This window comes from Haematobia irritans, chromosome 4, assembly GCF_050003625.1.
Source record: "Haematobia irritans isolate KBUSLIRL chromosome 4, ASM5000362v1, whole genome shotgun sequence".
Lineage (NCBI taxonomy): Eukaryota > Metazoa > Arthropoda > Insecta > Diptera > Muscidae > Haematobia > Haematobia irritans.
The window spans coordinates 128,079,512-128,323,304 of record NC_134400.1 but is presented as its reverse complement, the minus strand read 5'-3'; the positions used below and the strand labels follow the sequence as shown (position 1 = coordinate 128,323,304).

General features: G+C 35.1%; 2 protein-coding genes across 2 annotated transcripts; both read left to right on the top strand.

Moving 5' to 3' along the window:
• The first annotated feature begins 7,658 nt into the window (after positions 1-7,658).
• acs (arcus) lies at positions 7,659-94,195 on the top strand. Its single transcript, XM_075305889.1, has 9 exons — positions 7,659-7,966; positions 51,071-51,208; positions 51,268-51,418; positions 51,498-51,619; positions 56,131-56,357; positions 56,423-56,553; positions 61,429-61,607; positions 70,016-70,191; positions 93,913-94,195. The coding sequence occupies exons 1-9, from the start codon at positions 7,962-7,964 to the stop codon at positions 94,155-94,157; spliced, it is 1,374 nt and encodes a 457-aa protein (XP_075162004.1). The 5' UTR covers positions 7,659-7,961; the 3' UTR covers positions 94,158-94,195.
• A 30,023-nt stretch (positions 94,196-124,218) lies between these two features.
• LOC142235764 (uncharacterized) lies at positions 124,219-125,408 on the top strand. The gene is made up of 2 exons (XM_075307021.1): positions 124,219-124,483; positions 124,548-125,408. Exons 1-2 carry the CDS (start codon positions 124,436-124,438, stop codon positions 125,406-125,408), a joined length of 909 nt encoding a protein of 302 aa, XP_075163136.1. The 5' UTR covers positions 124,219-124,435.
• The last annotated feature ends 118,385 nt before the right edge of the window (positions 125,409-243,793 follow it).

Below are 243,793 nucleotides of genomic sequence, written 5' to 3'. Positions count from 1 at the left end.
TTATTTTTTTAATTTATTGTTCAATAGCAAAAAATGTTGGAAATTACATAAGATTTTAGAATCATTTGCTCGAATTCGCCAACTTTGGCACAAATTAACGGTGTTGAGTTAGATGGTGCTGAGCCCTGTTTGAATGTCCATAGTCTGCGGCCGAAATGTTTGTCTTTACCCAGCATGTATTTTGAACCCACAACCGATGAATACGAGCGGGGAGCGATCATTGAATCCTAAATCGGGTTGAATCCTAAAGATCCGCCAACATGAATAAAACATTATAGTTTCCTTTGAAAACTCTTCTTCGTAGCGGGTTACTTGAAAATATATAGAATTTTAGGTGGATTTTATGACAGATACTCTCCCAAGCATAAATAAATTCCAAAATCAAAACTTTGATCAATATAGCCCATCTTCGAACTTGGTTATCTTGCAGAAAAAAATGTATCTGTAATTCAATGGTTTACAAACGGACTGGCAAACTTATTATACCCAGAGATGGTCTGTATAAAACTTTTTTAGGTTTGCGACTGTCGCAAAGTTGTAAACGCCGTAAACGTCACATACGTGTCGTAAATGTAGAAAAAGTAACAAAAGTCGCAAATTCAAAATACTTTAGTCGCGTCAGCTAGGCAGCAAATTTGATGATATCCAAGACGATGGTATGTGCGAAGAGAAGGTTTTAGTCCCCACATTTTCCCTATTGCCTTTTGCACGAGTAGAGGATAACCGTGGATTTTCTCGTCCTTTCTTTGCTTTAAGTTCAGTCTTCTGTCCAATATAACCCCAAGGTATTTTGCACACTCACCATCATCGGGAATTTCGATACCACCTAAGAAAATAGGCTTGACCGTCGGAAAACTTTCACAAATTTCTGCAGAAACTCACAGCGAATGCTGTCAAGCTAAATTAAAAAAATGTTCAGGATTTCTTCTATTCAAAATTATGTTTTCTACAGTAGGTTTACGACTTTTGCGACATACGTATTATACCGTCGCAAAAGTCACAGTTTGTGACAGGCCAACCCTGATTATACCCCTATCACCATTCTATGGTGGTGGGTATTCAAAAAAATTAGGCGATTTACTTTTTTTGCATTAATCATCAGCCACCCTGTAATTATATCTGTATCGGAAGTGATAGTGGCGATATTTATTGAATTGGGTAAAACCATAGTGGTTTATTTTGTCATCAGGGTAATATGATCTCATTTGTTAAAATTTATTTTTTTCCAAATTCAATAAATTTTGTAAATTATTTGAATGTTATTACATTAAAATCATTCTCATACCAAAATAGTCTTGAATAAGGTGATGCATTCATTGATTCAGTTCATATCTTTAGAGTACCCGCCCTATCATTCAATTTCACTTTGCGGTCATTCAAAATCGTTTAGTGGATTATTTTTAAAGTGTTTGCGGTTTGGGTTCTCTTTTCACCTTGTCTAAACTTTGCAAACTTTATCAATACCTTTGTCACAAACCATAAGACGTATCGGATAAGATTTAGATTAATAGCCATAAGTAAGTGTCACTCGATTTTGGCAAGTATTTATATAGGATCCCTGCAAAAACAAGAATGAAAATCGTACATCGTATGCGCCATTTCACCATGGATTTCGTACAAAGTTCTACTGAAGACTGTCATCTACAATCGTGAATGACTTCTAAATTGTAATCTTGTCTTTATGGACCTATATAAGCCATTTTACTTCTTGATAGGTTTATATAGAGGATTCTATATATAGTAATAAACCGATATCGATAAATCACCACTGTTGCACTGTTGTTAGAAATGATTTCGGTATTGATTCCGAGCCAAAGAGGGGGAGAATCGGATTAAGGACACTTTTAAGACACGATTCTCTTTTAAATTTGACGTTTGCACACTTGATTCTAGGAAAAACAAATAATTTATTATTATTTTTTAAATTTTTTCCTCATGTACCATTAAATACCTTTAAAAGCGTGTAAAAGACAACATAAAATTTCCAAATTCAGAATCGCCTTCAAGTAGAAATTAAGTGTGTAAAGTACAAGTTGTTTTCTAAAGTTGTTTTAGCGAAGGCACAAACCAATCTAAATATTTGGAAAATGTTCATTTTTGTTGCGAGTTTACGACTTTTTAGCAACAAATTAAATATATTTGGCTTCATTACACATTTTCTGAACGAAAAAGCGTGTATACTTAACATAATTTTGAGCAAAAAGTTATTTGGATTAATATAGATGTAATACAAAACAAGTGATTAAAGTAGAAAGTCGGGCGGGGCCGATAATATCATACCCTAAACCACCCCTACTGAATTAGTAAACGTAACCATTTGTGGGGTATTATTGGTATAGGTTTGGAGTATAAACGGCATTTCCATATTTAAGAACATTTAAGGGTAGATGTTCATGGGAGTTGTATCACAATCTGAACAGAAATTTCTGATATTAGGAGATATAGTTGGTTCTGAACCTACAGAGTTAGTATGCCACTAATTTTGAGTCCATTATTAAACAAGTAAGTAAAGTAGAAAGTCGGGCGGGGCCGACTATATCATACCCTAAACCACCCTTATTGAATTAGTAATCATAAGCATTCGTGGGGTAACATTGATATAGGTCTGGAAGGTAAACCGCAGTTGTATATTTAAGAAAATTAAGGGGTACATGTTTATGGGTGCTTTGTATCAATCTGACTATAGCCAAAGATAATTGAGAATAACAAGATTAAGCCTTGTACTCTTATAATGAGAAAACAAATTTCAAGGTGTCGAGGGCTATGAGAAAAAAATTGCTTTATTTGTCAATTTTTTCCAAGGCAGCTCTTCCCAGGAATAAATTAAAACAGCAATATTCATATAAAACCATAATAAATATTCGAATTAACATACACATACGTTTTATTTTAATTTTCTATAATCGTTTTGGTATTGCTTTTATGGGTTTTAATTCAGAAATTTATGAAAAACACAAATGTTATGATATTTTCCGACGCAAACGGCAGTACATTTGAGAGACACGTCGACGCAAACTTCATGATATTTTGTTGGCAGAGTTCTCTGGTGCTTCAGTTTTGCAATGACAAGACTGCGTCTTCTTCTAATTTGTCTATGCTATAGCTCATAGTCAGTATTGCCAGGGAAAATGTTCGGTTTACCCTGCAAGGACAAAAAAAGTTCCCTACTTTCCCAAACAATTTTCCCTACAATATCTTTCGTTAAATTTAAACAAATTTTACAAAATAACAAGTATATACAGCACTAAGTTCGGCCGGCCCGAATCTTAAATACCCACCACCATGAACAAATATTAGGGTTTCCTTTGAAATTTCATGAGGGCTTGAGGACTTGAGGACACTTCCCTAAGATAAATTTAAAGATTTAACCTATGAGGACTATATCAGATTCTGGATTTATAGGAACCATTTTTGTTTGAGTTTTACAGGAATCATTAACATCTCTTGTAAGTGTGTAAGAAAATTATAAAATAACGTCTTGATTTGAAACCTTAAATCTGTAGAAGTAAAATCTGGAAATTTTACATTGAGTTTCAAGTAATTTTCATGATCAGTGCACCTTCTACACCCTCAAGAAGTGAAGTCGGTCTATATGGAGGCATTACCAAATGGACCGATAAAAACTTAATACGATACACGTTTTTGTGAGCCTTAAATACCAGAATATTTACAATTTCAGGCAAATCAGATAAAAACTACGGCTTCTAGAAACCCAAGGAGTTAAATCGGGAGATCGTTCTTATGGGGACTATACTAAAATAAGGACCGATACTCACCGTTTTCGGCACACCTCTTCATGACCCGAAAATACCTCTAGATTTCCAATTTCAGGCAAATAGGATAAAAATTTCGGATTTTAGATGCCCAAGAAGTAAAATCGGGAAATCGGTCTACATGGGGGCTATACCAAAACATGGACCGATACCCACCATTTTTGGCACACCTCTTTGTGGTCATAAAATACCTCTAGATTTCAAATTTCAGGCAAATTGGATAAAAACTACGATTTCTATAAGCCCAAAGACCCCAGACAAAAGACAAGTTTGTGCAAAATTTCAGAACGATTGCTTCATTATTGAAGACTGTAGCGTGATTACAACAGACAGACAGACGGATATCGTTATATCGTCTTAGAATTTCTCCCTGATCAAGAATATATATACTTTACATAGTCGGAAATCGATATTTCGATGTGTTACAAACTTATTATTATACCCCCGTCACCATTCTATGGTGGTGGGTATAAAAACATACATTTTTATCCCCTCCACCATAGGAAGGGGGGTATATTAACTTTGGCATTCCGTTTGTGACACATCGAAATATCGATTTCCGACTATGTAAAGTATATATATTCTTGATCAGGGAGAAATTTTAAGACAACATAACGATGTCCGTCTGTCTGTCTGTTGTAATCACGCTACAGTCTTCAATAATGAAGCAATCGTTCTGAAATTTTGCACAAACTTGTCTTTTGTCTGGGGTCTTTGGGGTCTTTGGGCTTATAGAAATCGTAGTTTTTATCCAATTTGCCTGAAATTTGAAATCTAGAGGTATTTTATGACCACAAAGAGGTGTGCCAAAAATGGTGGTTTGTGACACATCTAAATATTGCTCTAAGACCCCATAAAGTATATAAAGGGTGATTCTTTTGAGGTTAGGATTTTCATGCATTAGTATTTGACAGATCACGTGGGATTTCAGACATGGTGTCAAAGAGAAAGATGCTCAGTATGCTTTGACATTTCATCATGAATAGACTTACTAACGAGCAACGCTTGCAAATCATTGAATTTTATTACCAAAATCAGTGTTCGGTTCGAAATGTGTTTATCGACAAATTTTGTTCACCGATGAGGCTAATTTCTGGTTGAATGGCTACGTAAATAAGCAAAATTGCCGCATTTGGAGTGAAGAGCAACCAGAAGCCGTTCAAGAACTGCCCATGCATCCCGAAAAATGCATTGTTTGGTGTGGTTTGTACGCTGGTGGAATCATTGGACCGTATTTTTTCAAAGATGCTGTTGGACGCAACGTTACGGTGAATGGCGATCGCTATCGTTCGATGCTAACAAACTTTTTGTTGCCAAAAATGGAAGAACTGAACTTGGTTGACATGTGGTTTCAACAAGATGGCGCTACATGCCACACAGCTCGCGATTCTATGGCCATTTTGAGGGAAAACTTCGGAGAACAATTCATCTCAAGAAATGGACCGGTAAGTTGGCCACCAAGATCATGCGATTTGACGCCTTTAGACTATTTTTTGTGGGGCTACGTCAAGTCTAAAGTCTACAGAAATAAGCCAGCAACTATTCCAGCTTTGGAAGACAACATTTCCGAAGAAATTCGGGCTATTCCGGCCGAAATGCTCGAAAAAGTTGCCCAAAATTGGACTTTCCGAATGGACCACCTAAGACGCAGCCGCGGTCAACATTTAAATGAAATTATCTTCAAAAAGTAAATGTCATGGACCAATCTAACGTTTCAAATAAAGAACCGATGAGATTTTGCAAATTTTATGCGTTTTTTTTTTTTAAAGTTATCAAGCTCTTAACAAATCACCCTTTATATATTCTGGGCCGTGGTGAAATTCTGAGTCGATCTGATCATGTCCGTTCGTCCGTCCGTCCGTCTTTTGAAATCACGCTAACTTCCGAACGAAACAAGCTATCGACTTGAAACTTGGCACAAGTAGTTGTTATTGATGTAGGTTGGATGGTATTGCAAATGGGCCATATCGGTCCACTTTTACGTATAGCCCCCATATAAACGGACCCACAAATTTGGCTTGCAGACCCTCTAAGAGAAGCAAATTTCTTCCGATCTGGCTGAAATTTGGTACATGGTGTTAGTATTTGGTCTCTAACAACCATGCAGAAACTGGTTGTTAGACCACATCGGTCCATAATTATATATAGCCCCCATATAAACCGATCCCCCGATTTGGCTTTCGGAGCCTCTAACAGAAACAAATTTCACCCGATCCGGCTGAAATTTGGTACATGGTGTTAGTATATGGTCTCTAACAACTGTGCAAAAATTGGTACACATTGGTCCATAATTATATATAGCCCCCATATAAACCGATACCCCGATTTGGCTTGCGGAGCCTCTAAGAGAAGAAAATTTCATCCGATCCGGCTGAAATTTGGTACATGGTGCTATTATATGGCCGTTGACAACCATGCCTAACTAGGTCCATATCGGTTTATAGTTATATATAGCCCTCAGATAAATCGATCCCCAATCACACAGAAATTGGTCCATATCAAGATCATAATTGTATATAGCCCCCATATAAGCGACCCCCATATTTCAATACTGGCTCTCTACGTACCGTGCAAAAGTCCATATCGATTCGTTATTATTTGAAGACTTACCTACACATACTTTTTTTGTCTAATATATACCACGTATGGACTAACTCACAATTTAGAAAACGATTTAAGATACTACAACCCAAGTAATTCGATTGTGGATGACAGTCTTTCGTAGAAGTTTGTACGCAGTCCATGGTGGAGGGTACATAAGATTCGGCCTGGCCGAACTTACGGCCATATATACTTGTTTTCAATTACACTTTCCTTTTTTGTGTTCATATAAACCCACGTCCCACTTCTGAATAAATAAATTAACACAAAACGCAGTAATTCCGTATTCTCCGTCCATTCCAAGAAACAATCAACACACGACTGATGCGAAAAATTAAAATCGTTGTACCTGTTCAATGTTTTTATAAAATTCTTTTCGCTGCACAAAAAAAAATAATAAATGGTCACGAAAACAATGTACATGGTCTTTATGGCCGTATATATATATATATATATATATATATATATATATATATATATATATATATATATATATATATATATATATATATATATATATATATATATATATATATATATATATATATATATATATATATATATATATATATATATATATATATATATATATATATATATATATATATATATATATATATATATATATATATATATATATATATATATATATATATGTGTGTGTGTGTGTGTATGTGTGTCTAGCACCCGATTTTCGAAAATTACCCCCTTATAACCTTAGTTTTGCCCATAGTAGCCTCATTTCTTAACCGATCTCCAATAATATCAACATAATCTGCAAAATATATTCCAAATCGGTTCACATTTAGATATAGCTCCCATATATATGTATTATTAACCTTCAATTCCAAGATCATTTATGATCATAGTTTCAATTCAAGGTATTATTATTCAGGCCAAGGAAATCTACCAAGTATTATGGCCCCTTTGGTTTTTCTTGTTGTTTACCACAGAACAAATGTTAAGAAGAACAAACTCTTCATAATTAACACTAACTGAGATTGCTGAATTAACCGTAAAATAATTTTCTATATAAAATACGAAAACGATTATTCCCCAATAAAACGTAATGAGTGGAACATTTAAACGCGGCTAACACAATTAGCCGGCTTTATAACATCCCGTATTTATTTATTGACATATCCCCACATCACCTTCTTCGCCCAGTCTGCGGTTCATGTTTCCGTTTACTAATTTTTTACTATATGGCCGATTGTCATAAAACAAAAATACTGATTAAAAGCAGTCAGTTAGTTAGCTGTATAGCATCGACAGGTTGAATTTTGGAGCATCAGAAGCGAAATTCTCCTCAGTACGCATTTGAAACTGCAACGGTACTGAACGGGTCTTGTTCGAGTACTGCTCTCGGGTCAATAATATTAGCTCGGATTTTATTGTTAACAACAGTGTGCTAATTATAATGGAGTGATTTGCATACAATGGAAAATTTTGTCTTATTTCGATAATAAAGAATAAAATCAAAATTTGTTCCCTGAATACATTGCCCTATAATCATTGTTTATTATTATGCCAAATCAAGTGTTGTGAATTTAAGTGAAAACGAAGTTAAAAAACAAAAAGGAAAAAATGAAGTAAGTTTTGGTTTAGAGAAATCCAAAAATTTTATATGGCATTATTGCAATTTGTGTAGATGTGGGGAAAATACATGTTTGTGGTGATCAAAGTTTATTAAAAGAAATATATAATGATTGATCATATTTTCATGATTGAAAAATTAAAATTAAAATCAAATTATCTTGGCGTGCATAATTCTTTGTAATAGTGGTAACCTTTGAAATGTCGAAGAAAAAAGGTCCCTCTTAAAATACACGCAACACTTGGATTTTTGTATTTGAAGTGGACTCTGAATTTGTCAGCTGCTGCAATAGAATTCTTAGTGCAGTTGTTCTCTTCCTTGGCTCGGAATCAATACTAAATATAATTAACCCTTAAGAGGCAACCGGACAAAGAATTTTTACGTCTTAAACGCGAATTCTATGAAATCAAATTTGTTGCATTTAAAACATCATAGCGCAGTTTTAAAAAAATATGTTTTTCCGAAAATATATAGTTATTTTGTGTAAATTGAAACCAACATTGAATAAAAATTGAAATGAAAGTTTGCCCGAAAATTCAAAAGCCTTCAAATTGGAGAATAATTATTTTTACCATAAATAAAAGGAATGTTGGTAAACAATGTTGTATAGTGTAAAAATATCTCTATTCTGAGAGCTGAGGAATTGGTGTTCTTGTGCATTTAAGGGTTAATGTAAAGAGAAAATCTATGGAACAGGGCATGCTTTATTTCAAGCAAATCAAGGAGAAAGTCTAGCCTCGGGGGTCATATAAATGCATGTCGAGCGAACGATATAAGGGAGCTATGTATATCTAAATATGAGACGATTTGCAAGTAATTATAGGATAATAAATAAGTCATTAAATCAATACACGTATTACGGTACGTTAATTTACATCGTACGACAATAGTCTCGAATGCGAATCATACACTGAAAAAAAAAAAAATATTTATATAATATGAAAGATTATTCAACCAAAATTTTAGGACACGCACTTTACCACAATAGTAATGGCAAATTTCTCTAAAATAATGCAATTATATAAAATATTTGCTTTGCTTATGATCTTTGCTTCAAAACATTTTTATTCAATTTAGGACACGAATCTTGAAAGTTAATGTCTAGGGAAATTATCCTTAAAATAAAGCAAAATGTTTTTATACCCTCCATCATAGGATGGGGGTATATTAACTTTGTCATTCCGTTTGTAACACATCGAAATATTGCTCTAAGACCCCATAAAGTATATATATTCTGGGTCGTGGTGAAATTCTGAGTCGATCTAAGCATGTCCGTCCGTCCGTCCGTCCGTCCGTCCGTCTGTTGAAATCACGCTAACTTCCGAACGAAACAAGCTATCGACTTGAAACTTGGCACAAGTAGTTGTTATCGATGTAGGTCGGATGGTATTGAAAATGGGCCATATCGGTCCACTTTTACGTATAGCCCCCATATAAAGGGACCCTCAGATTTGGCTTGTGGAGCCTCTAACAGAAGCATATTTCATCCGATCCGGCTGAAATTTGGTATATGGTGTTGGTATATGGTCTCTAACAACCATGCAAAAATTGGTCCACATCGGTCCATAATTATATATAGCCCCCATATAAACCGATCCCCAGATTTGGCTTGTGGAGCCTCTAAGAGAAGCATATTTCATCCGATCCGGCTGAAATTTGGTACATGGTGTTGGTAGATGGTCTCTAACAATCATGCAAAAATTGGTCCACATCGGTCCATAATTATATATAGCCCCCATATAAACCGATCCCCAGATTTGGCTTGTGGAGCCTCTAAGAGAAGCATATTTCATCCGATCCGGCTGAAATTTGGTACATGGTGTTGGTAGATGGTCTCTAACAATCGTGCAAAAATTGGTCCACATCGGTCCATAATTATATATAGCCCCCATATAAACCGATCCCCAGATTTGGCTTGTGGAGCCTCAAAGAGAAGCATATTTCATCCGATCCGGCTGAAATTTGGTACATGGTGTTGGTAGATGGTCTCTAACAATCATGCAAAAATTGATGCACATCGGTCCATAATTATATATAGCCCCCATATAAACCGATCCCCAGATTTGGCTTGCGGAGCCTCAAAGAGAAGCAAATTTCATCCGATCTGGCTAAAATTTGGTACATGATGTTGGTATATGGTCTCTAATAACCATGCAAAAATTGGTCCACATCGGTCCAGAATTATATATGGACCCCATATAAACCGATCTCCAGATTTGGCTTGCGAAGCCCCAAAGAGAAGCAAATTGCATCCGATCCGGCTGAAATTTGGTACATGGTATTGTTATATGGTCTCTAATAACCATGCAGAAATTGGTCCACATCGGTTCATAATTATATATAGCCCCCATATAAGGCGATCCCCAGATTTGGCTTGCGAAGTCTCCAAGAGAATCAAATTTCATCCAATCCGGTTGTAATTTTGAACATGGTGTTAGTATATGATCTTTAACAACCGTGCCAGAATTGGTCCATATCGGTCCATAATTATATATAGCCCCCATATAAAACGTTCTCCAGATTTGACCTCCGGAGCCTCTTGGAGGAGCAAAATTCATCCGATCCGGTTCAAATTAGGAACGTGGTGTTAGTATATGGTCGCTAACAACCATACAACAATTGGTCCAATCACTCAAAAATTGGTCCATATCGGTTCATAACCATGGTTGCCACTAGAGCCAAAATTAATCTACCAACATTTTATTTATATAGAAAATTTTGTCAAAATTTTATTTCTAGAGAAAATTTTGTTAACATTTTATTCGGTTCACAATAAAATTTTCATCATTGTCAAAATTTTATTTCTATAAAAATTTTGTTCAAATTTTATTCGGTTCATAATCATGCTTGCCACTCGAGCCAAAAATAATCTACCAAGATTTTATTTCTATAGAATATTTTGTCAAAAGTCTATTTCTATAGAAAATTTTGTTAAAATTTTATTTCTGTAGAAATTTTTGTCAAAATTTTCTTTCTATAGAAAATTTTGTCAAAATTTTTATTTCTATAGAAAATTTTGTGAAATTTTTATTTCTATAGAAAATTTTGTTAAAATTTTATTTCTGTAGAAAATTTTGTCAAAATTTTATGTCTACTTTGTCAAACTGAATTATATACGTATTGGATCGATCTTTTTTGATTTAATATATACCACGTATGGACTTACATACAATTTAGAAGATGGTGTTAGGAGGTTTTAAGATACCTTGCCATCGGCAAGCGTTACCGCAACTTAAGTAATTCGATTGTGGATGGCAGTGTTTAGAAAAAGTTTCTACGCAATCCATGATGGAGGGTACATAAGCTTCGGCCTGGCCGAACTTACGGCCGTATATACTTGTTTTATTTAAATAAATACTAAATTTATGCTGTGTTTTGTTTTAATTTCTGTAATTTTATATTCAGATTGTCCGTTCACAATTCATGTTTAAAACTTGTATAATAATATAAGTATTTAAATTTAAATTTTGAGAACATAATTTTGTAAGTTGAAATGTTTAACAATTATTCAATTAAAACAAGTACATACGGCCGTAAGTTCGGCCATGCTGAAGCTTATGTACCCTCCACCATGGATTGCGTAGAAACTTCTACTGAAGATTGTCATCCACAATCGAATTACTTGGGTTACGGTAACACTTGCCTATGGCAAGATATCTTAAAACTTCCTAAAACCGTAATATATACCACATAGTCCATACGTGGTATATATTAACCTAAAAAAGGCCGATTAAATACGTGTATAATTAAGTTTAAAGTTTCTATAGAAATAAAATTTTGACAAAATAAAATTTTGACAACATTTTCTATAGAAGTAAAATTTGGAAAAAATTTTCTATAGAAATAAAATTTGGATAAAATTTTCTATAGAAATAAAATTCTGACAAAATTTTCTATAGAAATACAATTTTGACAAAATTTCCTATAGAAATCAAATTTTGACAAAATGTTCTATAGAAATATAATTTTTACAAAATTTTCTATAGAAATAAAAGTTTGACAAAATTTTCTATAGAAATAACATTTTGACAATGTTTTCTATAAAAATAAAATTTTGGTAGATTATTTTTGGCTCGAGTGGCAACCATGATTATGAACCGATAAGGACCAATTTTTGTGTGATTGGGGATCGCCTATATATAACTATAGACCGATATGGACCAATTTTGGCATGGTTATTAGCAGTCTTATACTAACACCACGTTGCAAATTTCAACCGGATCGGATGAATTTTGCTCCTCCAAGAAGCTCCGGAGGACAAATCTGGGGATCGATTTATATGGGGGCTATATATAATTATGGACCGATATGGATCAATTCTTGCATGGTTGTTAGAGACCATATACTAACACCACGTACCCAATTTCAACCGGATCGGATGAAATTTGCTTCTCTTAGAGGATCCGCAAACCAAATCTGGGAATCGGTTCATATGGGGGCTATATTTAATTATGGACCGATATGGACCAAATTTGGCATGGTTGTTAGAGACAATATACTAACACAACGGACCAAATTTCAATCGGATCGGATGACTTTTGCTCTTCTAAGAGGCTCCGGAAGTCAAATCTGAGGATCGGTTTATATGGGGGCTATATATAATTAAGGGCCGATGTGGACCAATTTTTGCATGGTCATTAGAGAACATATACCAACAGCTGTACCAAATTTCAGCCGGATCGGATGAAATTTGCTTCTCTTAGAGCAATCGCAAGCCAAATTTGGGGGTCCGCTTATATGGGAGCTATACGTAAAAGTGGACCGATATGGCCCATTTTCAATACCATCCGACCTACATCAATAACAACTACTTGTGACAAGTTTCAAGTCGATAGCTTGTTTCGTTCGGAAGTTAGCGTGATTTCAACTGACGGACGGACGGACGGACATGCTCATATCGACTCAGAATTTCACCACGACCCAGAATATATATACTTTATGGGGTCTTAGAGCAATATTTCGATGTGTTGCAAACGGAATGACAAAGTTAATATACCCCCATCCTATGGTGGGGGGTATAAAAATAAAAAAAAAAATCAGCTGCTCTGTATTAATAATTTTTAATAATTTTGCATGGTTGTTAGAGACCATATACCATATACATCACGTACCAAATTTCAACCGGATCGGATAAAATTTGCTCTTCCAAGAGGTTCTGGAGTTCAAATCTGGGGATCGGTTTATTGGGGTCTATATATAATTATGGACCGATACGAACCAATTTTTACATGTTTACAATTTTTGAAACCCTCAGAAATGTCACCGCCATTACTGAGGTGGGATAATCCACTGCTGAAAAACTTTTTGGTCGAAGCAGAAATCGAACCCACGACCTTGTGTATGCAAGACGGGCATGCTGACCATTGCACCACGGTGGCTCCCTATATATTATGTAACACTTTGTGTCAGCTACCCTGTTACTGATTGTTTCAACGGATGATACTCAAACTCTTTGAGAACTGTATTAAAACTTGTATTGTTTAGGATATTTGACCTAATTTTATCAGTTTATCAGAAACTGAAGAATGTGAATTTTTGTTACGCCGAAACGAATACACACGATTAATTAAACATGCGTACATCTAATCATATCAAAGAAACAAACCCTATTCTAACGAAAAAGGTAAATAAAAATATTTGGGTAACTATTTGGTTACCGAATATTTGTTTAAATTTTTATAAATTCCGAGCAGATGAGGCTTCATATTTCTTTATATAAGGACTGGTGTTTGACATACACTTGACGCCTTTTATATAAAGGGGTTGGGCAACCCTAATGTTGCAACAGAGAATGAAGCCGCCGAGTCGCGTAGCCAATGACTTTTGGCCAGTCGACGACACACAGACAGCCACAGACAGCTGTATCGTAAAGCTAGACATTTTTGAGTTTGTTACGTTTTGACATACAAGCGCTATTTGTGCTGTTTAAAGCAACTTAAAAGATTCATCTCGCCCAAAACATTTTTTTCGCGTTTGACGCCACGCAATTCGTCAATCGTTCAAATAAAGCTCGTGTCGAATGATAGAAAGAAATGCTTCAATAATACGATCGCGGTGCTTGGAAACACGTTTATAACATCTTGACAAGTGATGAATCGTGGATTTATGTATTTACGCGTATGAGCGCGAAAGTAAACAGTAGTCGACCGGCGGCGTCGACTGACAATAATTAGTGGGCGGCGGCTAAAATCGGCGGCGTGACTCGGCGGCTTCATTCCCTGCAGTCGACTGTATGGGTGTCCAAATCCAACAAAAGTTGCTCGCGCACTCACACATCTTCTCAAACAACTGCATTTTTGAGCACTCAAACCATCGATTTGATGGGTAATCCGCCGTATAGTCCCCACCGAATGACTTCTTTGTATTCCCATAAGTAAAATAATACAATGATAGAGCAACGATTATCGACACCTGAAGAAGCGGTTGATGCATGTTTTGGAGATATCCCAATCAGAGTGGCAAAAGTGGTTCGACAATTGGTTCAAACGCATCCAAAAATATATAGATCTTACTCGGGAATATATTGAAAGACAATAAAACTATTTCACCAATAGAAAAAATACATTTATAAATCATGAACGGATGGTAACAAAATGAAACGAAAACGATCAGTAAAAATCAGTACGGAATGTTCACGTTTCACGATTTTTTTTAGTAACCATTACGTTTTCAGATCATGAACGCTGGCTGTTGTTCTCACAAACACGCATGGTGTTATTTCATCGTTATCAGGTGGACACCGTCTGTTCTCCATTTAATACCGTTTTGAAACGGGTGTTTCGATTATGAATATTTGTTTTCTAAATCTATCTAAATATAAAAGGCAACCCTCGTATGCAAAATTTCAATAACAGCAATGACCCAAATTTGTATTACTTCCGGATCACCAATTGAGGATAAAATCCAATCTTTTTTGTTAGATACCCCCATAATGAATCTATTGCATATAAGATACAATAATTGTTCCACTGCCTTGATCAAAACCCTCCTATTTTGGTTGGAGAGTACCTATGATTCGGTCTGGCTTAGTCGGTTCTACGGTTTCTTTAATAACTTGTTTCATGAACATTGGTTTGCTGCGGTTATAAATTCAATGGCTTGTTGTTTATTCGCTTGGAATTTTATTTCATTTGTGTGTTTCTCACGAAAGCAATCTTCCTAATGACTGACACTAATCGTGCCATAGCAATTCAATGTTGACTGTTAATATAAACAAAAGGAAACAAATTAATTGTATTCGATTAAATTATGACGATAGATAACATGAGATATATAGCAGAATGTGGATTGTGCTAAGTGATTATGGGCTTTAAAGATAACAGCCATTGTGGTGTAGTAAGTATTTGATCATAAAGTGAACCAGCTAACTGTTGCAGATCAGTTAGAACTCAGTGGATAGCTTACCTTGTACGAGTATTCAATTATATCATTACGAACCCAGCAAACAAATTTGGAAGTTCTTCTAAAGGCACAACTTTAAAAGCACTTCCAAAAATGTCTTCCCAAAGATGTTCTTTATTTGAACTGAACATTTGAGTCAATTTTTATATAACTCCCTTTTTTCCTTTTTATACCCTCCACCATATACCCTCCATCATGGGGGTATATTAACTTTGTCATTCCGTTTGTAACACATCGAAATATTGCTCTAAGACCCCATGAGTCGATCTAAGCATGTCTGTCCTTCCGTCCGTCCGTCTGTTGAAATCACGAAACAAGCTATCGACTTGAAACTTGGCACAAATAGTTGTTATTGATGTAGGTCGGATGGTATTGCAAATGGACCATATCGGACCACTTTTACGTATAGCCCCCATATAAACCGACGCTCAGATTTGGCTTGCGGAGCCTCTTGGAGGAGCAAAGTTCATCCGATCCGGTTGAAATTTGGTACATGGTGTGGTGGCGCAAATTGGTTATATATAGCCCCCATATAAACCGATCCCCCGATTTGGCTTGCGGAGCCTCTAAGAGAAGCAAATTTCATCCGACCCGGCTGAAATTTGGTACATGGTGTTAGTATATGGTCTCTAACAACCATACAAAAATTGATCCACATCGATCCATAGTTATATATAGCCCCCATATAAACCGATCCCCCTATTTGGGTTGCGGAGCCTCTAAGAGCCTCTAAGAGAATTTCATCCGATCGGGCTGAAATTTGGTACATGGTGTTAGTATACGGTCTCTCACAATCGTGCAAAAATTGGTCCACATCGGTCCATAGTTATATATAGCCCCCATATAAACCGATCCCCCGATTTGGCTTGCGGAGCCTCTAAGAGAAGCAAATTTCATCCGATCGGGCTGAAATTTGGTACATGGTGTTAGTATATGGTCTCTAACAACCATACAAAAATTGGTCCACTTCGATCCATAAATTTGTATAGCCCCTATATAAACCGATCCCCAAATTTGATCTCCGGAGCCTCGTGGATCAGCAAAATTCATCCGATTCGGTTGAAATTTGGTACGTGGTGTAAGTATATGGTCTCTAACAACCATGCAGAAATTGGTCCATATCGGTCCATAATTATATGTAGCCCCTATATAAACCGATTCCCAGATTTGACCTCCGAAGCCCCTTGGAAGAGCAAAATTCACCCGTTCCGGTTGAAATTTGGTACGTGGTGTAAGTATATGGTCTCTAACAACCATGCAGGACTTGGTCCATATCGGTCCATAATTATATGTAGCCCCCATATAAACGTATTCCCAGATTTGGAAGAGGAAAATTCACCCGATCCGGTTAAAATTTGATACGTGGTGTAAGTATATGGTCTCTAACAATTATACGAAAATTGGTCCATATCGGTCCATAAATATATGTAGCCCCCATTTAAACCGATCCCCAGATGTGACCTCCGGAGCTCTTGGAGGAGCAAAATTCATCCGATCCGGTTGAAATTTGGTACGTGGTGAAATTTGGTCCATTGCTCTAATATATGGCCGCTAACAACCATGTCAAAATTGGTCCATATCGGTCTATAGTTATATATAGTCGATACCCAAAAATTTATTTCTATAGAAAATTTTGTCCAAATTTTATTGCTATAGAAAATTTTGTCAAAATTTTATTACTATAGAAAATTTTGTCAAAATTTTTTTACTATACAAAATTTTGTCAACATTTTACTTCTATAGAAAATTTTGTCAAAATTTTATTACTATAGAAAATTTTGTCAAAATTTTATTACTATAGAAAATTTTGTCAAAATTTTTTTACTATACAAAAGAAAATTTTGCCAAAATTTTATTGCTATAGAAAGTTTTGTCAAAATTTTAGTTCTTTAGAAATTTTCTATAAAAATTTTTGTCAAAATTTTATTTCTATAGAAAATTTTGTCAAACTGAATTATATACGTAACATATTTAATCGGCCTTTTTTATTTTTGATTAATATATAACCCGTAGGGACTAACTTACAATTGAGAAGACGGTGTTAAGAAGTTTTAAGATACTTTGTCATCGGCAAGTGTTACCGCAACCCAAGTAATTCGATCGTGGATGACAGTCTTTAGTACAAGTTTCTATGCAATCTATGGTGGAGGGTACATAAGATTCGGCCTGGCCGAACTTACGATCGTATATACTTGTTTTTTAATGGGAAATTTAAAATTTTATTGTTTCAAATACGTTAAAAACAGATTAAGAATTAATAAAAAAGTGCAAATTATTTAAATTTTACCGAAAAAAATGCTAAATCCTTTCTAGAAAAATAGCGATTTTTTGAAAATATTTGATGTCAAACGTTCCAAACAAGCGTTATAATGCATCAAAAATCATTAAAAAAAATTTAATAATTATTTGTTCGTCAAGATATCAAAAAATTTCTTAATTAACATCCAAAACACTTAAGAAGTGATGCAAATTCAGTGCAATGGCTGTTGAAATGGTGGGCATCCGTCCTGTGACAAGGCCATGTTAAATTCATCACTTCTGCGTCAATTTTGCACCACTTCCGGATCCAAAAAGAACATTTTCAGTATTTTTTTTACGACGCTTTTTTTTTTGCTGGGAAGGAATCTTATCATGGAATTCGATAACAATGCGTTTCGTTTTATATGATATGTGCTTCATTTGTCCATGTACCACTAGAAGTCTTATCATTTTGGATGTCAAACCACTTGAAGGTCATTGCTCTGCGACATATAGTACACTGTTAGAAAAATATGATTTTTATATGTTCCGATATGAACAAAATATGTTTTGGAGACAATTTTTAAACACAATATATTTAAGTGCAAACATATAATGTTCCTTAACTAACACTAAATGTTTGGGACACATAGGTTAGAATATATTATGTTTGGGGCATGAATGTTTCATAAAAATAATATGTGTGAATGCAAACATATATATATTTACAAATTTCGAGTAAACATATATATGTTTTGATATTTTATTCAGGAAGCGAAAGAGAGAGAGAGAGAGAGAGAGAGAGTATAGAGAAAGAAATAGAGATGGGAACCGGGAGGGTTGACGAAAGATATCAATTTCTGTGAAACCGCTTGTTTGTTGTTTCGGAAAACTGTTTTATGATAAGGCCAAAAATTTGATATGCTGAAGTCTAAATATTATTTAATTTGAATATTAGAATGAGTATTCGGAGTAAAGAGAATAGACATTCTGAAGCAAGAGAATAGACATTTGAAAAAAAAAATGTGTTTTCGCCTTTAGAGCAGCATTATATGTATGTGTGGATATGTGTTTTGTTTATCAGTTTGGCATTATGGGCACAATTTTTTTCTTGGTTCGTTAAAAGAAGTCGGAACGTACGTAAGTCAAAACATTCAGGCAAAGGAAATTAAAACAAAAAAAAAATGGTGGAAAATATACAAAAATTGCAATGGAATCTTCATAAAAATAACGAAAGGGCACTATAGTCTTTTCAGAGTTGGTACAGTTAAATGACAAAAAAGGAGGAAATAGTGAAAAATTAAAATTAAATTAAACACTCAGCAAAAAAAGCGTCACCAAAAATGTAATGAAAATGTTCTTTTTGGATCCGGAAGTGGTGCAAAATTGACGCAGAAGCGATGAATTTAACATGGGCTTGTCATAGGATGGAAGTCCTCCATTTCAACAGTCGTTGCACTGAATTTGCATCACTTCTTTAGGTGTGAACCGAATTCAATGTTTTGGATGTAAATAAAAAAATTCTGTGATATTTTGTCAAATAAATAATTTTTATAATTTTTAATGGATTCTAACGCTTGTCGGAAACGTTTGACATCAAATATTTTCAATAATTCACAATTTTTCCTGATTGGATTTAGCATTTTTGTCAACCAAATTTAAATGATTTGTACCATTTTATGAATTCTTACTCTGTTTTTAACCTAATTGAAACAAAAAAAGTTAAAATTATCCATTAAAAGTATTAAAAAACCAAGTTATAAAAAATTGAATTAAAAGAATTTCCTGGGTAGTTAAAATAAAGAACATCATTGGGAGTTCATCTTCTGGAAGTGCTTTTAAAGTTGTGCCTTTGGAAGAACTTCCAAATTTTTTTGCTGGGCAGTAAAATGTATAAAAACAAAGTTTAGTTCGTCTTTATTAATAAGTAGTCCAAGAGGAGTTGACGGACACCTTCAAATATAAAAGCGGAGAATACCTCTAGATTTTCAATTTCAGGCAAATTGGGTAAAAACTACGGATTCTAGAAGCCCAAGACCCCAAATCGGGAGGTCGGTTTATATGGGGACTGTATCAAAACTTGGACCGTCTTATTACAACAGACAGACAGACGGACATGCTTATATCGTGTTAGAATTTCTCCCTGATCAAGAATATATATATTTTTTATATAGTCGGAAATTGATATTTTGATGTGTTACAAACGGAATGACAAACTTATTATACCCCCGTCACCATTCTATGCTCCACGTGGCCAACAAATATATGTTTCTGTTAAATAATGTTATGTTTGCATGGGCTAGTGGGCGCTGCAAACTATGCTATATAAATGTAACTTATAACGATAATTATCTACTGGTGACTATAACAGCTACGTAGCGCAGTGGATACTGTGTTGGCTTACAAACTGTATGGCCCTCGGTTCGATTCTCCGTCCAGGCGAAAGGTAAAATTTAAAAAATTTATAAAATTGAATAATTTCTTCAACATTATTTGTATTACAGGAAAAGGTGCCAAGAACCTGCAAAATATGTTTGGAACATATTTTAGAGAAGCGATTTTTTTGAGGGTGTAGAGTTAGCTTAAACAAAATTATTAAGATGGGTATGTGGAACATGGTGAAACTATTAAATTTATAGATTCCTGAACTTTTAAGACATTCGATGTGTGTGCGAATGTACATTTTTCGATCCCAACAAAAAAGCCTCGCCAAAAACATAATGGTTGGGAAGTGGAAGTGTGGAAGTTGTTCCGCAAACATTTCTTTTAAAGTGCGTCCCGGAATCCCCCATCAACTTTTTTACACTTCCGATGCAGTCCATTTGGACAAGTTCACAAACATTTCTTTTAAAGCCCATCCGGTCTTTCATCTACTATCGATTTTTTCCACTTCCGATGCAGTCCTTTTGGACAAGGCTTAGAATGTACGAAATGAGGCCGCTTTACGTGAAAATTTAAGCTTTGCACAATTAAATTTCGCAAACAAGAATAGAAAATCAATAAAAAAGTAAAAAAATAATTAATTAAAAAACAAATCATCCTCGCTGAGAATTGAACCTCTGTCGTTTGACTTTTTCACTTCCATGGATGTTCTATTGAGAAGGTTTTGCAAATTACGATAATTTTTAAGTTTTTGTTGATTTTTAATGGAAAAATAAATTTATACAAAAATATATGCCGAAAAAAAACATGTATATACAGCACTAAGTTCGACCGGGCCGAATTTTAAATACCCACCACCATGAACCAAATATTAGGGTTTCCTTTGAAATTTCAGGAGGGCTTGAGGACTTGAGGACACTTCCCGAAGATAAATTTAAAGATTTCACCTATGAGGACTATATCAGATTCTGGATTTATGAGAACCATTTTTGTTTGAGTAAGTGTGCAAGAAAATTATAAAATAACGTCTTGATTTGAAATCTTAAATCTGTAGAAGTAAAATCTGGAAATTTTACATTGAGTTTCAAGCAATTTTCATGATCAGTGCGCCTTCTACACCCTCAAGAAGTGAAGTCGGTCTATATGGAGGCATTACCAAATGGACCGATGAAAACTTAATCCGATACACGTTTTTGTGAGCCTAAAATACCAGAATATTTACAATTTCAAAAAATCTGATAAAAACTACGGTTTCTAGAAAGCCAAGGAGTTAAATCGGGAGATCGTTCTTATGGGGGCTATACTAAAATATGAACCGATACTCACAATTTTTGGCACATGTATTTGTGGTCCTACAATACTTCTAGATTTCCAATTTCAGGTAAATTGAATAAAAACTGCGGTTTCTATAAGCCCAAGAAGTAAAATCGGGAGATCGGTCTATATGGGGGCTATACCAAAACATGGACCGATACTCACCATTTTTTGCACACCTCTTTATGGTCATAAAATACCTCTAGATTTCAAATTTCAGGTAAATTGGATAAAAACTACGATTTCTATAAGCCCAAGACCCCAAATCGGGAGGTCGGTTTACATGGGGACTATATCAAAACCTGGACCGATATAGCCCATCTTCGAACTTGACCTGCCTACAGACAAAAGACGAGTTTGTGCGAAATTTCAGCACGATTGCTTCATTATTGAAGACTGTAGCGTGATTACAACAGACAGACAGACAGACGGATATAGATATATCGTCTTAGAATTTCTCCCTGATCAAGAATATATATACTTTATATAGTCGGAAATCGATATTTCGATGTGTTACAAACGGAATGACAAACTTATTATACCCCCGTCACCATTCTATGGTGGTGGGTATAAAAAACAAAACAAAAACGATGTATGTTATAACATAAAAACAAGTATATACGGCCGTAAGTTCGGCCAGGCCAAAGCTTATGTACCCTCCATCATGGATTGCGTAGAAACTTCTACTGAAGACTGTCATCCACAATCGAATTACTTGGGTTGCGGTAACACTTGCCGATGGCAAGGTATCTTAAAACTTCCTAACACCGTCTTCTAAATTACAAGCTAGTCCATACGTAGTATATATTAAACTAAACAAGTATATACGGCCGTAAGTTCGGCCAGGCCGAAGCTTATGTACCCTCCATCATGGATTGCGTAGAAACTTTTTCTAAACACTGCCATCCACAATCGAATTACTTAAGTTGCGGTAACGCTTGCCGATGGCAAGGTATCTTAAAACCTCCTAACACCATCTTCTAAATTGTATGTAAGTCCATACGTGGTATATATTAAATCAAACAAGTATATACGGCCGTAAGTTCGGCCAGGCCGAAGCTTATGTACCCTCCATCATGGATTGTGTAGAAACTTTTTCTAAACACTGCCATCCACAATCGAATTACTTAAGTTGCGGTAACGCTTGCCGATGGCAAGGTATCTTAAAACCTCCTAACACCATCTTCTAAATTGTATGTAAGTCCATACGTGGTATATATTAAATCAAAAAAGATCGATCCAATACGTATATAATTCAGTTTGACAAAGTAGACATAAAATTTTGACAAAATTTTCTACAGAAATAAAATTTTAACAAAATTTTCTATAGAAATAAAAATTTCACAAAATTTTCTATAGAAATAAAAATTTTGACAAAATTTTCTATAGAAAGAAAATTTTGACAAAAATTTCTACAGAAATAAAATTTTAACAAAATTTTCTATAGAAATAGACTTTTGACAAAATATTCTATAGAAATAAAATCTTGGTAGATTATTTTTGGCTCGAGTGGCAAGCATGATTATGAACCGAATAAAATTTGAACAAAATTTTTATAGAAATAAAATTTTGACAATGATGAAAATTTTATTGTGAACCGAATAAAATGTTAACAAAATTTTCTCTAGAAATAAAATTTTGACAAAATTTTCTATATAAATAAAATGTTGGTAGATTAATTTTGGCTCTAGTGGCAACCATGGTTATGAACCGATATGGACCAATTTTTGAGTGATTGGACCAATTGTTGTATGGTTGTTAGCGACCATATACTAACACCACGTTCCTAATTTGAACCGGATCGGATGAATTTTGCTCCTCCAAGAGGCTCCGGAGGTCAAATCTGGAGAACGTTTTATATGGGGGCTATATATAATTATGGACCGATATGGACCAATTCTGGCACGGTTGTTAAAGATCATATACTAACACCATGTTCAAAATTACAACCGGATTGGATGAAATTTGATTCTCTTGGAGACTTCGCAAGCCAAATCTGGGGATCGCCTTATATGGGGGCTATATATAATTATGAACCGATGTGGACCAATTTCTGCATGGTTATTAGAGACCATATAACAATACCATGTACCAAATTTCAGCCGGATCGGATGCAATTTGCTTCTCTTTGGGGCTTCGCAAGCCAAATCTGGAGATCGGTTTATATGGGGTCCATATATAATTCTGGACCGATGTGGACCAATTTTTGCATGGTTATTAGAGACCATATACCAACATCATGTACCAAATTTTAGCCAGATCGGATGAAATTTGCTTCTCTTTGAGGCTCCGCAAGCCAAATCTGGGGATCGGTTTATATGGGGGCTATATATAATTATGGACCGATGTGCATCAATTTTTGCATGATTGTTAGAGACCATCTACCAACACCATGTACCAAATTTCAGCCGGATCGGATGAAATATGCTTCTCTTTGAGGCTCCACAAGCCAAATCTGGGGATCGGTTTATATGGGGGCTATATATAATTATGGACCGATGTGGACCAATTTTTGCACGATTGTTAGAGACCATCTACCAACACCATGTACCAAATTTCAGCCGGATCGGATGAAATATGCTTCTCTTAGAGGCTCCACAAGCCAAATCTGGGGATCGGTTTATATGGGGGCTATATATAATTATGGACCGATGTGGACCAATTTTTGCATGATTGTTAGAGACCATCTACCAACACCATGTACCAAATTTCAGCCGGATCGGATGAAATATGCTTCTCTTAGAGGCTCCACAAGCCAAATCTGGGGATCGGTTTATATGGGGGCTATATATAATTATGGACCGATGTGGACCAATTTTTGCATGGTTGTTAGAGACCATATACCAACACCATATACCAAATTTCAGCCGGATCGGATGAAATATGCTTCTGTTAGAGGCTCCACAAGCCAAATCTGAGGGTCCCTTTATATGGGGGCTATACGTAAAAGTGGACCGATATGGCCCATTTTCAATACCATCCGACCTACATCGATAACAACTACTTGTGCCAAGTTTCAAGTCGATAGCTTGTTTCGTTCGGAAGTTAGCGTGATTTCAACAGACGGACGGACGGACGGACGGACGGACGGACGGACATGCTTAGATCGACTCAGAATTTCACCACGACCCAGAATATATATACTTTATGGGGTCTTAGAGCAATATTTCGATGTGTTACAAACGGAATGACAAAGTTAATATACCCCCATCCTATGATGGAGGGTATAAAAAGATCGATCCAATACGTATATAATTCAGTTTGACAAAGTAGACATAAAATTTTGACAAAATTTTCTACAGAAATAAAATTTTAACAAAATTTTCTATAGAAATAAAAATTTCACAAAATTTTCTATAGAAATAAAAATTTTGACAAAATTTTCTATAGAAAGAAAATTTTGACAAAAATTTCTACAGAAATAAAATTTTAACAAAATTTTCTATAGAAATAGACTTTTGACAAAATATTCTATAGAAATAAAATCTTGGTAGATTATTTTTGGCTCGAGTGGCAAGCATGATTATGAACCGAATAAAATTTGAACAAAATTTTTATAGAAATAAAATTTTGACAATGATGAAAATTTTATTGTGAACCGAATAAAATGTTAACAAAATTTTCTCTAGAAATAAAATTTTGACAAAATTTTCTATATAAATAAAATGTTGGTAGATTAATTTTGGCTCTAGTGGCAACCATGGTTATGAACCGATATGGACCAATTTTTGAGTGATTGGACCAATTGTTGTATGGTTGTTAGCGACCATATACTAACACCACGTTCCTAATTTGAACCGGATCGGATGAATTTTGCTCCTCCAAGAGGCTCCGGAGGTCAAATCTGGAGAACGTTTTATATGGGGGCTATATATAATTATGGACCGATATGGACCAATTCTGGCACGGTTGTTAAAGATCATATACTAACACCATGTTCAAAATTACAACCGGATTGGATGAAATTTGATTCTCTTGGAGACTTCGCAAGCCAAATCTGGGGATCGCCTTATATGGGGGCTATATATAATTATGAACCGATGTGGACCAATTTCTGCATGGTTATTAGAGACCATATAACAATACCATGTACCAAATTTCAGCCGGATCGGATGCAATTTGCTTCTCTTTGGGGCTTCGCAAGCCAAATCTGGAGATCGGTTTATATGGGGTCCATATATAATTCTGGACCGATGTGGACCAATTTTTGCATGGTTATTAGAGACCATATACCAACATCATGTACCAAATTTTAGCCAGATCGGATGAAATTTGCTTCTCTTTGAGGCTCCACAAGCCAAATCTGGGGATCGGTTTATATGGGGGCTATATATAATTATGGACCGATGTGCATCAATTTTTGCATGATTGTTAGAGACCATCTACCAACACCATGTACCAAATTTCAGCCGGATCGGATGAAATATGCTTCTCTTTGAGGCTCCACAAGCCAAATCTGGGGATCGGTTTATATGGGGGCTATATATAATTATGGACCGATGTGGACCAATTTTTGCACGATTGTTAGAGACCATCTACCAACACCATGTACCAAATTTCAGCCGGATCGGATGAAATATGCTTCTCTTAGAGGCTCCACAAGCCAAATCTGGGGATCGGTTTATATGGGGGCTATATATAATTATGGACCGATGTGGACCAATTTTTGCATGATTGTTAGAGACCATCTACCAACACCATGTACCAAATTTCAGCCGGATCGGATGAAATATGCTTCTCTTAGAGGCTCCACAAGCCAAATCTGGGGATCGGTTTATATGGGGGCTATATATAATTATGGACCGATGTGGACCAATTTTTGCATGGTTGTTAGAGACCATATACCAACACCATATACCAAATTTCAGCCGGATCGGATGAAATATGCTTCTGTTAGAGGCTCCACAAGCCAAATCTGAGGGTCCCTTTATATGGGGGCTATACGTAAAAGTGGACCGATATGGCCCATTTTCAATACCATCCGACCTACATCGATAACAACTACTTGTGCCAAGTTTCAAGTCGATAGCTTGTTTCGTTCGGAAGTTAGCGTGATTTCAACAGACGGACGGACGGACGGACGGACGGACGGACGGACGGACGGACGGACATGCTTAGATCGACTCAGAATTTCACCACGACCCAGAATATATATACTTTATGGGGTCTTAGAGCAATATTTCGATGTGTTACAAACGGAATGACAAAGTTAATATACCCCCATCCTATGATGGAGGGTATAAAAACACAAATAAAGCATAAAGATTAACTAAATTCGGGTCTCCCACATAATAGTTCAGAATTTCTTAAAATTTGTAAATTTTACCAGTAATGAGCCCATCATGAACTTCGTATGGTACTAAAGACATTTTTGCAATTTTTAACACCAATTTTTTCCTTCAAACTCCGAAATTTTCTTTAACAAGTGAAAAAAATGAATAATGTCTAATAAATTTTCTTGAATTTATCGAAAATTATTTACTTAGTTTTGTGAAATCGGCGTGACATCTGCGTGTCTAATACAGTTTAGTTAATATTTTTCTGAAATTAATATATTTATTCTAAAACTAACTAAAATTTTCTTTCCTGGTGGGTTCAATGTTTTTATACAGTTCACCACTACTGTGGGACAGGGTATAATAAGTTTGTGTATTTGTATGTAACGCCAAGAAGGAGTAATCATAGACCAACCTTTTAGTATACGGATCGGCTTAGAATTAAATTCTGAGTCGATTTAGCGATGTCCGTCTGTCTGCTTGTCCGTCTGCCTGTTGATGTATTTTTGTGGGCAAAGTACAGCTCGCAGTTTTAGTCCGATTGTCCTAAAATTTGGTATAGGGTCCTATTTCGGCTCAAAGACGATCCCTATTGATTTTGGAAAAAATCGGTTCAGATTTAGATATAGCTGCCATATATATTTTTCACCGATCTGGTCATAATTGTCGTGTATATCAACCGATCTTCCTCAAATTCCGTACATCCGAATATTCTATGAGTCTCGAAAAACTTGCAAAATATCAGCCAAATCGGTTCAGATTTAGATATAGCTCCCACATATAGCTTTCGCCCGATTTAAACTCATATGACCACAGAGGCCAATTTTTTGCTACGATTTAATTGCAATTTTGCACAGGGAGTAGAATTAGCATTGTAGCTATGCGTGCCAAATTTGGTTGAAATCGGTTCAGATTTAGATATATCTCACATATATAGCTTTCGCCCGATTTACACTCATATGACCACAGAGGCCAATTTTTTGCTACGATTTAATTGCAATTTTGCACAGGGAGTAGAATTAGCATGCATGCCAAATTTGGTTGAAATCGGTTCAGATTTAGATATAGCTCCCATATATATGTTTTTCTGATTTCGACAAAGATGATCAAAATACCAACATTTGCCTTGTAAAATCGCCACTGCTTAGTCGAAAAGTTGTAAAAATGACTCTAATTTTCCTAAACTTCTAATACATATATATCGAGCGATAAATCATAATTAAACTTTTGCGAAGTTTCCTTAAAATTGCTTCAGATTTAAATGTTTCCCATATTTTTTTACTAAAATTGTGTTCCACCCTAGTGCATTAGCCAACTTAAATTTGGAGTCTATAGAAGTCTATCAAATTCTGTCCAGTGATATTTAAATGTATGTATTTGGGACAAACCTTTATATATACCCCCCAACACATTCACTGAAAAAAAGCATACTCGGTTCCAAAGATTTTGTCTTTACTTTAAAAAATTTGGTATTGATTCCGAGCCAAAGAAGCGGAGAATACAAGTAAGGATACTTTTAAGACACAATTCTCTTTTAAATTTAGGTTTTGTGTACTTGCTTCTAGGAAGCAAATTTTAATTTTTCGCTTTCTCAGCTCTTTTTCTTCATATGCTATCAAAGTCCTTTAAAAACGAGTTAACGGCAACTTTATTTTCCACATTAGGACTCCGTAGAAATTATGCTATATTTGAAGTAAAAAACTTCTTTAAAATAAAGTTTTGAAAAACATGTCCTATATTTGAACGATTTTTTGCTTTGTAGTCAAGATGCAAAAAGACAACAAATTTAAAGAAAATTTCATAAAATTTAAAGAATTTTTCTGAATTATTAAAGTCAAGTTGACCTTAGCCTATAAATGTTTTCTTTCATGTTAAGATACCCATTTTTAAGTCAAATCACTTAATTATAAGGACAATACGACTTCGTTGAAAAGTTTATCGACTTTTGGACAAGGAAAATAACTTTATTTTAGAGAAATGCGTCTTCTATGCTAAGCAAAATTTGTATTCGTATTTTAAAGACATGAAATCTTTGACCTTACGACAATATTTTTTTCAGTGTTTGACGGATGTGATATGGTATCGAAAACTTATATCTACAAAGTGGTGCAGGGTATAATATAGTCGGCCCCGCCCGACTTTAGACTTTCCTTACTTGTTTTTTACTACCATTGTGTTCCATCCCAGGGTGTTAGCCGATTTAATTTTTAATTCTAGCGATTTTGTTGAAGTACAAAAAATTGTCTCCAAATCGTTTCAGATATAAATATTTGTATATGGGAATATAAACCTTGATAATAACTCCCAACAAATTTGAAGGAGTTGAGATGGTAACACAAATTTTGGTCCACATAATGGTGAAGGGTATAATATAGTCAGCCCCGCCCGACTTTAGACTTTACTTACTTGTTTGTTTATCATTTTGTTTAACGAATCACCATTTGAATAAGCAAGAGTAGGCATTATGTAGTATATAAACAAGTATATACGGCCGTAAGTTCGGCCAGGCCGAAGCTTATGTACCCTCCATCATGGATTGCGTAGAAACTTTTTCTAAACACTGCCATCCACAATCGAATTACTTAAGTTGCGGTAACGCTTGCCGATGGCAAGGTATCTTAAAACCTCCTAACACCATCTTCTAAATTGTATGTAAGTCCATACGTGGTATATATTAAATCAAAAAAGATCGATCCAATACGTATATAATTCAGTTTGACAAAGTAGACATAAAATTTTGACAAAATTTTCTACAGAAATAAAATTTTAACAAAATTTTCTATAGAAATAAAAATTTCACAAAATTTTCTATAGAAATAAAAATTTTGACAAAATTTTCTATAGAAAGAAAATTTTGACAAAAATTTCTACAGAAATAAAATTTTAACAAAATTTTCTATAGAAATAGACTTTTGACAAAATATTCTATAGAAATAAAATCTTGGTAGATTATTTTTGGCTCGAGTGGCAAGCATGATTATGAACCGAATAAAATTTGAACAAAATTTTTATAGAAATAAAATTTTGACAATGATGAAAATTTTATTGTGAACCGAATAAAATGTTAACAAAATTTTCTCTAGAAATAAAATTTTGACAAAATTTTCTATATAAATAAAATGTTGGTAGATTAATTTTGGCTCTAGTGGCAACCATGGTTATGAACCGATATGGACCAATTTTTGAGTGATTGGACCAATTGTTGTATGGTTGTTAGCGACCATATACTAACACCACGTTCCTAATTTGAACCGGATCGGATGAATTTTGCTCCTCCAAGAGGCTCCGGAGGTCAAATCTGGAGAACGTTTTATATGGGGGCTATATATAATTATGGACCGATATGGACCAATTCTGGCACGGTTGTTAAAGATCATATACTAACACCATGTTCAAAATTACAACCGGATTGGATGAAATTTGATTCTCTTGGAGACTTCGCAAGCCAAATCTGGGGATCGCCTTATATGGGGGCTATATATAATTATGAACCGATGTGGACCAATTTCTGCATGGTTATTAGAGACCATATAACAATACCATGTACCAAATTTCAGCCGGATCGGATGCAATTTGCTTCTCTTTGGGGCTTCGCAAGCCAAATCTGGAGATCGGTTTATATGGGGTCCATATATAATTCTGGACCGATGTGGACCAATTTTTGCATGGTTATTAGAGACCATATACCAACATCATGTACCAAATTTTAGCCAGATCGGATGAAATTTGCTTCTCTTTGAGGCTCCGCAAGCCAAATCTGGGGATCGGTTTATATGGGGGCTATATATAATTATGGACCGATGTGCATCAATTTTTGCATGATTGTTAGAGACCATCTACCAACACCATGTACCAAATTTCAGCCGGATCGGATGAAATATGCTTCTCTTTGAGGCTCCACAAGCCAAATCTGGGGATCGGTTTATATGGGGGCTATATATAATTATGGACCGATGTGGACCAATTTTTGCACGATTGTTAGAGACCATCTACCAACACCATGTACCAAATTTCAGCCGGATCGGATGAAATATGCTTCTCTTAGAGGCTCCACAAGCCAAATCTGGGGATCGGTTTATATGGGGGCTATATATAATTATGGACCGATGTGGACCAATTTTTGCATGATTGTTAGAGACCATCTACCAACACCATGTACCAAATTTCAGCCGGATCGGATGAAATATGCTTCTCTTAGAGGCTCCACAAGCCAAATCTGGGGATCGGTTTATATGGGGGCTATATATAATTATGGACCGATGTGGACCAATTTTTGCATGGTTGTTAGAGACCATATACCAACACCATATACCAAATTTCAGCCGGATCGGATGAAATATGCTTCTGTTAGAGGCTCCACAAGCCAAATCTGAGGGTCCCTTTATATGGGGGCTATACGTAAAAGTGGACCGATATGGCCCATTTTCAATACCATCCGACCTACATCGATAACAACTACTTGTGCCAAGTTTCAAGTCGATAGCTTGTTTCGTTCGGAAGTTAGCGTGATTTCAACAGACGGACGGACGGACGGACGGACGGACGGACGGACGGACGGACGGACGGACGGACGGACATGCTTAGATCGACTCAGAATTTCACCACGACCCAGAATATATATACTTTATGGGGTCTTAGAGCAATATTTCGATGTGTTACAAACGGAATGACAAAGTTAATATACCCCCATCCTATGATGGAGGGTATAAAAAGGCCGACTAAATACGTATATAATTAAGTTTAAAGTTTCTATAGAAATAAAATTTTGACAACATTTTCTATTGAAGTAAAATTTTGACAAAATTTTCTATAGAAATAAAATTTGGAAAAAAAATTTTTATAGAAATAAAATTTTGACAAAATTTTATATACTTTGTGGATTAATAAATAAATAAATAAATAAAATTTTGACAAAATTTTCTATAGAAATAACATTTTTACAATGTTTTCCATAAAACTAAAATTTTGGCAGATTATTTTTGGCTCGAGTGGCAACCATGAATATGAACCGATATGGACCAATTTTTGTGTGATTGGGGATCGGCTATATATAACTATCGACCGTTATGGACCAATTTTGGCATGGATATAAGCGGCCTTATACTAACACCACGTTGCAAATTTCAACCGGATCGGATGAATTTTGTTCCTCAAGACGCTCCGGAGATCAAATCTGGGGAACGGTTTATATGGGGGCTATATATAATTATGGACCGATATGGACCAATTCTTGCGTGTTTGTTAGAGACCACACTCTAACACCATGTTCCAAATTTCAACCGTATCAGATGAATTTTGCTCCTCCAAGAGGCTCCGGAGGACAAATCTGGAAATCGATTTATATGGGGGCTATATATAATTATTGACCGATATGGACCAATTTTTGCATGGTCATTAGAGAACATATACCAACACCACGTACCAAATTTCAGCCGGATCGGATGAAATTTTCGTTTCTTAGAGGCTCCGCAAGCCAAATCGGGGGATCGGTTTATATGGGGGCTATATATAATTATGGACCGATGTGGACCAATTTTTGCATAGTCATTAGAGAACATATACCAATACCATGTACCAAATTTCAGCCGAATCGGATGAAATTTGCTTCTCTTAGAGGCTCCAAAACCCAAATCAGGGGATCGGTTTATATGGGGGCTGTATATAATTATGGACCGATGTGGACCAATTTCTGCATGGTTGTTAGATACCATATACTAACACCATGTACCAAATTTCAGCCGGATCGGATGAAATTTTCGTTTCTTAGAGGCTCCGCAAGCCAAATCGGGAGATCGGTTTATATGGGGGCTATATATAATTATGGACCGATGTGGACCAATTTTTGCATAGTCATTAGAGAACATATACCAATACCATGTACCAAATTTCAACCGTATCGGATGAATTTGCTCCTCTAAGAGGCTCCGGAGGTCAAATCTGGGGATCGGCTTATATGAGGGCTATATATAGTTATGGCTGGATGTGGACCAATTTTTGCATGGTCATTAGAGAACATATACCAACACCATGTACCAAATTTCAGCCGGATCGGATGAAATTTGCTTCTCTTAGAGGCTCCGCAAGCCAAATCGGGGGATCGGTTTATATGGGGGCTATATATAATTATGGAGCGATGTGGACCAATTTTTGCGTGGTTGTTAGAGACCACATACTTACACCATGTACCAAATTCCAGCCGGATCGGATGCAATTTGCTTCTCTTAGAGCAATCGCAAGCCAAATTTGGGGGTCCGTTTATATGGGGGGCTATACGAAAAAGTGGACCGATATGGACCAATTTTTGCATGGTTGTTAGAGACCATACACTAACACCATGTACCAAATTTCAGCCAGATCGGATGAAATTTGCTTCTCTTAGAGCAATCGCAAGCCAAATTTGGGGGTCCGTTTATATGGGGGCTATACGTAAAAGTGGACCGATATGGCCCATTTGCAATACCATATGACCTACATCAATAACAACTACTTGTGCCAAGTTTCAAGTCGATAGCTTGTTTCGTTCGGAAGTTAGCGTGATTTCAACAGACGGACGGACATGCTCAGATCGACTCTGAATTTCACTACGACCCAGAATATATATACTTTATGGGGTCTTAGAGCAATATTTCGATGTGTTACAAACGGAATGACAAAGTTAATATACATCCATCCTATGGTGGAGGGTATAAAAAAAAATTTTTTAGAAATATATTTTATAAAAATAATTGCCGCTGGTAAGATTTGAAACAGCATTCTTTACGTTTTCATTCATAATGATAAGGAACATCTCAGGAAGTAGTTACAATGTCATGCCGTGGTGTCATATTAGGTTCATATCACAACATTTGAAAAGACAGTTCGAAGCTTCGTGTTCAATGGCGTTTGTGGCTGAGTACGCTAAGGCGCTCTGTTATGGTGCCAACAGACCCAGGTTCAACACCCGGTGGAAGCGAAGAAGTATTTCAATTTGTAAAAATTAGATAATAGCAAAATAAAAGTGTATCAAAAAATACTGATAAAATTAAAAAGTGAAACTGGAGAAAAATAGTTTTTTTTTTTAGTTTTTTAATTTTTTTCATTTAAATGCACTACCAGGGCACAACTTCTAAAGCAATGCAAATGATCCAAAAATGGAGTATTTCCGTCCCATGATAAGCTCATGTAACATTCATTGGAGATGATCCAAGTTTGCACTACTTCCGGATCACAAATTTTGGATCCAAAATATTTTTTTTAAAGCTCTGTTTTTGCTGGGATGTACTTGTCATAGTACAGATGTCCACTATTTCAACAGCTATTGCATTACTTCTTAAGTTGTGATTCGAATACGGTATTTTGGATGTCAATCACACAATTCTGTTATATTTTACCAAATAAATAATTTCGAAAATTATAAAAAATATTAAAAAATTTAACCTTAAATATTTTCAAATATTAGGTCGAAAACCTTAGTTCACGCAGAGAAGAAACATGAATGTCACAATCATATTCGAAGAGAAAAATAATATGATAGGAGCTATGTTTGCGGCGACCATGTAACATTTTAACCTGCAACCATGTTGGCTCAGTGAACATGGTTGTAAGAAAAATATAATTGTCCTCATCTAAAATGTTATTATATTGATAAAAAGAATTTTGTTTAAATGAAAAGACAATGGTCACGATTTAAAATGTTAGAAGATGGTCACAACCTAAAATGTTTTGATCTTTATGAAAAAACTTTTTTCATCGTCGAAAGAAGGACGCCACTTGAGAAAAGAAACACACAAAATTACCTTTATTTATTTATTTTTATTTATTTATAAACTAATTCATTGTTTATTTGTCGTGCAAGCAAGCATCACATATTTTTACACACTCTATTTTGGCTCTATTTCAATAATAAGTAAATATTCCATATTTGCGTCGTGCAAATGAACAAACGCTGCTGTAACTGCAAATAAAAATAAATTATTCCATATATCAAAATGCAGAACAAAAAACAGATACATTTTTTTCACTACACTTTCCTTTTTTGTGTTCACATAAAACCACGTGCCACTTCTGAATAAATAAATTAATACAAAACACAGTAAATCCGTATTCTCCGTCTATTCCAAGAAACAATCAACACACGACTGACGCGCAAAGTGAAAATTGTGTGTACCTGCTCAATGTTTTTATAAAATTCTTTTTGATGCAAAAAAGTTAAAAAATTAAATTGTCACGAAAAAAATGTAAATGGTCTTTATGGCCATGTAATGGTTCTAGGCATGTCTATACTTAACCTATCAAAATACTTTTTCCCCTGTAAAAAGTAAAAAAAATTTAATGGTCAGGTAAATGATTTTCCCGACCATTTAATGGTCTCAAATTCTATTATTTAAATGATAGAATATGTTTGCGGTTGTTGTTGTTGTTGTTGTTGTAACAGTTTATTGTGATCTCATCCATTTCATGTTATACGCTTGGTACATCAGCTTGTTGGCAGATCAAGGAACTCTGCGACTAAGATGGGGTGTGTCCAGAGTGATCTGGTGGTAAGTCGGGTTGGTTTGGCTGGGCAAGAGAAAAGATGACGCGTGTCGTGTGGCCCTTGGTTGCAAATTGGACAAACGTCAGCTACGCTGCTATCAATCACCGATAAGTAGGAATTGAGGCGGCTGCACTTGCCTGATCTTAATTGGGCCAAAACTACCCTAGTCTGCCGTGGGAGGTCTCTTTCCTCCGGTGCTATGGGCGGTGGTCGGACTCCAAGAACAGGATTAACCTTGTAGCCTCTCACCGCTTCAGCTACAGTATCCTCATGAATCCTGTTCAAACCTGCCTGGTACGCTGCTTGATCTAGAGACTCTCTTTTATAGCGCTGGATCTCGCGCTCTAGATTATGTATATCAACCCTTACGTTCCTGGGTGGTGGTTGTGTATCCATAAGATGGTGGTTTGGATGATTACTGCGATAACAACCCAGGAGATACTGCTTTGACAACATGTAGTTGTGTCTTCGCACAGGGATGATCTTTGTCTCCACATAAAGGTGATCCAGGGGTGTGCTGCGGAGACACCCAGTCGCAGTTCTAAGAGCAGCGTTCTGGCAGGTTTGTATGTTATTCCACTGCGTATCACTGGTCTGCGGTGTCCACACTGGCGCTGCATAGTTTACCACTGACCGGCCAATTGCCTTATAAGTATTTAGCAAGGTTTCTTTGTCCGCACCCCAAGTACTGCCGGCTAGTGACTTGAGGACCTTGTTTCTACCACGGAGCTTATTACAAATTGCAGTGGCATGGACAGATGACCTAAAAAGGCTGTCGAATGTGACCCCAAGAATCTTGGGGTAATTTGTGGTCGGAATTATTACTCCATCGACTCTAATATTCAACTGCCTGCGCACTTCTGCCGTCCATGTAGTAAATAGTGTGGCTGAGGATTTGGTGGGGGATATCCTCAAGTTTCTCGCAGTGAAATAACTGGTAAGATTAGCTATGTAGACGTTCAACCGATCGCAAATGTCATCAACATTGGGCCCCGATGCCAAGATTGTACAGTCATCCGCATATGATACAATCTCGACGCCGTCAGGAGGGGGTGGAATCGAGGACATGTAGAGGTTAAACAGTGCCGGAGATATCACCCCACCTTGGGGAACTCCCTGTTTAACTCTACGCGGTCTTGACTTTCTGTCCCTGAATTCCACGTACGACTGGCGTCCACACATATAATTCAGCACCCAACGCTTCGCTCCTGCCGGTAGGGACGTATTCTCGATGTCCTCAAATAATGTGGCATGGTTGACCGTATCGAATGCTTTCGATAGGTCAAGCGCCACGAGGACCGTCCTGTGACACGGCCTGGGCTGGTTAAGTCCCTTATTAATATGTGTCGAAATGGCATGTAAGGCTGTTGTCGTACTATGTACCTTACGGAATCCATGTTGATGGTGGGCAGCTGGAAAATTCTCCACAAGGCTGGGGAGGAGTAATGCCTCAAGTGTCTTGGCTACTGGCGAAAGAAGGGATATCGGTCTGTACGATTCACCTTTGCTCGAATCTTTGCCCGGTTTCAGTAGTGGAATCACCCTTCCCATTTCCCAGACATCGGGTATAATGTGTGATTCCAAAGACAAATTGAGGAGTCTGGTCAGGTACTCAACTCCCAGTATTCCCAGATGCTTCAGCATTAGCATTGAAATTCCGTCAGGGCCCAGCGCCTTAGATGGTTTCGCGCTGTTGATGACATTGGTAACTTCGGCTGCAGTAAATTGTGGTGTGTCATCGGCTCGGAGACCACGTAAACGACGGGTGGCTCTCCTTTTCGCTCTATCACTCTCGGGATGCTCGACAAACTGTCGGTTGAAGTATTTGGCGCACCTCTTCGGATCAGTTACAGTCACGTCGCCAAATGTGACTGAAATCCCACCATCCCTTGTGGAGGGGTTTGCGGTATTTGAGAACCATTCAAATGCTTATTGCCACCATACATTTTTCTCCGCTCGAAAACTATTTTTACAAAGACAAAATACATGGTTTTCGCGGCAATTACATGCTCTAGATAAGCATTAAATGAATGCGGCAACCATGTCCAAATATGGTTTTTCTGTGCGTGTTGTTAGTACCTTTATTTTGTTTTTATTTCCATAATTTATTATGATTTTAAATAAACTAATAATAATAATAATAATTTTCAAAAATTTGCAATTTTTCTAGAAGGGATTTAACATATTCTTCGACAAGGTTTTAATAATATGTACCATTTTATTAATTCTTACTTTGATTCTAAAGTATTTGGAGCAACAAAAAAATAAACAAGTATATACGGCCGTAAGTTCGGCCAGGCCGAATCTTATGTACCCTCCACCATGGATTGCGTGGAAACTTCTACTAAAGACGGTCATCCACAATTAAATAACTTGGGTTGCGGCCGATGGCAAGTAGGGGTTTCTTTTTCCCGGACTTTTGGAATCGCCTAAAGCTACGGTTATTAGGCGCTCTCTGGACAACTAAAAATATATATTATGTTGTTCTCTTACATCAGCCATAAATCATACTAAAATACGAAATAATACAATGTAATACAAAACATTTTAACAATGGTTAAAGCAGTCTCTTTCATGGGATTTTTTGTAACACAAAGAAACTGTTTGGAAATGAAAGAAACTTATTTCGATTTTAACATCGTTAAACGGGGTCACTAAATGCACATGTTCAGTCAATATTCCCAAAAGGAAACACTTACGACATTCACATTACACTTCCAAAATCCACTTTAATAAGATTTCAATTTTCGTATGTCCTACACGGTTGAAAAAGACTGTTTTTCATATGTTTGGCTATAAACATTATATGTTTGGAACACAAATTTTTAAACACAATATTTTTGAGTGCAAGCATATAATGTTCATAAACTAGCATAACATGTTTGGGACATATATGTTAATATGTTAGAACATATTATGTTTGGGACATAAAATGTTTGTAAATATAATATGCTTGAATGCAAACATATATTAATTTAGAAATAGCCTATTAACATATATGTGTTTAGTAGCTTGGAGCGCTATTTAACAGGGAGCGATATTGAATTAAGTTGGTGGTTGTTGCTTGTTATTACAAAATTAACATTTTATTTTTCCTTGGGCAATTGATCAGCTACTTCTTTGATCCTTACAAACTGTGTGGTCCGCTGTTCGAGTCCCCGTCCGGCAAAAGTTAAATTAAAATAAAAAAAAATCATAAAATTGATTAATTTCTTCTACAATGTTTGTATTACAGAAAAAGGTGCTAAGAACTAAAAAATCTCGTGGAAGTGAGAAAGATGTCGGGGAATATACAATTGGGCAGAAACAAAATTTTGAGCATTCAGGTCGAAAACCTATGTTGTTAGCACCTATATTACCTGTTTATTTTCATAATTCATTATGATTGTAAATATATAAATAAATAAATAAAATTTTGAGCACAATATTGTTTTGGAGAATTTTTTTTAAGCATATAATATTTTTGGGTGCAAAATGCTTCCAAACATATTATATGGTCACATAATAACATATTGTTTTTTGGAAGACAACATTATTGAATTTGGATGCAAAAATACAAAATGTTTGGAACTTAGACTACCCAAACATATATTGTTTAGACCAATATGCTTTCAAACATATATATTGGAAGAGATCAAACATATAAATGTTTGGGCAATACCCAAAAATGTATATGCTTGAAGCAAAATATGTTTGGGAGTATATGTTACAGAAGCGATTTTTTGTGAGCGTGTATAAATAAGGGCTTTAAAATCTAATTTTAATAGATTTCAAGTCTAATGTGTATAAGGTATAAATTTGAAATTAAAGTAACTATCTTAAAAAAGGTTGGAATTTTCTTATTGCATAAAAAACATCCTTGAAATAATTATGCAATTGCCAACGTGGTTTTACTCAGTCTACCAGTCTACCAGTCTATCGGAATGTCGGGTTACAGAAATATGACAATCATAAATTAGGAAGAGCAAACTTCTTTTTAATAATTGGGAGCCCGTGTTCCACAAGGCAACTACTACGACTTGATACCATAGTTATTCACATTACACTTCTAAAAATCCATTTTAACTAGATTTCAACTGTCATTTGCCATATAAAACCCTGTATTATACATAAAATATTGTAAAGAAAATTTCCCGGGAATGAAGTGCGGGTGCGAAAAAATAACAATTTCCCGGAAATTCCCGGGATCCCGTTCCCGGGAAAAAACCCTAATGGCAAGGCATCTTAAAGCTTCTTAATCTTCTTCTTATCTTCTAAATTGTAAGTTAGTCCATGCGGGATATATAGTAGACAAAAGGAAGGTCGATTATATACGTATATATTCAGTTCTTGACCGGTATATATAGGGAAGAAATAATTACGAACCGAAATGAACTTTTGTGCTGTAATTATAGAGCCAGCATTGAAATATGGGGGTCGCTTTATATGGGGGCTATATACAATTATGAACACGTGTCTACCAAAAAATGACAGATTTTTTGCTGTTTGGTAGATTGGTAGAATTCTTGATGTTTTGGAAGATTTTGCAAAACATTCCTCTCCAACTATGAAATGCTTCATAAATTTTCTATAAAAATAACATTTTGACAAAATTTTCTATAGAAATAAATTTTTGAAAAAATTATAAAATTTGGACAAAATCTTCTATAGAAATAAAAATTTGACAAATTTTTCTATAGAAATATACAATTTTGACCAAATTTTCTATGGCAATAAAATTTTGGTAAATTATTTTTGGCTCGATTTTTCTGTGATTGGGGATCGGTTTATTTGGGTGATATATATAACAGTAGATCGGATCGGATGAATTTTGTTCCTTCAAGAGGCTCCGGAGGTCAAATCTGGGGATCGGTTTATATGGGGGCTATATATAATTATGAACCGATACGGACCAATTTTTGCATGGTTATTATAGACCACATACTAACACCACGTACCAAATTTCAGCCCGATCGGATGAGGTTTGCTCCTCCAAGAGGCTCCGAAGTTAAAATCTGGGGATCGGTTTATAAAGGGTGATACGGTCAAAATTTGGTCAAGGGAAAACGCGTGTAAATCGGTGAAATCGTTTATTTAAAAAATCAAATTAAATTTCTTTTTCAAGTTCAATTAGTATAAAAATCAGGAAAAATATTCAGTAGGCTTTCGCTTTTCCAAATCCGAATTGCCGGGCCTCACGCTTGACACCTGCCATCAGATTTTGTACAGCCACCTTGTCCACCTTATTCGCCGCAGAAAGCCAGTTTGCCTTGAACTGCTGCTCGTCCTTAGCAGTTTTTTTGGTCTTCTTTAGGTTCCGCTTGACAATAGTCCAGTATTTCTCAATTGGGCGGAGCTCTGGCGTATTGGGAGGGTTCTTGTCCTTGGGAACCACCTGCACGTTGTTGGCGGCGTACCACTCCATGGCCTTTTTACCGTAATGGCAAGATGCCAAATCTGGCCAAAACAGTACGGAACAACCGTGTTTCTTCATGAAAGGCAGCAGACGTTTATTCAAACACTCTTTCACGTAAATTTCTTGGTTGACAGTCCCGGAAGCTATGAAAATGCTGCTTTTCAAGCCACAGGTACAGATGGCTTGCCAAACCAGATATTTCTTTGCGAACTTTGACAGTTTTATGTGCTTGAAAATATCTGCTACCTTTCCCCTTCCTTTTGCCGTATAAAACTCCTGTCCCGGAAGCTGATTGTAGTCGGCTTTGACGTAGGTTTCGTCGTCCATTACCACGCAGTCAAACTTCGTCAGAAACATTCTACACACACACACCTTCAAAATGAGGGGTGTTCAGGTTTTTTAAATGCAAAATTGAAAGAAATACGTCAAGTTTATATTGACCAAATTTTGACCGCATCACCCTTTAATATGGATCAATTTTTGCATGGTAGTTAGAGGCTGTATACTTACACCACGTACCAAATTTCAACCGATTCGGATGAAATTTGCTCCTCCAAGAGGGTCTGAAGGACAAATCTGGGGATCGGTTTATTTGGAGGCTATACACGCAAAGAAAAAAAAACGTTTGGAAAACGTGCACCGAAAACGTTTTTCTTTTGTTAGAGATTTTGAATTGCTTCGAAAAGTATACACTTTTATCACCAAAAAAATTCGTTTGTGGCAAAATTTTTATTCTTTCAATAAAAAAAGTTATTTCTGAACCAACAACACAGTCCATTTCGTTTATATCAAACACTGTTCTTTTCTAAATTTTGGTCTTTAATAAGACACATTTTACAGTTCATAGTAAAAACTTAATATAGTAGAATGTAATGTTGAACATTTGTTCGGAATCTTCCGACCATATCTGGAATATATGTAAAAAAAAAAAACTTTGGTCGAAGCAGGGATCGAACCCACGACCCTTGGCATGCAAGTCGGACGTAGCAACCACTGCTCCACGGTGCCCAACTAAATGTATTTTTCTGTTAAATAAACTTTGTTTAATCGGCTCGTGGGCGCCGCAAGCTATGCTATATAAATATAACTTATATGGGTAATTATCTATTGATGACAATAACGGATACATGGCTCAGTGGATATGGGTTCTTAGGGCAATATTTCGATGATCTACAAACGGAATGACAAAGTTAATATATATGGTAGAGAGTAAAAAAATTACAAAAGGAATTATCGAAATTTTTGAGTGGAATCTTCTTCATCGACTTACCCAGAAATACATGCATATAAATATAAACAAACAAAAATTAGTTTTTTTTATATTTAACATTTTATATGTATATTAAAAATAACCATATATACTCAAGAATCCCCAGTATGATCAATATATGATTTTCAATTTTTTCTATATCTGATCCAATTTTACAAAATATGCATCTTTTTTTACGGTCTTTTGTCGTTGTGGATTTTTTACCAGTCTTTGAGTTACTGGTCATGGTGAGAACAAAAGATTTATCTTTGAAATTTTTTTGAACTTTAATATTATCGACATTTGCACTGAGTATTGTTTGACAGAGTAGCTGAAATTCATCAAGTGATTCCTTCAAATCTTTGGTTGTAGGCTCATGAGTTCTCTTTGGCTCTAGCTTTGCCTTCATTTGTTGTAATTCTTGCCGAAGATGGATATTTTCAGAATGTATATTTTTAAATATGGTGCAAAATTGGACAAAATCTTCTGGTTTACTACAATTTTCTATTTTAAAATTTAATTCAGTTTTGTGTTCAGCGGAAATATTGGAAATTAATTCACTTGGTATTGGAATATTTGTTGTTTTATCTGGTTTTTCAAAATTAGATTTCTGTATAAAAGATGAACTTGCAATATCAATTGTCCGTGGTAGAATTTTATGTTCCGATTTGAGGGATACCGGAGTAAAGTATTCAGCATTCCGTTTTGTAATTTTCTCGGTCATGTATCTGGGATTACACGTGAAAGCCGGTGGTAACATGTTGTTTTTATATTTTCCCATAAAAATATCAAATACTTCGACATCACAAATAAATGAAAATTATTTTTTTTAGCTATTTCTCAATATTTAAAAATAATTTTAACAATTTAACTATAAACATTTTCGATTAGGAATATTTATTTTAATTTTGTATGGACTCTTCTTACAGATTTTCTCAGCAATGCGCTGATTTTTTGTTATATGTTATCTTTTTGATAATTATTTTAATATGAATACAACGTTAAAAAACTCTGGAGAGTATATAAGGGCGTAGGTACATTAAACAAGGGACGAAAAGTTGTTTTTAATGACCAGAATAGTTTTCGTTATCAACAAAAATACAGTTGTCTCGATTTACGATGTTTAAAATAAATTTATGAATTACTTGAGAGTTAATTAGCATTTAAATACAAGAAGGATATACGGCCCAAAGAGAGGCGGGGCGAATAGTTTACTCCTGATATCAGTGTTACCGTAGGGAATTTCTAAAAAGTGGCAGAAAAGTATCACACGCAATAAAAAATGGCACATTAATTTTATAATATACTAGCGTAACCCGGCCCGCTTCGCTGCGCCTTCCGAAGCTTATTTGTAGGAACATTTTGCGTTAACTTAGTCAAAAATATGCTTCGTGCTGAAAACAAATTCGAAAAGATTTGAATTCTTTCAAACAAATCGGACTACTTGCTTTTTCGTTTATAGGTACAAATACGGCGGATATGCATATGTAAAACGGTTCGTCTTAAAAAATGTCGGGGAGAGGGTGTACCCTTTCCTCCAAATTTTTTAAATAATGTTCTGTATTCAAGTAGTTGGACAATCTTCTATATTTCTTGTGAAATTAGCCACTATATTATAATAATATACAAAGAATTACTGTTTCCCATCCAATAAATCGAAAAAAGCAAAAGTAGTAAAAAATTTTACCACATTAACATTTACTAAAATGTTGGAAAATGATACACCCTCTACGTTGGCTGCCAATTTCATGTAAATTTAAGTTCATTACTAAAAAGAAGTCTGGCAGAAGCTTGTGCAAAAATCATAAAATTATGTACCGAGTTCCCATTTACGGACAACCCTCTACTTTCAATTAAAAAAAAAAAAAAAAACGGAATAAAGGGAACCCACCATCGCTCCACTCCGACCTGATATCGGAATATCACGTACCCTATATTAATTTCACAACTACTCAATGGTCCCCTTAAATTCTATCCAAGCAAATCGACAAAGTTTTCAATTTTCCCTTTCCCCAACCAGATATCGGAAAATCATATACTTATTTAAAAATCATGTATAAATTGAATCACCACCTCCCACGTTCCCTGTAAAGTTCAAATAGGTCGGATATGTTTAAATTTTGCTCTATTGTTTTAAAGGGACGTCACTTTCCCCGATACGATATCGACAAACACCGTAGTGAATAGCACCCCTAACCTTCCCTGAAAATTCTTGAAACTTTCCTTCAAGTAAGGCGTATGGGGTTCTAGGATTCATAAAGCGTTGGGCGAAGGAGTTTTCGGACCTTTATGTTACAAAGAGGCTTTTTACTGCCCTTGTTAGACCCATTCTAGAGTATGGTTCTATCGTGTGGGATCCTCAGTATGAAGTTTACATTGATAGGATAGAATCGGTTCAGAAGCAGTTCTTGTTGTTGGCTTTGAGACATCTTCATTGGAACAGTGATTTTGTTCTTCCTTCATACACTTCTAGATTGAGGCTGATTAATTTCCTACTCTTAGGAGCCGACGGACGATGTTGAGCTCCATGACGATGTATAGGTTAGTTAGTGGGGATATTCCATGCTCGGAATTGATATCTAGGATTAGGATACATGTTCCTTTTAGGGCATCTAGGAATTACCAGTTTCTTTACATTGATTTTCAACGTTCGAATTATGCTTCTGTGGAGCCTATTCGTAGGATGTGCATTATTTTTAATTCAATCTATCATCTAGTTGACACTAACCTTAGTATTGATATGATGAAGTCTAGAATTTTAGCATATTTGGATAACTAATACATTAGTTTTATTGAATAACCTAATATTTGATCTTGTGATTTAATTTATCCGGCTGATGCGTCCTTCTCCGTAGCTGTCAAATCCCTCTGCCTCCACCCCGCCATGGTACGGATCATGGTGTGTACGCTGTCCCTACGTCATGGGGACGAGGCCCTCACGGTCGGAAGGGGCGGGAAAGTGGGCGATGGGACCGTTCGTTAAAAGTGTGAGGCAAGGAAGGTTGCCTCTTCGTTCATAACCTTTGTAAATTTCAAGAAAACTTAAGAATTTTTTTTTTTGCAGTTTTAGAGGAGGACCTCCTCCCCGACCAAATATCGAAAAGTGATGTAGCGTATCTTTTGTAAACGTCTCAGAAAATGTCAAGCAAATTATAAGCTTAAAGGGGCGGCCTCTCTTCCGTCCAAATATCACAAAATTAGGTATCAACTATTAATATCGTAACCTATCTCCTGTCCTCTGTAAATTTCAAGTAACTCGGTAAAGTTTAATTGTTTCTCTGTATGTACTTAAGAGAAGCGGATGTCTCCCTATGCCCTTTTATTTTTATTAAAAAATCAGGAACCTGATATAAATTTCATAACCTCACCCATTTTTTCCGTAAAATTTCAGTCGGGTAGTTTTGTTTTGTTTTCACTGTACTTTAAAAAAAATCGGGCAAAGGGGTGGTCCCCCTCCCCGACCAAATATGGAAAAATAATGTAGCGGATTTTTGTCTAGATGCCAACCCCAACATTCAATGAAAATTTCAAGCAAATCGCATAATTTTGTTCCAAGTTTCAAAAAGTAGGGTAAGGGGGAGGTCCCCCTCTCCGTCCACATATGAAATCATCAGGTAACCCATATTAATTCCATAACCTCACCGCATGTTCTCTGTAAATCCCAGATAATTTAGATAATTTTAGTTTTTTCACTGTACTTTTAAAAAAAAGTCGAACAAAGGGGAGGTCCCCCTCCGCCACCAAATATTGAAATATAAAGTAGCGGATCTTTGTTTAGATGCCAACCCCAATCTTCAATAAAAATTTCAAGCAAATCGGTCAACTTTGGTAAAATTTTCAAAAAGTTCGACAAAGGGGAGGTCCCCCTCCGCGACCAGGTGTCAACAAATGAAGTATCCTATTTTCAACACATGAATGCCCCCTACGATCTCTGAAAGTTTCAAGTAAATCGGTTCACCCGTTTCGGAGCCAACTCGGAACATACAAACAAACAATCAAACAAACAAACATAGATTGAATTTTATATATATAGATAGATAGATAGATAGATAGATACCGACCCCCCAAATTTTATAATTTTATAAAAGTGCGACAAAGGTGGGACCCAGATTTTTATGTAAACAATTAATACGAAATAAGTGAATGTTTTCAATGCTTTTTGTATGAAATTATGAAGTTACATTTTACAAAACCTATACCACATAGTATAAAATTGGGGTATAACATAATAACTTTGATCTGCAGAAATATGTGCCAACCTGAAATATTGAGTTTGGGCCCCATAAAATATATACCGATCGACAAAGAATCACCTTCTGAATCGAAATCGGTTCAGATTTAGATATAGTTCCCATATACATGTATCGCCCGATTTCCCAAATGTAAAAACCTGCAAAAAAATCATCGATTCAGATTTACATATAGTTCCCATATATATGTATCGCCCAATTTTTTGAAATTTGCACATAAAACCCTTATATATTAAGCGTTCTTAGTCAAATTTACTTCAAAGTAACCAAATCTATAAAATATCTTCGAAATAGGTTCAGATTTGCATATAGCTCCCATATATATGTATCGGCTGATTTTGTGGAATTTGGCCCCAATTACTTTCTCTTCATGGTCATGGTTATTTATTAACCAATCTTCTCAAATTTAGTACAAGGTAATCTTCTGTGGTATCAATCAAACCTCTGAAATATCATCGAAATTTTTTGTTTATATTCCAAATTTATTTTAATAAAACCTATCAATTAAAGGAGTCTATAAATAATTACCGATATGAACCACTTTTGGCATGATAATTAGAGGATCACATTTCGAACGGATCGGATGAAATTTGTTCCTATATGAGGCTTCAGAAGTCAAATCTTGGAGGTTTGGTTTGTATGGGGCCTATATATAATTATGGACCGATATCGACCAATTTTTGCATGATATTTAGAAGCATATATTAACATCACGTTGAAAATTTCATCCGGATCGGAAGAAATTAACCAATTTTTGTAAGGTTTTTAGAGTAAATATACTAACATCACGAACCAAATATTTAACGGTTCGAATGAAATTTGCTCCACCAAGAGGTTTCGGAAGTCACATCTGAAGATCGGTTTATATGGGCCTATACCTACACCCTCAAAAAAATCACTTCTGTAACACTTCTGTAAACACATTTTGCTTTAAGCATATATATTTTCAGGATTGATCCAAACAAAATATTGTTTGTATTGTTCAAACATATTATGTTTCAACTTAGGGCATGGTTAGGTTAGGTGGCAGCCCGATGTATCAGGCTCACTTAGACTATTCAGTCCATTGTGAAACCACATTGGTGAACTTCTCTCTTATCACTGAGTGCTGCCCGATTCCATGTTAAGCTCTATGACAAGGGACCTCCTTTTTATAGCCGAGTCCGAACGGCCTTCCACATTGCAGTGATACTTAGAAACTTAGAGAAGCTTTGAAACCCTCAGAAATGTCCCCAGCATTACTGAGGTGGGGTAAACCACCGCTGAAAAACTTTTTGGTGTTCGGTCGAAGCAGGAATGGAACCCACGACCTTGTGTATGCAAGGCGGGCATGCTAACCACTGCATCACGGTGGCTCCCTTAGGGCATACACTGGTAGAAAACATTTTTAATGAAATTTTGTTTGTGTAGATATATTTTTAAGGCGCCAATTGGTTAGTTCCATTCTTTTACTTGCAGCATACTCTCTAGGTCTCTCTTTCTAAACACATATATGTTTATAGGCTATTTCTAAATTAATGTATGTTTGCATCTAAGCATATTATATTTAGAAACAGTTTATGTCCCAAACATAATATGTTCTAACATATTAATATATATGCCCCAAACGTGTTACGCTAGTTTGTGGACATTATATGCTTGCATTTAAAAATATTGTGTTAAAAAATTTGAGTTCCAAATATATAATTTTTACACCTAAACATATGAAAAACAGTCTTTTTCGTCCGTGTAAAAGTGGTTCGCATATGGCCCATGTGCAATACCATCCGAACTACATTAATAACACCTACTTGTGTCAAGTTTCATGTCGGCAGCTTATTTCGTTCGGAAGTTAGTATGATTTCAGCAGATGAACGTACTTTTTTGGCTAAAACTGTTATTTCAGTGGAATCGTAAATGAAAGCGCAGCTGCTAACAGGTTAATCTATAGCATTTGTCCGATAAGAGCAATCATTCCTCATAACTGATTGAGAAAATTCTACTCATGACCCTTTATTGTTATATGATCATCGTATAACGGTTTAATTTTATTAGGGACATTTTATGAGAGCAAATGTATCCAGTTAGTACACCCAGAGAAGGAATATGATCACCTCAAACATGTTTTAAGAGCAAAATGTTATTTTTGGGTGGTGACCATGTAACATGGTTTTCGCAACCATGTTATTTTCTCGGAAATCATGTATCTGATTTCGGCAAGCAGGTTATATTTGATGATAAAATAACATTTTAGTGACAAACATGTTACATGGTCACCATACAAAAATAACATTTTGCTCTTGAAACATGTTTGAGGTGATCATATTCCTTCTCTGCGTGTAAACATTTCATAACTATTTTACACCCCAATCAGTACATATGACCAAAAGACAAAGATCTGTTACTTTTTTTCTATATTTGGTCGAGGAGTGGGACTTCACCCTTACCTGACTTTTTTAAATTGGATCTTAGTTCTCCGATTTGCTTGAAATATTCAGGAGTGCATGATTTTTTGATAGTTGGACGGGGAAGGGAATTCCCCCTTGCCCGACTTTTTGAAAATTGGTCTTAAGTCTTAAGGAGGTTAGGAATGGACACTAAACAAAGATACGCTACTTTATTTTGCACTATTTGATTGGCGAAGGGAACCTCTCTTTATCCCAATATATGGCAATACCATATCTTGAACCGCAATATATTCTGTACGCCTAGTTGTGGATAAGACTGAGAAGTCAAATCGGGAGATCGGTCTATATGGGGCTCTACCAAAACATGGATTGATACACACTATATTCGGTAGAACTGCTTGTGGTCCAGCAATCACGGTTGCCACAGTTGGCAGAATTTTACCAAATATGGTAGATTTTTTACTGTTTGTTAGATTGGTAAAATTTTTGACGTTTTGGTAGATTTTGCAAAATATTCCTCTCTAATTAAGAGATACTACACTAATAGAAAAAGTTTCGTTATATTAACAAAATGTTTCGTTAAAAGTCAGCCAACGAAACAAATTCGAAAATAAAACGAAATTTATTAATTCGTTATTATAACGAATTTTCTGTTAATTAACGTAACGTTTTGTACTATTAACGAATATTTTCGTTATATTAATGAAAATGTTTCGTTATATCAATGAACATTTTTCGTTGGCTGAGTTTTAATGAAATTTTCTTTGTGTGAAAGAAATAAATAAAATTTTTTAGAAATTTTCTAAATCTTCTTTAGAAATTAAATTTTGTACAAATTTCCTTTAGATATAAAATGCTGCACAAATTTTCTATAGAATTAAAATTTTGGAAAAATTTCAATAAAATAAAATGTTGACAAAATTTTCTATAGTAATAAAATGTTGACAAAATCTTCTATAGAAATAAAATTCTGACAAAATTTTCTATAGTAATAAAATTTTGATAAAATTTGCTATAAAATAAAATTTTGTCAAAATTTTCTTTAGAAATGAAATTTTGTCAAAATTTTCTTTAGAAATGAAATTTTGTCAAAATTTTCTTTAGAAATGAAATTTTGTCAAAATTTTCTTTAGAAATAAAATTTTGTCAAAATTTTCTTTAGAAATGAAATTTTGTCAAAATTTTCTTTAGAAATAAAATTTTGTACAAATTTCCTTTAGAAATAAAATTTTGCACAAATTTTCTATAGAAATAAAATTTTGAAAAAATGTTTTTTATAAATAAAATTTTGACAAAATTTTCTTTATAAATAAAATTTCCACGAATTTTTCTATTGAAATAAAGTTTTGACGAAATTTTCTTTAGAAATGAAATTTTGTCAAAATTTTCTTTAGAAATAAAATTTTGTACAAATTTCCTTTAGACATAAAATTTTGCATAAATATCCTTTAGAAATAAAATTTTGCACAAATTTTCTATAGAAGTAAAATTTTGACAAAATTTTCTATAGAAATAAAATTTTTACAAAATTTTCTATAGAAATAAAATTCTGACAAAATTTGCTTTAAAATAAAATTTGCTATAAAATAAAATTTTGACAAAATTTTCTATAGAAATAAAATGTTGACAAAATTTTCTATAGAAATAAAATTTCCTGTAGAAATAAAATTTTGATAAAATTTTCTATAGAAATAAAATTTTCCAAATTTTTTTTTATAGAAATAAAATTTGACAAACTTTTCTATAGAAATAAAGTTTTGACAAAATTTTCTATAGAAATAAAATTTTGATAAAATTTTCTATAGAAATAAAATGTTGACAAAATTTTGTATAGAAATAAAATTATAAAAAAAATTGCTATAACATAGAAATTAAATTATGACAAAACGTACTATAGAAGTAACATTTTAACAAGATTTTCTAGAAATTCAATATAAAACATTTTTTTTTAAATAAAAAACAGTTTTTTATAGTAATCACAAAGATTTGATAAACAACTTCAATGTAAGATGTTTGTTAATTTGGTAGATTTTTGGTAAAATTTTCTTTAAATTTTGGTAGATTATTTTTGGCACGAGTGGCAACCTTGCCTGCAATACCTCTATATTTCAAATTTCAGGCAAATCGGATAAAAACTACGGTTTCTAAAAACCCAAAACTTTACCTCGAGGGATCGGTTTATATGGGGGCTATATCAAAACCTGCAACGATATGGCCCATCTGCGAACTTGACCCGCCTGGAAAACAACGAATATGTGCCAAATTTCAGGACAATAGACTGTGTCGTGATTACAACGCACATACTGACATGGTTATATGGTCTTAGAATTTTTCTCTGATGAAGAATATATACACTTTATATAGTCGGAAATCGATGTGTAGCAAACGGAATGACAAACTTATTATACCCCCGTCACCATTCTATGGTGGTGGGTATAAAACCCCGTTTACTATCATACTAGAAACCATTTTGAGTACCGATTTATTGCATTGCCATAAAGCACAAACAAATATTTTCTCGAAAGTGTTTTCAAATGAAATTATTTTTCATTCGTGATTTACAGAGGTGCCATAAATTAAATGCATCATAAACGTTTAGTTTGATAAGAATTTAAGTGAAATTAATTTTTTTTTTAGTTTTATTTGTTGTATGTTTGTTTGCTATTTTTTCTAATTTCTCATCTTGATTTAGGACTGCATCGCAACAAAATATCATAGATTCATATGGTTCAGTGGATGACATAACAGCAAAGCAAGTGGACCAAAATAACAGTAACGGTGGTGATACCTACGATCCCCATGATCATCGAAATGTTAAAAATCCAACAACGTAAGTTTTCAGAGTTTCTCGGAAAAGTGGTTTTCTCTTACCGCCTTAATATTTTTCAGAAATTGGCAAACATTTGCCCATTTTCTTAAGGCCAGTATAGGTACTGGTGTGCTGGCAATGCCAAGTGCTTTTGCTAATGCTGGTTATATAAATGGCTTCATATTGACCGCGATCATAGGATGTATCGCTGTCTATTGTTTACACATCTTGGTAAGTTCTAGTAGAGTAGCTCTTGGAATCCCAATGAAAGAATGTTTATAGTGCTTTGGTTTCTTGATTCTCATTTCAGATCAATTCCATGTATGAATTATGTAAACGAAAACGGGTACCTTATCTAACATTTTCAGAAGCCATGACCTTGGGCTTCCGGGAGGGACCGCCGTTCTTCAAATGTATTGTGCCGATAGCCACGTAAGTTGATTCATATTTGTTTCTATGTTCATAGGGTATATGCCAATCCTATGAACATAGAAACAAATATCATCAAAATATTTCCAATTAAAAAGATGATTAATGTCGAATATTTGTTTCAATTAATAAATTAATTGATAGAATTATCTTTTTAATCAAGATACGTTAATTAGTTCAATGATTGAAAATTTTAAAATTTTTAATTAAAAAATTAATTGATACTATTAAGTCTGAAGACTAAGACAGTTAAAACAAGTATATACGGCCGTAAGTTCGGCCAGGCCGAATCTTATGTACCAGAATCTTATGCAGAATCTTATGTAGAAACTTCTACGAAAGACTGTCATCCACAAATTTCAACTCACTCGGATGAAATTTGCTCCTCCAAGAGGCTCCAAAACCAAATCTCGGGATCGGTTTATATGGGGGCTATAAATAATTATGGACTGATATGGACCACTTTTGGCATGGTTGATAAATATCATATACTACCACCACGTACCAAATTTCAACCAGATCGGATGAATTTTGCTTTTCCAAAAGGCACCGGAGGTCAAACCTGGCGATCGGTTTATATGGGAGCTATATATAATTATGGACTGATAGGAACCAATTCCTGCATGGTTGCTGGATACCATATACTAACATCACGTACCAAATTTCAACCGAATGGGAAGAATTTTGCTCTTCCAAGGTGCTCCGGAGGTCAAATCTGGGGATCGGTTTATATGGGGCCTATATATAATTATGGACCGATATCGACCAATTTTTGCATGGGTGTTTGAGGCCATATATTAACACCACGTACCAAATTTCAACTGAATCAGATGAATTTTGGTCTTCCAAGAGGCTCCGGAAGTCAAATCTGGTGATCGGTTTATATGGGGGCTATATATAATTATGGACCGATAAGGACCAATTTTTGCATGGTAGTTACAGACCATATACTAGGTTAGGTTAGGTTAGGTTATGTGGCAGCCCGATGTATCAGGCTCACTTAGACTATTCAGTCCATTGTGATACCACAGTGGTGAACTTCTCTCTTATCACTGAGTGCTGCCCGATTCCATGTTAAACTCAATGACAAGGGACCTCCTTTTTATAGCCGAGTCCGAACGGCGTTCCACATTCTAGTGAAACCACTTAGAGAAGCTTTGAAACCCTCAGAAATGTCACCAGCATTACTGAGGTGGGATAATCCACCGCTGAAAAACTTTTTGGTGTTCGGTCGTAGCAGGAATCGAACCCACGACCTTGTGTATGCAAGGCGGGCATGATAACCATTGCACCACGGTGGCTCCAGAGCACCACGGTGGCTCCATATACTAACATCATATACCAAATTTCAGCCAGATCGGATGAATTTTGTTTCTCTTAGATGCTCTGCAAGCCAAATCGGGGGATCGGTTTATATGGAGGCTATATATAATTATGGACCGATGTGGACCAATTTTTGCATGGTTGTTATGTACCAAATTTCAGCCGGATCGGATGAAATTTGCTTCTTTAGAGGCTCCGCAAGCCAAATAGGGGGATCGGTTTATATGGGGGCTATATATAATTATGAACCGATGTGAACCAATTTTTGCAAGGTTATTAGAGACCATATACTAACACTATGTACCAAATTTCAGCCGGATCGGATGAAATTGGCTTCTCTTAGAGGTCTCGCAAGCCAAATTTGGGGGTCCGTTTATATGGGGGCTATACGTAAAAGTGGACCGATATGGCCCATTTGCAATACCATCCGACCTACATCAATAACAACTACTTGTGCCATGTTTCAAGTCGATAGCTTATTTCGTTCGGAAGTTAGCGTGATTTCCACAGACGGACGGACATGCTCTGATCGACTCCGAATTTCACCACGACCCAGAATATATATACTTTATGGGGTCTTAGATCAATATCTCGATGTGTTACAAACGGAATGACAAAGTTAATATACCCCCCATCCTATGGTGGAGGGTATAAAAATGATGGACAATTTTTTTAATTTGTAATTAAAATTTTCAAAAATCAAACAATCAATTGTTAATCAAGCACAGAAAAAAATGTCACCCAAATATTTCCAATTAAAAAGTTGATTGAAGTTGAAAAATTTCTCAATTAATAAATTAAGTGATACAATTAAATTTTTAATCAAGAGAGAAACATTAAGTTAGTTAAGTCAATGCTTGAAAATTTAAAAATTTTTAATTAAAAAATTAATTGATACAATTAACTTTTTAACCAAACAAATTTATTTCAAACATTTTTAATCTAACTAAAAAACAATAAGTCAGTTGAAAAAGTAATTGAAAATAGTTAAGTTTTTAAATAAAAACTTATTTGGATTTTGCAATCAACATCGATTAAATTTGTAATTGAAATTTTGCCAATGAAACAATTAATTTTTTAATCAAGTATTTTTATGCCCAATTAAAACTGTGATTGACACTATCATTGTCGTGTTTGAAAACATTTCAATTAAAACAAGTATATGCGGCCGTTAGTTCGGCCAGGCCGAATCTTATGTACCCTCCACCATGGATTTCGTAGAAACTTCTACGAAAGAATGTCATCCACAATCGAATTACTTGGGATGTGGTATCTTAAAACTTCTTAACATTGTTTTCTAAATTGTGATTTAGTCCATACATGGTATATATTAGACCAAAAAGTTATGTATAGTTAAGTCTACAAATAATTACGAATCGATATGGACTTTTTGTACGTAGAGAGCCAGAATTGAAATATGGGGGTCGCTTATACAATTATGAACTTGATATGGACCAATTTTTGTGTGATCGATTTATCTGAGGGCTATATATAACTATGGACCGATATGGACCTAGTTAGGCATGGTTGTTAACGACCATATACTAGCACAATGTACCAAATTCCATCTGACTCGGATGAAATTTGCTCCTCCAAGAGGCTCCAAAACCAAATCTCGGTTTATATGGGCGCTATATATGATTATGGACTGATATGGACCACTTTTGGCATGGTTGTTAAATATCATATACTAACACCACGTACCAAATTTCAACCAGATCGGATGTATTTTGCTTCTCCAAAAGGCACCGGAGGTCAAATCTGGGGATCGGTTTATATGGGAGCTATATATAATTATGAACTGATATGAACCAATTCCTGCATGGTTGTTGGATACAATACGTACCAAATTTCAACCGAATCGGATGAATTTTGGTCTTCAAATCTGGGGATCGGTTTATATGGGGCCTATATATAATTATGGACCGATTTCGAACAATTTTTGCGTGGGTATTTGAGGCCATATGTTAACATCACGTACCAAATTTGAACTGAATCAGATGAATTTTGGTCTTCCCAGAGGCTCCGTAGGTCAAATCTGGTGATCGGTTTATATGGCGGCTATATGTTATTATGGACCGATGTTGACTAATTTGCATGGTCATTAGAGACCATATACTAACACAATGTACCAAATTTCAGCGGGATCGGATGAAATTTGCTTCTCTTAGAGGATTCGCAAGCCAAATTAGCCCCCATATAAACATATGGGGGCTATAAGTAAAAGTGGACCGATATGGCCCATTTGCAATACCATCCGACCTACATCAATAACAACTACTTGTGCCAAGTTTCAAGTCGATAGCTTGTTCCGTTCGGAAGTTAGCGTGATTTAAACAGACGGATGGACGGACGGACATGCTCAGATGGACTGAATTTCACCAGGACCCAGAATATATATACTTTATGGGGTCTTAGAGCAATATTTCGATGTGTTACAAAGGGAATGACAAAGTTAATGTACCCCCCATCCTATGGTGGAGGGTATAAAAATTAATTGGATCAATTAATTTCGTGATTGAGTCAGAAAATATTTTTTGTGTGAAATGGTCATGTAGGACATACAGAAGATTAGGTCAGGTTGTAGAGGATGACAACAATTCTTGGGTCGAATTGATGTCCAGTTAGACCACTATGGGTCCACTAATTTTCTCAACTTCTTCTTTCTGAGGTGATCCGTCATTAAAGCTGTTTAAGGACAACAAAGATCCAATTTTAGAAGTAGTCTTTCGGCTACGGGAGTTTAGAATAACTCGACGTTTTGGCTTTTGGAAATTTTGGAAAAGTCGATTTTTCGACTATTACGATCATGGAAAAGTCGATTAGTCGTTTTTTTCTGAAAGTCAAAAGTCGATTGGTCGAAGATCAAATTTTAGAAGCTTTCGACTTTCGACTATGAGAGTTTTGTAAAAGTCGACGTTTTGACTTTTGTCAATTTTGGAAAGGTCCATTCTTCGACTATCGACGTTTTCGATTATGGTACAGTCGTCTTTTGGCATCGTGACTTTCAACTTTTATATGAATTGTCAGCATAATAAGATCTACAATTATGTTCACTTTTCAATATAAATTCTATTTTTCATTAAACATCGATATCTCGTTTTTGGTTATTATCAAAAGTCTATATAATAATCATATGTAGATTACATAACGTTAAGCCATTTTATATTACAAAAATTCTTTCCTTTTAGTCCCTTTGTAGATGGTTTCTTGGCCTTTTATCACTTTGGTATTTGTTGCGTCTATGTCGTTTTCATTGCAGAGAGTATCAAACAAATTGTAGACGAACATGTGGCGGTAATTGATATTCGGTTGCATATGTGTTTCGTCTTAGTACCATTGTTCCTGATTTTCAGTATCCGTAATTTACAATTATTGGCACCATTTTCTTCGGCAGCCAATTTACTGCTGCTAGTCGGTGAGTATGGGTACAAAAATTTCGAATATGCCCTCCTCTTAAAATTTCACTTTTTGTTGTGACAGGTTTTGGGGTGATTTTGTATTACATCTTTGATGATTTGCCACCATTGTCGGAACGTAAGCCAGTGGAGTCTATAGCCAAATTACCTATATTCTTTGGAACGGTCCTCTTTGCTTTAGAGGCTGTGGGTGTGGTAAGTCTATGGTATTGTAGCTGTGACGGGGGGTTTGTGTGTAATCCTAAATGAATAAAGCTAAAAAGCCTAATCTAATAATTGTGGCTTATTACTGTGGTTTATTCTATTCGAGTATTGTTGTTGTAGCAGTGTTTTCTTAGTTGGTGTTTTTGTTACTGTGAGTGTTTATGGCTGTTGTGGATGAATATCCGGCGGCAAGGACAAACAATAATTAAGGACTTATAGCTATGCACAAAAAGGGACAGCGGCAAGATGTTTATTTGTCATTGTTCTTTTCATGGATATTGCACAATGGGTTGAGATTTCACAAAAGAGAGAATGAGAGAGTTTTCCAAAAAGGACGACAACAGGGTGACTTATATGTAATTCAGAAAATGAAAACGCTATATTTTTTTAATTTTATTGTCTAAAATACAAAACAAAAATCGCATATAACATCAAATTTTTGAATCAGTTTAGATTTGTTCAAATTGGCTACCTTTGGTATGAATTACACTGAAAGAAGAGTTTTCTTTTCTTATGAACTAAATTTTAGACAAACAAAGTCTTCTTTTGACACTGAAAATCAAATTGACTGGAGACAATCGTTGCAATGATTTTCATAAATTTCGGTTTATTTGCTCTTAAAGAAACTACCTATTAACAAAGAAAAATTTTGTTTGTCTAAAATGTCGTTCCGGAGAAAAGTAATTTTTCTTTTGTATGGCCTGACGGGTGACAAAGTCATCACACGTCGTTTTGAAATAACTGTTGGGTATTTGGTAAAGGTAACTGTACTCTCCAAAGTGTCGCAGGAACAAAAGTCCAACGGATTGAGATCCGGAGAATTTGTAGCCATTATGAAGTAGAAATGAAGCGAGGAACCTCTATTTTAAGTCATTATTGGTTGACGCTTCCTGATTGCGATGGTGCTGAGACCTGTTGGAATGTCCGAAAGGACGAACTGTTTGTCTGCTCAGGGCTTCAATACCATGCACGATGAATACGAGGCTATCGAAGGAGTAAATATTCAGTTGACTGCTTTAGAAAGTAAACCCGTTTCTTCATAAACCTCTCGGTTTGGAATGGCTTGTCATTGGAGAAAACCAATTTTGGTAACTGGCTACTTTCGTGTAAGCGAAGCAATTCCTTGGCTCTCTCCAGTCTGAATATTTATACCCTGCGCCACACTGTGAAGAAATTTATAGGTACAAATTTCAATTTTTTTTTTAAATTTAAATTTACACAGAAAACGTCATAAAAGGGAGGATTACCTAAAAAAAGCCTTCTTGTGATATTTCCATCTCTAGAAGAGCACTTTTGGATGTTTTTGCTTGGCAATCACACTATTACGTTTGAATTCCATCACGACTAACTGCAATAAATCTGTTAGAAGAGCTGTTCAGATATGTTAGCAGGTTGAAGATAGTTTCTATACATATCAGCCACCATGTGATAGATATGACAATCCATTTTTTTACATGTTTTCCATATTTTTCAAAGAGAATTATTGTATGGATTCCATGGTGCGAAAGATTCAGTCCAGCCGAACTTTTGGCCATACATTTTTGTTTTTGACTCAAGTGGCATCAGCGTTTATATCACCTTACTTTTTGAATGCAATTTCGATTTTTATACCCTTCACCACTACTGTGGTACAGGGTATAAGTTTGTGCATTTGTATGTAACGCCAAGAAGGAAAAATCAGGGACCCATCGTTTAGCGTACCGATAGTCTTAGGATTGAATACTGAGTCGATTTAGCTATGTCCGTCCGTCTGTCTGACTGTCCGTCCGTCCGTCTGTCTGCACATGTATTTTTGTGTGCAAAGTACAGGCCGCAGTTTAATCGATCGTCCTCAAATTTAGCGTAGACAATTGCTATTGCGATTTTGGAAATATTCGGTTCAGATTTAGATATAGCTGCGATATATATTTATCACCGATCTGGTCACAATTGACGTATTTATCAACCGATCTTCTTCAAATTCTGTACATTCCAATATTTTATGAGTCTCAAATAAATTGCAAAATATCAGCCAAATCGGTTCATATTTAGATGTAGCTCCCACATAACAGGTTGGCTGATAAGTCTCCGGTCTGACACATAGATGGCGTCGCTAATATTAAATTCATATTATTTTTATATAGTACCAACCTTCAAAAGATTCGTGTCAAAATTTGACGTCTGTAAGTCAATTAGTTTGTGAGATATAGCGTCTTTTGTGAAACAAATTTTGTTATTGTGAAAAAATGGAAAAAAGGAATTTCGTGTTTTGATAAAATACTGTTTTCTGAAGGGGAAAAATACGGTGGATGCAAAAACTTAGCTTGATAATGAGTTGCCGGACTCTGACCCAGGGAAATCAACAATAATTGATTGGTATGCAAAATTCAAGCGTGGTGAAATGATCACGGAGGACGGCGAACGCAGTGGACGCCCGAAAGAGGTGGTTACCGACAAAAACATCAAAACAATCACAAAATTATTTTGAATGACCGTAAAATGAAGTTGATCGAGAGGCCTTAAAGATATCAAAGGAACGTCTTGGTCATATCATTAATCAATATTTGGATATGCGGAAGCTCTGTGCAAAATGGGTGCCGCGCGAGCTCACATTTGACAAAAACAACAACGTGTTGATGATTCTGAGCGGTGTTTGCAGCTGTTAACTCGTAATACACCCGAGTTTTTCCGTCAATATGTGACAATGGATGAAACATGGCTCCATCACTACACTCCTGAGTCCAATCGACAGTCGGCTGAGTGGACAGCGACCGCTAAACCGTCTCCGAAGTGTGGAAAGACTCAAAAGTCCGCTGGCAAAGTAATGACCTCTGTTTTTTGGGATGCGCATGGAATAATTTTTATCGATTATCTTGAGATAATCGATAATCAACAGTGACTATTATATGGCGTTATTGAAGGTCGAAATCGCGGCAAAACGGCCCCATATGAAGAAGAAAAAAGTGTTGTTCCACCAAGACAACGCACCGTGCCACAAGTCATTGAGAACGATGGCAAAAATTCATGAATTGGGCTTCGAATTGCTTCCCCACCCACCGTACTCTCCAGATCTGGCCCCCAGCGACTTTTTCTTGTTCTCAGACCTCAAAAGGATGCTCGCAGGGAAAAAATTTGGCTGCAATGAAGAGGTGAATGCCGAAACTGAGGCCTATTTTGAGGCAAAACCGAAGGAGTACTACCAAAATGGTATCAAAAAATTGGAAGGTCGCTATAATCGTTGTATCGCTCTTGAAGGGAACTATGTTGAATAATAAAAACGAATTTTGACAAAAAAAATGTATTTTTCTTTGTTAGACCGGGGGCTTATCAGCCAACCTGTTATTTAACAACCATGTCAAAAGTGGTCCATACCAGTCCATAATCATATATAGCCCCCATATAAATTTCATCCGATCCGGCTGAAATTTGGTACATGGTGTTAGTATATGGTCTCTAACAACCATGCAAAAATTGGTCCACATCGGTCCATAATTATATACAACCCCCATATAAACCGATCCCCCGATTTGGGTTTTGGAGCCTCTAAGAAACGAAAATTTCAACCGATCCGGCTGAAATTTGGTACGTGGTATTGTTATATGTTCTCTAATGACCATGCAAAAATTGGTCCATATCGGTCAATAATTATATATAGCCCCCATATAAATCGATTCCCAGATTTGTCCTCCGGAGCCTCTTGGAGGAGCAAAATTCATCCGATACGGTTGAAATTTGGAACATGGTGTTAGAATGTGGTCTCTAACAAACACGCAAGAATTGGTCCATATCGGTCCATAATTATATATAGCCCCCATATAAACCGTTCCCCAGATTTGATCTCCGGAGCCTCTTGAGGAGCAAAATTCATCCGATCCGGTTGAAATTTGCAACGTGTTGTTAGTATAAGGCCGCTAATATCCATGCCAAATTTGGTCCATAACGGTCTATAGTTATATATAGCCGATCCCCAATCACACAAAAATTGGTCCATATCGGTTCATATTCATGGTTGCCACTCGAGCCAAAAATAATCTACCAAAATTTTAGTTTTATGGAAAACATTGTCAAAATGTTATTTCTATAGAAAATTTTGTCAAAATTTTATTTCTATAAAAAATTTTGTCAAAATTTTAGTAGAAGTTTCTACGCAATCCATGGTGGAGGGTACATAAGATTCGGCCTGGCCGAACTTTCGGCCATATATACTTGTTTTTTACTCAATTGTGTTTCGTTTCAGAGCGTTAGCGATTTAAGATTAAAGTTTAGAGATTTTATAGAAGTTTAAAAATGTTTCTCCAAATCGGTTCTGATTTAAATATTTGTATATGGTAATGTAAACCTTTATATAGCTCCCAACAAATTTGAAGTATCAACAATTATGGTCTACATGGCGGTGAAGGGTATAATATACTCGTAGTCGGCCCCGCCCGTCTTTAGACTTTACTAACTTGTTCTATTTCTATAGGTAGTTAAAATCGACTATTTCATTTTTATAATTTTCTTCCAATTTTATTATACCCTTGCTTTTTTCTATGTACGCGATTACTTCTAAGTTTACATTGTGAAGTTCCATATTTTCATTGGAATTCAATTTGCATTAACCCCATTGTTACCAATCTAGATATTTTGTAATATATTTGCTTTTATAATTTTTGCTTCGCCGATAGAAAACCAAATGCTGGAAATTCACTAAGGACCCTCGTCCTTGTTAGCTTATATATTTGTAGCTATGTATTTATGCGGAAAGTTTACTAAGAGCCATTGAAAAAGCTGCTATTTGTCGTTTTAAATAAATTTGTTAATTTGGTGCTTTGTGCCTTTGTATTGTTGTTTTGCTAACTAATATTTGCCCGTTTCTCGTTGTGTTTTTTTGTATCTTCATTCCAGATATTGGCCATTGAGGAGAATATGGCCACACCTAAAGCATATCTCAAACCATGTGGAATTATGAATGTGGGTATGACCATTGTCTTAAGTTTATACATAATTCTTGGGTTTTTTGGCTACTGGCGTTATGGCGATGAAGCATTGGGCAGTGTGACTTTGAATATTCCTCAGGAAAAAACGTAAGTACGTTCTTGGGTAAGGAGTAAAGCTGACAAGAAAAAGTCTGGAAATATTATAACGCGGACAGGAAGGTAGGGGGAATAATTCTTAATATCTTTGGCAATGCAGATTACAGCGTTTAATGATTTTCTCTTTCCTATTTAAAGAGATGGAAAACTTCCAAATTGGTTGCTGTATTTTATTCGACTTTTAGTGGTATTATTGTCTTTGGGGCTTAGGTTTCATTTAATGATCAATTAGATGATTATGACCAACAAAAAATTTGACTTCTAAAACAAATAAGGTCAGAAAAAACAAATAAAAAAGTAAAATTCTTTTAAATACACCACCATAGAATGAGGTTTTCAAAACTTTTTTTTATTCCAATGTTGACCCTATATAAATCGATAACTCGATTTTAATTCTTGAAAAGGCTATGTCGATTTGTTTGAAATATGGAATAAACGGTGATACGGTCAAAATTTGGTCAATATAAACTTGACGTATTTCTTTCAATTTTGCATTTAAAAAACTTGAACACCCCTCATTTTGAAGATGTGTGTGTGTGTGTGTAGAATGTTGCTCCTATTTTGATTTTGGAATTCACTCTTCAGTTGTCAAAATGCCGTCCAAGCAAGAAGAGCAACGTATCAAAATTTTGCTCGGGCATCGCGAAAATCCGAGCTACTCGCACGCAAAGCTGGCAAAATCGCTAAAAGTTGCCAAAATCAACCGTTACAAATGTAATTAAAGTGTTTGGGGAACGTTTGTCGACAGCCAGGAAGTCTGGATCGGGGGGAAATCGAAAACCGGAAGCCGCTGAGACGACAAAGAGAGTTGCCGGTAATTTCAAGCGAAACCCTAACCTCTCTCTCCGAGATGCCGCAAATAAGCTGGGTGTATCGTCTACAATCGTGCATCGAGCCAAAAAACGAGCCGGACTATCGACTTACAAGGAGGTAGTGACTCCAAATCGCTATGATAAACAAAATACGACGGCCAAAGCGCGATCCCGGAGGTTGTACACGACGATGCTGACGAAGTTTGACTGCGTGGTAATGGACGACGAAACCTACGTCAAAGCCGACTACAAGCAGCTTCCGGGACAGGAGTTTTATACGGCAAAAAGAAGAGGAAAGGTAGCAGATATTTTCAAGCACATAAAACTGTCAAAGTTCGAAAAGAAATATCTGGTTTGGCAAGCCATCTGTACCTGTGGCTTGAAAAGCAGCATTTTCATAGCTTCCGGGACTGTTAACCAAGAAATTTACGTGAAAGAGTGTTTGAATAAACGTCTGCTGCCTTTCCTGAAGAAAAACGATTGTTCCGTACTGTTTTGGCCGGATTTGGCATCTTGCCATTACGGTAAAAAGGCCATGGAGTGGTACGCCGCCAACAACGTGCAGGTGGTTCCCAAGGACAAGAACCCTCCCAACACGCCAGAGCTCCGCCCAATTGAGAAATACTGGGCTATTGTCAAGCGGAACCTAAAGAAGACCAAAAAAACTGCTAAGGACGAGCAGCAGTTCAAGGCAAATTGGCTTTCTGCGGCGAAGAAGGTGGACAAGGTGGCTGTACAAAATCTGATGGCAGGTGTCAAGCGTGAGCCTAACTGAAGCCTAACTGAATATTTTTCCTGAATTTTATACTAATTGAACTTGAAAAAGAAATTTAATTAATTTTTTTTTAATAAACGATTTCACCGATTTACACGCGTTTTCCCTTGACCAAATTTTGAGCGTATCACCCTTTACAGTGCTATTTTCATGCCACAAAGATATGTGCTAATTTAGGTTTATATGGGCCCATAGCTGCAGATACGAGTATAAGAGGGTAAGGAAACTGCAATGTGCAGTGTGATATGTCTGATATTTAGAATTTCATATTATTTTGGTCCCTAAAGAGATATGCTAAATATAGTTTATGTAGGGTCAGTTTTTGATACCCAGGAAAACAACTTTGTTGAAATTCTTCCCAAGTCATTACTCTTAATATACACATGGACGAAAAATACTGTTTTTCAGATGTTCCAGTGTAAAAATTATATTTTGGGACTCTAATTTTTGGCACATTATTTTTAAGTGCCAGCATATAATGTTTGTAAACTAGTATAACATGTTTGGGATATTAAATTTTCTAAAATATCATGTTTCTTGATGCAAACACGTATTAATTTAGAAATTTAGAAACGGCACAGATAAGAGAATTCATATAAAGATGTCGACGGAGATGAATAACGAAAGATATCAACTTAACACTGTGAGAGAATCAAAATGAGAGCAAATGGTGCTCCACTCCCGAGACATATTTTGTTGTGGATAAATGTGATTGTATTCATTTTGGTATGAGTCTGGAACATGAACGATGTACTCCAAATATTTTAAATGCAAATTTCATCCGATCCGGTTGAAATTTGATACGTAATGTTACCATATACTCTCTAACATCAATGCATAAATTTGTCCATATCGGTCCACAATTATATATAGCCTTCATATAAACCGAACCCCAACGTTGACCACAGAAGCCTCAATTATTTATAGACTTCTTTATACAAAACGATCAAGATCTAAGAAGCACAAATAGGTATTTATTCTGCCTTTATTTATCTAAATTAACATACAATTTAGAAGACTGCGTACATGTATTTTAATCTGAACCGATTTGTACAATATTTTTAGACTTCTACAAAATATCTTGAGTTAAAATTGATTGACCGATTTAGATATTATTATACCCTGTTCCACAGTATGGCGCAGAGTATAATGAAGAAAGGAACTATCTGTATGGGGACTTAAAAAAAGAACAAATTCTGAAAATATCTGACTTAAAATTGAAATGTACTGGGGCGAAGCACAATGTTGTTAAAAAACAAGTAAGGAAAGTCTAAAGTCGGGCGGGGCCGACTATATTATACCCTGCACCACTTTGTAGATCTAAATTTTCAATACCATATCACATCCGTCAAATGTGTTGGGGCTATATATAAAGGTTTGTCCCAAATACATACATTTAAATATCACTCGATCTGGACAGAATTTGATAGACTTCTACGAAATCTATAGACTCAAAATTTAAGTCGGCTAATGCACTAGGGTGGAACACAATGTTAGTAAAAAATATGGGAAACATTTAAATCTGGAGCAATTTTAAGAAAACTTCGCAAAAGTTTATTTATGATTTATCGCTCGATATATATGCATTAGAGGTTTAGGAAAATTAAAATCATTTTTACAACTTTTCGACTAAGCAGTGGCGATTTTACAAGGAAAATGTTGGTATTTTGACCATTTTTGTCGAAATCAGAAAAACATATATATGGGAGCTATATCTAAATCTGAACCGATTTCAACCAAATTTGGCACGCATAGCTACAATGCTAATTCTACTCCCTGTGTAAAATTTCAACTAAATCGCAGTTAAAAATTGGCCTCTACGGTCATATGAGTGTAAATCGGGCGAAAGCTATATATGGGAGATATATCTAAATCTTAACCGATTTCAACCAAATTTGGCACGCATAGCTACAATGCTAATTCTACTCCCTGTGCAAAGTTTCAACTAAATCGGAGCAAAAAATTGGCCTCTGTGGTCATATGAGTGTAAATCGGGCGAAAGCTATATATGGGAGCTATATCTAAATCTGAACCGATTTCAACCAAATTTGACACGCATAGCTACAATGCTAATTCTACTCCCTGTGCAAAATTTCAACTAAATCGGAGCAAAAAATTGGCCTCTGTGGTCATTTGAGTGTAAATCGGGCGAAAGCTATATATGGGAGCTATATCTAAATCTGAACCGATTTCAACCAAATTTGACACGCATAGCTACAATGCTAATTCTACTGTGCAAAATTTCAACTAAATCGGAGCAAAAAATTGGCCTCTGTGGGCAAATGAGTGTAAATCGGGCGAAAGCTATATATGAGAGCTATATCTAAATCTGAACCGATTTGGCTGATATTTTGCAAGTTTTTCGAGACTCATAAAATATTCGGATGTACGGAATTTGAGGAAGATCGGTTGATATACACGCCAATTATGACCAGATCGGTGAAAAATATATATGGCAGCTATATCTACATCTGAACCGATTTTTCGTCTTTGAGCCGAAACAGGACCCTATACCAAATTTTAGGACAATCGGACTAAAACTGCGAGCTGTACTTTGCACACAAAAATACATCAACAGACAGACAGGCAGACAGACGGACAGACAGACAGATAGACGGACATCGCTAAATCGACTCAGAATTTAATTCTAAGACGATCGGTATACTAAACGATGGGTCTCAGACTTTTCCTTCTTGGCGTTACATACAAATGCACAAACTTATTATACCCTTTACCACAGTAGTGGTGAAGGGTATAAATATGAGAAATATTTAAATCTAAAGCAATTTTTAGTAAAAACTGCATTTATGATTTATAGGTCGATAGATATATATTAGAGCTATAGGAAAATTTTAGTCAATTTTACAAGCGGCGATTTTCAAAGAAAATGTGGGAATTTTGGCCCTTTTTGTCCAAATCGGAAAAATATATATGGGAGCTACACGCTCACAAAAAATCGCTTCTGTAACATATACTCCCAAACATATTTTGCTTCAAGCATATACATTTTCGGCTATTGCCCAAACATTTATATGTTTGATCTCTTCCAATATATAATATGTTTGAAAGCATATTGGTCTAAACAATATATGTTTGGGTAGTCAATTTCCAAACATTTTGTATTTTTGCATCCAAATTCAATAATGTTGTCTTCCAAAAAACAATATGTTATTATGTGAACATATAATATGTTTGGAAGCATTTTGCACCCAAAAATATTATATGCTAAAAAAAATTCTCCCAAACAATATTGTGCTCAAAATTTTATTTATTTATTTATATATTTACAATCATAATGAATTATGAAAATAAACAGGTAATATAGGTGCTAACAACATAGGTTTTCGACCTGAATGCTCAAAATTTTGTTTCTGCCCAATTGTATATTCCCCCACATCTTTCTCACTTCCACGAGATTTTTTAGTTCTTAGCACCTTTTTCTGTAATACAAACATTGTAGAAGAAATTATTCAATTGTATGATTTTTTATTTTATTTTAATTTTACCTTTTGCCGGACGGGGATTCGAACAGCGGACCACACAGTTTGTAAGGATCAAAGAAGTAGCTGATCAATTGCCCAAGGAAAAATAAAATGTAAATTTTGTTATAACAAGCAACAACCACCAACTTAATTCAATATCGCTCCCTGTTAAATAGCGCTCCAAGCTACTAAACACATATATGTTTATAGGCTATTTCTAAATTAATATATGTTTGCATCCAAGCATATTATATTTAAAAACATTTTATGTCCCAAACATAATATGTTCTAACATATTAACATATATGTCCCAAACATGTTATGGTAGTTTATGAACATTATATGCTTGCACTCAAAAATATTGTGTTTAAAAATTTGTGTTCCAAACATATAATGTTTATAGCCAAACATATGAAAAACAGTATTTTTCATCCGTGTACATCTAAATCTGAATTGATTTCAACCAAATTCGGCAAGCATTGTAAGAATATTAATTCTACTTCCTGTTCAAAATTGCACGTAAATCGCAGTTAAGATTTTGTCTCTGTGGTCATATGAGTGTAAATCGGACGAAAGATATATATGGGAGCTATATTTAAATCTGAACGGATTTCAACCAAATTTTTCTTGCATAGTAACAATATTAATTCTACTACCTGTGCAAAGTTTCAAGTAAATCGGAGTAAAATTTTGGCCTCTGTGCTATATGTTATATTGGAGCTATATCTAAATCTGAACCAAATTTGGCACACTATACGACACTATTCTTCGTGCAAAATTTAAAGCAAATCAGTCAAAAACTCTGTGTGCTATGGGAGATATGTTATACCCAGCAAAAAAGCGTCGCCATCTGGAAGTGGTGCAAAATTGATGAATTTTGCACCACTGCAGTTGCACTGAGTTTGCATCACTACTTAAGTTGTGATGCGAATTTTGTGTTTTGGATGTGAATTAAGAAATTTTTGTGATATTTTGACAAATAAATAATTTTTATATTTTTTTATGATTTTTTATGCATTCTAACGCTTATCTGGAACGTTTGATATCGAATATTTAAACAAAAAATTGTAATTTTTCTAGAATGGATTTAGCAGTTGTTTCGACAAAATTTAAAAATTTTTTACCATATTAATTCTTACTCTGTTTTTAACATATTTAATACAAAAAATATTAAAAATAGCCGTTAAAAATATGAAAAAAGCGAGTTATCAAAAAATTTCCTCAAATGAACTTCCTAAGGAACGTTTTTGAGAGAAAATTTTTTGAAGTACTTTTAAAGATTTGCTGGGTAATTATGGACCGACATGGACTAATTTTTTCATGGTGCGTAAGGTATGCATGGGGGCGTAAACTAACATAACGTATTAGATTTCAACCATATGGCCAATTGGCAATATCATTCGACCTACATCAATAACTGCTACTTGTCGATAGAGTTTCAAGCCGATAGCTTGTTTCGTTCGGAAGTTAGCGTGATTTCATCGAATATCGCTAGATCGAGTCAAAAATTCGCCACGACCTAGAATATATATACATCGATGTGTTAAAATGTTGCCAGAAAGATGGAAAGCAGAAGGGACAAGTGATGGACAATACTTGGACTGATCAGTCTGTTATATATATTGCGGAATTAATTCTCAAAATTTTCAATAAATCCCGCATTTTTAATTTGCACTCACAATATTATAGTTCTGGAGCGAATATATCATGACCACAAGTTCTCGTTTTTATACCCTTCACCACTACTGTGGTACAGGGTATAATAAGTTTGTGCATTTGTATGTAACGCCAAGAAGGAGACCAACCTTTTAGTATACGGATCGGCTTAGAATTAAATTCTGAGTCGATTTAGCGATGTCCGTCTGTCTGTCTGTCTGTCTGTCTGTCCGTCTGTCTGTCTGTTGATGTATTTTTGTGTGCAAAGTACAGCTCGCAGTTTTAGTCCGATTGTCCTAAAATTTGGTATAGGGTCCTGTTTCGGCTCAAAGACGATCCCTATTGATTTTGGAAAAAATCGGTTCAGATTTAGATATAGCTGCCATATATATTTTTCACCGATCTGGTCATAATTGGCGTGTATATCAACCGATCTTCCTCAAATTCCGCACATCCGAATATTTTATGGGTCTCGAAAAATTTGCAAAATATCAGCCAAATCGGTTCAGATTTAGATATAGCTCCCATATATAGCTTTCGCCCGATTTACACTCATTTGCCCACAGAGGCCAATTTTTAACTCCGATTTAGTTGAAATTTTGCACAGGGAGTAGAATTAGCATTGTAGCTATGCGTGCCAAATTTGGTTGAAATCGGTTCAGATTTAGATATAGCTCCCATATATAGCTTTCGCCCGATTTACACTCATATGACCACAGAGGCCAATTTTTTGCTCCGATTTAGTTGAAATTTTACACAGGGAGTAGAATTAGCATTGTAGCTATGTGTGCCAAATTTGGTTGAAATCGGTTCATATTTAGATATAGCTCCAATATATAGCTTTCGGCCGATTTACACTCATATGACCACAGAGGCCAATTTTTTGCTCCGATTTAGTTGAAATTTTGCACAGGGAGTAGAATTAGCATTGTTGCTATGCGTGCCATATTTGGTTGAAATCGGTTCAGATTTAGATATAGCTCCCATATATAGCTTTCGCCCGATTTACACTCATATGACCACAGAGGCCAATTTTTTGCTCCGATTTAGTTGAAATTTTGCACAGGGAGTAGAATTAGCATTGTAGCTATGCGTGCCAAATTTGGTTGAAATCGGTTCAGATTTAGATATAGCTCCCATATATATGTTTTTCTGATATCGACAAAAATGGTCAAAATACCAACATTTTCCTTGTAAAATCGCCACTGCTTAGTCGAAAAGTTGTAAAAATGACTCTAATTTTCCTAAACTTCTAATACATATATATCGAGCGATAAATCATAAATAAACTTTTTCGAAGTTTCCTTAAAATTGCTTCAGATTTAAACGTTTCCCATATTTTTTACTAACATTGTGTTCCACCCTAGTGCATTAGCCGACTTAAATTTTGAGTCTATAGATTTTATAGAAGTCTATCAAATTCTTCCAGATCGAGTGATATTTAAATGTATGTATTTGGGACAAACCTTTATATATAGCCCCCAACACATTTGACGGATGTGATATGGTATCGAAAATTTAGATCTACAAAGTGGTGCAGGGTATAATATAGTCGGCCCCGCCCGACTTTAGACTTTCCTTACTGGTTACTAAATATCCTTTTGATAACAGAGACTTTTATTATACATTTATTTGTTAAAATATTTTGTTTGTTTTTTTTTTCTTTTCTCACAGTCTGGCTCAAGTGACAAAAATTCTCTTTGCCATAACCACATGGATATCGTATGCTCTACAGGGATATGTTACAGCCGATATTGTATGGAATAAATATCTGTCGAAACGTGTAAAGGATTCCTCGAAACATGCCCTCTATGAGCTCCTCGTACGTGCACTCATCGTTTTGTTAACATGTAAGTATAAACAATGTCAAAGCCATCCAAACATGTCATAGGTAAAAAGCAAAATAGCCTATGTCGTTACACTGAAAGAAGAGTTTTCTTTTCTGAGGATCGAAGTTTTAGACAAGCAAAGTTTTCTTTTGACGCTAAAGAATTTAAAGGCAAATAAAAAGAATTAGAGACAATCTTTGAATTGTATATCATAAATTTGGGTTTGTTTGATCTAAAAGAAAATATTTTATAAGAAAGGGGAATTTCGTTTGTCTAAAATTTCGTTCCTGAGGAAAGTATTTTTTCTTTGGGTGTAGATAGATTAATTAGATTTTTTGGGAATTTTTTAATCGAATAAAAAACAAACTTAAACATTTTCATATCATCAAACTTCGATTAGGGTATACCAAAGTAGTTATTTTGATTTTGTAGTTATTAAAAAATTTAATACATCCAGAAAAAAGTCAACGACATTTTTTTTATAGCCAAAAGGTTTTATCAAATGAAGTACACAATTTTACTAAATTGGAAAATAATTCACAATTTACCAAACTGGGTGGAGTTTACTTAAATTGCATTCATACACTGTTAGAAAAATATGTTTTTCATATGTTCCGATATAAACAAAATGTGTTTCGGGCACAATTTTTAAACACAATATATTTAAGTGCAAACATATAATATTCCTAAATTAACACTAAATGTTTGGGACATCTATGTTAATATGTTAGAATATATTATGTTTGGGCATGAATGTTTTATAAAAATCATTTGTGTGAATGCAAACATATATACATTTACAAATTTCGACTAAACATACATATGTTGTGATATTTTATTCAAAGCGACAGAGAGAGTATAGAGAAAGAAATAGAGATGGAAACCGGGAGAGTTGAGGAAAGATGTCAACATAACGCAGCAAAATAATCAAAAGAGAACAATTTCTGTGAAACCACTTGTATGTTGTTTCGGAAAACTGTTTTAAGATAAGGCCAAAAATTTGATATGCTTAAGTCTAAATATTATTTAATTTGAATAAAGAGAATAGACATTCGGAACCAAGAGAATAGACATTTGAAAAACAAACAGCATGTGTTTTCGCCTTGAGAGCACCATTTTATGTATATTATGGCTTTATGGGCACAATTTTTTTCTTGGTTCGATAAAAGAAATCAGGGGTCTTCATAAAAATAACGAAAGGGCACTATACTCTTTTTATACCCACCACCATAGGATGGGGGGTATATTAACTTTGTCATTCCGTTTGTAACACATCGAAATATTGCTCTAAGACCCCATAAAGTATATATATTCTGGGTCGAGGTGAAATTCTGAGTCGATCTGAGCATGTCCGTCCGTCCGTCCGTCCGTCCGTCCGTCCGTCCGTCTGTTGAAATCACGCTAACTTCCGAACGAAACAAGCTATCGACTTGAAACTTGGCACAAGTAGTTGTTATTGATGGAGGTCGGATGGTATTGCAAATGGGTCATATCGGTCCAATTTTACGTATAGCCCCCATATAAACGGACCCCAACATTTGGCTTGCGAGGCCTCTAAGAGAAGCAAATTTCATCCGATCCGGCTGAAATTTGGTACATGGTGTTAGTATATGACCTCTAACAACCATGCAAAAATTGGTCCACATCGGTCCATAATTATATATAGCCCCCATATAAACCGATCCCCCGATTTGGCTTGCGAGGCCCCTAAGAGAAGCAAATTTCATCCGATCCGGCTGAAATTTGGTACATGGTGTCAGTGTATGGTCTCTAACAACCATGCAAAAATTGGTCCACATCGGTCCATAATTATATATAGCCCCCATATAAACCGATCCCCCGATTTGGCTTGCGAGGCCTCTAAGAGAAGGAAATTTCATCCGATCCGGCTGAAATTTGGTACATGGTGTTAGTATATGGTCTCTAACAGCCATGCAAAAATTGGTCGACATCGGTCCATAATTATATATAGCCCCCATATAAACCGATCCCCCGATTTGGCTTGCGAGGCCGCTACGAGAAGCAAATTTCATCCGATCCGGCTGAAATTTTGTACGTGATGTTAGTATATGGTCTATAACAACCATGCAAAAATTGGTCCACATCGGTTCATAATTATATATAACCCCCATATAAACCGATCACCAGATTTGACCTCCGGAACCTATTGGAAGACCAAAATTCATCTGATTCAGTTGAAATTTGGTATGTGGTGTTAATATATGGCCTCAAACACCCATGCAAAAATTGGTCCATATCGGTCCATAATTATATATAGGCCTCATATAAACCGATCCCCAGATTTGACCTCCAGAGCCCCTTGGAAGAGCAAAATTCTTGCCATTCGGTTGAAATTTGGTACGTGATGTTAGTATATGGTATCCAACAACCATGCAGGAATTGGTTCCTATCAGTCCATAATTATATATAGCTCCCATATAAACCGATCCCCAGATTTGACCTCCGGTGCCTTTTGGAGAAGCAAAATTCATCCGATCTGCTTGAAATTTGGTACGTGGTGGTAGTATATGATATTTAACAACCATGCCAAAAGTGGTCCATATCAGTCCATAATCGTAAATAGCCCCATATAAACCAATCCCGAGATTTGGTTTTGGAACCTCTTGGAGGAGCAAATTTCATCCGAGTGAGTTGAAATTTGGTACATTGTGCTAGTATATGGTCGTTAACAACCATGCCTAACTAGGTCCATATCGGTCTATAGTTATATATGGCCCTTAGACAAATCGATCCCCAAGCACACAAAAATTGGTCCATATCCAGTTCATAATTGTATATAGCCCCCATATAAGCGACCCCCATATTTTAATTCTTGCTCTCTACGTACAAAAAACCCATATCGATTCGTAATTATTTGTAGACTTAACTATACATAACTTTATTGTCTAATATATACCATGTATGGACTAAATCACAGTCTTTCGTAGAAGTTTCTACGCAATCCATGGTGGTGGGTACATAAGATTCGGCCTGGCCGAACTTGCGGCCGTATGTACTTGTTAGAGTTTGGACAGTAAAATGAATTAAGGAGGAAATAGTGAAAAATTACACACTAAAATGTATAAAAACAAAGTTTAGTTCCTCTTTATTAATAAGTAGTCCACGAGGAGTTGACGGATACCTTCAAATATAAAAGCGGGCATTAAGAACGAGTTTTGCAGCTAAAACAATTTAAAAAAATTATTTTCTTTAAAATGAATTATTAAAGAAAAATAAAAGGCATTTTAGAGCGATGGTGTTAAATGCTAGTAAAAAACTGTTCACGCCTAAATAAATTTATGTTTATATTATAAAATTATTTATGTATGCTTATACTCGACTCCACGTTCTTCTTTTGTTAGAGTTTTTGAATACCATCCAAATTTTAAAGTTTTTTTACAAAATTGTTATTTTTGCAATAAAAAAAAGCACTGTTACTGACTATAAATCTTTAATAACCAACATTTCGAAGTTCCATTATAAAAATTTAATATAGTATAAATATAAATTTGTAAATTAAAAAAAAAAAAGTGTTCGGTCGGAGCAGGGATTGAACCCACGACCCCTTGCATGCAAGGAAGACATGCTAACCACTGCTCCACGTAGCAAACAAATGTATGTTTCTGTTAAATAATGTTATGTTTCCATGGGCTCGTGGGCGCTGCAAACTATGCTATATAAATGTAACTTATAACGATAATTATCTACTGGTGACTATAACAGCTACGTAGCCCAGTGGATAATGTGTTGGCTTACAAACTGTATGGACCTCGGTTCGATTCTCCGTGCAGGCGAAAGGTAAAATTTAAAAAAATTATAAAAGTGAATAATTTCTTCAACATTATTTGTATTACAGAAAAAGGTGCCAATAACTAAAATATTTCGTGGAAGTGAAAATTACGAGTATGTTAGGCAATGAGCACAATCGTATTTGGGAAAAATTCTTCCAAGCATATAATATTTTTGGGCTCAAAATGCTTCCAAACATATAATATGTTTACATAAAACAAAACATATTAACGTTTCGGCAGTATCCAAAAATATATTTGCTTCCTGCAAAATATGTTTGGAACATATGTTAAAGAAGCGATTTTTTTTGAGGGTGTAAGTTTCTCAAATGAGTAAATTTTTTAAAATGTTTCTGTCTTAAACATCATAAAGCGCTAAAGACAGTTTAACAATTTTTTAACTTTACTTTTTACCTTATTACACTGAAAAAAATATTGTCGTGAGGTCAAAGATTTCATGTCTTTAAAATACGAATACAAATTTTGCTTAGCTTAGAAGACGCATTTCTCTAATATTTCATTTCATTTTCATTTCATTTATTTATTTATTGGCATAATAGTACAACAAGTATGAACTTATAGACTGTACTACAATATGATTGAACATTTCATAATTATTTGATAAAATATAAAAATACTTAAAAGATAGAAAATATTAATTTGTTTTAAAGTTGACAAAGAATTTAATAGAAAACACAAGTATGCATATATTATAATTATTTTTGTATATAAAATATTATTAAAGTGTGTCACTAAAAACTATTAAACAGCTAACAAATTAAAAAAAATACAATAAATAAATAATAAACAAGTACATACGGCCGCAAGTTCGGCCAGGCCGAATCTTATGTACCCACCACCATGGATTGCGTAGAAACTTCTACGAAAGACTGTGATTTAGTCCATACATGGTATATATTAGACAATAAAGTTATGTATAGTTAAGTCTACAAATAATTACGAATCGATATGGGTTTTTTGTACGTAGAGAGCAAGAATTAAAATATGGGGGTCGCTTATATGGGGGCTATATACAATTATGAACTTGATATGGACCAATTTTTGTGTGCTTGGGGATCGATTTGTCTGAGGGCCATATATAACTATAGACCGATATGGACCTAGTTAGGCATGGTTGTTAACGACCATATACTAGCACAATGTACCAAATTTCAACTCACTCGGATGAAATTTGCTCCTCCAAGAGGTTCCAAAACCAAATCTCGGGATCGGTTTATATGGGGCTATGTACGATTATGGACTGATATGGACCACTTTTGGCATGGTTGTTAAATATCATATACTACCACCACGTACCAAATTTCAAGCAGATCGGATGAATTTTGCTTCTCCAAAAGGCACCGGAGGTCAAATCTGGGGATCGGTTTATATGGGAGCTATATATAATTATGGACTGATAGGAACCAATTCCTGCATGGTTGTTGGATACCATATACTAACATCACGTACCAAATTTCAACCGAATGGCAAGAATTTTGCTCTTCCAAGGGGCTCTGGAGGTCAAATCTGGGGATCGGTTTATATGAGGCCTATATATAATTATGGACCGATATGGACCAATTTTTGCATGGGTGTTTGAGGCCATATATTAACACCACATACCAAATTTCAACTGAATCAGATGAATTTTGGTCTTCCAATAGGTTCCGGAGGTCAAATCTGGTGATCGGTTTATATGGGGGTTATATATAATTATGAACCGATGTGGACCAATTTTTGCATGGTTGTTATAGACCATATACTAACATCACGTACAAAATTTCAGCCGGATCGGATGAAATTTGCTTCTCGTAGCGGCCTCGCAAGCCAAATCGGGGGATCGGTTTATATGGGGGCTATATATAATTATGGAGCGATGTCGACCAATTTTTGCATGGCTGTTAGAGACCATATACTAACACCATGTACCAAATTTCAGCCGGATCGGATGAAATTTCCTTCTCTTAGAGGCCTCGCAAGCCAAATCGGGGGATCGGTTTATATGGGGGCTATATATAATTATGGACCGATGTGGACCAATTTTTGCATGGTTGTTAGAGACCATACACTAACACCATGTACCAAATTTCAGCCGGATCGGATGAAATTTGCTTCTCTTAGGGGCCTCGCAAGCCAAATCGGGGGATCGGTTTATATGGGGGCTATATATAATTATGGACCGATGTGGACCAATTTTTGCATGGTTGTTAGAGGTCATATACTAACACCATGTACCAAATTTCAGCCGGATCGGATGAAATTTGCTTCTCTTAGAGGCCTCGCAAGCCAAATGTTGGGGTCCGTTTATATGGGGGCTATACGTAAAATTGGACCGATATGACCCATTTGCAATACCATCCGACCTCCATCAATAACAACTACTTGTGCCAAGTTTCAAGTCGATAGCTTGTTTCGTTCGGAAGTTAGCGTGATTTCAACAGACGGACGGACGGACGGACGGACGGACGGACGGACGGACATGCTCAGATCGACTCAGAATTTCACCTCGACCCAGAATATATATACTTTATGGGGTATTAGAGCAATATTTCGATGTGTTACAAACGGAATGACAAAGTTAATATACCCCCCATCCTATGGTGGTGGGTATAAAAATAGTAAAAATAATAAAAAAAGAATAAAAAAGTTGAACATAAAAACAGACATACACACAAACACGATTTGTTGCAAAATTAAAATTTAATCAAATAGAAGAAAAAAAAAATAAATAATTAAATCAATCCATCAAAGTAAAGTGACGTCGTAATTCCCTCTTGAATTGAGGGAATAAGTGCTGCGTTCGCAGACTTAAAGGTAAATTATTCCACAATCGTATAGCAATTATGAAAAATTGTCGATCTGAAACCAAATATCGGGATCTAAAAGGTTTCAAACATCGTAGTCTCGGAGATTGGGTAAATATCAATCGTTCAAACAAATATTTCGGCTCAGAGTAATGAATAAGTTTATGTAAAAAGATTAAACATCTAAACTCCATTAGCTTATTGAACGACATACCATATAAATCTTTCGCATAACATGATATACTCTGAAACCTGTTAACACCATACACAAATCTTGCAATATCATTGGTAAAGGTTTTTTCCTTGTCCAAAAGTTGATAAACTTTTCAATGAAGTCGTATTGTCCTTATAATTAAGTGATTTGACTTAAAAATGGGTATCATAACATGAAAAAAAATGTTTGGGCTAAGGTCGACTTGACTTTAATAATTCAGAAAAATTCTTTAAATTTAATGAAATTGTTTTTAAATTTGTCGTATTTTTGCATCTTGACTATAAAGCAAAAAATCGTTCAAATATAGGACATGTTTTTCAAAACTTTATTTTAAAGAAGTTTTTTACTTGAAACATAGAATAATTTCTACTGGAAGTCGAGTCTTAATTTGGAAAATAAAGTTGTCGTTAACTCGTTTTTAAGGGACTTTGATAGAACATGAAGAAAAAATCTGAAAAAACGAAAGATTAAAATTTGCTTCCTAGAAGCAAGTACACAAAACCCAAATTTAAAAGAGAATTGTGTCTTAAAATTATCCTTACTTGTATTCTCCGCTTCTTTTTCTCGCAATCAATACCAAATTTTTTTAAGTAAAGACAAAATCTTTGGAACCGGGCATGCTATTTTTTCAGTATACATTTTCTTAAACAATAGACCAACGCTTATTGTTTTTAAAAAAATTTCTTTAATTTGGCAAAAATGATTAACTAATTTGTATCATGTTGCAATTAGTAAAATATTTTAGTTAAAATTTTCTCAAAAAAACCTATCTTTTCTTTCATGGTGGGTTCACTTTTTTCTTGATGTCGATACAATGACGAATTTTTTATCCGATGTTATTAAAATTATCATTGGTTAAGTTTTAGATGTACACGCAAAGAAAAAAAAAACGTTTGGAAAACGTTGAATTCTACCAACTGTGGCAATCGTGGTGGTAATACAAATTTATTTTCTAGGTTATATACGTTGCATTTTCATGTTTTAAGATAATAAAGTTCTTAGAACCATTTGTATTTTGTAAAATTTGTTTAAATTTAACGAAAAATATTGTAGGGAAAATTGTTTGGGAATGTATGGGAAAGTAGGGAACTTTTTTGTCCTTGTAGGGTAAGCCGAACATTTTCCCTGGCAACACTGACTATGAGCTATAGTCAGATTGAGACATAGCACCCATAAACATGTACCTCTTAATTTTCTTAAATATGCAACTGCGGTTTATCTCCCAGACCTATATCAATGTTACCCCACATATGCTTATGATTACTAATTCAGTAAGGGTGGTTTAGGGTATCATATAGTCGGCCCCGCCCGACTTTCTACTTTACTCACTTGTTTAATAATGGAAGCAATAGTGGCATACAAACTCTGTACACAGAAAAAAATTTCAAGAAAATTTTTCCAATTAAAATTTTAATTGAGTTTTAAAAAATATTCAATTAAAAATTTAATTGATTCAACAAATTTTTTAATTGAAACAAAAATCAATCACAAAATTTAATAGTATCAATTAATTTTTTAATTGGATCAATTAATTTTTTAATTGACCTTCAATTAATTTTTTAATTGATACTATAATTTCTGTGATTGAAGATATTTCAATTAAAAAATTAATTGGATCAATTAATTTCGTGATTGAACCAGAAAAAAAAAATTTTTGTGTGTAGGTTCAGAATCAACTATAACTCCTAATATTCACCACTGTGGTATCACAATGGACTGAATAGTCTAAGTGAGCCTGATACATCGGACTGCCACATAACCTAACCTAACCTACAGCTCCTACTATTAGACATTTCTGGTCAGATAGTGATAAAACTCCCATAACTATGTATAACATTAAGGGGGTTCTTACATATGGAAATGCGGGTTTTCTCCCAATCCTATACTACTCATACCCCACAAACAGTGTTTACTAATTCAGTAGGGATTGTTTACACTGAACGGAAAACTTGATCAATATGATGATTTTCAACATTAATTTGAGGAAATGTTTCTTCGATTTTGAGCTTACAATGCATTTCATCATCGTAATGAAGAATTTTACATCAATTTTTCATCAAATATATTCATCAATTTAATGAAATAATTTCATCATCTTGAAGAAGAAGTGTCATTTAATTGATGTATTTTTTTCTTCCTTTCGATGAAAAATGGTATTCAAATTGATGTCCGGTAGTCTCTATTCAATGAATATTCTGCATCATTCCAATGAAAGGTATTCATCAAAAGTACGCAATTTATTCATTAAAATTACATTACTTCAATGACTACATTGCATCAAACTAATGTATATTTTACATTTAACCAATGAAACACTGACATCGAACTGAACTTTGGTTTCCGCCTTAGAAACTAGTTCTAAATTTTACAATATCCAATATAATTACAAATATTTTAAATGAATTAGGAAATATTATTTTTATCAAAAAATCTTAAAAATATTATTCACTACACTTGGGTTATATATTTCACTATTAACTTAGATTTGTGAATGGAAAAAGTATGCATATGATATTAATCAAAAATTTACATAAATATAAGACGTTTTCAGCGTTTCGTATAATATTAACATAAATATACTTATAGATGAGAAATCTTTTTATTGATCCTATTGGAATATAAGCCATTATTATTCCATTAAATGATTAGTATTTGCGAAAAGTGTTTTGTGTTAGCTGATTTAATATTATAAAAGTACTCTTGGTCTAGATAAATATAATAATTGTAGTCACCATTTTCTAAATGATATCTCCAATAACAACAATAAAAGGTTTAATATTTTAATTTGTCCTTTTAACAAAATGTAAGTGGTTGTCTACTTCTGGGATACTTTCTGCTAGAAATATGGACGATTCTTGGGAGTATTCTCCATACGTATTTTCCATTTTTATCATTTCGGACGTATTTTGATGTTGGAAATAAGTAGCCATATAGACACCAAGTAAAACGTATCATAAATGATGAGGCTATAAAGGCAGATTTAAATATTAGTTATTTAATGATATGCATAATTTTACTAAATTATTTTTTTTATAACAAACCCGCGTTCGGCACATCGATTTTATCAAAAACCTGTCTAATGCCAGCATTTTTAACATAACAGGTTGGCTGATAAGTCCCCGGCCTGACACATAGATGGCGTCGCTAGTACTAAATGCATATTATTATACCCTCCATCATAGGATGGGGGTATATTAACTTTGTCATTCCGTTTGTAACACATCGATATATTGCTCTAAAACCCCATAAAGTATATATATTCTGGGTCGTGGTGAAATTCTGAGTCGATCTAAGCATGTCCGTCCGTCCGTCCGTCTGTTGAAATCACGCTAACTTCCGAACGAAACAAGCTATCGACTTGAAACTTGGCACAAGTAGTTGCTATCGATGTAGGTCGGATGGTATTGAAAATGGGCCATATCGGTCCACTTTTACGTATAGCCCCCATATAAAGGGACCCTCAGATTTGGCTTGTGGAGCCTCTAACAGAAACATATTTCATCCGATCCTGCTGAAATTTGGTATATGGTGTTGGTATATGGTCTCTAACAACCATGCAAAAATTGGTCCACATCGGTTCATAATTATATATAGCCCCCATATAAACGGATCCCCATATTTGGCTTGCGGAGCCTCAAAGAAAAAAAAAATTCATCCGATCCGGCTGAAATTTGGTACATGATGTTGGTATATGGTCTCTAACAACCATGCCAAAATTGGTCCATATCGGTCCTTAATTATATATAGCCCCCATATAAACCGATTCCCAGATTTGGCTTGTGGAGCCTCTAAGAGAAGCATATTTCATCCGATCCGGCTGAAATTTGGTACATGGTGTTGGTATATGGTCTCTAACAATCATGCAAAAATTGGTCCGCATCGGTTCATAATTATATATAGCCCCCATATAAACCGATCCCCAGATTTGGCTTGCGAAGTCTCCAAGAGAAGCAAATTTCATCCAATCCGGTTGTAATTTGGAATATGGTGTTAGTATATGATATTTAACAACCGAGCCAGGATTGGTCCATATCGGTCCATAATTATATATAGCCCCCATATAAACCGATCACCAGATTTGACCTCCGGAGCCTCTTGGAGGAGCAAAATTCATCCGATCCGGTTCAAATTAGGCACGTGGTGTTAGTATATGGTCGCTAACAACCATACCAAAATTGGTCCAATCACACAAAAATTGGTCCATATCCAAATTTTATTCGGTTCATAATCATGGTTGCCACTCGAGCCAAAAATAATCTACCAAGATTTTATTTTTATAGAAAATTTTGTCAAAAGTTTATTTCTATAGAAAATTTTGTTAAAATGTTATTTCTGTAGAAATTTTTGTCAAAATTTTCCTTTTTATAGAAAATTTTGTCAAAACTTTTATTTCTATAGAAAATTTTGTAAAAATTTTATTTCTATAGAACATTTTGTTAAAATTTTAATTCTGTAGAATATTTTGTCAAAATTTTATGTCTACTTTGTCAAACTGAATTATATACGTATTGGATCGATCTTTTTTGATTTAATATATACCACGTATGGACTTACATACAATTTAGAAGATGATGTTAGGAGGTTTTAAGATACCTTGCCATCGGCAAGCGTTACCGCAACTTAAGTAATTCGATTGTGGATGGCAGTGTTTAGATGAAGTTTCTACGCAATCCATGATGGTGGGTACATAAGCTTTGGCCTGGCCGAACTTATGGCCGTATATACTTGTTTTTATATAGTAACAACCTTCAAATGATTCATGTCAAAATTTGACGTCTGTAAGTCAATTAGTTTGTGAAATAGAGCGTCTTTTGTGAAGCAACTTTTGTTATTGTGAAAAAAATGGAAAAAAGGAATTTCGTGTTTTGATAAAATACTGTTTTCTGATGGGAAAAAATACGGTGGAAGCAAAAACTTGGCTTGATAATGAGTTTCCGGACTCTGCCCCAGGGAAATCAACAATAATTGATTGGTATGCAAAATTCAAGCGCGTTGAAATGAGCACGGAGGACGGTGAACGCAATGGACGCCCGAAAGAGGTGGTTACCGACGAAAATATCAAAAAAAATCCACAAAATGATTTTGAATGATCGAGATAGCAGAGGCCTTAAAGATATCTAAGGAACGTGATGGTCATATAATTCATCAATATTTGGATATGCGGAAGCTCTGTGCAAAATGGGTGCCGCGCGAGCTCACATTTGACCAAAAACAACAACGTGTTGATGATTCTGAGCGGTGTTTGCAGCTGTTAACTCGTAATACACCAGAGATTTTCCGTCGATATTCGACAATGGATGAAACATGGCTCCATCACTACACTCCTGAGTCCAATCGACAGTCGGCTGAGTGGACAGCGACCGGTGAACCGTCTCCGAAGCGTGGAAAGACTCAAAAGTCCGCTGGCAAAGTAATGGTCTCTGTTTTTTGGGATGCGTATGGAATAATTTTTATCGATTATCTTGAGAAGGGAAAACCATCAATAGTGACTATTATTGGAGCGTTTGAAGGTCGAAATCGCGGCAAAACGGCCCCATATGAAGAAGAACAAGTATATACGGCCGTAAGTTCGGCCAGGCCGAATCTTATGTACCCTCCACCATGGATTGCGTAGGAACTTCTACTAAAGGCTGTCATCCACAATCGAATTACTTGGGTTGCGATAACACTTGCCGATGGCAAGGTATCGTAAAACTTTTTAACACTGTCTTCTAAATTGTAAGTTAGCCCATACGGGGTATATATTAAACAAAAAAAGGCCGATTAAATACGTATATAATCTAGTTTGACAAAATTTTCTATAGAAATAAAATTTTGACAAAATTTTCTATAGAAATGAAACCTTGACAAAAATTTCTATAGAAATAAAATGTTGACAAAATTTTCTATGGAAGTAAAATGTTGACAAAATTTTCTATAGCAATACAATTTTGACAAAAATTTCTATAGAAATAAAATGTTGACAAAATTTTGTATAGAAATAAAATTTTGACAAAATTTTGTATAGAAATAAAATGTTGATAAAATTTTCTACAGAAATAAATTTTTTACAAAATTTTCTATAGAAATAAAATTTTGACAAACATTTCTATAGAAATAAACTTTTGACAAAACTTTCTATAGAAATGAAATTTTAACAAAACTTTCTATAGTAATAAAATTTGACAAAATTTTCTATGGAAATAAAGTTTTGGTAAATTACAAAATTTTCTATAGAAATAAAATTTGGACAAAATTTTCTATGGAAATAAAATTTTGACAAACATTTGTATAGAAATAAACTTTTGACAAAACTTTCTATAGAAATGAAATTTTGACAAAACTTTCTATAGTAATAAAATTTGACAAAATTTTCTATGGAAATAAAGTTTTAGTAGATTATTTTTGGCGATATGGACCAATTTTTGTGTAATAAGTCATCGGCTATATATAACTAAAGACCGATATGGACCAATTTTTACATGGCTGTTAGAGGCCATATATTGACAAAATGTACCAAATTTCAACCGTATCGGATGACTTTTGCTCCTCCAAGAGGTTCTGGACGTCAAATCTGGGGACGGTTTATATGGGAACTATATATAATTATGGACCGATATGGACCAATTTTTGCATGGTTGTTAGAGACCATATACTAACACCATGTACCAAATCTCAACTGGATCGGATGAATTTTGCTCTTCCAAGAGGCTCCGGAGGTCAAATCTGGGGATCGGTTTATATGGGGGATATATATAATTATGGACCGATATGGACCAATTTTTGCATGGTTATTAGAGACCATATACTAACATCACGTACCAAATTTCAACCGGATCGGATGAATTTTGCCCCACCAAGAGGCTCCGGAGGTCAAATCTGGGGATCGGTTTATATGGGGGCTATATATAATTATGGACCGATATGGACCAATTTTTGCATGGTTGTTAAAAACCGTATACTAAGACCATGTACTAAATTTCAACCGGATCGGATGAATTTTGCTCCTCCAAGAGGCTCCGGTGGTCAAATCTGGGGATCGGTTTATATGGGAGCTATATATAATTATGGACCGATATGGACCAATTTTTGCATGGTAGTTAGAGGCCGTATACTAACATCAGGTACAAAATTTCAATCGGATCGGATGAATTTTGCCCCTCCAAAAGTCTCCGGAGGTCAAATCTGGGGATCGGTTTATATGGGGGCTATATATAATTATGGACCGATATGGACCAATTTTTGCATGGTTGTTAGAGACCATATACTTACATCAGGTACCAAATTTCAATCGGATTGGATGAATTTTGCCGCTCCAAGAGGCTCCGGAGGTCAAATCTGGGGATCGGTTTATATGGGGGCTATATATAATTATGGACCGATATGGACCAATTTTTGCATGGTTGTTAGAGACCGTATATTAAGACCACGTACCAAATTTCAACCGGATCGGATGAATTTTGCTGCTCCGGGAGGCTCCCCAAGCCAAATTTGGGGATCGGTTTATATGGGGGCTATACGTAAAAGTGGACCGATATGGCCCATTTTCAATACCATCCGACCTACATCAATAACAACTACTTGTGCCAAGTTTCAAGTCGATAGCTTGTTTCGTTCGGAAGTTAGCGTGATTTCCACAGACGAACGGACAGCCGGACAGACGGACAGACGGACGGACATGCTTAGATCGACTCAGAATTTCACCACGACCCAGAATATATATACTTTATGGGGTCTTAGAGCAATATTTCGATGTGTTACAAACGGAATGACAAAGTTAATATACCCCCATCCTATGGTGGAGGGTATAAAAAGGTGTTGTTCCACCAAGACAACGCACCGTGCCACAAGTCATAGAGAACGATGGCAAAAATTCATGAATTGGGCTTCGAATTGCTCCCCCACCCACCGTATTCTCCAAATCTGGCCCCCAGCGACTTTTTCTTGTTTTCAGACCTCAAAAGGATGCTCGCAGGGAAAAAATTTGGCTGCAATGAAGAGGTGATCGCCGAAACTGATTTTTTGATACCTTCCAATTTTTTGATACCAAAATGGTATCAAAAAATTGGAAGGTCGTTATAATCGTTGTATCGCTCTTGAAGGGAACTATGTTGAATAATAAAACCGAATTTTGACAAAAAATGTGTTTTTCTTTGTTAGACCGGGGACTTATCAGCCAACCTGTTAGTGTTCTTTCTCAATTAAATTCTGCCAATATACTATATCAGTTTGGTTACCCAGTCTAATATTAGTGTGCAGTATTTATGCAGTACTCCGAAGTCCATGTTAATCTAAACGAAATAACAACATATACATGTAGTAAGAATATTAAATTAAGGTGAACGTTTAAATTTAGTTACTTACCAACTGTGCTCCTCGAAATTCTTTATACTGTGGCCAGGCCCTAAATATATCACTATGGTTATCGTGTTCGTCAAATATTTGACGTATGCAGTACCTCAATATCCCATCGTCAGATCTGTCGATGCGGTAGGAATTCAGTTTCTCATTCAGAAAAGGTCTTCTATGACGAATACTTCACCTAATTTTCCAGGGTGAAAAGTCTCTTCACAGTGCCTCTCGATGCTTAGTTCTTGTGGTATATACTTCTTGTTTACTAAATTTTTTCCAAATCGCTAAATCGGCCGTTGGAGTTTCTCTTGGAGCCGCAATGTATTTCCATAAATATATGAACGTTTGCAATATGCCTTTTACAGGAAATTTTTGTGTGAATGCGCTGTTACATATCGTATCACTATTTTGGTAACCTTTAAAATGTTTGTAAACGCCACAAATATTTTTATATATTACTAAAATTTCTTGAACTATATAGCACTCCGTTTAAACTTACAACACTTCAAATATCTCCAATTCGCAATACTTTTTCGAATTGGAGCCATTTTATGAACGTGCGATCACAATAAATGTCACTTCACAAATGAATTTATTTATTCTTCAACAAATTTCACATGCAGCAGACATAACGGATTTTCTCAAAGGCATTGCTTTTGTGTGTTTTAGCAATAAAAGCACAAAAAACTTTGCAACGCAACAAGTATGTCCCATTTGAAGATTTTTGTAGTTTTATTTTCTATTTTTCCAAATTTTAATTAAATCATCACTTAAAAAAGTTTATAATAATTAAAATATGTGGAAATAATGTAATTGTTAGAGATTGTCATATATAGGGGGCTGAAAAATATAAACGAATTTCTTCAACTTGATTACTGATTTCATTAAATGAATGAAAGATTTTCATCAAAATGATGACCAAAAATTGATGTAAGTTTCTTCATTGAATTGACGGTGTTTTTCAACTGAAAACAGAAAACATCAAATTGAATACCGATTTCATAAATTTGTTGTATTAATCAATGCGAGCCTAAGCGGATTATTGAATACAAATTTGAAGAATTCCTAATCTATATTTTTTGGGATACGCATTTTCAAATATAAAATAAACTAATTTGAATGTATTTAGATTTATACAGATTCATGAATTATCAAATTATTTTACACTATTTAATCCTACGTTCACGTTTTTAAACCCCAAACCACATAGATGTCAGGGTATAATAACTTTGATCTAGCAAAAAATGTGCCTACCAGAAATATTTATTTTAAACCCCATAAAATATATACCAATCGACTCTGAATCACAATTTCTGTGTTTCCTATAAGTGGCTTAACCGTAATGTGGCACGCCGTTCGAACTGGGAAGTTCCTTGTCATTGAGCTAAAATTGGAATTTTGTTTGTCTAAAATTTCGTTCGGCGGGAAAATATGTTTTCCTTGGGTGTTAAGTGACAACTTGATATAATTTGTCTGATATCAGGGAAAATATGTGTATTCAATAGTATCTCCTCTGTGTATTCAGGACAATTACAAAACAAGTGAGTAATGTAGAAAGTCGGGCGGGGCCGACTATATCATACCCTAAACCACCCCTACTGAATTAGTACACCTACGCACAAATGCGTATCATTGGTATAGGTTTTGGAGATTTCCATATTTATGAGCATAATGGGGGGCGGGGGTACATGTTTATGGGAGTCTTGTCACAATCTGAGCAGAAATGTCTAAGATATTGCATATAAACGATGGAGACGTTTTAAAACCTCCGAATTGCATGAAGAATTCCGTTTACTAAGAAAACAAGTAAATAAAGAAATTAGCAATGCCAAACGTCAGCACTTTGAGGAAAGTTTCCGATCTGCCGTCGACTCAAAAAGTAAGTGGCGTAAAACAAGAGAAATTGGAATTGGCAAACCTCTAACAGATACAATCAATGCGAATCCAGATGAGCTAAATGAAAAATTCCTCAATTTCTCCGACAACAGCATACGAACACCTTCAGTTTCCTATGTGAATCCATTTGACGCAAACTCTTCATTTGAATTCTCGTGTATTACGGATGTCGAAGTACTTACAAGTTTTCAGAACGTCAGGTCAAATGCATCCAAGATTCATAAAAATAATACTTCCTCTAATTTTACCGTACATCACTCACATATTTAACACAGCAATCATGAGCAGCACCTTCCCAACAGTATGGAAATTTGCAAAGATTGTGCCAATACCTAAACCTAACACCACATCTGAATTTCGACCAATAGCCATTCTACCATTCCTTTCGAAAGTATTTGAAAAGTTAATACATCAACAAATATGTAATTATTTGAATATTAACAATTTAATGACAGCGGAACAGTCTGGATTCAGATAAAATCATAGTTGTGTGACAGCACTCGTTAAAGTTACTGACGATATAAGAATGGAAATGGATAAAGGTTTTGCCACGATTTTGGTATTGTTAGATCATTCGAAGGCGTTTGATTGTGTGGACTATGACATCCTTTGTAGTAAACTTTTCTCTCAATACAACTTTTCAAATACAGCCGTATCATTGCTATCTGTTTACCTCCGTAATCGTTCTCAAGTAGTTGCTATTGGTGAATCTTTATCGAATCCCCTTCCACTATCTAGGGGAGTACCGCAAGGCTCAATACTTGGACCTCTCTTGTTCTCCATATATGTGAATGACCTCCCTAATCAGCTATTAACTTCCATAATCCATTTGTATGCAGACGATGTACAAATATATTTAAGTTGTAAACATGACTCCTTGGCGGATGGGGTGTCTCGTACTAATGAAGACTTGGAAAGAGTTTGCATCTGGGCTGCCAGTAATTCATTGACTCTCAACCCGGATAAATCGAAATGTATGATAATTACAAACAAACGTCGCAACATTACAAATTATAACCCAGTATTACTAAGGGGACAAGCAATTGAAGTAGTCAACCGTTCCAAAAACCTGGGTATAATCTTCAACAATAACCTCTCTTGGAGTGATCATATATCATCTGCTACTGGAAAAGTATTTGGAATGCTGCGTACACTATACCATTCTCAATCATTTACGCCTATACACATTCGGATTTTGCTTGCCAAATCATACTTGTTACCTATCCTTCTGTACGGCTGTGAGTTGTTCAGCAAATGTGATGCTAAAAGTAAACAGCGCTTGGAATCCGTATACAAAGCTATAATTCGCTACGTATTTGGCTTAAAAAGATACGACAGCTGTTCTTCTTTCATTAACTCCTTATAAGGCTTCCCGTTATTGGACTTGTTAAAGGTACGAACCCTTCTTTTCCTTCACAAGATAATATACTTGAAACAACCTGAATACTTATATGACAAGATACGTTTCGGGCGATCTAACAGAGGTGTACTGCTTATACCAGATCGACATCGACTTCAAGTGAGCGAGAGACAATTTATGCTACATTCTGTCTTTCTTTGGAACTCGTTACCAACAAACCTTCAATCCCTTGGCAACGCAAACAAATTTAAGAAATCACTTTTCAATCATTTTAAGAATTTGCAATAATTTTCTTTTCTTAACTTTGTTCTATTTCAATACTTTTAACTTTTTATATTTTGTTATATTCTATATTTTATTTTAGTAAAGTAATTTTTGTTATATGAAATCTTATTTTTATATGTTCATTAACCTACTTAAAATATTTCAATGCTAATACCAATTTTATATGTATTTAGTTTAATTGCGTTCGTTTTCTTACATTTTTTCTATAATATTTTAATATGTAATTATGATAAGAATTAACTTCATACCTTGCAATGATAGACACATACTTTAATTGAAAAAATTGTTAAAATTTTGTTGTATGTGTAATTCCCTAAATAAAATAAAAATAAATAAAATATTAGGATCTAAATCTGAACCGATTTCGATGATTTTTAGCACATATTGTCAGTACTATAAGAGATTAAAGTAAGCCAAGTTTCAGTAAGATCGCTTAATAAATAAGGTTTTTATGGTCAAATTTGGGAAAATCGGGCGATACATATATATGGGAGCATATCTAAATCTGAACCGAATTCGATGAAATTTTTCAGACTTAAAGGGTGATGAAATAGTTTACTATGTGCAAAATTTGATGACGATCGGTTTGTAAAAAAGCGCAACGTCACTCCATTTGTCGAAATCGGGCGATACATATATATTTGGAGCTATATCTAAATTTGATCCGATTTCTTCCAAATTCAATAGCGTTCGTAGTTGTGCCCATAAAACACCCTGTACCAAATTTCATCCGAATCGGTTAATAATTGCGACCGGAATCCTGTGAACAACAAATACATGGATAGACGGACGGACACCAAGCGCTAGATTGACTCAGGAGGTGATTCTGACTCAGTCGGTATATATTGTCTGGGGTCTAAAATCAATATTTCTGGTAGATACATTTTTTGGCCGATCAAAGTTATTATACCCTGACCACAACGTGGTTTAGGGTAGATGAGTGCACGTGTGTAACATTTTACTCATGCTCACGCACACTTACGACGGAAAAATCTTACTCACGCACGATATTGTTTGGTAGGACTCACGTTCACGCACACTCAGGAAATGAAAATTTGTACTCACGCACGAAAATGTCGTGGATCACGAATAATTTTATTAGGAATTTACCTTAGGGACGTGTCCGAAAACATGACCATGATTAAAATCGAGAGCCTTATTAAACTGTTAGCATCCCAGGTGTCACTAAAAGGCAAATGAATTTAACTTGTAAGCCGTGTCCGGCTTACAGTTAAATTCTCTTACGAAATTCGTAACTGACGCACACTCACGAAGAAATTATTTTTGTTGCTCACGCTCACGCACTACATTTGGTTTGTTAATCACGCTCACACACACTCACGACGTTGCCATCAGCGTGACTCACGACTCACGCGTGAGTAACGACAATTTCGTGTCACGTGCACATCTCTAGTTTAGGGTATAGTGAAATTAAATTAAGTTGTATTCGTTTGCTTTTAACATTTCTGAAATTGTTTATGTGTAAAATTTTCCACTTTACATGACCGAAAAAATGAACAAGAATCAAGGAAATACTTTACAAACGAGCTACAGGATATGTACAGGACACAACGATAAATAATTTATATTTTGTTATTTTTTCTGGTTGGTACGTAGGCACTACAGTAAGCGAAGAAATATATTTGTTTTGCAAAGACTAAATGCTTCTTTTCATGCTATGCATATATTTTGCTTATACTTAAAATCAATCGGATTGGAATCTGAATCGTAAGTGGCTTTAGTCAAATTTGAATGAAATCCGTTGAGAAAGTAGGAATATATTTTCAAATGTGTAAAATCGCACGTCGCTTTTTGATGGCCCGAAAGCGGCTACCACGAAAAGGTAAAGTGGTAAAAATCCGCGATTTCTTATTGCCACCAGTTGAAGGTGTGCAAGACAACTGAGACATCAGGAATTGCAAAAAGACCCGTGGGTAATATCCTGAATGAAGTTTTGAGCACGATACAGTTGTCGGTGCTATGGGTCACCCATTGGCTCACTACGAAGAAAATGTGAGTTAATTTAATATGAAAAATTTACAGTGTACGTTCGTGACAGATGCCGACAATTGGACTTAGAGATATGCCGACATGGACTATATATTGGCGATTCGATTAAAATCTTCCGACTCGACGGACAATTTTTTTTTGCCCTGCGTATCTAGACAATGTTCAGCAAGCGGGCTATAGTCCCAAAATACACTACTAATAATATAGTGGCAATTGTTAATGGGTTTTCTAGGGGTTTCTAGGAGGTGGGTGCTAAAATTTTTCTAAAGAGGGCTAAGGTCTCCCACAGAGGCCTTTCCATGGTCATACCTGTGAGATTTCATTTATAAACTTTAAACAAGTCATTCGCTCTATATTTTTTCATTGTTTGAAATTTTAATGTTGGAAATACTGTTGGATTCAGATCTGGAGATTTTGGTGGCCATTGTGCGGTAGAAATGAATCGAGGGACCTCCTTTTTAAGTCATTCTTGGTTGACGCATGCTGAGCGCATAGGTACTGAGTCCGTTGGAATGTCCATGGCCTGCGGCCAGACCTTTAATAATGTCTTTACCCGGGTAAAAATTGGGGGATCTAATTATATATGATTAGATCTCAAAATTGGCCACTTTTGATCTAAGCAGATATTTGTGGACAAAACTTATTGATACTATCTCAAATCCTTTAAATTTGTTGCGAGCTATATAAAGGTTTATATTCCCATATGCATGAATTTGAATCTGAATCGATTTAGACAGAATTGTATATACTTCTACAAAATCTATGTACTTAAATTTTAAATCTAACGTTATGGGACGTAACACAATTTTAACAAAAAATAAAAATGCAAGGAAAGTCTAAAGTCGGGCGGGCCGATTATACTATACTCTGCACAACTTTGTATTTAGATCTACATTTTGATAAAATCTCAAATCAGACTTCTACAAAATCTCGGACAATATTTGGAAAATATTTATAATTGTTTAGACAATTTCGCAAAAATGCATGTATGATTCATTCATTGAAAAATTTGAAAATTTGAGTCATTTCTACAAGTTTTCGACTTAGCAGTGAGCATCAGTGAGCATACAATTTTGGAAAAATGTTTGTCTAGTAAATAAAATTTTGCAAAATTTTCTACAGAAACAAAATTTTGACTAAATTTTCTATAGAAATAAAATTTTGGCAAAATTTTTTATAGAAATCAAATTTTGACCAAATATATAGAAATAAAATTTTGAATAAAATTTTTATAGAAATAAAATTTGGCAAAAATTTTTATAGAAATAAAAGTTTGAAAAAGTTATCAATAGAAATACAATTAAAAAAAAATGTGTAGCAAACAAAATTTTGCAAAATTTTCTACAGAAACAAAATTTTAACTAAATTTTCTATAGAAATAAATTTTTTTTATATAGAAAAAAATATTTCTATCGTAATAAAATTTCGAATATATTTTTTATAGCAGTGAGCATCAGTAAGAAAAAAATTTTTGAGAAAATTTGCTATAGAAATAAAATTTGACAATTTTTTCTTATAGAAATAAAATTTTGAAAAAATTATCAATAACAAGTATATACGGCCGCAAGTTCGGCCAGGCCGAATCTTATGTACCCACCACCATGGATTGCGTAAAAACTTCTACGAAAGACTGTCATCCACAATCGAATTACTTGGGTTGTGGTATCTTAAAACTTCTTAACATCGTTTTCTAAATTGCGATTTAGTCCATACATGGTATATATTAGACCAAAAAGTTATGTATAGTTAAGTCTACAAATAATTACGAATCGATATGGACTTTTTGTACGTAGAGAGCCAGAATTGAAATATGGGGGTCGCTTATATGGGGGCTATATACAATTATGAACTTGATATGGACCAATTTTTGTGTGATTGGGAATCGATTTATCTGAGGGCCATATATAACTATAGACCGATATGGACCTAGTTAGGCATGGTTGTTAACGACCATATACTAGCACAATGTACCAAATTTCAACTCACTCGGATGAAATTTGCTCCTCCAAGAGGTTCCAAAATCAAATTTCGGGATCGGTTTATATGTGGGCTATATATAATTATGGACCGATGTCGACCAATTTTTGCATGGTTGTTAGAGACCATATACTAATCACACTATCACGCTTGAATTCCATCACGAATTAAATGCTATAGATCAAAATGATTTTGTAAGTTTGCAAATAGTAAAATGGAATAAATGTGTCTACTGTCAGAGGAGCGGTTTAAAAATTATAGCAACCTGATGTTGGTTGCATATCAACAACTCTGTAACTGATTTTAACCTGAATCCATTGTTACTAAATTTTTGTCATATTTGGCTGATAAATAACAGCTACAATCGGAGTTATGTTTTGTTCTAAGCTTAAATTATTTCATCCAGGGGACGCAGCAAAGATTCATAAGGATTGGACAATACTTGGGACTTTAGAACTTTGATTACAAAAAGTCCAACGTTACAGATTGACGTCATTAGAATCATGGAATTATACACAGCTGATGTGGCAAATGTTCTACCGTTTAGTTTCGTTTCTTCCGTGGTGATGGTTAGATAAGGTTAGGTGGCAGCCCGATGTGTCAGGCTCACTTAGACTATTCTGTCCTTCTCTCTTATCACTGAGTACTGCCCGATTCCATGTTAAGCTCAATGACAAGGGAACTCCTTTTTATAGCCGAGTCCGAACGGCGTTACAAACTGGACAGAAACCACTTAGAGAAGCTTCGAAACCCTCAGAAATGTCACCAGCATTATGTTACTGAGGTGAGATAATCCACAGCTGAAAAACTTTTTGGTGTTCGGTCGAAGCTGGAATCGAACCCACTACCTTGTGTATGCAAGACGGGCGATAAATGATGGTGCCTTGCCGCATTTTTTTAATTCCAAATAAATTCTTTATTCGAGAGTGTTTTTCCCAATCGTTTGTATTTCCAAATTTATACTTACTATAGGGTATTCTCGCCATACTCGTACTATGTATGCATTCATTTAATAAAATCGTTACATTTATTTACAGATATTTTATTTTTGTTTTTTTCCTCCCATTTCCATTACAGTTGGTGCTGCCATTGCTATACCGGACTTATCACTCTTCCTTTCGTTGGTTGGCTCGTTCTGTTTGTCGATTTTGGGTTTAATATTCCCAGCCCTTTTGCAAATTTGCGTACAGTATACCACCGGTTATGGACCATGGAAGATAAGATTAATGAAAAATATATTACTAGTGGCATTTGGAGTTCTGGGCGGAGTGGTTGGAACCTACGTTAGTATCGATGAAATTGTTCAGGCGTACAATAAATAAAGTGAAATTATTATAACTGAAGAAAACAAAAAGTAAAATTTTCATTTTTTCATGTAGTTTGAAATGTCACAGGTGATTGCGTCTATCGATGAAGATACAGAGAGTGTATACTACCAATACAATACAATACAAATACACGCAGAGAAGGAATATGATCACCTCAACCATGTTTCAAGAGCAAAATGTTATTTTTGGATGGTGACCATGTAACATGTTTATGGCAAAAATGTTCTTTTCTAGCCAAAAATAATATGCTTCCCGAAATCAGACACATAATCTCCGAGAAAATAACATGGTTGCGACAAACATGGTCACCATTCAAAAATAACATTTTGCTCTTGAAACATGGTTGAGGTAATCATATTCCTTCTCTGGGTGTAGGTAAAGAAATACACTTTTTGGAAAGGGGTGTCATTAATGTTGAATACACTGAAAAAACAAAAACAAGTATATACGGCCGTAAGTTCGGCCAGGCCGAAGCTTATGTACCCTCCACCATGGATTGCGTAGAAACTTTTTCTAAACACTGCCATCCACAATCGAATTACTTGGGTTGCGGTAACGCTTGCGGATGGCAAGGTATCTTAAAACCCCCTAACACCGTCTTCTAAATTGTAAGTAAGTCCATACGTGGTATATATTAAATTAAAAAAGACCGATTAAATACGTATATAATTCAGTTTGCCAAAATTTGCTAGGGAAATTAATTTTTAACAAAATTTTCTATAGAAATAAAATTTTGATAAAATTTTCTATAGAAATAAATTTTTGGTAGATTATATTTGGCTCGAGTGGCAACCATGATTATGAACCGATATAGACCACTTTTTGTGTGATTGAGGATCGGATATATATAACTATAGACCGATTTGGACCAATTTTTGCATGGATGTTAGAGACCATATACTAACACCACGTTCCACATTTGAACCGGATCGGATGCATTTTGCTCCTCCAAGAGGCTCCGGAGGTCAAATTTGGAGAACGGTTTATATGGGGGTTATATAATAATGGACCGATATGGACCAATTCTGGCACAGTTGTTAGAGACCATATACTAACACCATGTTCCAAATTTCAATCGGATCGGATGAAATTTGTTTCTCTTTGAGCCTCCGCAAGTCAAACCTGGGGATCGGTTTATATGGGGGCTATATATAATTATGAACCGATGTGGACCAATTTTTGCATGGTTGTCAGAGACCATATACCAACATCATGCAGCCGGATCGGATGAAATTTGCTTCTCTTTGAGGCTCCGCAAGCCAAATCTGGCGATCGGTTTATATGGGGGCTATATATAATTATAGACCGATGTGGACCAATTTTTGCATGGTTGTTAGAGACCATATACAAACACCATGTACCAAATTTCAGTAGGATCGGATGAAATTTGCTTCTCTTTGAGGCTCCGCAAGCCAAATCTGGCGATCGGTTTATATGGGGGCTATATATAATTATAGACCGATGTGGACCAATTTTTGCATGGTTGTGAGAGACCATATACCAACACCATGTACCAAATTTCAGCCGGATCGGATGAAATATGCTTCTCTTAGAGGCTCCGCAAGCCAAATCTGAGGGTCCGTTTATATGGGGGCTATACGTAAAAGTGGACCGATATGGCCCATATGCAATACCATCTGACCTACATCAATAACAACTACTTCTGCCAAGTAGTTCTCTCTGGCACCGGAGGAAAGAGATCTCCCACGGCAGACTAGGTAGTTTTAGCCCAGTTAAGATCAGGCAAGTGCAGCCGCCTCAATTCCTATTTATCAGTGATTGATAGCATCGTAGCTAACGTATGTCCAATTTGTAACCAAGGGCCACACGACACGCGTCATCCTTTCTCTTGCCCAGCTAAACCAACCCGACTTACCGCCAGGTCACTCTGGACGCACCCCACATTAGTCGCAGAGTTCCTCGATCTGGCCACAAGCTGAAGTACCAAAGCGTATAACATAAAAATGATAGAAATCACAATAAACTGTTACAACAACAACAACTTGTGCCAAGTTTCAAGTTGATAGCTTGTTTCGTTCGGAAGTTAGCGTGATTTCAACAGACGGACGGACGGACATGCTTAGATCGACCACGACCCAGAATATATATACTTAATAGGGTCTTAGAGCAATATTTTGATGTGTTACAAACGGAATGACAAAGTTAAGGTGGAGGTGGTGGAGGGTATAAAAATACGAATGCGATGTTTTGTTTACCATAGAAGACGCATTTCCTTGTCCAAAAGTCGATAAACTTATCAATGAAGTCACTTTGTCCTTATAGTTAAGTGTTTTGACTTAAAACTGGGTATCTTTACATGAAAGAAAATTTTGTTTTACTAAGGCCTACATGGCTTTAATAAAACTGAAAATTCTTCAAAATTAATAAACTCGCCTTTAAATTAGTTGACTTTTTATATCTTGATTACAAAGCTAAAAAGCGATCAAAAATAGAATATATTTTTTAATACTTTATTTTAAAACTGTTTTTACTTGAAACAGCATAATTTCCACTTGAAGTCGGGTCTGAATATGTTTCCTAACATCAAATGTATCCTTATGTTTCCTAACATCAAATGTATCCTTACTTCAATTTTCCGCTTCTTTGGCTAGGAATCAATACCAAATCATCATTAGTGTAAAGACAAAATCTTTGGAACCGGGCATGCTTCTTTTTCAGTGTAGTCTTTTAAATCTCTTAGAAAAGTCCAACAAATTTTCACAGAAAAAATTAACTAAAACTGTCATCTAAAATTTGATTACAAAAATATATTTCCAGACGGACAGCGCTAAATGGCTGTTTCAAAAAATTGGAAAAATGTTCGGCTTTTTATTAACGTTTCTTGGAAAAATAAAAAATGAAATGCAAGTTCAATTTTCGCACAAAGTAGTTTATTTTTCCAATAAAACAGTTTACACTTTATTTCCATATGCAAACATATTTATTTATTTTTTGCGTCCATGAGTGAAAAAAATCATAATTCCAAATAAATGAAAAGTGCTAGTGAAAGTGCATGTCCTTGGAAACGATTATCCTTGCAAAACGAGCAGTAATGGCAGAATTTGCTTGGTGGCAAGAAAAGTCAATGCCATTGCCATCAGCGACGACGATATGTGTGTGTGGTTTTCCATGAAATTCTTTCTGTATTGATTCTAATATTTCTAAAGCTTGCCACGTGAAAACTACACTGAAAGAAAAGTTTTTGTTTAAAAATAACGAAAATGTTTTTCAAAAGTAAGTGAATAACAATCGTCCCATCGCTTGTAATAAATTCTGGTTATTTGCTAACGAATATACACGCAGAGCAGTAATATGATCATCTCAAATATGATTCAAAAGCATAATGTTACTTTTTCACGGGGAATATGGAACATTTTTGTCGCAAAAATATTCTTTTCTCGCAAAACATAACATACATGCTTGCTGAAATCAGGTATATAATTTACCATAAAATAAGATATGTTTGATATGTTCTGATTTCAGAAAAGAATATTTTTGCGACAAAGATCTTCCATTTTCCCCGTGAAAAATTGATATTATTATTATTATGCTTGAGATGATCATAGTCCTTGTTTGGCTGTACTTTATAACAAATAGAAATTATGATTGTCTAAAATTTATTTTCGTAGGAGAATGTTTTTTCTTTGAGTGTATGTTGCCTCGGTTATCGTTCTACCTTAATGATAGCCACTGCACGCTCCATGTTCCCATGTGAAGAGACATCTATTCATGCTGCGATCTCTGCCAATGACTGCGTTAAGGATAATCGTTGAGTTACCATTATTATGGCGTTTAATGCTTTGGAAAATAACTGTAATTTTCAATTATTATTTTTTTATGATGAAGGATGAATGGGAGGCGATGTGACTATATGGGTAAAGTGATGCATTGTAATTTAGGTGTGTTTTTCCAAGAGTCGTGGTTCTTCACTCCATTGCTCTCAATGTTAAACATTTTAAAATAGAAATGTAGACGAATTTAAAATTTAAGGAAAAATACAATAATTATGGAGAAAATACTGAGAGCTCTTAAATGCAATACAGTTGCTCTCATCCATTTCGTTATAAATACTAAATATGTTAGTAAGAAATAACCGAATTATTTCAATCTAAAGTTATTTTTATAAAACACCCAGAAAAAATTGGAAATCCTCCAAAGGCACAACTTTAAAAGCACTTCCAGAAATGCGTTCCCAAAGATGTTCTTTATTTTAACTACACTAGAAGTTCTTTTAATTTAGCTTTTTATAACTCGCTGTTTTCATATTTTTAATGGGCAATTGTAACTTTTTATAACCCCACAACCATGCAAAAATTGGTCCATATCGGTCCATAATTATATATAGCCACCATATAAACCGATCCCCATATTTGGCTTGCGGAGCCTCATGGATGAGCAAAATTCATTCGATTCTGTTGAAATTCGGTACCTGGTGTTACCGAATTTCTGACAACCATGCAGGAATTGGTCCTTGTCGGTCTTAATTATATATAACCCCCATTTAAACCGATCCCCAGATTTGACCTCCGGAGCTATTGGAGAAGGAAAATTCATCCCGGTTGAAATTTGGTACGTGGAGAAATTTGGTAGCTTGCGCTACTATATGGCCGCAAACAACCATGCCAAACTTGGTCCACATCAGTCTATAGTTATATATAGCCGATCCCCAAAAATAATCTACCAAATTTTATTTCTATAGAAAATTTTGTCAAAATTTTATTACTATACAAAATTTTGTCAAGATTTTATTTCTTTAGAAAATTTTGTCAAGATTTTATTTCTATAGAAAATTTTGTCAAAATTGTATTTCTATAGAAAATATTGTCAAAATTTTATTTATTTAGAAAATTTTGTCAATATTTTATTTCTATAGAAAGTTTTGTCAAAATTTTATTGCTACAGAACATTTTTTTCAACATTTTATTGCTATAGAAAATTTTGTCAAAATTTTTATTTCTATAGAAAATTTTGTCAAGATTTTATGTCTATAGAAAATTTTTTCAAAATTTTATTGCTATAGAAAATTTTGTCAAGATTTTATGTCTATAGAAAATTTTTTCAACATTTTATTGCTATAGAAAATTTTGTCAAAATTTTATTTCTATAGAAAATTTTGTCAAGATTTTATGTCTATAGAAAAATTTTTCAAAATTTTATTGCTATAGAAAATTTTGTCAAGATTTTATTTCTATACAAAATTTTGTCAAAATTTTATTTCTATAGAAAATTTTGTCAAAATTTTATTGCTAAAGAAAATTTTTCAATATTTTATTTCTATAGAAAGTTTTGTCAAAATTTTATTTCTATGGAAAATTTTGTCAAAATTTTATTTCCGTAGAAAATTTTGTCAAAATTTTATTTCTATAGAAAATTTTGTCAAAATTTTATTACTATACAAGATTTTGTCAAAATTTTATTTCTATAGAAAATTTAGTCAAAATTTTATTTCTATAAAAAACTTTGTCAAAATTTTATTGCTATATAAAATTTTGTCACAATTTTATTTCTATAGAAAATTTTGTCAAAATTTTATTTCTATAGAAGATTTTGTCAAAATTTTTTTACTATAGAAAATTTTGTCAAAATTTTATGGTCAAGATTTTATTTCTATACAAAATGTTGTCAAAATTTTATTTCTATAGAAAATTTTGTCAAAATTTTATTGCTAAAGAAAATTTTGTCAAAATTTTATTTCTATAGAAAATTTTGTATAAAATTTATTTCTATAGAAAATTTTGTCAAAATTTTATTTCTATAGAAAATTTTGTCAAAATTTTTTTGCTAAAGAAAATTTTGTCAATATTTTATTTCTATAGAAAATTTTGTCGAAATTTTATTTTTATAGAAAATTTTGTCAAAATTTTATTTCCATAGAAAATTTTGTCAAAATTTTATTTCTATAGAAAATGTTGTCAAAATTATTTTACTATAAAAAATTTTGTCAAATTTTTTTTATTAAAGTATTATCTAAGGGCTATATATAACTTTAGACCGATATGGACCAAGTTCGGGATGATTGTTAGCGGTCATATAATAGCACAATGTACCAAATTTCAACCGAATCGGATGAATTTTGCTCCTCCAAGAGGCTCTGGAGGTAAAAAATCGATCCCGAGGGTTTATTAAGGGCTATATATAATTATGGACCGATGTGAACTAATTTTTGCATGGTTGTCAGTGTCCATATACTAACACAAAATACAAAATTTCAACCGAATCGGATGAATTTTGCTCCTCCAAGAGGCTCCAAAACAAAATCTGGGGATCGATTTATATGGGGGCTATATATAATTTTGGACCGATATGGACCATTTTTTGCGTGATTGTTAGAGGCCATATACTTACACCACGTACCAAATTTCAACAAAGTTAATATACCCCCATCCTATGGTGGAGGGTATAAAAAATGGTTCACTATGGGGAAAATAATTCTCCTGTGTCATTTTCATAAGAAATTAATATATAAAACCCAAATTGAATCATCTCACCCAGCCAGATCTTACTAGGGACTATGGAAATGCGTGTAAGCCAACACTGAAACTTATGTATAGTCAGGCTTGTGAGATTGGTATCTGACATTTTCAATAGCTTGATAATACTAATTCATTAATCTTCATGGTCAATAAGCTCGTATTAGAATTGTAATGATTTATAAAAAATGTTTACCGATAAATATTCTGGGGGCATATCGCGCGTAAAATATTAACATGAGCTATATTTATATCTGAACCGACTTGTTCTAAAATCAATGGGTTTCTATTCTGACCTAAAATACATACGTGTGCAAAATTTGAAGTCTATTGGACTAAAACTGCGACCTAGACTTTGATTAAAAAATGTGTTCACAGACGGGCGGACATCGCTACACTGAAAAAAGCGTTTTCTTTTCTGAGGAACGACATTTTAGACAAAATTAAGTTTTCTTTTGATGCTAAAAAATTTTCTGTTGAAGTAAATAGAACTCATTAGATAAACACTTGTCACAAATTTTCTTGTATTTGCTCTTTAAGAAAGTACCTTATTACCAAAGACAATTTTGTTTGTCTAAAATTTCGTTCCTGAGGAAAGTATTTTTTCTTTGGGTGTGGATCGACTCAAGGGCCGACCCTGAGCATTATTACCAAAGACACCATATATCTATTTCGTCTCCTTCTGGGTATTGCAAAAATATGCACTAACTTATAAAAGCCTCTGGTGCATGGTATAAAAACTATTAAAATTGGTACTTTCAATGAAAAGTTTCTATGATTATAAAACATACACGCAAAGAAAAAAAACGTTTGGAAAACGTGTACCAAAAACGTTTTTCTTTTGTTAGAGTTTTTTGAATTGCTTCGAAAATTTTAAACTTTTATCACCAAAAAAATTCGTTTGTTACAAAATTTTTATTTTTTCAATAAAAAAAGTTATGTTTGAAACAACAACACAGTCCATTTCGTTTATATCAAACACTGTTCTTTTCTGACTTTAGGTCTTTAATAAGACACATTTTACAGTTCAATATTTAATATACTACAATGTAATGTTGATCATTTTTTCGGAATCTTCCGAACATATCTGGAACATATTAAAAAAAAAAAAAAAAAAAAAAAAACTTTGGTCGAAGCAGGGATCGAACCCACGACCCTTGGCATGAGAGTTGGACGTAGCAACCACTGCTCCACGGTGCCAAACTAAATGTTTGTTTCTGTTAAATAAACTGTGTTTATTCGGTTCGTGGGCGCCGCAAGCTATGCTATATAAATATAACTTATATGGATATTTATCTATTGATGACCATAACAGGTACATAGCTCAGTGGTTAGTGTGTTGGCTTACAAAGTGCATGGTCCGTGGTTCGATTCTCCGTCCAGGCGAAAGGTAAAAAAAATTTTAAAAATTTATAAAATCGTATAATTTCTTCTACATTGTTGGTATTACAGGAAAAGGTGTTAAGAACTAAAAAAACTCGTGGATGTGAGAAAGATGCGAGGGAAAATTCAATTAGCAAGAAAACAATGTTTTTCTTTTTTTTTGAGTTTGACTTTATGAAATTGTTTTTACATCCTGGAAAAGAATAAACGTTTATCACAAAAAGTATATACTTTTCTTCCACATACACTTCCTTACAGCGAAAAGGAAATGAGAAACGAACTTTGTTTGTCTAAAATTTCGTTTGGGAGGAAATAATTATTTTTTTGCGTGTACAATTTTTAGATTCATTTGCTACTTGTCATATCCAATTAAAGTGTGATTATATTTCGAATTCACAAACAAACAAAGATTTTAAATAAATAAAGATTTTATAAAATGTACTAACAATGTCTTTACACATTTTCTTTATTTATAACAAATATCATGACCTCTAATCGGGGGTTTGCCTCAAAGTCAGTTAGTTATGAATTCATCAAAGTATTTTGTTTTAGTCTACCTCTGAAGGAAATTTAAACCAAGCGTCTGTATTTACATAATAAAGAAAAACAATTAAAAAATAATTATCTAGGTCATATAACCATAAACAAACGTCACAGAAAAAATAAGCAACATCAACGAATATTTGGAAAGTAAATATATACATAAGTACTCGTACATATGTATTTAATTTTGTGTTATTTAGACCTCAGGCTAAAGCTAACAAATATTTTGGTTCTACATGTTTACATATTTTTAATAATAAACAAACACCAACATTTAATTATGAATGGGTGTAAAAAAATAACTTTTTATAATAGCATAACGGTATTTTCAAAAAAAAAAAACATCTGTGAAAGAGAATGGGGTATAAGTAGGTATGTGTTGTTTCATTAAATTTGTGTGCCTAAAAATATGCAATAGATTAGTCACTATTGTATGAAGTATTCGGTTATGTTATAGGTTTCACATGGAAGGCTAATTGGGAAATTTTCCCCTCAGATATGTTCAGCAAGCTACTTTTCGCTTCACTACTCACACACTACGGTGTAACCAAAAGACAATTCCCTGTAGGAAATTGAGGTGACTTTAAGTTAATAAATTGTTAGTCATAACTGAGTCACAGGTGACTCAAATCCTAACTCATTTCCCATATAAGTTCCTATTCAGTTTTAACACGTGTTGTCATTGGAACGAGTCAGTCCTCACTCAAACCTTCATAAGCGTCAGCTAACCAAAAGTTAGCTCAAAGTGAGTTAGCTTTAGGCTGATAATATATGAGCATACTATGAGTTAGCTCTTAACTGATTAGTTTATGGTGAGCCCTTTGTGGATAATAAAATATTTTGTTTTTGTTTTATTATTTTTGATTCATTTTATTTTGAATTAATTAAAAAATTTTTTAAAATTATTTTACAATAAATAAAATATAACGTAAGTAAAAATTCGGATAATATTAGTTGAGTTCATCTTGTCTTGAGTTTGAGTGTTGTGTTAATTTTCTCGTTTAACTCAGAGGGAGTTGTACCTACTTTTGTAATGACGCACACTGAATGGAAGTGGCATTCGTCAGGGAAGTCCAAAAGGCTTAAGTGTATTTCCCAATATCTTCGTTCTCAAACAGTCATTTAACACTTTTATTCGAAGTTTCCATTTATTCCTTCACTGATAATGATGGGTTCTACACTCTTAGAAAAATATGTTTTTCATATGTTCCGATATAAACAAAGTGTGTTTCGGGCACAATTTTAAAACACAATATATTTAAGTGCAAACATGTAATGTTCCTAAACTAACACTAAATGTTTGGGACATCTATTTTAATATGTTAGAATATATTATGTTTGGGGCATAAATGTTTCATAAAAATTATATGTGTGAATGCAAACATATATAAATTTACAAATTTCGACTAAACATACATATGTTGTGATATTTTATCCAAAGCGACAGAGAGAGTATAGAGAAAGAAATAGAGATGGAAACCGGGAGAGTTGACGAAAGATATCATCATAACACAGCGAAAGAATCCAAAGAGAGAAATTTTTGTGAAACTGCTTGTATGTTGTTTCGGAAAACTGTTTTATGATAAGGCCAAAAATTTGATATGCTTAAGTCTAAATATTATTTAATTTGAATAAAGAGAATGGATATTCGGAATTAAGAGAATAGACATTTGAAAAAAAAAGCATGTGTTTTCGCCTTGAGAGCAGCATTTTATGTATGTGTGGACATGTGTTTTGTTTATCATTTTGGCATTATGGGAACAATTTTTTTCTTGGTGCGTTAAAAGAAATCAGGGGTCTTCATAAAAATAACGAAAGGGCACTATACTCTTTTTAGAGTTGGGACAGTAAAATGAAATAAGGAGGAAATAGTGAAAAATTACACAGTAAAATGTATAAAAACAAAGTTTAGTTCCTCTTTATTAATAAGTAGTCCCAGAGGAGTTGACGGACACCTTCAAATATAAAAGCGGGCATTAAGTTCGAGTTTTGCAGCTAAAACAATTTAAAAAGTTTATTTTCTTTAAAATGAATTATTAAAGAAAAATAAAAGGCATTTTAGACCGATGGTGTTAAATGCTAGTACAAAACTGTTCACGCCTAAATAAGTTTATGTTTATATTATAAAATTATTTATGTATGTTACTACTCGACTCCATGTTCTTCTTTTGTTAGAGTTTTTGAATTCCTTCCAAATATTAAAGTTTTGTACCAAAAACAGTTTTTTTTACAAAATTGTTATTTTTGCAATAAAAAAATAATATTTTATCCAAAAATCAGTCAATTTCGTTTATATCAAGCACTGTTAATGACTATACATCTTTAATAACCCACATTTCGAAGTTTCATTATAAAAATTTTATATAGTATAAATATAAATGTGTAAATTAAAAAAAAAAAAAAGTGTTCGGTCGGAGCAGGGATTGAACCCACGACCCTTTGCATTAAAGGCAGACATGCTAACCACTGCTCCACGTGGCAAACAAATGTATGTTTCTGTTAAATAATGTTATGTTTGCATGGGCTCGTGGGCGCTGCAAACTATGCTATATAAATGTAACTTATAACGATAATTCTCTGCTGGTGACCATAACAGCTACGTAGCCCAGTGGATAGTGTGTTGGCTTACAAACTGTATGGTCCTCGGTTCGATTCTCCGTGCAGGCGAAAGGTAAAATTTATAAAAGTGAATAATTTCTTACAGAAAAAGGTGCCAAGAATTAAAATATTTCGTGGAAGTGAAAATAACGAGTATGTTAGGGAATGAGCACAATCGTCTTTGGGAAAAATTTTTCCAAGCATATAATATTTTTGGGCTCAAAATGCTTCCAAACATATAATATGTTCACATAAAACAAACATATTAATGTTTCGGCAGTATCCAATAATATATGTGCTTCCTGCAAAATATGTTTGGAACATATGTTAAAGAAGCGAGTTTTTTTGAGGGTGTAGTGGAAAGAAGGAAAGAGTGAGTAAAAAGGTAACTCATTGCTGATCGAGAAAAAGTGAGTTTGGGAAAAATTCAACTGACTCAAGACTGCATAAGTAATGAGTTAGCTTAAAGTCGCCTCAAATTAGTTAGTAAAAAGTTAGTTTGATTTTGAGTGAGTTCGAGACATTCCTACAGGGTTTTTACACCCTTCACCACTACTGTTGAACAGAGTATATTAAGTTTGTTACATACAAATGTAACGCCCGGAAGGAGTAGCCATAGACCCATCTTAACAGGTTGGCTGATAAGTCCTCGGTCTGACACATAGATGGCGCCGCTAGTATTAAATGCATATTATTTTCATATAGTACCAACCTTTAAATGATTCGTGTCAAAATTTGACGTCTGTAAGTCAATTAGATTGTGAGATAGAGCGTCTTTTGTGAATCAACTTTTGTTATTGTGAAGAAAATGGAAAAAAAGGAATTTCGTGTTTTGATAAAATACTGTTTTCTGAAGGGAAAAAATACGGTGGAAGCAAAAACTTGGCTTGATAATGAGTTTCCGGACTCTGTCCAAGGGAAATCAACAATAATTGATTGGTATGCAAAATGCAAGCGTGGTGAAATGAGCACGGAGGACGGTGAACGTAGTGGACGCCCTAAAGTGGTGGTTACCGACGAAAACATCAAAAAACTCCACAAAATGATTTTGAATGACCGTAAAATGAAGTTGATCGAGATAGCAAAGGCCTTAAAGATATCAAAGGAATGTGTTGGTCATATCATTCATCAATATTTGGATATGCAGAAGCTCTGTGCAAAATGGGTGCCGCGCGAGCTCACATTTGACCAAAAACAACAACGTGTTGATGATTTTGAGCGGTGTCTGCAGCTGCTAACTCGTAATACACCCGAGTTTTTCCGTCGATATATGACAATGGATGAAACATGGCTCCATCACTACACTCCTTAGTCCAATCGACAGTCGGCTGAGTGGACAGCGACCGGTGAACCGTCTCCGCTGGCAAAGTAATGGCCTCTGTTTTTTGGGATGCGCATGGAATAATTTTTATCGATTATCTTGAGAAGAGAAAAACCATCAACAGTGACAATTATATGGCGTTACTGAATCGTTTGAAGGTCGAAATCGCGGCAAAACGGCCCCATATGAAGAAGAAAAAAGTGTTGTTCCACCAAGACAACGCACCGTGTCACAAGTCATTGAGAACGATGGCAAACATTCATGAATTGGGCTTCGAATTGCTTCCCCACCCACCACATTCGGCCAAAAACAACAACGTGTTGATGATTCTGAGCGGTGTTTGCAGCTGTTAACTCATAATACATGAAACATGCCTCCATCACTACACTCCTGAGTCCAATCGACAGTCGGCTGAGTGGACAGCGACCGGTGAACCGTCTCCGAAGCGTGGAAAGACTCAAAAGTCCTCTTGCACAGTAATGGCCTCTGTTTTTTGGGATGCGCATGGAATAATTTTTATCGATTATCTTGAGAAGGGAAAAACCATCAACAGTAACTATTATATGGCGTTATTGGAGCGTTTGAAGGTCGAAATCGCGGCAAAACGACCCCATACGAAGAAGAAAAAAAGTGTTGTTCCACCAAGACAACGCACCATGCCACAAGTCATTGAGAACGATGGCAAAAATTCATTAATTGGGCTTCGAATTGCTTCCCCACCCACCGTATTCTCCAGATCTGGCCCCCAGCGACTTTTTCTTGTTCTCAGACCTCAAAAGGATGCTCGCAGGGAAAAAATTTGGCTGCAATGAAGAGGTGATCGCCGAAACTGAGACCTATTTTGAGGCAAAACTGAAGGGGTACTACCAAAATGGTATCAAAAAATTGGAAGGTCGTTATAATCGTTGTATCGCTCTTGAAGGGAACAATGTTGAATAATAAAAACGAATTTTGACAAAAAATGTGTTTTTCTTTGTTAGACCGGGGACTTATCAGCCAAGCTGTTATAGTATACCGATCGGCTTACAATTAAATTTTGAGTCGATTTAGCGATGTTTGTCTGTCTGTATGTATGAGTATATGTAATTTTGTGAGCAAAGTACATCTCGCAATTCAAATCCGATTATCCTCAAATTTGGCATGGGTTCTTTCTTCGGGTCAAAGGCAATAGTTACTAGTTTTGGAAAAAATCGATTCAGATATAGCTCCTATATATATCTTTCGCCCGGTATGCATTAATTTCGCCCCAGAGTCCAGAATTTTATATAGATGTGCTTCAAATTTTGCACAAAGAGTTCAACTGATAGTATCGTCAAGTATGACAAATATGATTGAAATCGGTTCAGATTTAGATATAGCTTCCATATATATCTTTCGCCCGATACGCATTTATATGGCCCCAGAGGCCAGAATTTCACCTTAATTGGCTTAAAAATTTGCACAAGAAATATAACGTATGCTATCGTTAAGTACGTCAGATTTGGTTAAAATCGGTTGAGAGTTAGATATTATTAGTTGGGAAATATGGTAGAATATTTCATATTTTGTACCCATTTTCAACGGAATTTTACTTCAATTGACTTGACATTTTACACAGAGAATAACCATTGCACCACGGTGGCTCCCTCCCTTGATATGGAGTAATTTTTGTGTGATTGGGGATCGATTTATCTGAGGGCTATATATATATATATAACTATAGACCGATATGGACCTAGTTGGGCATGGTTGTTAACGGCCATATACTAGCACAATGTACCAAATTTCAACTGACTCGGATGAAATTTGCTCCTCCAAGAGGCTCCAAAACCAAATCTCGGGATCGGTTTATATGGGGGCTATATATAATTATGGACCAATGTGGACCAATTTTTGCATGGTCATAAGAGACCATATACTAACACCATGTACCAAATTTCAACTGAATCAGATTAATTTTGGTCTTCCAAGAAGGGCTATATATAATTATGGACCGATGTGAACCAATTTTTGCATGGTCACAAGATACCATATACTAACACCACGTACCAAATTTCAGCCGGATCGGATGAAATTTGCTTCTCTTAGAGGCTCCGCAAGCCAAATCGGGGGATCGGTTTATATGGGGGCTATATATAATTATTGACCGATGTGGCTTTTTGCATAGTTGTTAGAGACCATATACTTACACCATGTACCAAATTTCAGCCGGATCGGATGAAATTTGCTTCTCTTAGAGTCCGCGCAAGCCAAATTTGGGGGTCCGTTTATATGGGGGCTATACGTACAAGTGGGCAATACCATCCGACCTACATCAATAACAACTACTTGTGCTAAGTTTCAAGTCGAAAGCTTGTTTCGTTCGGAAGTTAGCGTGATTTCAACTGACGTACGGACGGACGGACATGCTCAGATCGACTCAGAATTTCACCACGACCCAGAATATATATACTTTATGGGGTCTTAGAGCAATATTTCGATGTGTTGCAAACGGAATGACAAAGTTAATATACCCCCATCCTATGGTGGAGGGTATAAAAACAGTCTTTTTCGTCCGTGTTGGGTTTCTAGAAATTTTAGTTTTTATCCGATTTTTCACAAAGGTGCACTTATCGTGAAACTGAATGTAAAATTTCCAGATTTTACTTCTCATAATCATTTAAATAATTGGGGTCAAGATCATATTTAAGATTTCAAGGCGTTAATTCATTATTTTCTTGCACACTTATAAGAGATGTTTATGAATCCTCTAAAACTTAAACAGAAAATGTTTCTTATAAATCGAGAATCTGATCTAGTCTTCATAGGCAAAATCTTTACATTTATCTTCGGGAAGCGTACTGGTTGAACTGATCTGCTTGGTAAAGTGTCTGTCATCAAACCCCCCTGAACTTTTCAAAGTAAACTATCATATTTGATTCATGGTGGTGGGTATTTAAGATTCGGCCCGGCCGAACTTACTGTTTTTATTAACATTGTGTTTCATTACTCGATTTAATTCTTAATTGTGGAGAATTCGTAGAAGTGTACACAAATTTTGTCCAAATCGCTTCAGATGTAATATAAACACTTGTATACTCCAATTTAGAGCTTTATACAGTTCCCAATAAATTTGATTGATTTGAGATGGTACCAGAAATGTTGATCTACATTGTGGTGAAGGGTATCATATAGTCGGTCCCGCCCGACATTAGACTTTACTTACTTGTTCTTAATTGGCAAGATAAGGATTTCCTACCCTCAAAATCATTTAGTACGAAAAGAATTGACAATTGAAACCATTTACATTGCTCTCTATGGCCTACTAGATAACCTTGTCATTCCGTTTGTAACGCATCTTAATATTGGTTTAAGGTCCCATCTATCTACAAGTAAGTATGAAATCCGAACAATGGTTTTTATGGGTTTGTTTAAATGTTTAGTGTTCAGGTATCTTTTCGGAAAGACTATTTGAAAATTGGACGAAACTTTTCCAATTTGTTTCAAAGTTCGTACTAAGGCCCCTTGCATTATTTTTCGATATTTCGTCCCTTTGCTTGTTTCGTCCCTTTGAACAGCTTAAAATTCTTTGGATATTTTTCAGAAGGATCTTTTTATCCTTCGAATTATTCTATGAAGGATACCGATGAAGTTAAAGTCACGCTAACTTCTGCTTCAAACTTGGCACATGTACCTGATATTGATGTAGGTTGGATGTTATCACCAATGGGTCATGTCCCCCGATTTGACTTCTGGAGCCTCCTTGAGGTGCAAATGTAATATCCTATTGAATAAAATTATATAGCGCACATATAAACTGATCCCCTTGATTTGAGATGTGTAGCCTTATGGATTGATTTCATCTTCGTATTTATATACATATTTCATATTTAATATTTTTTGTATTGTATGTACACTATTAAGAATTAATGTTATACGTTTATAAAATATTTAAAATATTTTTTTTTTGCCCTGGCACTTTTGAATCCACTCAACATTGATTTGATCTCCTTGCTGTAAAAATACTCTCGAGTACCATTTCATGATTACATGAAATGCGTGGCCTTGATTTTGATCAGAAGTGCAAGAGGAAGCGTAATGAAATAAGCCCCAGGACTGAAGTGGAAGCATTTTGGTCATTAAGCAGCCTGTTTGGTGTTATTTTTCTTAATGTGAAAATACATTGGATAAATTGCCATTTGTGAGTGAATGGCTACGATGGCAATGATAAGTATGGTCTCGCATGCTATACAACATTTGCTTTCAGGGATATTATTCCAGTTTTTTTTTCGGTTTCATTCTCTCGTATCTGAATAAATATTTATTCATGCAAATTAAATCAACATTATTTCGATATGTGATAATTTGGTAATTTCTACATGAAACGGAAGTTTCTCTTTTATTTTTATCGAAAATGATATGGAAATATGCCAGCAAAGAGGGTCCTTAAAGCATTTGCGTATAATGATAATTGGATATTGATTAGGAACATTTCTTTAGAAATTACATCGGTGGATAACTACCCTTGTGTTTAACTTTATAGTGATGATGATTATGATTTTTGAAAAATATGAAATAAAAGACACTGTCAACATTAAATTTTGATAATTAGATACCAACAAATAATGTTTTTACTTTTACAGGGTAGCTAACACAAAGTATTACCAGAATCATACTGTTACATTTATCCTCAGTCAAAGAAATTTTCAATAGAGATTTAATTTTATCATGAAAATTAGTTGATTTTGGTAAAATTTTGCCAAATGTGAGAAAAGTTTCCTAATTACTTATGGTTTGCTTACTTCAATGACACGAATTAAAAATGCGAAACAACACTCACAAAAAAAAGTTTACTTGGACCCAAAGATTTCGACCTTCCCTTAAAAATGTGCCATATCTAGCCAAAAAACTAGCATCAATAAAATTAAAATTAGGATACAGATCTCATTTGAACAATTGACATTGTCTTCTTGCGACATATTAATAAAGCTATTCCCGTACAAGCAAATGCCAGTTCAAAAATCTTGCTGCTTGCGTTTTTAATGGATGCACATTTACAGACATAAGGTGAATATGGAGGAGTGAAATGGTTTAAAAAATATTTTGTTAATATTCTTAACAATTTAATATTCACGCCAAATTTTAAATACAATGTACTGCGTTACCGTTGAGAGTTTCCAAATTAGTGGTACAATTTTTCATAAAGAAAATTCAACAATCAGTCATTATATTATATAGCGTAGTGGAATAATTTTTTTTTAATTTAGATCTTAAACAAATCTAAGATGAATTTTATTTCTATTTAGTTGAAAATCTTTGAAATTTAATATTCAGAAGATTAATCTACTATAGAAAATTTTGCATACTTTTAGGCATAATATTGGACTCGTAAACTCGATTATTTGTTAAGAATCCAATCATATCTGTAATTATAACGTTATTTGTGATCGAAATATGTAAAATATATTTTAGTTTAAATCAATGTATTTAAAAAGTGGTACAGTATGACATAAAAGTGGCACAAAAAAGCATCACATTTAGTGGAACAACGAAAATGTGGGACAAAAGTATCACCGCCTGAAAGAAAGCGGTGAATTTGCCGCTAATGTGGCACAACGGTAACACTGTGTACACTGTATTAATTTAATTACTTTTTCCCACGATTCCTATAAATTTCAAGTAAATCGGAGAAATTTAGAATTTGCTCTATTCTTTTAAAAGAGGGACTACCCCTTCGCCGATAGGGTAGGTTAGGTTAGGTGGCAGCCCGATGTATCAGGCGCACTTAGACTATTCAGTCCATTGTGATACCACATTGGTGAACTTCTCTCTTATCACTGAGTGCTGCCCGATTCCATGTTAAGCTCAATGACAAGGGACCTCCTTTTTATAGCCGAGTCCTAACGGCGTTCCACATTGCAGTGAAACCACTTAGAGAAGCTTTGAAACCCTCAGAAATGTCACCAGCATTACTGAAGTGGGATAATCCACCGCTGAAAAACTTTTTGGTGTTCGGTGGAAGCAGGAATCGAACCCACGACCCTGTATATGCAAGGCGGGCATGTTAACCTTTGCACCACGGTGGCTCCTACCCCTTCGCCGATGAAATATCAAATAATAAAGTAGGCAATTTTTGTCGAGAGATCACCGTCCCGGAAAGTAAAAAAAATCGGGTAACTTTCCTCCAAGTTTCAAAATATCGGCCAAGGGGCCCCTCCCATACAAAATCGCACTGAAAAAAAAAACAAGTATATACGGCCGTAAGTTCGGCCAGACCGAATCTTATATACCCTCCACCATGGATTGCGTAGAAACTTCTACGAAAGACTGTCATCCACAATCGAATTACTTGGGTTGTGGTATCTTAAAACTTCTTAACATCGTTTTCTAAATTGTGAGTTAGTCCATACGTGGTATATATTAGACAAAAAAGTTATGTATAGGTAAGTCTACAAATAATTACGAATCGATATGGACTTTTGCACGGTACGTAGAGAGCCAGAATTGAAATATGGGGGCTATATATAATTATGAACTTGATATGGACCAATTTTTGTGTGATTGGGTATCGATTTCTCTGAGGGCTACATATAACTATAGACCGATATGGACCTCGTTAGGCATGGTTGTTAACGGCCATATAAAGGGTGATTTGTTAAGAGCTTGATAACTTTTTTTTTAAAAAAACGCATAAAATTTGCAAAATCTCATCGGTTCTTTATTTGAAACGTTAGATTGGTCCATGACATTTACTTTTTGAAGATAATTTCATTTAAATGTTGACCGCGGCTGCGTCTTAGGTGGTCCATTCGGAAAGTCCAATTTTGGGCAACTTTTTCGAGCATTTCGTCTATTCATGATGAAATGTCAAAGCATACTGAGCATCTTTCTCTTTGACACCATGTCTGAAATCCCACGTGATCTGTCAAATACTAATGCATGAAAATCCTAACCTCAAAAGAATCACCCTTTACTAGCACAATGTACCAAATTTCAACTGACTCGGATGAAATTTGCTCTTCCAAGAGGCTCCAGAACCAAATCTCGGGATCAGTTTATATGGGGGCTATATAATATTATGAACTGATATGGACCACTTTTGGCATGGTTTTTAAATATCATAAACTACCACCACGCTCCAAATTTCAACCAGATCGGATGAATTTTGCTTCTCCAAAAGGTACCAGAGGTTAAATCTGGGGATCGGTTTATATGGGGGCTATATATAATTATGGACTTAAAAGAACCAATTCCTGCATGGTTGTTGTATACCATACACTAACATCACGTACCAAATTTCAACCGAATTGGATGAATTTTGCTCTTCCAAGGGGCTCCGGAGGTCAAATCTGGGGATCGGTTTATGAGGGGCCTATATATAATTATGGACCGATGTGGACCAATTTTTGTATGTTTATTAGAGACCATGTACCAAATTTCAGCCGGATCGGATGAAATTTGCTTCTCTTAGAGCAATCGCAAGCCAAATTTTTGTGTCCGTTTATATGGGGGCTATGTATAATTATGGACCGATATGGACCAATTTTTGCATGGTTGTTATAGACTATATACTAACACCATGTACCAAATTTCAGCCGGATCGGATGAAATTTGCTTCTCTTAGAGGATTCGCAAGCCAAATTTGGGGATCCGTTTATATGGGGGCTATACGTAAAAGTGGACCGATATGGCCCATTTGCAATACCGTCTGACCTACATCAATAACAACTACTTCTGCCAAGTTTGAAGTCGATAGCTTGTTTCGTTCGGAAGTTAGCGTGATTTCAACAGACGGACGGACGGACGGACATGCTCAGATCGACTCAGAATTTCACTACGACCCAGAATATATACTTTAGGAATGACAAAGTTAATATACCCCCATCCTATGGTGGAGGGTATACAAATCAGCGAACTTTTATTCAAGTTTCAAAATATCCCGAAAGGGAGAGGTCCCCTCCCCACCAAATATCAAAAATAAAGTAACCTATATTAAACAAGTCGGGCAAAGTGTTGGTCGCCCTCTTAGACCAAATATCAAAATATAACATAATGAACCGGATCTTTGTGTAGACAGGTACCGCATATTAATTCCATAACCTCCCGCCATGTTCTCTGTAAATTTCAAGTAACTCGGAGAAGTTTTTTTTTTAATATACTTTAAAAAAAGCGGGCCCCTTTCCCGACCAAAAATCTCTCAACCCCATGCTTATTTCAGAACTTCCCCCCATGTCCTCTATAAATTTCAACTAAATCGGGGAAGTTTACTCTGTTCATTGTACAAAAAAAAGTCGGGCAGAGGCCGATCAAATATCGAAAAATAAAGTAGCGAATCTTTGTCAACATACCACCTCCAACCTTCCCTCAAGTAAATCGGAAAAGTGTGACCCAATTACCACATGATCACCCTCTACGTTCTCTGAAAATTTCAAGTAAATCGTTTCAGCAGTTTCCCAGCTTATCCGGAACATACAAACAAACATATTTTGGACAATGCCACACATACATACGATAAGTATTGGCACAGCTCTTCATTATACCATAAAACACATTGTCTCTGCAAAAAATAAGCCTACCAGAAATATTGATTATAGGTCCCATAAAATATATACTGATCTATTCAGAACCAACTCCTAAGTTGGTTTAGACCTTGGTGTCCATCCATCTGTCCATGTATTTGTTGTTCGCAGTATTCCGGCCACAATTATTTATGAACCGATTTAGATGAAATTTGGTACAATGTTGATGAAAGAATGCATGAATATATAAAATTATGAACCGATGTGGACCATTTTTTTTGTGATTGGGGATCGGTTTATCTGAGGGCTATATATAATTATAGACCGATATTGACCAAGTTTGGCTGGGTTGTTAGCGGCGTATCAAATTTTAACCGGATCGGATGAATTTTGCTCCTCCAAGAGGCTCAGCAAGCCATATCTGGGGGTCGGTTTATACACCCTCACAAAAAATCGCTTCTGTAACATATACTCCCAAACATATTTTGCTTCAAGCATATACATTTTTGGGTATTGCCCAAACATTTATGTTTGATCTCTTCCAATATATAATATGTTTGAAAGCATATTGGTTTAAACAATATATGTTTGGGTAGTCTAAGTTCCAAACATTTTGTATTTTTGCATCCAAATTCAATAATGTTGTCTTCTAAAAAACAATATGTTATTATGTGAACATATAATATGTTTGGAAGCATTTTGCACCCAAAAATATTATATGCTTAAAAAAAATTCTCCCAAACAATATTGTGCTCAAAATTTTATTTATATATTTACAATCATAATGAATTATGAAAATAAACAGGTAATATAGGTGCTAACAACATTGGTTTTCGACCTGAATGATCAAAATTTTGTTTCTGCCTAATTGTATATTTCCCCACATCTTTCTCACTTCCACGAGATTTTTTAGTTCTTAGTACCTTTTTCTGTAATACAAACATTGTATAAGAAATTATTCAATTTTATGATTTTTATTTTATTTTAATTTTACCTTTTGCCGGACGGGGATTCGAACAGCGGACCACACAGTTTGTAAGGATCAAAGAAGTAGCTGATCAATTGCCCAAGGAAAAATAAAATGTTAATTTTGTAATAACAAGCAACAACCACCAACTTAATTCAATATCACTCCCTGTTAAATAGCGCTCCAAGCTACTAAACACATATATGTTTATAGGCTATTTCTAAATTAATATAGGTTTGCATCCAAGCATATTATATTTACAAACATTTTATGTCCCAAACATAATATGTTCTAACATATTAACATATATGTCCCAAACATGTTATGCTAGTTTATGAACATTATATGCTTGCACTCAAAAATATTGTGTTTAAAAATGTGTGTTCCAAACATATAATGTTTATAGCCAAACATATGAAAAACAGTCTTTTTCATCCGTGTACGGGGGCTATACGTATACGTGTTTACCTCTTTCTTCTCAATATTGTTTCTAAAAAATGTTTGCTTTTCTTGAACTAACACTACCATTGTTTGGAGAATACTCCCATTTTTCCACCAGCAGCCAAGCTTCTTGTAATTTATTGTGCTTGCAACCCCAAAACCCCCTTTACATAGGAATTTCCCTTTTTTTATTAAATGTTCTGTCTCTTTGTTGAAGAATTCCCAAGTCGTTCTTAAATATATATCTCCTTCGTTTGTTCTTCATTAAATCATTAAGCTTTTCCTCCAGTTATAGAAGAGAAGGTAGGGCGAGGGGTGGTTAGGAATAATAATTTTACATTAATATACTTTACCAAGTTGGCCTATTTAGTTCAGACCACTTTAGGTGCTGTTGCTCATTAACATCTAATCTTCTTTTAATTTCTCTAATTTGTATCTTTGGTTTGAAACATTACCAAGTTTATGCTTGATAGTACTTTGGTATGGGACTACAAAGGGAAAATCTGCTGCTGTTGCTTTTGAATGGATACTTAGTGTGACCACAAGTATTACTCTACGAATGGAAATGACTGTTACTTGTGGTATCTAACAATTGTGGGATTTATTTTCATTTGCAAAACTTAAATTTCAAGAATTTTTGTTGTGGTGGTTTTGCATACCACCTATAAATCGGGATTAAGTAGAACAATTAAATCGGGAAATAGCCTAGGAAGGTTTTTGCGGCAAAAATGTTCCATGTTCCCGATTAAAAAATAAAAGTTTGCTCTTGAAACATATTTGAAGGGATTATATTTCTATTCTGTGTGTATTTATATCTAAACTACCTCTAGATTTCGATTTTCCAATTTCTCGAGCATTTAGAAATCAAGTAAAGGGTGATTCTTTTGAGGTTAGGATTTTCATGCATTAGTATTTGACAGATCACGTGGGATTTCAGACATGGTGTCAAAGAGAAAGATGCTCAGTATGCTTTGACATTTCATCATGAATAGACTTACTAACGAGCCACAACGTCGAATTTTCAGTGAATGGGCCCTAGAAAAGTTGGCAGAAAATCCGCTTTTTTATCGACAAATTTTGTTCAGCGATGAGGCTCATTTCTGGTTGAATGGCTACGTAAATAAGCAAAATTGCCGCATTTGGAGTGAAGAGCAACCAGAAGCCGTTCAAGAACTGCCCATGCATCCCGAAAAATGCACTGTTTGGTGTGGTTTGTACGCTGGTGGAATCATTGGACCGTATTTTTTCAAAGATGCTGTTGGACGCAACGTTACGGTGAATGGCGATCGCTATCGTTCGATGCTAACAAACTTTTTGTTGCCAAAAATGGAAGAACTGAACTTGGTTGACATGTGGTTTCAACAAGATGGCGCTACATGCCACACAGCTCGCGATTCTATGGCCATTTTGAGGGAAAACTTCGGAGAACAATTCATCTCAAGAAATGGACCGGTAAGTTGGCCACCAAGATCATGCGATTTGACGCCTTTAGACTATTTTTTGTGGGGCTACGTCAAGTCTAAAGTCTACAGAAATAAGCCAGCAACTATTCCAGCTTTGGAAGACAACATTTCCGAAGAAATTCGGGCTATTCCGGCCGAAATGCTCGAAAAAGTTGCCCAAAATTGGACTTTCCGAATGGACCACCTAAGACGCAGCCGCGGTCAACATTTAAATGAAATTATCTTCAAAAAGTAAATGTCATGGACCAATCTAACGTTTCAAATAAAGAACCGATGAGATTTTGCAAATTTTATGCGTTTTTTTTTAAAAAAAAAGTTATCAAGCTCTTAACAAATCACCCTTTAAAATTGCGATGTCTAGATGCTCAAGAAATCAAATCGAAGAGTAGATGTAGATGTCCAATTTCAGGCAAATCGAGTAAACATTGCGATATCTAGATTAGAGGTGTGCACGTGACACGAAATTGTCGTGACTCACGAACATTTTCGGGACTCACGGGTGAGTCGTGACTCACGCGTGAGTCACGCTGATGGCAACGACGTGAATGTGCGTGATTAACAAACCAAATGTCGTGTGTGAGAGTGAGTCACGAAGATAATTTCTTCGTGAGTGTGCGTGAGTAACGAATTTCGCAAAAATACGCTTACGAAAAAATTCCCGCCTACGGATATAAAACGATTACGATTTGAGTTCATTTACAATTTTAGTGACACCTGGGATGTTAAGAGTAAAACAAGTATATACGGCCGGAAGTTCGGCCAGGCCGAATCTTATGTACCATCCACCATGGATTGCGTAGAAACTTCTACGAAAGACTGTCATCCACAAATTTTAACTCACATGGTTGTTAAATATCATATACTACCACCACGTACCAAATTTCAACCAGATCGGATGAATTTTGCTTCTCAAAAAGGCACCGGAGGTCAAATCTGGGGATCGGCTTATATCGGAGCTATATATTATTATGGACTGATAGGAACCAATTCCTGCATGGTTGTTGGATACCCTATACTAACATCACGTACCAAAATTCAACCGAATGGGAAGAATTTTGCTCTTCCAAGGGGCTCCGGAGGTCAAATCTGGGGATCGGTTTATATGGGGGCTATATATAATTATGGACCGATATGGACCAATTTTTGCATGGTTGTTAGAGACCATATACTAACACCATGTACCAAGTTTCAGCCGGATCAGATGAAATTTCCTTCTTTTAGAGGCTCCGCAAGCCAAATCGGGGGATCGGTTTATATGGGGGCTATATATAATTATGGACCGATGTGAACCAATTTTTGAATGGTTGTTAGAGACCATATACTAACACCATGTACCAAATTTCAGCCGGATCGGATAAAATTTGCTTCTCTTAGAGGCCTCGCAAGCCAAATTTGGGGGTCTGTTTATATGGGGGCTATACGTAAAAGTGGACCGATATGGCCCATTTGCAATACCATCCGACCTACATCGATAACAACTACTTGTGTCAAGTTTCAAGTCGATAGCTTGTTTCGTTCGGAAGTTAGCGTGATTTCAACAGACGGACGGACAGACATGCTCAGATCGACTCAGAATTTCACCACGACCCAAAATATATATACTTTAGGGGGTCTTAGAGCAATATTTCGATGTGTTACAAACGGGTATAATAACGCTCTGGATTTTAATTATGTTCATATTTCCAGACACGTCCCCAAGGTAAATTACTCATAAAATTATTCGTGTCACGACATTTTCGGGCTTGAGTACAAATTTTCTTTGTGTGCGTGAGTCCTACCAAACAATATCGTGCGTGAGTAAGACTTTTCCGTCGTGAGTGTGCGTGAGCATATACTGCGTGACCATATACTAACACCATGTACCAAATTTCAGCCGGATCGGATGAAATTTCCTTCTTTTAGAGGCTCCGCAAGCCAAATCGGGGGATCGGTTTATATGGGGGCTATATATAATTATTGACCGATGTGAACCAATTTTTGCATGGTTGTTAGAGACCATATACTAACACCATGTACCAAATTTCAGCCGGATCGGATGAAATTTGCTTCTCTTTGAGGCCTCGCAAGCCAAATTTGGGGGTCCGTTTATATGGGGTCTTTACGTAAAAGTGGACCGATATGGCCCATTTGCAATACCATGGGACATACATCGATAACAACTACTTGTGCCAAGATTCAAGTAGATAGCTTGTTTCGTTCGGAAGTTAGCGTAATTTCAACAGACGGACGGACATGCTCAGATCGACTCAGAATTTCACCACGACGCAGAATATAAATACTTTATGGTGTCTTAGAGCAATATTTCGATGTGGTACAAACGGAATGACAAAGTTAATATACCCCCCATCCTATGGTGGAGGGTATAATAACGCTCTGGATTTTAATCATGTTCATATTTCCAGACACGTCCCCAAGGTAAATTACTCATAAAATTATTCGTGAGTCACGACATTCTCGGGCTTGAGTACAAATTTTCTTTGTGTGCGCGAGCGTGAGTCCTACCAAACAATATCGTGCATGAGTAAGATTTTTCCGTCGTGAGTGTGCGTGAGCGCGAGAAAAATATTGCTCATGTGCACACCTCTAATGTAGATGCTCAAGAAACCAAATCGGAGGTTGGTGTATATGCGTGTTTCCAATTTAACCTGCTTGCAAATAAAACACGAATCTGAGCTACATTTCAGAACTATAGCTCCATTATTGATGGCTGTAGAAGACAAACAAATATCATCAGATCGTCTTAAAATTTCACCCTTTATATACTCGCCTTTATACTTCGATATTGCAGATACGATCCATAATACATTGACATTTTTTCAAATTCACTAAAAAATCATGGGTGCTATGCAAAAAACATGCACCGGTACACACCAAATTCAGCACCCCTAATTGTGGTTCTGAAAAACCTGCAGAATCTAGACCACAAATCTGAGGGCGGGTTTACAAAGGGGGCATATCAAAATCTGTACCGATATACATATTCGGAGCACCTATTTATGGTCCTAAAAAACATCTATATTTCAAATTTCAGGCAAATTGGATAAAAACTACGGTTTCTAGAAGCCCAAGAAGTAAACTCAGGAGATCGGTCTATATGGAGGCTATACCAAAACATGGACCGATGCAAACCATTTTCTGAAAACCTATTTATGGTCCTAAAATACCTCTAGATTCCCAATTTCAGGGAAAGCAGATAGAAACTATGGCTTCTAGAAGCCCAAGAAGTAAAATAGGGAGATCGGTCTATATTGGGACTATACCAAAACATGGACCGATGTACCCCATTTTAGGCGCTCTTATTTGTGGTCCCAAAATACCTCTAGTTTTCTAATTTCAGGCAAATCTGATAGAAAATACGGTATCTAGAAGACCAAGACCCCAAATCAGGTGTTCGGTTTATATGGGGGCTATATAAAAACTTGGACCGATATAGCCCATTGTCGAACTTGATCTGCCTGTAAACAAAAAACGAATCTGACGTTAGCGCCATTATTGACAACTGTAGCTCGAGTACAACACACAGACAGACGGACATGGTTATATTTATACCCTGCGCCACACTGTGGAACATGGTATTATAAGTTAGTGCATATGTTTGCAACACCCAGAAGGGAACGAGATAGACATATGGTTTCTTTGGCAATATTGCTCAGGGCCGCACCCTGAGTCGATCTAGCCATGTCCGCCTGTCTGTGAACACATTTTTGTGATCAAAGTCTAGGTCCCAATTTAAGTCGAATCGACTTCAAATTTAGCACAAGTATGTGTTTTTTTGGGTCAGAATAGAACCCAATTGATTTTGGAAGAAATCGGTTCAGGTTTAGATATAGCTCCCATATATATCTTTCTGCCGATATGAACTTACATATATGGCCCCATGGTTGAAATCGGTTCTTATTTAGATATAGTTCCCATATATATCTATCGTCCGATATGCACTCATATGACAACAGAGGTCAAAGTTGTAATCCGATTTACGTGAAATTTTGCACAGGGAGTACAAATAACATTGTAACTACGCATACCACATTTGGTTGAAATCGGTTCAGATTTAGATATAGCTCCCATATATATGTTTTTCTGATTTGGACAAAAATGGTAAAAATACCAAAATTTTCCTTGTAAAATCGCCACTGCTTAGTCGAAATGTTGTAAAAATGACTCTAATTTTCCTAAACTTCTAATATATGTATATCGAGCAATAAATCATAAATAAACTTTTGCGAAGGTTCCTTAAAATTGCTTCAGATTTAAATGTTTCCCATATTTATACCCTTCACCACTACTGTGGTACAGGGTATAATAAGTTTGTGCATTTGTATGTAACGCCAAGAAATAGTGGTCATAGACCCATCTTTTAGTATACCGAGCGGCTTAGAATTAAATTCTGAGTCAATTTAGCGATGTCTGTCTGTCTGTCTGTCCGTCCGTCTGTCTGTATATGTAATTTTGTGCACAAAGTACAGCTCGCAATTTAAGTCCGATCGTCCTCAAATTTGGCATAGGGCCGTTTCTTGGGACAGAGACAATAGCTATTGGTTTTGGAAAAAATCGGTTCAGATTTAGATATAGCTGCCATATATATTTATCCCCGATGTGGTCATAGTTAGAGTACATCCAAATATTTGATAAATCTCGAAAATCTTGCAAAATATCAGCCAAACAGATTCAGATTTAGATATAGCTCCCATATATATCTTTCGTCCGATTTAGACTCATATGACCACAGAGGCCAAAGTTTACTACCGATCTTCGTGAAATTTTGCACAGAGGGTAGAATTGACATTCTACCAATGCTTGGTAAATTTGATTGAAATCGGTTCAAATTTAGATATAGCTCCCATATATATCTTTCGTCCGATTTGAACTTATATGGCCACAAAAGCCAGAGTTTTGTCGTGATTTGCTTCAAATTGTGCACAAGGGGTACGTTTAATAGTATCGTTAAGTGTGTCAAATTTTGTTAAAATCGGTTCAGATTTAGATATAGCTTACATATATATCTTTCGCCCGATTTGGACTTATATGGTCTCAAAAGCCAGAGTTTTGCCCTGACTTACTTCAAATTTTGCACAAGCGGTACTTTTAACGATACTATTGTATGTGCCAAATATGGTCAAAATCGATTCAGATTTAGATATAGCTCCTATATATATTTCGTCCGATTTGAACTTATATGGCCTCAAAATCCAGGGTTTTGCCGTGATTTGCTTCAAATTTCGCACAAAGAGTATGTTTAGTAGTATAAGTAATTGTGGCAAATTTGGTTGAAATCGGTTCAGATTTAGATATGGCTCCCATATATATCTCCCGTCCGGTTTGCACTCATATGACCTGGGGGGCCAAAGTTAAACTCCCGTTTACGTGAAATTTCGCATAGATAGCAGAATTATTATTCTAACTATGCATGTCAAATTTAGTCAAAATTGGTTCAGATTGTATATAGCTCCCATATATATGAACACCAGAGTTGGGGAAATATGTTTCATATTTTAGACCCATTTTCAATGGGATTTTCCTCCATTTTTCCTCCTCAGAGAATACAAATATGGGCAAAATTCTCACACTTTACACAAAATTCTGTGATGATTTCCCCATATCTTAGCCATATCCTACAAACTGCAATGCCAAAATTTCCACAGAATGGATGAGTTTTAAATAAGGCTCCCGACTAGACCAAATAATATATCACAACCCACACTTGATCACATATCCTTGTAAAATCGCCACTGCTGAGTAGCAAAAATTGTAAATATTACTCTAATTGTCCTATATCTCGAATACATATGTATCGCCTGAAAACTCCTAAATGCTCTTTTGTACAATTGCATTAAAATTTCTCTCGCTTCATATTTCCCATATTTTTTACTAACATTGTGTTTCATCCCAGGGCGTTAGGCGATTTAAATTTTAATTCTAGAGCTTTTGTAGAAGTACAAAAATTGTTTCCATTAAAAGTATTTGTATCTGGAAATGCAAACCTTTATATAGGTCCCAGCAAATTTTAAGTAGTTGAGATAGTAAAACAAATGTTTGTCTACATAGTGGTGAAGGGTATAATATAGTCGGCTCCGCCCGACTTTAGACTTTACTTACTTGTTTTTTATTTTAATTGGAAAAATATAAAACATATTTTGTGTGATATTTTTTCTGTTAGGTGGAGGTCATGAAACATTTATCTCACCAAATAAAGACATGCTTGCCGCTATAATATCCATAATTTCCGAGAAAATAACATGATTGCTACAAACATGTTACATTTTCCACATCAAAACATAACATTTAGCTCTTGAAACGTATTTGATCATATTCCTTCTCTGGGTGTATTTCGCAATATATTAATCAGCTCGAATTTTTTTTATTTTAGTCCATACCACTGTGCGACAATCGACTTGACTAACTTTCTCAACAATATCCATACTGATAAAGACCAGTATCTATTATTTATGATATCAAAGAGTTTCTTTCGAATCTATCATCATGAATCCATTCGTGAGTCTTATCTATGTTCAAGGTGGTAAATGTAAATGGACAATCACCATTTGATTTCATGTGCGGGAGACCTATGGGGTTCAATGTCGTCAAGTCAATGGCAGTGATTTGGTAACCATGAGGGAGTGTATTATTCTATTGCTACTGTTTGTTGGCAATTTAATTGTGAGTTTTTATTTTCTTATAACACTAAAAATGTTCACTAAAATAAAAATTTGGTTTATACTAGGCCAACGGATTTATTATTCCGGAAAATCACTCTGAACTTCGAGGTATAATCCCCAACGCAAATGATATTCGAAATTCTTCAGAATGGCAAAAAGGACATTCCGTAGAAAACTTAACATTCCGTGGAAAACTTAACATTAATATGACATGGCAACCATGGGAGAACTTAACAACAGCCTCGCCACCTATTACAAGAATGCCATGGTTAAATATGACAATGATGCCAAATTATACGTGGACATGGGAACCATGGTATAATTTCACTTGGAATCCTTGGGCAAACATGACATGGCAACCATGGGAGAATTTCACAACTGAATTGCCTCCTCCAACTAAAATATCCTGGACCAATACAACGGCAATGCCATGGCAAAATTATACCTGGAATCCTTTGACATGGCAACCATTGTATAATTTCACTTGGAATCCTTGGCCAAATATGACGTGGCAACCATGGGAGAATTTTACAACAGAATTGCCTCCTCCAACTAAAATGCCCTGGAGCAATACAACGGCAATGCCATGGCAAAATTATACCTGGAATCCTTTGACATGGCAACCATGGGATAATTTCACTTGGAATCCTTGGCCAAATATGACGTGGCAACCATGGGAGAATTTTACAACAGAATTGCCACCTCCAACTAAAATGCCCTGGACCAATACAACGGCAATGCCATGGCAAAATTATACCTGGAATCCTTTGACATGGCAACCATGGGAGAATTTCACTTGGAACCCTTGGCCAAATATGACGTGGCAACCATGGGAGAATTTTACAACAGAATTGCCTCCTCCAACTAAAATGCCCTGGACCAATACAACGGCAATGCCATGGCAAATTATACCTGGAATCCTTTGACATGGCAACCATGGGAGAATTTCACTTGGAACCCTTGGCCAAATATGACGTGGCAACCATGGGAGAATTTTACAACAGAATTGCCTCCTCCAACTAAAATGCACTGGAGCAATACAACGGCAATGCCATGGCAAAATTATACCTGGAATCCTTTGACATGGCAACCATGGGATAATTTCACTTGGAATCCTTGGGCAAATATGACATGGCAACCATGGGAGAATTTTACAACAGAATTGCCTCCTTCAACTAACATGCCCTGGACCAACACAACGGAAATGCCATGGCAAAATTATACATGGAATCCTTGGCCATGGCAACCATTGGATAATTTCACTTGGAATCCTTGGGCAAATATGACATGGCAACCATGGGAGAATTTTACAACAGAATTGCCTCCTTCAACTAACATGCCGTGGACAAAAACAACTACACTGCCTTGGCAAAATTATACCTGGACATGGCAACCATGGGAGAATTTCACTTGGAATCCTTGGGTAAACATGACATGGCAACCATTGAAGAATTTCACCACCGACAACTAACATGCCGTGGACAAATACAACGGCAATGTCATGGCAAAATTATACTTGGAATTCTTGGACATGGCAACCATAGAAGAATTTCACATGGAATCCATGGCAAGTGTGAGAAAATATCATTAACGCTCCACTACTATACTTACCATCATAGTTCACCAAAGTTGGCAATTATGGCAATATTATAATAATGGTAAATTTTCTTCACAGTTAGTTATCCACCTGAATATTCTTCGCTAAATAAACTTGTGTGTCATAATGATTAAAAAGTACACTTTTAAATCGCGTGTAAAATTTCATTTCATTTCAGTTTTGACTTATCGTGGATATTTTTGTTTTTGGATAAAGGATGGTTAGTATCGGGGTAACATCCCAATTATCTACTTTAGAGACCATATTCGTTTACTCAAACCGGTTCTTGGAGATTGGAGATTGGAGATGTTCACAAGTTGGGGATCCAAATTTAGTTTTTATACCCATCACCATAGGGTGGTGGACCCTTTGTAACATATCGAAATATCGATTTGAGATATAAAGTAAATATATTCTTGACGATATTCGTCTGCATGTTGTAATCATGCTACTATAATGGAGTTATTATTCTGAAAATAAAGCACACACTAAAAAAACAGTGAACCCACCAGGAAGAAAACTTTCGCTTTATTGTAGAAAATTTTGAACATTTTTAGTAGAAATTTTGAACTTTTGCGTATGTCTTACCATAGAGCCAATTATGCTAATAATGATCCCTTTCGTCGTCCCTTTCATTACAATTTAATCAACTTTATGGTATTATAAACATGTCTGAGAATCGAGAATCGTTAAGAAGAAATGTTATTTTACATCTATATAGATAAGTAATAATGTACATATTAGTCTGTAAGGATGTATATATCAATAGACTTAACAAGTATAAACGGCCGTAAGTTCGGCCAGGCCGAATCTTATGTACCCTCCACCATGGATTGCGTAGAAACTTCTACGAAAGACTGTCATCCACAATCGAATTACTTGGGCTGTGGTATCTTAAATCGTTTTCTAAATTGTGAGTTAGTCCATACGTGGTATATATTAGAAAAAAAAGGTATGTTAGGTAAGTCTACAAATAATTACGTATCGATATGGACTTTTGCACGGTACGTAGGGAGCCAGAATTGAAATATGGGGGTCGCTTATATGGGGGACTATATACAATTATTGATATGGACTAGGTTAGGTTAGGTTAGGTGGCAGCCCGATGTATCAGGCTCACTTAGACTATTCAGTCCATTGTGATACCACATTGGTGAACTTCTCTCTTATCACTGAGTGCTGCCCGATTCCATGTTAAGCTCAATGACAAGGGACCTCATTTTTAGATCCGAGTCCGAACGGCGTTCCACATTGCAGTGAAACGACTTAGAGAAGCTTTGAAACCCTCAGAAATGTCACCAGCATTACTGAGGTGGGATAATCCACCGCTGAAAAACTTGTTGGTGTTCGGTCGAAGCAGGAATCGAACCCACGACCTTGTGTATGCAAGGCGGGCATGCTAACCATTGCACCACGGTGGCTCCCTCCCTTGATATGGACTAATTTTTGTGTGATTGGGGATCGATTTATCTGAGGGCTATATATAACTATAGACCGATATGGACCTAGTTACGCATGGTTGTTAACGGCCATTTACTAGCACAATGTACCAAATTTCAAGTGGCTCCAAAACCAAATCTCGGGATCGGTTTATGTGGGGGATATATATGATTATGGACTGATATGACATACTTTTGGCATGGTTGTTAAATATCATATACTACCACCACGTACAGAATTTCAACCAGATCGGATGAATTTTGCTTCTCCAAAAGGCACCGGAGGTCAAATCTGGGGATCGGTTTATATATGTGCTATATATAATTATGGGCTGATATGAACCAATTCCTGCATGGTTGTTGGATACCATATACTAACATCACGTACCAAATTTCAACCGAATCGGATAAATTTTGCTCTTCGAAGGGGCTCCGGAGGTCAAATCTGGGGATCGGTTTATATGGGGGCTGTATATAATTATGGGCCGATTTCGACCAATTTTTGCATGGGTGTTGGAGGCCATATATTAACACCACGTACCAAATTTGAACTGAATCAGATGAATTTTGGTCTTCCAAGAGGCTCCGGAGGTCAAATCTGGTGATCGGTTCATATGGGGGCTATATATAATTATGGACTGATGTGGACCAATTTTTGCATGGTCATTAGAGACCATATACTTACACCATGTACCAAATTTCAGCCGGCTCGGATGAAATTTGCCTCTCTTAGAGGCTCCGCAAGCCACATCGGGGGATCGATTTGTATGGGGGCTATATATAATTATGTACCGATGTAGACCAAGTTTTGCATGGTTGTTAGAGACCATATACTAACACCATGTACCAAATTTCAGCCGGATCGAATGAAATTTGCTTCTCTTAGAGGCTCCGCAAGCCAAAGAAATTTGCTTCTCTTAGAGGCTGCGCAAGCCAAATCGGGAGATCGGTTTATATGGGGGCTATATGTAATTAAGGGTCGATGTGGAGCAGTTTTTACTCGGTTATTAGATACCATATACTAACACCATGTACCAAATTTCTGCCGGATCGGATGAAATTTGCTTCTCTTAGGAGATTCGCAAGCCAAATTTGGGGGTCCGTTTATATGGGGGCTATACGTAAAAGTGGTCCGATATGGCCCATTTGCAATACCGTCTGACCTACATCAATAACAACTACTTGTGCTAAGTTTGAAGTCGATAGCTAGTTGCGTTCGGAAGTTAGCGTGATTTCAACAGACGGATGGACGGACATGCTCGATCGACTCAGATCGACTCAGATTTTCACCACGACCCAGAGTATATATACTTTATGGGGTCTTAGAGCAATATTTCGATGTGTTACAAACGGAATGACAAAGTTAATATTCCCCCCCACATCCTATGGTGGAGGGTATAAAAAGCTGAAAAAACGAAAAATTAAAATTTGCTTCCTAGAAGCAAGTACACAAAACCTAAATTTAAAAGAGAATTGTGTCTTAAAAGTATCCTTACTTGTATTCTCCGCTTCTTTTGCTCAGAATCAATACCAACATTTTTAAAGTAAAGACAAAATCTTTGGAACCGGGCATGCTTTTTTCAGTGTAGGAAATAGGTTCTGTTTTTTATTACTTTAGATCATTTTATTGTCAAAACTGAGACAATTCTTCAGATTTGACCCATCAGCCTGCTCACTTCTTTTGTCCTATCTGACAGATGCAAATCATGTACAATTGTGTTTTTCGAGTGATAACTCGAACATCCTGAGCTGTGTACACCCTCAAAAAATCTCTTCTGTAACATACACATTTTGCTTCAAGCATATATATTTTCAGGATTGGCCCAAACAAAATATTGTTTGTATTGTTCAAATATATTATTAAGGGTATACACTGGTAGAAATAAACTTTTAATGAAATTTTCTTTGTATGGATATATTTTTAAGGCGCCAATTGTTTACTTCCATTAGCAGCATACTCTCTAGGTCTCTCTTTTTCAAAACACATATATGTTTATAGGCTATTTCTAAATTAATATATGTTTGCATCTAAACAAACATAATATGTTCTAACATAGTAACATATATGTCCCAAACATGTTATGTTAGTTTATGAATGCACTTAAAAATATTGTGCTAAAAATATTTGAGTTCCAAACATATAATTTTTACGCCCAACCATATGAAAAGCAGTCTTTTTCGTCCGTGTAGACAGCATAAAACAATAATTTGAGTTTAATCGATGGGCTATACTCGTAGACAATGGATGAAAGCTTAACCCTGATCTCCACTGACATCTGTCAAATTGAATATGCCACATACCATAACGATATATCCAGATTTCTAGTTATTCTTCTCAACTCTGCCAAATGAATTTTATGAATCTGAATGTGAATTTCATATGTCTAACATTTCTACACAAAATAATTTATTCGGGTGTACCGAAACATCTGCTTCAAAAATTACGTTTTTCATGAAAAATTCCATATTCTACTTCGCGTCCTCATTCGAATAATGGGATTAAAAATCGACAGAATTTAGAATTAAAACCAAATGAAAGGCGTTATGCCATTGCTTTTTTTCTTACATATATAGATGACAGGTTATAGATTTTTCTAAAACTCAAAGAAAATTGGTGCTAATAAATCCTGATTCTGACATTGTTGTGTCCTTAAAATTTAACTTCGAGAACCTTTACATTTGATCCCATTTTTTGAGGCAATTTCTTTTATGAAATCCACCTGAATTAAAAAGTAACCCGCTACAAGAGAGATTCGGCATGGGCAATTTGATGGCCGCATCTACTTGTTTATCAGTCGACATGATTTAACTTTTTTTCCATAAAATAGACTTAACCTTATCTTAACTTATCTATCTATTACAGATAATAGCGTGGTATTGTTTGTCGTCATGCAATTTGAGTCGATTTTGCCCAACGTAGAAATGTTTAAGCCATTTTGGTCAACTCATTGTTGTGGTCTAACTTAAAACAGCGAATGCCTGTTGGCCATTAACATAGATATTGAGCAGATATAGGCTGATAGAGGCCATATTACTGATAGAGACCATATTACACAGAAAAAAATTCCGTAGTTAAACTAACGCTAAATTTAACTTATTTTTATTGGAAAAAATTTATTTGCTTGTAGTTAAATTTTATTATTTTTAAAGAAATTTTCCACAGCTTAATGAAATCTTACTTTTTTCTAAGTATGTCTCAAAAATTTTATGAACTAAACGTGAGTATAAAGTTCAATGACCGCACACATAAGTTCATTATGAACTAAAGCAAAAGAAGATTTTCGTACGATTCCCAAAAATAGTAAGAATCAACTACTGTATGGTTAAAATGGTCATGATTTGGCGCCAATGATTTTCTTCTTTACTTTTAGTTAATTTTTTCTTCTATGAGAGGATGTTCACGAAATTGAACTGCAGTTAGAAAGTAAGCCAGAGCATTCAAATTTCCTGGTTTTAACAACGCTTTGTGGAAATCTCAAAATGTGAAGTAAAATTTAGTTCAATTTTCGTGCGAGGTAATTCATTTTTCCTATAAAACAGTTCACTTTTTTTTGGTGTACAATTGCCTTCAATAGGATTTGAATCAAATATGAAAATCATAAGGCAATGGTGGCATTACATGCAAATGAACTATGCCTGGGCAATTGGGTTTCATTACATATTTGGTTTAAATTGGCTCTGCTGCATTTGCCATAAACCGCTAATTAGCATACATTTGTAATTATTGTTGGTTTCCATTCTCATGAATTTTCATTTAAATTTTTCGCATGAATAAATATGTTTAATTGTCTAAATATGTTGGCTGTTATCGCTTTTCAATGAATGCCTGTAAATATATATGTACATAGCCTCATGTAAATATATATGTACAATAATAATATTTATTAATAATATCAAACAAACATTTATGAAAGAAAATAATGGAAACGCGAATTATTAGTTTATTATAATTTTAAATAACAATAAAAAGAACATTCGCAATAATTCTATAATTATTCTTTAATCGGAATATATACAATCAGAGCGAGTAGATAAATTCACGGTAGAATGGAAATAAGTGAGTATCCTATTTCTGATATTCGAAATCTGGTCTCCATACAAAATGAAAAGTGAAACTCAACAACTGGGTTCCTCTAACTCCATTCGTTCTCAATTCTGCCAAAAAAGTACCAAATTCACTCCATTGGCGAAAACCTTTGGTTTTGTAGACATGGGTATAAAAAACCGGCCAAGTCGAAGCTTAAATATCGCCATGGATCAAATATTCAGGTTAGTTGATACACGGACGAAAAAGACTGTTTTTCACATGTTTGAGTTCCAAACATATAATTTTTACACCCAAACATATGAAAAACAGTCTTTTTCTTCTTTTTTATACCCCCCACCATAACTTTGTTATTCCGTTGGTAACACATCGAAATATTGCTCTAAGACCCCATAAAGTATATATATTCTGGGTCATGGTGAAATTCTGAGTCGATCTAAGCATGTCCGTCCGTCCGACTTGAATCTTGGCACAAGTAGTTGTTATTGATGTAGGTCGGATGGTATTGCAAATGGGCCATATCGGTCCACTTTTACGTATAGCCACCATATAAACGGACCCTCAGATTTGGCTTGCGGAGCCTCTAAGAGAATCATATTTCATCCGATGCGGTTGAAATTTGATACCTGGTTTTGGTATATGGTCTCTAACAACCATGCAAAAATTGGTCCACATCGGTCCATAATTATATATAGCCCCCATATAAACCGATACCCAGATTTGACCTCCGGAGGCTCTTGGAGGAGCAAAATTCATCCGATCCGGTTCAAATATGCAAAGTGGTGTTAGTATATGGTCTCTAACATCCATGCAAAAATTGGTCCACGTCGGTTCACAATTATATAGCGCCCATATAAACCGATCCCCAGATTTGGCTCAAAGAGAAGCAAATTTCATCCGATCCGGTTGAAATTTGGAACATGGTGTTAGTATATGGTCTCTAACAACCGTTCCAGAATTGGTCCAATATCGGTCTATAGTTATATATAGCCGATCTCCAATCACACAAAAATTGGTCCATATCGGTTCATAGTGATGGTTGCACTCGAGCCAAAAATAATCTACCAAAATTTTATTTTTATAGAAAATTTTGTCAAAATTTTATTTCTATAGAAAATTTTTTCAAAACTTTATTTCTATAGAAAATTTTGTCAAAATCTTATTTCTATAGAAAATTTTGTTTCTATAGAAAATTTTGTTAAAATTTTATTTCTATAGAAAATTTTGTTAAAATTTCATTTCTATAGAAAATTTTGTCAAAACTTTATTTCTATAGAAAATTTTGTCAAAATCTTATTTCTATAGAAAATTTTGTTTCTATAGAAAATTTTGCTAAAATTTTATTTCTATAGAAAATTTTGTCTAAATTTTTTTCTATAGAAAATTTTGTCAAACTGAATTATATACGTATTTAATCGGTCTTTTTATACCCTCCACCATAGGATGGGGGTATATTAACTTTGTCATTCCGTTTGTGACACATCGAAATATTGCTCTGAGACCCCATAATGTATATATATTCTCGTGGTGAAATTCTGAGTCGATCTGAGAATGTCCGTCCGTCTGTTGAAATCACGCTAACTTCCGGACGAAGGTTAAAGTGGCAGCCCGATTAAGATTCAGGCTCACTTAGACTATTCAGTCCATTGTGATAAATTTCCGAATGAAACAAGCTATCGACGTGAAACTTGGCACAAGTAGTTGTTATTGATGTAGGTCGGATGGTATTGCAAATGGACCATATCGGTCCACTTTTACGTATGGCCCCCATATAAACGGACCCCCAAATTTGGCTTGCAGGCCCTCTAAGAGAAGCAAATTTCATCCGATCCGGTAGAAATTTGGTACATGGTGTTAGTATATGGTCTCTAATAACCATGCCAAAATTGGTTCATATCAGTCCACTTTTACGTACAGCCCCCATATAAACGGACCCCCAAATTTGGCTTGCGATTTAAGAGAAGCAAATTTAATCCGATCCGGCTGAAATTTGGTACATGGTGTTAGTACATGGTCTCTAACAACCATGCAAAAATTGGTCCACATCGGTCCATATTTATATATAGCCCCCATATAAATCGATCCCCCGATTTGGCTTGCGGAGCCTCTTTGAGAAGCAAATTTCATCCGATCCGGCTGAAATTTGGTACATGGTGTTGGTATATGTTCTTTAATGAACATATACGGAGCTTCTTGGTGGAGCAAAATTCATCCGATCCGGTTGAAATTTGCAACGTGGTGTTAGTATAAGGTTCATAATCATGGTTGCCACACGAGCCAAAAATAATCTACCAAAATTTTATTTTTATAGAAAACATTGTCGAAATGTTATTTCTATAGAAAATTTTGTCAAAATTTTATTTCTAAGAAAATTTTGTCAAAATTTTATTTCTATAGAAAATTTTGTCAAAATTTTATTTCTATAGAAAAATTTGTCAAAATTTTATTTCTATAGAAATTTTTTCCAAATTTTATTTCTATAGAAAATTTTTTTCAAATTTTACGTCGATAGAAAATGTTGTCAAAATTTTATTTTGTCAAAATTGTATTTCTATAGAAACTTTAAACTTAATTATATACGTATTTAATCGGCCTTTTTATACCCTGCGCCACACTGTGGAACAGGGTATTATAAGTTAGTGCATATGTTTGTAACACCCAGAAGGAGACGAAATAGACACATGTTGTCTTTGGCAATAATGCTCAGGTTGGGTCCCTGAGTCGATATAACCATGTCCGTCTGTCCGTCTGTCCGTCCGTCCGTCTGTCTGTGAACACATTTTTGTGATCAAAGTCTAGGTCGCAATTTAAGTCCAATCCCTTCAAATTTGGCACATGTTCCTAATTTGGGTCAGAATAGAACCCTATTGATTTTGGAAGAAATCGGTTCAGATTTAGATATAGCTCCCATATATATCTTTCGCTCGATATGCACTAATATGGACCCAGCAGCCAGAGTTTTATACCGATTTGCTTGAAATTTTGTACAAACATAACACTTAGTCGTATAGTCAAGTGTGCAAAATTTGATTGAAAACGGTTCAGATTTAGATATAGCTCCCATATATCTTTCACCCGATTTACACTCATATGACCACAGAGGCATATTTTTAACTCCGATTTAGATGAAATTTTGCACAGGGAGTAGATTTAGCATTGTGGCTATGCGTACCAAATTTGGTTGAAATCGATTCAGAGTTAGATATAGCTCCCATATATATCTTTCGCCCGATATGCACTTATAAGGACCCAGAAGCCAGAGCTGTATACCGATTAGCTTGCAATTTTGCACAAGGAGTAAAATTGGTAGTATAGTCATGTGTGCCAAATTTGATTGAAATCGGCTCAGATTTAGATATAGCTCCCATATATATCTTTCGTCCGATTTGGACTTATATGGCCTCAAAAGCCAAAGTTTTGCCCTGAGTTGCTTCAAATTTTGCATCAGGAGTACGATTAATAGTATCGGTAATTGTACCAAATTCGGTTGAAATCGGTTCAGATTTAGATATAGCTCCCATATATATTTTTCGCCCGATTTACACTCATATGACCACAGAGGCATATTTTTAACTCCGATTTAGATGAAATTTTGCACAGGGAGCAGAATTAGCATTGTAGCTATGCGTGCTAAATTTGGTTGAAATCGGTTCAGATTTAGATATATCTCCCATATATAGCTTTCGTTCGATTTACACTCATATGACCACAGATGCCAATTTTTAACTCCGATTTAGTTGAAATTTTGCACAGGGAGTAGAATTAGCATTCTAGCTATGCGTGCCAAATTTGGTTGAAATCGGTTCAGATTTAGATATAGCTCCCATATATATGTTTTTCTGATTGCGACAAAAATGGTCAAAATACCAACATTTTCCTTGTTAAATCGCCACTGCTTAGTCGAAAAGTTGTAAAAATGACTCTAATTTTCCTAAACTTCTAATGCATATATATCGAGCGATAAATCATAAATAAACTTTTGCGAAGTTTCCTTAAAATTGCTTCAGATTTAAATGTTTCCCATATTTGTTTACTAAAATTGTGTTCCACCCTAGTGCATTAGCCAACTTAAATTTTGAGTCTATATATTTTGTAAAAGTCTATCAAATTCTGTCCAAATCGAGTGATTTTTGAATGTATGTATTTGGGACAAACCTTTATATATAGCCCCCAACACATTTGACGGATGTGATATGGTATCGAAAATTTAGATCTACAAAGTGGTGCAGGGTATAATATAGTCGGCTCCGCCCGACTTTAGACTTTACTTACTTGTTTTTTACTAACATTGTGTTTCATCCCATTTAATTTTTAATTCTAGCGATTTTGTAAAAGTACAAACAATTTTCTCCAAACCTTGATAATAACTCCCAACAAATTTGAAGGATTTGAGATGGTAACACAAATTTTGGTCTACATAATGGTAAAGGGTATAATATAGTCGGCCCCGCCCGACTTAAGACTTTACTCACTTGTTTTGAATCAAATTATTCATAGAAATATTTATACTCTTGCGGTAAATGATAGACCAGAAAATTGAAATCTCCATTCCAAAGGCTATGCAGAACATTTGGGCAGTACCATGATTTTTGCTTTTGGTGGTGTTCTTTTTTGTAATCGTTTTTTTTTTGTTTTTCTGAAAGTAAAAAAGTTTGTTTTAAAATTTGCTCATCCTTTTTATCTTTCTGTTTTATGGGCAAATGGAATTCATTTAATGTTGTATCACCAAACATTCATTCAAACTAAAGTTTGTCTTTGGATCCTTGCACAAGAATGATTTTATTTACATCGATGATTTTTCGTTTTGTCCAGTTTGCATGGTCATGGGGTCGTTTGTAGTCTTCGACTGTATTTATGATATTACGATGGCTCTTTCTCGAATTTCCTTTAATATTTTAAATGCAATTTAAACTCGAGTCCTTTAGCGGCCATCATTTCCCAGTAATCATTGGTAGAGAAAGACGATATATGTATGTCAATCGTGCGGACAAGGATATAGGACAATTGATGAATGGAAATTATATTATTTAAATGTCCAGTGCTGTTGGATCGATGCTGGGTGACATTATGGCATTTGAGTTTCTGATGGTGTGGTGAAATATTAAAGTTGGACAAAGGCATTCGTATTTGTATGACATGTCAGAGGATATTAAGATATAAAAAATAAAATAATGCAACAAATTAAAGCCCTATATTTTTATACCCACCACCATAGAATGGTGTCCTTATAATGAAGCAATAATGCTGAAATTTTGCACAAACTCGTCTTTTGTTTGCAGGCAGGTCAGGTTCGAAGATGGTCTATATCGGTCCAGGTTTTGATATACTCCCCATATAAACCGACCTCCCGATTTGAGGTCTTGGGCATATAGAAGCCGTAGTTTTGCACCAATTTTTCTGAAATTACAAACCTAGAGGTATTTTAGAACCATAAATAGGTGTGCCAAAAATGGTGAGTATCGGTCCATGTTTTGGTATAGCCCCCATATAGACCGATCTCCCGGGTTTTGTTCTTGGGCTTATAGAAACCGTAGTTTTTTATCCAATTTGCCTGAAATTGGAAATCTAGAGGTATTTTAGGACCATGAGGAGGTGTGCCAAAAATGACGAGTATCGGTTCATGTTTTTATATAGCCCCCATATAGACCGATCTCCCGATTTTACTTTTTGGGCTTGTAGAAACCGTAGTTGTTGTCCAATATACCTGTAATTAACAATATGGACGGTTTTTTGGACTATAAATAGGTGTGCAAGAAATGATTTTATGTTTTGGGATTCTAAAAATCGATTTGTCTAAAATTGTAAATATAATGGCATTATGGACTCACAAAAACTTGTATCGGATTTAGTTTTTATCGGCCCATTTGGTAAGGCGTCCTTATAGACCAATTTCACTTCTTGAGGATATAGAAGGAGCACTAATCTTGTAGCCGATTCCGAACATCGTTGGTTATTACCGCTGAAAAACTATTCGGTGTTCGTTCGAAATTGGGATTGAACCATGGACCCTTTAAATGCAAGGTGGACATGCTAGCCATTGCACCAAGGTGGCTTCCAAAGTCGGAAGTAACATCAAGTGTTGGAATCTGTTTAGGTATGTTCGAATTGGCTACCTTTGACATGTATGATGTTCAGAGATGCTCTGTCGTAAACTGTAAGGTATATTACATAAATTTACGACGTATTTTATTCTACGTCAAAAACGTCGCAATTCTCCGTAAAATACATAGTTTTTGACAAAATTGAAATTTGTTAGTATACGTTTTTTAGAATCATTTAATTAATTTTTTTACAATTTTTGTATTTACGAATATCGTTTTCTTTAAGAAAAGAGAAAAAATGATAAAGGGTGATACGGTCAAAATTTTGTCAAGGGAAAACGCGTGTAAATCGGTGAAATCGTTTATTTAAAAAATCAAATTAAATTTCTTTTTATACCCACCACCATAGAATGGTGACGGGGGTATAATAAGTTTGTCATTCCGTTTGTAACACATCGAAATATCGATTTCCGACTATATAAAGTATATATATTCTTGATCAGGGAGAAATTCTAAGATGATATAACGATGTCCGTCTGTCTGTCTGTCTGTTGTAATCACGCTACAGTCTCCAATAATGAAGCAATCGTGCTGAAATTTTGCACAAACTCGTCTTTTGTCTGCAGACAGGTCAAGTTCGAAGATGGGCTATATCGGTTCAGGTTTTGATATAGTCCCCATATAAACCAACCTCCCGATTTGGGGTCTTGTGCTTATAGAAATCGAAGTTTTTATCTAATTTGCCTGAAATTTGAAATCTATAGGTATTTTATGACCATAAAGAGGTGTGCCAAAAATGGTGAGTATAGGTCCATGTTTTGGTATAGCCCCCATATAGACCGATCTCCCGATTTTACTTCTTGGGCTTATAGAAACCGCAGTTTTTATTCAATTTACCTGAAATTGGAAATCTAAAGGTATTTTCGGGTCATAAAGACGTGTGTCGAAAATGGTGAGTATCGGTCCATGTTTTGATATAGCCCCCATATAGACCGATCTCCCGATTTTACTTCTTGGTCTTCTAGAATCCGTAGTTTTTATCCAATTTGCCTCAAAGCGGAAATCTAGGGGTATTCTAAGACCACAAAGACGTGCGTCCAAGATGGCGAGTATCGGTTCGTGTTTTGATATAGCCCCCATATAGACCGATCTCCCGATTTTACTTCTTTGGCTTCTAGGATCCGTAGTTTTTATCCAATTTGCCTGAAATTTGAAATCTACAGGTATTCTAGGAAAATAAAGAGATGCGCCGAAAATTGGACCATGTTTTGATATAGCCCCCATATAAACCGATCTCCCGATTTTACTTCTTGGGCTTCTAGAATCCGCAGTTTTCATCCAATATACCTGAAATTGGAAATTTAGAGGTATTCTAGGACCATAAAGGGGTGTGCCGAATATATTGAGTATCGGTACGGTTTTTGATATAGCCCTCTTATAAACCGGCCCTCCGATTTGGGGGTCTAGGTTCTAGAAATACAATTAGATGTGCTGAATACTGTGTGTATCTTTCCATGTTTTGGTATAGCCTCCATTACACCGAACTCCTGATTTAACTCCTAGGGTTTCTAGAAATTGTAGTTTTTATCCGATTTGCCACAAATTGAAAATATACTGGCATTTTCGACCCATAACTAAGTGTATATGATTCAGTTTTATCGGTCCATTTGGTAAGGCCTCCATATAGACCGAAGGCGCACTGATCATGAGAATTGCTTGAAACTAAATGCAAAATTTCCAGATTTTACTTCTCGTAATTATTTTACATAATTGGGATGAAAATCTACAGATTTTTGATTTCAAATCAAGGCGTTATTTGATCATTTTCTGGCGTTTACAAGAGATGTTTATGATTCCTCTAAAACTCAAACAAAAAATGGTTCTTATAAATTCAGAATCTGATCTAGTCTTCATAGGTAAAATCTGTACATTTATCTGTGGGAAGCGTACTGGTTGGACTGATCTGCTTGGGAAAATATCTGTCATCAAACCCCCCTGAATTTTTCAAATGAAACTATTATATTTGATTCATGGTGGTGGGTATTTAAGATTCGGCCCGGCCGAACTTTCTACTGTATATACTTGTTCAAGTTCAATTAGTATAAAATTCAGGAAAAATATTCAGTTAGGCTTTCGCTTTGCCAAATCCGAATTGCCGGGCCTCACGCTTGACACCTGCCATCAGATTTTGTACAGCCACCTTGTCCACCTTCTTCGCCGTAGAAAGCCAGTTTGCCATGAACTGCTGCTCGTCCTTAGCAGTTTTTTGGTCTTCTTTAGGTTCCACTTGACAATAGCCCAGTATTTCTCAATTGGGCGGAGCTCTGGCGTGTTGGGAGGGTTCTTGTCCTTGAAAACCACCTGCACGTTGTTGGCGGCGTACCACTCCATGGCCTTTTTACCGTAATGGCAAGATGCCAAATCAGGCCAAAACAGTACGGAACAACCGAGTTTCTTCAGGAAAGGCAGCAGACGTTTATTCAAACACTCTTTCACGTAAATTTCTTGGTTGACAGTCCCGGAAGCTATGAAAATGCTGCTTTTAAAGCCACAGGTACAGATAGTCCGGCTCGTTTTTTGGCTCGATGCACGGTTGTAGACGATACACCCAGCTTATTTGCGGCATCTCGGAGAGAGAGGTTAGGGTTTCGCTTGAAACTACCGGCAACTCTCTTTGTCGTCTCAGCGGCTTCCGGTTTTCGATGTCCCCCCGATCCAGATTTCCTGGCTGTCGACAAACGTTCCCCAAACACTTTAATTACATTTGTAACGGTTGATTTGGTAACTTTTAGCGATTTTGCCAACTTTGCGTGCGAGTAGCTCGGATTTTCGCGATGCGCGAGCAAAATTTTGATACGCTGCTCTTCTTGCTTGGTCGGCATTTTGACAACTGAAGAGTGAATTCCAAAATCAAAAAAGGAGCAACATTCTACACACACACACCTTCAAAATAGGTGGTGTTCAGGTTTTTTAAATGCAAAATTGAAAGAAATACGTCAAGTTTATATTGACCAAATTTTGACCGTATCCCCCTTTAATATCGATCAGAGTGGACGATATTGAACCATGGAAAGATAAACTTTGTGCCAAATTCCATAGGCGTACTATTGCCAGTTTGGTTGTATATAAATCTAAATCGACAATTGAAGGTGTACATTGTCAGCTGACATCTATGGCGAGTAAACTCGATTATTTTATTTGTTCACAAACGGCTGGAACTGGCTCACAAACTGGTAACTGACCATATTTGTGCAAGCGAAGAAACTCCTTGGCTCTATCCAGTCTAAATTTTTGTGTGTATCGGTGAGTTCTTGCATATTTTGGAACTTCTATGCACTCAAAAAAAGTGAACCCTATATTTCACTAAAGCTGAACTGAAAAAACAGTGAACCCACCAGGAAGAAAAATTTTGGTTAATTTTAGAAAATGGGCGCATTATTGGTCAAATTTACAAATTTTAAGAAATTCTGAACTATTTTGTGGGAGACACGAATTTATTTAATCTTTATGCTTCATTTGTGTGTAATTGTTTCCTCTGTTTTAGTAAATTTAACTAATGTGCGCAAAAAATATTAAAGTCATGGAAATTTTCTTAAAAAGTAATAATTCCATGAACTAAAAGAGAGTTAAATCGGCTTTAGTGAAATATAGGGTTCACTTTTTTTGAGTGTGATTTAATTCAATTTAAGTTCATGGAACTTTTACGTTTTAAGAAAGTTCCCATGACGTTGATATTTTTTTGCGTACGTTAGTTAAAATAACTAAATTTGACGAAAAAAAAAACACAAATAAAGCATAAAGATTAACTAAATTAGGGTCTCCCACAAAATAGTTCAGAATTTCTTAGAATTTGTAAATTTTACCAGTAATGAGCCCATCATGAACTTCGTATGGTACTAAAGACATTTTTGCAATTTTTAACACCAATTTTTTCCTTCAAACTTCGAAATTTTCTTTAACAAGTGAAAAAAATGAATTATGTCTAATAAATTTTCTTGGATTTATCGAAAATTATTTACTTAGTTATGTGAAATCGGCGTGACATCTGCGTTTCTAATACAGTTTAGTTAATATTTTTCTGAAATTAATATATTTATTCTAAAACTAACTAAAATTTTCTTTCCTGGTGGTGGTGGGTTCAATGTTTTTATACAGTTCACCACTACTATGGGATTGGGTATAATAAGTTTGTACATTTGTATGTAACGCCAAGAAGGAAAAGTCTGAGACCCATCGTTTATTAACTACACGGATGAAAAAGACTGTTTTTCATATGTTTGGCTATAAACATTATATGTTTGGAACACAAATTTTTAAACACAATATTTTTGAGTGCAAGCATATAATGTTCATAAACTAGCATAACATGTTTGGGACATATATGTTAATATGTTAGAACATATTATGTTTGGGACATAAAATGTTTGTAAATATAATATGCTTGGATGCAAACATATATTAATTTAGAAATAGCCTATAAACATATATGTGTTTAGTAGCTTGGAGCGCTATTTAACAGGGAGCGATATTGAACTAAGTTGGTGGTTGTTGCTTGTTATTACAAAATTAACATTTTATTTTTCCTTGGACAATTGATCAGCTACTTCTTTGATCCTTACAAACTGTGTGGTCCGCTGTTCGAATCCCCGTCCGGCAAAAGGTAAATTAAAAATAAAAAAAATCATAAAATTGAATAATTTCTTCTACAATGTTTGTATTACAGAAAAAGGTGCTAAGAACTAAAAAATCTCGTGGAAGTGAGAAAGATGTGGGGGAATATACAATTAGGCAGAAACAAAATTTTGAGCATTCAGGTCGAAAACCTATGTTGTTAGCACCTATATTACCTGTTTATTTTCATAATTCATTATGATTGTAAATATATAAATAAATAAATAAAATTTTGAGCACAATATTGTTTGGGAGAATTTTTTTTAAGCATATAATATTTTTGGGTGCAAAATGCTTCCAAACATATCATATGTTCACATAATAACATATTGTTTTTTGGAAGACAACATTATTGAATTTGGATGCAAAAATACAAAATGTTTGGAACTTAGACTACCCAAACATATATTGTTTAGACCAATATGCTTTCAAACATATTATATATTGGAAGAGATCAAACATATAAATGTTTGGGCAATACCCAAAAATGTATATGCTTGAAGCAAAATATGTTTGGGAGTATATGTTACAGAAGCGATTTTTTGTGAGGGTGTATGCATGTCAAATTTGCTCAAAATCGGTTCATATCGGTTCTCATATATATCTACGCCCGAGTACGGGAAATATGGCAGAATGTTTAATATTTTAGACCCATTTTCAATGGGAGTTTCCTCCAATTGACTCGATAGTTTCCACAGAGAATACATTTAATATGCTATTTAAGTGTGTCATCTTGATCTAATATGGCCAGAATACCCACATTTGACACAAAATTCTGTGATCGTAGTCATATCCTACACACTGTAATTTCAAACTTTCCATGGTCGAATTTTAAATAAAGCTTCGACTTGTGGAAATATCGCCCGAATTGGCCAAATAATATATTACAACCCACAATTGACCACATATCTTGGCGAGATTTAAAAATTGTAAAATCGCCACTGCTGAGTAGCAAAAATTGTAAATATTACTCAAATTGTCCTATATCTCGAATACATATGTATCGCCCGATAAAGCATAAATGCTCTTTTGTACAATTGCATCAAAATTGCTCTAGCTTTATATTTCCCATATTTTTTTACTACCATTGTGTTCCATCCCAGGGTGTTAGCCGATTTAATTTTTAATTCTAGCGATTTTGTAGAAGTACAAAAAATTGTCTCCAAATCGTTTCAAATATAAATATTTGTATATGGGAATATAAACCTTGATAATAACTCCCAACAAATTTGAAGGAGTTGAGATGGTAACACAAATTTTGGTCTACATAATGGTGAAGGGTATAATATAGTCGGCCCCGCCCGACTTTAGACTTTACTTACTTGTTTGTTTATCATTTTGTTTAACGAATCACCATTTGAATAAGCAAGAGTAGGCATTATGTAGTATATAAAAAAGAATGCCTTAAAAATGATAGCATATGCTTACGTTACTGTTAAATAGTTCATTACCCTTTTTGTGCTGGCCTTCGAATACTGAATTACTTCTATAGCCAGAAAGTAGTAAAACAGAGACATGAAAAGAGAGTGAGAAAGAGAGCAAAGAGTTTGTGTACATGTATTTATAGTACCGGAAGTGAACATTTTCACGGATGAACTGTTACGGCCGTGTGGTTGTTATTGCTATGTATAGTATATGTGTGTGGTGTGTGTGAGTGGTTGTATGATGTCGGGTTCTATCGTTGCGTAAACACAAACGTCCATTAGTTTCTCCTACGTACATTGAAATGAATTGGGAAAACCACTGGTTATGACATTTCTCAGTCATTTAAACGTTTAACGTTTAACACACAGACACACAATGCAAACTCCGGCCAGAATAGCAATGAGAGCTTTATATTTTTTGAGAATAGAGAATGTTTTGTGTGACCACCAAAAACTGACTTTATGCATTCTTTCATTCATTCGTTTGCTCACTTTATGCCCACAGTGTTTCTTTTCATAGACAAAATTGAAATTGATTTCCCATAGGATATGTGGGAACCAAAAACCAAAGTATGGTTATATCTCAAGGAAGTACTACAAATATTCCAAAATTGTTGAGGGTTATTCAATCAAAATAAATGAGTGAAAAATTTACTTGGATTCAAAGATTTTGACCTTCCCTTAAGGATTTTGGTATTGATTCCGAGCCACAGATGCGGCTTCTTTAAAATAAAGACATTTTTTAGCGACCTCTCTGGCTTTAAATTTATAATCAATAATTAAATTAATTTAAATTAAAATTTTGATACATTTGTCGAATTTTCATTGTCTTTTCGTGGTATATTTATAAAGCTATTCACGTACAAACAAATGTCAGTTTTAAAATCAAAATTATAACGGATACTTCAAAGTAAACAAGTATATACGACCGTAAGTTCGGTCAGGCCGAATCTTATGTACACTCCACCATGGATTGCGTAGAAACTTCAACGAAAGACTGTAATCCACAACCCAAATTACTTGGGTTGTGGTATCTTAAAACTTCTTAACATCGTTTTCTAAATTGTGAGTTAGTCCATACGTGGTATATATTAGACAAACAAGTTATGTATAGGTAAGTCTACAAATGATTACGAATCGATATGGACTTTTTGCACGATACGTAGAAACCCAGAATTGAAATATGGGGGCTATATACAATTATGAACTTGATATGGACCAATTTTTGTGTGATTGGGGATCGATTTATCTGAGGACTATATATAACTATGGGTGTTATGGGTGTTAACGGCCATATACTAGCACAATGTACCAAATTCAACTGACTCAAATGAAATTTGCTCCTCCAAGAGGCTCCAAAACCAAATCTCGGAATCGGTTTATATGGGGACTATATATGATTATGGACTGATATGGACCACTTTTAACATGATTGTTAAATATCATATATTACCACCACGTACCAAATTTCAACCAAATTGGATGAATTTTGCTTCTCCATAAGGCACCGGAGGTCAAATCTGGGGATAGGTTTATATGGGAGCTATATATAATTATGGACTGATATGAACCAATTCCTGCATGGTTGTTGTATACAATATACTAACATCACGTACCAAATTTCAACCGACACGAATGAATTTTGCTCTTCCAAGGGGCTCCGCAAGCCAAATCTGGGGATCGGTTTATATGGGGGCTGTATATAATTATGGACCGATGTGGACCAATTTTTGCATGGGTGTTTGAGGCCATATATTAACACCACGTACAAAATTTGAACTGAATCAGATGAATTTTGGTCTTCCAAGACGCTCCGGACGTCAAATCTGGTGATCGGTTTATATGGCGGCTATATATAATTATACCCTGCGCCACACTGTGGAACAGGGTATTATAAGTTAGTGCATATGTTTGTAACACCCAGAAGGAGATGAGATAGACACATAGTGTCGTTGGCAATAATGCTCAGGGTGGGTCCCCGAGTCGATATAACCATGTCCGTCTGTCCGTCTGTCTGTGAACACATTTTTGTGATCAAAGTCTAGGTCGAAATTTAAGTCCAATCGCCTTCAAATTTGGCAAATGTTCCTAATTTGGGTCAGAATAGAACCCTTTTGATTTTTTATTGATATAGCTCCCATATATATCTTTCGCCCGATATGCACTAATATGGAGCCAGCAGCCAGAGTTTTATACCGATTTGCTTGAAATTTTGTACAAATATAACATTTAGTCGTATAGTCAAGTGTGCAAAATTTGATTGAAATCGGTTCAGATTTAGATATAGCTCCCTTATATCTTTCGCCCGATATGGACTTATATGGCCCCAGAAGCCAGATTGTTGGCCGAATTTGGTTGAAATTTTGCACTAGGAGTACAATTAGTAGTATAGTCAAGTGTGCAAAATTTGATTGAAATCGGTTCAGATTTAGATATAGCTCCCATATATATCTTTCGCCCGATATGGACTAATATGGTCCTAAAAGCCAGAGTTTTGGCCCAATTTGGTTGAAATAGATTTAGCATTGTAGCTATGCGTGCCAAATTTGGTTGAAATCGATTCGGATTTAGATATAGCTCCCATATATATCTTTCGCCCGATATGGACTAATATGGTCCTAGAAGCCAGAGTTTTGGCCCAATTTGTTTGAAATTTTTCACTAGGAGTTACTAGTTGTACTCCTAGTGAAAAATTTCAAACAGTGCAGTTAAGTGTGCAAAATTTGATTGAAATCAATTCAGATTTATATATAGCTCCCATATATATCTTTCGCCCGATATGGACTAATATGGTTCTAATAGCCACAGTTTTGGCCCAATTTGGTTGTAAATTTGCACAGGGAGTATATTTAGGATTGTTGCTATGCGTGCCAAATTTGATTGAAATCGGTTCAGATTTATATATAGCTCCCATTTATAGCTTTCGCCCGATTTACACTCATATGACCACAGAGGCCAATTTGTAACTCGGATTAGTTGAAATTTTGCATAGGGAGTAGAATTAGCATTGTAGCTATCCGTGCCAAATTTGATTGAAATCTGATTTCGACAAAAATGGTGAAAATACCAACATTTTCCTTGTAAAATCGCCACTGCTGAGTAGAAAAGTTGTAAAAATGACTCTAATTTTCCTAAACTTCTAATACATACATATCGAGCGTTAAATCATAAATAAACTTTTGCGAAGTTTCCTTAAAATTGCTTCAGATTTAAATGTTTCCCATATTGTGTTCCACCCTAGTGCATTATCCAAATTAAATTTTGAGTCTATGGAGTTTGCAGAAGTCTATCAAATTCTGTCCAGATCGAGAGATATTTAAATGTATGTATATGGGACAAACCTTTATATATAGCCCCCAACACATTTGACGGATGTGATATGGTATCGAAAATGTAGATCTACAAAGTGGTGCAGGGTATAATATAGTCGGCCCCGCCCGACTTTAGACTTTCCTTACTTGTTATGGACCGATGTTGACCATGGGCATTAGAGACCATATACAGCATGTGCCAAATTTCAGCCAGATCGGATTAAATTTGCTTCTCTTGGAGACTCCGCAAGCCAAATCGGGGGATCGGTTTATATGGGGGCTATATATAATTATGGACCGATGTGGACCAATTTTTGCATGGTTATTAGAGACCATATGCTTACATCATGTACCAAATTTCAGCCAGATCGGACGAAATTTGCTCTTAGAGGCCCATATGGCCCATTTGCAATACAATCCGATCTACATCAATAACTACTACTTGTGCCAAGTTTCAAGTCGATAGTTTGTTTCGTTCGGAAGTTAGCGTAATTACAACAGACGGACGGACATGCTCAGATCGACTCAGAATTTCACCACGACCCAGAATATATATACTTTATGGGGTCTTAGAGCAATATTTCGATGTGTTACAAACGGAATGACAAAGTTAATATACCCCCCATCCTATGGTGGAGCTATAAAAATGTTTTCTTAATTACGAAAAAAAACTTTAAACCAAAAATGCTTAATCCTCAAGATAAGTCTTAGCCTATATTTGAAGTATTTTTATCTTAAATCTAAAGATTCAATATTTCGGTTAAATTAAGGACGATATCTTTAAATCAAATATGTGTTTCTTTACTTTAAGGAAAATTTGCCTTAATTCAAAGACATGCTACTTTATCGGAGGAACGCACAGTTTACAACATTTGTTTCCTAAATTTAATGAAAATAGTTTTGCAGCAAAGATTATTAACTTTATTTTAATTAAAATTTCATTATTTTAAAGTAATTTGTCCTTAAGATTGTGTAGATTGCGCATCCTAAAATTTAGGTTGCGTAATATTTAATATCACGTAAATATTTTAAATATAAATATTAATAAATTGCGCATCCTAAAATTTAGGTTGCGTAATCTTTAATATCACATAAATATTTTTTTCAGTGTATTCACCAAAATAATGGAGTGAGTGAATTTAATTTAAAATATATTTAGAGAATAAAGGATTTCTTTTCGCGATATAGGCTAAATATGTACGCGCACAAAATTCTCTTCTCCCAAATGGATTTTAGATCAATGTACGTCGTTTGGAAAATTCTTTTCGAGGTAGGAAGGTTATTTGGAAGTAGACTTGCCAGACGTACTGATTTCACAAGTACACGTATTTGCTTTTTTTCAATTGTGCTGGGTTTTCAAATGTACAGAAAATAGTGCGCAAATATACTGGATTATGCTTTGTATTCTGATTTTTGTCAACACAAGATTTACTACAATTTTCAGCAAAGGGAATGTGCAATCTTCATTTCATCATCTTCGAACTTTTTTGCTTCACCTTACATATGTATTCAGGTCTCCTTATGAGAGTATAAAGTTCTACTAAAGGCTGACACCAGCAATCGAAATACTTGGGTTGTGGTAACAGTAGTCGATGGAAATGTATTTTAAAACTTCTTAATATTATCTTTTAAATTTTAAGTTAGCCCATGTGTATATGTGAGATAAACACAAGTATATACGACCAGGCCGAATCTTATGTACCCTCTACCATGGATTACATAGAAATTTGTACTAAAGACTGTCATCCACAATCGAATTACTTGTGTTGCGGTAACACTTGCCGATGGCAAGGTATCTTAAAACTTCTTAACACCGTCTTCTCAATTGTAAGTTAGTCCATACAGGGTATATATTAAACAAAAATGGCCGATTAACTACGTATGTAGGGAGCCACCGTGGTGCAATGGTTAGCATGCCCGCCTTGCATACACAAGGTCGTGGGTTCGATTCCTGCTTCGACCGAACACCAAAAAGTTTTTCAGCGGTGGATTATCCCACCTCAGTAATGCTGGTGACATTTCTGAGGGTTTAAAAACTTCTCTAAGTGGTTTCACTGCAATGTGGAACGCCGTTCGGACTCGGCTATAAAAAGGAGGTCCCTTGTCATTGAGCTTAACATGGAATTGGGCAGCACTCAGTGATAAGAGAGAAGTTCACCAATGTGGTATCACAATGGACTGAATAGTCTAAGTGAGTCTGATACATCGGGCTGCCACCTAACCTAACCTAACTACGTATATAATACAGTTTGACAAATTTTTCTATAGAAATAAAATTTTGACAAAATTTTTTATAGCAATAAAATTTTGACTAAATTTTCTATAGAAATAAAATTTTGACAAAATTTTGTATAGTAATAAAAATAGAAACCCTAGTTTTTATTAAATTTACCTGAATTTTGAAACCTAGAACTATTTTAAAGCCATAAAGATGTGTTCCGAAAATTTTGAGTATCGGTCTATGTTTTTATATAGCCCCTATGTAGACCGATCTCCCGATTTTACTTCTTGGGCTTCTAGAATCCGTAGTTTCTATCCAATTTGCCTGAAAGTGAAAATCTAGAGGTATTTTAGGACCATAAAGAGGTGTGCCGAAAATGGTGATTATCGGTCCATGTTTTGGTATAGCCCCCATATAGACCGATCTCCCGATTTTAATTCTTGAGCTTCTAGAATCCGTAGTTTTTATTCAATTGGCCTGAAATTAAAAGTCTAGGGGTATTTTAGGACCATAAAGAGGTTTTCCAAAAAATGGTGAATATCAGACCATGTTTTGATATAGCCCCCATATAGGCCGATCTCCCGATTTTATTGTTTGGGATTCTAGAAACCGTAGTTTTTATCCAATTTGCCAGAAATTTAAAATCTGGTGGTTTTCTAGGACTATAAATAGGTGTGCTGAATATATGGTGTATCGGTACAGGTTTTGATATAGCCCCCTTAATGACCGGCCCTCCGATTTGGGGTTTTAAATTCTAGAACCGCCATATAGACCTATATAGAAGGCGCACTGATCATGAAAATTGCTTGAAACTGTAAAATTTCCAGATTTTACTGCTCGTAATCATTTAAATAATGGGGGGTAAAAATCTACAGATTTTAGGTCGGCCCTCAAAAATAATGCCAGATGTGCCTAATGTAGTGGATTACACTCTGGCGAAACCACTTTTCGACAAAAAGTTTGAAACTGTAATTCACAACAGTGAGGCGTGGTGTACACAGACCCCGGGGAATAAAAGATATATAGATTTCAACACTGATGGCTCCAAATTGGATGGACAAGTGGGTTTCGGAGTATATTGTAAAGATCTTGAACTTCAAATAGCGAAAAGATTACCTAATCACTGTAGTGTTTTTCAGGCTGAAATATTAGCAATAAGAGAGGTGGCAAATTGGCAGAGAAGTAATGTTCCAAAAATTTTGGCATTAATATATAGTCAACCTGCAATAAAATCCTTGGACTCTGTGTTCCTTAACGCGAAAACGGCCATCGACTGCCGCAAATCTTTCAACGAGATGGCTGAGCAGTACAATATTCACCTAAAATGGGTGCCTGGCCATAGGAAAATACCGGGGAACTGCGAAGCAGATGAGTTAGCAAGGCTAGGAACTACCTTACATATTCCAGGGGAACTAGAATCTGTTGGTATATCTTTGTCTACCTGTAAGCTCTTACTGCGTGAGAAGGCTGTCATGATGTCAAATGTTCGATGGAAGAATTTCAAGGGTTGTAACGACACCAAGCAAATATGGCCCCACTTAAACTTGAACGGTACACTAGATATGCTAGTGTTCTCAAAACGTCAGATATCACTTCTGATATCTGCTATAACCGGTCGCTGCCTGATAGGCGAATTTGCAAAAACTATTGGTGCGAAGTATAATGACTACTGTATGAGCTGCCATGATACATGATTGAATCTGTTCAGAAACAATTTCTTTTATTTTGCCTACGCAGCCATGGTTGGACTCCAGTGACACTGCCCTCTTATGAATACAGATTAAGTTTAAACAAACTACCTACCCTAAAAAGTAGGAGAATAGTGTTAATCATCCTCTTTCTTTCAAATTTGCTGCAAGGAAAAGTAAAATCTGATTTTATTTTACACCGCATACATTTTAATGTTTCTATTCGACCAACCCGAAATTTCGATATATTAAAAGTTGAATACTTTCAGTCTAATTATGCAAATAATGACCCGCTTCGTCGATTATGTGTACAATTTAATAAACACTATCACGTCATTGATCTTTCAGAAAATAAAGATACACTCAAACGAAAAATTATAATGTTGCTAAACACATAATATTATTTTAATAATTGTATATATGTATATTTTAGTCTGTAAGGATTTTTGTATCTATTGACTTAATAAATAAAAAACAAGTATATACGGCCGTAAGTTCGGCCAGGCCGAATCTTATGTACCCTCCACCATGGATTGCGTACACCCAGAAAAAAGGGGCTCTAATGCCAACTGAAGTTTTTTTTAGTTCATGAAGATTAGTTGATTTTAGTTCAATTTTGCACAATATGAGTAAATGTTCCTTATTTGAATAATTTTTTGCTAACTTTAATGACGTGAACTAAAAATAAGAAAAAAAGTTGTATTCAAATATAGTGCACAATTTTACTAAAAATAAAATAGTTCATATTTTCCTAAAATGGCAGAAGTTTGCTTAAATTGAGTGCATAAGTCTCTCAAATGAGTAAGTTTTATTAAAATTGTACCTGTCATAAACTTCGTATAGCGCTAAAGACATTTTAACAATTTTTAAATCCAATTTTTTCTTTCAAAATATTCTTAAACAAGAGAAAAAAATTAATTATTTTTAATAAATTTTCTTCAATTTGACAAAAAGTATTAACTTATTTGTAACATGTTGCAATTAGAAAACTATTTTAGTTAAATTTTTCTAAAATAAACCTATATTTTCTTCCATGGTGTGTTCACTTTTTTTTTGGGTGTAGAAACTTTTACGAAAGACTGTCATCCACAATCGAATTACTTGGGTTGTGATATCTTAAAACTTCTTAACATCGTTTTCTAAATTATGAGTTAGTCCATACGTGGTATATATTAGACAAAAAAGGTGTGTGTAAGTAAGTCTACAAATAATTACGAATCGATATGGACTTTTGCACGGTACGTAGAGAGCCAGAATTGAAATATTGGGGGTCGCTTATATGGGGGCTATATACAATTATGAACTTGATATGGACCAATTTTTGTGTGATTGGGGATCGATTTAACTGAGAGCTATATATAACTACAGACCGATATGGACCTAGTTAGGCATGGTTGTTAACGGTCATATACTACCACAATGTACCAAATTTCAACTGACTCGGATGAAATTTGCTCCTCCAAGAGGCTCCAAAACCAAATCTCGGGATCGGTTTATATGGGGACTATATATGATTATCGACAGATATGGACCACTTTTGGCATGGTTGTTAAATATCATATACTACCACCACGTACCAAATTTCATGGGGCCTAGGTTAGGTTTATATGGGGCCTATATATAATTATGGACCGATTTCGACCAATTTTTGCATGGGTGTTTGAGGCCATATATTAACACCACGTACCAAATTTCAACTGAATCAGATGAATTTTGGTCTTTCAAGAGGCCAGATTTGACCTCCGGAGCGGAGGTCAAATCTGGTGATCGGTTTATATGGAGGCTATATATAATTATAGACCGATATGGACCAATATTTGCATGGTCATTAGATACCATATACTAACACCATGTATCAAATTTTAGCCGGATCGCAAGCCAAATTTGGGGGTCCGTTTATATGGAGGCTATACATAAAAGTGGACCGATATGGCCCATTTGCAATACCATCCGACCTACATCAATAACAACTACTTGTGCCAAGTTTCAAATCGATAGCTTGTTTCGTTCGGAAGTTAGTGTGATTTCAACAGACGGACGGACGGACGGACATGCTCAGATCGACTCAGAATTTCACCACGACCCGGAATATATATACTTTATGGGGTCTTAGAGCAATATTTCGATGAGTTACAAACGGAATGACAAAGTTAATATACCCCCATCTTATGGTGGGGGGTATAAAAAAGGAATCAATTAAACACCTCTTGTGTGAGTGTCCTACATTTTGTGCAAGGCGTAAGCGAATTTTAGGGGCATATTGCTTTAGATTACTGGCGGTCCTGTAAAACGTTAACTTAAGCAGTCTGTTAATGTTTTTGGAACAATCTGGTTGGTTCAACAAATGAAAATAATAGTGAAGCTTCAGTGGTTAAAACTAGAAGTGCCCATATGTAATAGGTACTTTTAGTTAAATGTGGTATCACAATGGACTGAATAGTCTAAGTGAGCCTGAAACTTAATCGGGCTGCCACTTTAACCTAACCTAACCTACAGATTTTAGATCAAGGCATTATTTAATCATTTACTTGCACACTTACACGAGATGATTATGACTCCTCTAAAACTCAAACAAAAATGGTTCTTATAAATCCAGAATCTAATCTAGTCTTCATAGGTAAAATTTTTAAATGCATCTTCGGGAAGCATACTGGTTGAACTGATGTGCTTGGGAGAATATTAGTTATAAAACCCTCTGAATTCCTATATATTATCAAGTAACCCGCTGCGACTAAGAATTTTCAAAGGAAACTATTATATTTGATTCATGGTTCGGCCCGGGCGAACTTACTGCTGTATATACTTTTAACTACATAGGAAGTTCTTTTAATTCAATTTTTTTTTATAACTTGATTATAAATTTAAGAATTAATAAAAAGGCACAAATTATTTAAATTTTGTCGAAAAAGGGCTAAGTCCATTCTAGAAAAATTGCGAATTTTGGAAAATATTTGAATTCAAATGATTCAGACAATTATTAAAATGGAAGAAAAAAAAAAAACAAAATATTGCAAAAAAATTTGGTTCACATTTAAAACACTGCATTTGGATTACACCTTAAGAAGTGATGCAAATTCATGACTTTTGAAATGGTTTCCCGTGTTACATTCATCGTTTCTGCGCCAGGGCTGTGGAGTCGTAGTCGTAAAAATTTTGCTCGACTCCGGCTCCGGCCCAACCAACATTTTACGACACTTTATATTTTTATAACTATATATATATTTAAGAAATTTGAATTCATTGAGATCTTCAATCGATCAATGACTGTAATTGCGGTAAAACTTCCAATAATGAAGAATATTCAATATTTTCTAAGAGGTTATACTGGTTGTACCGAAAGCTCTACCATTTTTTGCCAGTCTGAAATTTTCATTCCATTTGCCAGAATTTGGGATCCATTTCGAAATATGAATCCTGTCGGTCCAGATTTTGATATATCTGATGATATATAAACATATCCTTGAGCGCATAGAAGCCTCCAGATTCATTCGATTTGACTAAAATGTGGATCGTAGGCTTATTTTGGGGCTACAAAATCAAATTAGTACGAATCAAATTAGATATAGGCTGTTTATACCCATATATTTACATATATTGTAAATGCGTCGAATATTGTTTTAATGATTTAGCTTGCACCAACAAGGGAAAGTTACTACTTCTTCAATATTTTATATCTGTAAAAAGGTTTGTCAAAATTTTATTTCTATAGAAAATTTTTTCAAAAAAAAATTTTTTTCTATAGAAACTTTTGTCAAAAATTTATTTCTATAGAAAATTTTGTCTAAATTTTATTTCAATAGAAAATTTTGTCAAAATTCTATTTCCATAGAAAATGTCAAAATTTTATTCTCTTACTTGAAGAGGAATATTTTAAAAATTCTACCAAATAACCAAGAATTCTACCAATCTACCATTTTTGGTAGAATTCTACCAACTGTGTCAACCACGGTTCTGAGTCGATCTAGCAATGAGAAATGTGTGCCAAATTGGCTCAGATTTAGAGAATATAACAAGTAAGGAAAGTCTAAAGTCGGGCGGGGCCGACTATATTATACCCTGCACCACTTTGTAGATCTAAATTTTCGAGACCATATCACATCCGTCAAATGTGTTGGGGGCTATATATAAAGGTTTGTCCCAAATACATACATTTAAATATCACTCGATCTGGATAGAATTTGATAGACTTCTACAAAATCTATAGACTCAAAATTTAAGTCGGCTAATGCACTAAGGTGGAACACAATGTTAGTAAAAAAATATGGGAAACATTTAAATATGAAGCAATTTTAAGGAAACTTCGCAAAAATTTATTTATGATTTATCGCTAGATATATATATGTATTAGAAGTTTAGGAAAATTAGAGTCATTTTACAACTTTTCGACTAAGCAGTGGCGATTTTACAAGGAAAATTTTGGTATTTTGACCATTTTTGTGGAAATCAGAAAAACATATATATGGGAGCTATATCTAAATCTGAACCGATTTCAATCAAATTTGGCACACATGACTATATTACTAATTGTACTCCTAGTGCAAAATTTCAACAAAATCGGAGTTAAAAATTGGCCTCTGTGGTCATATGAGTGTAAATCGGGCGAAAGCTATATATGGGAGATATATCTAAATCTGAACCGATTTCAACCAGATTTGGCACGCATAGCTACAATGCTAATTCTATTCCCTGTGCAAAATTTCAACTAAATCGGAGCAAAAATTGGCCTCTGTGGTCATATGAGTGTAAATCGGGCGAAAGCTATATATGGGAGCTATATCTAAATCTGACCCGATTTTAACCAAATTTGGCACGCATAGCTACAATGCCAATTCTAATCCCTGTGAAAATTTTCAATTAAATCGGAGTAAAAGATTGGCCACTGTGGTCATATGAGTGTAAATCGGGCGAACGATATATATGGGAGCTATATCTAAATCTGAACCGATTTCAATAAAATTTGGCACACTTCACTATAGTACCAATTGTTCTTCTTGTGCAAAATTTTAATCAAATTAGGTTAAAACTCTGGCTTCTGGGGCTATATAAGTCAATATCGGGCGAAATATATATATGGGAGCTATATCTAAATCTGGACCGATTTCAATAAAATTTGGCACACTTCACTATAGTACCAATTGTTCTTCTTGTGCAAACTTTTAAGCAAATTAGGTTAAAACTCTGGCTTCTGGGGCCATATAAGTCCATATATATATGGGAGCTATATCTAAATCAGGACAGATTTCTTCCAAAATCAATAGGGTTCTATTCTGAACCAAAACACATACTAGTGCCAAATTAAATGAAGTCGATTGGACTAAAACTGCGACCTAGACTTTGATTACAAAATGTGTTCACGGACAGACGGACATGGCTATATCGACTCAGGAGCTCACCCTGAGCATTTTTGCCAAAGACACCCTGTGTCTATCTCGTCTCCTTCTGGGTGTTGCAAACATATACACTAACTTATAATACCCTGTTCCACAGTGTGGCGCAGGGTATTAAAAGGCTTTAGATTTAAATATTTCCAATATTTTTTACTAGCAGTGTGATCCGCCCCAGGGCATTATTGGCATGTTCAAATCGATTCAGATTCAATTATATGTATACGGGGACATAAAGCTTTGCATATAGCAACCAAAAAATTTGGAGGATTTTATATTGTATCGAACACGTAGATCTACAAAGCGACCCAGGGTATAAAATATGTTTTTATAAATATTTATGCAAAAGACGTATCTATTCATATTATGACGGCCCTCTTGTAAGTTTATGTCAAAATTTAATTTATTGACAATAGTAGCCAATTGGTCTAAATTTCTTTGAGACGCCTAAAATTCTAACGTTTGTCGGTATGCAACTGGCATCAAATGTGAAATTTAGAGCCAGAAATAAGATAATTTATATCGGTCGATCGGTTTTTTGTGGAGGGTACATCTTATAATTACAAATGAAAGTTATTAAAATGCGATTTAGTTACATTACCCGGAGTCGGAGTCGAGCATAATTGACTTGACCGCACAGCCCTGTTCTCTAATATCTACTTTTGCCAAGTAGAGTGCCACTTTTTCATTGAAACGAAGTCATTCTTAGCCATGTTCTCTCTAGTAGCCTAGGATAAATATCAAAATGATTTAATAACAAACATTTTTGCAAATTGCTTTCAGTACTAAATACTGTTGCTTGAGTTTAAGCGCTCTTTCTCTCCCGTTCATTGTTTCATAGCGAAGATTGTAATAGAGGGGAAAAGGAAATCATAATAAATTTTTATTATGACATTTATAATGGTATGAATTAAACATTTTTGTAGCCCTATAATTTTGTGGCTTTAGTTGATATTCATAAATGTTTTCTCTAGCATTATTTTCGGCGGAAGCAATGTGAAAAATGAACACTTTTTTCCTACCAGATTGCGATATTAGTAGATCGTTGAAACGAGTATAACATCTAGAACTTGGAATCATCTGTGATAGACATACATATATGTATGGTATTTGTTCATATATAGGAATATGAAAAGGATACAGATTGTTCAGAAACAAAAATAAAATACATATTCATGGACATATATACTTGAAGAATATGCCTTTAAGGATGTTCATAAGCCGTAATGTTAAACTCCCCAAAATAAATATTCTAACTATACTTCAGACTGGATAACAACTAAACTCAACAATGCTCAAATATAATGAATTTTACCTGCACCTTGACTTTCAAGAAAAGATATTCATAACAATGTCTGTAATATTTTATTTCATTTGGCAACATTTTTGTACAAATATTTACAGTCGTACAAATGTACAAATATTTACAGTCGGAGAACCTACTTTTTGATTTGCGAAAAGAAAAGACAAGCAATAAACATTGAAAGATGTATGTGGCCCATATAAAAAGCTATCTACATACATATGATGGAGTCAAATCTAAATAGTGGACAAAGGGGAAATTAAATGACTGACATAAAAATTTTGAGAAAGTTTCACGGTCTGTCTGGACTAAACTGAGTGTCTTAGAGGCAAAAGTTAATTTGTGATCACACCCCACCCAAAAATCAAAAATTCCCTTAAAATTCTGAAAAAAAATCTAAATTTTTATATGAAAAACTTCTCTTGTTCATAACTCCTACACTGAAAAAAATATTTGCGAGATATTAAAGATTACGCAACCTAAATTTTAGGATGCGAAACTTACAAAATATTAAAGAGAAATTTTAATTAAAATAAAGTTTGTAATCTTTGCTTCAAAATTTTTTTCATTGAAGTTTGGACACAAATTTTGTAAATTTTCGTCCCTCCGTTAAAGTCGTATATCTTTGAACTAATGCTAATTTCCCTTAAAGTAATGAAACACATTTTTGATTTAAAGAAATTTTCCTTATATTAACTGAAATATTGAAACTTTAGATTTAAGATAAAAACGCTTCAATTAGAGGCTAAGAGTTATTTAGAGGGTTTAAAGAATTTTGGAATTAAGAAAACATTTTATTAATTTGAAGTATCCATTATAATTTGGATTTTTAAACTGGCATTTTTTTGTACGTGAGTACCTTTATTAATAAACCGCGAAAAGAGAATGAAAATTTGATAAATAAGACCTGTATCCTAATTTTAATTTTATTGGTCCTAGATTTAAAGGCAGTTAGGTCCCTAAAAAATTTCTCTATTTTAAAGAAGCCGCATCTTTGGCTCGGAAACAATACCAAAATCCTTAAGATCCAAGCAAACTTTTTTTGAGTGTAAACAAAGCGTCCCAGAGCGAAAAAAGTTCCATCTAAATTCTGAAATAATCGAAATTTTTATATGAAAAACTTCCTTTGCGCAAATCTCGTTTTCGCTCTAAGACGCTTAGGCTATGGTCACAAACAAATTTTTTTTTTCGCTCTGGGACGCTTAGTTTACACTCTAAAGATCATAAAAAAATACATCCAAATCTTATACGAAAAGCTTATCTCCTAAATTTGAGTACACAGAAAAAATTTCACGAAAATTTTTCCAATTAAAATTTTAATTGAGTTTTAAAAAATATTTAGTTTAACATTTAATTGATTCAACAAATTTTTTAATTGAAACAAATGACAACCACAACAGGTATATACGGCCGTAAATTCGGCCAGGCCGAATCTTATGTACCCTCCACCATGGATTGCATAGAAACTTGTACTAAAGACTGTCATCCACAATCGAATACTTGGTATCTTAAAACTTCTAAACATCGTTTTCTAAATTGTGAGTTAGTCCATACGTGGTAGAGAGCTAAAATTGAAATATGGAGGTCGCTTATATGGGGGCTATATGCAATTATGAACCAATTTTTGTGTGATTGGGGATCGATTTATCTGAGGGCTATATATAACTATAGACCGATATGGACCTAGTTAGGCATGGTTGCTAACGGCCACATACTAGCACAATGTACCAAATTTCAACTGCAATGAAACTTTCACCAAATATAATAAGTTCATGAACTAAAATATTGTTAAATTGGCTTTAGTGAAATAGTGAGTTCACTTTTTTTTGAGTGTGACTCGGATAAATTTTGCTCCTCCAAGAGGCTCCAAAACCAAATTTCGGGATTGGTTTATATGGGGGCTATATAAGATTATGGACTGATATGGACTACTTTTGGCTTGGCTGTTAAATATCATATACTACCATCACGTACCAAATTTCAACCAGATCGGATGAATTTTGCTTCTCCAATAGCCACCGGAGGTCAAATCTGGGGATCGTTTTATATGGGGGCTATATATAATTATGGGCCGATGTGGACCAATTTTTGCATGGTCATTAAAGAATATATACCAACACCATGTACCAAATTTCAGCCGGATCGGATGAAATTTGCTTTTCTTAGAGGCTCCGCAAGCAAATCGGGGGATCGGTTTATATGAGGGCTATATATTACGGACCGATGTGGACCAATTTTTGCATAGTTGTTAGATACCATATACTTACACCATGTACCAAATTTCAGCCGGATCGGATGAAATTTGCTTCTCTTAGAGGCTCCGGAGGTCAAATCGGTTTAACTGCTGTGGTAATATTTTATACAAGAAACAGAACTCCTATAATTTGAATTTCATATATCCGGACGAAAGTACTTATATACCGTCAAGACTTAATCACCAAGGATCCACCCTTGACTTGTGTATCACTAACTTCACTGGTCAATTGACTACGGCCGAAGTTATAAATGACCTTAGTTCCGATCACCTGCTGTTAAATTGTCTTTGGACGGAAGTAATAGGGACACGGTACGTAAGTTTTTTGATTTTAGGAATGCCAACTGGCATAGATTTGGTCGACATATAGATATATTTCTTAATATACCTTCTGAGTACGATCTTATTACAACGGAGCAGATTGATTCAGCTTTGGATCATTTTACTGACACTATCAACGAAGCAATCTCATTTACTGTTCCATTGAGACAACTTAAGTCATTCAATCGAAAATTGCCAAGAAGTATCCAATCTCTGATCACCAGGCGAAATTCGTACCGCCGTGACTGGCTATGTTATAGAAATATTGATTAGTACTATGAATTTAAGACATTGAATTCCGTCATAAAGTGGCAAATAGAAAAATTTTAGAAACGGGTCTTTTAACCGAGTATTGTCTAGTTTAGACAAATCATCGCGGCTATTTTGGAACCTGACAAAAATTATTAGAAACAAAACAAGAACAATCCCAATTTTAAAGGAAAAGAATAAAAGTTATTTTACAACTGAGGAGAAATGTGAGGTTTTGGGTGAGACATTTCAAAAAAAAAACATAATTATTCAGCTAATTTTAGCGACACAGTTACGGAAAACCTTGTTAATAACATAATTAATGAGTTCAGGTCAATTCCGAACTTCCGAACGAAACAAGCTATCGACTTGAAACTTGGCACAAGTAGCTGCTATTGATGTAGGTCGGATGGTATTGCAGATGGGCCATACCGGTCCACTTTTACGTATAGCCCCCATATAAACGGACCGCCAAAATTGGCTTGCGGGGACTCTAAGAGAAGCAAATTGCATCCGATCCAGCTGAAATTTTGTACATGGTGTCACCATATGATGTCTAACAACCATGCAAAAATTGGTCCACATCGGTCCATAATTATATATAGCCCCCATATAAACCAATCCCCCGATTTGGCTTGCGGAGCCTCGATTGGCTTGCGGAGCCTCTAAGAGAAGCAAATTTCATCCGATCCGGCTGAAATTTGGTACATGGTGTTAGTATATAGTCTCTAATGACCATGCAAAAAATGGTCCACATCGGTCCATAATTATATATAGCCCCCATATAAAACGATCACCAGATTTGACCTCCGGAGCCTCTTGGAAGACAAAAATTCATCTGATTCATTTGAAATTTGGTACGTTGTGTTAATGTATGGCCTCAAATACCCATGCCAAAATTGGTCGAAATCAGTCCATAATTATATATAGCCCCCATATAAACCGATACCCAGATTTGACCTGCGGAGTCCCTTGGATGAGCAAAATTTATCCCATTCGGTTGGAGTTTGGTACGAGATGTTAGTGTATGGTATCCAACAACCATGCAGGAATTGGTTCATATCAGTCCATTATTATATACAGCCCCGTATAAACCGATCCCGAGATTTGATTTTGGAGCCTCTTGGAGGAGCAAATTTCATCCGAGTCAGTTGAAATTTGGTACATTGTGCTAGTATATGACCGTTAACAACCATGCCTAACTAGGTCCATATCGGTCTATAGTTATATATAGCCCTCAGATAAATCAATCCCCAATCACACAAAAATTGGTCCATATCAAGTTTATAATTGTATATAGCCCCCATATAAACGACCCCCTTATTTCAATTCTGGCTCTCTACGGACCGTGCAAAAGTCCATATCGATTCGTAATTATTTGTAGACTCACCTTTACATACCTTTCGTGTCCAATATATACCACGTATGGACTAACTCACAATTTAGCAAACGATTTAATACCACAACCCAAGTAATTCGATTGTGAATGACAGTCTTTCTACGCAATCCATGGTGGAGGGTACATAAGATTCGGCCTGCCCGAACTTACGGCCGTATATACTTGTTTTTTATTAGATTTTCATAAATTTATAACTAACTAAACTCAACATTAAAAATTGCAGCCTGTGTTTTTTTTCTGCGTAGGTATGCATTTATATGTATATATGTTTGTATGTATATTTTTTCAGTCTATATGCTTATCTAAATTCTAGTCCATATTACCTATAAAATATAATAAATTTGATATAAAACAAGTAAGGAAAGTCTAAAGTCCGGCGAGGCCGACTATATTATACCCTGCACCACTTTGTAGATCTAAATTTTCGATACCATATCACATCCGTCAAATGTGTTGGGGGCTATATATAAAGGTTTGTTCCAAATACATACATTTAAATATCACTCGATCTGGAAGAATTTGATAGACTTCTACAAAATCTATAGACTCAAAATTCAAGTCGGCTAATGCACTAGGGTGGAACACAATGTTAGTAAAAAAAAAAATATGGGAAACGTTTAAATCTGAAGCAATTTTAAGGAAACTTCGAAAAAGTTTATTTATGATTTATCGCTCGATATATATGTATTAGAAGTTTAAGAAAATTAGAGTCATTTTTACAACTTTTCGACTAAGCAAAGGCGATTTTACAAAGAAAATGTTGGTATTTTGACCATTTTTGTCGAAATCAGAAAAACATATATATGGGAGCTATATCTAAATCTGAACCGATTTCAACCAAATTTGGCACGCATGGCTACAATGCTAATTCTACTCCCTGTGCGAAATTTCAACTAAATCGGAGTTAAAAATTGGCCTCTGTGGTCATATGAGTGTAAATCGGGCGAAAGCTTTATGTGGGAGATATATCCAAATCTGAACCGATTTCAAGCAAATTTGGCACGCATAGTTACAACGCTAATTCTACTCCCTATGCAAAATTTCAACTAAATCGGAGCAAAAAATTGGCCTCTGTGGGCAAATGAGTGTAAATCGGACGAAAGCTATATATGGGAACTATATCGAAATCTGAACCGATTTTGCTGATATTTTGCAAGTTTTTCGAGACTCATAAAATATTCAGATGTACGGAATTTGAGGAAGATAGGTTGATATACACGCCAATTATGACCAGATCGGTGAAAAATATATATGGCAGCTATATCTAAATCTGAACCGATTTCTTCCAAAATCAATAGGGATCGTCTTTGAGCCGACGCAGGACCCTATACCAAATTTTAGGACAATCGGACTAAAACTGCGAGCTGTACTTTGCACACAAAAATACATCAACAGACAGACAGACAGACAGACAGACGGACAGACAGACGGACAGACAGACGGACAGACAGACAGACGGACATCGCTAAATCGACTCAGAATTTAATTCTAAGCCGATCCGTATACTAAAAGGTTGGTCTATGATTACTCCTTCTTGGCGTTACATACAAATGCACAAACTTATTATACCCTGTACCACAGTAGTGGTGAAGGGTATAATAAGGGAAACGTTTAAATCTGAAGCAATTTTAAGGAAACTTCGAAAAAGTTTATTTATGATTTATCGCTCGATATATATGTATTAGAAGTTTAGGAAAATTAGAGTCATTTTTACAACTTTTCGACTAAGCAGTGGCAATTTTACAAGGAAAATGTTGGTATTTTGACCATTTTTGTCGAAATCAGAAAAACATATATATGGGAGCTATATCTAAATCTGAACCGATGTCAACCAAATTTGGCACGCATAGCTACAATGCTAGTTCTACTCCCTGTGCAAAATTTCAACTAAATCGGAGTTAAAAATTGGCCTCTGTGGTCATATGAGTGTAAATCGGGCGAAAAATATATATGGGAGCTATATCTAAATCTGAACCGATTTCAACCGAATGTGGCACGCATAGCTACAATGCTAATTCTTTTCCCTATGCAAAATTTCAACTAAATCGGAGCAAAAAATTGGCCTCTGTGGGCAATTGAGTGTAAATCGGGCGAAAGTTATATATGGGAACTATATCTAAATCTGAACCGATTTGGCTGATATTTTGCGAGTTCTTCGAGACTCATAAAATATTCGGATGTACGGAATTTGAGTAAGATCAGTTGATATACATGCCAATTATGACCAGATCGGTGAAAAATATATATGGCAGCTATATCTAAATCTGAACCGATTTTTTCCAAAATCAATAGGAATCCTCTTTGAGCCGAAACAGGACACTATACCAAATTTTAGGACAATCGGACTAAAACTGCGAGCTGTACTTTGCACACAAAAATACATCAACAGACAGACAGACGGACAGACAGACAGACGGACATCGCTAAATCGACTCAGAATTTAATTCTAAGCCGATCCGTATACTAAAAGGTTGGTCTATGATTACTCCTTATTGGCGTTACATACAAATGCACAAACTTATTATACCCTGTACCACAGTAGTGGTGAAGGGTATAAAAATGAGAATATAAAAGCATTACATGTGCAATTGTACGGTATGATATGGATCTCGGTCGCATTAAAAGTCCCATGAAATTGCTTTTATGTACATATGTGGTCCCTATTTTCTAGCCTTTTTGGATAAACCATTAGCATATAATAACGATAAGTGCTATTGCCAACAGGTGTAGAAACATTTATTTATTTGAAAAAAAAAAACGAATTTATAGAGCGGAAAATATTTATTACATCAAAAATTATCTTAATTCATTTTCTTAATGTGATGACATAATACTCAAGCCAATGTGTAAATTCTTCTGAATTTTTACACTGAAGAAAAAGCAGCTTACACAGTTCCAAAGTTTTTGGCTCTATTTAATTATTTTGGTCAAAGAAGCGAAGAACTACACTAAGGACACTTTTAAGAGAATTCTAAATGCAAACTCGCCTTCAAGTAAAAACCAAGTCGGGTCGACTATGTCATACCCTAAACCGCACGTACGGAAATTTAAGAAAATTAAGTGGTACATGTTTATGGGGATCAGACAGAAATGTCTGATCCCCATATTAAGAGCTATAATTGATTTTATACCTACACAGTTAGTATGACACTAATATTGAGTCCATTATTAAACCACAATTGAATTAGTACTAAATTAGTAAACATTGTTTGTGGAGTATCAATGGTATAGGTTTGGGAGATAAATCGAATTTCCATATTTAAGAATATTAAGGGGTACATGGTTATGGGAGTTTTATACCAATCTGAATATAAATGTCTAATATAAGGCGCTATAGTTGATTTTGAACTTACAAAGTTAGTATGCCACTAATATTGAGCCCATTATTAAACAAGTGAGTAAAGTAGAAAGTCGGGAGGGGCCGACTATTTCATACCCTAAACCACTGAAATAGTAAACATAACATTTGTGGGGTATCATTGGTACACAGAAAAAAATTTCCGTAGTTAAACTAACGCTAAATTAAACTTATTTTTATTTCAAAAACTTATTTGTTTGTAGTTAAATTTTATTATTTTTTGCGAAATTTTCCACAGCCCAATGCAAATTTCTTCGGAATTTGAAGAAGATCGGTTGATAAACACGTCAATTATGACCAGATCGGTGATAAATATATATGGCAGCTATATCTAAATCTGAACCGAACCAAAATCAATAGCGATTGTCTTTGTCCCGAAAAAAGACCCTATGCCAAATTTGAAGACGATCGGACATAAACTGCCAACTGTACTTTGCACACAAAAATACATGAACAGACAGACGGACGGACAGATAGACAGACAGACGGACATAGCTAAATCGACTCAGAATTCAATTCTAAGACGATCGGTGTACTAAACGATGGGTCTCTGACTTTTCCTTCTTGGCGTTACAAACAAATGCACAATCTTATTATACCTTGTACCACAGTAGTGGTGAAGGGTATAAAGACGATTTCATTAATTTTGAAGAATTTTACAGAATTATTAAAGACAAGTAGACCTTTGTCAAACAAATTATTCTTTCATGTGAAGGCACTCAGTTTTATGTCGAATCGCTTAACTATAAGGAAAAAAAACGACTTCATTGAAAAGTCTTTCGACATTTAGACGAGGCAAAACTTCATATCAGAGAAGCAAAACTTCATGTCTATGCTAAGCGAAATTCGCATTCCTATTTTAAGGACAAGAAAACTTTAGTCTCCCGACAATATTTTTTTTATACCCTCCACCATAGGATGGGGGTATATTAACCTTATCATTCCGTTTGTAACACATCGAAATACTGTCGTGGTGAAATTATGAGTCGATCTGAGCATGTTCGTCAGTCCGTCCGTCTGTTGAAATCACGCTAACTTCCGAACGAAAGAAGCTATCGACTTGAAACTTGGCACAAGTACTTGTTATTGATGTAGGTCGGATGGTATTGCAAATGGGTCATATCGGTCCACTTTTACGTATAGCCCTCATATAAACGGACCCCCAAATTTGGCTTGCAGACCCTCTAAGAGAAGCAAATTTCATCCGATCCGGCTGAAATTTGGTACATTTCAGCATATGGTCTTTAACAACCATGCAAAAATTGGTCCACATCGGTCCATAATTATATATAGCCCCCATATAATCCGATCCCCATATTTGGCTTGCGGAGCCTCTAAGAGAAGAAAATTTCATCCGATCCGGCTGAAATTTGACATGGTGTTAGTATATGGTATCTAACATCTATGCAAAAATTGGGCCACATCGGTCTATAATTATATATAGCCCCCATATAAACCGATCCCCCGATTTGGCTTGCGGAGCCTCTATGAGAAGCAAATTTCATCCGATCCGGCTGAAATTTGATACAAGGTGCCGCTAATAACCATGCAAAAATTTGTCCACATCGGTGCATAATTATATATAGCCCCAATATAAACCGATCACCAGATTTGACCTCCGGAGCCTCTTGGAAGACCAAAATTCATCTGATTCCGTTGATATTTGGTACGTGGTGTTAATATATGGCCTCAAACACCCATGCAAAAATTGGTCGAATCGGTCCATAATTATGTATAGCCCCCATATAAACCGATCCCCAGATTTGAACTCCGGAGCCCCTTGGAAGAGCAAAATTCTTCCGAAATTTGGTACGTGATGTTAGTATATGGTATCCAGGAATTGGTTCATATCAGTCCATAATTATATATAACTCCCATACAAACCGATTCCCAGATTTGACCTCCGGTGCCCTATGGAGATGCAAAATTCATCCGATCTGGTTGAAATTTGGTACGTGGTGGTAGTATATGATATTTAACAACCATGCCAAAAGTGGTCCATATCAGTCCATAATCATATATAGCCCCCATATAAACCGATCCCGAGATTTGGTTTTGGAACCTCTTGGAGGAGGAAATTTCATCCGAGTCATTTGAAATTTTGTACATTATGCTAGTATATGGCCGTTAACAACCATGCCTATATAGCCCTCAGATAAATCGATCCCCAATCACACAAAAATTGGTCCATATCAAGTTCATAATTGTATATAGCCCCCATATAAGCGACCCCCATATTTCAATTCTGGCTCCCTACATACCGTGCAAAAGTCCATATCGATTCCTAATTATTTGTAGACTTACCTATACATACCTTTTTTGTCTAATATATACCACGTATGGACTAACTCACAATTTAGAAAACGATTTAATACCACAACTCAAGTAATTCGATTGTGGATTACAGTGTTACGTAGAAGTTTCTACGCTATCCATGGTGGAGGGTACATAAGATTCGGCCTGGCCGAACTTACGGCCATATATACTTGTTTCAGTGTTGATAAACATCTTATAATATGTCCCAAAAATGACATATTTCTTTGAATTTCCTTTCATTTATTATTCTCCAAATTAATATAAACAAAGCCAAGCCATGGCCCAATTAACAAGCTATTACAAATTTATGTAGTGATATAATCGCTAAAATAAAAAAGGATTATTAAAGATCTAAAAATCTAATCTATTATTCGCTAATTCTTATTATTGTAAACCCCTTTACTTTCACAACAATATTACTATGAGAGCAACTACATTCAGGAAATGTAATTGAAAAAATGCTATCCATGTTTTGCTACATTGCTATAATTCAAGAAATTTAATCGAAAAATAAGTTCCAATGGAAAAGTTCATGTTTTGTATTCTATTTTGATGCAATTTCAATTCGATGTAAGTGTTCCTTTAAATGTTGATTTCGAAATATACAATGAAGTAGTTCCATGTGATTAGTTGCCATTTTGATTCTTATCTCGATTGCATTGACTGAGAGCTTTCGAACATATTGTGCACTAGTTTTTTTTTTTTTTTTGATATTTTTTTTCTTTTGTGTTAGGTTTGATAGTCAACTTGTAATACATTTTGCCCAACAATCAATCATGTTAGAATTTCTACAGAAGAATGTTTCCGCCTCACAGGAATCTAGTTTCGATGTACAAACAAGTTTTAAAAATGTATGAAAAGTTAGCACAGTCCAAATAGCCTTCAGTCGTCCTTCCATTCTATATTTTCCCACAAACGACCCACAATTTTACGTAAAATGCATCAGTTCGCTTTATAGTTAAATTCTTGGTTACTAGGGTTTGGAATTTATGAATTTCGAAATGTCAGGATATTGGAGTTCATGAATGCGTGTGAGGAGGAATGTATTGATGGTCGGTTTACTTCTAAATCGATATATTAGGGCAGAATTACAGGGTGGACTACATATATTGCAACCACGTTCTGATTACTATCAATTCAAAAATGCTCGTCTGATAGATGATTTTTTTGTTTACAAGATTACAAAAACATTTTGATTTAATTCATTCGGAAATAAAATTATTCGTATTGGAATTCATGGGTAATAGTAGAGTGATTGCTTTATATTTGTCTGGAAAATCACGAATAGTTACTGTTAGAGTTCTGTGAGCCACTGTGGTGCAATGGTTAGCATGCCCTGCTTGAAGACATAGGGTCGTGGGTTCGATCCCTGCTTCGACCGAACACCAAGAAGTTTTTCAGCGGTGGATTATCCCCTCTCAGTAATGCTGGTGACATTTCTGAGTGCTTTAAAGTAGAGACGTGCGCGTGACACGAAATTGTCGTGACACGCGTGATTCACCTGAGTCGCAAATAAAATCTGAAGCAACTCTCGTGAATGTGCCTGAATGGGACTGAAAGAAATATGTCATGCGTGAGAAAGAAAATTGGTTCGTGAATTTGAATGAATAAAATTTCTGCAAAATCATGTACACGAAAAAATCAATATTTAGTTCTTACTCGTATGTTGACTGAAATTAATTTAGCTTTCGAACTATATTATATTCATTAATTTTGTTAGCTTAGCTCATTCCCGGTTAGAAAATGTCGTGAGTCTCGTGAATTTGTCGTGAGTCACCAGAATTGTCGTGAATCGTGCGTGAGTCTTTAAAAGTAGTTCGTGCGTGAGCGTGCGTGAAACGCCGTTCGGACTCGGCTATAAAAAGGAGGTCCCTTGTCACTGAGCTTAACATTGAATCGGGCAGCATTCAGTGATAATAGAGAAGTTCACTTCAATATTATGTAGATAGTATAGAAGCAGTGGGCATACATGAATTTCGCTCGCAGACAGTGGACATTGCAAGAGGACTCAGCACTATTGCACTCAGCACTCGCCTACCAAGAATGGTTTGAAAATAACGTTTCCCCTTTCTACCGAACAATGGTCTTCCAAATGTCGGCATCTCAATCCGTAGGACTTTTGTGCCGCGAATGGGTCAAACTAACCCACTGTCACTTAGTGCTTTGTTTTGTTGCAGTACCTATTAGCCACCCGTCCGTTGATCGAAGAATTCCATTTTTTTTTTGGAAGCAACGTTATAGTCAGTGAAGTAACAAAATTCCTTCTCAAGGAAAATGGAAGGAATTTTGGAATTCAAGAAATAATATCGTAAGATCGGACTATATGGAAGTTATACCAAAACATAGACCGATATAAAGTAAGTTTTCAATATGGAAAGATATCCATATCTATACAGAAACAAAATTCTGTAATTAAACTACCGCTAAATTTAACTTATTTTTATTGAAAAAAAATTATTTGCTAGTAGTTAAATTTTATTTTTTTTTTGCTTTTATTAAGTATGTCTCAAAAATTATGATCTAAACGTGGGTATAAAGTTCAATGACCGTACACATAAGTTCAATATGAACTAAAGCGAACGAAGATTTTCGTACGATTCCCAAAAATAGTAAGAATGAACTACTGTATGGTTAAAATGGTGATGATTTGGCGCCAATAATTTTCTTCTTTACTTTTAGTTCATTTTTTCTTCTATGAGGTGATGTAATTTCGTGAACTACAGTTAAAAAGTACAACAGGACATTAAATTTTCCTGGTTTTAACAATGCTTTGTGGAAATCTCAAAAATGTGGAGTAAAATTTAGTTAAATTTTCATGCGAGGTAGTTTATTCTTCTTATAAAATAGTTCACTTTTTTTCGGTGTTAAATGCCTCTAGTTGTCCCATTTCAGAAAAATCCCATAACAATTTCGGTGAGTAGCTTTATATGGAGGCCATAGCAAAACTTGAAACGGTATAGCCGTCTAAAAATTTGTCGTAGTTTCGGCATGATTTTGCCTGTATGCTTAGTATCACCCACATTAAGAGCCACGTCGAACAACTCACGTAGCCAGCAAAAAGTCGCGAAAAAGTAGGGAAAATGTTCTTGTTGGATGCGGAAGTGGTGCAAAATTGGTGTAGAAGCGATGAATTTAACATAGGCTTGTTATAGGACGAATGTCTACCATTTCAACAGCAGTTGCACTGATTATGCGTACCTCATAGGGTGTTATACTAATTCAGTGTTTTGGATGAGGACTAAAAAATTTTGTGACATTTTGATAAATTAATAAGTTTAAATTTTTTTTATGATTTTTAATGCATTCTAAGGTTTGTCTGAAACGCTTGACTTCAAATATTTTCAAAAATTCGCAATTTTTCTTGAATGCATTTAGGATTTATTAATTTTTTAAACCTTTCAACTGAATTTTAAGTTCCATTAAGATCGGATAATAATAGCCAAATTTCGAAAAATCGGGCGATATATGGGAGCTATTTAATGTCAACCCAGTGTTAGCGTTGTGTCACTTTAGGGTCAAATACGTCACTTTGTGTAAGCATTGGTGCTGTTGCACCATTTTTTTTGTTGTGCCACTAAATTCCATACTTTTTACATTTCTGTGCCACCTTTTTGCCTTTTTGTTGTGCATCTATTTAATTAATTTAGACATGATTTTGCACACTAAGTGCTACGTCGAACAACTCACGTATGAAAGCTGACTGCATAGATAAAAATACCTCCAACATTTTTGCATTTATAATTTTAATTGAATTTTGAAAAGAAATATATTAAGCTGAAAATTTAATTGATATAAGTAAGTTTTTAATTTAAACCAAAACCCAATCACAAAAATTAATTATAGCAAATTGATTTTTTAACTGGATCAATCTTTTTTAATTGCATCAATAACATCGGTAATTGATACTATAATTTCAGTGATTGGAGAAATTTCAATTGAAAATTAATTAGATCAATTAATTTCTTGATTGACGAAAAAAATATTTTTTTTATACCCTCCACCATAGGATGGGGGTATATTAACTTTGTCATTCCGTTTGTAACACATAGAAATATTGCTCTAAGACACACTAAAGTATATATATTCTGGGTCGTGGTGAAATTCTGAGTCGATCTTAGCACGTCCGTCCGTCCGTCCGTCTGTTGAAATCACGCTAACTTCCGAACGAAACAAGCTATCAATTTGAAACTTGGCACAAGTAGTTGTTAGTCGCATGGTATTGAAAATGGGCCATATCGGTCCACTTTTACGTATAGCCCCCGTATAAACGGACCCCCAAATTTGGCTTGCAGGCTTTCTAAGAGGAGCAAATTTCATCCGATCCGCCTGAAATTTGGTACATGGTGTTAGTACAATGCAAAAATTGGTCCACATCGGTCCATAATTATATATAGCCCCCATATAAACCGATCCCACGATTTGGCTTTCGGAGCCTCTAAGAGACGCAAATTTCATCCGATCCGGCTGAAATTTTGTACACGGTGTTAGTATATGGTTTTTATCAACCATGCAAAAATTGGTCCACATCGGTCCATAATTATATATAGCCCCCATATAAACCGATCCCCCGATTTGGCTTGCGGAGCCTCTAAGAGAAGCAAATGACATCCGATCCGGCTGAAATTTGGTACATGGTGTTGGTATATGTTCTCTAATGACCATGCAAAAATTGGTCCACATCGGCCCGTAATTATATATAGCCTCCATATAAACCGATCCCCAGATTTGACCTCCGGAGCCTCTTAGAGGAGCAAAATTCATCCGATCCGGTTGAAATTTGGTACGTGGTGTTAGTATATGGTCTCTAACAACCATGCAAGAATTGGTCCATATCGGTCCATAATTATATATAGCCTCCATATAAATCGATCCCCATGAGAAGCAAAAATCATCCAATCCGGTTAAAATTTGGAACATGGTGTTAGAATGTGGTCTCTAAGAAACACGCAAGAATTGGTCCATATCGGTCCATAATTATATATAGCCCCCATATAAACCGATCCCCCGATTTGGTTTGCGGAGCCTCTAAGAGATGCAAATTTCATCCGATCCGGGTGAAATTTGGTACATAGTGTTAGTATATGGTCTCTAATGACCATGCAAAAATTGGTCGAAATAGGTCAATAATTATATATAGCCCTCATATAAACCGATCCTCAGATTTGACCTCAGGAGCCCCTTGGAAGAGCAAAATTCATTCGATTCGATTGAAATTTGGTAAGTGGTGTTAATATATGGCCTCAAACGCCCATGCAAAAATTGGTCGAAATCGGCCCATAATTATATATAGCCCCCATATAAACCGATCCCCAGATTTGAATTCCGGAGCCCCTTGGAAGAGCAAAATTCCTCCGATTCGGTTGAAATTTGGTACGTGATGTTAGTATATGGTATCCAACAACCATACATGAATTGGTTCATACCAGTCCATAATTATATATAGCCCCCATTTAAACCGATCGCCAGATTTGACCTCCGGTGCCTTTTGGAAAAGCAAAATTCATCCGATCTGATTGAAATTTGGTACGTGGTTTTACTATATGATATTTAACAACCATGCCAAAAGTGGTCCATATCAGTCCATAATCATATATAGCCCCCATATAAACCGATCCCGAGATTTGGTTTTGGAACCTCTTGGAGTAGCAAATTTCATCCGAGTCAGTTGAAATTTGGTACATTGTGCTAGTATATGGCCGTTAACAACCATGCCTAACTAGGTCCATATCGTTCTATAGTTATGTATAGCCCTCAGATAAATCGATCCCCAATCACACAAAAATTGCTCCATATCAAATTCATAATTGTATATAGCCCCCATATAAGCGATCCCCATATTTCAATTCTGGCGTCCTACGTACCGTGTAAAAGTCCATATCGATTTGTAATTATTTGTAGACTTACCTACACATACCTTTTTTGTCTAATATATACCACGTATGGACTAACTCACAATTTAGAAAACGATTTAAGATACCTTAACCCAAGTAATTCGATTGTGGATGACAGTCTTTCGTAGAAGTTTCTACGCAATCCATGGTGGAGGGTACATAAAATTCGGCCTGGCCGAACTTACGGCCATATATACTTGTTGTATACTAAATATTAAAAATATTAAATATTAAAAATATAAAAAATAATAAAAATTTCGGTCGAAAATTGCGATTGCGATTAATCGATTTTGAAGTTAAAAACAAGATTATTGAACTTTTTTAACGAAAAGATAATTTTGGGTTTTGTATCCGGTACACTATTAGATATTTTAGTATAGGGTGAATGGTAGTGAGTTCTTTACTTACGTATTCACCCCTAAAACTATCGCATCTATTTAGGTGGGAAAATGATATGCTTCAAATAATGCAAACCCTATTATCCCTACACTCAACAAAGTGCTGAATATTGAAGATAATGTAGTTTTCCAACAAATCGTCTGTTTGAATAGCCAACCTAATCTCAAGCAAACCAAACCAACAAAAATGGTCGAGTAAAACCAACGATGGTAATGCCTCCATCATCATATCAACAATGGTCCTTCGAACCATCGATCCCCTAGTCAAATAAATTTCGGAATGACAAAAAAAGAAAAAATTATCGAAATGGTCGAAAGCTGAAAGAAAATTATGTTGGGAAATTTGTTGGCATAGTTGAGGGTTAGTAACAAAAAAAAAAAACAAGTACATACGGCCGCAAGTTCGGCCAGGCCGAATCTTATGTACCCACCACCATGGATTGCGTAGAAACTTCTACGAAAGACTGTCATCCACAATCGAATTACTTGGGTTGTGGTATCTTAAAACTTCTTAACATCGTTTTCTAAATTGTGATTTAGTCCATACATGGTATATATTAGACAAAAAAAGTTATGTATAGTTAAGTCTACAAATAATTACGAATCGATATGGACTTTTTGTACGCAGAGAGCCAGAATTGAAATATGGGGGTCGCTTATATGGGGGCTATATACAATTATGAACTTGATATGGACCAATTTTTGTGTGATTGGGGATCGATTTGAGATCGATCTGAGGGCCATATATAACTATAGACCGATATGGACCTAGTTAGGCATGGTTGTTAACGACCATATACTAGCACAATGTACCAAATTTCAACTCACTCGGATGAAATTTGCTCCTCCAAAAGGTTCCAAAACCAAATCTCGGGATCGGTTTATATGGGGCTATGTACGATTATGGACTGATATGGACCACTTTTGGCATGGTTGTTAAATATCATATACTACCACCACGTACCAAATTTCAGCCGGATCCGATGAAATTTGCTTCTCCAAAAGGCACCGGAGGTCAAATCTGAGGATCGGTTTATATGGAAGCTATATATAATTATGGACTGATAGGAACCAATTCCTGCATGGTTGTTGGATACCATATACTAACATCACGTACCAAATTTCAACCGAATGGGAAGAATTTTGCTCCTCCAAGGGGCTCTGGAGGTCAAATCTGGGGATCGGTTTATATGGGGCCTATATATAATTATGGACCGATATCGACGAATTTTTGCATGGGAGTTTGAGGCCATATATTAACACCACGTACCAAATTTCAACTGAATCAGATGAATTTTGGTCTTCCAAGAGGTTCCGGAGGTCTAATCTGGTGATCGCTTTATATGGGGGCTATATATAATTATGAACCGATGTGGACCAATTTTTGCATGGTCATTAGAGACCATATACTAACACTATGTACCAAATTTCACCCGGATCGGATGAAATTTGCTTCTCTTAGAGGCCTCGCAAGCCAAATCGGGGGATCGGTTTATATAAGGGCTATATATAATTATGGACCGATGTGGACCAATTTTTGCATGGTTGTTAGAGACCATATACTAACACCATGTACCAAATTTCAGCCGGATCGGATGAAATTTGCTTCTCTTAGAGGCCTCTCAAGCCAAATCGGGGGATCGGTTTATATGGGGGCTATATATAATTATGGACCGATGTGGACCAATTTTTGCATGGTTGTTAGAGACCATATACTGACACCATGTACCAACTTTCAGCCGGATCGGATGAAATTTGCTTCTCTTAGGGGCCTCGCAAGCCAAATCGGGGGATCGGTTTATATGGGGGCTATATATAATTATTTACCGATGTGGACCAATTTTTGCATGGTTGTTAGAGACCATGTACTAACACCATGTACCAAATTTCAGCCGGATCGGATGAAATTTGCTTCTCTTAGAGGCCTCGCAAGCCAAATTTTGGGGTCCGTTTATATGGGGGCTATACGTAAAAGTGGACCGATATGGCCCATTTGCAATACCATCCGACCTACATCAATAACAACTACTTGTGCCAAGTTTCAAGCCGATAGCTTGTTTCGTTCGGAAGTTAGCGTGATTTCAACAGACGGACGGACGGACGGACGGACGGACATGCTCAGATCGACTCAGAATTTCACCACGACCCAGAATATATATACTTTATGGGGTCTTAGAGCAATATTTCGATGTGTTACAAACGGAATGACAAAGTTAATATACCCCCTATCCTATGGTGGTGGGTATAAAAACTACAACGAGAATTCCCGACCAATGTCGAAAGGCAAATGGATAATGGTGTTCATACTGGATGAACAGATGTGGTCAATAATTGAAAGTTTTCCCAAAATGTGAAGAAGACAAATGCGTTGCCTGAGCATATGAAAGTTAACACAAGAAAATTAAGAAGAAAACAAAAAATAGGTATCATATGAGGATTTGAAGATAAGCTAAAAGAAACATTGCTTATACTTTACTACTTCTGCAAAATTCCCATGCGAGGGGTCCAATAGATTTCTTCTAACTTTTAATGAAAATATGTGAAGTACAGTCTCATTTGTAAGAGGAATGATTTTAAAATTGAATTTTTGGTTTGTGACATTGACAAGTGCCCAATTTCAATAAGATTAGGTATTTGGTGATATATACTTATTTACAAGAAGGCGCTACAATTGATTTTTACAACATTAGTATATCACTAAATTTTAGTCCGTTATTAACCCTAGAAAGATTAACCTATTTAATGAAAGTCGCGGACAAGCTAAACATACGTCTGTGGGAGGTATCATAGTTTGTCATCATGTGGACAAATTTTCTGGATGTTTGTTTTAAATTTTTGTACTTACACCAATTCCATATATAAAAATCCTTATCATTTAAACACGTTGACTAAACTTTTATTTATTGTATAACAAACAAGTATATACAGCAGTAAATTCGGCCGGGCCGAATTTTAAATACCAACCACCATGAATCAAGTATAATAGTTTACTATGAAAAGTCTTCCTCGTTACTTGATAATATATAGAATTGTAGGGGGTTTGATGAAAAATCTTCTCCCAAACGAGCCAGCTATCGAAGACAAACTTTAAAGATTCTACCTATGAAGACCAGATAAGATTCTGGATTTATGAGAACCAATTTTGTTTAAGTTTTAGAGAAAATATAAACATATAAACATATAAATATATCGTTGAAATTACGCTTTGATTTAAAATCTTAAATCTCTAGATTTTTCCGCATTTATTTAAATACGATGAGTAAAATCTGGAACTTTTACTTTCAGTTTGAAGCAATTTTCATGATCAGTGCGCCTGCTATACCCGAAAGAAGTGTTTTCTTTTTTGAAAAACGTAATTTTAGACAAGCAAAGTTTTCTTTCGACACAAATTTTAGAGACAATCGTTGAATAAACGAAAACACTTAATAAGAAAAAGAAATTTCGTTTGTCTAAAATTTTATTATAGATTACTAATTTCCAGCAAATCGGATAAAAACTACGGATTCTAGAAGCCCAAGAAATAAAGCCGGGAGATCGGTGTATATGGGGGCTATACCAAAACATGGACCGATAGGCACCATTTGCTACTCACATATTTGTGATCTTAAAATACCTCCAGATTTTCAATTTCAAACAAATCGGCCAGAAAATATAGAAGTAAAAATCGAGAGATCAGTCTATATGGGGGTTATACCAAAAAATGGACCGATATACCTCAATTTCGGCACTCTTATTTGTGGTCTACGAATACCTCTAGATTTCGAATTTCAGGCAAATCATGTAATAAATACAGTTTATAGTAGCTCAAGATTTTCAGGCAAAGCGGATGGTAAATATAGTTTCAAGAAGCAAAATGGGAGATCCGTCTATATGGGGGCTATATCAAAAAATGGACCCATGGGCACCATTTTCGGAACACCTTTTTATGGTACCAAAAGAACTCTAGATTTTCAATTTCAGGAAAATCGGATAGAAAATATAGTATCTAGAAGCCCAAGAAGCAAAATCGGGAATCAGTCTCTATGGGGTCTATATCAAAACATGGACCGATGAGCACCATTTTCGGCACACCTTTTTATGGTCCTCAAATACCTCTGGATTTCCAATTTCAGGCAAATCGGATGGTAAATATAGTTTCTAGAAACCCTAAAAGCAAAATCGGGATATCGGTCTATATGGGGGCTATACCAAAACATGGACCGATATGGACCATTTTCGACACACCTCTTTATAGTCCCACAATACCTCTGGATTTCCAATTTCAGGCAAATCGGATGGTAAATATAGTTTCTAGACGCCCAAGAAGCAAAATCGGGAGTTCGGTCTATATGGGGGCTATATCAAAACATGGACCGATACGAACGATTTTCGACACACTCCTTATGGTCCTAAAATACCTCTAGATTTTCAATTTCAGACAAATCGGATAGAAAATACTGTTTCTAGACGCCTAAAAAGCACAATCGGGAGATCGGTCTATATGGGGGCTATACTAAAACATGGACCGATACGGACCATTTTCGACACACATCTTTATGGTCCCAAAATACCTCTAGATTTCTAATTTCAGGCAAATCTGATAAAAACTACGGTTTTTATAGGCCCAAGACCCCAAATCGGGAGGTCGGTTTATATGGGGACTATATCAAAACTTGGACCGATATAGCCCTCTTCGAACTTGAACTGCCTGCAAACAAAAAACTAATCTGTGCCAAATTTCGGGACGATAGCGCCATTATTGAAGGCTGTAGCGTCATTACAACAGACATACAGACAGACAGACGGACATGCTTATATCGTCTTAGAATTTCTCCCTGATCAAGAATATATATACTTTATATAGTCGGAAATCGATATTTCGATGTGTTACACACGGAATGACAAACTTATTATACCCCCGTCACCATTTTATGGTGGTAGGTATAAAAATCAAATTTTCGGTACTCAGTTTCATGAGAGAGAGAGCGAAAAACTAAAAAACGTCTCTCAGACATAGATAAGCTGTCTAGGTTTAAAAACGAGGAAACCTTACATCAGAGTTTGAAATTTAATTACTGATCGGATACTAAATAAGGATATTATGGTAAAATTTCTCCGTTTTTCCACTTTTGTTTTGACGTGCGTTGACATTGTGGTGTCATTTTTTGTGCCACTAAATTCCATACCTTTTTGAAATTTTTGTGCCACCTTTTTCCTTGTTATGCCACTTTTAATTAATTCCTTTTGTGCTTTTGATAAATTCCTTTCAAATTACGAATGTGATCGGGGCCTTGATCGAAAATCGAACTAATTCGTCCATTACTTTAATTTTGAGCACTTTTACTTCTTAGACCACGCTGATATCAAGCAAACAATTGTGACGCCTGAAAATGTGCAAAGAAATTTTTGGATTATTTTAAAATACACTTTGGAATAAAAATTTCAGAATATTATTATTATTATTATAATAAAACATTCTAAAATTCTTAAACATTTTCTTTCCATGCCTAAGGATACTAAAACAAGTATATACAGCAGTAAGTTCGGCCGGGCCGAATCTTCAATACCCACCACAATGAATCAAATATAATAGTTTCCTTTGAAAATGTCAGGGGGGTTTGATGACAGATATTTTCCCAAGCAGATAAGATAAATGTAAAGATTCTACTTATGACGACTAGATGAGATTCTGGGTTTATAAGAACCATTTTTTGTTTGAGTTTTAGTAGGGGAATCATAAACATCTCTTGTAACTGCCCATCAAAAAAAATTTGGAAGTTCTTCTCAAGGCACAACTTTAAAAGAACTTCCAAAAATGCTCTCCCAAAGATGTTCTTTATTTTAACTGCACAGGATGTGATTCAATTTCGTTATAAGTCGCTTTTTTATATTTTTAATGGGAAATTTATTTTTTTTGTGTTTCGAATAGGTTAAAAACAGATTAAGAATTAATAAAATGGTAAAAATTATTTAAATTTAGCCGAAAAAAAATGCTAAAGCCTTTGTAGAAAAATTTCGAATTTTTGAAAATATTTGATCACAAAAGTTCCAGACAAGCGTTATAATGCATTAAAAATCATAAAAAAATTTAAAAATTATTTATTTGTCAAAATATCACAAAATTTCTTAATTCACATCCAAAGCACTGAATTCGCCTCACACCTTAAGAAGTGATTCAAATTCAGTGCAGCGGCTGTTGGAATGGTGGACATCCGTCCTATGAAATGCCCATGTTAAACTCATCGCTTCTGCGTCAATTTGGCACCACTCCCAGATCCAAAAAGAACATTTGCACTACTTTTTTGGCGACGCTTTTTTTTGCTGGGTGTGCAAGAAAATGATGAAATAACGATTTGAAATCTTAAATCTGTAGATTTTTACCCCAATTATTTAAATGATTGCGAGAAGTAAAATCTGTATATTTTACATTCAGTTTCAAGCAATTTTCATGATCAATGCACCTTCTGTACCCTAAAGATCTGAAATCGGTCTATATGAAGGCCTTACCAAATGGACCGATAAAAACTAAATCATATACACGTTTTTGTGGGTCTAAAATGCCAGAATATTTTCAATTTGTGGCAAATCGGTCTAATGGAGGCTATGCCAAAAACATGGCGGGATACACACAATATTCAGCATATATAATTGTAGTTCTAGAATCTAGACCCCAAATCGGAGGGCCGGTTTATAAGGTGGCTATATCAAAAACTGTACCGATACACAATATATTCGACACACCTCTTTATGGTCCTAGAATACTTCTAGATTTCAAATTTCATGCAAATTGGACAAAAAGTACGGATTCTAGAAGCCCAAGAAGTAAACTCGGGAGATCGGTCTATAGGGGGGCTATACCAAAACATGGACCGATACTCACCATTTTCGGCACACCTCTTTACGGTCCTAGAATACGTTTAGATTTCCAATTGCAAGAAAATTGGATAAAAACTACGTATTCTAAAAGCCCGAGAAGTAAAATCGGGAGATCGGTCTATATGGGGGTTATACCAAAACAAAGACCGATACTCACCATTTTCGGCACACCTCTTTATGGTCCAAAAATACCTCGAGATTTCCAATTTCAGGTAAATTGGTTAAAACCTACTGCTCCTATAAGCCCAAGACCCCAAATCAGGTGGTCTGTTTATATGGGGGCTATATCAAATCCTGGGCCGATATAGCCCATTTTCAAACTTGACCTGCCTGCAAACAAAATACGAATCTGTGCTAAATTTCAGGACGATAGCTCCATTATTGTAGAGTGATTACAACAGACAGACAGACGGACAAGGTTATATCGTCTTAGCATTTTTTACTGATCAAGTCGGAAATCGATATTTCGATGTGTTACAAACGGAGTGACAAAGTTATTATACCTCCATCACCATTCCATAGTGGAGGGTAGAAAAATAGTTTGAAATCAAATCTAAGGATATTGTACTGAATAAGTATTTTTGACTTTTACTACATTTTTTAAGATTTTATACAGGTATATGACGTTTACACTTTTTTGACAGTATAAAACCAAACAACTTGCTATCCCTGATTGTTACAGTCTGTGCAACATCAGCCGGTGCAAACATTTGTTTTCTTTACTTTTTGTACCTAAATCCCGGGAAATTCAAAAAATCTTGCTTTCCCGGAAATAGAAAAAGTCCTACAAATGATCTGAAGTAGAGATGTAGACGTGAGTAATATTTTAGAACCCGTTTTAGGGGTTTGTTTACCCAACACCGGTTAACAGGTTGAAACCGAAAAATACAAATTTGTATACCCTCCACCATAGGATGGGGGTATATTAACTTTGTCATTCCGTTTGTAACACATTGAAATTATTCTGGGTCGTGGTAAAATTCTGAGTCGATCTAAGCATGTCCGTCCGTCCGTCTGTTAAAATCACGCTAACTTCCGAACGAAACAAGCTATCGCATTGAAACTTGGCACAAGTAATTGTTATTGATGTAGGTCGGATGGTATTGCAAATGGGCCATATCGGACTACTTTTATGTATAGCACCCATATAAACCGACGCTCAGGTTTGGCTTGCGGGGCATCTTGGAGGAGCAAAATTCATCCGATCCGGTTGAAATTTGGTACATCGTGGTACGTGAAAATTTGGTACGGTCTCTCACAACCATGCAAAAATTGGCCCACATCGGTCCATAAATATATATAGAGCCCCAATATAAACCGACCCCCAGATTTTGCTTGCGGAGCCCCTAAGAGAAGCAAATTTCACCCGATCCGGCTGAAATTTGGTACATGGTGTAAATATATGGTCTCGAACAACTATGCAAAAATTGGTCCACATCGGTTCATAATTATATATAGCCCCCATATAAACCTATCCCCCGATTTGGCCTCCGGAGCCTCTAAGATTTGACCTTCGGAGCCCCTTGAAAAAGCAAAATACATAAACCTATCCCCCGATTTGTACTCCGGAGCCTCTAAGATTTGACCTCCAGAGCCCCTTGAAAGAGCAAAATACACCCGATCCGGTTGAAATTTGGTACGTTGTGTTAGTATATGGTCTCTAACAACCATGCAAAAATTGGTCCATACCGGTCTTAATTATATATAACCCCTATTGAAACCGATCCCCAGATTTGACATCCGGAGTAGCAAAATTCATCCCGGTTGAAATTTGGTACATAGCCGCTAACAACCATGCCAAAATTGCTCCATATCGGTCTATAGTTATATATAGCCGATCCCCAAAAATAATCTACAAAAATTTTATTTTTATAGACATTTTTGTCAAAATTTTTTAATATAGAAAATTTTGTCAAAATTTTATTACTATAGAAAATTTTGTCAAAATTTTATTTCTATAGAAAATTTTGTCAAAATTTTGCCAAAATTTTATTTCTATATAAAATTTTGTCAAAATTTTATTTTTATAGAAAATTTTGTCAAACTTGATTATATACGTATTTTAGCTTAATATATACCACATATTGACTACATTGCAATTTAGAAGACGGTGTTACGAAGTTTTAAGATACCTTGCCATCGGCAAGTGATACCGCAACCCAAGTAATTCGATTGTGGATAACAGTCTTCAGTAGAAGTTTCTACGCAATCCATGGTGGAGGGTACATAAGCTTCGGCCTGGCCGAACTTACGGCCGTATATACTTGTTTTGTTTAATATATACCCCGTATGGAGTAACTTACAATTGAGAAGACGGTGTTAAGAAGATACGTTGCCATCGGCAAGTGTTACCCTTTACCACATTGTAAATCCACATTTTCTATACCATTTCAAATCCGTCCAATGTGTTGGGTGCTATATATAAAGGTTTATGTTCCCATATACCTATTTTTAAATCTGATCAGATCTGGACAAAGTTATACAATATTTATAGACTTTAAATTTAAGTCGGCTAATGCCCTGGGGTGGAACACAATGTTAGGAAAAATATGGGAAACATTTAAATCTGAACCAATTTTGAGGCAACTTGACCAAAGTGTATTTATGATTTATCGGTCGATATATATGTATTAGAAATAAAGGAAAATTTGAGTCACTTTTACAAGTTTTCGTCTTAGCAGTTGCGATTTTATAAGGAAAATGTGGGCATTTTGACCATTTTTGCCCAAATCGGAAAAACATATTTATTTATTTTATTAAAGAATTTAAAACCATAATAAATTATGATATTAAATGAGATAGGTACTAACAACAAAGGTTTTCGACCTATCGGAAAAACATATACAATATCGAAATATTAACCGTTTTCCACCAAATTTGACATGTGCACTTAGTATTTTAATTCTACTCCATGTGCAAAATTTCACGTAAATCGGACTACAAATTTGACCTCTGTGGTCATATGACGAAAAATCGGGCGAAAGATATATATGGGAGCTATATCTGAACCGATTTCTTCCAAAATCAATATGAATCTATTCTGACCCAAAACAGGAACTTGTGTCAAATTTGAAGTCGATTGCAGTAAAACTGCGACCTAGACTTTGATCACAAAAATATGTTCACAGACAGACGGACGGACAGACGGACATGGCTAGATCGACTCAGGGACCCACCCTGAGCATTGTTGTCAAACATACCATATGTACTAACTTATAATACCCTGTTCCACAGTGTGGCGCAGGGTATAAAAACACAAAATGTTTTTGCTTACAGAAGATGCACCCGCTTACTCTAATGCAGGGATGGGCAGAGAGGATTTGTGTTTGTGTGCGTTTTCAATTGATCGCTCTTTTTATGCACTTCGAGAAATGATACTTAATAATTATATTAAGTCAGTTTTTTTATGAGATTTTTATGAAAGACTTTAAAGACGTATTTCTGTCAATGATACAGAATTTTAATGTAATTAACTTTTTAACGAAACGAAACATTATTTGGATGTCCAAAGAGGCACTGTACTAAAAAATTACCATATAAAATATTAAGTGTTTTTTGTTTATTGTGTATTTTCCTTTGATTCGAAATAGTAAAATAAATAATATTTTTAAGTTTTCAAATACGCCCAATAGAAAAATTCAATAATTATTAAAAAATATTTTTTTATTACATCTGGTTATTATTTAATTGAAAGTTATGAATTCTGGAAACAAAAAATTATATTGCAAGTACTCATTTATTTCGAATTTCATGTAATCGCTGAACAACATGCGACAACACACCCAACTCGATCGGTTGCTCATGCGAGACTGAAATGTGTTTTCAAAATACAAATTCATTTCGTCGTGTGTAAAAAACCTGTTTTGAGACTTAACTGAGCGAGAGAATATTTGGGTGAGCAAGAGCAAAACGCCGCGTAGTCTCTTTGCCAGTGCTGCCGCTAGTGAAAAATTGATCTACTCCACTTTTTTGGAAAAAAGTGGAGTAGATTGAATAAAATTGAAGTAGCATACATTTTTGAAAACAAAACAATAGAATTAATTTTATTATACCCTCCACCATAGGATGGGGGTATATTAACTTTGTCATTTCGTTTGTAACACATCGAAATATTGCTCTAAGACCCCATAAAGTATATATATTCTGGGTAGTGGTGAAATTCTGAGTCGATCTGAGCTTGTCCGTCCGTCCCTCTGTTGAAATCACGCTAACTTCCGAACGAAAGAAGCTATCGACTTGAAACTTGGCACAAGTAGTTGTTATTGATGTATGTCGGATGGTATTGCAAATGGGCCATATCGGTCCACTTTTACGTATAGCCCCCATATAAACGGACCCCCAAATTTGGCTTGGCGGGGACTCGAAGAGAAGCAATTTTCATCCGATCCAGCTGAAATTTGGTACATGGTTTCAGCATATGATCTCTAACAACCATGCAAAAATTGGTCCACATCGGTCCATAATTATATATAGCCCCCTTATAAACTGATCCCCCGATTTGGCTTGCGGAGCCTCTAAGAGAACCAAATTTCAATTTTGGTACATGGCGTAAGTATATGGTCTCTAAAAACAATGCAAAAATTGGTCCACATCGGTTAATAATTCAATGATTAAAACCGCTATGTTCATCGTAATTAAAGGAATAGGAAAAACATTTAGGTAATATGGGGAAAAATTTAAAAATTTGAAGCAGAACAAAAAGTGAAGCAGATTTTTGGAAGAAGGAGTGACGAAGTAAATTTTGTGAAAATGAAGCAAAATACTTCGATTGAAGTAGTAGCGGCAGCACTGCTCTTTGCCCATCGCTGCTCTAATGACAATTTATGTGCTTCCAATTTTATAATTATTATTTACTGGGATGGTTAGCATTGCATATAAAATTTCAATCTCACTTTCGACGGAACAACAAACAGCTTTTAGCCCTCTCACTACTACCAAAAGTTTGAAACATATGACAAATTCCGATGTATAAAAGCCGGTTTTCTCGGTTAACTCAAAATTCCAATTTTGGTTTTGTATTTGAAACCGGATAAAAGGTGTTCGTTTTGGAGTCCCTAGTGCAAAAATTTTATTCATGCATAATCACGATCAGAAATGTCGTAACTTACGAAAACTCTGGAGACTCACATACAATCTCCGTAACTCACGAAAACTCAGTCTGGTTCAAGAAAATCATCGAGACATACCATTGAGTTATATGTTACGTTCAAAATCTACTTTAAGAGAGTGCGTAGATACGAATAAGAGTTAAAAATCTTCGACGAAAATAACGGAGTATTCGATATTGGATATATGACCAATCCTAGATTTGTATAAATTGTTTAGCTGGTGTGAATAAAATTGTAAGCGGAATAAACTCGTAAGCGAGCTACGCATGGCATTTGATTCGTAAGTCATGCTAACGCACACTCACGTTGCTGTCATCGCAGTGACTCAAGACACGCGCGTAAGTTGCGATTATTTCGTGTAAAGTGCACACTGCTAATATGAAGTTCAACTAAATCAAAATTCCCAATTTCAATTGTCGAATTTCCCATATTGGTAAAAGCCGAAACTTGATTTTTCAAAATGTTAAAAAGGACGAGAAGTCTTAAATATCGATGTTTCAGATTTTGAAAAAGTCTATTATTTTAAATTTTGTAAAATTCCAAATGTCAAAAAGTCATCTTTTTGAACCTATTAAGTTCGTGCATTCAAAAAAAAGTTTACTTGGATCCAACGATTTTGACCTTCCCTTAAGGATTTTGGTACTGATTCTGAGTCAAAGATGTCTCTTCTTTAAAATAAATACATTTTTTAGGGATCCATCTGGCTTTAAATTTAGGATCAATAAAATTAAAATTAGGATACATATCTCATTCATGGAATTTTCATTCTCGTACAAATAAATACCAGATTAAAAATCACAATCATAACAAATACTGCAAAGTAAACAAGTTCGGCCTCGCCGAATCTTATGTACCCTCCACCATGGATTGCTTAGAAACTTCTACGAAAGACTGTCATCCACAATCGAATTACTTGGGTTGTGGTATCTTAAAACTTCTTAACATCGTTTTCTAAATTGTGAGTTAGTCCATACGTGGTATATATTAGACAAAACAGTTATGTATAGGTAGGTTAGGTTAGGTTAGGTTAGGTGGCAGCCCGATGTATCAGGCTCACTTAGACTATTCAGTCCATTGTGATACCACAGTGGTGAACTTCTCTCTTATCACTGAGTGCTGCCCGATTCCATGTTAAGCTCAATGACAAGGGACCTCCTTTTTATAGCCGAGTCCGAACGGCTTTCCACATTGCAGTGAAACCACTTAGAGAAGCTTTGAAACCCTCAGAAATGTCACCAGCATTACTGAGGTGGGTAATCCACCGCTGAAAAACTTTTGGTGTTCGGTCGAAGCAGGAATCGAACCCACGACCTTATGTATGCAAGGCGGGCATGCTAACCATTGCACCACGGTGGCTCCCTATGTATAGGTAAGTCTACAAATAATTACGAATCGATATGGACTTCTGCACGGTACGTAGAGAGCCAGAATTGAAATATGGGGGTCGCTTATATGGGGGCTATGTACAATTATGAACTTGATATGGACCAATTTTTGTGTGATTGGGGATCGATTTATCTGAGGGCTATATATAACTATAGACCGATATGGACCTAGTTAGGCATGGTTGTTAATGGCCATACACTAGCACAATGTACCAAATTTCAACTGACTCGGATGAAATTTGCTCCTCCAAGAGGCTCCAAAACCAAATCTCGGGATCGGTTTATATGGGGCTATATATGATTATGGACTGATATGGACCACTTTTGGCATGATTGTTAAATATCATATACTACCAAATTTCAACCAGATCGGGTGAATTTTGCTTCCCCAAAATTCACCGGAGGTCAAATCTGGAGATCGGTTTATATGGGGGCTATATATAATTATGGACTGATATGGACCAATTCCTGCATGGTTGTTGGATACCATATACTAACATCAGATACCAAATTTCAACCGAATCAGAAGAATTTTGCTCTTCCAAGGGGCTCCGGAGGTCAAATCTGGGGATGGGTTTATATGGGGCCTATATATAATTATGGACCGATTTCGACCAATCTTTGCATGGGTGTTTGAGGCCATATATTAACGCCACATACCAAATTTCAACAGAATCAGATGAATTTTGGTCTTCCAAGAGGCTCCGGAGGTCAAATCTGGTGACCGGTTTATATGGGGGTTATATATAATTATGGGCCGATGTAGACCATTTTTTGCATGGCCATTAGAGACCATATACTAACACTGAAATTTGGTACATTTCAGCCGGATCGGATGAAATTGCTTCTCTTAGGGGCTCCGCAAGCCAAATCGTGGGATCGGTTTATATGGGGGCTATATATAATTATTAACCGATTTGGACCAATTTTTGTATAGTTGTCAGAGACCATATACTTACACCATGTACCAAATTTCATCTTGATCGGATGAAATTTGCTTCTCTTAGAGTCCCCGCAAGCCAAATTTGGGGGTCCGTTTATATGGCGGCTATACGCAAAAGTGGACCGATATGGCCCATTTGCAATACCATCCGACCTACATCAATAACAACTACTTGAGCAAAGTTTCAAGCGATAGCTTGTTTCGTTCGGAAGTTAGCGTGATTTCAACAGACGGACGGACGGACGGACATGCTAAGATCGACTCAGAATTTCACCACGACCCAGAATATATATACTTTATGGGGTCTTAGAGCAATATTTCGATGTGTTACAAATGGAATGACAAAGTTAATATTCCCCCATACTATGGTAGAGGGTATAAAAAGGGTTTCTTAATTCCGGAAAAACTTTAGATCTGAAGATTACAGTTAAATTAAAAACGATTTCTTCAAACCAAAAATGTTTTTCTTTACTTTAACGAAAATTTGCCTTAGTTCAAAGACAAACGACTTCCACGGAAATTTATTAAAAAAAAATTGAAATAAAAATTAGAAACAGTCTTTTAATTAAAATTTCATTATTTTGAAGTAACTGGTCCTTAATATTGTATAAATTGTTTATTCTAAATGTTAGGTTGCGTAATATTTAATACTACGTATATATTTTTTTCAGTGTGATGTATTTAGGTCTATTATCAAAGATATACTCCACATTTTATCACATCGTAGTTAACTAGCCATTGGTGAACTTTCGATCATATTTGATTATGGCTTCTAGTTTCTGATGAGGGCTAGCAAAAACTTATTCTCATAGAATCCTCCCATGAAACCCAAAATTATTTCATACATTTTAAATGAACAACACTTGGATATCTTTAAACAGAACTCAAGTAAAACCTCTCATTGCAGTTGCTATGATGGAATGATGGAAAAACCAAAATCACACATCGACAAAGTGGCTGCTCTATAATCCGAAGTTTTGGAAATAACTGCAGTTTTGCTTCAATGATGCAATTGTCCCTTTAGAGCCAATGATAAATGATGATAACACTTGAACCGCAGTCATGAACTTACAATCCATTCCTTTGCTATTGACTTGTGCACAGTTATTGTAAAAATTACCAAGGCAGGGGCTTAAGAGGGAAGGAGTCGTTTATATACAAAAACTTCCAATGGATGTACTATTACATAGAGCACTCTTCCAATACTCGAGTCCTACGAATGCGATACAATGAGGGAGGCGAAACCCCAAAACAGATGAAGAAATTTAACTCCATACATGTTTGGTATCTTTTTATACCCACCACCATAGAATGGTGACGGGGGTATAATAAGTTTGTCATTCCGTTTGTAACACATCGTAATATCGATTTCCGACTATATAAAGTTTATATATATTCTTGATCAGAATATTCTAAGACGATATAACCATGTCCGTCTGTCTGTTGTAATCACGCTACAGTCTTCAATAATGAAGCAATCGTGCACAAACTCGTTTTTTGTTTGCAGACAGGTAAAGTTCGAAGATGGGCTATATCGGTCCAGGTTTTGATATAGGCCCCATATAAACCGACCTCCCGATTTGGGGTCAGGTAAAGTTCGAGGATGGGCTATATCAGTCCAGGTTTTGATATGGGCCCCATATAAACCGACCTCCCGATTTGGGGTCATCGGCTTATAGAAACCGTAGTTTTTATCAAATTTGCCTCAAATTGGAAATCTAGAGGTATTTTAGAACCATAAAGAGGTGTGTCAAAAATGGTGAGTATCGGTCCATATAGACCGATCTCCTGATTTTACTCTTGGGCTTATGGAATCCGTAGTTTTTACGGAATTTGCCTGAAATTGCAAATCTAGAGGTATTTTAGGACCACAAAAAGGTGTGAGTATCAGTCACATGTTTTGGTGTAGCCCCCATATAGACCGATCTCCCGATTTTACTTCTTGGGCTTATAGAAACCGTAGTTGTTGTCCAATTGGCTTGAAATTGAAAATCTGGAGGTTTTTTAGGACTATAAATAGGTGTGCCGAAAACGGTGAGTATCTCCCGATTTAATTTCTTGGGTTTCTAGAAACCGTAGTCCCAGCAAAAAATATTTCAGCAGTAAGAGTTTAGTTGCGCTTTTTGTTATACAAAAAAGTAGGCAGTGCATACACACTGCATGAATCAGTGGCAATAACGTAATGAGTAATCAAACTAGTTTATGATCATTCGTTTACGTTATTGCAACGAATTCATACAGCATAAATGCATGAAAGGTAGTGCTGTTTTCCTACACACCAACAATGCTATACTCAAAATTATATATAACTTCTGAGCAATATTTCGATTAAAATGAGCAATTATATCAGCGCTATGTAGAAGCTGCTCTAAATCGGGACATCGCCCATAAAAATCAGCGTTGATTCGGTTGTTTTGTAAGCAGTTGGTACTGCCTCTCTCCCTTACAATCCTGCTGAAATAGTGCTCCATTTTTTGCTAGGGTTTTTATCCGATTTGTCTGAAATTTTAAATATACTGGTATTTTAGACTCACAAAAACGTGTTTAGGATTTATTTTTTATCGGTCCATTTGGTAAGGCCTCCATATAGACCGATTTCACTTACTGAGGGTATAGAAGGCGCACTGATCATGAAAATTGCTTGACACTGAATGTAAATTTTCCAGATTTTACTTCTCGTAATCATTTAAATAATGGGGGTGAACATCTGCAGATTTTAGATTTCAAATTAAGGCGATATTTCATAATTTTCTTGCACACTTACAAGGTATGTTAATGATTCCTCTAAAATTCAAACAAAAATGGTTCGTATAAATCCAGAATCTGATATAGTCTTCATAAGTAAAATCTTTAAATTTATCTTCGGGAAGTGTACAAATTGAACGACTCTGCTTGGGAGAAAATCTGTCATCAAACACCCCTGATATATCAATGGAAACTATAATTTTTGATTCATGCTGGTGGGTATTTAAGATTCGGCCCGGCCGAACTTACTGCTCCATATTCTTGTTTACTTATTCAGATGTACATATCTTTTTGTAAGCATTTCCATAAATTATGAAGTATTTACTTGCATAAGTTTAATAACTTTAAATTGTAATTTTCATTAAATTTAAATATTTTATACTTGAGGGTATTAAACAGAAGGTTTTAAAGGTATTAAAAACTTGCTTATCTTAACTTTAAAAATGTTTGTTTTTAGGAATCTTTAATAACTGAACTCAACTCTTCTGCTTTAAACACCTGAGTGTTAAGACGCACATCAATGTGACTTTGTTGCTATGGATATATTGAAGCGTTCTCGTATTCTAAATGGTTATGCTGACAAAATGGCAGCACCAGTCCTGCTGACAAAACACCGCTCCCAGTCACTGTTGTCATTGTATAAAAACGGCTGGAGTTTGCCGTAACGCATCAAGGAAGCCATTAAATATTTAAAATTGTTTAGCATTTGCTTTACATTCCAATGACTTTTGACGACGTTATTGCATTTTGTAAAGTCACACGTATTCCTTCTTCTTCGAGTGCCTGTTTTGTGATTCCAGCAGATGGTGGCGTTGTTCTTGGGATTCTATGTAAACGAGAGGCATTCATGTGGAATTGTGTTATCTCGAACAGTACAAAGAAACCATAAAGGTCTAAATGGTTGTTCGTCCGTCTACTTGTCGCATGTTCATTTATCTGTTGAGGTTAAAAGATATCTCGATTTTCATAAGATATTCTATTGAATTTTAATTGAATCATACAGCTTAAGAACATTAGTGAAACTTTATTTTCTTTCGGCAAAGGTTTTATATATATCATGATTGGCCTGTTATACATTTGCGACCGTATAATACTTATGTCACAAAAGTCGTAAACCTACTGTAGCAAACCTAATTTTGAATAATACAAGTATCTACGGCCGTAAGTTCGGCCAGGCCGAATCTTATGTACCCTCCACCATGGATTGCATCGAAACTTCTACTAAAGACTGTCATCCACAATCGAATTACTTGCGTAGCGGTAACACTTGCCGATGGCAAGGTATCTTAAAACTGGTTAACACCGTCTTCTCAATTGTAAGTTAGTCCATACGGGGTATATATTAAACAAAACAAGTATATACGGCCGAAAGTTCGGCCAGGCCGAATCTTATGTACCCACCACCATGGATTGCGTAGAAACTTCTACGAAAGACTGTCACCCACAATCGAATTACTTGGGTTGTAGTATCTTAAAACTTCTTATTCCTGCATGGTTGTTGGATACCATATACTAACATCACGTACCAAATTTCAACCGAATGGGAAGAATTTTGCTCTTCCAAGGGGCTCTGGAGGTCAAATCTGGGGATCGGTTTATATGGGGCCTATATATAATTATGGACCGATATCGACCAATTTTTGCATGGGAGTTTGAGGCCATATATTAACACCACGTACCAAATTTCAACTGAATCAGATGAATTTTGGTCTTCCAAGAAGTTCCGGAGGTCAAATCTGGTGATCGGTTTATATGGGGGCTATATATAATTATGGACCGATATGGACCAATTTTGGCATGGTTATTAGAGACCATATACTGACACCATGTACCAAATTTCAGCCGGATCGGATGAAATTTGCTTCTCTTAGAGGCCTCGCAAGCCAAATCGGGGGATCGGTTTATATGGGGGCTATATAAAATTATGGACCGATGTGGACCAATTTTTGCATGGTTGTTAGAGACCATATACTGACACCATGTACCAAATTTCAGCCGGATCGGATGAAATTTGCTTCTCTTAGGGGCCTCGCAAGCCAAATCGGGGGATCGGTTTATATGGGGGCTATATATAATTATGGACCGATGTGGACCAATTTTTGCATGGTTGTTAGAGACCATATACTAACACCATGTACCAAATTTCAGCCGGATCGGATGAAATTTGCTTCTCTTAGAGGCCTCGCAAGCCAAATTTTGGGGTCCGTTTATATGGGGGCTATACGTAAAAGTGGACCGATATGGCCCATTTGCAATACCATCCGACCTACATCAATAACAACTACTTGTGCCAAGTTTCAAGTCGATAGCTTGTTTCGTTCGGAAGTTAGCGTGATTTCAACAGACGGACGGACGGACGGACGGACGGACGGACGGACGGACGGACATGCTCAGATCGACTCAGAATTTCACCACGACCCAGAATATATATACTTTATGGGGTCTTAGAGCAATATTTCGATGTGTTACAAACGGAATGACAAAGTTAATATACCCCCCATCCTATGGTGGTGGGTATAAAAAGGCCGATTAAATACGTAAATGATGCAGTTTGACAAAATTTTCTATAGAAATAAAATTTTGACAAAATTTTCTATAGAAATAAAATGTTGACAAAATTTTCTATAGAAATACAATTTTGACAAAATTTTTTATAGAAATACAATTTTGACAAAATTTTCTATAGAAATAAAATTTTGACAAAATTTTCTATAGCAATAAAATTTTGACAAAATTTTCTATAGAAATAAAATCTTGACAAAATTTACTATAAAATAAAATGTTGATAAACTTTTCTATAGAAATAAAGTTTTGACAAACTTTTCTTTAGTAAACAGATTTTGACAAAATTTTCTATAGAAATAAAATTTTCCATTCGTTTTGTTTTGTTATTGTTGGTTTTGTTCTTTAAGCATTGTTGTTGTTTTTATACCCACCACCATAGGATGGGGGGTATATTAACTTTGTCATTCCGTTTGTAACACATCGAAATATTGCTCTAAGACCCCATAAAGTATATATATTCTGGGTCGTGGTGAAATTCTGAGTCGATCTGAGCATGTCCGTCCGTCCGTCCGTCCGTCCGTCCGTCCGTCCGTCCGTCCGTCCGTCCGTCCGTCCGTCTGTTGAAATCACGCTAACTTCCGAACGAAACAAGCTATCGACTTGAAACTTGGCACAAGTAGTTGTTATTGATGTAGGTCGGATGGTATTGCAAATGGGCCATATCGGTCCACTTTTACGTATAGCCCCCATATAAACGGACCCCAAAATTTGGCTTGCGAGGCCTCTAAGAGAAGCAAATTTCATCCGATCCGGCTGAAATTTGGTACATGGTGTTAGTATATGGTCTCTAACAACCATGCAAAAATTGGTCCACATCGGTCCATAATTATATATAGCCCCCATATAAACCGATCCCCCGATTTGGCTTGCGAGGCCCCTAAGAGAAGCAAATTTCATCCGATCCGGCTGAAATTTGGTACATGGTGTCAGTATATGGTCTCTAACAACCATGCAAAAATTGGTCCACATCGGTCCATAATTTTATATAGCCCCCATATAAACCGATCCCCCGATTTGGCTTGCGAGGCCTCTAAGAGAAGCAAATTTCATCCGATCCGGCTGAAATTTGGTACATGGTGTCAGTATATGGTCTCTAATAACCATGCCAAAATTGGTCCATATCGGTCCATAATTATATATAGCCCCCATATAAACCGATCACCAGATTTGACCTCCGGAACTTCTTGGAAGACCAAAATTCATCTGATTCAGTTGAAATTTGGTACGTGGTGTTAATATATGGCCTCAAACTCCCATGCAAAAATTGGTCGATATCGGTCCATAATTATATATAGGCCCCATATAAACCGATCCCCAGATTTGACCTCCAGAGCCCCTTGGAAGAGCAAAATTCTTCCCATTCGGTTGAAATTTGGTACGTGATGTTAGTATATGGTATCCAACAACCATGCAGGAATAAGAAGTTTTAAGATACTACAACCCAAGTAATTCGATTGTGGGTGACAGTCTTTCGTAGAAGTTTCTACGCAATCCATGGTGGTGGGTACATAAGATTCGGCCTGGCCGAACTTTCGGCCGTATATACTTGTTTTATTTCAGCTTAAAACCATACATTGACTAAACTACAAGTGTAGCTTAACCAACAGAGGAAAAGAAAATTTTGACAAAATTTTCTATAGAAATAAAATGTGGACAAAATTTTTAAAAAAAAAATTTTTTTGACAAAATTTTCTATAGAAATAAAATTTTGACAAATTCTTCTATAGCAATAAAATTTTGACAAAATTTTCTATAGAAATAAAATCTTGAAAAAATTTTGTATAGTATTAAAATTTTGACAAATTTTTTTATAGAAATAAAATTTTGACAAATTTTTTTTATAGAAATAAAATTTTGACAAAATTTTCTATAGAAATAAAATTTTAGTAGATTATTTTTGGGAATCGGCTATATAACTATAGACCGATATGGACTAATTTTGGCATGGTTGTTAGCGGCCATATACTAGCGCAATGTACCAAATTTCAACCGGGATGAACTTTGCTCCTTCAATAGCTCCGGAGGTCAAATCTGGGGATCGGTTTAAATGGGGGTTATATATAATTAGGACCCATTTTTGCATGGTTGTTAGAGACCATATACTAACACCACGTACAGAAATTTCAACCAAATCGGATGAATTTTGCTCATCCATGAGGCTCCGGTTTATATGGGGGCTATATATAATTATGGATCGATGTGGACCAATTTTTGCAGTTTTGTTAAAGACCATATACTAACACCATATACCAAATTTCAGCCGGATCGGGTGAAATTTGCTTCTTTAGGGGCTCCGCAAGGCAAATCTGGGGATCGCTTTATATAATTGTATAATTATTGACGGATATGGACCAATTTTTGCATGGTTGTGAGAGACCGTATACTAACACCATGTACCAAATTTCAACCGGATGGGATGAATTTTGCTCCTCCAAGAGGCTCCGCAAGCCAAATCTGAGCTTCGGTTTGGGGAGCTGTACGTAAAAGTGGCCCGATATGGCCCATTTGCAATACCATCCGACCTACACTAATAACAACTACTTGTGCCAAGTTTCAAGTCGATAGCTTGTTTCGTTCGGAAGTTAGCGTGATTTCAACAGACGGACGGACATGCTAAGATCGGCTCAGAATTTCACCACGACCCAGAATCTATATGCTTTATGGGGTCTTAGGGCAATATTTCGATGTGTTACAAACGGAATGACAAAGTTAATATAAAATGGTCCACATCGGTCCATAATTATATATAGCCCCCATATAAACCGATCACCAGATTTGACCTCCGGAGCCTCTTGGAAGACCAAAATTCTTCCGATTCGGTTGAAATTTGGTACGTGATGTTAGTATATGGTATCCAACAACCATGCAGGAATTGGTCCATATCAGTCCATAATTATATATAGACCCCATATAAACCGATCCCCAGATTTGACCTCCGGAGCCTCTTGGAAGACCAAAATTCATCTGATTCAGTTGAAATTCGGTTCGTGATGTTAATATATGGCCTCAAACACCCATGCAAAAATTGGTCGAAATCAGTCCATAATTATATATAGCCCCCATATAAACCGATCCCCAGATTTGACCTCCGGAGCCCCTTGGAAGAGCAAAATTCTTCCGATTCGGTTGAAATTTGGTACGTGATGTTAGTATATGGTATCCAACAACCATGCAGGAATTGGTTCATATCAGTCCATAATTATATATAGACCCCATATAAACCGGTCCCCAGATTTGACTTCCGGTGCCTTTGGAGAAGCAAAATTCATCCGATCTGGTTGAAATTTGGTACGTGGTGTTAGTATAGGGTCTCTAACAACCATACAAAAATTGGTCTTAATTATATATAACCCCCATTCAAACCGATCTCCAGATTTGACCTCCGGAGCTATTGAAGGAGCAAAGTTCATCCCGGTTGAAATTTGGTACATTGTGCTAGTATATGGCCGTTAACAACCATGCTTAACTAGGTCCATATCGGTCTATACTTATATATAGCCCTCAGATAAATCGATCCCCAATCACACAAAATTGGTCCATTAAAAGTTTATAATTGTATATAGCCCCCATATAAGCGACCCCCTTATTTCAATTTCAACGATGTTAAGAAGTTTTTAGATACCACAACCCAAGTAATGCGATTGTGGATGACAGACTTTCGTAGAAGTTTCTACGCAATCCATGGTGGAGGGTACGTAAGGTTCGGCCTGACCGAACTTACGGCCGTATATATAGTTGTTCCGAAAATGGTGTGTATCGGTCCATGTTTTGGTATAGCCCGATCGCCTGATTTGACTTCTTTGGCTTCTAGACACCGATTGCTTCGATTTACCTGAAATTTAAAATCTAAAGGTATTTTGTGTCCATAAAAAGGTGTGCCGAATATGGTGTTTATCGGTCTAAGGTTTAGTTTAGCCTCCATATAGCCCTATTTCCCGATTTGATTCTTGAGCGTCTAGACATCCGAACTTTTATCCGATCTCCCTGCAATACAAAATCGAGAGATATTTTCCACGGTTTGGTATAGCCCTCATATAGCCCGATCTCCCTATTTGACTTCTAGACACCGCAATTGTTATCCGAATAAATCCGAAATTTAAAATCTGGAAATGGGTCTACGCCTAAGGAGTATTTTTGGTCCACACATAAGTAAGCCGAACATGGGGCGTATCGATCGATTTTGATTTACCCCACATAGAGACTAATCTGCCGATTTGACATCTAGACACAGCAATTTTTATCCGATTTGCCGGAAATTCAAAATTTAGAGGTATTTGCGGTCTGTAAACAGGTGTAGCGAATATGGTGTGGATCGGTCCATGTTTTGGTATAGCTTCTATGTGGTAAGTCTCCCGTTTTCTATGTTGGTATATATGTTTGCTTGGCAGAGTATCTGTCATTAAATCCATCTGAAATTCTATACATGTATTTTGAAGTTTTCTAACGAAACAAGTAAAATTTGTGATTCATGGTGATGGGTATTTAAGATTCGGCCGAACTTAAGTCCGTATATACTTGTTATATTAAAAACTTCTTTTGGCAATATCTCCTACACTAAGCGTCCTAGAGCGAAAAGGACGTTATTTCGAGATTCGAGACTTTCAAAAATTTGAAAAGTCCATCAAAATTCTAAAACAATTCAAATTTTTATATAAAAAACTTCTTCTGATCACCTTAAATATGCGTCCTAGAACCAAAAAGACGTTAATTCGTGATCACCCCCAAAAAATTAAAATTCCATCAAAATCTTAAACAATTCAAGTTTCTAAAATTTCTTTTGGCCATGTCTCCGTAAATATGCGTCCTAGAGCCAAAAGGACGATAATTGGTGATCATCCCCAAAAAATTTGAAATTCCATTCAAATCCTAAAAACAATTTGCGATGGTGCTGAGTCTTGGTGGAATTTCAACACTGTAGAACAGGGTATTACTCGCATAAGTTAGTGCCATCCGTCCGTCTGTCTGTCAACTTCAAATTTGCACAAATATGTTGGATCAGAATAATACCCTATTGATTTTGGAAGAAATCGGTTCAGATTCAAATATAGCTAACTTATATATCTTTCGCCCTATATGCGCTTATGTGGCCCCATAACTCAGAATTGTATACTGATTTTCTTCAAATTGTGCGTAATGAGTACAATTATTAGTTCGTAAAGTGTGCCAAGTTTTATTGAAATTGGTTCAGATTTAGTTCTGAATATAACTTTTGCCCGATTTACATTCATATGAACACAGAAGCCAAAGTTTTACTTCGGATTACGTGAAATTTACCATAGGGAGTAGAATTAATATTCTTGCTATGAATTCCAAATTTGGTACCGCATTTTCGTCCACTTTTTAGACGGACGTGATGCAACACCGTCAGTATAAAGTAACCAGCAAGCGATAACTACCATCCCTTAATTCTATCATGAAAAACATTAATTCTGAAAGCAGTAGAACAAATTGCTTTTTTAAACTTGTAAATAATAAAATGAACTGTTACTTGGAATAATCCAGACGCTGTCATCATATTAGTTTATGTAAAATTTTTCTTTTTGTTTTATGAACCAAAATTTCTTCGTGATATTTTGACGATATTCATTCACTGTTCATTTCTATTCCTTATGGTTTAATTTGTCTAAGATTATGTATTTTACGAGAATTCCGAGGTTAGCGTAAACACCTGTGTTTATGTTTACACCACTTCCCCGCCTCATGTTTTATAAGAGTTTGAGGTTTTGAGATGGCATGGAAGATTTTAAGACTTTCAGCTTTCGTAACCACGTACGCACTTAGTAACACTCATACCGATTTCCTATTCCGTTTGCCTTAAATGGAACAAAGGCGTAACTAAAATTCTGTTGTTCGAGTTCTGTCAGTTTCCGGGTATAGAAACTAGAAGCTCAATTGGATATGTTCGACAATGGGTGAGGGGGTGGCATGTCATTCACCTGTTTATCGCCTCATCTACAAAGATGTTTTAGGCAAGGAATTGAAGTCTGTTTTTTTCATTCTTTACTTTGGCCCCAAGGAGTGGCATGTAATGTAACCACCTCTTTAGGTGGCTCCTATGCTAATGGTTTATGTCAATTAGTTATGCATAATTGCGGTGACTGTGTTAAGTACTTGCTATAAGATAACACCACTAGGTCGTCGCTCATCCCTTAGGCTCATCTGGTAAACTGTTGGAAAGCATTTTCATTAACCAAAAAGAAATAGAACCAAAATACTTAGTCTCAATATTCTCATTGGGTATATAGGAAAAGTCAAATAACGCATTGTTGGAATGTTTTGATGAAGAGTTTCATTATGCATTCACCGACCATGTCAATAGGTGAGCATTAATAGAATCATTATTCATATTTCTATACAAGAATCTACCATAGGATATACCCCTAACTTTTCTTTTAAGTACATTTTTTATAACTCGCTTTTTTCATATTTTTATTTGGGTAGTTTTTTTTTTGTTTCAAATAGATTAAAAACAGAGTAAGAATTAATAAAATGGGACAAATTATTCAAATTTTGTCGATAAAAATTCTAAATACATTCTAGAAAAATTGTGAATTTTTGAAATTATTTGAGGTCAAACGTTTCAAACAAGCATTAGAATGTAAAGTAGAAAGTCGGGCGGGGCCGACTATATCATACCCTAAACCACCTTTACTGAATTAGTAATCATACACCCAGAGAAGGAATATGATAACCTCAAACATGTTTTAAGAGCAAAATTTTATTTTTGGGTGGTGACCATGTAACATGGTTTTCGCAACCATGTTATTTTCTCGGAAATCATGTATCTGATTTCGGCAAGCAGGTTATATTTGACGAGAAAATAACATTTTAGTGACAAAAATGTTACAGGGTCACCATACAAAAATAACATTTTGCTCTTGAAACATGTTTGAGGTGATAATATTCCTTCTCTGCGTGTAAGCATTTGTGGGGTAACATTGATATAGGTCTGGGAGATAAACCGCAGTTGCATATTTAGAAAATTAAGAGGCACATGTTTATGGGTGCTTTGTCTCAATCTGACTATAGCTCATAGTCAATGTTGCCAGGGAAAAAGTTCGGTTTACCCTACAAGGACAAAAAAAGTTCCCTAATTTCCTATACATTCCCAAACAATTTTCCCTACAATATTTTTCGTTAAATTTAAACAAATTTTACAAAACAAAAATAGTTCTAAGTAACATACTATATTATCTTAAAACATGAAAATGCAACGTATATAACCTAGAAAATAAATTTGTATTACCACCACGGTTGCCACAGTTGGTAGAATTCTACACGCAAAGAAAAAAAACGTTTGGAAAACGTGTACCGAAAACGTTTTTCTTTTGTTAGAGTTTTTTGAATTGCTTCGAAAAGTATACACTTTTATCACCAAAAAAATTCGTTTGTTACAAAATTTTTATTTTTTCAGTAAAAAAAGTTATTTTTGAACCAACAACACAGTCCATTTCGTTTATATCAAACACTGTTCTTTTCTAAATTTAGGTCTTTAATAAGACACATTTTACAGTTCATAGTAAAAATTTAATATAGTAGAATGTAATGTTGAAAATTTTTCGGAATCTTCCGATCATATCTGGAATATATGTAAAAAAAAAACAAGTATATACGGCCGAAAGTTCGGCCAGGCCGAATCTTATGTACCCACCACCATGGATTGCGTAGAAACTTCTACGAAAGACTGTCACCCACAATCGAATTACTTGGGTTGTAGTATCTTAAAACTTCTTATTCCTGCATGGTTGTTGGATACCATATACTAACATCACGTACCAAATTTCAACCGAATGGGAAGAATTTTGCTCTTCCAAGGGGCTCTGGAGGTCAAATCTGGGGATCGGTTTATATGGGGCCTATATATAATTATGGACCGATATCGACCAATTTTTGCATGGGAGTTTGAGGCCATATATTAACACCACGTACCAAATTTCAACTGAATCAGATGAATTTTGGTCTTCCAAGAAGTTCCGGAGGTCAAATCTGGTGATCGGTTTATATGGGGGCTATATATAATTATGGACCGATATGGACCAATTTTGGCATGGTTATTAGAGACCATATACTGACACCATGTACCAAATTTCAGCCGGATCGGATGAAATTTGCTTCTCTTAGAGGCCTCGCAAGCCAAATCGGGGGATCGGTTTATATGGGGGCTATATAAAATTATGGACCGATGTGGACCAATTTTTGCATGGTTGTTAGAGACCATATACTGACACCATGTACCAAATTTCAGCCGGATCGGATGAAATTTGCTTCTCTTAGGGGCCTCGCAAGCCAAATCGGGGGATCGGTTTATATGGGGGCTATATATAATTATGGACCGATGTGGACCAATTTTTGCATGGTTGTTAGAGACCATATACTAACACCATGTACCAAATTTCAGCCGGATCGGATGAAATTTGCTTCTCTTAGAGGCCTCGCAAGCCAAATTTTGGGGTCCGTTTATATGGGGGCTATACGTAAAAGTGGACCGATATGGCCCATTTGCAATACCATCCGACCTACATCAATAACAACTACTTGTGCCAAGTTTCAAGTCGATAGCTTGTTTCGTTCGGAAGTTAGCGTGATTTCAACAGACGGACGGACGGACGGACGGACGGACATGCTCAGATCGACTCAGAATTTCACCACGACCCAGAATATATATACTTTATGGGGTCTTAGAGCAATATTTCGATGTGTTACAAACGGAATGACAAAGTTAATATACCCCCCATCCTATGGTGGTGGGTATAAAAAAAAAACTTTGGTCGAAGCAGGGATCGAACCCACGACCCTTGGCATGCAAGTCAGACGTAGCAACCACTGCTCCACGGTGCCCAACTAAATGTATTTTTCTGTTAAATAAACTTTGTTTAATCGGCTCGTGGGCGCCGCAAGCTATGCTATATAAATATAACTTAGTTATATGGGTAATTGTCTATTGATGACAATAATGGCTACATGGCTCAGTGGATAGTGTGTTGGCTTACAAATTGCATGGTCCGCGGTTCGATTCTCCGTCCAGGCGAAAGGTAAAAAAAAATTTTACATTTATAAAATTGTATAATTTCTTCTACATTGTTTGTGTTACAGAAAAAGGTGCTAAGAACTAAAAAACTTCGTGGAAGTGGGAAAATGCAATTAGCCAGAAAAAAAAATTTTTTTGAGTTAGTCTTTATGAAATTGTTTTTACATCCTGGAAAAGAATAAACGTTTATCACAACAAAAATTATGCTTTTCTTCCAAATACACTTCCTTTCAACGAAAAGCAAATGAGAAACGAACTTTGTTTGTCTAAAATTTCGTTTGGGAGGAAAGAATTATTTTTTTGCGTGTACCCAAATTAGTAATCTTTTGTGTTAAATCTCTATAAAGATAAAATTTTGGAAAAAGTTGCTATAAACAAATTTTTGTGAGAAATTTTTCTATAGTATAATTTTGACAATAAATTTTATAGAAATAAAATTTTGAGAAAAAATTCTACGGAGATAAAATTTTGAGAAAATTTTTTATAGAAATAATATTTTGAAAAAAATTTCTATAGAAATAAAATTTTGACAAAATGTTCTATAGAAATAAAATGTTGACAAAATTCTCTACTGGAATAAAGTTTACCACACATTGTTAAAGATCAAGCCTTGCCGGCTTCTAATTTCCTCCTCTAGACCCACCAAAATGTAAAAATTATTACAAATTGTGTTGAGTGAAAATGTCCTACATTGTGGCCCTACGTCCCTACGACGCTAAATATTAGAAAACCCCTACATATAGGGAATTTCCCCTACTTCTAGCAACACTGGCTGTGTTGATATTGCGCCTGCGGAGTTAGTATGCCACTAATTGAGCCCATTATTAAAAAAGAGAAAATCGTTAAATTAGTGTGGGTAATAAATACAAATTTGTAAAAATCGAGCAATATTCTTATGTAAGAGCTACAAGTACGTATAAGTACGATCGGCTAGTACATCAAAATTTGAAATTTGAGTAACATTGGTTAATAAATAAGAGTACTATGACCAAATTTTGGGAAAATGGATCGATGCATATATATAGAAGCTATATCTAAATCTGAACCAATTTGCATAATATTTTGCGGGTTTGATTAATACCACAAAAGGTTACCTTGTGCACGATTTGAGTAAGATCGTTTAAGAAATGAGGCGAATTTTTAAAAATCGGGTGATACATATATGTGAGCTATATCTACATCTGAACCGATTTCGATGAAATTTTGCACATATAGTAAGTACTATAAAGGACTGAATCTAGCCAACTTTTACTAAGATTGGTTAATAAATAAGGGTTCTATGGCTAAATTTGGGATAATCAGGCTATACATATATATGGGAGCTATATCTAAATCTGAACCGATTTCGATGATTTTTTGCACATATAGTTAGTGCTATAGAAGACTACATTTAGCCAAATTTGAGTAAGATCGATTGATAAATAAAGGTTTTGTGGCCAAATTTGGGAAAATCGGGCGATACATATATATGAGAGCTATATCTAAATCTGAACCGATTTGGATGAAATTTTGCAGACTTGAAGGGCGATGGAAAAATTACCTTTTGCCAAATTTGATGACGATCCGTTTGAAAAAACGCGCAACGTGACCCCATTTGTCAAAATCGGGCGATACATATATATGGGAGCTATATCTAAATTTGATCCGATTTCTTTCAAATTCAACAGCGTTCGTCCTTGTGCCCAAAAAACTCCCTGTACCAAGTTTCATCAAAATCGGTTAATAATTGCGACCGGAATCGTGTGAACAACAAATACATGGACAGACGGACGGACACCGAGCGCTAGATCGACTCAGGAGGTGATTCTGAGTCGATCGGTATATATTTTATGGGGTCTAAAATCAATATTTCTGGTAGGTACATTTTTTGGCCGATCAAACTTATTATACCCTGACCACTATGTGGTTTAGGGTATAAAAAGAGAAAATCGCTCAATTAGTCTGTGTAATAAATCAAAATTTCTAAAAATCGAGCAATATTCTTATGTAAGAGCTACGTATAAATACGATCGGCTAGTACATCAAAATTTGGAAATTGAGTAACATTGGTTAATAAATAAGAGTATTATGGCCACACTCTCAAAAAAAAAAATCGCTTCTCTAACATATGTTCCAAACATATTTTGCAGGAAGCACATATATTATTGGATACTGCCGAAACATTAATATGCTTGTTTTATGTGAACATATTATATGTTTGGAAGCATTTTGAGCCCAAAAATAGTATATGCTTAGAATAATTTTCCCCAAAGAAGATTGTGCTCATTCCGTCACATAATTTTCACTTCCACGAAATTTTTTAGTTCTTGGCACCTTCTGTAATACAAATAATGTTGAAGAATTTATTCAATTTTATAAATTTTTTAAATTTTACCTTTCACCTGGACGGAGAATCGAACAGAGAACCATACAGTTTGTAAGCCAACACACTATGCACTGGGCTACGTAGCTGTTATAGTCACCAGTAGATGTGTGCACGTGACACGAAATTGTCGTGACTCACGAAAATTTTCGTGATTCGTGCGTGAGTCACGCTCATGACAACATCGTGAGTGTGCGTGAGCGTGATTAACAAACCAAAATGTCGTGCGTGAGTAACGAAAATAATATCTTCGTGAGTGTGCGTGAGTAACGAATTACACTCACGAAAATATTGATGCTCACCAACATAAAACGCTTAAGAGTTAAATTCAATTACAATTGTAGTGATACCTGGGATGTTAATAGTTTAATAACACTTTCGATTTTAATAATGCTCATGTTTACAGACACTTCGGTAAGGTAAATTAATCATAAAAATATTGCTGAGTCACGATATTTTTCGTGAGTCACGGTATTTTTCGTGAGTCACGATGCTTTCGTGCGTGAGTACAAATTTTCTTTTCGTGAGTGTGCGTGAGCGTGAGTCCTACCAAACATATCGTGCGTGAGAGTGCGTGAGTATGATTTTTCAGTCGTGAGTGTGCGTGAACGTGAGTAAACTATTACTCACGTGCACACCTCTAGTCACCAGTAGACAATTATCGTATAAGTTACATTTATGGTCTCTAACAACTATGCCAGAATTGGTCCACATCGGTCCATAATTATATATAGCCCCATATAAACCGATCCCCATATTTGACCTCCGGAGCCTCTGGGAAGACCAAAATTCATCTGATTCAATTGAAATTTGGTACGTGATGTTAGTATATAATATCCAACAACCATGCAGGAATTGGTTCATATCAGTCCATAATTATGTATAACCCCCATATAAACCGATCCCCAGATTTGACCTCCGGTGCGTTTTCGAGAAGCAAAATTCATCCGATCTGGTTAAAATTTTGTACGTGGTGGTAGTATATGATACTTAAGAACCATGCCAAAAGTGGTCCATATCAGTCCAAATACCGATCCCGATATTTGGTTTTGGAGCCTCTTGGAGGAGCAAGTTTCATCCAAGTCTGTTGAAATTTGGTACATTATGCTAGTATATGGCCGTTAGCAACCATGCCTAACTAGGTACATATCGGTCTATAGTTATATATAGCCCTCAGATAAATCATTTCCCAATCACACAAAAATTGGTCCATATCTAGTTTATAATTGTATATAGCCCCCATATAAGCGACCCCCATATTTCAATTCTGGCTCCCTACGTACCGTGCAAAAGTCCATATCGATTCGTAATTATTTGTAGACTCACCTATACATACCTTTCGTGTCCAATATATACCACGTATGGACTAACTCACAATTTAGAAAACGATTTAAGATACCACAACCCAAGTAATTCGATTGTGGATGACAGTCTTTCTTAGAAGTTCCTACGCAATCCATGGTGGAGGATACATAAGATTCGGCCTGACCTAACTTACGGTCGTATATACTTGTTTTTCTTGTAAATGACAATAAATTTGAAAATTTAAGTTGTCTTTAACACGTTTTTGAAGAACTTGAAGCACAGGAAGAAAAAAGTTGAAAAAAACGAATAAATTTAAATTTGTGTCTTAGTTATTTCTTTCTCTCCTTCTTCGGTTCGTAATCAATACCAAACTCATTATTGTAAAGACAAAATCTTTGAAACCAGGCATGTTTTTTTCAGTGCACGAAGACATGAGCTTCAACACCAAAAAAAAATTCTATAGTGAAACTACCGCTATATGTAACTTATTTTTATTGGAAAAAATTATTTGTAGGTACTTAAATTTTATTATTTTCTTCAACATTTCCCACAGACCAAAGAAATTTTCCTTTTTTTAAGTATGTCTCAAACATTTTATGAACTAAACGTGGGTATAAAGTTCAATGACCGTATGCATAAGTTCAATATGAACTAATGCAAAAGAAAATTTTCGTACTATTCCTAAAAATAGAAAGAATGAAGTACAGTATGGTTAAAATGGTAATGATTTGGCGCCAACGATTTATGGAAATCTCAAAATGTGGACTACAATTTAGTTCAATTTTCGCACGAGGTTGTTCATTCTTCCTATGAAACAATTTACTTTTTTTCTGTGAATGACCATTGACATACAAAATTGCCAATCGACAGCAATATGGATGTAATATAAATACTTCTTTGCCTTACATTAAACCTATTTTGTAGAAATTTTTCAAGTCATACAGGAAACTTGTATAATCGGCTATACTATGCGTATACATATTACGAGTAAATACCGTAAATATATTTTCATATCAATATTTTGACTAAATGTTATATTTATTCCCTCTTCTATTAAAATAAATATGGTCTTCTGAATTAGTTTCACAACAATTTGCAAACACTAAAGGGTGACGAATATCCTCTGTCGTAGTGTAACGCCAAAGAGTTTTAAAAGTTTTTACGAATATTAAGTTTTTCATAAGTTTTATACGAGTATGAGCTTGCTTTTACTCTTCCATTAGAATATTGTGCATACTTATTGGGAACTTGTAAGGGAGAGAGAAATTCATACACTTTTGTTTAGATACAGAAAACTTTCAGTTGCATACGGATGTTTACTGTAGTTAAATAGTAATAAGAATATTGCAATACAAAATGTAACACTTTCGAAAGTTTTCCCTTAAAATGTCACACATGAGGCACCTCAATCTCCGTGGCATGAAATTGTTTTGTGGTGTATGAAAACTTTGTTTTAAAGTTGTGAAAAACTTTATGTAAAGTCAATTTCAAGAAATACTTATTTTAGTTTCAAATTGCAGGTGGTTTCGATACCCGAACTAACTGCTTGGCTGCGCAATCTGAATGAAGAATAATTAGAGTATGTTAGCATTAATTTGATACAGTAAAATCTATTCGAAGGATACACCGAAAAAATCAACGATAATTTTTATAGCCGATTTAACTAAATTGTAGTTGATGAAAATTAAATGATTTTACTTAAATTTTTGTGAAAACATTTCAACCGGATCGGCTGAAACTTGCACTTCCAAGGGCTCTGTTAGCAAAATTACACCATTGAATAGATCCATGGCGTAAAGTAGGGTATAACATAGTGTATATTGGATAAAATCTATAAATAGAAATGAGAGCTGTACGCTCTCTCTCTCTCTCTCTCTCTCTCTTCTTGAGTAGATATGTGGTAAATCTATTTTTTGAAGAGTTTGTATACTTGCGACGATGTACTTATATATCAGCTGCTGGTATGCTTTCGCCGAAATACTTTTCTCCAATGTCGTGCACGTGTAAAAGTAAATAGACCGTTTTTTTGTAGGCTTACCTATACTCATATTACCAGGAGTTTTTACTAGGACATTAATACCCCATTTTAGACGGATCGGTTGAAATTTTCTCCTCCAAGAGGCTCAGAAATCATCTCTGGGGATCGGTTTATTAGAGCGCTATATATAATTATGGATCGATATCGACTAATATTTTAGTGGTTGCAGATGAAATATACTCCTTCAATAGGCTCCGGAAGTCAAATTTGGGTATTGGTGTATATGGGGGCTATATATAATTATGGACCAATATGGACCAATTTATGTATGACGATTATCGAACATATTCTAACATTGCATACCAAATTTCAACGGAATCGGATAAAATTTTCTCCCCTAAGAGGCTCAAATCTGAGGTCAAATCTGAGGATGTTTTGTATGGGAGCTATACTTTAAAGTGTTCCGATAGCTTTTTCGTTCAGTCTTTGCGTAATTTCAACGGACGGACGAATATCGCTACATCGACTGATTTCATCCCGACCCAGAATATAAATACATTATGGAATCAGAGATTAATATTTCGATGTGTTACAAACGGAATAACATAGTATACCCCCATCCTATATTGGAGAGTATAAAAGTATAGCGCTTTCTTTGTTGTATTACACTGTACGGAGGAGACTCTTGAGTCATACTTAACACTTGCAAACCAATATTGAAAAACAAAATAGAAAAAAATAAATTAAAAACATACTAGGTTTGGAAATGAAAAATAAAGAAAAGACGTGAAGGTAACAAGGAACAAGTATATAGCAGTAAGTTCGGCCGGGCCGAATCTTAAATACCCACCACCATGAATCGAATATAGTCTCCTTTAAAATTTCAGGGTGGTTTGATGGCAGATATTCTCCCAAGCAGAGCGCTTCAACCAGTACACTTCCCGAAGATAAATTTTAAGATTTTACCTATGAAGACTATATTCTGGATTTATAATAACCATCTGTTCTGTTCGAGTTTTAGAGGAATTATTAACATCCCTTGTAAGTGTGCAAGAAAATGATTAAATATCGCCTTGATTCGAAATCTAAAATCTGTAATTGTTTATGTCCATTATTTAAATGATTACGAGAAGTAAAATCTGGAAATTTGACATTCAGTTTCAAGCAATTTTCATGATCAGTGCGCCTTCTATACTATCATGATATTAAATCGGTTTTTATGACGGTTTTTTTTTTGGTACCATCACTTTCTCTGGGTACTTCTTTTTATACCCTCCATCATAGGATGGGGGTATATTAACTTTGTCATTCCGTTTGTAACACATCGAAATATTGCTCTAAGACCCCATAAAGTATATATATTCTGGGTCGTGGTGAAATTCTGAGTCGATCTGTTGAAATCACGCTAACTTCCGAACGAAACAAGCTAGACTTGAAACTTGGCACAAGTAGTTGTTATTGATGTAGGTCGGATGGTATTGAAAATGGGTCACATCGGTCCACTTTTACGTATAGCCCCCTTATGAAGGGACCCTCAGATTTGGCTTGTGGAGCCTCAAACAGAAGCATATTTCATCCGATCCGGCTGAAATTTGGTATATGTTATTGGTATATGGTCTCTAACAACCATGCAAAAATTGGTCCACATCGGTCCATAATTATATATAGCCCCCATATAAACCGATTTCCAGATTTGGCTTGCGGAGCCTAAAAGAGAAGCAAATTTCATCCGATCCGGCTGAAATTTGGTACATGGTGTTGGTATATGGTCTCTAACAATCATGCAAAAATTGTTTCACATCGGTCCATAATTATATATAGCCCCCATATAAACCGATCCCCAGATTTGGCTTGCGGAGCCTCAAAGAGAAGAAAGTTTCATCCGATCCGGCTGAAATTTGGTACATGATGTTGGTATATGGTCTCTAACAACCATGCAAAAATTGGTCCACATCGGTCCATAATTATGTATAGACCCCATATAAACCGATCTCCAGATTTGACTTGCGAAGCCTCAAAGAAGAGCAAATTGCATCCGATCCGGCTGAAATTTGGTACATGGTATTGGTATATGCAAAAATTGGTCCACATCGGTCCATAATTACATATGGCGCCCATATAAACCGATCCCCAGATTTGGGTTGCGGAGCCTAAAAGAGAAGCAAATTTCATCCAATCCGGTTGTCATTTGGAACATGGTGTTAGTATATGATCTTTAACAACCGTGCCAGAATTGGTCCATATCGGTCCATAATTATATATAGCCCCCATATAAAACATTCTCCAGATTTGACCTCCGGAGCCTCTTGGAGGAGCAAAATTCATCCGATCCGGTTCTAATTAGGCACGTGGTGTTAGTATATGATCGCTAACAACCATACCAAAATTGGTCCAATCACACAAAAATTGGTCCATATCGGTTCATAATCATGGTTGCCACTAGAACCAAAAATAATCTACCAAAATTTTATTTCTATAGAAAATTTTGTCAAAATTTTATTTCTAGAGAAAATTTTGTTAAAATTTTATTCGGTTCATAATAAAATTTTCATCATTGTCAAAATTTTATTTCTATAGAAAATTTTGTCAAAATTTTATTTCTATAGAAAATTTTGTTCAAATTTTATTCGGTTCATAATCATGGTTGCCACTCGAGCCAAAAATAATCTACCAAGATTTTATTTCTATAGAAAATTTTGTCAAAAGTTTATTTCTATAGAAAATTTTGTTAAAATTTTATTTCTGTAGAAATTTTTGTCAAAATTTTCTTTCTATAGAAAATTTTTTCAAAATATTTATTTCTGTAGAAAATTTTGTGAAAATTTTATTTCTATAGAAAATTTTGTGAAAATTTTATTTCTGTAGAAAATTTTGTCAAAATTTTATGTCTACTTTGTCAAACTGAATTATATACGTATTGGATCGATCTTTTTTTATATAATATAGACCACGTATGGACTTACATACAATTTAGAAGATGGTGTTAGGAGGTTTTAAGATAACTTGCCATCGGCAAGCGTTACCGCAACTTAAGTAAGTCGATTGTGGATGTCAGTGTTTAGATGAAGTTTCTACGCAATCCATGATGGAGGGTACATAAACTTCGGCCTGGCCGAACTTACGGCCGTATATACTTGTTTCTTTTATCTTCAGACACCCACAATCACGGTTGCCACAGTTGGTAGAATTCTAATAAAAATGGTCGATTTTTTACTGTTTGGTAGATTGGTAGAATTCTTAATATTTTGGTAAATTTTGAAAAATATTCCACTCCAATTAAGGGGGTTTTATTTGAGTTTTAGAGGAATCATTAACATCCCTTGTAAGTTTGCAAAAAATTTATTAAATATCGCCTTGATTTGAAATCTAAAATCTATACTCCCCATTTTTGGCACATCTCTTTATGGTCCTAAAATACCTCTAGATTTCCAATTTCAGGCGAATTGGATAAAAACTACGGTTTCTACAAGCCCAAGATGTAAAGTCGGGAGATCGGTCTATATGGGGGCAATACCAAAACATGGACCGATACTCACCATTTTTGGCACACCTCCTTATGGTCCTAAAATACTTCAAGATTTCCAATTTCAGGCGAATTGGATAAAAATTACGGTTTCTATAAGCCCAAGAAGTGAAATCGGCAGATCAGTCTATATGGGGGCTATACCAAAACATTGACCGATACTCTCCATTTTTGGCACACCTATTTATGGTCATAAAATACTACTAGATTTCAAATTTCAGACAAATTGGATAAAAACTACGGTTTCTACAATCCCAAGAAATAAAGTCGGGAGATCGGTCTATATGGGGGCTATCGACCGATACTCATCATTTTTGGCACACCTCTTTATGGTCCTAAAATACCTCTATGTTTGTAATTTCAGGCGAATTGGATAAAAACTACAGTTTCTATAAGCCCAAGACCCTAAATCGGGAGGTCAGTTTATATGAGGACTATATCAAAACCTGGACCGATATAGCCCATCTTCGAACTTGACCTGCCTGCAGACAAAAGACGAGTTTGTGCAAAATTTCAGCACGATTGCTTTATTATTGAAGACTGTAGCGTGATTACAACAGACAGCCAGACAGACGGACATGGTCATATCGTCCCAGAATTTCTCCCTGATCAAGAATATATATACTTTATATAGTCCCAAATGGATATTTCGATGTGTTACAAACGGAATGACAAACTCATTATACCCCTGTCACCATTCTATGGTGGTGGGTATAAAAATAGATAGAACAAGTATATACGGCCGTAAGTTCGGCCAAGCCGAATCCTATGTACCCTTCACTATGGATTGCGTAGAAACTTCTACGTTGTAATATGGGGGTCGCTTATGTGGGGGCTATATACAATTATGAACTTGATATGAACCAATTTTTGTGTGATTGGGGATCGATTAATCTGAGGGCTATGGACGATATGGACGTAGTTAGGCATGGTTGTTAACGTCCATATACTAGCACAATGTACCAAATTTCAACTGACTCGGATGAAATTTGCTCCTCCAAGAGGCTCCAAAACCCAATCTCGGGATCGGTTTATATAAGGGCTATATATGATTATGGACTGATATGGACCACTTTTGGCATGGTTGTTAAATATCATATACTACCACCACGTACCAAATTTCAATTCTCCAAAAGACACCGGAGGTCAAATCTGGGGATCGGTTTATATGGGGGATATATATAATTAGGGACTGATATGAACCAATTCCTGCATGGTTGTTGGATACCATATACTAACATTACGTACCAAATTTCAACCGAATCGGATGAATTTTGCTCTTCCCAGGGGCTCCGGAGGTCAAACTGGGGATCGGTTTATATGGGGGCTATATATAATTATGGACTGATTTCTACCAATTTTTGCATGGTTGTTATAGACCATATACTTACACCATGTATCAAATTTCAGCCGGATCGGATGAAATTTGCTTCTCTTAGAGGATTCGCAAGCCAAATTTGGGGGCCCGTTTATATTGGGGCTATACGTAAACGTGGATCGATATTGCCCATTTGCAATACCATCCGGTCTACATCAATAACAACTACTTGCGCCAAGTCGCAAGTAGTTGTTATTGATGTAGACACCACTACTGTGGTACAGGGTATAATAAGTTTATGCATTTGTATGTAACGCCAAGAAGGAGTAATCATAGACCAACCTTTTAGTATACGGATCGGCTTAGAATTAAATTCTGAGTCGATTTAGCGATGACCGTCTGTCTGTCTGTCCGTCTGTCTGTCCGTCTGTCTGTCTATCTGTCTGTCTGTTGATGTATTTTTGTGTGCAAAGTACAGCTCGCAGTTTTAGTCCAATTGTCCTAAAATTTGGTATAGGGTCCTGTTTCGGCTCAAAGACGATCCCTATCGATTTTGGAAAAAATCGGTTCAGATTTAGATATAGCTGCCATATATATTTTTCACCGATTTGGTCATAATTGGCGTGTATATCAACCGATCTTCCTCAAATTCCGTACATCCGAATATTTTATGAGTCTCGAAAAACTTGCAAAATATCAGCAAAATCGGTTCAGATTTAGATATAGCTTCCATATATAGCTTTCGCCCGATATACACTCATTTGCCCACAGAGGCAAATTTTTTGCTCCGATTTAGTTGAAATTTTGCATAGGGAGTAGAATTAGCGTTGTAACTATGCGTGCCAAATTTGCTTGAAATCGGTTCAGATTTGGATATATCTCCCATATAAAGCTTTCGCCCGATTTACACTCATATGACCACAGAGGCCAATTTTTAACTCCGATTTATTTGAAAATTTGCACAGGGAGTAGAATTAGCATTGTAGCTATGCGTGCCAAATTTGGTTGAAATCGGTTCAGATTTAGATATAGCTCCCATATATATGTTTTTCTGATTTCGACAAAAATGGTCAAAATACCAACATTTTCCTTGTAAAATCGCCACTGCTTAGTCGAAAGGTTGTAAAAATGACTCTAATTTTCCTAAACTTCTAATACATATATATCGAGCGATAAATCATAAATAAACTTTTCCGAAGTTTCCTTAAAATTGCTTCAGATTTAAACGTTTCCCATATTTTTTACTAACATTGTGTTCCACCCTAGTGCATTAGCCGACTTAAATTTTGAGTCTATGGACTTTGTAGAAGTCTATCAAATTCTTCCAGATCGAGTGATATTTAAATTTATGTATTTGGGACAAACCTTTATATATAGCCCCAACACATTTGACGGATGTGATATGGTATCGAAAATTTAGATCTACAAAGTGGTGCAGGGTATAATATAGTCGGCCCCGCCCGACTTTAGACTTTCCTTACTGGTTTTAGAGTTGTGACAGTAAAATGAAAACAGGGGGAAACAGTGAAAAATTAAACAGTAAGATCTATAACAACAAAGATTAGTTCCTCTTTATTAATGAGTAGTCCAAGAGGAGTTGACGGATTCTTTCGAAAATAAAAGCGGGCATTGAGATCGAGTTTTGCCGCTAAAATTATTTCTCATTTTAGCGTCAAAGCTCGAATCGGTAAAACCAGAATAACATTATAACTTTTTTCGTTAAATTGTATTATAACATGGTGGGAAATGATCCAAAGCAACAATTTAATAAGTTTATTTTCTTTAAAATAAATTATTAAAGAAAAGTACAAGGGTAAACATGGCCATTTTAACGCGATAATGCCAACTTTATACCGGCCTTAAGAATTAAATTAAGTACAAAATTATTCGTTAATATAAATTCATATTTATTTGTATTTCTAAATGAATGGTGCTACATGCTAGCAAACAATTGTTCACACCAAAATAAATTTATGTGCTAGTTGTAAAATTACTGTTTAGAATTTAAATATAATGTGCTTTTGAATGATTATCGTAGCTTTAGGATTCGATGGAAAAATATTTGTATATATACTCGACTTCACGTTCTTCTTTTGTAAGAGTTTTTGAATTTCTTCGAAAATTTCAAACTTGTATACAAAAACCTTTTTTTGTTACAAAAATTTTTATTTTTGCAATAAAAAAATAATATATGATTTGAACTCAGTCCATTTCGTTTATATCAAGCACTATTCTTTTCTGACTTTAAGTCTTTTATAAGACACACTTTACAGTTTCATAGTAAAAATTTAATATAGTAGTATGTAATGTTCAACACCTTTTCGGGATATTCCGAACGTATCTGGAATATATGTAAAAAAATATATTTAAAAAAAATAAAAATAAAAAAATAATTGGTGTCGGTCGAAGCAGGGATCGAACCCAGGACCCTTGGCATGCAAGGCGGGCGTACCAACCACTGCTCCACGTCGCTAACAAATGTATGTTTAACAATGTTATGTTTGCATCGGCTCGTGGGCGCCGCAAGCTATGCTATATAAATATAACTTATAACGATAATTATCTCTTGATGACCATAACAGCTACGTAGCCCAGTGGATAGTGTGCTGGCTTACAAACTGTGTGGTCCGCTGTTCGAATCCCCGTCCGGCAAAAGGTAAAATTTAAAAAAATATAAAATTGAATAATTGTTGAGCACAATCTTCTTTGGGAGAAAATTCTTCTAAGCATATAATATTTTTGGGTTCAAAATGTTTCCAAACATATTATATGTTCACATAATAACATATAGTTTTTTGGAAGACAACATTATTGAATTTGTATGGAAAAATACATAATGTTTGGAACGTAGACTACCCAAACATATTATATTGTTTAGACCAATATGCTTTCAAACATATTATATATTGGAAGAAATCAAATATATAAATGTTTGGCCAATATCCAAAAATGTATATGCTTGAAGCAAAATGTGTTTGGGAGTATATGTTACAGAAGCGATTTTTTTTTGAGGGTGTAGATAAGTATTAAATGGATGCGGCAACCATGTCCAAACATGTTTTTTCAGTGTGTGTGGAGACACGTAAGTTAATATCACTCTTTTACCATCTTAATTCGTTTTGTTATAAATAATTTTTAAACACAAATTTTTATACCATCAGTTAACCTTAAATAAATAAATATTTTCGCATTAAGTTAAGTTAATGTTATCCTAACTACTCCCAATTTCCCTGAGCACGGTCGGATAAAACTTTAGGCCAGCGCACAGTGGGGCAAAATCGCAAAAAATGGAGATTAATTAAACTACCTATACGATTTTAAAAATTCTTTCACTATTATAATGCTACGTTATCACTGAGTGACATAGGCTACACATCTTTTGGAAAAGTGGGCGGTACCACTCCCACTATTAAAAATAGCTCTAGCGGCCATAGTAACGGACCGACTGTCATGAAACTTTCCCAATGTTGTACTGTTAATGTGGTAATAATCCTTGGCTATACATGTCCTGCTAATAGACCGTGGCTATACTTGGTTATGACTGGGCGTGGCACCGCCCATTCAAACTTGGAACGGATATATCTCATGAACTATCAGGGGTATGAATATGAGATTTGGTATTTGTGTTGATCGTACAGTATGAGTTACATCCAAGGTGAAATAGGGCGGTGCCACGCCCCCTTTTAAAAAATGTTCTGGCTCAGTCGAGTTTTTTGTTTTTTGGAAAAAATTAATGCAATTTTCACATAGTAATTAATTTATTTGTATTATAATAACGTTGACGAAAGGGGTATTGTTGTATCATATGTGTAACTAAATTCGGGACCCAAAGCAGATATTAAATTTGGTTTAAAAATGGCTTGTTCCTTCATATCTACAAAGTAGGAAAAAAGTTTATACATATGTTTTTATATTTATATCGTTTTATATTATAAGACATGTGTTTCTGATCTGCTATTTTAAAATATATGCCCAAAGTCATCAAACTCGAATGCATTGTCCTCCATATAATCATCGTCGTCATCTGTTTCATGATTTGTGCCTTCTGGTGCCACGTTCGTCAAAACTGAAGGCGAAACAAGTAGATCTATCACTGATTTTGGAAGTTGGTGGATTTTTTCTTTTTTGGCAATTTTGATTTACCAGATAGGATTGGATCTTAACTAAGTAGGTTAAGGTTAGGTTAAAGTGGCAGCCCGATTAAGATTCAGGTTCACTATTCAGACTATTCAGTCCATTGTGATAAACTAAGTAGGAACCTATTTAATATGTCTCGATGGCAATCCTCTCGACTACATTTGCGAGAAAAATGTAGTTCTCTGTAGTTCTTAAAATCTTTGTTTCGGACAACCTAGGAACCCAATTACAAGTTTTACATCATGCGAAAACGTCAGACGTGTTGACGTTTTCGCATTTCAATACACAACACATAACGCACAATAACAAATACTCTTATCATTGTAACACACAGTTGCTAACGATATTTAAAAACAACAGTTCTAACAAAGAAAACGAAGAAAAAGCTAAGAAAAGACAAAAACTCGTGTTTTTGACTATTTTCACAGTTAATTTAATAAAAAAATTTCGCGCAAAAACACGCAACATTTTATTACTTAATATGAAAGCCTAGGAATTGTAGTTTATTAAAACATTAATATTCTAACGCCAAGTGACCCCATTCATGTCTAAATATCCAAGAATATTTTGAAAATAGCCAAAATTTAGACACATTTTAAAATATTTTTTCAAAATATTTATACACATTTTTTGTTTACACAATTTTTGTAGAACAACGCTAAAATACCAGAGGTTGAAGATTCCATAGTGAAAATACTACTTTTGGCTTGCGAAATACTATATATTAGGCTCCAAAATATACCGAATTTCAAAAAAAAAACACTACTTTGCGCGAATAGCTCAAAAATTGTTTAACTTTAACATAATGCAGCTGGACAAGTAAACAACATATGACATTGAAATTTTCAGTAGTGATGTAAAATTTTATATACTTTAATCGGATCCTAAGTATTTTTCAAAAAACAAAAATTTAATTTTTCAATTAATCTCCATATTTTGCGATCTTGCCCCTCTGTGCGGCGGTTCGTTATAACTGAAAGAAGACTTTTCTTTTGTGAGGAACGATATTTTAGTCAATCGAAGTTTTCTTTTGATACTAAGAAATTTCCTTTAACCCTTGTGTATGTGATAACACCAGAAGCGATACCAGCGTGATAAGGTCCCGTGGGACCTATAATAAAAAACGGATGGTAGAGAGGTTATCCCTACGATATTTTTCGATTATTTACTATAGGTGGAGTCTTCTATGACGCACAAATTGCATATATAGATATTTGTTTGTAAATATAGTTTTCTTTAATTTTTAATAGAATACAGATATTTAAATTTTCTAGAGCCCTGATGTTTGTCACAGGCGAGGTACCTATATAAGTATCCTTATACGTACCAAACAACAATATATTGTTTTGGTAGTTGAATGTTCTGAACAAACTGGTTTTTTGAAGCAAAAACCATACGATTTTTTTAGTGACGCTCGTTTTGTTCGCAGTATTACATATGTTCATAGTGGTTGCTTCAAACTTGGTCTAAATTGGGGAACATCTTGCCAAATTCCAGGAGCCGATGGGTCTGGAATATGTATAGAAATATTAAAACTGAGATCGACCATGATTTCTATGAAGTTCAAATAACTTTTTTTCACTATATCTTCAGAAGACATAAATTTATGTACTACTAAGCAACGAAACCAATGGAAACTTCAAAAATGACAAATTCTTCTAAATAACTGTATTTTCTGAAAGGATGATATTGTTATTAATTGTTCCAAATACAAAAATCGCAATGTCTTTACACTGCTTTTAAACTGCGCTGAAACCACTAATGCAATTAGTGGTAGGTCCCGTTGGACCTCATCACGCAGAATCGCACTAAACTTTTTAAAATACCTATAAAAACCGATTTAATGATTCAATCGCATAAAAATTTACAGTTTTCAACTTATAACACTTTAATACAAGAAGTCATAAACAATCACGCTGCAAATCATGCAAAAGATAAAGTTATGTAGGAATAAAAATCAAAAAGGTCCAGCGGGACCACATCACGCACAGAAGGGTTAAAAGCAAATGAAACAAGTATATACAGCAGTAAGTTCGGCCGAGCCGAATCTTAAATACCCACCACCATGCATTACATATTATAGTTTCCTTTGAAATTTTACGGAAGTTTGATCACAAATATTCTCCCAAGCAGAGCAGTTCAACCGGAACACTTCGCGAAGACAAATGTAGAAATTTTACCTATGAAGTCTATATCAGATTTTGGATTTATAAGAACCATTTTTGTTTGAGTTTTAGAGGAGTCATTAACATCTCTTGTAAGTGTACAAGAAAATGATGAAATGATGCCTTGGTTTGAAATCTTAAATATGTAGATTTTGACATTTCAGGCAAATTGGGTAAAAACTACGGTTTCTAGAATCTCAAACAATAAAATAATTTCTTGCACACCTATTTATAGTCCTAAAAATTATCCAGATTTTCAATTTCAGGCAAATTGGACAACAACTACGGCTTCTACAACCCCAAAAAGTAAAATCGGGAGATCGGTCAATAGGGGGGCTATACTAAAACATTGACCGATACTCACCATTTTCAGCACACCTCTTTGTGGTCGTAGAATAACTCAAGATTTTCAATTTCAGGCAAATTGGATAAAAACTACGGTTTCTATAAGCCCAAAAAGTAAAATCGGGAGATCGGTCTATATGGGGGCTATACCGAAACAGGGACCGATACTCACCATTTTTGGCATACCTCTTTATGGTCTTAAAATACCTCTAGGCAAATTGGATAAAAACTACGGTTTCTATAAGCCCAAAAAATAAAATCGGGAGATCGGTATATATGGAGACCGATAGTCACCATTTTTGGCCCTAAAGTACCTCTAGATTTTCAATTTTAGGCAAATTGGATTAGTTTTTATCCGGTTGCTATAATCCCAAAAATCGGGAGATCGGTCTATATGGGTGCTATACCAAAACATGGACCGATAATCACCATTTTTAGCACTCCTCTTTGTGGTCGTAGAATAGCTCTAGATTTTCAATTTCAGGTAAATTGGATAAAAACTACGGTTTCTATAAGCCGAAGAAATAAAATCGAGAGACCGGTCTATATGGGTGCTATACCAAAACATGGACCGATACTCACCATTTTTAGCACACCTCTTTGTGGACGTAGAATACCTCTATAATTTCAATTTCAGGCAAATTGGATAAAAAGTACGGTTTCTATAAGCCCATAAAGTAAAATCGGGAGATCGGTCTATATGGGGGCTATACCAAAACAAGGACCGATACTCACCATTTTCAGCACACCTCTTTGTGGTCGTAGAATAACTCTAGATTTTCAATTTCAGGCAAATTGGATAAAAACTACGGTTTCTATAAGCCCTAAAAGTAAAATCGAGAGATCGGTCTACATGGGGGCTATACCAAAATATGGACCGATACTCACCATTTCAGCACACCTTTTTGTGGTCCTAAAATAACTCTAGATTTCCAATTTCAGGTAAATTGGATAAAAACTACGGATTCTAGAAGCCCAAGAACTAAAATCGGGAGATCGGTCTATATGGGGGCTATACCGAAACATGGACCGATACTCACCATTTTTGGCACACCTCTGTACCGTCACAAAATACTTCTAGATTTCCAATTTCAGGCAAATTGAATAAAAACTACGGTTTCTATAAGCCCAGTACCCTAAATCGGGAGGTCGGTTTATATGGGGACTATATCAAAACCTGGACCCATATAGCCCATCTTCGAACTTGACCTGCTTGTAGACAAAAGACGAGCTTGTGCAAAATTTCAGCACGATTGCTTCATTATTGAAGGCTGTAGCGTGATTACAACAGACAGACAGCCAGACAGACAGACGGACATGATTATATCGTCTTAGAATTTCTCCCTGATCAAGAATATATATACTTTATATAGTCGGAAATCGATATTTCGATGTGTTACAAACGGAAGGACAAACTTATTATACCCCCGTCACCATTCTATGGTGGTGGGTATAAAAATTAGAGACAATCTTTTTCTCGCTAATCATAAATTCTGGTTTATTTGATATAAAAGAAAATACTTTATAAGAAAGAGGAATTTCGTTCCGGAGTAAAATATTTTTTCTTTTGTGTGTATATATCAGCCACCCAGCTTATAAACTGATCCCTAAATTTAACTTGAGCCTCAATTTTATCCTACGATGTCAGTATATGCCCTCTAACTTCCATGCAAAAATTGTACCGTAATTATATATAGACTCTTTTATATAAACCGATCAAGAACTACGGTGGTTTATATGGGTGGTTTATATGGGTATTGAATTTAAATTTTTTATCTAACTCTAGATATGGACTAACGTAGCTTAACATTTTAGAACATAATGTTAAGAAATTTTAATATACTTTCTTATACATATAATATAAATTTATACATGTAATAAATTTTTGTTTATGGCATTCGTTTTCAGTGCACTTTGTTTAGGAAAAAAGAACAACTTTAACAACAAAAGAAAAACTTCGTTGGTCTAAAATTTCGTTTCCCGGAAAAGAAATTAATTTATAGGAAAACATAAAACCATTTCATTCAATTATCTCTTAACGATTTTTTCGATTCATTTAGATTCCGAGGGAGGGAGTACCTAGGATTGTTCTCCCAGCAAATGATGACTGCGGTGTTGACAAGCAGCTTGCATTAATGTTGTTTACATTTTGTCAACATAATTTTCATTTAAAAGGGATATAGTGTGTGAGTGTGTGTGTGAGAGAATGTGAGCACCGCGGCAAACAACCAAACCAATGAGCGACGGAATGAATGAAGTAAGTTTACTTTTGTCATTTCAATTTTCACTTAACAATCATTGCGAGATGTCCTTGTTTTCATCGTCATCGTTGTCGTCTCTGTGGATGTTGTTATTGTTGTTGCTGTTGTAGTTATTTTTGCCGTTGCTTGCTTGTCTTCAAGGACTCTTGTTATCCTTTCTTTGCTTTTCTTTAGTAATTTGAACGTTTGTGAAATAATAAGATTTATCCAAAGTTAAACTGTACGATGGCGGCTGTTTAAACCATAAACAGGAAAATAGCAACAGCAACTACGACGACAACAACAACAACTACAACATCAGGCACTTGAGATAGATTATCAAATGAATAATTTGAACTTTTACACAGAAGTTTATAATTAAAAATTTATTTGTCTTATTACACTTTGTTATAGTTACAAAAATTATTGTAGGAAAATTGTTACTTGTGTTTTTCAATTGAAATTAGTTGGATAAAACGATGACGACAAAAAAGCAATGACAAAATAAAAAAGTTAGAGGTTTTGATAGAGTTGCTTATTTCTGTAAATACACTGAAAAAACAGTGAAGCCTTTTCCATTGCAAAATGAACTAAACTGTAGTAATATTGACCATGATTTAGCCCCTAAGATTTTCTGCTTGTCTAGTTTAAAATTCTCTTAAATTTTAGTTCATCTATGGCATTGTATTTTAGTTCAATTTTACACCACCAAAAAATATATATATATACCCCTACCAAGTTAAAAAACCTGTATTAATTTGGTTAACTTGACTATTTTTTGTGAAACCCGATAATAACATTTCGTTAACATTCTCTTTAAAATGTCGACGAATGAACTATTTTTAAATACATCTTTCCAAAATACAGAGAAATTAAATAATTAAAGGAAAAACAAACCGCTATACTATTATGAAAATCTTCATACATTAGAAGTAAACTTTCTTTAAGCAAACGTATTTTATTATGAAAACTTATGAAGAAAGTTCTTAAATACAATGGTTTTGGTGATTAAAAATGATGGCCACGTGGAACAAGACAGTAGTTTGTTTTAACTCGCCGTTTGAACATTTTGACTTATCCTTAGTTCTTTATTGTAAGTACACTGAAAAAAAAGCATACTCGGTTCCAAAGATTTTGTCTTTACTTTAAAAAATTTGGTATTGATTCCGAGCCAAAGAAGCGGAGAATACAAGTAAAGATACTTTTAAGACACAATTCTCTTTTAAATTTAGGCTTTGTGTACTTGCTTCTAGGAAGCAAATTTTAATTTTTCGCTTTCTCAGCTTTTTTCTTCATATGCTATCAAAGTCCTTTAGAAACGAGTTAACGGCAACTTTATTTTCCAAATTAAGACTCGACTTCCAGTCGAAATTATGCTATGTCTGAAGTAAAAAACTTCTTTAAAATAAAATTTTGAAAAACATGTCCTATATTTGAACGATTTTTTGCTTTGTAGTCAAGATGCAAAAAGACAACAAATTTAAAGACAATTTCATTAAATTTAAAGAATTTTTCTGAATTATTAAAGTCAAGTTGACCTTAGCCTATAAATTTCTTCTTTTATGTTAAGATACCCATTTTTAAGTCAAATCACTTAATTATAAGGACAATACGACTTCATTGAAAAATTTATCGATTTTTGAAGAAGGAAAATAACTTTATTTTAGAGAAATGCGTCTACTATGCTAAGCAAAATTTGTATTCGTATTTTAAAGACATGAAATCTTTGACCTCACGACAATATATTTTTCAGTGTATATTTTTCAAACATCTTGCTGCAAAAAATGGAAGGAGTAATGAAATTATTAAAAATTTACACCATGTAATAAAAAATATTTAAAATATTTAACTTACCATATTTGGGAGCATTTTATAAAATGGTACACGCAAAAAAATAATTCTTTCCTCCCAAACGAAATTTTAGACAAACAAAGTTCGTTTCTCATTTGCTTTTCGCTGTAAGGAAGTGTATTTGGAAGAAAAGTATATACTTTTTGTGATAAACGTTTATTCTTTTCCAGGATGTAAAAACAATTTCATAAAGACTAGTTCAAAAAAAAAAACATTATTTTCTTGCTAATTGCATTGTCCCTCACATCTTTCTCACACCCACGAGGATTTTTAGTTCTTAACACCTTTTTCTGTAATACCAACAATGTAGAAGAAATTATACGATTTTATAAATTTTTAAATTTTTTTTTACCTTTCGCCTGGACGGAGAATCGAACCGCGGACCATGCACATTGTAAGCCAACACACTAACCACTGAGCTATGTACCTGTTATGGTCATCAATAGATAAATATTCATATAAGTTATATTTATATAGCATAGCTTGCGGCGCCCACGAACCGAATAAACAAAGTTTATTTAACAGAAACAAACATTTAGTTTGGCACCGTGGAGCAGTGGTAGCTACGTCCGACTCTCATGCCAAGGGTCGTGGGTTCGATCCCTGCTTCGGCCAAAGTTTTTTTTTTTGCTTTTGGTTTTTTACATATATTCCAGATATATTCGGAAGATTCCGAAAAAATGTTCAACATTACATTGTACTATATTAAATTTTGAACTGTAAAATGTGTCTTATTAAAGACCTAAAGTCAGAAAAGAACAGTGTTTGATATAAACGAAATGGACTGTGTTGTTATTTCAAAAATAACTTTTTTTATTGAAAAAATAAAAATTTGGTAACAAACGAATTTTTTTGGTGATAAAAGTTTAAAATTTTCGAAACAATTCAAAAAACTCTAACAAAAGAAAAACGTTTTCGGTACACGTTTTCCAAACGTTTTTTTTCTTTGCGTGTATAAGGAATTCAACTTTACTTTGGTAAACGTATCTTATAAAATTTGTACCTGAAACAATCAGAGAAATAATTAAGTAAGCTATTTAAACTCAAAAACCTGTGTTATTGATGTGAAGGACATATTTAGAAACACTAAATATCCTTGTTAAAAGAAAGCCAAAAATTTAAAAGAACACTTACCAATTCTTTATTAAATAATACGCTGAGGGAAATATAAAAAATTGTCCAAATTCATTTAGAGTTACTCTGAAATTAAATATTCTTTTTTACATTAAATTGGTTTCCAAAAAAAATCTTATTAAATATATAATAAAATAAAAAACTAAATATTGTGGTTAACAGAAAGTTAAAGAGACCTTACCAATTCACTATTAAATTATAAGCAGAGGAGTAATAAAAATTATTCCAATTGTTCTGGGGCTATTTTGAAATTAAAAATTTATTAGACCCTCCACCAATGGATGGGGGTATACTAATTTTGTCATTCCGTTTGTAACACATCGAAATATTGCTCTACCACCCCATAAAGTATATATATATATATATATATATATATATATATATATATATATATATATATATATATATATATATATATATATATATATATATATATATATATATATATATATATATATATATATATATATATATATATATATATATATATATATATATATATATATATATATATATATATATATATATATATATATATATATATATATATATATATATATATATATATATAAACAACTGAGTCGATCTGAGCATGTCCATCCGCCCGTCCGTCTGTTGAAATCACGCTAACTTTCGAACGAAACAAGCTATCGACTTGAAATATGGCACACGTTGTTATTGATGTAGGTCGGATGGTATTGCAAATGGGTCATATCGGTCCACTTTTACGTATAGCCCCCAAATAAACGGACTCGCATCCGATCCGGCTGAGCTTTGGTACATGGTGTTAGTATATGGTCTCTAACAACCATGCAAAAATTGGTACACATCGGTCCATAATTATATATAGCCCCCATATAAACCGATCCCCCGATTTGGTTTGAGGAGCCTCTAAGAGAAGCAAATTTTAACCGATCCGGCTGAAATTTGGTACATGGTGTCAGCATATGATCTCTAACAACCATGCAAAAATTCGTCCATATCGATCTATAATTATATATAGCACCCATATAAACCGATCCCCCGATTTGGCTTGCGGAGCCTCTAAGAGAAGCAAATTTCATCCGATGCGGCTGAAATTTGGTACGTGGGGTTAGTATATGATCTCTAACAACCATGCAGGAATGGGTCCATATCGGTCCATAATTATATGTAGCCCCCATATAAACCTATCCCCAGACTTGACCTACGGATCCCCTTGGAGGAGCAAAATTCATCCGAGCCGGTTGAAATTTGTTACGTGGTGTTAGTATATGGTCTCAAACAACCATGCAAAAATTGGTCCATATCGGTTTCTAATTATATGTAGCCCCCACATAAACCGATCCCCAGATTTGACATCCGGAGACTCTTGAAGGAGCAAACTCCATCCGATCCGGTTGAAATTTGGTTTATTTCGCTAGTTTATGGCCGATAACAACCATACCACTCGAGCCAAAAATAATCTACCAAAATTTTATTTCTATAGAAAATTTTGTCAAAATTGTATATTTCTATAGAAAATTTTGTCAAAATTGTATTTCTATTGAAAATGTTGTCAACATTTAGTGTCTTTAGGAAATTTTGTCCAAATATAATTTCTATACAAAATTTTGTCAAAAATGTATTTCTATAGAAAATTTTATCAGACTGTTATTTCTTTAGAAAATTTTTTCAAAATGTTGCTTCTATATAGAAAATTTATGAGGCATTTCATAGTTGGAGAGGAATATTTTGCAAACTCTTCCAAAACATCAATAATTCTACCAATTTACCAAACAATACTAAATCTGCCAATTTTGGTAGACTCGTGTTCATAATTGTATATAGCCACCATTAAAAGCGAGCCCCATATTTCAATACTGGCTCTATAATTACAGCACAAAAGTTCATATCGGTTCGTAATTATTTCTTCTCTATATATATGCGGTCAAGAACTGAATATATACGTAAATTCTTTTGTCTACTATATGTCCCGCATGGACTAACTTGCAATTTAGAAGATGATGTTAAGAAGTTTTAAGATGCCTTGCCGCAACCCAAGTAATTTAATTGTGGATGACCGTCTTTAGTAGAAGTTTCTACGCAATCCATGGTGGAGGGTACATAAGATTCGGTCAGGCCGAACTTACGTCCATATATACTTGTTCGTATTGCAATCTTACCCATAAAATGTCGGTGGCTATGAGTAAGACACCAATTACCATACGATCTTTTACATTGATACAAATGCGAGAATAAGAACACCACTAGTATATAACAATGTTCGTATGCAGTGTCTTGCAATCTTAAACCAATCGACATCGTAACCAAAGATTATAGATTGTAGGAAGATAGGAAATTAGCTACTGAGGAGATCGAACCATTTACCAGATTAGTTTAATACTCGAACCAAACGCGTATACGACACGTATTGACATAGCTTTAAAATGCAAATAAAAAGAAATTAAGTGCACGAAATAAATTTCCATAAAGGGGAAAATGTATTTTCTTTTTGTTGTTGCCTAAAATTTAACATTGTTGCCTAAAATTTAACATTGTTTCAAAATAAAAACGAAAAACAACAAAAAGATTACAAACAAATATTAAACTAATATGGTAAATGCAACGTTTGGTATGACGCAAGCCAATTTCCTATCTTCCTCAAATCTATAATCTTTGATCGTAACAACGCTCGGTAAACAAAAAACGAGTGTAGCACTTAAGTGTGATTGCACTCAACAACAACAATTACCAGCAGTTGGCATTAGCTCAAGAGAATTGAGAGAGTACCAAATAAGAGAATACCATAGACCTTATAATACATAGATGATCCACTATTCTCTTTAAAAAAATGTGTCAGTTCCAAAAATTAATTTTCTGACATTTCGTTTTGATTTTTTCGTAAAGAGTCAGTCCCAAACATTAATTTTCGCGCATTTCCTTTTGTATTGTTCGTAAAGAGCAATGGTGCTCAAAATTAAATTTCGTATTTTCGCGCAGTGATGCCAACTCCCGAAAGGCAAAAAGCACCAAAAATATTTTATAAATTCTAACATACAAACAAAAACTACTATAGCCAGCTAAAATTCAATGCTCTACTAAAAAAAACCCCTTCCAAAGATGTATTATATACACCTTGATCACTTTGAATGCTTTCAACCAATTCATTTTGGTCAGTAATGTCTTTCAAATTTCAACATATATATATTTTTTTTTTGAGGAGAAAAACATTTTTTCGACAATAAATTTGGAAATATTAATATTTATTTCAGTTATGAGTGCTTTTGTTAATTTAATACACACGTTTATAATTACATCTTCCTCAATTTCAGAAATTCGGTACCCTTCGCTAGACATTTCCCATCAAAAACTCTTATTACTAGGTATGAGTTCAAGTATGCCTGCGCCAAATTGGTTCTAAAGAATAGCCTAAATAAATAGCAATAGTGATTAAAACAAGAATCAATACCACCTTCATAACAATCAATCAATACCACCCTCATAACATTTGGCAATATAGTTGAGTTTCTTAAGCTTTTGAAAGTCTAATTCGAATTTTTGTATGAAAAGATATCGCCAATTAAACTTAATACTGTTCAAATTGAAAAAAAGAGCACCAAAAGCACTAAATGAAAATGCCAGAAAGCGCCAAGTTGGTGCTTTTTTTGAAAAGGCACTAAAAAGGCAATTTGGTGCTTTTTGGAAATCAAAAAGCACTAAATTTGGTGCTAAAAGCACCAAATTGGCATCACTGTTTTCGTGGTTTTGGTCACAATTTTTTTGTTCAAATATGAACTTTTAATATATTAATTTTTTTATAAATCCTCTGTTGCATCATAAACGTTCTAATGTTGTGTAAAATTGGCAAACTACAAAAAGGAAAACGAAAGAGATTATAAGCGTGCTCTTATTTTTCTCGTTTATTCTTAATCTTCGGAACTGTCAAACATAGTTTGACACCCATGGCTCATCTATGTATTATAAGGTCTATGGAGAATACCAAACTGCTGAGATATGGGTAACCAATTTGTGTGATTGCTTTACTACCGTGTTTTCATGAGACCAACACTCATACTAATAAACACCGACATTCGTCGGTTGGATTGGATATTGGTGGTTGAAATTGTTTTTACCAATTGGTGTTTTAAGATTGCAAGTATTGGTGTTTACTAAATACACTGGTCGGTTGCGGTCGATCGCAGCCGTTCTCTGAAACAAACCCACACTCAGATATACAATACATGCTCTCACCCTCAAACAAAATTCAAGTAACATCATCATTAAATTAATCACATTCCACTTTGCCGGGAAAGATCTGTGTACTACGCATTAGTTCGTCGCATCTGATGACAATTTACTCTAAGAACAATATACGTAGAGGCACATCAGTTTAAGAACGATGAAAAGTTTAACTGAAAATTAACAACACCTTCATAAAATGTTATCAACCCGATCGATTCTCCGTCAAGGCGAATGGTAAAATTTAAAAAAATTTTAAAATCGAATAATTTCTTCTACATCGTTTGTATTACAGAAAAAGGTGCTAAGAACTAAAAATCTTCGTTGAAGTGAGAAAGATGTGAGGGAAAATGCAATTAGACAGAAAATGTTGTTTTTTTAGTTAGTCTATGAAATTGTTGTTACTATTGTTTATCACAAAAATTATATACTTTTCTTGTAAATAAACTTCCTTACAGCGAAAAGCAAGTGAGAAACGAACTTTAGCTTAAAATTTATTCTAAAATTTCGTTTGGGAGGAAAGCATTATTTTTTTGCATGTACCAAACCATCGACCCATTCACACCATACTCGCTACACCAATTTAAGGACCTAAAGTACCTCTAAATTTCCAATTTCAGGCAAATCGGATAAAAATTCCGATGTCTAGAAGTTTAAGAAGTCAAAGCGGTAGATCGGTGTATATGGGGGGCTATACCAAAATATGGATCGATACACACCATATTTGGCATTCTAAAACTACCTCTTGATGTCTAATTTCCGGCAAAGCTGATAAAAATTACAGTGCCAAACAAGTCAAATCAGGAGATCGGGCTATATGGGGGCTATTCCGAAACTTGGACCGAATCACCCATACTCGGCGCACTTATTTAGACAAACAAAATACATCTAGATTTTGAATTTCAAGCAAATCGAATAAAAATTGCGATGTCTAAATGCTCAAAACCCCAAATAGAGGTGCCGGTTTTTATGGGGGATATATAAAAATCTGAATCGATATAGCTTATCATCGAACTTGACATACCTGCAGATGAAAGAGTTCTTCCAAAATTTCAGCACTGAAGCTTCGTTATTGAAGACTGTAGTGTGATAACAACAGTCAGAAAGACGGACATCGGTATAACGTTTTAGAATGTCTAGAATATACAGCAATCCCTCGATTTACGTCGCCTCGGTTTACGTTGTTTCTATTTACGTCGTCAAATGTTTTGCTCAATACAACTTCGATTTACGTCGTCGATTATTTTCCCAACTTTATCAGATACGCCTTTCATAAGTGAAATAAGTACCAACGATAATGACGTCCAAAACATTTATTTCTGAAATTCTTACAGAAAATTCGTTAAATTCTCAATATGAATGAATAAAAGACTGAATTACCGTTATTATGTTTTTGTACCCTAAACCACATAGTGGTCAGGGTATAATAATGTGCCTACCAGAAATATTGATTTTAGACCCCATAAAATATATACCGATCGACTCAGAATCACCCTTGAGTCGATCTAGCACTTGGTGTCCGTCTGTCCATGTATTTGTTGTTCACAGGATTCCGGTTGCAATTATTAACTGATTTTGATGAAATTTGGTACAGGGAGTTTTTTGGGCACAAGGACGAACGCTATTGAATTTGGGAGAAATCGGATCAAATTTAGATATAGCTCCCATATATATGTATCGCCCGATTTCGACAAATGGGGTCACGTTGCACTTTTTCACTAACCGATCGTCATCAAATTTAGCACAAAATAATCTTCTGCATCATTTAATACAAATAATATTTTTTTTTTATTTTTTAGGTTATATACGTTGCATTTTCATGTTTGTTTAAATTTAACGAAAAATATTGTAGGGAAAATTATTTGGGAATGTATGGAAAAGTAGGGAACTTTTGTTGTCCTTATAGGGTAAACCAAACATTTTCCCTGGCAACACTGACTATGAGCTATAGTCAGATTGAGACATAGCAGCCATAAACATGTACCACTTAATTTTCTTAAATATGCAACCGCGGTTTATCTTCCAGACCTATATCAATGTTACCCCACAAATGCTTATGATTACTAATTGAGTAAGGATGGTTTGGGGTATGATATAGTCGGCCCGGCCGACTTTCTACTTTACTTACTTGTTTAGTATTTACCCGCACATGCATACATAAAAATGCACTCAGGAGTAAGTATGAGCAATTTTTAATTCGGTTTACGTCGTTTCAATTAACGTCGTAAAATTCCGGAACCAACCACGACGTAAATCGAGGGATTACTGTATATACTTTATGTAGTCGGAAATAGATATTTCTATGTACCCCCATTACCATTCTATGGTGGTGGGTATAAAAAAAACTGTCCGTAAGTTCGGCCAGACCGAAACTTATATATCCTCCACAATGGATTGCGTAGAAAGTTCTATTACAGTCTATCATCCATAATCGAATTACTTGGGTTGTGATAACAGTTGTCGAAGGCAAGGTATAGTATTTTTCCTAACATTAACTTCAAAGTAATAATTAAGTTCGTATGAAGTGTATGTAACGCAAAAAAAAAAATCACCAAAATATTTCCAATTAAAAAGTTGATTGAAGTTGAAAATTTTTCACTTAATAAATTAATTGATACAATTAAGTTTTCAATATAGAAGCATTAACGTAATTAAGTCAATGATAGACACTTTTTAAATTTTTAATTAAAAACTGAATTGATACAATTAATTTTTTTTATCAAACTCAGAAGACTAAGTCAGTAAAAAAAGTGATGGACATTTTTTTAATTTTAAAATAAAACAATAATTTTTTTAAGAGGTCAGATAAAAAAGTAATTCAAAAGTGTTACGTTTTTAATTCAAGAAATTTATTGAGTTTTGCAATCAACATCAATTTTTTTTTATACCCCGCAATTTTTTATACCCCGTAACCATCTTATATATGAGTATGTGTATAATAACTTTTTAAGATTTAATTAAATATTTTTAATTACTCCTAACATGAGTCGAGATGAGTTGAGTTAATCGGAGGCGCCGACTTAATTCTTTGCTCACTGTAATTTCCCACATAACAAGGGATTCGATATAGAGAGAATCTCCTTTCGTATTTCATGGTGGAGGGGTCATAAGATTCGGCTCGTCCGAACTTTCTCCCTTAGATACTTGTTTTGTTTCTTAAAAATCGTTTAAATCTCACAGAAAAAAATTTCACAAATTTTTTTCCAATTAAAATTTTTATTGAGCTTTAAACAATATTCAACTAAAAATTTAATTGATTCAACAAATTTTTTAATTGAAACAAAAATCAATCACAAAATTAATAGTATCAATTAATTTTTTAATTGGATCAATTACTTTTTCAATTAACTTGCAATTAAGTTTTTAATTGATACTATCATTTCTGTGATTGAAGACATTTCAATTAAAAAATTAATTGGATCAATTAATTTCGTGATTGAGTCAGAAAAAAAAAATTGTTTGTGTGCTATTAAGTGAGATTTCTTAGTTCCTTTCTGAAACCAAGTTTTATATAGGAAAGAATTGTTTATAGATTCTTAACCCTTTAACTACCGATGTTCACTGCGGAGAATATTGGAAAACGATTCCAGACTCTAACTCCCCACTTAATTTCGATGTATTTCTTCATGTTGTTTAAAAGGAGAGACTCTAATCTAAATACGCTATAAATACTTTAAAAAGTCGTGGATGTGGATTTTTATAAACTACTTTAACCATCAACGAAAAAAAGAATGTGTTCAAATAAAAAATTTTCTGCGTCTGTACGTCCGTCCATCCGTCTGTTCAAATCACGCTAATTTCCGAACGAATCAAGCTATCGACTTGAAACTTGGCACAAGTAGTTGTTATTGATGTAGGTCAGATGGTATTGCAAATGGGCCATATCGGTCCACTTTTACGTATAGCCCCCATATAAACGGGCTCTCAGATTTGGCTTACAGAGCCTATAAAAGAAGCAAATTTCATCCGATCCGGTTGAGATTTGGTTCATGGTGTTAGTATATGGTCTCTAACAACCACGCAAAAATTGGTCCACATCGGTCCATAATTATATATAGCCCCCATATAAACCGATCCCCCAATTTGGCTTGCGGATCCTCTAAGAGAAGCAAATTTCATCCGATCCGGCTGAAATTTGGTACATGGTGTTAGTATATGGTCTCTAATGACCATGAAAACATTGGTCCACATCGGTCCATAATTATGTATAACCCCCATATAAACTAACAACCACGCCAAAAGTGGTCCATATCAGTTCATAATCATATATAGCCCCCATATAAACCGATCCCGAGATTTTGTTTTGAAGCCTCTTTTAGGAGCAAATTTCATCCGAGTTTGTTCATAATTGTATATAGCCCCATATAAGCGACCCCAATTTTTCAATTCTGGCTCTCTACCTATCGTGCAAAAAGTCCATATTGATTCATAATTATTTGAAGTCTTACCTAAACATAACTTTTTTGTCTGATATATACCACGTATGGACTAACTCACAATTTAGAAAACGACGTTAAGAAGTTTTAACATACCATAACCCAAGTAAGTCGATTGTGGATGACAGTCTCTCGTAGAAGTTTCTACGCAATACATGGTGGAGGATACATAAGATTCGGCCTGGCCGAACTTACGGCCGTATATACTTGTTATAAGATGCATATGTACACAATAAAATTGTGAATATCCTGCCTTTCCAATATTCGTTACTTATCGTATGGGCTAAGCATTAGCAATGTGTACCAATTTATATTACAAAGGACGAAATATACTCTTCTAACCATGTCTCTACTTGCAACATATCTTTTTTCGCCCCCCTGCAAGTTAATAATTGGCTTACCAATTATACTCCAAAGTTTCCTATCTTTCTAAACATTTTCTCTACATGGTAGAGAAAAAACCATATTTTTGCCTTCTCTATTAAGGTCAGTAAGATTTTTGAGATACTTTAAACAAACTTTCAGTTAGTTTGAACATTTCTCACATTACCTGGAATGTGTGTAAATACGGTAATAACAAAGTTTCAGTGTTCTTTTTGCTTGGCACGTATGAAACCAACTTTTCCTTAAGTTGATTTCTTCTAATTTCAAACGTGTTCCGACAATGAAACCACTAAGAATGTTTCTCAAGTTATCTTTTTAAAGCTTTTTGGCATTTCCTTTGCAACATACGTACAATGTTTGGAAAACTATTTGATGCATGTTTTGGATATTTTGATTAGTAGTCCAAGGAGGAAATTAGTTTTGCCTTTAGAGCATTGGAAACTAATAATATATTCAATATCGTAATTTGCAAACAAAAAGTATTCAGGTCTTTAGGCAGGTACACCCTCAAAAAAAATCGCTTCTGTAACATATACTCCCAAACACATTTTGCTTCAAGCATGTGCATTTTTGAGTATTGCCCAAACATTTATATATTTGATTTCTTCCAATATATAATATGTTTGAAAGCTTATTGGTCTAAACAATACAATAGGTTTGGGTAGTCTAAGTTCCAAACATTTTGTATTTTTCCATCCAAAGTCAATAATGTTGTCTTCCAAAAAAAAAAACTATATGTTATTATGTGAACATATAATATGTTTGGAAGCATTTTGAGCCCAAAAATATTATATTTTCTCCCAAAGAAGATTGTGCTCAAAATTTTGTTCTGCCTAATTGTATATTCCCTCACATCTTTCTCACTTCCACGAGTTTTTTTAGTTCTTAGCACTTTTTTCTGTAATACAAACATTGTAGAAGAAATTATTCAATTTTATAATTTTTTAAATTTTACCTTTTGCCGGACGGGGATTCGAACAGCGGACCAACAGTTTGTAAGCCAGCACACTATCCACTGGGCTATGTAGCTGTTATGGTCATCAATAGATAATTATCGTTATAAGTTACATTTGTATAGCATAGCTTGCGGCGCCCACGAGCCCATGCAAACATAACATTGTTTAACAACATAACATTGTTAAACATACATTTGTTGGCGACATGGATCAGTTGTTGTTACGTCCGCCTTACATGCCAAGGGCCCTGGGTTCGATTGCTGCTTCGACCGAACACCAATTTTTTTTTTTTTTGATATAAACGAAATGGACTGAGTTCAAATCAAATATTATTTTTTTATTGCAAAAATAAAATTTTTGTAACAAAAAAGTATCAAGTTTGAAATTTACGAAGAAATTCAAAAACTCTTACAAAAGAAGAACGTGAAGTCGAGTATATACATATATAAATATTTTTCCATCACCAAAGCACATTATATTTAAATTCTAAACAATAATTTTACAACCAACACATACATTTATGTAGATGTGAACAATTGTTTGCTAGCATGTAACACCATTAATTTAGAAATACAAATGAATATGAATTTTTATTAACGAATAATTTTGTACTTAATTTCACTTTTAAGACCGGTATAAAGTAGACATTATCGCTTAAAATGGCCAGGTTTACCCTTTTACTTTTCTTTAATAATGTATTTTAAAGAAAATAAACTTATTCAATTGTTGTTTTGGATCATTCCCCACCAAGTTATATTACAATTTGCCGAAAAGAGTTATAATGTAATTCTGGTTTTACCGATTTTAGTTTTGCCTCCAAAATGAGAAATAATTTTAGCGGCAAAACTCGAACTTAATGCCCGCTTTTATTTTCGAAAGTATCCTTCAACTCCTCTTGGACTACTTATTAATAAAGAGGAACTAAACAATGTTTTTATAGATCTTACTGCTTAGTTTTTCACTGTTTCTCCTTGTTTTCATTTTACTATCACAACTCTAACACTGAAAAACTATTGTCGTGAGGCCAAAGATTTCATGTCCTTAAAATAAGAATAAAAATTTTGCTTAGCTTAGAAGACCAATTTCTCTAATATAAAGTTCTTTCCTTGTTCATAAGTCGCTAAACTTATCAATGAAGTCGTGTTGACCTTATAATTAAGTGGTTTGACTTGACAATGGGTATCACAACATGAAAGAAAAATTTTTTGGTCTAAGGTCAACTTGACGTTAATAATTCAGAAAAATTCTTTAAAATTAATGAAATTGTCCGAAATTTGTTGCATTTTTGCATCTTGACTACAAAGCAAAAAGTCGTTAAAAAATAAGACATGTTTTTCAACACTTTATTTTAAAGACATTTTTTACTTGAAACATAGCATAATTTCTACTGGAAGTCTTGTTTTTAACGGACTTTGATAGCATATGAAAAAAACCGAAAAAGCGAAAAATTAAAATTTGCTTCGTAGAGTCAAGTACAAAAAACCCAAATTTTAAAGAGATTTGTGTCTTAAAAGTATCCTTACTTGAATTCTCATCTTCTTTGGCTCGGAATCAATACGAAAAAAGGTTTAAGTAAAGACAAAATCTTTGGAACCGTTCGTTTCGTTAGTTTTATGAAGATCCCTTTGTAAATTTTATATTTTCCACTGTTTTTTTTTTTTTTTTTTTTTTTTAATTCCTTTGTTTGAATATTTTGACTTACTCGTCCTACGTTCCGATTTGTTTTGACGAAACAAAAAAAAAAAAAAAAACAAGTATATACGACCGTAAGTTCGGCCAGGCCGAATCTTATGTACCCTCCACCATGGATTGCGTAGAAACTTCTACGAAAGACTGTCATTCACAATGCAATTACTTGGGTTGTGGTATCTTAAAACTTCATAACATCGTTTTCTAATTTGTGAGTTAGTCCATACGTGGTAGAGTGTCTGAATTGAAAAATGGGGTTCGCTTATATGGGGGCTATATACAATTATGAACTTGATATGGACCAATTTTTGTGTGATTGGGGATCGATTTATCTGAGGGCTATATATAACTATAGACCGATATGGACCTAGTTGGGCATGGTTGTTAACGCCCATATACTAGCACAATGTACCAAATTTCAACTGACTCGGATGAAATTTGCTCCTCCAAGAGGCTCCAAAACCAAATCTCGGGATCGGTTTATATGGGGGCTATATATAATTATGGACTGATATGAACCAATTCCTGCATGGTTGTTGGATACTATATACTAACATCACGTACCAAATTTCAACCGAATCGAATGAATTTTTCTCTTCCAAGGGGCTCCGGAGGTCAAATCTGGGGATCGGTTTATATGGGGGCTATATATAATTATGGACCGATCTCGACCAATTTTTGCATGGGTATTTGAGGCCATATATTAACACCACGTACCAAATTTCAACCGAATCGGATTAATTTTGGTCTTCCAAGAGGCTCCGGAGTTCAAATCTGGTGATCGGTTTATATGGGGTCTATATATAAATATGGACCAATTTTTGCATGGTCATAAGAGACCATATACTAACACCATGTACCAAATTTTAAATGAAACAGATTAATTTTGGTCTTCCAAGAGGCTCCGGAGTTCAAATCTGGTGATCGGTTTTTATGGGGGCTATATATAATTATGGACCGATGTGGACCAATTTTTGCATGGTCATAAGATACCACATACTTACACCATGTACCAAATTTCAGCTGGATCGGATCGGATGAAATTTGCTTCTCTTAGAGTCCGCGCAAGCCAAATTTGGTGGTCCGTTTATATGGGGGCTATACGTAAAAGTGGTCTGATATGGCCCATTTGCAATGCCAACCGACCTACATCAATAACAACTACTTGTGCCAAGTTTCAAGTCGAAAGCTTGTTTCGTTCGGAAGTTAGCGTGATTTCAACTGACGGACGGACGGACGGACATGCTCAGATCGACTCAGAATTTCACCACGACCCAGAATATAAATACTTTATGGTGTCTTAGAGCAATATTTGGATGTGTTACAAACGGAATGATAAAGTTAATATACCCCCATCCTATGGTGGAGGGTATAAAAAAAAACAAATATTATACCCATAATGCACTGAAAAAAATATTGTCGTGGGGACAAAGATTTCATGTCTTATTTTAAAGACGTTTTTTACTTGAAACATAGCATAATTTCAACTGGAAGTCGAGTCTTAATTTCGAAAAAAAAGTTGTCGTTAACTTGTTTTTAAAGGGCTTTGATAGCATATAAAGGAAACAAGCTGAAAAAGCGAAAAATTAAAATTTGCTTCCTAGAAGCAAGTACACAAAACCCAAATTTAAAAGAGAATTGTGTCTTAAAAGTATCCTTACTTGTATTCTCCGCGTCTTTGGCTCGGAATCAATATCAAAATTTTTAAAGTAAAGACAAAATCTTTGGAACCGGGCATGCTTTTTTTTTCAGTGTGCGAAAATGATAAACAAAACTCATCCTCTTTTTATACCCTTTACCACTACTGTGGTTCAGGGTATAATAAGTTTGTGCATTTGTATGTAACGCCAAGAAGGAGTAATCATAGACCAACCTTTTAGTATACGGAGCGGCTTAGAATTAAATTCTGAGTCGATTTAGCGATGTCCGTCTGTCTGTCTGTTGGTGTATTTTTGTGTGCAAAGTACAGCTCGCAGTTTTAGTCCGATTGTCCTAAAATTTGGTATGGCGTCCTGTTTGGGCTCAAAGACGATCCCTATTGATTTTGGAAAAAATCGATTCAGATTTAGATATAGCTGCCATATATATTTTTCACCGATCAGGTCATAATTGGTGTGTATATCAACCGATCTTCCTCAAATTCCGTACATCCGAATATTTTATGAGTCTCGAAAAACTTGCAAAATATCAGCCAAATCGGTTCAGATTTAGATATAGCTCCCATATATAGCTTTCGCCCGATTTACACTCATTTGCCCACATAGGCCAATTTTTTGCTCCGATTTAGTTGAAATTTTGCATAGGGAGTAGAATTTTCCTAAACTTCTAATACATATATATCGAGCGATAAATCATAAATAAACTTTTGCGAAGTTTCCTTAAAATTGCTTCAGATTTAAATGTTTTCCATATTTTTTACTAAAATTGTGTTCCACCCTAGTGCATTAGCCAACTTAAATTTTGAGTCTATAGATTTTGTACAAGTCTATCAAATTCTGTCCAAATCGAGTGATATTCAAAGTGTGTATTTGGGACAAAACTTTATATATAGCACCCAACACATTTGACGGATGTGATATGGTATCGAAAATTTAGATCTGCAAAGTGGTGCATGGTATAATATTGTCGGCCCCGCCCGACATTAGACTTTCCTTATTTGTTATACCCACCACCATAGAATGGTGACGGAGGTATAATAAGTTTGTCATTCCGTTTGTAACACATCGAAATATCGATTTCCGACTATATAAAGTATATATATTCTTGATCAGGGAGAAACTCTAAGACGATATAACGATGTCCGTCTGTCCGTCCGTCTGTCTGTCTATATGTTGTAATCACGCTACAGTCTTCAATAATGAAGCAATCGAGCTGAAATTTTGCACAAACTCGTATTTTGTCTGCAGGCAGGTCAAGTTCGAAGATGGGCTATAACGGTCCAGGGTTTGATATAGTCCCCATATAAACCGACCTCCCGATTTGGGGTCTTGGGCTTACAGAAATCGTAGTTTTTATCCAATTTGCCTGAAATTTGAAATCTAGAGGTATTTTATGACCATAAAGAGGTGTGCCAAAAATGGTGAGTATCGGTCCATGTTTTGGTATAGCCCCATATAGACCGATCTCCCGATTTTACTTCTTGGGCTTATAGAAACCGCAGTTTTTATTCAATTTACTGAAATTGGAAATCTAGAGGTATTGTAGGACCACAAATACGTGTGCCAAAAATTGTGAGTATCGGTCCATGTGTTGGCATGGTCCCCATATAAAACGACATCCCGATTTGGGGTCTTGGGCTTATAGAAACCGTAGTTTTTATCCAATTTGTCTGAAATTGGAAATCTAGAGGTATTTTAGGACCATAAAGAGGTGTGCTGAAAATGGTGAGTATCGGTCCATATTTTAGTATAGCCCCCATAAGAACGATCTCCCGATTTAACTCCTTGGGTTTCTAGAAACCGTAGTTTTTATCTGATTTGCCTAAAATTGTAAATATTCTGGTATTTTAGGCTCACAACAACGTGTATCGGATTAAGTTTTTATCGGTCCATTTGGTAATGCCTCCATATAGACCGACTTCACTTCTTGAGGGTGTAGAAGGCGCACTGATCATGAAAATTGCTTGAAACTCAATGTAAAATTTCCAGATTTTACTTCTTCAGATTTAAGATTTCAAATCAAGACGTTATTTTATAATTTTCTTGCACACTTACAAGAGATGTTAATGATTCCTCTAAAACTCAAACAAAAATGGTTCTTATAAATCCAGAATCTGATATAGTCCTCATAGGTGAAATCTTTAAATGTATCTTCGGGAAGTGTCCTCAAGTCCTCAAGCCCTCCTGGAATTTCAAAGGAAACCCTAATATGTGGTTCATGGTGGTGGGTACACCCAAAGAAGGAATATGATCACCTCAAACATGTTTTAAGAGCAAAATATTAGTTTTGGGTGGTGACCATGTAACATGGTTTTCGAAACCATATTATTTTCTCGGAAATCATGTATCTGATTTCGGCAAGCAGGTTATATTTGACGAGAAAATAACATTTTAGTGACAAACATGTAACATGGTCACCGTACAAAAATAACATTTTGCTCTTGAAACATGTTTGAGGTGATCATATTCCTTCTCTGCGTGTATTTAAGATTCGGCCCGGCCGAACTTAGTGCTGTATATACTTGTTATTATTAACAACGTCTTTGCATCTAACCTGAAAATTACGTACAAAATCTAGAAGTGATTGCAAAAATCATATGTGTGAATATAAACAAATATAAATTTACAAATTTGGAGTAAACATATATATGTTGTGATATAAGACTTCGCCAAAAATTTGATATGCTTAAGTAAAAATATTGAAATGAGTCTTCGGAGAGAATACTCATTCGGAGCCAAGAGAAAAGACATTTAAAAACAAGTAAGGAAAATCTAAAGTCGGGCGGGGCTGACTATATTATACCCTGCACCACTTTGTAGATCTAAATTTTCGATACCATATCACATCCGTCAAATGTGTTGGGTGCTATATATAAAGGTTTGTCCCAAATACACACATTTAAATATCACTCGATTTGGACACAATTTGACAGACTTTTACAAAATCTATAGACTCGAAATTTAAGTTGGTTAATGCATTAGGGTGGAACACAACTTTCGTAAAAAAAAATATGGAAAACATTTAAATCTGAAGCAATTTTAAGGAAACTTCGCAAAAGTTTATTTATGATTTATCGCTCGATATATATGTATTAGAAGTTTAGGAAAATTAGAGTCATTTTTACAACTTTTCGACTAAGCAGTGACGATTTAACAAGGAAAATGTTGGTATTTTAACCATTTTTGTCGAAATCAGAAAAACATATATATGGGAGCTATATCTAAATCTGAACCGATGTGAACCAAATTTGGCACGCATAGCTACAATACTAATTCTACACCCTGTGCAAAATTTCAACTAAATCGGAGCAAAAAATTGGCCTATGTGGGCAAATGAGTGTAAATCGGGCGAAAGCTATATATGAGAGCTATATCTAAATCTGAACCGATTTGGCTGATATTTTGCAAGTTTTTCGAGACTCATAAAATATTCGGATGTACGGAATTTGAGGAAGATCGGTTGATATACACGCCAATTATGAACAGATCGGTGAAAAATATATATGGCAGCTATATCTAAATCTGAACCGATTTTTTCAAATCAAAATCAATAGGGATCGTCTTTGAGCCGAAACAGGACCCCATACCAAATTTTAGGACAATCGAACTAAAACTGCGAGCTGTACTTTGCACACAAAAATACATCAACAGACAGACAACGAACATCGCTAAATCGACTCAGAATTTAATTCTAAGCCGATCCGTATACTAAAAGGTTGGTCTATGATTACTCCTTCTTGGCGTTACATACAAATGCACAAACTTATTATACCCTGTACCACAGTAGTGGCGACGGGTATAAAAATAGACTACACCCTCAAAAAAAATCGCATTTGCCTAAAATTGTAAATATTCTGGTATTTTAGGCTCACAACAACGTGTATCGGATTAACGAATAATTTTGTACTTAATTTAATTCTTAAGGCCGGTATAAATTGGTATTATCGCGTTAAAATTACCCTTCTACTTTTCTTTAATAATTTCTTTTAAAGAAAAAAAAAACTTATTCAATTGTTGCTTTGGATCTTTCCCCACCATGTTATAATACAATTTACCGGAAAAAGTTGTAATGTTATTCTGGTTTTGCCGCTAAAATGAGAAATAATTTTAGCGGCAAAACTCGAACTCAATGCCCGCTTTTATTTTCGAAAAAATCCGTCAACTCTTCTTGGACTACTCAGTAATAAAGATGAACTAATCTTTGTTTTTATAGATCTTACTGTTTAATTTTTCACTGTTTCGCCCTGTTTTCATTTTACTTTCACAACTCTAAAAAGAGTGCACTGAAAAAATATTGTCGTGAGGCCAAAGAGTTCATGTCCTTAAAATAAGAATACAACTTTTGCTTAGCTTAGAAGACGCATTTCTCTAATATAAAGTTTTTTCCATGTTCAAAGGTCGATACTTTCAATGAAGTCGTGTTGTCGTTACAATTAAGTGATTTGACTTAAAAATGGGTATCATAACATGAAAGAATAAATTTTTGGACTAAGGTCAACTTGACTTTAATAATTCAGAAAAATTCTTTAAAATTAATGAAACTGTCTTTAAATTTGTTGCATTTTTGCATCTTGACTACAAGGCAAAAATCATTAAAAAATAGGATATGTTTTTCAATACTTTATTTTAAAGACATTTTTTACTTAAAACATAGCATAATTTCTACTGGAATTCTTGTTTTAACGGACATTTTATAGCATACGAAAAAAAGCTGAAAAAGCGAAAAATTGAAATGTGCTTCGTAGAGTCAAGTACACAAAACCCCATTTAAAAGAGAATTGTGTCTTAAAAGCATCCTTACTTGTATTCTCCGCTTCTTTGGTTCGGAATCAATACCAAAATTGTTAAAGTGGAGACACAATCTTTGGAACCGGACATGCTTTTTGTTCAGTGTAGTTTTTATGAAGATCCCTTTAATTAACTTTGTTTGAATATTTTGACTTACTCGTCCTACGTTCCGATTTGTTTTGACGAAACAAAAAAATTGTGCCCGTAATGCGAAAATGATAAACAAAACTCATGCTCTTTTTATACCCTCCACCATAGGATGGGGGTATATTAACTTTGTCATTCCGTTTGTAACACATCGAACTATTGCTCTAAGACCCCATAAAGTATATATATTCTGGGTCGTGGTGAAATTCTGAGTCGATCTGAGCATGTCCGTCCGTCCGTCCGCCCATCCGTCTGTTGAAATCACGCTAACTTCCGAACGAAACAAGCTATCGACTTGAAACTTGCCACAAGTAGTTGTTATTGATGTAGGTCGGATGGTATTGAAAATGGGCCATATCGGTCCAATTTTACGTATAGCCCCCATATAAGCGGACCCCCAAATTTTTCTTGCGATTGCTCTAAGAGAAGCAAATTTCATCCGATCCGGCTGAAATTTGGTACATGGTGTTAGCATATGGTCTCTAATAACCATGCAAAAATTGGTCCATATCGGTCCACTTTTACATATAGCCCCCATATAAACGGACCCCCAAATTTGGCTTGCGATTGCTCTAAGAGAAGCAAATTTCATGCGATCCGGCTGAAATTTGGTACATGGTGTTACTATACGGTCTCTAACAACCATGCAGAAATTGGTCCATATCGGTCCATAATTACATATATCCCCCATATAAACCGATCCCCCGATTTGGCTTGCGGAGCCTCTAAGAGAACCAAATTTCATCCGATCCGGCT

Coding starts and splice junctions, on each gene's coding strand:
- LOC142235764 (XM_075307021.1), top strand. CDS start 124,436: ATGAGGGAGTGTATTATTCTATTGCTACTGTTTGTTGGCAATTTAATT. Junction 124,484..124,547: donor TGTTTGTTGGCAATTTAATT/GTGAGTTTTTAT, acceptor GGTTTATACTAG/GCCAACGGATTTATTATTCC.
- acs (XM_075305889.1), top strand. Junction 51,209..51,267: donor AATGTTAAAAATCCAACAAC/GTAAGTTTTCAG, acceptor AATATTTTTCAG/AAATTGGCAAACATTTGCCC. Junction 51,419..51,497: donor TCTATTGTTTACACATCTTG/GTAAGTTCTAGT, acceptor TTCTCATTTCAG/ATCAATTCCATGTATGAATT.